Below are 288,358 nucleotides of genomic sequence, written 5' to 3'. Positions count from 1 at the left end.
GCAGGCCTCCTATATTTCCCTTCAAAACACAGAGCAGGCCTCCCATGGATATCAACTGAATAAGAATTCTTGATGGAGCTGTATAGATGAATTGTTCTGGCCCTCATGGAGACTTATCATTAATTATAAAAGTTCAGCCGATAGCTCAGGCTTGTTTCTAACTAACTCTTATAACTTAAATTAACCCATTTCTATTACTTTACTTCCTGTCCTGAAACTAGCTCTGTGTAGACTAGGCTGGCTTCGAACTCACAGAGATCCATCTGCCTGCCTCTGCCTCCTGAGTGCTGGGACTAAAAGTGTGCACCACCAACGCCTGGCATGGACATTCAGCTTTTTATTAAACCAACCTTCATAGAGCACAAAAAGATTATTCCACAGCAGACCTGTGGTTGTTTGTTGCTGTAACTATTACAACACAGTTTTTATTTTGGTCTCCAAACAACTACCACCACCAGCAGCAGCAGCAGCAGCAGTACATGAGAACCTATATAAGTCTTAGCCTCTGCCCCATCCCCCCAGACTTTCTGAAAACCTGTTCAGCAAAGTCAGCCAATCATTTTAAGTGCATCTCCATGTAATTGTGATGCATGCTCAAGATTGGAAGGAAAGATTATCCCAGAGAAGGGTTACTGCTTGGCGCTGAAGTATGCTGACTTAGTTATCAGGGATGTGAACTTTGAACCTCAGAAAAGTATAATGATGATAACCATTATATTTGAGAGGGGTTGATTTATTTGTCTGTCTGTTTTCTGGAGTATGGCAATCAACTTCTACATTTAAAATAAAAGAATGCAAATAGATATACAAAACAACAACAAAAAACAAAACAAAACAAAACAAAAACCTCTCTCCTTTGTCTTACATCTCAAAGACAACCAGGTTTGTTTGGAGCCTGTCCTGGCACTCATTCTGTAGATCAGGCTAGCCTGGAACTCACAGAGATCCACCTGCCTCTGCCTCCCGAGTGCTGGGACTAAAGGCGAGTGTTACCAATGCTCTGCTCGACAACCAGTTTTTTCATTCATCCTTCCAGGGTTATTTTGTAAGTCATTCGTTTATTATTAATTAGTTAATTAAGTGTGTGTGTATGTATGTGTGTGTGCATGCAGGTATAAGCATGTATGCTAGTGGAGGTTAGCAGACAACTTGCAGGACAGTTTTTTCCTTCTACCATGTGGGTCCTGGGGATTGAACTTGGGCTGTTAGGTTTGGCAGCAAGTGCTTTTACCTGCTGAACCATCTTGCTAGCCTCCAGAGTTATTTTATGCATCTAGCAGCAAATACATGTACTCTTATTACAGTTTAGGCTATTCCCTTTTCAAATGTAGCCACCCTTAATTAGATCGAAATACATATGGCTGCCATATTTAGTTTTGTGGTCTTTTTGCGTTTAGGAGTATGCTTTCAAGAAACTTCTTAGATTTTTGTTTTTAGATTTAAGCTCTTTCATTAAACAAATATTAATACTGTGTGTTATGCATTTTAGTTAAGGTTCAAATTTCATCGAATAATCAAATACATAGGACTGTCATCACCAGGCATTATAGCCCCTATATTAGCAAGCTCAGACTTCCAGAGATATCACACTTCTTACACATAGAACTGGTTTAGTTTTCAAACTAAGATTTGAACCATGTGGTAGTAATTCGATAATGGTGAGATTTACCCTAAATTATGGTTTAGCCACTTGCTTCCAGCCTTCCACAAAGAGTCATATTGAAACTCTTGTTGGAGTTTGCTTGGTCTTTCCTGAATCTGGCAGAGTGCCAACTCAGTTTTCACTAAAAACATAGCCTCATGGTTTCCTTCTTTCCTGTGTTAGCAACATTAGCATTCTGACACTCAGTCTCTGCAAGCAATTATCTTGTTTCTCCAAGTCTCCCTTTAACGTCCTTTAAAGGCGCTGAAGCATTTTAAACGGCCCTTTAGTCTGAGGCAAAAATTTCCCCAGCTATCTCAAAATATAAACCAAGTTATTCCAAGGGACTTATCTTTTTAAAGTAAACCCACAGAAGTGGCTCTAGTTCCCCTAACTTAGAAAGAGCTCAAGGTCCATGGTATTCTGCTTTTTGGAAACAAAAACAAAAACAAAAAAACTCTTAGATGGCTAGTTTTAGTTTCCTATATTTTTGTGGTATATGTTTTTTTCTTCTAGACTTCAAAATAACTAATCCTAATGCTCACCTGTCAGTTCATTTCCTGCCTGTATCTTGAGGTTTCCCAATGTGATTAAAACTCCTCTTATCACTTAATGAAAGCTAGCTCCCTTTTGCATGTGAACATATTTTACTTTAGAGTGTCATAACCCCTCTGTGAAGAAAACATGACTACTATTATTTCTAGGGCTAGGGAGTCCCATCATTCTGAATTGTTTGTTCGTTTTTTGAGACAGGGTTTCTCTGTGTAACAGCCCTAGCTGTCCCAGAACTAGCTCTGTAGACTAGGCTGGCCTCGAACTCACAGAGATCTGACTGTTTCTGCCTCTCAAGTGCAGGGATCAAAGGCATGCATCACCACTGCTCAGTCCATCTTTTTGAATTCTAACAAGCTGATCTACATAGCCTGTGCTCTCTTTTGTCTCCTCACACTGTCTTCATATGTATATGATTTATGACAATTTTCTCTTTTAGTTCGTGTTCTTTTTGTTATGGAAAAATATCTGACTTGAAGCAACTGTAGGGGTGGGGTGGGGGAGGCACAGAGGTAGAAACACTATTTCTTGCTCTAGGTGGAGCAGGGAACAGACAGATGAATGCTGGTGCTCAGCTCTGCCTTTTCCTTATATTTATGGTTGTGAGCCTAGCCTTTAACGGCTGAGCTATCCCTTCAGTCTATGAACCATCTTTTTTGATTTTCCTTTATAATTCAGACTCTAGCACATGGAATGGGTATCACTTACTCTCCCTATGGGTCTTCCTTCCTCACTTGAACTTCTCTGGAAATACCTGCAGAGGCACAGCCAAGAGTGTGTCTCCTAGGTGATTTTAAATTCTGTCAATAAACAATGGAGATTAACCATCACCTTCCTTCCTTCCTCCTCCCTCCCTCCCTTCCATCTTTCTTCCTTCCTTCTTTCATTCCAGTGCTTGGAATCAAAACCTGGGCTTCTTATGCATTAGGCAAGGACTCTACCACAGATCTATATACCTCCACCCCACAACCCAGTTTCTTTAAAGGCAGACAGTTTATCTCAGTGCTGTTGTGTCTTAAGCATGGCTTAAATATTAATTGTATGATCTGTAAAATGAAAGAATTATAATATATTAAGATAAAATGGATATTAGATCATTCAATGCATATCTGCTTTTCTAAAAAAGATTTGAAGTTTGGGTAATCTCGTTATCATAGGTACTATCTTATTAATATTTTATTAACATGAGATACAATCATTCTAGTATTAAGTAAATACTAAGTATGCAATATTAAATAAATAAATACAATATCCTGGAATGCGATATTTAAACTTTAAAGATGAACAACGTGACAATTAAAAAAAAAAATGGAGCATGAATCTTAAAAGAAACACCATGAAGTATCAGACAGGTAGGAACTGTTTCAGGCTATCCAGATTTCAGTCACTGGGGGACTGCACAAATGAATGGATTTCACTCCCTCCAGTTGGTGCTACTTCTACTAAAGGAGCTGAAAAGCTTGAGCAGATCAGCCCACATCACATGTTAACTCAATCTGCAGTGACATGCAACCTGATGTTAGCTGTGCAAATATTAGGGCTATCAGCAAAACAGAGAAAGGCATTGCCCTCAAAGAGCTGTCCATAAGTAACAGAGAGCAGAGTTGTGTAATTAACAGGCAGTAAGCAGACATTCTATAAACCACCTATTCTCTTGGTTAGTCCAATAGAAAAATCCAAAAAACATATGCAAATTGTTATTGCAGTCTTCTAGAAAATACCCTCAGATAATCTGTTCTGATTATGCCACAGAAGATCTTTCACATGTGTCCCCCGAATTTTACATTTCAGAATTCCTCTTGGCAGCTATTTATTGTTAACTGCTTTTTTCTCAATGTTCTGACTGACTCCAGGTCTCAGAGCTCTTAGCTCTTTTACCTCTTACTTCCTTTTTCTGGCTTTTACCTAATTTTATTTGCTTTTAAATTCTTCAGGTTGATTTTTCTATCTGGTTTTGTTTTGTTTTTGTAACGAGCTCCCTCCACCTCCATCCCACTCACAGCTATAAACTTCACTCTTAGAACTGCTTTTATTATATACTTTATGGGAGTAGAGGAATCTAGGAATCCTATTTTATTTGATTCTAGAAGTGTGTGTATGTGTGTGTGTCTGAGAGAGACAGACAGACAGACAGACAGACAGACAGAGACAGAAACACAAGGAGAGAGACAGAGAGAAAGGAACTACTTTGCCAAGTGTATTAGTAGAAGAGATGTGTGGGCATAACCCAAACCAAGTAGAGTCCTGGTTAGTAAACCATTCCCTATGCTCGCTTACATCACTCCCATATAACAGCAGACTTCAAGCCCAAACTAGTCAGAACAGTCAAAGAAAGTCACTACACAGAGATAGAGGTGCCCATGAAGATGATGAGAAGCTTGTACACAGACATTTACCGGATGCTGCAGGCTCAAGATGACTTTTGCTATGACTACTTGACCTTTAGAGTTTCTCCCAAGACACCTGCTGCTCTTCTGGTGGTTTTCCCTTTTAGCATCATGGCACCTCTCTCTTGCAGTTGTCAGTGTTCTTTCTAGTTCTATACTTTTTGGAGTTTAACCCTAATTGTTGTGGGGATGTTCTTTTCTTGTCAGGTGTGCTTGGAGAACTAACTGAGTGGATGTCTATGCTTTCAGAGATTTTCTGCTACACTCTCATTGATAAGGTTTTCTCTGTCTTTAGGCTATACTTTTGCTCCTGTATCTACAGTTACTTAAAGTTTTAGTATTCTAATGGTGTTCCACAGATCTTGGATGTTCTATTTACAATCTTTTTTCTTTTTCTTTAATTTAAATTTTTTTTTACTCATTTTTTTAACAAAAAATTTCAGAGCCCTGAAATAAAATGTCTCAAACTTGCCTGATGATGAGGAAGCTTTGGGTCCCACCCTACCTTCTAATTTTTTTAAATTTAATTTATTATTTTACATGTCGATCCCACTTCCCTCTCCCTCCCTCCTTCCCTTTCTCCCTCCTTCTCTCCCTCCCTGCCTCCCTTTTACCCTCTCTGCCCTCTCACATGCACCCTAACCACCCTCCCCTCCCATCCCCCTACCCCTATTCCATATGTAGGGCGATGCCATCCAGTTGGGGTCATGTAGATCTGACAGGCCATTTGAAGTAGGGACCAGGGCTTCTCTTCTGTCTCTAGGTTAAGGCAGTTATCCCTCCATGGGGGATGTGTTCACAAGGTCCTTTTGTGCACCAGGGATACATCCTGGCTTCACTGTTTGAGGTCCCTTAGACTGCTCAGTCCTTCTGGCTGAGACCCATATCCAGGGGGGCCTGAGTCAGTCTCATGCTGGCTTCCCGCTATCAGTCTGGTGGCCCGTTAGCTCCTCCTTGTTCAGGTCAGCTGTCTCTATGTGTTTCTGCCTCCTGGTCCTACCCTCTCTATCTGCATCTGGGTTCTAGTTTGACTCAGTGTTTATGTATGGGTGTTTGCTCCTGTTTACAACAGGTATTGGATGAGGGCTCCATGGATAATTTAGTTGTTGATCTCACTATCTGGGAAGGGCATTTATGGTAGCCTTTCCATGGATGCTCAAATTGTTAGTTGGCAGCAGTCTTGTAGTTCTCTAGACCTTTCTTTGGGTTCAATTTTCTCTTCAAACCAATATTGGCTCCCTCTTTTATGTTCTCTCTCTCTCTCTCTCTCTCTCTCTCTCTCTCTCTCTCTCTCTCTCTCCTGTCTTCTATTCCTAACCAGACTCAATCTTCTTAGTGGCACGTGTTTTCCTCTCCTCCCCCTCATTTTCTCCTACTTCTCTCTCCATTCACTGTCCCCCTACTTCCCCTGTGCTAGTCATTGGCTAGAGCCATTGCCTAGAGCCTACACTACTATGGTGGACTTCTCGGAGCAAATCTGAACACAAGGAGACCTGCCTATCCACATGGGACCACCCGTAATTCCCACCTGCTTGGCCTCTGACCCCCACCTCCAGTCCTCTGCTGGAGTCCCAGGCCCCTCCCAGAGGCCCACCTATCTCTGCGGGACCACTCTGAGTTTCTGCAGGCATCTTCTACCGGATCCTCACCCCTGACCCCATCCCGGGTCCCTGTCTGCGGCGAGACCTCCTATAAAGCTTGGACCACCCAGAGCTACAGATATTGAATCTCTGACCCACATAAGCTCACGGGGGAAGTACCAAAGAGAGAGGGGGAGACCCCACCAACCCCTACTGGAAGAAGCTATGGGAAGACGGCAATACAAGAAAACACCTAACAACAGAAAGACAAGCATGACACCACCAGAATCTAGGAAATCTACCCCAAGTAGAATGGAACACAACAACAAAGCAGAGGAAGCAGAAGGGAACGACTTAAAAATTACCATCATAAAAATGATAGAGGCCCTCAAAGAAGATGTGAGAAAATCCCTTAAAGAAATGGAGGAAAAAACAATCAAAAAAAATGGAAGAAATGAACAAATTCCTTAAGGAAAATACAGAAAGCCAAGAAAAAACAATTAAGCAGGTGAAGGAAATGGTTCAAGACTTGAAAACTGAAATAGAGAAAATAAAGGCAACACAATGGAAGGAATGCTGGAAATAGAAAAACTGGGCAAAAAATTGGGAACTACAGACGCAAGCATAACCAAGAGAATTCAAGAGATAGAAGAGAGAATCTCAGGCACAGAAGATAAACTAGAAGAAATAGATTCATCGACCAAAGAAAATCATAAATCCAACAAATCCTTAACACAAAACATCCAGGAAACGTGGGACACCATGAAAAGGCCAAACCTAAGAATAATAGTCATAGAGGAAGGTGAGGAAGTCCAGCTCAAAGGTGCCGAAAACATATTCAACAAAATCATCGAGGAAAACTTTCCCAATCTGAAGAAGGACATGCCCATGAAAGTACAAGAAGCATACCGAACCCCAAATAGGCTGGACCAAAGAAAAAGACCCCTTGACATATAATAATCAAAACACCTAGCATACAGAATAAAGAAAGAATATCAAGAGCAGCGAAGGAAAAAGGACAGGTAACATAAAGGCAGACCTATCAAAATTACACCTGACTTCTCCATGGAAACCCTCAAGGCCAGAAGGTCCTGGATAAATGTTCTACAAGTATTAAGAGAACACGGATGATAGCCTAGGCTACTATACCCAGCAAAACTCTCAATCACTATAGATGGAGAAAACAAGATATTTAATGACAAAACCAGATTTTCCCAATACGTATCTACAAATCCAGCCCTACAGAAAGTATTGGAAGGAAAACTCCAACCCAAGGAAGGTAATTACGCCCAAAAAAATGTAGGCAACAGATAATCTAACTACAGCAGAAACCAAGGGTAAAGCAGAACTAATATATTCACAATCCTACTGCCAACAACAAACCTAAATCAAACAAGCATCAACAATCAATGGTCCTTACTCTCCCTCAACGTTAATGGTCTTAACTCATCTATAAAAAGACATAGGCTAACAGAATGGATACGAAGACAGAATCCATCCTTCTGCTGCATATAAGAAACACATCTAAGCTTCAAAGATAGACATTACCTCAGGGTAAAGGGTTGGGAAAAGATTTTCCAATCAAATGGAACCAAGAAGCAAGCAGGCGTGGGTATCCTAATATCTAACAAGTTAGACTTCAAACCAAAATTAATCAAAAGAGATGAAGACGGTCATTTCGTATTCATCGCAGGAGAAATCCATCAACACAAAGTCTCAGTTCTGAACATCTATGCCCCTAATACAAAGGCGCCCACATTCGTAAAAGAAACGCTACTAAAACTCAAAGCTCATACAATCTTTTTCTTATCAACTATCTAAATATGGTTATTCATCAACCTTGTCTCCAAGCCCTACCCTGCTATTCATTTGTTTTGCTTAATCTAATCTATTATTGGGACTTCTAATTGACTTTTTTATTTGACTCACATATGTTTTCATTTCCAAGATTCCTGTTTGATAGCATTTCAGACTATTTGTTCACTATTTCATATCCTACACTGTATTGGTGTCCTTATTCGTTCAGATGTTTATTTGTATTCTCTTCAAATTCATTAATCATTTTAATTCTTATTTTATCCTATGTGTACAGGTGTCTTGCCTGCATATATGTCTGTGCACCACACATATTCCTGGTGCCTACAGAGACCAGAAGATGGTGTCAGAGTGTTTCCAGTTTCCCAGAACTGGAGTTACAGAGGGTTCTGAGCAGCCACGAGGGTGCTGAGAATCAAACTCGGGTCCTTCCAAAGACCAGCAAGTGCTCTTAACCACTGAGCCATCTCTCTATCTCTTCCCTGATCACTTAAGTGATCTATTCTAATGTTTTTGTGTTTTACTAGGAAGTTATGGACTTTTGGAAGTTTCATAGTCACCTTGGTTTTTTTCTATATTTCTTGTATTTATGGGTTAAGATTTGCACATCTGGTGAGCTGGGTCTCTCTTTTACTTTCACATGAAGGTCATCTTAAGAAACAATGCACTGATAGGGTTATAGATAGTCCTACTCACAGAGAAGAAAGCAAATGAAGTGGCAACAATGAATTACTGTTTAGAGAGGGGAAAATAAATGAAGAAACAATAACTAAACTACCAATGACAATGGAAAAGAAATGGGCAAAAATAATGCAGATTAACAAAACTATGAATATCATTAAAAATATGATTAGTGAACATAAAATAATAAAAAGGAGGCCTAAGAAGGGAAAAAGCAAATGTTTGAAATGAAAGAAATGAACAAAAAAAGAGAGAGATGAAATAAAAGAGTGTGAAAGGAGAAGAGAGGTAACATTTTAATTAAAGAATAAAAGTAATTTATAAAAGTATATAGGACAAATGTGAGTAAAGAAATCCTCTTAGTGGCTCTATTTAACTGGTAAAACTTCTTACCCTGTTGTTTGGTACTAGATTTTGCCAAGTGTGTTGGGGAAGGAGTGGGTCAAAGGGGAAACCTGCTGCAATTTCTCCCTTACCTCCCAGCAAACAGGTTGGTGCTGTAAGTTGGCTGAGTCTTGCCAGTGTTCTGCCAGGTGGGTTAAGGGTATATTGCTTTATTGAAGCCAGAAACTCTCTACACTCTCTCTGGAATGGTCTGGGTGATACGTGGGCCTGGTGGGTGCCCATGCACTTCAGAAGTCCTCTTTCTTTGGGCCTGGAAGGTTTGATGAAATTTGCAGCCACCATAAGGTCCAATGCGTTTTGGCTGTAAGCAGACTGGGATAAAAAGACAAAAGGGGCCCTGGTAATCAGAACCCATGATGTGACAAATAGCCTCACCAGAGAGTGAATCAGAGAGAGCAGGGAAGCAAACAGATCACCGGATCCTGTATTTTAGGATAGGAGTCATGGTACATGAGCAATCCACAGGCTCTCAGACATCACTCCTCCCTAACCCACTTACAATTGGTCTCCCTCCTCACCAGAGATGATAACAAGGCCACTACCACCATACCCTTCTTGCTTATGCTCCTCCTTCTTTAATCACTCAGTGAGTTTGTGATAGATTCCCTCTCTCTCTCTAGGACTTTGCTGTGGCTGTCTCCTCCCCCCACTGAAATCATTAGAGCAGGATGTCCTTAGGGACTCTGAATTGTGACCCTTTAATACAGTTCTTCATGTTGTGGTGATCCCCAACAATAAAATTATTTTCATCATTGCTTCACAACTGTAATTTTGCTACTGTGATGAATCATAATGTAGATTTCTATGTTTTGTAAAGGTCCTAGGCAACCTCTGTGAAAGGGTTGTTGGACCCTCGAGGGGGTTGAGACCTACAGGTTGAGAACAGTTGTCTTAGTTGATTAAGGTCCTGTCAAGTTGATAAGATTACTAATTTCCATTTCTGTTTTGGTTTGTTTGTTTTTCTCCTGTTTTTTCTTTGTTTTTGAGACAGGGTCTCACTATCTAGCCCTGGCTGGGCTGGAACTCACTTAGACTCTCCTATCTTTGCCTCCTGCATGTGGAATGCACCACATTCCCCGCTAATTTCTGCTTCTCACCACACTGGCTCAGACTTTTGTACCCTGTAGTAAGTAAATACCCAAGGGAACAATTTACAAAGAAGACAGGTTTATTTTAACTCACAGGTTTGGAGGTCTCCATCCATGTTCTCACATACCTTGTTCTGAGCCTGTGAGGCAAGGGGTCATGGTGAGGAGTGTGTCCAGCAAAGCTGCTCGCCTCATGGCAAATGAGACAGGGAGCAAGGTGTGGAGGAAGGGTCCCAGAGTGAACCGTAGGCATGAAGGAGGACTCACCAGGAATGTACTTCCTCCAACTATGCCTGCCTCTGGAAGTTTCCAACACATTTTATTAATGCTATCAGGTTGTGAATCAGTGATGGGTTACCTCATAGTTGAAGCCTGAGCTCTCCCAAGCTACCCGTTCTCAATAGCTCATTACATCAAGGCCAAGCCTTGCACATAAGCCTTTTAGAGAACATTCCATAATCAAACCTCAACATCTGCAAATAGGACTCCATGCCTTCTTTCTTCTGAGTACATACATTCCTTAGACTCATTTCTTGTCTTTATACTCCACTTCAGACTCCCAACAGCACAGAAGCTGTAGGTGACTGCATCCATTTGTCTTGGTGCCAGACCTTTTTCTGTGTAACACTGCAGGTCTCTTAACTGGGCTGGCTCCTTTTTATTCCTTAGTAGCTGGGTTTTATTCTAAGTTCATCTATTGAAATTACCACATGGATTTTGTCTTTGCTCTCTCCATATTGTAAATCATGGGAACTGATTTTCAGTCTAGCACACTTGCATTCTTATGTGAAATCCTATTTACCAAGGCGAACTTTAATGTGTTGCTAAGTTTGATGAATATTGATGCTCAGAAAACAATACTTAAAATATCCAAAGTGTGACAGCTTTTTTTCCTCTTTATTTGTATTTCTTATTTAGGTTTGCTGAGTTTCTCAGATATGGATATTCATGTTTTGGAGAAACTTTGGTGATTGTTTTTCTAAAAAAGTTTCTATTTCTACCCTTCTCAGACTCTAAGAATACCTATATATCTGATTCTGTTCCAAAGGTCCTTGAAGCTTTACTCTTTCCATTTTACTGTCTTCTGTTCTCTTCAGATTGGGTTTCTGTTTATCTTTCCTCACATCCACTGACTTTCTCAGGCTGTTCCTCCTCCCCTATTAAAACCTCTTAAAAACTTTAATTTCTTGTAATTTTGTATTCCACGTTTGCATTTGGTTTTTTTCTTTCTGTATTCATAATATCATCATTTTAATTCTTAAATATGTTTATAGAACATCTGCTTTCAGATATGTTTCTTTTAGTTCCAACATCTGGCACTTATTTAGGCCAGTTTCCAATAAGGGAATTGCCTTGGCTCTGGGTCTAGGGATGTGCAGCCTCTTTGTCTGAATACATTGGAATTCCAGATTGCATACCTCACATCTGATGATGTGCTATAAAGACTTCTGACTACTCCATATTTCTCTGCCTAGTTTTTGTCCTACTAGACAGCCTGGCTTCATTCAAACTATAAACTGTCTACCCATTGTCTGAAATTTCTATTCAGTATTTTTTCCAGCCTTCTAGTTGGGCTCCCTGGAGACCCGCCCACACCCCCCTTCACACGGGGGTAGGGTGGGGGAGAGGGACAGAGGTCTGTGGAAATGAGTAGCATTTACACACACACACAGGTCTCAAGGCTCCTGTGTTATGGCTATCTGTTTCCTGGAATTTCTCCCCACTAAATCCAGCCATTTTAGCAATCTAAAACTGCATTTTCTACTCCAATTAGGACTACAATTTCCTGCCAGAGTTGGAGTTCCTTGTCCCTCAGGGCTGGGCAGTCTACTCAGTTGAGAAACCATGCATAGGTTCTTCTTTCAAGTGTTGACTCCCTTCCAGTTCCTGCCTGCTTTTGGTCATTCTCCAGTGCCCTCAAATAGACACTGTTTGTATTCTTTTCATAGTGAACAGTTGTTTTCCACAGGGGCTTTAATCTAATATTTACTACCCTGCACTATCATCAAAAGCGAAACTCCAGGTGATCACACTCTGACGTCCTCTGTCTATTGAGTGCAATTGATAAAGCACTGGAAATATGGTTAGTTTCATTGGTGAATGGCAATCTAGTTTTCTAATTGATGGCTTTTATTTGAACAGAGAGGGGGCTTGTCTACAACCTTGAGTAACTAAACAGAAGTAATTTGAAGTACTGTGACATTCTTTTTGTTCATTTGTTTTGAGACAGGGTTTCTTTGTGTGGTCCTGCCTGTCCTAGGGTTTGCTATGTAGACCAGGCTGGCCTCAAACTCACAGAAATATGCTACCTCCTGAGTGCTGGGATTCAAGGCAAGGGCCATATGCCTGGTTTGACTGTAACATTCTTGAGTGATTAACCAGGAGAATGTTCATCAAGGACAATGTTCTTCATTCAAATAGTTTGTTGAAGCTCTTAAAGGAAATGTAGCAACCTAGGAAAATGAGGGTTGTTTTAAAGTTAAGTGGTATTTCAGATTACAACCTCAGCAAGAAAATGCATATGGTATCTAAACAACATAGGAAACAATAAAGTAGAAGTGTGTGAGTGTGTGTACAGGTTTTGTTATATAGCCTAGGCTGGTCTCTAGTTCACAATCCTCCTGCCTTAGCCTCCTGGATGATGGAGTTACAGTTTGTATGACATTATACCCAGGAAGAAAATACGAAATTTAAACAATTACTATTTCTTAGCACTTTTAGGGCAGAAATTGCATTTTATACTTTACATATTGGATTTCTTAGAGTATCATCACATGTGAAGAAGCATGTAGGGAGAGATAAGATTAGCTTAGTAAATAACTTATTGGTTATAGTAAATAAATACATATCACACATTACAGTACATTTTCCAGAACAATAATTGGTCCCTCTTGGATATTCACCCCATCAAATATATAACTAATGTGCCTGAAATTTCAGGGTACAATGTTCTATTTAAATATGCTTATTGAAAGGTAAGATATATCAGATGCATGCACCAGATGACTTGCTCTCAAGGGCTGGAGATGGTTCAGCAAGAGTATTTATTGTTCTTTAAGAGTATCTGGGTTTGATTCCCATCACCCACGTGGGAGCTCACAACCGTTTGTAATTCCAGTGCCTGAGTACCCAATGCTCTCTCCTGGCCTCCAAGAGCATACATGTAGTGCACAGAAATGGTTGATGGAAAAAATACTCATGTTCATAAAATTAAAAAGCAAGCAAGCAAACAAACAAACAAAAACATGCATCCAGGCCTTGGTGGTGCACACCTTTAATCCCAGCACACAGGAGGCAGAGGCAGCCTGGTCTACAGAGCTAGTTCCAGGACAGACTCCAAAGCAATACAGAGAAACCTGTCTCAAAACAAAACAAACAAAAAGACAAAAGAGAAAGGCAAAAAAGAGAATTTTTGTTTGTTTGTTTTTAAAACTTAGCCAAATCTGTGATAATTTTCCTGAGGTAATGCTGAGGTTCCCTGGAGAGTCTGTTTAAGGGTTTAAAACACCTTGTTAATAAATATTGTCAAAGAGGTTTATTATTAAATAAAATGATCCAGTTCTTTTCCCCATCATAGGATGACAGTCCTTGACACCTTTGACTTCAGGCTACTCTAATGGCACCACTCATTAGCTGAATTATAGACCTTCCTTTAAATGCAATTAAAATCATGTCTGCTAAAAGCACACAAGCTTTCCTTGTTTTAATATTCTTCTAAATAAATGTGGTACAATTGTGAACACATGTTACCTGAAGCCTTTGTCGATGATGATAGCATGGAGCAGGTTAAAAAAATATCCAATCTATGTTCTAGTATCCTATGACAGAAACAAAAAGGAAGGAATGAACTTGCTAGTCATGCAGTAAATGTGCATTATTGAAAGCACACTTTAAAAGCTTCTTCCAAGGACAGCCCAGGAATCAATACAAAACAGTAAAGTGGCTGCTTTGTCTGCCTTCCAAACAGCACTGTAGACAATAAATATTTAATGGCGGACACACCAGTATGCTGAATGTGAGGAATAATGGCCTGCAGAGGAGCTGGGTGGATTCGGTTACATCGGAGGATCAAGTGAATTACAATTAGTCTAATGATGAAAGCTTTTAAGTCTTTGTTTCAAGGCTGCTGTCCTGGGCTTGTCATAAGTCCCATGTGCATGGCCCACAGGACTGTCACGTATGCACACATCACATACTCATTGTCACACTGGGTCCGTGAGCCCAAGGTTGGATTTAACTGGATTTCCCCCTGCCTTGTCATTTTTATTTGAACATAGAAGGCATGCTGGTAGTCCTTGGGGTTTTTATGTGGTTTCTTAATCATTGAGTTTTTGGAATGGGAGCTAAGAAACAATCAGGTCAGGCATCAACAAAGCAGCCTGACCAGCCAGACTAACTTGGAACAGGTGACCTGAAGAATGTTTGGAGTTACTCTAACTAGAAAAATATTCTCTTTTACCATAAATGGATTAGTCAGTCATTTTTCTGAAAAGAAATGGCTTCTCTTTCTATCCCTTGAGAATGTTTTCCCCTAACAGCCCCTAACAAACAAGAAACCAAAGCAGCAACAATAACTAACAAAACAATTATTTATTTCTTTTACTGGGGGCAGGTACGAAAACCAGGTGTGTGGAGATCAGGGGACAACTTTGTGGATTGGTTCTTGCCTTCTGAGAACTGACTTCAGGTTGTCAGGTTTGGCAGCAAGCACCTTTATTGCCTGAGCCATCTCACAGGCCCAAGTGTGCTAACCTTTTTAGGAAAGGGAACAACTTGGTTTGTCTTAGTATTGTTGAGGCCCATTGTGTATGCATTTGTGTGTGTGTGTGTGTGTGTGTGTGCATGATGCATGTGTGCATCTGTGTAGCTTGAAATGTGGCTACGAAAGGCTGTCTTTTAAATCTAGATTATGCTTACAGTCTCCTAATTTGTTTTCTTTTTTTCGTGTGTGTGTGTGTGTGTGTGTGTGTGTGTGTGTGCACGCATGCGTACACATGCTAGTGTGATTGCTTGTGCATGTACACACAGAAGCCAGAGATTGATGTGGAAATATCTTTCTCTATTACACTCTACCTTATTGTTTTTTGAACAGGATCTCTCACAAACTGACTGGAGCTCACTGTTTGGCTGGGCTGGCTAGCCAACTAGTTTCAGGAATCTGACTCCATTCCTCAGTGCCAGGATTATAGGTAGGCCTGCACCCCATGCTTAGGTTTTACTTTGACAATAGAAATCCTAACTCACCCAGCCTCCTAAAGGCTCTCTCTTTCTCTCCCCCTCCCTTCCTCCCTCCCTCTCCTTCCTTTCTTTCTTTCTCTTTTTGGTTTTTCAAAACAGGGTCCCATCCCAGTACTAACCCAGCATTGGTGGCACATACAGAGTTAGTTCCAGGAAAGCCTTCAAAGCATTACTGAGAAACCCTGCTCAAAAAACAAAACAAAACAAACAAACAAACAGGGTCTTTCTGTGTAGTCTTGGCTGTCCTAGAATACTCTCAGTAGAGTGGGCAGGCCTTAATTTCAAAGATCTGCCTGCCTCTGCCTCCCTACTGCTGTGATTAAAGGCATGTGCCACTGCCCGAATAATTTTTTTTTTTTTTGAGACTGGAATTAATTTTGTAGACAAGGCTGGCCTTGAACTCTTGAAGATCCGTATGCCTCTGCCAACCAAGTACTCCTATTAAAGGTGTATGCCACAACACCCAGCTTCTTTTTCTTATAAAAATAAGTCTTCCTCATCTTTTTCCTTTCAACATTTGTTTGAGATTTATTCAGTTCTTGTGTGTATGGGTGTTTTGTTTGTGTGTATGTCTATATATCACATGTGCATGGTACCTAGGGAAGTAAGAAGAGGGCATCAGATCCCTTGTGACTGGAGTTACAGATAGTTGTGAGCTGCAATATGGATGCTGTGAATTGAACATAGGGCCTCTGGAAAAGAAACCTCCAAAAGTACATTTCTATTGTTAATGTAAAGTGAATTCTTTTCTCTCCAAAACTTGTCAAGATTGGGTTTTACAACACTTGTTATTTTTTTCCATATCACATACCTGCATAGGAGGCTTCACATAGGTGAATTTACCTATGTTCTAATTTTCAATAAAACTCTGACCAATGATTTAGTCTTGTCTTTAAACCTTTGTGTATTCATCAGATAGAAAGTGGCTACTGCTCAAACAGCTGTTTACTTCCTTGTGTGCTTGGGAGAACTTGGTTATCAGGTTATGCCTGTAATAAATCTAGTCTATACCTGAGACTTTCCTTTATAATTTCTCATTTAACATACTGCTGTGTGGTAATTAAAATGTGAATACATTTAATTACTCTCTTGCATTTACTAGAAGCCTCCATCTCCTTTAGTGATTAGACGTATATGTTCCCTCCACATTTTAGTTTTGACCACAGCTGGAATTCATTACACTGTTTGATCACTTACATTTATGTCTCTAAATTAATGTTTTCTGGCTTACTAGCCAAGTTTTTGGCACATAATCTAAGGTGCCATCTCTTGCCCTGTGTTTTTTTTTCTTTGTTGTAGTTAGGTTCAAACTATGACAAACTAATACTATATGATGCTCATCTTTGTTGCAATATGTTTATGTTTGTGAATATTCTAAACCCATATTCATTGCCCAGGAAAATGCATCTATTTACTTCCCATTTCACTTCTCACAAGAATTATTGTTAATAAAGGAAATTTCTTCACAGTCATGCAGTGGGGACAGTGTCAGACAACTCGGCCAACATGCAAACATTGTACAGTGTGCTTGTACATTGTCATAGATTTTACATGCCTTGTACCTTACATGCAGGTGGGTTTTTTGTTTTGTTTTGTTTTGTAATCATAGACTGTATTTGTTGTAATTTAAAAAGTGACGCAAGAGGGAAAGATGCCTTGTAACAGAGCTCATGTGGAGGTGTTTGTTTTTCTCTTTTTAAATTAGGGGAAAGGGAATGGTGTTCAGCCAAGGTTTGGTATCACTGCCTTTGTTGGCATGATAACCATTATAACTGGAAAATGTAAGCAAGGAACTTCTGATTCCATAGTACTTGTTAAAATACTATTTACTGTTGTCTAACCAGTAACTTCTCAGTTACTGTGTCTGCTTTGATATTACCATCTTTATCATTAAGGGGTAAACCCTTACTCAGTCCCCTGCTTTAGCAGCCATGACAGGCTACAGAAAAGACATGTAGGCCTCTGACTCAGCATATGACACAAAGAAACTCCAGATCCCCTAGCCTCCTAGATACTTGGTTCCTGGGAACTGTTTAGCCACAAAAGAAACTCCAAGTGAGACATAAAAAACAAACAAATAAAAAATCCAAAAACAAAACAAAACAAAACAACCTCCCCTGTAGTCTTCAGGATACAATTCTGAAAATTATTGGTACCTATGAACAACAAGCCACCTGCAAGTAACAAGACAAAGCCATAGAAACCACAGAATATTCCCTCTCAGCATTGACCAATGAAAATAATTGACACACAGGTATTTCATGCCAAAATATGACTTTGAGAAATTCCCCTGATTGTTCCCCCACATGTCAACCAATCAGAAACCAACCCTTACCTACTGATGTAATCCTATGATTTTTGTCTTTAAAAACCTGACAGTAGACAGGGTACTCTCTTCCTCTGGGGGCTGCTACATCAGCCAGCTAGACAAGGTCCCTGTCGTGGTTGGATGAACAATAAACCTTATTCATTTGCATCAGTGGTTCTGTCTCTCCCTGGTGGTCTCTGGGGATCTTCATGACTTGGGCACAACAATACATTCCTTCTACCTGTAATAAATGTATTATTATATGACTTTATTTTTGACCTATGTCTTCCCTGTTCTTAAGTGATTTTTACAAGATTATTTTAAAGGTCCTACAGACAGCAGTTAAAAAAAAAAAAAAAACACCTCCCTGTTTTCTTTGTGCTGAGGTAGCTAGCTCTACCCTGTTGCACTTTAACAGACGTGTGCTTTCACAGAGAACAAATTCCAAGGCAAATAAGCACAGATCTTAAGAAAATATCAGTTTGAATTCTAATCAAGAAGCTTAAGTAATTTTTGTGTCTTCTAAATTTTCATCCACAGAAAAATGTTTTATAATAAAGACCATTAAGAAAGAAATGGAAATTGGGGCAGTGGTGGCCCATACCTTTAACCCCCAGCACTGGAGAGGCAGAGGCAGGCAGATCTCTGTGAGTTTGAGGCCAGCCTGGTCTACAGTGCTAGTTCTAGGACTTATAGCCCCCGAAGCCATAAGGAAACACAAACAAAACAAAAACAAAGCACACACACACACATACACACACACACACACACACACACACACACACACACACACGAAGAAAAAAACCAAGAAAGAAAGAAAAAAGAAAGAAAGAAATGGAATTGTTTCTTGCTACCAGGAGGCAGCTGGTGAGATATAAGAAAATGTGAGATCCACCTATTTGACTATTTGAAAATATTACTATTTTGTATTTTGGCTAACTTACAGTATACATACTACACAAAGCCTCAGTGATACAAACAGCTTTTACAAATGAATATTTATTTATTTATTTATTTTACAAATTAGGATGTATAAGTGGAGGGATTTCCCCCCCCCCCCCCGAGAGTTTCTCTGTGGCTTTGAAAGCTGTCCTGGAACTAGATCTTGTAGACTGGGCTGGCCTCGAACTCACAGAGATCTGCCTGTCTCTGCCTCCTGATTGCTGGGACTAAAGGTGTGCAGCATCACCACACGGCTAGTGGAGGGATTTTGTTTGCTAATTTTAAACAGGACATTAGCTGGAGGTCTGAAGGGAGACAGGCTGGAAGCTTTAATGGACTTCAAGGGTTGTTTCGGATAAATGTGAATCTTTCTATAGACCAATGAGAATGAAAAAGTAAATCAGTAATTCAAAACCTGAGATAATGCACAAACAATACAAAAACGAATAGTAATAGTACCTATATTTCACCCTTATGATAATCCTCTGAGAGCTAAAGAATTTTATAAAAGAGAAATTAGGACCAGAGCTTAGAAAAAAAAAAAAAAACACAGTTGACACACATCTGCATGAAAAAATAAATTTTATATTTCCATTGTTGGTCTTTAGGAATGATAATGATATTTTTTTTCTATTTGATTCTCCTGTTTAAGATTTGTGGGTAATTGGGTTGTAAATGAGTAGGTATTAGTCATAATTTTGTAGGTATTTAAAAAGCTATCACAAGTATATTTTTCCAAAAGAGATAAATCTTTGTCAGTGCTCAGTTTCTGCATTGGATTAACAACCAGCCTTCTCAATGTTTTAGATTCTCAAAACCATGATTGACTTACTCTCTGCTAACTCATTTGGCACTTACAAAGTAGGTTCACTGCATTTAAATTTAGGCAAACATAGTCTGTATTTATGCACACAGAAAATAATGATGATGTTTCCATGGTTTGAATGACAATTGTCCCAACAGGCTCATATGTTTGAATGCTTGATCTCTAGGGTGTGGAATTGCTTGAGAAGGGTTAGGAGGCATGTGGCCTTGCTGGAGAAGGTGTGTCACTGTGGGTAGGTTTTGAGATTTCAGAGCCCAAACTAGGCCCAATCTAGTTCTCTCTGCCTCCAACCTGGGATTAGATTTAAACTCTCAGCTACTGCTCCAGTGCCATATCCGTCTGTCTGCTGCCACATTCCCCACCATGACAATAATCACCTACCCTCTTTAACTGTAAGTGAGCCCCCAATTAAATGCATGGTGTTTTGACATGGCAATAGAACAGTAAACTAAGACAGAAGTTTTCAATGGCTCTCTGTTCTGAATTGCCTGCCCCATGTTCGGGTGTAAAGGAATCCTAGGTAACAGCATGAGTGGTAATTGCTGCTCATTGCTGTTTCTGGTTCTTCTTATATGATTTGCTAAGATATAGACCACTTAGGTTCACCTGACTGAATGCCACTTGTATAGAGAGAGGGTTTCATAGTCAATAATGTGATTAACAACCATGAATCCTTATGGGTCAGCATTGTACATAGTTTCATCCTGCATTCAGTTGGCCACAGAGAAGAAAGTTGAACCCACTGTGCTTCATGATTGCTTAATACTATTTTCAGATGATCACTGATGTAACAATAGGGACTAGGACAGTGGGTCTCAACCTGTAGGTCAAGATTCCTCTTGTGTGTGTTTTGGGGGGTTCTAATGATGCTTTCATAGGGGGCACCTAAGACCATTGGAAGACAGAGTTACTTACAATTCATAACAGTAGCAAAATTACAGTTATGAAGTAGCAATGAAAATATTATTATGGTTGGAGGTCACCACAACATGAGGAACTGTATTAAAGGGTCTCAGTATTAGGAAAGTTGAAAATCATTGGCCTAGGGATTTGGGGGCAAGTGAAAGGTGACCCTAAGCTGTCTAAGAACTTACATTTGGTGGAGGGCACAAGGGGAGACGTTTACATGTTGAGGGAGCTCAACAAGTTTAGGGGAATGGGACTAATCTTAAAGGTATGAGACTTCAACAGCATAGATTTTCTATTAGTATTTGCCATAAAGCAGACAATACTGGGAAACTGAGAATAAAGCCTCTTTTTAAAGGCAACACTGCACCTGAGTGTTGGGAAGCCTGAACAAGCTCTAGTGTGACACAGTTATGACTCATTGTCAAGAGTGGATTTTACAGAGCAGGGCTTTCTTAATCATGCCATTTCAGGCCCACAAAGTAAACATCTTCAATGAGTTTGCGTAACAAACGGGTAGAGCTGTTTTTCTTAATTTCTTCCTAATATGATGAGGACCACAACAGAATTATGGCACAACTTATTTGTGTGAACTAAAATAATTTTGGCATCATGTTGGAGGAACATTTCCTTCTGCAGGGTCTATAAATGGCAACCATTGGTTGCAGGAGAGGAAAGAGAATCAGAAACTTTAGGTCTCAGAAAGTTTGGACAAAAAGAAACATATTCCTTCAGTGTTGCTGTGGCAAAACCTTTCCCTTGAGATGTTTCATTTACAAACTGGCAGGCTTTTGCAAGAGAAGCTTGACTGATAGGCACCGTTCGAGAATATGCAGGAAGGAGTCCAGCTGAATTTCTAAGTGCAGTAGGAAAAGGTCAGCAGAAACCCACGGATTGTTAATCAGGACACTGCACAGTTTTCATGCTCTCATTTTCTTGCTATGTAACATTTGCTATAACTGGTCAGTTTACATATCAGACCATCTAGCTTACCATCTTGAGACACAGGAATTAGACATTTGTAAGGTACATTTTCTTTAGGTCACCGACACTATCACAAAATCCAAACATACTTGGACTCTTTTTTTTTTTTTCCTAATCAGTTACTACAACTGCTAACATGTCTTCAGTCACAATGAAATGGCTGTCTGGCAAGTTTGTGGAATGTTGTAGAAAGCCACTGTTTACTTCCAAGGCAAGAGACTGGTGATGATGTCATAATTCTACTATGAGCATGTCAGAACTGAAGTATACTCGAAGGAGGTGCTGTCCCTAGTCATGCCTATTTATAGCCAACCTCTGGACATCTAATGCTGCTCTAAGGCTGGGATGAAATTAGCTTGGCTCCTAACTGGGAAACTATCATTGTCCATGTGTGCATGTCCTGGGGATTGAACTCAGGACCTAGGGCCTCATACTTGCTAGGTAAATGTTCTACCATTGAGTCACAATATAATTGTCTTTTTCTCCCTGGCCATCCTTCATTCAGTAATCTTTATCTGAAAAAAGAAAGAGTCTTGCTTTTTGTTTTTCTTGAGCTTCAGCACTGGACAGTTTTTCTTCCTTTAAATAACACCTTTTGAAAATGGCAATTATGAACTGGTTGGGACACTTGGATATCTTAACCTGTTGCTCTACGTTCTGTTGGCTGCTTTATGACAAAAATGTGTATCTTTAAGAATGTACTCTCTGCCTTTTAGAGTTGTTCAAATCACTACTCAATGAAAAGGCATCATGAAAGTTGAAGAAAGTAACAGAAAAAAAAAAAAAAAAAAAGGAGCTGAATTGGAACACAAGGGATCTCTCACTATTCAAATCAACTGCTGGAGTTCCTCCCTTGAGAATTAGCCTGGGCTCTTTCCCCTTTCTTACTTAATGTGACCATGGGAAAACTGGCTCAAGCTTTAATCTGGAAGATGTCAATGCTAGTAAAAGGAATTTACAGTCCACCATTTTCAACCCTCTCACAGCACCTTTGCTAGGCTTCAAGTGTGGAAGTCTTTACATATAAAAACACTATAGAAGAAGCAAGGTTAAAAGTAACAATTGTTCCTTCTCATTCTTTTTTGGGGTGGGGCCAGGTTTCTAGACACAGTTTCTTTGTGTAACCCTGGCCATTCTGGAACTCTCTCTGTAGACAAGGCTGGCCTCAAACTTAGAGACCCTTCTGCCTCTGACTCGTGAGTGCTGGGATTGAAAGAGTGCACTACCACCACTCAACTCTTTTTCATGTTTTCATGGGATTGGTTTAATGGCTATATCATAATTTTTAACTAATGAACGTTTATTCATGAGTTCTTCATTAATTTGCATGTTGCTTTTCAATCTGTTATTACTAGATACAGGGCTGAAATAGACAAGGTTTTATTCACATGCAATTTGTCGGGTGTAATATAAGATAAGCTCTCATATGTGGAATTGTAATAAAAAGAAATATGTGCATCTGTAATTCTGTTAGTATTTTGAATTGCCCTCTATTAAGATCACTGTAAGTTACATTCACATCTTAATTGTGACTATTTTCACATACACCAACACTATCAAATGTTCTAAGCTTTGATTGTTTGCCAAACAAACAGAGATTCTTTTTTTTTTTTTTAAATATAATCTTTAACTTTCACTTTTCCTCCCAGAGGAAACAACGTCCAAACTTTTCTTCAGAACATAGGACCACAAAGTTATGTTGTGTTGTTATTTGGTCCTTACTATCATTCCCAGAGTCTGTACAGGTCAGCATTAGAGGTCAGAGGTCAGGAACACCGCTATGTGCCCAGGACCAAGAGGAACAGAAAAGCCAATAGGCCTTATTTCATGACTACTTGGCTGTCAGTGATGATGTCCCTAGATCACTTCTGCTTTTACATGGATGCAATTAGAAGTTAAGTTTCTGATTTCCACACCCACAGAAGTATCTCCAATTATTTCGGTGTTTTGTTGTTTTATTTTTCTCAATTTATCTTATAGAAATAAAAAGTAAAAGTGGCTCTCTATTTATAGATAGAACTAAATCACACAATAGAATGGAGTTGGGTGTGGGAGTGTGTGGGGGTGTGTGGAGCACGTTGGGCCAAATCATCTGGGTCACATGTGTATTATAAAGGTTTAAATGATATGTTTAACACAAGGAGTAGTCTCCTTGGGGAGCAGGCATATTGCTAATTAGCATAATTATCTTATGACTTGTCAGAAAAGCATCCATGACCTTTTGGTTTTGTTTTGTTTTGTCATGTGCCTTTTGCATAAGGAAGAATTATCCAATGGTTTTTAACATTAGTCACATGATTTTCCTGTCAGATGGAGATCATGTTACAGCAGGGATTTCAAAGATAAGGAACAGGCATTATCTACTGGAATATGAAAGGGGGGAAAATTGGGAATTGGGCCTGCCTTGCCCTTCTTCACAGTGTGACCGTGTGCAAGTCACTTGGCTTTTCTGACTTCACTATTCTCACTTGAATAATAGAGACAATAATCTAACCTATTTACACCAGGCTCTACTTGCGAGCAAAGAATGGATCTTTGCACACGTGAAAACACTTAAAGCTATAAACAGCGATGTTGATGTAACTGTTCATCCAGTATTCAGCATTCACAGTACAGGCAACTTTTGAAATGCTTCTAAACCTCCCCATTCCACTCCTGCCCACCGGCCTGCCTGCCCGCCGCATGGCTTCAGCAATCCCATGCCACATAGTTTTATATATGCCTACTGGCATGCATATATTAAAATTAGAGCTCTGATTGTCTGACAGTTAATGGTTCAGGAATGTTTTTGTCTCTCATAGGCACACTCTCAATCTTCAGGAAAAGCCTGTATTAAAATATGCTCAGTTGAGGTTGAAAGTTCCTTAGTTCGTCCAAGAACAAGGACTTTGTCTTTAAAGTGGTCGGATCTAGCTTCTCGGAGTTCCTCTACCTTACCACCCTTTATCTGAACATCTAACAGCTGGAGTGCTCGTTTCTTTAATTTTTAATAGGTGCTCGCTAATAGTCTGCTCGCAAGTCTGAAGACAATATGGAGCTCAGGTGGAACTCCCTGAGAGCAATCAGTGCTGGTTCTTTACAAGCCCCTGCGCTGATAATTCTGCATTTTCCCCACCTTCCAACCCCCAAAAAGTCTGTTGTTCAAGAGAAAGCAAAAGGACAGGGAACGCAGGCTGCGAGGAGACCTAGGAGGAGCGGATCCTCTCTCGCTGACTAGCCTGTCCTGTCCTGGGTCCCCAAAGCTGGGCACCGCTTAGCTTGGCTCGCCCTCGGGGACCTGAGTGGTCTGGAAACTCGCGGTGCAGTCAGGTGCGCAGTCAGCAGCCACCCGCATCGCGACGCACGTGGCAACAGGTGCAGCGCGGTTCAGGACCTACGCCCGGGGCTTCCGGCAAGTAGACGTTTAACCTGGAAGCCAGACCTAGAGGGCGATGGTAGTGGAGTTCGGTGAGAGTTCGTGCCCCGGCACTTCTCACAGGTTAGTATTTTGGGGCGCCGCCCTCTGAGCCCCCACCTGGCCTTTGTCTGGGCTCCAGAAGCCGCCGCTGGCGAGGGGCGAGGCTCCCCAGCTCAGGACTCTCCGCCTTCGCTCCTCCCCCTGGTGACCCAGGGCGGGGAGGCTGGGGCTCCCGGGCTCCGGGTTCCCGGTTCCCGCCTGGCCGCCCTCGCCACCGGGGTGCGGGTGCGGATCGGGGTCGAGCTGCGAGCCCCAGGTGTATACGCCTCCCAGGCTGGGCCCGCCCAGGGTCGGGAGGGAGCCCAGCCCCAAGCGGTGGCTCCCGGGAAGGCTCAGGGCTGGCTCCCAGGCTCTGCGGGCAAGTGCGGAGTGGATCACATTCCTCCCGTCCCGGGGCCGCGGTGGGGACTTCGGGAGAACGCGGAGCTCTGACGTGGCGACTGCAACTCAACTCACGGTGACCAGAGTGGATTTGGGGGGGGGGGGAGGGAGAGTGGGCGGGTGTGTTAGGGGTTTCAAAGTTGGAGGAATGAGTGGGGAGGCTGGGCTCACGTGGGGCTCGTGCAGCTCCTGCAGGATAGAGGGTTGCTGTTGCTGTCACCTTGAAAGCGACCGAGGCGGTGGGTTTACAGGAGATCCGGCGAACTGTCAAGTTTGCATCCTCCGCCAAAAGCCGCCCACCAAGCGCCAGACTCCGACTTAGGGCCTGGCAGCCTCGGGCTTCCGGCTGGGCAATTTGCCGGGACCCATTCCCAGCTTAAGCAGTCAGGGCAGAAAATATGGGAGAAAGGGAATTGCTGCAGTTCCCCAGGTCCTTATGCGGGGTTATTCCCTGCAGCCCGCTGATATTGACAAGCTTTATGGAAAAACGCTCGTTTTCGATCACCTTTGACTACTCAATAGTGGACTTAGCTAGAATTACGTGAAGTCTTTGCCCTCCTCTAGGGCCATTTGTTCACTTTTGACTTGTAATAGTGACGAATTTAAATTTTTAAAAAACTCAGCTTGCATAGTGCTACCCATTCTTGTAAAATGCTATTTTTAAATTGTTAGTGTTCTAGGAAAGGAAATCCAGTGTATTTTGTTTGTCTAAAACCAGAGTCTTAGGCAAAACAGGAGGAAAGAGAGCTTTCATGTTTTGCCAGGTGATTGGAGTTCAATCATGGTATCAAATCACAGCGCTGTGGGGGTGGTGGTGGGAGTGGATTCCGGGGATCAGGAGACAACTTGGAGGAAGGAGAGCCAAAAAAAGGGGTCGTGCTCCCCTGAACCTATGACCTCCATAAGGAATGTTTTACAAAAAGGTTATCAATAAATAATTCATTATCTCCCGTTTTCTCCAGCAGTTCCTTCAGGGCAGTCCATATTCTGTTGTGCAGGTGTGCTTAAACTCATGGTTTACAGGTTCATTTCTCAAGAACTCCTTTCCATACGAAAAGTTATGTGAGCAAAATAAAACAAGTCCCTATTCCTACCCTGTTTTTTTTTTTAAAGGTATGGAAGTTTAATTTAAAAATGTGAGTTGTGTGGTGTTGACTTTTCCCAACCTGTGTCCCACCCATGTGCGCCTGAGCCAAGAGTTAATATGCTAAACACCTGGATTATTACCGATGCCTGCGCCCACTCTCACGTGTTCCATTAGATTTATTGGGGTGGGGGAATAGTGTTTGGAGTAGGTCTACGTCTTCTGAGTAACTGAGTAACACTTAGGAATTGAAGGCCTTTTTTTTTTTTTTTTTTTTTTTTTTTTTTTTTTGGTAGGATTGTGACGTTCTGAACAAATATTGAGTAGAATTTTTGGCACGGTGGTCTGACTTCAAAAGGAATGAATGGTTGATGTGTACAATTTGGTATATGCAGGAAAGAGTCAATCCTACCATGTATTTTTTTCCTTTGTAAAATATTATGAAAAGTCCTCCATTGCATTGAGCCTTTAACATTTTAGTTTGTTACAGTATACTCTAGATGTATCAATTTACTTTTCTTATAAGCTGAACTTTTCATTCCCAGTTACTGTTATTAGATACGCTACTGCAACATTTATCTCTTTTTAAAACATTGGATTGGAATTATGTCTCTTTAGGATAATGTCCTTGGAAATCACAGTTAGTAATTCAAAGTTGTTTTTTTTTTTTTCCCCCCCTTATGTTTGGTTTCCAAAACTATTTAGGCAAACTAAGCTGACCAGCCCTGAGCTCTTGTGTTACATTTTAACCCAGGTAATTATCCTTAAAAGGAAGTATTGTTGTCAGCTTTATAGGTGAATAGTGCTATATCAGTATTTAACTTTCCATTCTGTGATTGCAAATGTTATCAAGCACCTCGCCCATGTTCCCAGTTTCCTTTAGACAGGGTTTCTCTGTGTATTGCTCTGGCTGTCTTAGAAGTCGTCCCATAGACTAGGCAGGCCTTGAACTCAGAAGTCTGCTTGTCTCTGCCTCCCGAATGTTGGGATTAAAGGTGCGTGCCACTATGCCTGGCTAGTTTATTTCTTTTTAATTCAGTGTAGCATCAGATTTTCTTCTTGGGATATTAGTGTTTTTCTACTCATAAAAGCCTCTTTCAGGTTGTTGGCATAGGTAGATATTTTCCTCAATTTGTGTTTGCCCTATAAACACATTCATGGTTTTGACTTAGAAAAGTATACTTCAGTGTTGTCAAACATGTTGGTTTTCTCAAAATGGAATGTTAGTAGTTCCGAGTCATTGTTTATGAGCCACATATGGCTGTTAGTTCTTCTGGAGTTTTAGTTAAATTCTTTTTACATCTATCACTACAACTTCTGTGTTCTGGAGTAGGTGCTGGTTTTTTTTTTTTTTTTTTTTTTTTTTTTTTTTGTTAATGAGAAATTGTCAAGTGTGGTGAATGTCCTTAGGGCATTCTTGGCTGGAGAAATGGCACAGTTTACTTCAGGAGGACCTGGGTTTAGTTTCCAACACTCACATCAGCCTGTAATTCCAACTCCAGGGAACTAGTTTTTTTTTTTTTTGTTTGTTTGGTTTTTTTTTGTTATGTTTTTGTTTTTGGAGGTAGGGTTTCTCTGGGTAGCCTTGGATGTCCTGGAATTAGATCTGCAGACCAAACTGGCCTCAAACTCTGAGATCTGCCTGCCTCTGCCTCCCAAATACTGGGATTAAAGGTGTGGGCCACCACCACCTGGCCTGAAACTAGCTTTCTTTTGGGGCCCTTTTTAAGCACCTGCACTCAACCAGAGCAGAACATTTAGAGAAAGTCTACATTAATCTTGGGTGAGAATTTTCCTGTTTTTGTTTTTTTGAGGGAGGGGGAACCTGAGGACTCTTAAACCATAGATCATCCACTTAATCTCTAAGGCTTTTTTTCCCTCCTAGAAACTCTGCAATTACCCTAAAACTTGAGTTGAACACATACATATAATGAAACTCTTAGAATGTGTCTGTAAACTTGATGTGTCTTGCCTTGCCCCACCCTAATACTAAAGAATGTGAAAAAGACAACTAAATTTAGGTATTTTGTACTGGTGGTTGCACAGGCCTTTAATCCCAGCAATTCAGGCTGAGTTTGAGGCCAGCCCAGTCTACAGGACAGCCAGAACTGCACAAAGAAACCCTGTCTCAAAAAACCAATCAATAAACAAACCAACCTCTATCTGATGTTTCCACCTATGTATTTTGTCAGTGATAACAATCAATGTAGATCTATGCTTCCCTAGTATTTTGGAACAAACCATTTAACTTGTTGGCTATCTTATCAGTATGGCTATATAGTCTGTGAGCATTTGAATTCATTGATGGCATTGTAATGTGTTCTGTGTTATCAACAGAGCCAACAAGTCAATATTTAGTGATGCCTTTGCAGAAACTTGTTAGCTTGCATTAAACATTTTTGGATTTGTTTTATGTATGTGAACATTTTAGTCTGAATATATAAATGTGCTTTACAAGCATGTCTGATGCCCACAGAAATCAGAAGAGGGTGTCAAATCCCCCGGAGTTGGAGTTATAGATGGTTGTGAGCCAGCATGTGGGTATTGGGAACTGAGCTAAGGCCCTTGGCAAGAACAGCCAGTGCTCTTAAACATTCGAGTTCTCTCTCTAGCCCCTTAGCTGGCATTTTTATGGTATCCAAAGAGGTGCAATTATGATAGCAAGGAACCGGAATGATCCAACATCAAGTCTTTGTAATAGCATTAGACTTGGAAAGAGACAGCATCCCCATCATTATCCCAAAGCTACATGGCATTGGATCATGTGTGTTTGGTTAGATCTTGACTAGAGCCAGGTCTGATGATGTATGTCTGTAAATGTAGCACTGGGAAGGTAGATGCAGTAAGACTGGAGTTGTTCAAGATCAGTGTTGGCTACAAGTAAGAAAGCATGGTCAGTTTGGGTTACATGAGTCTCTCTCTAAATTGTCAAAGTCTACAGAATTCTACAAATTTCACATGTGATGTGATGGATCATTCACATGCACTATTCAGAGAACATATCTTTAAGGATATCTATGTAGCAGCTCAGATTTTATGATGACCAGGAAATTTTTATTCTTCTGATTTGGTTGTTCAAGTGAATTTATTATTGCAGTTGAAATTATGCACTTACTAAAAAACAATGTGCTATGCTTTCAAAACAAAATCCAAGAAAAATTTAAATTCTTGGGATTGAAAGTCTTTGAGATTTGTGGCTCTGGGGATGATGAAGTCTATGTCTCTAATAGTCCATTTGCAGGTTTTTTAAAATAAGATTTTAGTTTTATATGAATTGCTGATACAAGTGTTTTCTTGATGTTCAAATCTATAGTTTACAACTTTCTTAAATTAATTTCCTACACTATTAATAGATTAAACTATTTATTTTAAGGGGACAAAAGGCCTTCTTCTAAAGGTTGAGCTAGCTCTGCAATAGAAGCCTGATTGTACTTGCAGATCTTTAAAGATCTCTTTGTAAGGAGCAAGTGTATAACCAGCCCCTTTCTTTCCTACTGTCCTTAGGCTCTGGGGATTAGCCACCAAGCTGAGTGTAAGAACTGCTGTTCATGGTTTATGTTTGGGCATCCAGAGATGCCTCAAGTAGGAGATGGCACTCAACTGACAGGAAGGGAGGGAAGAAGGGAAGGAGGGAGGGAGGAAGGGAGGGAGCAACCAAGCACACTAGTGACTGAAGACCTGTGGTCCTCCTCTGAAGGAAAAAGGCTACTTGTAATGACTCAGCTAGCCTGAAGTCTTTGACAAGCATGTAGACTTTGTTTGCAGTCTCCATCCTTTGCTTAGGATGGTTCAGTATCATCAGGATTGAGTGTGACTGTTTCTTCTTTGAAATGTTTATTCTAACCCAAAGTTCATAAAAGATTTTTTTTTGTTTGTTTGTTTTTGAGACAGGGTTTCTCTGTGGCTTTGGAGGTTGGCCTGGAACTAGTTCTTGTAGACCAGGCTGATCTCGAATTCAGAGATCTGCCTGCCTCTGCCTCCTGAGTGCTGGGATTAAAGGAGTGTGCCACCACTGCCTGGCAAGATTGTCTTGTCTTGTTTTTCTAGACATGGTTTCTCTGTGGCTTTGGAGGCTTTTCTGGAACTAGCTCATGTAGACTGGGCTGGACTCGAACTCACAGATACCCACCTGCCTCTGCTTCCCGAGTACTGGAATTAAAGGCATGTGCCACCCAGCTAAAAGATTGTCTTGATGGCAGTTACAGTTTTTGAAATGACTTCAGGGTTACTTGACAGCAAGTTGCCACCTTTTCTTGTGGGCAGTACTTCCATGATGACACAAAGTATGACTTTCACTTGTTCACTTGTCCCAAGATAAAGAATGTGTAATTTGGGATGACATATTTGGGGTTTGGTCTTTACCTTGTGGAAAATACAGTAAAATTCTATTTTCCTATACAATGAGCTAATTTGCTGTAGATTGAGTCTAGAGGCTCCAGGCTCTGAAAGTATAAGCATTCACACAAATCTTTAATACAACAAACTTTTTGTTTATTAAGGCCAGTCAGTTTTCCTTGGATTACATTGTAAACTCCGTATTGAAGAACAGTAAAAATGTATTTACTTATGTCTTGCCAGCAGGCCCATATCTAATTAAGTATGCTAATATACATGTGTTAGTTACACAAATAAGCTACATAAGAGATGAGGTGTGTACTTTCTCTTATTCTTAAGAATCGATTTTGTTTTGAGGTTGTGAAACTAAATACAATCTTAAAAGTCATTTTAAGTTTCTCTTAAGACACCATTGCTTTCTTTTTGTGTAGACTTTGTTTAAAAACTAAACAGTGAAAGAATGAAATCGCAACCCCTATTTCTCAGACCAATTGGAAAGGAGGAAAGAGCTTGCAAGGAAATCTCTTCACGATAGGGCAGTGTGTGGAGAAATTTCTGAGTTATTGTTGGGAGAGTGGTAGCTGAGGCACAGGGCCTGGAGTTACAGATAGCTGTGAGACACCATGTAGGTTCTGGGTATCAAACCCTGGTATTCCAGAAGAACAGCCAGTCCTCTTAGCCCAGAGCCATCTCTCCAGACCCTGGTAAATTTTGGGGGGTTGACTGTTAATGATTAATGATATTAAGTTGAAACTGTGTGTCTATTTAAAATATAACTCACTTAGCTAGCTAGGCTTGTGGGAAAAAAAAATAGCCAGGATAGACCTATGCAATCTAAGATATGCCATTCAAACATAGACCTGCCCCATTTCCCACCTCTGTCAAGCTTGTTGAATTGTATTTACCAGAATACTAGCTAAATAACCTTGTACTATAAAAAGTCTTAGCTTTTATTATATAGTAGACTTCCTCCTATATTGATATCGTGCATTCTTAGGCATGTTAAATAGTTGAAAATTTGTTTGCCTACCACTACTAACTTAATCCTATAGGTTTGGCTTGAGTGAGGATTGCAGAAGATCCAACTTCCTTTTGAGTAACAAGGATTGGAGAAATGAAAGAAGAAGAAGAATAAGAAAAAAAAAAGGTTTAGGAAGGGCTGAGTCACCCAAGATCTCTTTCTTGACTATGAAAAATGCACTATTTTTTTTATTATTAGATGCTCAGCTTAGACTCTACACATAGAACCAAGCCCTTTACACATGTGGCTACAATTATGTTTCCATGCTATAATCTAGATTTTTTTTTTTTTTTAAGGGCATTTGCCTGGCATTGGTGCTGCATGCCTTTAATCCCAGAGCTCAGGAGGCAGAGGCAGAGGCTGGAAGTTCAAGGTCAGCCTGGTCTACAGAGCTAGTTACAGGACAGGCTCCCCCCCCACCCCCCAAAAAAATAAAAAGTATGAACAACAACAACAAAAGGCATGAACATAATCCCTGTTGCTAGAATTTTGTATTTAGTTCTGATTGGTTTTCAAGCCCTATTTGTAACTCTCCCTGTGCTCAGAATGCTTAAGGAAGGTAGAGGGGTAGAGAATTGGAAGGGTTGAGGGTGTTAGCATTTATGTTACAAGAAATATTCTCATGAATGTTAACACAAAATTTATTACAGTCTCCACTATGTTGAAAACCATGCCTGATGTCTTGACCAAGTTTTGCTAAGAAACTTGGTATCTGAAGAATCCTCACTGGGCTTGGTCATCTGGTTTATTCAGGAGCCTGAAACAAGAGGCTTGTAAATTGAATTCCAGATTGTGCCAGTGAGCAAGCCCCTGCCTTGAAATAAAAAGTAAAGTGAGAGCTGGGGTTATGGCTCAGTGGTAGACTATGTTGCCCAGTAAGCCTGCCCAGTAAGCCTGCGATCGATCATGGGTTCAATTCCAGGAACCCGATGAGTGCAAATAGTTCTTTATTCCTTTTCTTTGTGTTTCGAGACAGAGTATCACTGTGTCACCTTGACTGGCCTGGAACTTGCAAGGGTAGTCCAAGTTCGCCCTTGAACTAACAGAGAACCTCCTGATTCTGCTTCTCCAGTGCTGGGATAAAAGCCATGTGCCACCACCACCTGTGGTACAAATAGTTCTTTAAAAAATCTTTTTGTATTTGTACAATTTTTCCTCATCAGACATCGACTGTGCACTTGTGGGCCCCTTATTCTCTGAGTACCATTTTACATTACATTTGTGTTTCGACTAGAGACTTGACCCTTTATGGTGCTGGGTGAATTTGTACTGTGTTACTAGTAAGGCCTGGAATAAAAAGTTTTCCAGATGGCATGGGAATTTGAGGGTGCTCTTCCCAGTTACAGATGCTGGAATCACCCTTAAGTCAGAGGTTTATGTCCCTGGTGTTTTTTTTTTTTTTTTTTTTTTCCCACTTTCTTCATTTGATTCTCTTGCCTTCGCCCCTTGTTCAGTGTTACTCAGCAGGTGAAGAATGAAGGCAATTTGGCCTGCCTTGGGTTCTGGAAAAGGCTGCATTAGGAGCCAAGTATTAGAGAGCAGCAAGGCACAGAGAGACTCATAGTCTAAGTTCCTACTTAGTTATGAGGAGCCACTTGGGGCATCTGGCACACCCCGTGCAAATACTTTTGCAGAGTTAATTCCACCTGTGCTAATTTATTATCGTCTCCATTTCTCTTGAATAGAGGTTTGGGCTGTTTTTCTCTCTAGTCAGAACTTAGAGGAATCCAGATGACTTTGCAGTCTGAGAATGCTCTCTTTCATATTTCATTTCATGGGATTTGTATTGAGTAGTTTTCATTTCTGTGAAACGTTCTGCTGCTTTTTTAGGGTCTCTGGTTATTGAACTTGATTTACTACTTTGAAGTAAGTAGTATTGAATTATTTGTTTCATGTTTAAGAAATATTTATGTTGCTTTTTTGATGTTGCCTTTGGAAGGTCATAATGTAACTGCGGAGTAGGTTTACTTTTTTTTTTTTTTTTTTTTTTTTTTTTTAGATTTGTTTGTTATGTATATAGTGCTGTCTGCCTGTATGCTTGCAGGCCAGAATAGGGCACTAGATCTCATGATACATGGTTGTGTACTACCAAGGGGTTGCTGAGAATTGAACTCAGGACCTCTGAAAGTGCAGCCAGTGTTCTTAACCTCTGAGCCATCTCTTTAGTGTCCCATTCCCATCCTATCCCCCTCTGGTTTACTAAGTTTTGAAATCCAGTCAAGGGAAAGGGAATAGAGGCAGGGGAAAAAGTCTTACATTTAGTTCTAGAAAAATATTAAACTATTTTATAACAAAGGAATACTTTTTTTTTTGCCAAAAAGTGTGTCTCTGTGTACCTATGGCTGACCTGGAACTCACTCTCTATACTAAGCTGGCCTTGAACTTGGAGATCTGCATGTCTCTGGCCTCCGAAGTACTGGGATTAAAGGTGTGTGCCACCACACCCTGGTTAACATTGTAGATTTATAACTTGAGGGAAAATTCTTTTCTTCTTATCCTTTGTTTTTTTCCGTTAGGGTCTTGGGTAGTCAGGGCTCACCTCAGGGTCACCATGACCTTGATCTTGTGCCTTATCTTTCTACCTGCTGGGTTTGCACATGTATGCCACCCCTTCCAGGTCACCACAAATCTCTGTATCTTGGATAGGCTTGAAGAGCAAGGCTTCTTAGCCACCATTCGGTAGTATTAACTTTTCTTCTTTCTGTTTTTTAAGAATTAGGACTATTAGAACAAGTAATTTCAGCAGTTAGCTAGTTTTTGTCACCTTGACATCAGTGATGAGACCTTGGAGAAACATATTTTGTTATAGAGTTGGTAAAAATGTTACAGGAACCAGAACACTTGAATATACATTGACTGGTTGGACAATGCCAGGCTCATGGTGTCTATCATCTGTGTTAGTGGTATGGTTTTAGGAAGGTACCTCCTTCCTCTTGCCCCCTGGTTGTTGGTCAGTACCTGAGGGATGGTATGAGTCTCCTGGGGTTATGTCACCACCATGCAGAGTAGTCAGAGGATAATAGGGGCTAGTAAACCTACCTTTGTCTGTCTTCATTCTCTCCTGATTCATACGTGATAATTTCCCTGACTCAGCTCTGGTGACAGTATTGCCTGGATTTGCTTATGCTTTTGTGGGAATTAAACTCCATGCACAAGAGCCTAATACCTTTATCTCTTTCTTGAAAATAATTGGTTCACACAGGGATTTTTAACCTTATTTACTCTTGGACTCCAGGTTTATAATCTCCTGATTTTCTTTTGATTGTTCAACTTGGTGAACTCCTCCTGGTGTTTTCTAATGTTTGAGCTGAATCTTTCAGATCAAAGCTGATATTTCCTTCTTTCATGCAGTCTGTAAACTATGTTGCTGATTTGCTACCAGCACATTCTGAAATCTCTCAGAACTGAGTCATCACTTTGAACTCATGTGAGTTGACTTTGAAGTGCTGAAGACCCATCCTATCATCTTGTTTTTTAACCTTTAACTTAGTTCAAAATACCCATGCTAAAGGGCAAATGCTACTGTTTAGGTACACACACACCATCTTGTGTCCAAAGCACATTAAAACTGTTTCCATTTCTGGCAGTTGCAGATCAAACAATGTATTGCATTTTACCAAAAATTTCCCCTGCTGCTCAGGAGGTGCAAAGGTAGAAGGATCTGTATTCAAGGAAAAAAATAAAAATAAAAAAAAACCCAAGTAACTACAACAGATTCTTCTTCCTCCTTCCTTCTCCTTTCCCATCTCCTCCAAAGCTTGAGTAGGACTTTGCTATGTAGACTAAGTATTGCGGTAAATAAGGATCAGGATAAACAAATAGGCCGAATAGATGTTTATTCAGGGAGAAATAACTTACAACCTAGACAGATGAACACCAGGAAATTCAACCCGATCCTCTCCTGTCCGAGTCAGGCCAGAAAGAGAGCACCTTCCTGGCCCCCTCCGACCTCCTTCCTCAGGTCACCTCCGCCCATCGCTCCACCCCCCAATGGGCGTGGTCAGTGCTACAGAAGGACTACCTCACTACAAATATAGGATAGATGATAGAATAGTTTCCTTTAATCTTGCTAAATGTTAATGGACTAAATATTGTTAACTGTGATTCTTATTTGTGTGAGCAGGTGGTGGGCAAAAAAACCCTACACCTTACAACTAAGGGTAGCCTGTGGGAGTCATGAGCCTTCTGTCTCAGCCTCTTGTATGCTGAGTGATATATTCCACTTCTGAAAGACTTTGTAGTTTTCAGTTTGCTTTTTCAAAAATATGTAATACAATATCTTTTGGGGCTAGAGAGTTGATGGCTCAGCAATTAAGAACACTGGCTGCTCTTCCAAAGGACCCAGGTTCAATTCCCAGCACCTACATGGTAGCTCACAACTGTAGGTAACTAGAGTTCTACCCTCACTCTGACATACATGTGGGCAAAACATCAATGCATATAAAGAAAATAAACACAAACACAATACATACATTTATGTGCATATATATTATATTTTATGTTATGTTTGTTGAGACAGGGTTTCTATGTGTAGCCCTGCTGTCCTGGCATTCTCTCTGTAGACCAGGCTGGCCTTGAACTCGGAGATCCACTTGTTTCTGCTTCCTGAGTGCTACAACTAAAGGCGTGTGCCACCACCACCCTGGCAAGAATGATGATTTGAGTTACTTCATTGTCCCAATTTTGCAGAATAGTACTCCAGCATAGGTATTCTTTCCAAGACTATTTTTTCTTTGAAATTATAGAATCCTTGTATTTTTGAGTTGTGCTGAGATAGATAATGAATGGGACATAGAGGTAATGCCAGGTAAAAATTTAACTAGGAGGAGAGGCCAGGTGCCAGCTGGAACTGGAAGAGGCTAATGTCCCATAAGCACCTGGGACATCTGATTTAGGTCATGTCTTAAGGCAGTAAAGATGACAAGGCTTTTTTCTCAAGCACCTGCTAAGAAATGTACTGTTGTTAGGACTTTCAAAGAAGGCCCCTTTGAGTGGCTCTAACTTGCTTGCACTGTGAGTTAGATGTGTGCCTACCCTTTATGACCCATGGAAAATCTGACAGGTCATCATTTTCAAGAAAAGGGCAGGAAGTTGATGTTTAATAAAGGTTGGGAGGGATAAGGTGAGGTGCCAGTTTGCGTAACTACCCACATATAATGACATTTTCCAGTTGGCCTTGGCGTGATTTAGATGGGAAATTATTTCCTTCTAACCAAGTGGAGTTTGCAAAGCTGTGACAACTCCCCAAAGCTGAGTGAAAAGCTGCCTGAGGTCATTTAACACTTTCTGGAAGAGATTTTCGTTTAGTCTTAAGTCCAACTCACCTTCCTCACTTCATTGACCTCAAGCAGACTGTTTACCTTTTTAGGTATTTCTTTAATGAGCTGGATATAAGTGACACAAAGCAATAGTTTTTACAGGAGTCATTTCCCTAGCCAGACTATGCAGCCTTTGGCCACACTTGATAAGCAGCACTGGGTGCAAACAGGTTGGTTTTAATTATTTACTTTTGTAAGTACAGTCTAGTCTGTATTGGCTCAATACTGTCTTGGAAATTGGATCTGTTTTGACTCCTGCAGGTGTTTTCTGATTTTCATTTTAAAAGGCCTGTTTTGATGAAATTGTGAAGGTTTATAATATGATACGATAGGGCAAAGAGTAAGACCTCAAATTTGTGTTGCTGTTTACCAGGTAATTTAGGGCAGTGGTTCTCCACCTCCTTAATGCTGCCTCATGTTGTGCTGACCCCTAACCATACAACTTATTTTGTTACTTCTAAATTGTAATTTTGCTGCTGTGATGAATCATTATGTAAATATTTGAAATGATGGATCAGATATGCAACCCTGAAGGGGCCTTGACCCACAGGTTGGGAATCACTGATTTGGATGTTTTATATTTACAGTTGCTCAATAGATTGTTGCAGAATGCTGACTTAGATTCTCAGAAACCTGTTGGCTGTGGATTCTGATTTGCATTGTTTAGGCTCTGGCTACAAGGGGGTAAAGAGGTTGGGGGGAGGGGGTCAAGGTGGAAATAACTGAGCTGGAGCAACAAGACTTCGAAATAAAGAACAGTGGTAGTTCAAGTGGGTCGGAAGGATTAAGTTAGAAAGTGGATTACAATAATGAGAACCAAGGAGGGGGGAGGGGAAGAAACACAAATCTGTTGGTTTCAGCACGACGTAGTAGGTATGTTCCAGAAATACACTGCTGCTTATTGGATGAATGATCTTTTGGGGGGGGAATCAACATAAAATTAAGTGCCCTGCCAATAGGTATGGTGGTGCACACTTGTAATCCCATCACTCAAAAGGCTGAGACAGAAGAATCCGAGGTTAAATTTTAGATCCAGGCTGAGATACATGGTAAGACCCTAATTTCTCCAAAATGCTTTTTAGAAGTACCATGAAGTTTAAGTTCGTAGTTATCAACTTTGTTAAATATATACTGTGTAACCAACACAGAATGAGGAATTTAATGCCATGAGGATTTAAAATGCCTCCCTTACTCTAGAAAGTATTGTTGACCAGATAGTCAAGTTATTGGGCTTTGGTCATCAGTAATGTGAGGCCAATAATTAAGTTTGTCATACAAGGTTGTTAAAATAACTGCAGGTAGCCATTTGCCATAAAGTTTCCAAGAACTTCATTTAGCTTTAGAACATTGCTATGAGCTGGATTGATTCTGTTTTGTCACATTTTATAAGAGAAAAAAAATGAGGCTAAGATAATTTTGGCTTCCTAGAATGATGCAGTTTTGAAGTCAGTTTGGTAGCCCCATGAGTAACAGCTGCCCGCCATGTCCCGTGGCTTTGGGGTCTGTGGCCATGTACATAGACTTAATCAGATGTTAGTGGAAAGAGATGGTGTAGTGGTGAAATGCCTATAGTCCCAGCTACTCAGCAAGACTCCTTTAAAAAGTTCTGCATGTTTGAACTGGATTTGCTGCCTATTAACTCTGTATGTCTGGTTAAACACTTCTTAAAAGGGGAGGAGAGATGAGGAAGGTGACTGTCATGTGATTTGTTTTCTAAGGGACCATTGGTGTGAGGATGCTTTGTGGCTGGAGGAGTTATGTGGGGTATCATCCCTGTCTGGAAGAGGTCTGCTGATCCCCCATCCCTGCTCCACATACTGCTGCCTACAGGTGGATGAGTGGATTGGCAGTGTGTCACAGGGAGTCCTGCCTATCAGGCCCCTGGTGTGCTGAACCATGCATTTTCCCAACTCTTCCTCAAGCGATTCTGACACTCAAAAACATATTAGAGACATATGTCCTGATATAAAACAGTGCCTTTGAAGTGGGTGACTTCCTAAGGAATCCCCAAATTGGTGTTGCTGAGTTCTGGGTCTGCATGGAATTAATGTTGCAGGTGCCTCCTAAATTCCAGTGTTCACCGGTTGCCATTAAGCTTTGTTACCTGGCCTCTAGAGCTCCCAGTTTGTGACAGTGCTCACATGTTTGGCTCTTTCATCTCTTGCCATTCTAGCAACTACAGAATCAGACTGAACACACATAATGATTCTCCTAGAATTTTTTTCTATAACACAACTTGGTCATGAATATCCAGTTTGTCCCTCTTGTAGAGAACACATACTTCAACCACATGGACCCCTCTCTATGTACACCTCTCTTTGCACACCCTTCCAATAGCCCCTCCTCTCTGCATGGATGCCACCCCTTCCATGGACAGCCCCCTCTACACACTCCTCTCTCTGCACAGTTCTCTTTACTGTGTGCTGATGAGTGAGGTGTTTGTGGTGGTGCCCTCTAAGGGTCCATTGGCCTTTGCCCACGTCTTCCTCTGTGTGTCTCTATAGAGGGTGAGAGATTGCCCCCAATACCCCTCTGCTACCTTCTTACTTTAGCTGAGAGGTTCCAGATGCAGATCTGTGAGCCAAGGGTGTTTGGTAGCAAAGTTTACCAGGATGGCTGACTTGGATTTACAATGTGCTATGGTTTTCCTAAGTCAATGTTTATAGAACCCAAACTTAAAGGAATGCTTTTTATCTGTAGTTGTGTACTCCATTTTGTGCCAAGATGTCCTTTATAATGTGGTAGTGGTTGACTTTGGCCTGGCATGCCCTTGATGGTGGTTTACAAGCTGGTGTTCCTATGCTGCCTCGATAGAGTCCAGCAGAGAACATTTCATGATTGCATGAGATGAGAGAGGCTGGGAGGACTCACTGTGCTTCCTCATCCTCTGTGAGCCACCCTGACCACCTCCCCACAAGTGGAGCTTGAAGCTCCTCCCTCCCAGACACCCTGGTCTCTGGTCACATCCACTCTTTCATGTTTGTTTGTTTGTTTTGTTTTTCTCCTTTCTCCACTATGTCCCCAGTTGTGGCCAAACAGCTGGCACATAGATAATTAAGAAATGTTTGTTGACTGAACAAAAACTACTGTATAGAAAGGCTTGCTCCTCTGTTACCCGGATGAGGAAGCTGGCAGAATTGCTATGTAAAGGAACTGCCTAAGTCCAGAAACCTTTTAGCTTCTCCCAGACTGTTCAGAGTGGTATAGTGCAGCTTCCTAGTGGAAGGGAGCTTTTTTAGTGTGACACAGTGACATAAGCTTGATTTCTCTCTTGGAATTCCCTTACAGTAAGAACAGTTCTGGGGAAATTACTGACTAGGTTTGGATTTTGACTATTAAGAAAAAGTAACTAACGTATTTACATAATGGTGGTGAATGAAGCCGGGTGTATTGTGGCATACATGTAATCCCAGCACTTAGGAGGCTAGGGCAGGATAATCACACATCAAGATCCAGACCAGTCTGGGCTGCATATCACAAGCAAACAGAAGTGAAGCAGGATGTTACTATTAACAAATTCACAAGGCTCTCCAGGCCAGCTCACCTCTGACAGCTAATAGAAAATTAGTACCCCCAAAGGAGAAATATGTTACTTTACTTCTGATGTAAAGTCTTTATATAGGATCAGTCATTTAGAGAAACACATGTGTGGATTATTTATTAAAAGGGGAGGGGCAAACCAGGTGGTGGTGGGTTTTTAAATCCAGCACCCAGGAGGCAGTGGCGAGGAAAATCTCTGAGTTCAAGACCAGCCTGGTCTACATAGTGAGTTCCAGGGCAGCTAGGTCTACACAGTGAAACCCTATCTTGAGAAACCTAAACACTGGGGGAAGGGGGTTTAGAATTCTACATAGCAAGTGAGTCAGTGTGTGTGTACCTCATCTCTCCCCTGTTCTTAACTGAGAATCCTTACTGCCTGCCTATATCTGTCTTTGAATTCTGAGCTGACTTCTCGTGTTCCCAGGTCCCACAAATGTGTAAGATTCATGGTGAAGTGACCCTGGCTTTGGTTTCAGAACCTGTTGGCCATGACTGAGATTACCTGTCAGCATTCTGTTGAGTTGTTTCTGTTGCAAAACTAATTGTGAGTTCTATATTTTGATTGACTTCCATTGATCAAGTGACATTAAAGGCTGTCACTTACCTAGGAGCTAAACTCTAGGGCCATTTTCATGGAGCTGAAGGCTTTGAGTTAAAGCCTTAGACATGTGTATCAAGCCCACAAAATCCATTCTGAGAATTTCCAAATTTCATAAGCTCCACAGCGTACATGTTAAAAAACACTTTTGCTTCATAAACTATTACATCATCTGTTCCTCCATGTCTTCTGAAGGCCAAATTCTAAGATAACAGCAGTTCCCTCTTCCTACTCTCATTTCAGAGATGCAAAAAGTAGCCATTATTGAGGCAGTGAGAAGGGAGGGAACTTGGCTGGGCATTTTCCTTCCTGAGGCCCACAATTCCTTTGTTCTCCTAGAATCCTCCCTAGAATCCTCCCAGATTTAGCAGTCTGTATAAGACCCCAGTGCAGGAGGGGGATGGAGCACACCTGGTGACAGAGGTGTGCTGACTCAGTGCCAGACTCCAGAAGCAAATGCTAGCTCACAGGGCCAGCAATGGCTCCAAGAACAAACTGCTACTGTGGACTTGGGGGTTTGGGGATTCGGAAATGTTACCACAGTTCCTTATAACACCCAGATGAGGAACAAAGTGACAATCTTTTACATATCAAACTGTTCTGGAGGAAAGACACAAGGTGAAATATACCCTTTTCATATATTTGAATCTATTGCCTGAGAAATTTTACTTAAGCTATTTAGTTCCTGGGGCTGGAGAGATGGCTCAGCAATTAGAGGACTTAGTGCCCTTGTAGAGGACTGTTTGATTCCCAGCACCCACACAGAGGTTCACAATTGTGTGTAACTCCAGTCCATGGGATCCAATGCCTCCTTCTATCTCTTAAGGCCACCAGATACACACATGGTGCATAGACACACACACACACACACACACACACACACACACGCACGCACGCACGCACGCAAAGCACCCATACATATAAAAAGTGAAAAAAAAGTGAAAGATAGTTTAGTTCTAGTTACAGGGTAATGGGTTGCTTATTTGCATATTTGATTTTGGTTTTGCTTTGGGGGTGATGGAGTCCTCGTCAGCCTGGAATTCAATTGTGCTTCAGCTTCTCATGCTCTGGGAGTTGCGAGTGTGCATTGCCTTGCCTGATCTGAGTCTGCTCTTACCCTTATTCTAGCAGTGAGATGGAAAAGCCAGCTCCGTGTTCATCTCATCATGGCAGTTAGAGCATCGGGATTAGTTTTCTAGAAGGCCTTTTCTAATTCCCAATGATAATGTGTGGTTTTAATTAGTGCAGTGGTAGGATGACTTGCCACATCATCTTGGTGTGCTCTGTGCTCTTTTTTTTTTTTTTTTAAAGACTGTTCTTTGAACTTTTCCAATATTCCTTTCCATGACTGTTCCACAAGTCTGAACCCTCAGCCCTTAACATCGTCAGTAATAGACATGACATTCAACAACAGGATGGCATCAATGAGTTCTAAATTTTTTTGGCATGTAGGGAAGAAATCTCTATCCAAGGGTAATGACTCTTTAAGCTTCGATTTGAGGAGATTCTGGGCACTGTTTGCACATCTGAAATGGATGCCCATTCTCAGTTCTCTATGGCTGAGGGCAGAGGGAGGTCAGATATGGCTGTTGTCCATTTGAACTGGCTGTCCTCAGAGTGCTCTCCTTTGGAGCCTTGGAGCCTCTAGCAGATTCTTGTGTTGGCTGGGTGTTCTCAAGGGTTTCTCTCTGTAAACTCCTCTCAATTATCTAAGGGCAGCTCAGGAATCAGAGGAGCCACTGGCCTAAAAATAACCTCTGCTTACAGCTAGGATTTAACTGGCACAGATCCACTGGCTGCCACAGAGCAGTCACTCTGGGAAGAAGCAAGCATAGACAGGTGTGCCAGGGAGGAGCCTCAGTGTTCCCTTCCTGGTTCATGAAGGGAGAGGTGAAAGTTTTAATGGTCAACTTTGAAAAGAATTTAGGAATAATGAATATGTAGGTAATTTTGTGTAGCTTATATTGGGATGTATTTCTAGATGGTTCTAATTTGCAAGAAGATCTTTTGTTATTTCAAGTTAATCCCAGGGTTAAGTCTGAGGAGTTGAAACAGTGACTGGTCTTGTTTCTTCTACTGCCTGGGAATACAGAGTGAAGCATTGTTTGAGCCTTGCAGACAATGGGATGTTTAGACAAAGATCTGCCCGTGCATTTGAGATGGAACTTTCTGAGGAGATGATTGGATATTCTTTCTCAGAAGTCTTTGGATGCTGTGTTGTACAAGATTTCTTTGAAGTCAGATGGGTTTCAAGACAAATTAAGTGGGGCTTTAATGGCCACACGATCTCACAGCTGTCGGGGTAATGAAGTCTGACTAGGTAAGAGAAGGGACAGTATTTAGGACTGGGTAGTGGTTGGAGGATTCTGCCATGGCACCGGAGTCAGGCTCACTGTTAAGCGTGGGCAGAGCAGTCTCATTTGGGGACCCGGGAGTTTCCTTGCCTTTGGAGGTATTTCTTGTCACCTGTAGTTAAAGGGTTAATTATTATTTGTGTTGGTCAGCATTTCATCTCTACAAGGACAAGCTTCAGGCAGTGACCCCTTATTTTGAGCATACCCTTATTTGGGGTACATAATGGGTTGTGGCAGTAGCACATGTCAAGAGCAAATAGAGCACACACCAGGAAATACAGCAGATAGAATTGAGATGGGATCTTGTAATCCCTTTAGGGCCATGTCCCAAAAACCTAATGCCCTCCCCCTAGGTCCCAACTCCTGAAGGCCCACAGCATGTCCCCAGTAGTGTTGTTTCCAGGATGGGGACTAAGCCTTTAATACATGGGCTGGGGGTGGGGGGTTCTCACCCAAATCATGTTGTTTTAAATCATCTGGTCTCTTTATGGGGAGTTTGATGGGAGGCCATGAGTAAGCTTGTAGTGTAATCAAAAGGATTGCATGAGTGGTGAAGTGGAGGGCATTTTGTGTGGAGGCAAGGGGATAATGGCTTGATACTTAGTCTAGGAGAGAGAGAGAGAGAGAGAGAGAGAGAGAGAGAGAGAGAGAGAGAGAGAGAGAGAGAGAGAGAATGATGCTCTGGGCCAAAGGTTATCAATGAAGGCAAGAAACAGTTACCGTTTGAGCACATATTTAAAAAAAATATTTGGGGGGGATGTATTTTGGTTTTGGGGAAAAGGAAAAGAGGTTTAAATCTTTAAGAAAGATTTAAGAAAGATTTAATACTGCCACCTATGTCTTTGGCCCTACCTACCTGGATCACTTGATCTACTTTGGAGCACCTAAGAAAGATGCAAGTTGGCTTAGGTCCAGTAGCCCAGAGGCTTCATTTAGACTTGAAGTTTGAGATGCCTGTTAAAATGCAAACTGAGGTATTAAATCACAGTATTGAAGTCAGAAGTTCTAGGAGAGGGTAAAGGCTCCATATATGTGGGAGTCCTTACCAAACCAAGTGTATTTAAAGTATTTAAAAGAAAACTGTGACAATGCTGGGTGGGGAGAAGGGCGACGAAGGGATGAGGCCTGCCATATTGCCAACACCTGATGGCTGGTGCTAGAAGAATGTCAGGCATTTATTTGCCAAAGACCAATGTCTGTATTTTGGAGAGAAACAATAGGAAATCTGAAGCCAGGTGAAAAAGAAGCCTTGAGCTTGGCTCCCATAGTGTAAAGGGTTTGCTTAGCCAGCTGGGGCTAACCTTTGGAGGGTGTCTGGGCATATGTTTCTTTAGAACCTTGGAAAAGCATGGAAAAGAGATCAAGGCCATTTCAGCCAAAGTAAGAAGTACAATAAATCTTTGAAAAACAGCAGAACATGACATTTAGTTATTATGTTTAGGCAATCTAATTTTAGGCAAATGAATGTATTTGGTTATTATTATTATTTTTTTTTTTTAATACTAGCAGTGGGTGCAGGAATGGCAATGGCAACTTGTTTGGAACCTAAGAGCCAACACTTATTTGCATTTCCTGGGTACTATGTAGCATGGTTATAAGGATCTTCATCCACAAGGATTCTTCTTGAGAAGGCCTCGTGATGTTGGGAATGGCTATTCTTGGTTTGTCAACTTGACTATATCTGGAAGTAACTAAAACCCAAGCAGCTTTCAGGCTTAGGTAAAAGCCCAGTGCAAGGGAATCTCCTAAGAATTTACAAGGATGACCCCAGCTCAGACTCCTAGCAGTAGAGGATAAGAAGCCTGAACTGGCCATCTCCTGGGATTGAATTGGTGCCTAGCCCAATTGTCATCAGAGAGGCTACATCTAGCAACTGATGGAGGATGCAAAGACCTACAGCCAAACACTAGGCAGAGTTTGGGGAATCCTTCAGAAAGAGGGGGAAAGCAAGGATTGCAGGAGCCAGAGAGGTCGACACTACAAGAAAACTCACAGAATCTGGGCTCACAGAGACTGAACCGACAACCAGAGAACCTGCATGGAACTGACCTGGGCACTCTGCATATGTGTCACAGCTGTGTGTAGCTTGATCCTCTTGTGGGACTCCTAACAGTGGGACGGGCTGTCTCTGACTCTTAAGGCATTTGGGACCCTACCCCTTTTACTGTGTCACTTTGCCCAGCCTTAATACATGCAGAGGTGCTTCATCTTACTGCAACTTAATATGCAATGTTTTGTTGATACTCAGGGGAGGCCTGCCCTTTCCTAAACAGAAATGGAGGAGTAGATTGGGGGGGTAGGAACAGAGGGGGTTGGGGGAGGAGGGACTGGGAGAAGAGTAGAGACTGGGAGAAGAGGGGGAACCTTGACTGTGATGTTAAATAATAAATAAATAAATATATTAAGCAAAACAAACCAAACAGCAGGGCATGTCTATGAGATTTTTTAGTTAATCAGATCATTTGAGGTATGAAGATCCACCTTTAACCCATATCTCTTAAGGTGGGAAGACACACCTTCGATCTAGGCCCCACCTATATAAAGAACAGGGAAGAAAGGTTTTTGTTCTTTGTTTGCCCTTACAATCTCCACAGCTATAAGAGCCTACTTTATTTTGGGATTTCAGCATTTACTGAAGTCCAGCTGAGACATCCAGTCTTGTAGACTGAACAGCTACTGGGTTCTTGGACTTTCCATCCAGAGATAGTTGGATCGTAAATTGTAAGGTACTCTAATCTATGTGGTTATATTCATGTGTGTTTGTGTGTGTGTGCATTCTAGTTTTCTACAGAACCTTGGCTAATATACCTCATTCTAGAATATCAAATATAGCTTCACATGAATATTGTGTAGGTAGTGACTGTTGACACACGAATGCGTTTGGAGACCTTGATGTCTTTTCCAAAGGTCTGAGCTAATGTGTGGTTTGCTGAGTAGCTTTCCCAGTCCCTCACTTCCATGGTGTTATCGTGCGATGCTTTCCTGTTACACCAGAACTTACGCAGCTGTGCTTGCTTTTGTTCATCTTTTTTTACTAATTTCTGATGGAATGTTTGCCAAAAGATTGGTGCTTAATATATCATGAAGTATTAGAAAAATAATGTCTTAGAGATACCCAAGAGGTACCTTGGCTTTAGTGTCTAAGCTCAGTGCTGTCTTTAGGTCTCCTTTATTAATACATAATTGACATGTAGCAAGTTTATCCCCTTTTGGCATATATATAGTACTCCCTGGGACTTAATACCTTGACTTGCCTTTCTTTCTCCCTCTCCTCTTCCTTTGTTCTTACCTTTCAACATTGTTTTTCTGTTGTTCCGGATTTCCTCAAACAGATCATCCTACCTCAGCCTTCAGTATTGGAGTTCTAGGTCTCTACCACCATGCCTAAAAAGTTCACTAATATTGATGTGTATATACTAATTTTGGTATGTATATATGTATAGTTTATTATTGCAAAGGTATTTCCATCATACTAGAAAGTTTCCTTGTGCTTCCTCATTCAGCTGTAGCTCATTTCCAAACAAACCTTTTAGTTCTACTTTTCCATAGTTTATAAATGCAATCATATAGCATATAGCCTTTTGTATATAGTATCTTTCATATAGCATGTATTTGAGATATTCGTATATCAAGGCAGAGTCTCTTTTGGGGGGAGGGTGTTTCAAGACAGGGTTTCTCTGTACTCCTGGATGTCTGGGAACTCACTCCATAGATCAGAACTCAAGAGACCCACCTGTCTCTGCCTCTCAAGTGCTAGGATTAAAAGTGAACACCCTCCCTGTGTTTTCTTATTGAGTGGCATTTTATTACATGGATGTGCCTTAGCTTAAATAATCACTCACCAGTGATGGGTATTTGGGCCATTTCTCCTCCCCTCTCTTGCATATTGGTTTTCTCATTCTAGTTTTTAGCTCACAATACATGAGAAATCAAAGCATCAGTAGCCTGCTGCTTTCATCCCCATCTGCATCTTTCATTTCCCATGTACTGTGCCTGTAAGTGTATTTTACATGACAATAATTGTAGGGCACAGATTTTTTTTTGGTTGTCTTATGAACTGCATAGTTATTAAATGCATTTCATTCAGTTTCTATCTTTTAAGTTTACAACTTCTTACCATTTAAATACTTCCTAAACATCCACAATTGTCCAATGAATGTTTCAAGTCATCTTTTTAATGTTTTTTCTTATGATAAATTCTTTTTTTTTTTTTTTTTTTTTTTTTTTCATTTGGTTTTTTGAGACAGGGTTTCTCTAACTTTGGAGCCTGTCCTGGAACTCATTCTGTAGACCAGGCTGGCCTCAAACTCACAGAGACCGGCCTGCCTCTGCTTCCCTAGTGCTAGGATTAAAGGAGTGCACCACCAATGCCTGGCCCTTATGATGAATTCTTAAGTTTGCTTAAGACTTAAGTTATAGAGAAAATGGTTCAAGTGACTGGTCCAAACTGGTTGGGTGTCACCTGGGTGTGTATTGTTTCTTAGAGCTCCATGTCCACAAGCCAGCCAGGAGCCAAGTCAGTTATGCAGTCAACCATTTGTTGTTTTGCATTTTGCATTTCTCGGAGCTTTGGTCCCATTCTTATCTTGCATTTTCTGCTTCTGGGTACATGAAGAAAGGAATATGTGCCCAGGGCATAGAACTTACATGTTCTTTAGCTCTTGGACACACTGTGCCTGGCCAGCTGTTTCTAATCCAAATGCTATGGAGAGAAAAATCTGATTTGAGGTGCTATTTCCAGAAGGGCAAATTTACTAGTCTGTAGCTAACTGAACCCACACTACAGAATTTTTCACAAAAATAAAACTATTTTCTTGCTTTCCAGAATGGTGATTACATTTTGGCTTCTGTCTAGAGGTTTCTATTGCTGTGAAGAGACACCATAACCATGGCAACTCTTATAAAGGAAAACATTTAATTTGGTAGCTTATAGTTATCATCATGGTGAGACATCAGCATGCAGGTATTGGAGAAGGAGCCGAGAGCTTTACATTTTGATATGCAAGCAATAGGAAGTAGTCTGTTTCACTGGCATGGCTTGAGCATATGTGAGACCTCAAAGCCCACTTTCACAGTGACACTTTCTCCAATAAGACCACACCTACTTCAAAAAAGCCACACACACCTAATAGTGCCACACATTTTGGGGTGCATTTTCTTTCAAATAGCCACAATTTCATATTTAGTTATTGTTTTGAGAAAGGATATCCCTATGTTGCCCCCTTTAACTTCTGGGCTCAGGCAAACTCTCCTCTCTTAGTGTGCTGGTTAGCTTTTTGTCAGCTTGACACAACATTGGTCTTCTGAGAAGGAGGAGCCTGAGTTGAGAAAATGCCATCAAATTGACCTGTTGGCAAGCTTGTAGGGGTATCTTCTTGACTAATGTTAGTTGTGGAAAGGCCTGATAGTTGTACTGCCCTTGAGCAGGTGGTCCTGAGCTGTACAAGAGTGTAGCTGAGCATGCCATGGAGAGCAAGCCAGGAAGCAGCATCCATCCCTCGAGGTCTCTGCTTCAGATCTGGCATAGAGCTTCCTGCTCAAGTTTCTGCCCTGGCTTCCCTCAACATGGACTATGAACAGGAAGTGTAAGCCAAATAACCCTTTCCTCTCCAGCTTGCTCTCAGTCATGGTGTTTACCACAGCAGTAGAGAGCAAACTTGAACACCAAACCTCTAGAGTCAATGGACTTCTGGCAGCTTGTGACCTTGCTCAGTTACGTTTAAGTTTAAAAGGGGATTCATGTCTATTTATTTGTGTCAGATACTTGTCTGTCATTCTGAATTTTTCTCTATTCCCTGTGATGTCTAATGAATAGGAAGGAAGCCTTACTTTATTTATAGTCTTGTTTATTGAAAACTTGTGGAAGAGTCATTTCAGGACTTTTCTGAATGCAAGCATGCTCATAAGACAAGCCCTACATTCAAAACCATACACTGTAACACAGTTTAATGAACTGTGGAGAAGAATCCTTAGGTTAAGTGGGCTGTGAATGGGAATGTTCCACTAGGGGAGCTGTGACATCTTTTGTCTAGAAACAGTCAGCACAGCAGGAGATTCAGCCTCTTAGTTTTATCCTAAAATCCCAGACCTAGAGCCCCTTCCTAAATTGTGTGAGTCAATATAGTGTGTTTCTTGTCACCTTGATCTCTCAAGTCCTGCCTGGAGTCACCCCTGTGTCGAAGGCTGTAACTACACCTGTGGCCCAGCCCCTTCCCCTCCTACACATTTGCTCAAGATCTCTTTATCTCATGTCTGGATATTGCCTTGTAGCTGTATCTAAAACAACAAACTCCTCACGCCTCCCCAAAGAAAACCTTTGCTCTGGTCATCATGGTAATTTTACTCTTTCCACAATCATTTATTTTGTGACTCAAAATAGATGTGATATATACAAACATGAAATAATTGACTATAAACATTGAAGTTTTGTCACATGGCTAAGTCTAGGAAATATTATGCTAATCAATAGAGTTGGTTGATAGAGTGAGGATTTCAGTAAAGGTCTTAGCCAGGTGTGGTAGCCCTGCCTTTAATCCCAGCACGTGGAGGCCAAGGCAGTGAACCTCTGAGTTCAAGGTCTACATAGTTTCAGGACAACCAAGACTACACAGAGAAATCCTGTCTCAAAACAAAACAAAAGAAAATGAACAAACAAACAAACAAAGAACAAAGGTCTTTTTTTTTTCTTTTAAATGGGATGCAAACACTATACCTCTTATACCAAACTAAGTCATGGATATAAACCTACATATAGCTCTGCCATTCAAATCCTGAAACAGAAAGATATAAAAAGAACAAGTTAAAAAAAAAGAAACAAACAAACAAACAAACAAAAAAACAGGTCTTAAGATTGGAAATTTTAGTGAATTTAAGGATTCTTATTTTTTTCATTTTTTACAAATGCATCCTTTCTATGTGACTGAGCCCAGAAATGCTCCTAGATGCAAGTGATGTATTTGTTCATTGTGAGTCATTATGGTGAGTACACAAGAGGGTTCAATGTTTGTGTGAGGTGTTCATGAGGCAGCCCAGAGTTTTGGAGCAGAGGGCCAAGTATTGGGTCATCTATTCTGTATCTGGGAAAAGATGAGGTCTGAAGCATATGGATGGCTCTTGTGATCTGTGGTATTGCCTCTTGGGAAAAGTTATGGGAAGCAAGGTGTGGTGGTGCACGCTTGCAATCCCAGCACTTTGGAGGCCCATGCTAGCCTGGGCTATGTAGAAAAGTTTTTTGTTTTTTTTTTTTTTTTTGTTTAAGTAACTTTTTAAAGTTTATTTGTATTTTATGTATGAGTGCTTTGCATGTATGTCTGCAGGCCAGAATAGGGCATCAGATCCCATTATAGATGGCTGTGAGACACCATGTGGTTACTGGGAACTCAGCACTTTTGGGAGAGCAGCCAGTGCTCTTAACCTCTGAACCATCTCTCCATCCCCTCAAGGCAGTCTCTTAACCATGTTCCCTTGTAAAGTTTTAAAATGTGTACATAATAGAGCACTGAATATACATTACGACTCCAAAAAGGAGGAGTAGAGGTATAGTGAAGATAGACTGTACTAAAATAAAGCCCCAAGCCCAGCCAGCCAAACATCAGATCCTAATATAACTTCATCTGGTAGCTGAGTCACTTAGGTGGCTCCCTAACTCTAGCTTTACCGCCTGCCACAAACATCTTTCTTTCTGGATGGCTTTTGACTCCTTATATGCAGCTCTCCTGGAACAATGTCTCACAGCTCCGATATCTCCAACATCTTGGAGTCTCCTGAGGCTTCACTATTATATCTTCACACAACGGCCTTTCATGGCTTCCTGGTCTCTCAGAGCCTTCTTTCACAGACTTCAGCCCTGTCACATGTTGCCTGGTCTTAGCAGCTCTGTGAATCCCATGGAGGAAGAACCCATGACCCCTTCGCTCTCCCGTCTCTCGTCTCTAAAGCTAGTACCACATGGAGTGCACTGCCTTCTTGGACTATATTAGCAGAAAAACATCTTAGAATTTTCTATACAAATTGGAAGTTTAGGAGGATGGGGCCTTGCTGTCCCCTGCACCCCCCAACACTCTTCCCAGGATTCCTGGGCAGAGTGCATTCCTGAGTCTCTTTAACAGTTAAAGAATCTACCCAGGTGGTGGCAGCACATGTCTTTAATCCCAGCACTGGGAAGGCAGAGACAGGAAGATCTCTGTGAGTTTAGGCCAGCCTGATCTACAGAGCTAGTTCCAGGACAGGCTTTAAAGCTACAGAGAAATCCTGTCTTGTAAAAACCAGGAAAAAAAAAATTAAAGCCTCTTTTCCAGCATATGTTTTAGGGCAATATTAAGTTTCCTATTGCCCTCTTCTCCAAACTGCATATTTTCTATTTTTTCCTTTTTTATTAAAGTGTGTACAGACAGAAGGATTATTCCACAGGTGTGCTTTAGAGTAATGAAGAGTAATCATGCGACAGACTCAATAATTTGCTGTCTGGAAATTCCTGCACCAAAGAAATTAGTCCATTATGTGTTGGTCTCAGGAAGGCTCTTACAACAGGATAGTAGACATTAAAATTCTTGGCCAATATCACAGGAATGGCCTCTACCCCCTTACCTGCTTCACACCTTTGTGTCCATGTCTCCCCTGTGGATATGCTAGCTGCTCATACAGGACTGGAGCAGCCACATGTCACAGCTGGTTGTCATTAACTGGAGTGGTTGAATTCAAAATTCATGAGAAGCCTGTTAGGTTTTCATGATACATTCGAGTAAGGAGTAATTTACCTTTGTGTAGGAAAATGGTATAGAAACAGTAAGGCTCTTAGACTGCTTCAGATAACCCCAGTGCATCCTCAAAGTATTCTGAAGGACAGCGTGGCCAGCGTTTCCCTGAGCCCCAAACTGGCCTTTGTGATGGGAGGATTATAAAAATGATTTCAAAGCTTCAGGGTTGAGGTGTTGCTCAGTGCTTAGAGCGCTTGCCTAGCACTTGTACAAAGCTTAGACTCCATCCCAGGTGTACACTTCATGGTTCTGATTCACAAACTCTTCCTACATTTAATCCCCCACACCACCACCACCCTGTATTCCTACTGGCAGTTCAGGAATCGGGAAAGACAAGTAGTTGTTTAGCCTAATTGAACTTACTAGTAATCTTTGTGGAAGGGAGGGAAGGGCTTGCTCTCTCCCTGTCTTCTTGGCTCTTGCATGAACCGAGGAAACTCAAGGATAATTTTGTTTCTGGCAGATAGTTTTTCTCAGAAATCTACCTTTGTGGGGGTCTAACCTCCTGATTCTCTAACATAGATAAGTCAGACTTGTTACCTAATCTCAAATTGGTTCTGTGCCAGTGGTTTCTCAAGGGTGCCTTGTGTCCATTTTTTGTTTGTCTCTGATTTGTGTTCGTTGGTGTTTCTTTGAGATGAGTCTCAGGTGGCTGTGTGAAGTCAGAAACTGGAAGAACGACTCTTGCTATTCATGGATCAAGGTCTGAAATGTCTTTATCCTTGAGTGATAATGTGCTATAAAAGATGTTAGATACATGGTGTCTTGTAATCTGGCCTAGCTTTTCTTTGCAGAAAAATTTATACTGTTTTGTGACCCAGAAGAGTACTGAGTGTACTGGTTTCTTATCTTAATTGGCATCAAGGATTGTAGCCAACTTCTTTGCTATGACATCAATACGGAAGAGGTAGCTTCTACTGGGGAGCAAGAGTAGTAATTTCTGTTTCAGAAGACACAGTGTAACAGTCATAATTATGAGTGCCTTTATTTAAATGTCCTGTGGTATAATCACCGTGGCTATTCCAAACAATAGGGATTCAAGTTTGGATTTACAAAGTGTCTTCTTAGTTAAGGTCACTACTGATGAAATATCATGACCAAAGCAACCTGGGGAGGAGAGGGTTTATTTGGCTCACACTTCCATATCACTGTTCACTGTAGGAAGTCAGGACAGGAACTCAAACCTGGGCAAGAGCCTGGACTCAGGAACTCTTATGCAGAGAGGCCTTGAAGGGGTGTTGCTTACTGTAGAACCTAGAACCACCCTCCCAGGGATGGCACCACCCACAACGGGCTGGGCCTTCTCCCATTAATCACAAATTAGGAAAGTGTGTCATGGGGTTGCTTGCAGTCTAATCTTATGGAGCGATTGTCTCAATTCCTTCATTTCAGATGACTGACTTTAGCATGTGTCAAATTCACATAAAAACTAGCTGGCAAACAAAGGCTGTATTTACAAGTCTGTAGCTTCAAGCCACAGATTACTTACTGTAAATATTAATGGGGAACAGCTTTAAATTAAGGCTTTGTTGTACCCCCCTTTTTTGAGATGAAATTTTAATTTGTAACTCAGACAGGCTTTGAACTCATGACCCCTCCTGCCCCAGTCTCCTGAATGCTTGGGTTATAAGTAAGTATGCATCAACGTGTCTGCCTGTTTGCAAAAATTATTTTGCTTTGCGTCCTTGCCTCTAGCATCTAGCTTTCCTCTTAATGTGTATGGTATTCTTCATGCAGTATTAATGTATAGACTCATGGCATTTCAACTAATGTAGTTATAAATACCTATAGCTAAAGAAGATAAGAATTAGTTTTGTTTTTTTGGGTCTTTTTTTTTTTTTTTTTTTAATGTACCATGGACTTTTATTTTTCATACCTTAAAGAACAAGGAGGCAGGGAGCAGGCAAGAGATTCTAGTCCTGATTTTACTTCGGATAATTGCAAAGCCTTGAAAGGCTTAGGGGTTGACAGCATTGACATTGCCTTTAAAGCAAGCTTGGACAGTTGTATGCTGCAGAGACAAACAATGGATGCAGGTCTGTTTTCTCACTGCAGAATGAGTTGATTGGATTAAATGAACTCACACTACAGCTCAGGAAGATGACTCCACACTAAGTCAGCCTCCTTCTGTGAGTGGCCCTGCTAGTGAGGAGACTATTTTCTTTCAGGAAACAGTCCTCTGCTGTAGTGTCTGTTTTTGTGTACACTGCCTCCCTGCAAAACTCCTTGGCATGCAATTTAGGGGTCTGAGTCACATAATCTGTGTTGCTGGAATTTGGAAGACTCTTCTTTCTTGGCTGTTATTTTTCTATTTTGTAAAATAACATCTTTCACTGTGCTAAGGGTTCATGTTGCAGAGAAAGAGCAGGTATGTTGGCATGTGATTCTGAACCCATGCTTTCCAGATCTTTCAACTTCAGTTTCTGTGACAGACATGTTGAAGAAATACAATCTACACAGTGCGTTTTATTTTGTTTTTACATGAATCTCTCCTTAGTAAGTCAGGATTTAAATTTTCAAAGAAAATAAATAAATGTATATAAAACAAACGCAATGTGGGAGAACTCTCCTTAGTTGTGGGGGTTGCTTATTACTACTGGGATGCCGTGGTGGTCTTTGAATAGCTGTGGTCTACAGTAAGCATTTATCGTATGCACTGAAGTTTGCGGTTCTTGTGGTCTGGTTGTGTAGTTTCAGCCTTGCTATAGATACGAAAAAGGCTGTTTAAGGTGCAGTCAGAAAGTTACACTTTTTTTTTTTTAAACTAATAATGTGTAAGACATCTCATGCTTAATTTTATAGCTGCTGACTTGACATTCTGAAGAAAATAACTGAATATAGTTTATTTTGGGCATTTAAACTGAAGGAAAAAGACATTAGAATTGATACTGAATTAAGTGATACTGAAAGCTTTGCAGTTTAAACTTTGCTTCCCTCCCTTTACCTTTTGTTTGAAGCATTTATTATGTTGCATTACCTCTGCTTCAGGACAAATTATAGAATATAGGAAAATGTCAGGATGATGATGATGATGATTATTATTATTATTATTATATTAATTTTGATGCTGGGTCTCCCTCTGTAGCTCAGGCTAACCTAGAACTCACTATAGAGCCCTGGATGGTCTTGAACCCATGAGAAACCTCCTGCTTTGGACTTCCAAGGGCTGGAATTACAAGTGTAAGCCATTGAGCCTGCATTAGAGATTACTACGAACAATATAATATCTACTTGTTGGGAAGGATAGTTATCTGATGAGGTCTTATGACAATTCATTCTTTCAGTCCTGTTCCTCTGCAACCTTGAATATTACAGGTTCCTTTAAAGAGTGTATAGCATCCTGAAGTATAGTTACTGTAAAGTTGAGACAAGTAAAGCCCCCAGGAATGTGGCTTGAAGAGTGAGTGTAGGGCCCCCACATCCTGTTTGGAGGTTTCGGGAAGTTGTTGAGCAGGAAAAATTTGGACTGAAAGTACATTTAGAAAGAAGCTTCAGGTATGAGGGTCGTTGAGCTCCAGTGGGCCAGCTAACTGGCTGTGTAGTGACTTGCATACTCCCAGCAGGCTTTTGCTAGTTTTTCCCTCAGTGGTGACATCCTTAGCATAATCATCCAGGGCTCCAGGCTTCCTAGCGCCACACTCCGCATGGCTTTGTACTGTTTTGAGACTGAGTTTCCCAATGTAGTCCTGCCTGTCCTAGAACTCTTAGAGCAGGCATAGATCCACCTGCCTCTACCTGCAGAGTGATGGGATTAAAGGTGTGTCACAGATTGTATACCATGTATTATGATTTTGAACAGAAGAAATCGGTTTCTAGTACCAACGTTCATTCAGTTTTACCATAAGTGCCAGGCCTTGTGTCTTCAGAGGTAGAGACGGAGGGATCACAAGTTCAAGGCTTGCCTGAACTACAAAATAAGTTCAAGACCCATTTGGAAACTAAGTGAGACCTTATTTATTTAGAGATAAGTAAATATTAAAGTAAGATTAAAATATTACTGATAGTGCCTTCCTGACAGGATTTGGGTGGAAGCTTCTATCTCCAGTACCTAAAACAAACAACTAAACAAAAAAAGCTACCCTCCACCCCCACCAGAAGAAACCCCTTCATAGAAGAGGTTTAAACAGTGCCTGAGTTACTTTTCTTTAGTACGGAGTGTTGTTCTCCTGGGGGGGGCGGGGGTTCACCAGCTCTGTTTGTGCGGGGCTCACTGTAAGTCCCCTTTCAGAGCAGATGAACAGGACCTGTTTCTCAGGTTGTTATAAAGTTTAAATTAATGAAATTCAGGACCTTAAAGATATTATGTGTATCTTTAATAACATACCATGTGTATATATATTTGTGTGTGTGTGTGTGTGTGTCCATGTCCATTTATTTGAGATAGGGCCTCTCTATGTAGCCCTGGTTGTCCTGGAACTCACTATGTAGACCAGGCTGGGGTCCAACTCGGAGATCTGCCTGTCTCTGCAGTAAAATTTAATCCTCAGCACTTAGGATTAAAAACATGTTCTACCATTCCTGGCATTAAATGTATCTTAAGTACAAACCTCATTATGTAGTTTTTGAGAGTGGGGGGATGGGTATATTTTTGTTAAGGTAGTTTTAATTTTTTTCTTCCTTTTTTACCGTGATGATAAATTGAGTTTCCTTGACATTCTTTGTTATATTTTCCACTTAAGAATTCTAAAATTTGTGTTTCTTCATTTATTCCTCTCTCATACAATACATCCTGACCATCATTTCCCCTCCCTCCACTTTTAAAAATGCATAATTTTGACCAGAAGCTTGCCTGGTACATGGGTTACTAACAGGCAGCCCATTTATTTATTTGTATATTCATTTATTTACTTTCAAGAAAAGGTTTCTCTGTGTATTCCTGACTGTCCTGGATCTCTGTAGACCAGTTTGAGTTCAGACGTGGAGATCTGCCGGCCTCTGCTTCCTGACTGCTGGGATTAAGGTGTGTGCCATCATGACTGGCGACTGTTTTTAAAAAGAAGCATATTATTTTCCTTTGGATGCTTAAATGGTATTGGTCTCTGTGTTTTAATACGAAATTCATTTTAACCCAGATCTTTCTGGCATTCTTCAAGCTTCATGTGAAATGGGTTATTACCCTCTCAGCCCTATTGTTACAGTCAGTGTCTAAACCTAAACTTGTATATTAGTTTTATACTAAAGTTTGAAATCATTTCTGTACCAATGCAGAATACAAAGGATTATTTATGCAGTTTTCCCATACTATCTTCTCTGGCTTCCTTCTTTAAATACTAATATAAGTTAAGTAATCCTTTATAATAATGTTTAATTAAACAGACATTTACTGGGCATTTGTTGTGTGCCATGTTCTCTCCTGTTGGGTGCAGATTACACAGTGGTCAGTCTTGTGAGCATGTCAGAGGTTTTCTCTGCATTCCCTTTCCAACACTGTCAAACTCAGCTCTGCTCTGACAGTGTCCTGCTTGATGCTTGTCTCCAGTAGAACATGGGCTACACCTCAGCCAAGCTGAGTGTCAGCATCTGTCTTCTCAGTTCTGGCAGACTTGGGAGCATATAAATAGAATCCAAACTCTGAGCTGCCCCCATGGCTACCCCCCTTTTCCTGCCCCTGCTTCATGAAGAGTCTTTCTCTAGACATTCCAGTCTTCCCTGCACTTTGGATCCTATCCACCTGCACTGCCTGGCTCTCCATTGGACAAAGTCCTCTATATTTTCCTCTGACTTTGTCAGATCAGCATCCCCTCATGTGATCTGTTCATTTACTGCTGTGGCATGTGGATTTTTTTTCCTCCAAAACAACTTAGCTAACTGTTTAATATATTATATGACATACAAATAATAATAATAATAGTATGCATCATTTATTGTCAATCTAGTGTTAACCTCTCTGGAGCCTAATCATGAGCAGTACAGGGCAGATATCAAATGTGTGCTTTAAGTAGTTTTTCAAATTGTATTGATTATGATGCAATAGTACTTACGTTATCTCTTTACGTTTTTGACTGAATATAGATTTTATTCTAAGATCCAAAAGCAAAACCACCATTAATTACCTTAAGAAATAGACTGAAGAAGAATCCAGGTTTCCAAAATGGTGTCACAAGCTGGAGATGCAGTGTGCAAATTTGAACCTGTCAGACACCAACCTTAAGATCTGAATACAAGGGCTTGCATTACTAGTGAAGAGCAGTGCTCTCGGGTGTGTAGAGCCCTGGGCCTGAGGCAACACCAAGAGATGGCTGTTGGTTCCTCAGTTTTTATTTTCTCCTCCTGTGTGTTTATATAGAATTTCCTGCTAGGTGTAGTAGTTAGCCGTTATTGCTACTTTCCCCAGTTTACCTTCTCAGCAAGTATAGCCACTGCTGTTAGGATTAGGGGCCAGCAGCAGTTTTCATGCCCACTGCCACCCAGCCCCATAAGACATGGATAGTGCTACTTTGGGCCACGGATCCAAGGTTATGCACGATGGCTAACTGGGTCACCTGTGCAAATCTAAGCAGCCCAGAGTAACCTGCACACGTTTATTTCTTTATGACAGTTTGTATCTTTCACTAGCTACTTGGCAGTTTACTGTATTTGAATCTAAATGGAATTTACATATAAGGTTCAATAATGTGTTTTATGACTCTGGACAGGGAGTGTCTAGACAGACGTAAGAACTGTCTGGAACATAATACATTCTTTGGAGTGGGCAGAGGTTTGCTTTATTGTGGACCAAAAAAGCATTAATGTGTTGGATTGGTGTTAAAATTCCATAGATCATTTTTGAGTTCTTTTCTAACCAACCCTGAGAGTCAGTGGCTTTGAAATATTGAGCTATGTGTCAATCAGCTATTGCTTTTTAAAATTCATTTCTAGTTCAGTAGTAAAGTGCCTGCCAAGCATGCATAAATCCTGGGTTTTGCTTTCTTGGAGTTCACATACACACACCCACACATACATCCATCCACATAACCCTTAAAAAATAAAAAAATTAAAAAAAATAGGAGTGTCATGTGGTAAGATCATTCTAAACAGAAAAAATAGAAGTGAATAAAGATTTGGTATCATTGTTAAACATAGAGTTCTTTTTTACTAAGTACAGAATTTAGAAAGATGAGCTTGGTTGTCCATTTGTCTATTAGGATTGCATCCCAAGACTAACTGAAGGCTGCAAGTGGTCCTAGCTGTGTAGATGTTTACTTCCTATACATACAAACTTAAAAAGGCTACCTTATTTGGGTAGGTGTGGTAAGAGCTCAACAGTCAGAATAGAACAGTTATAACTGTGGTTAAAGTCACCTAACACTTATGAATTATGCATTTCTGGGATTTTCCATGTTGGCTTTCTTGATCAAGGGTGACCACTAGTAATTGAAGCCATGTAAGTGAAACCACAGATAAGACAAAAAAGGACCACTTTGTCTTTAAGAGATTTCTGTACAAGAAGAGCTTTGAAGTTACTTTCTGTCCTTTCTCTGCTTCCTATTGTGTTTTCACAATAGGATGTATTTATTTCTATCTGTGAACACCACTGTTCACAGGTAGAAATCATTAATTCATCATTAATTCATTGTGTTTTAATTTCTCTTTAAGACTGTCTCAGTCTTAAAGTCTAACCCTGTACCAAGCTTTCTCAAATGTAGTCGGACTTTCCTTTGTGAGACCTCCAGTTCCCCATTAATGACATGGAGACTTAATTATGAAAGCGCTGCCTTATCTTTGGCTTTTCCCCAACTAGCTCTTAGAACTTAAATTAACCTGTCTCTATTAATCTACATTCTGCCAAGTGGCTCAGTTTCCTCTGCTCTGTACCATATGTCTGACTTCTTCAGAGGCCCCATGGCAAAATCCAAACACCTACATTTCTCCTCATCATCCCCCCCCCCCGAAATCCTGTCTATTCTCTCCTGCCTAGCTCAATAGCTAGCTCTCTTTATTAAACCAATTGGAAGGTGCCTTATGCAGAGACTGATACCATCTTTTCAGTGTACACAGATATCCCTCAACACTGGCCTAGATCTGGAAATGCTTCTGCCTCAGCTTCCCTAGTGCTAGGTTATAGGTGGGATGGGTGTTTGCCCATGCACATATGAGTGGAGGTCAGAAGTTGGTCTTGGATGTCTTCTTCAATCACTTCTCCATCACTTTTGTGTTGAGACAGGATCTGTCACTGAACCTGGCACTCACTGTTTCCAGCTAGATTGGCTGGCCAGGAGTAAGCACTTTACCTGGCAACATTTCAGTGATAGATACCCCACTGTTTGCTTTAATCTGCTGATGCTAAATTAGAGGGCCAGGTGTGCAGGTGTGTAGTAAAGCTGATTCTTTCTTCCATAGCTGTTTGATTGTTTAATCTGTTCTCTCTCTCTCTCTCTCTCTGTAACATCTATCCTTGAATCCCCCAGTGCTGGGATTAAAGTCATGTGCCACCACTGCCCAGCCTGTTTGCTTTTTCTTAAGATGAATACCTGCTCTGACCTGTTTACATATCCTGCAGAAATAATCTCATATTCTTCAAAGGCTGTATGTGATTTCTATTCAGTTTTCCAATTCATCACAACTTTCCATATACCCTTTTCCCTGGAGGCCTCCCTGCTGGACTTCCCTAACTTCTTGTTGCCTGTGGGCTACAGTGTGGCTTGGTAGTGGCTTAGGCATTTCTTTGGGCTCATTGTATTTGAGGGCCCTTTGAACTTGATCACCTCATTTTGGCCAATTGAGTCTCTTCCATTTCTCAGTTTTCTGAGACAATAAGGAAAGGGGTATGTGGCATTGATTTGTCTAAAAATCTTCATTTACACCAACCACATCTTTTTCTCTAATCTATCTAATCTAGCATCCGTCATTTATAATTTTGAGATAGGTCTTGTTGTTCAGACTAACCTTGAACTTTTGGGCTCAAGTGATGCCTCACTCTCCCCCATAGCTGGAACAACAGGGACTGACCATTTTTCCTGACGGTGCTCACAGGTGGCCTGACCATGCTGGCTTCTGAATTATGCTTTCTGTCTTGGAGAATTGTCTTTTGACGATACTTGATCCTGTGTCTTTTGTTGTTTTTGTAATTTATTTAACTCAGCAGTTAAAAAAAAGAAAAAAAAAATGAGCATGAAATGGTACTTAGTTTGGCCCACTCCAGCCTGGCCAGATCTGGAAAATTATTATTTAACACTCTATGTGGACTTTCCTTCCTTGTGCAATCTCCCTTCCTCCCTTCCTGAAACAGGTTGTCACTATTTAGCTCTGGCTAGCCTCACATTTGCTATGTAGCAAGCTGTCCCCTACTTCACGGCAATCCACTTGCTTCAGCCTGGAGTACTGGGATTATAGGTGTGGATTACCACTTCTAGCAAGAGCATCTGAACTTGAAGAATTCTTGGTAAATTATGAAGAGTTTCACAGAGAGTACTGGAATAGCTTTCTGAGTCACATCATCCTGGCTGTTACTGTACAGTTCTGTTTTTCCATTTTAAAGCATCGTGATGACAGGTCTTTGAGTCTTCCAGGTGATATTAAGACCTCATGATTTAGATCAGAAATAAGCTGGGACAGAATCTTTTCCTAAAGTAAATGGAATGGGGGTGAGTTTACGTCTACACTCAGGTTTCTTTTAAGCAAGCAAGGAAGGGAGGCATGAGTAACAGATTAGTACTTGATGTAGCTGGTGTAAGATTGTGAGTTGTGGGATATGGTGAGAGTTGGGGCACCATGAAGAGATGTAATGGAAGGTTGGGGCTTGTATGTGGCCATTGAGATGGATGGGACAGGAGCCATTTTTTTTTCAGTGGGTCAAGGTCAGACTCCTTTGCTACTGGGTGTTCTCATACATGGTTCTTTACAATAATAAGTTATATTCTTATCCTTAATATTGCATAGATATTGAGAGTTTGCTTTCAGTTTTATGGTCTTCAGCAGCTGGGCCAAACTTGGAACAGGTCAACACAACTTCAGTAAACAGGCTGTCAGTTCTTAGGCTTAAAACGATTCTACAGTCTCATTCATTAAGAGTTTAATTTTGGTTCTGAAATATATATTTTATGTATGATTTCCATAATTGGTGGCAGGCTTTATACAGTTGGAAATGTAGTGCAATTTCTGCTCTACAGATGTTCTGAAAGGATATGTAATGGAGGTAAATATTACTTATAAGAGAACTGAGTCCACGCTGAAGAGCACCTTGATAGTAACCTTTCTGAAATAGTCAAGAAATAGAGGCGAAACCAAAAGAAATCTGCATTTTGATGGTTGTGAAGTGTAGCTGGTGGCTGGTGCTGCTGCAGGAGCCATTAGGCTAGTTCAGGTTAGGCAAACTGTACTTGTGGTTTCCACATGCCAGCTCTTTTGTTTTAGTGAAGACACCCATGCTTATTTGCTTGAATATTATCTTATTGTACAAGAGGAGAGTTGAGAAAATACATTCCAGATTATATGTTTCATAAGACCTGAAAATACTCATCATTTGTCTTTATAAAATGTGTTTGCCAAACTGAACTAGGTTAAAACAAACCTGGGGACGGTTTAATAACAGAAAAGGAACAGGGAGGTTGTTAGTTTGTAGGGACTCATTGTGATAGGCTGCTGCTGTCTGCTTGAGACTATTTTTTCTTCAAGATGTAAAATCATAGAATTTTTTTTGTTTTGGTTTCTTTTGTGTGTTTGTTTTTGTTTTGTTTTGTTTTGTTTTTTAAAGACCATGTTTCTCTGCATAGTGGTCCTGGAGCTAGCTCTGTAGTCCAGGCTGGCCTCAAACTCACAGAGATCCATCAGTCTCTGTCTCCCCAGTGCTGAGATTAAAGGCATGTGCCAACACCACCTGGCTAGGAAATTTATTTATTTATTTATTTATTGGTAGTCTACTGTAGAATTTGACTGAATCTCCGGACATCATCTGTATTCCTGGATAGAGAAGACAGACTATCTACCTCCAAGGAATTATTGATAATATGGGTTTTTGTTTCTATTAGGCAAGTGTAAATTCATGAACTCTTCATTTAGGAAAAAAAATGGCAGAGTTAACTACTTCTACATCCAAAGCAATAGTATTATCTGATAATGAATCCATACCAGTAAAATAACATCAACACACACACACATACACACACACACACACACACACACACACAAACACACACACACACCAACTTAAAGTTAGTCATTTTCAAATATAGTATTATTTGGTTGCTCACTTGCAGAGTGATATTGATAATTTATAATTATCTGGGCGTCTTCCATCTGTGGTCTTAACATGTTGATACTTGAAGGCCTTATTTTGCTCATCTGTGCCAAGCCATGTAGGGAGAAGGAATGTGAAGGATTGTGAGTTTCATGGTGCAAGCCTAGAGGGGTGGTGTATGTAATGTCCACTAAGTTCTTGTCTGGAATGCATTTGCCACAAGTAATGTAGGAAAATAAGGAAGAGGAAATGGGCCAAGTAGCTAGCCAGCCAGTTCTATTAGTCATAAAAACCACTTTGTTTTTGAGTGACAAGCAGGAGCCCGCCCTCCTCTTCCCATCTGGTTTTTCTTTTTCTTCTCTGGAAGCTCTGAATCACTGAATGGCATTGGCTGAAAGTCTTATCATTTTAAGCAGAGAGTGTCACCAAGACAGATATTGGTATGTGTCTTAATTTTGTATGGTGCAGTGTACTGAAGAATGACAAGGGGATGTCTTCCCCCACTGACTTAGTTCTTTGGACAACTGTTTCCAATTTGCCCGCTAACCTGGGTAAAGTAAGATTGTTCCTCCTGACTTGGCTGAGACTGCCTGGTGCTCTATGACCCATGCCATGGCCCACGTCATACATACCTAGGCCACTGCTTTACCAGTGAGTAACACTTTGTGGAGTTGAACTACTGCTGTGACTTGTACGATCTTCACAAGCTTCTAAGGAGACTGGTTCTTGTGGTTTATAAGCTTTAGCTTCTAACTGTATTCATATTTATATATTAAAAGAGGGCCACTCATACCTAACTAGGCATAAAATTAAGTTGTGCATGCTATAAAATAATGAAGCTGGCCTTTGAACTTATGGAAACACATTTTATTTCATAATTAGCACATGTTGAATTAAATTTTGATGGTAGGACTAGACTTGGTGGGAAACGGGTAGAGAAAGCATGGACTAACAAGAGGCCTCCCCTGGGCTTGAGTTCAGTTGTAAATACAGCACACATAACCAAGTGTGTCTAACATGAGAGATGCTCATGTTAGACTAGCAGCCAACTAGCAGCATTAGCATGCAGGGTATTTCTTAGAGGTCATCTCAGCGAATTTATAAGATTAACGAGTTTGAGTTAGAGCTCTAAAATTCCTTCCAGGATTAAGAATGTCAGTAGTCATTAATTAAATTATATGAGGATAGCTTAAATTTTGGGGGCATTTTTACTCTCAAGAAATAATGTCATTTTTATTTTTGGAGCACAAATAATGATTTTAAAAAAGTTATAATGTATGTATGCATGCATGGTCCTGTGTGTGAGTGTAGGCACACCTGTGCCACAATGTGCATGTTGGACATGAGGACAAACTTGGGTGTTCTTGTTTCCTGCTTTGAGATGTTTTCCAAGGTGTATACTAGGGCAGCTAGCCTAGGAGCATGCAGGGGTTTTTTCCAGCTTTACCTCCACTGTGGTTTAGAAGGACTGGGATTATAGACATGTGGTACTGTGTCCGGTTTTACTTACATAGGTTCCGAAGAGTTGAACTTGTGTTCACACTTGAGTGGCAAGCGCTTGACCCACTGAGCTGAGTTACTCCGCCTAAGTAACCATTTTAAAGATGAGGTTTAGAATATAATTATTACTGTTTTCCAGTTCTTGGTTGTTTTGCTGCTGTTGCTAAGACAAGATCACAGTGTGTAGTTCAGGCTGGCCTTGAAAGCATAGTGACCCTGCCTCATGCCTTTCTGAGCATCTGTCTTTACAGATGTGCATTCTGCTGGCCTGATTCGCAACTCTTGACCTTCTAAGTCTTGAGAGTGTACATTTTGATTATTCAAGATGAACTACCTATTGTATTCCCTAGTGGGGAATTTGCTCTGTCTTCTCGTTCTGATCAGAGAAGAACCCTCTCCTGAGACCTCTTTGAAAAAGGGACCTTGATCATTGTGCTTCATTCTGCTAGAAAGTGCTCCTAAAGAACTTGAAGTTCTGAGGGTGAGAATAGTTTGTCCCAAGGTTTTGACTTTTTTGTTGTTGTTTTTTCCTTTGTGTTTTAACTCTCTGCTTTGTTTTGACTTTAAAAAAAATGTTTTCAAGATAGTAACTTTGAAGTTTCTTTAAAAATTAAGTCAAAATTATATTGTAACTGTAGGACTCTGAAGACATTGCTTTATTGAGTCAGGTAAGATGAAGTCATAGAATATGTGGCTAGTGCATAGTGGGTGACATTTAGGTAGAATTCTTACAAGCAGGGGAGGAATGAAATTAGCTCTGATATAATGAGCATGCATGCATACATGTGTGTTTTGAGGCCAGAGAATAGCCTTGGGTGTTTTCCTCTGGCACTTTTATCTTTTGGGGGGGTGGGGGGTGGGGGACAGTGGTTAACTGCAAACAAGCTAGGGTTCTTGCTGGCCTGGAGCTCTGTAGCAAGCAGGCTTTTTTTTTTTTTTTTTTAAATCATGAACAGAGACTTATTCATTATGAAAGCTTGGGGTTAGGTTTGTTTATAACTAGCTCAACTTAAATTAACCCATTTCTATTCATATACGTGCTGTCATGTGACTTTTACCTATCCTCCTGCTTGCCTGCTTCCTCTGTGTCTGGCTAGCAACTAAGTACAACTTTCATTTTCCCTGAGACCTCTCTGTCACCAGAAGTTCCACCCAATCTCTTCCTGCCTAGCTATTGGCCATTTAGCTTTTTAATAAACCAGTCACAGTGACACATCTTCACACAGTGTGAAGGAATATTCCTTCCATTATGCTAACCAGTGGAGACAGTTAGCAACAGAGATTCCTGTCTTCATCTACTTTCTCAGAGTCACCCCTACCTAACCCTTGCTTTTTAATGGCCTGTAGGAATTGAACTCAGGTCTCTGTGCTTAACAATGCAAATGCTTTATGGACTGAGTTGTCTTCTGCTTTTGACAACTGGCTGAGAGATGGCTACTCTTTTCCTGTCTAAGGCTTTTTTTATCTTCACAGTAATGGTATTTCACAGGCATTTTATTGTGTCCTATAGTGAATAGAATAGTAGGAGATGGTTTTAAACAAAATGCATAAGTCAGATCATATTCCTGTTTACACATGTTAATATATGTATTATAAAGAATACTGACAACACACATACGTACACTCAATCCCTAAAAGTTGAGAAACCATGTCAAGTCTTAAATTGTAGCCTTGTTCTTTTAGTTATTAATACTTTTGTTTCCAGAAAATGTTTCCAGAGACGTGCCATTTTAGAAGAGAAACAAACAAACTGATCCAGGTGGTGGTGGCAGAACATACTTTTACTCCTAGCACTCAGGAGGCAGAGGCAGGCAGATGTCTGTGAGTTTGAGGTCAGCATTGTCTACATAGGGAGTTATCAGGAGAGCCAGGAGCCTGTGTTGAAAAACTAAACCAAACCAAAACAACAAACATGACAACAGTTTAAATGATAAAATGTGACACTATGAGACTGGTGTTATAATAAATTCTCCAATTACAAAATAACTAAATTTTGCTTTTTGAATAACTTGGATATATCTTTTAAAATACTTTTATGTACTTTGGAAAAGACTAGGTAATAAAATTCTATGAATTGAATTTAATGACCTGGTTTATGTGGGCCCATACTTTCTATAGTCGTGCTAATAGGGCTTACATTTCTTCTCTCTTTCTTATTTCCTTTTTTCTTAGACAGGGTTTCTTTGTAGCTTTGGAGCCTGTCCTGGAACTGACTCTTGAACTAGGCTGGCCTCTAACTCAGAGATCTGCCTGCCTCTGCCTTCTGAGTGTTGGTACTAAAGATGTGTGCCACCACCGTCCCGCTAAGGCTTACATTTATTACTGATTCTTTCTCTCCATCCCACCATCATTTTCAACCCCTGCCCAGACAAGCATCTTTTTCTTTTCAAGTTAGCATATAAAATAATGGGTCTTATTTTGGTATTTTCATATATCTGTATCATATTTTGTTTTGCCCCCTGTGTTACCCACCCTCATCCCCTTCTTCATTTCCTCCAGCTGCCTGCTGGAGTGCCATGCTTTCCCTGCTGTGATGAATTCTCCCTCTGGAACCTAAGCCACACTAAACTTTTCTTCCCTTAAGTTGTTTTTGGTCATGGTGTCTTATCATAGCAACAGAAAATAACTGAAATGACCCTTTATACCTTTTTCTTTTCTTTTTTTTTCTTTTCTTTTCTTTTTTTTTTTTATGATCACTACCTTTTAAGAATCAGGAGGGGGGTGGCGGGGAGAGACGGACGGGCACTGGAAAGATGGCCTAGTGGTTAAAAGCATTGGCTGCTCTTCCAGAGAACCTGAGTTCAATTACCAGCAACCACATGGTGGCTCCATAATGAGATCTGGTGCCCTCTTCTGGCCTGCAGACATACATGCAGGTAGAACACTGTATAGATTTAAAAAAAAAAAAAAAAAAAAACACAAAACAACAAAAACAGAAGCAGAAAGGTATATCACTTGGTGCTTCTGAAAATGAACAGACATTCATGATTTAAACATTTATCTTGGATGTATTTTATATCAGGTACCAGGGTAAAATCTGTGGGGTTAGCAAGATGACTCACTGTCATGCCAGATGAGTTGAGTTTGAAACCTGGGAACCAGATAGTGGAGGGAGAGGAGCGACTATCAAATGTTATCCTCTGACCTCCTTTGGGATGTCATGGCACACACTCCCACATACTTACACAGTAAGTTAATGTAATAAAATGCTAATTTGTGCTCCATAAAAAGTTTGAAGATCCCAGACAATAATTTTTGTTTTTAGTGATTACTTTTAATAGTCTGGTGAGAAAGACTTGACTAATTTACACTAAATATATAAATCCTGTAGCTCTCATTGTAGGATTTGAAGCCTCTGAGTTGGTGAGTATAGGGTATGCGTGTCTCTATGTGTACACACATATGTGTGCACAGGCTGTTGGGAGACACTCCATCCGGCCTTTGCATCAGTAGACACTGATTTCAGGTTGCATGATCAGGAACACACAAAACTGTTAGTGAAAATACTGGAGCCTCCTGGTGCTTCATGCTTCCGATTCTGATTTTTACTCGGTCACTGGGCTTTGCATATGACATAGTAAAATTACAAAGTGGGAAGATAAGATCTGCTCTTCATTCAGAATTTTAAATGTCACATATTTGGTGTCATCATCCCCACCAGATATTTTACACAGAACACAGCACAATGACATGTGAATAGCACTATGAAATGTGACACTGAACAATTAATGGGGGAATCTCCGATGAAATGAATCTTATAAATGACTTGTAGTTCCACCTTGAAGATCTGGACCTTTCTCAAACACAATTAAAATTTTATTAGACTTTTATTCAAATATATTTGAATAAAATACCTGCTGGGTGGTAGTGGCATGCACCTTTAATCCCAGAATCCAGGAGGCAGAGGCAGGCAGATCTCTGAGTTCCAGGCCAGCCAGAAGCTACACAAAGATACCCTGTTTCAAAAAACAAAACTCACCATGGCATATGTGTGTGGAGAATGTGTGTACACTTCTGCACCATGGCATGTGGGTGGAGATCTGAGGATAGCTTTGTGGAGTCAGTTCTCTCTGGGTTCCAAGGATTGAGCTCCAGTCACACAGCCAACACCTTTATTCTTGGCCATCTCTGAAGCCCAGATTTTCAATCTTTCTGGACATTTTAAGTTTATTCATGAGTGTGAAACTATGAGCAAAATGAATTTAGGACATTTTATTGTTGTATCCTGCCCCTGCCCCCAACATCATTGCAGTTAGGTGTCCTCTTTGTCCTTTACTACACAAATCACTAATGTACTTTGCGTTTCTATAGTTTTGCCTGTTTAGGACATTTTTGACATTTTATATTAACTAGTATCTTACTAGGTAGTCTTTTGAATGAGTTATTTATCTTAGTGTAATATTTTCCTATTGCTCCAATATTGTATCTAATCTAACTTTCTACATTCTTTTTGTGCTCAAGAACTATTCTGATGTATAAATGTGCAAGTATTTTTTTTTCAATCTGTTTACCAGTTGGTGGACATGGGTTCCCTCCCACCCTTAGTCTTCAGCTGTTGTAGATGATGTTTTAGTAAAGACCACATGCATTTGTTTACTGTGTCCTGGGTGTGGGGTAGGTTGGGGCAAGGCTTTGAGCAGTGGGTGGGGCTTCAGGCATCTCTTCTGGGAAGCATAGCAGCAGTTGTGGTGGATAAGTTCCCCCCCCATTATGCTATCATTTAACCTTTTTCACTCCCTTAAAGACCTTGTCTCCAAACTCAGGCTCCAATATAGTTGAACATTAAGGGACAGGATTGGCTTCAATGTATCAGCTAATTTGGAAGTGTTACACAGTTCAGCATACAGTGATTTTGTTCTCACACAGGCTACTTCAACTCTTGAACTCCACCACCCACATGCCCCAGAAAGCCACATGGTTAAGACAGGAGTGAAACAGAAAAGAGAAATGCAAATTCCTGGAGACTCTTTCCACTCTTTGTAGGGTCTGGACGGCCTCTCTGGTAATCACTGTGCTTAACGCAGAATAGGGGTCCTTCTGATGATGGAAGGGGACACTCATGAATTATGCTGGGAAGTAGACATAACCCGGAACTGCTGAGGGAAATTAGGATGCTGAGGGAAATTAGGATGCTGAGGGAAATTAGGATGAATGGTTTCACAGTTGACCAGCAAGAAGGAAAGATTGTCACAGACCTAGTTCCTTCCCTCTGGAGAGTTTTTGGGAGCCAGGAAGACAGATGTCATCTGTGACATTAGTCACAGGCCTTTTCTGTGTTTTTCCATATCATCATGCCCCAGGCCTTGACACACACAAAGGTATCTTTGAAAAAAGATGGTAGGCTAGCCAATGATGGTGTGAATTCCCGCATACACAGTTATGGGTTGTTGGTGTGAAAACAGTGGTCTAAATTAAGGATGACCTGTAAATTTTTCTAACATTTATTTGAGTTAAATGTTTTATTTCTTCCAGGGAACGACAAATCATTTTAACTTCAATGCATCCAAGACTGTCATCCTAGAACTGGGCTGGGAAGTGATAAGGAGCAAGCTAGATCATTTATTCATTTACTCTCAGATTTAAAAGGATTTGAAGAGAATATAAAATGGCAGAAGTTTAAAGTTAGCATTCAGGATGAATGATGATAACTCAGATAAGAAAGGAGATAAATTGCATCATATGTTTACCAGTGATAAAAACGGGAATACAGCTGAATACACAAAATCACCATCTACTCAGTGCCCTTCAACGAATCACGGGGTTTGGAATGCTGCTGACCCAGATGACATGGTGGTGGACTCTGTAATGGATCCTGCTGTGGACAGCAATGGAAGCATTTCTTTAAGCCATCAGCATGTTGAGCCTTCAAGTGATTTTATTGATAAGTCTGGGTTTGCAGTGCATAGTGATCCCACCCACCAGTCTTCTGCCCTCAGTACAACGAAGCCCCCAAACCTGCACAGCAACTTGGATTCCCTAGGGGCACTCCAGGATGAGAGATTTGAGCCCTCTCCTTCCTGTGTGTGCAAGTCTGATGGTGATTTTGACTTTGCAGACTCCCCTGCAGCTTTGGAGCTAAAACAGACATTGGACACAAAAGTGGACTCAATTAACTATACCTTTATAGCACATCATTCTATTGACCAGGGTCAGCCTTTACATAATCCTGGAGGTCTGCAGCCAATGAGTGTGAGAGGTGGAAGTACATTGTCCTGCTCCACGTGGACATCATCCCATTCCTCTAAGATACATGTGAGAGGAATTCATTATAATAGAGAGAGCATTGAAAACCTTGAAGCCCCACCCTCGGAAGTTCTGAACACAACCTACACAGTATGTTCTGATGTGCCGATGCAAACCGATAGTGTAGATGTTAGAATTCAGTGTCAGTATTCAGGAAATGTCACCAAAGAGTACACAGATGGGACTGAGCAAGGACTCATTGGAGAGAAAGAGATACAAGCTGTGACACCAGTTTCTGGTGGCATGGAGGTTCCCAATGGGTCTGTATTACAGGAGTTCTATTGTGTAGCTGAAGATGTACAAAACAGTGAGACACATTCACACGGCTCATATGGTCAACAGGAAATGGGCCAAAATCTAAGAGAAACACTGTCCAACTGTCGTGTTGATGATGAATGCCCTTTACTGGTGCCAGCTTTTGATAAAAGTAAAACCAGAGTCCTGGATTCTGAGTGTAAAGTCACTATGACTGAAGACCCACACATTGCTTTTCATGACCATGACTCAGAAATCCAAAATAGTACTGGAGAGCCGACCCTAAGAGGTGTCCCAGGGCAGAGGTTTTCGTTGTGTGAAATGGCTTGGGATGGAAATGGTAGAGCTGTTAGCACAAATAATACAGCTTGCACATCATCATCAACACCAGTTCAGGAAACCCCCAATATAACCCTTACACTTTCACCTGTTGAAGATACAGAGATGTGCAATCATGTAGAGAATGGTCCAAGAGCAGCTAAAAATGAACCAGACTTGAAAGATAAGCCAGTGAATATGTCAAAGCCTAATCTGGGAAAATTAGCTACCAAAACTTATACCACCACAGGCACTAAAGTTAGGAAGACAGAAATCATAAGTTATCCAAGACCAAACTTCAAGAACATTAAAGCCAAAGTTATATCTAGATCAGTGTTGCAACCCAAAGACCCTTCTTCCCTAAGAAAGGACACACCCAAAACTCAGATTGCCGGAGTCTCCTCAGCCCAACCAGTGCCTTCTAAGCAGTTGACAGTTGTGAACAAAACAGCAAGATCTGACTTTAATGCAGACAAAAAAGCAGAACTCCTAATTAAGAAGACAGACAAGCAACAGTTTAATAAACTCATTACCAGCCAGGCTGTGCATGTTACAACTCATTCTAAAAACGCTTCACTCAGGGTTCCAAGAACAACATCTGCCACGAAATCAAATCGGGAGGATGTTGACAAGACAGGTTCTTCTCATGCATCGGGTGAAACTGGGTCTGTAGCTGCCTTTTTCCAGAAGATCAAAGGTATCCTCCCAGTTAAAATGAGAAGTTCAGAGTGTTTGGAAGTACCATATGCTTCCCACATCGATCAGATTAGCCCTGAAAAGGGTGAGAAGGAGAGCGGGGCTGCAGTGGTAAATCAAGAGCTGGGAAAGCCTGACGTGAACGAGATTTTTGAATGCAAGTCCCTGTTTGCGGTAAGTGAAAACTGCTGTCTGCTTCTAGGAATGGGGAAGAAAGCTGCTGTATTAGCAACTTGTTACCTATTAGTTGCTAATAATATCACTGAACTTGGCTCATCATTTGTATTCAGAGTACTCTTTATCTTGTTAGCCAGTATGGAGTGTTGGTGATTCAAAATACAATGGACTTCACATAGTGAAAAACTTAGTAGTTTCTTGAACATGGGTGTAACTTTTTGATAGTGTTTTAAAAGATCAAGTTGATGTTTTTCATACATTTTGGATATTTGAAGTGAAATAGCTGACATCAGGTTACATTTTATTTTTCTTAAACAACAACAAAAGAAAACAAAACAAAACATAAATGGGTTAGAAGCATGCAAACCACAGTTCAGAAATGGCTAGGGGGTGCTGGTAAACATCTCAACATACACATCACCCCTGGTATCTTGTAGGAGAAAGTAGCCCTGGAGGCAGAGCCTATTCTCCTAGATTTGTGAGTCTACTTCTACCAGCTGTGTGACTCAGGTCCCGTAGCTTTGCCACAGCCAGAAGGGAAAGGATTGGGGTATTGGGTGTGTAAGGTCACCTGCAGGCCATTTATTTGTTTTGGTTTCTAGTGCATGAAAGAAACAAATCCATACGTAATAAATAAAGCAGTATGTCTTCAATAGCACCTGCCAAATCCTGAAGGGGACCAGATAGTTACTTAGAAAATCAAAGCGTTATGTACAGTTCAAAGCTTATTTTTCTTTAAACATGTACATGTTTTTTGACAAAAGTATGATCAAACTCCTTTTCAAAACATTTGCCAGGCTGCTGTTGTGTATGTGACCCTAGCTCTATTTTTGGCAGTGGAGACTTAGGTGTATTTTCAGCCCCACACAGACTGCCCTTGAAATGCTTGTCCTCTGGACGGGGAACAGATCTGCATGCAAAGGAGGAAGATAGACATCTTTGGGGACTCTTGTGTAGGAGGAATGAGACACAGCACGGTTAAGTACATGAGCTTGGTTTGTTTCAGATTACTTATCAGGTAATGCAGGAAATGTCTAGATGACAAACACTGTAGATACTCTTAACCTGGGTCAGTTTACAGATGTTTGGCTTCGTCAGTAACTCTCTTGGTAAGGATGGAATGCCACAGATTTCTAAACAAATGGGCTACTATATTGTTTTAGGACACAGATTGTTCAAGTTTTTTTTCTGCCTAATTAAAAATCTCTGATCACTTAGAACTGAAATATAGCAAATAAAATTACAATAAACTCCCAGTTATAATCAATAGTCTTAGGTGGTTGTTTATAAATATTCACAGAACCAAGATATTTTTTCCTTCACTTGTAGAAAGTTTGGTTACCAACATGTAGCCAGCATGGCTTTGAATTCAGCACACCATAGCTCAGCCTTGTCATGAATTTGAGGTCCTCTTGCTTAGCAGCCTTAACACTAAGATTAGTTGTTGACCAGCATGACTAACTTTATGAGAGATGTTTACTGACGTGTGGATCCCCAGGCCCAGAAAAAACTAGCATAAAGTTTGTTGAACTTTATGGTCTTGAATGTAAACTGCTGTGTAGTTCTAAAACTGGAGAGTTTGGGTTTTCTTTCCTTATCTTTCCAATCTGGTATCTGCAGGCCCATCATGTGGTATCGAGGTGAGGCCATCGGGTGAGATGAATGCCAGCGGCTTGCCCTTTAGCAATGTTGCAGTGAGGCCTTAGCGTTAGAATTAGCTATGAAGTGCTTTTGTAAGGCTGTAAGAATGGTCCCACAGTCTCATCACTGGGACTTTTACCTGCCTGCTAGAATAAAGAACTATGCTTCTGTGACCGTCTCGCATACAGTAGTGTGTCCTAGTTTGTCTAATTCAACTCTCACACATTTTAGCCTTAGGAAAGGAGGTATGAAGAGGCCAGATGGACCATGATAGCCACAGGCTGGGGCTTATTGTAGAATGCTAAACAAGTGAACTCACATGCATTTTTTGTTGTTGTTAATCAATCAATTCAGTACCCAAGGGCTGTGTCTGCCATAGAAGGATAGTAATTAGTATTATCATCTTTTTTTCTTTTTCTTCTTCTTCTTCTTTTTTTTTGTAGTAAAATCACTTTATTTAAGGCTGCCTACCACCTTATGGTGGTTTGTTGATCTAGGTTCACCTGAAACTTTGGAAAAGGATTTTTTTTTGTTGTTGTTGTTGTTTTATTTTGCTTTTTTGTTTTTTGGGAAGTGATTTGATTTAGACTGCTATAGAGGGTTAAAAGTAGTTCCCATTGTAGAGGTTATGTGTTCAAGGTAGCATGTTAAAGGGAGCTGTTACATAAAGGAAAGATGGACTCGGGTGCCTTTCTTATAGCCTGTCATTTAATTGTCCCAGTATATTCAGGGCTTACATCCACTGTTCTTTTCAGCAGGTTAGCTGTTATCTGTGGTTATGCTTCAGAGGGTTTGTATCAAACTCACAAAGCTGCAAAGGAAACAGATGTTCAAACTCAGGTCCCTTGTGTCTCAGGAACTTCAAAAATTATCAGAATGTGGGATGTGAAGGTAAAATAATGATTTGTGGAAGGTTCACTCTCCAATGTCAATGTGACCTGCAGCAGCTGTCTTGGGGCACTAGCTGTTAGGTTAGTATCAATTTCACCTAGTGTGTGGATCCAACAGCCATTGGTGTAGGACTTTACATCTATCTATTTGAAACAATCATCTGTTTAAACAAAGAAGGGCCATGGTAAGGAATATGCAAGCCTGAGCTTAAGAGCATGAAATTTACATAATTTTAAATTTGTGGCTTCATCATTCACCACAAAGTGGCTTCCCTATGAGGCTCAGTTTTTCTCTATGTAATGTGTAAAGGGAGAAGGAAATTGTAGTTTATAGTGTTAGAATTTGTGCCTTGTGGTGATACATTGTTTGATCTAATAAAGCTGCTGGAGATCAGTTTGCAAAGCCAGCCACACTAGTTATAGAAAATAGACAGTGGTGGCACACACCTTTAATCCCAGGACTCAGGAGACAGGCAAATGGATCTCCCTGAGTTCAAGGACATCCTGAACTACACAAGAGTAAAGAGTAACAGAGCTCATGCCTTTGATTTTTAGCACCAGAGAGGTACCTGGAGACAGGAGTGATATGGCTAGGTGGAGAAAGGAATAAAAGGAGGAGAAAGGAATTCAGAGCCTTTTTGCCTCTGAGGATTTGTGGACTTTGAAGTAAGACTTAGGCTCCCATTTCCTTACCTGTACAGTGGAAATATTTGTTGGTTCCTTATTGTGCATGCCACATAGAATAGCACTTGTTAGGGTATAGATGCAGGCAGCTTTGGTCCAAATGTTTTACTTAGTCCAATGGGATGGTCAGAAAATAAGCCGCCGCCAGGGCATACATACTGAGTTATGAGTATAACTCCTGTTACAGGAGATGAAAATAGTGGCAATTAGAAAGATTATCGAGGGAAACTTCTGATGAAAATGCTATAACTTATAGGGCATGCATTCTGGGCAGAGAAAACACCAAGTATAAAGGCGAAAGATCGTAGGAAGATATTCTAGTGAAAGGGATGGTCAGGAAGAGGTTGTGATGGAAATAGGGAATGAATGAGAGGAAGATCATGACAAGGCTGCCACATCCTAAAGGGTTTGATGTGACTTTAAAAGAGTTACATTAGAGAAAGGTTTTTGTGTTGGCAGAATATTTGAAGATGTCTTGCAGTGGTGCTTTGGTTTAACTGAGGGCTGGATGACCAATAGTTAGGCAGGAAGTATAGGTGGGGCTTCCAGGAAAAGAAAGAAAGGGTAGAAAGAATCTAGGTACAGAGAAGAACCAAGAGACACAGAGAGACACAGAGGTTCAAGATACAAGAGAGGTAATGTCATGTGATAGAATGTAGATTAATATAAATGGGTTAATTTAAGTTATAAGAACTAAGCTATAGGCTGAGATTTCATAATTAGTAATAAGTCTCTGTGTGATTATTGGGGAGCTGACTAGCAGGACAGACAGGAAAAGACTTACATTTTTGTAGAAGCAGCAGAGGCTGGTGAGACCAGACGGATCCTGAAGACTTGATTTATTTCAGTAATCCTTTTGAGAAATGAGTCTGGCTTTTATAGGAAGGCAGGTAGAAAAGTAGGTTTAGGAGGTAAGAAAGGAAGCAAAGACACATGGCTTTCATTGTTTAAGATGGGCACCTGGGTATGTTAATAAGAGATGGGGTACAAATTGTGAGATAGATAGGTAAAGCACATGGAAGTGTTCTGTTATTCCTTAGAATGGGATATGTCTTACTTAGGGTTTCCCTTGCTGTGAAGAGACACCATGACCATGACAACTCTTATAAAGGAAAACATTTAATTGGGGTGGCTTACAGTCCAGAGGTTTAGTCCATTGTCATCATGGCAGGAACCGTGGTTGTGTGCAGGAATATATGGTGCTAGAGAAGGAGCTGAGAGTCTTGCATCCTGATCCACAGACAACAGGAAGTGAACTGAACCCAGCATAGGTTGAACAGAAGAGACCTCAAAGCCGGCCCCACAGATACACACTTCCTCCAGCAAGACCATACCTAATTTAAACAAGGCTACTCCTTATGAGCTTATGGGGGCCAATTACATTCAAACTACCACAGAGTATGACTGATAAATCTTACTGGGTTATTAAACAGATTTAAAATAGTTAATATGTGTTTAGAATTTAGAATGGAAAACCACCATAGAACTATCTGTACTTCAACTGGAGTTACATCTGAAGGAGTGTAAGTCACCCTTACCACAGAGATACCCAAACATCTATGTTTACTGCTTCGTTATTCACAGTAGCCGGGTATGGAACAAGCCTAGATGCCCATCAGCAGATGAGTGGTTCATATACACAATAAAACTTGAGTCATCTATAAAAATTAATGCAATTGTCTTTTATTACAGACTAGGTAGAACTAGAGATCATCATGTTAAGTCAGACTGAGAAACACATACTTTGTTTCATACACATAATTCATCTGTCTTTTATAGTATATATGCATGTGTACATGTAGATACATGTGTGCAAGTGCATACCTTGAAAATAGAGGGACTCTGAAAATAGTGGACTAAAAGAAAATGGAAAATTGGGGACTAAAAGGTGACAGATCACAAATCATATTTTGTCTTGTGTGCCAGTTTAAATATGTGTGTGTGTGTGTGTGTGTGTGTGTGTGTGTACACACCTACACACACACACATCCATGTGATGTGAAAGTAGAAGGCAAAATTTTGAGGAGGAAAAGGCAGGGGAGATGGATAAGGAGTAGTGAGGGTTAAATATAAATAAAATATAACTGCATATGTGCAAAACTGCCATATTTTTGTATGACATAAAACTCAACATTTTGTAAGCTAGCTAAAAATTAAAAAAAAAATAGAATGATATTTTGCATAGTTAGGGCTCTGTTAGAGAGTGCCAACAATAATAGGATCATTGTTCTTGTTGAGTAGAAAGATCTCAGTGAGGAGGCCCAGACAGAAATTAAATATGGGGGCAACTGAAGGGGAAAGTGTTGGCTTGGGAGTGTGGATTTTGAGTGCATCAGTCACAGGTGGAACAGCAGAAAAACTCTGCAAGGTGAGTTCATGGTGAGGGAAGAGAACGAGACCAACCTGAAGCCCCAGTGAGGACTAGCCTTGAAAGGTGCCAAAGGATAGGACCCAGAGAAAGAATAACCAGACAGCTAAGGGGAACTAGCTAAGGGCCTACTATCCACAGAGTATTGCCGAAGTCAACTTGGGCACTGGAAATCAATTCCACTAATGTGTCTGAAGATAGATCAGGACAAATTGAAGTCAGTCTTAATTGTTCATAGTAAGAATGGTATTTAAACACAGTCATGGAGACAGAAGATTTCTCTCACAGGGATGACACCACAGGGATGGTGTGGTGAAATCATGGTGAGACTAGAATCTTCACTGTTTTTTTCATAGGGTTCTGCACCCAAAACTGCCACCACCACCTCAGGAAGGAACATTTCCAAGCCGGACACCTGCAGCCTGAGAAAATCACCAGGTCTGAAAGCCAAAGTGGGACCTGCTGTTTCCTGCCTGAGAAGGAAGAATGACAGTAGAACCCTGGGCTCTGACAGAGCCATATCGCCTCAGAGGATCAGGCGTTTGTCCAGTTCTGGTAAGAATAAAGTAACTCAACTATACTCTTTTATGAAGCACTCTATGGATGATTTGCATGTAAAATTGGGCTTGTCAGAAAGCAGAAAGTCTATCTGGTTTTTAGAACAAATGCATGATATCACTAAAGCAGCTAGCTTTTTTTTTTTTTTTTTTTTTTTTTTTTGTCCATCAGCCTGCTCAGGAAAGACAGGAAGTCCTTGGAGACAATGCAGCCCTTACTTTTGACCAATGAAAAGCTTCTTTGGGGAGTGGCTGGCATGCATAAACTTCCAGGCTACATAAAAGTGAGCATGTATGTAACTGTGCAGTAGGCTAGCTGTTGCAAACATTGTGATGATCTTGGTTGTCAGTCTGACACACCTGGGAAGAAGGAACCTCAATTAAGGAATTGCTTTCATCAGATTGGCTTGAGGGCATGTCTATAGTGCATTTTCTTGATGGCTAACTGATGTAGGAGGAACTATTACACTGTGGGCATACTGAGGCAGGCAGGCCTGGGATACAGAAGAAAGGTACCCGAGTGTGAAACCTGGGAGCAATTCCAGAAAGCAGCATTCCTCCATGGCTCTGGGTCAGTTCCTGATGTGACCTCCCTCAATTACAGACTGTGACCTGGAAGTTTAAGACTCTGTCTTAGAAGAAATTGGGAGGGGGCATGTAAGATGACTCAGGGTGCTGACTTCCAAGCCTGATGTCCCAACTTGATCTGAGGATTCCACAGAGTAGAGAGAAACCAACTCCCATAAGCTGTCCTCTCACCTTTGGGCATTCACTCAAGCATGCATGTTCTCTTTCTCACACACATTCAATGAATAAATGTAATAAACGGCTAAGTGCTTAACATGCTGGAACATTTTTTTGAAGGTTCATAATAAACCCCCATCACATATGACGAGATTTTTTTTTTTTTTTTTTTTTTTTTTTACCCCTTTGAATTTTACTGAAAGATGATACAGGGATAGGAGAGCAGCAGCTAAAAAGTGAAACTTTTTTAATGTGAACTTCAATTTACCTTGGCTTGGCTTTTAGAAGTTCAAGTTCTAGTTGGATTAGGCTGAAATTTGATAGTACCAAGAGTGGCCTTACTGAATTTGGCAGATGTACAGATTGCTTTGTGTTGGGAGCTGGGACAGCAAGTGAAAAATTCATCCCTTTCTGAGACTAAGATGAACAGCCTGCTTAGTCACCCAGTGGGCTGAGAGAATTCCGTGGGGTTACACCCCTTATTTATGCAGGTACAGCCTTGAGCAAATTAAAGGCATGTCAGGTGGATCCCTCATTAAAAAAAAAAAAAAAATACTACCATTGAATGTTAAGGAAAAAAAATGTGCCTCTAAAGTGATGTGTCCCCACATGTGAGAATGCTTTATAGAATCTATAAAACCCGCTGGGTCCTGGACAACCTCTTTGCTGCGCGGCAACTTAGCATTTTTACAATGGACTTGCCTGTTCCATCTCATATCTGCTGGCGTGAGATGCCAGCTATGCTTGAACACGTGCTGTTTAGAATCTTGGTTAATGTCAAGGTCATGAGTATGGAGGAGCAGACCCCAGATGATGGGGGAGAAGAGGGATTTGCCTCTTGCTTTCATTTCCAGGAGGAACTGAATGAACAGAGAAATGTGTCCCCGTTGAGTGTTCATCATTTGGGAGGGAAGTAGAAGAGAAGCTAAAATGTGTGGGGGAGCAGTGGTCCTTGTCTTCCATATTGTCACCATTGGGAGTCAACCGAGTTCTGGTCCTTGTTGCTGCTGCCTGGTGGGGCTCTTGGTCTTTGCCAGTTGCTGGCAAGCTCCCTTCCTGCTTCGACATTTGGAGCACCTGGTACCTGTTGCCATATGGAGCTCTGGTCACTGGTACCCTGGCCTGTAGTTAGGGCCCTGTGTTCTGTCTTCCCGTCTTCCCTCTGGCACCACTGAGCTGCCAAGCCTGCCTGGCAAGCATTTCCCTCTCTTGGCCTGGGCACTTGTCAAGTGCAAGCGTTTCAGAATCTTAGACTCCAACAGCTTTTGCAGTCTTGTTTTTCTAGGGTTGATATGGAACTCTCCTAGTTTTCTGAGAAATGGCTGCTACTGGCGTGATTATGGGAGTGATGTCATACTTGCATACTTACGCACACATGCCTTTGAGAAGTCAGGTCCCCACCGGGATCTGTTTAAACAGGTGGAATTCTTTATGGAGCTGATCAGTCCTTTTGAAAGTTCCTTTACCATGTGTTATGTATATTGTGTCTTAAGAGAAATGTAGACATGTTAGTCTAAAGATTCATTTATTTTTATTTTATGTGGGTGCTGGGAATTAAACCTAGGTGAGCTTGGTTAGAGTTAAAAACAAACCCTAAATTATAGATAATATATTAACATTAATATTAATAATATTAATATATATGCTTTATTAGTGATATTAATAATTTACTATATTTTTTTTCTGGAACTTTGCTGTGTACCTCAGGCTATCCCTGAACTTACAGCAATTCCCCTCCCCTCTTCACTGAGTACTTAGGGTACGGGCATGTGCCACCATGCCCAGTTACTTGGCAATTTTCTATATATAGGGGTATAAGAAAGTAGAATGTAACTATTTTGTTTTATTTTTGTGTGGTTAGAAGACTTCTATGAACTGAATGCTGCATCGCCCTAAGTTGAAATGTGGAAGCCCTAACTCTGGAGCTGGGGCCTGTGAGGAATCACACAATCAAGAGAAGCCATAAAGATGAGACCCTAGTCTAAACCGATTTGGAGGAAGAAATACTGGAGGTGTAGCTCAGCCCTATGAGGCCCCAAAGAAAGGGACCATCTTGAATCCAGGAAGAGACTCTTACTAGGAGCAATTTAGCCAAGACCTTGGTCTTGGGGGCACCTCAGCCACTAAAAGTAAGACAAAATAAATTCCTGTTGCTTGGGTCAGGCAGTTTGAGGCGCTTTTTCTGGTTAGCTGAGGGAAGACAGAAGACTTAACTCGGTTGTACAGGATGCTGTTTAAAAAATTAGTGACTAGGACTGGTTTGGAGAGTCACCATAAATTGAGAGGTGTTTGTTGTGGAGAGTAGGAAATGTAATACGGCTGAATTCAAGTTAGAACTGAGACTCCAGGAGCAAGAACAGTGAGCCTTTACATCACTGAGAGTCTTTGCCCTTTGCTGTACAATGAAGTGTTTGTGTATTCCCACACTGAAACCAAATGGATGCCACTGTCATCTCCCACACTTGGGGATGGGAAGGTAAGTGGCAGCGGTCTGCCAGCTAGCATGGGGTTTCCAATGACTCCTTTCAGAAAACTAAGCAGAAAGTCAGACCCAGAGTCAGAATAGCATTTTAAAAAGAGCTTCAGACTGAGTATGAGAAAGAACACAGTTAAACCATTGGGGTGCTTTCGTTTCACTTGCCAAATGTGGAAACTTACATATGATGCCAGAGTATAAAACAATATGAGTCAAACCCAAGCACTTTCCCTTCTTCCTAGTGTGGCTTTTGTTATTGATGGCGGTTCTAGAATTGAACCCAACACGCCCACCGCCGGGCCTTGAGCATGCTAGGCAAGTGCTCCACAACTGGACCAGATCCCCAGTTCTGTTTTGCTTTCTCTTGTTAATGAACTCAATTAAGTATGATTAGATAATGATGGAAATTTTCGCAACAAGTTTTATAACGCTGATAACCAGCTCACTCAATGAAATGCATGCCAATCTCTAGGCCTCTAACTTCCATCATTTCACGTCTGAGTTTACTTAACCCTTACAATGATTTCCCAGCTTGTAAACTAGGAAGCTGACACTGCTAAGCTAAATGACATACTGAGGTTTGCAACTGGGAAGGGCAGAGTGGGTCTCAAACCAGGCATTGCCACCCTCATCCCCAAGTTCAAGGACTTAACCTGACATTGTCACTCTAAGGAAGCACATCTTTAATCCCAGCATTTGGGAGGCAGAGGCAGGCAGATCTCTGAGTTCGAGAGGCCAGCCTGGTGTACAGAGCAAGTTCCAGGATAGGCTCCAAAGCTACGCCGAGAAAGAATCCCTGTCTCAAAAAACAACAAACAAAAATTAAATAAGTAAATAAGTAATAGGAAGCTCCATTGGACCCTCAGTTTTGAACAAGTTAAAAATTGTTTGTTCCCAGCTCAATGGTTTAGAGACTGCTTCCTTTTTAGACCTGGGTTTGCTGTGGTCTTCTCAGCTTTCTGCAAAGTGCATTCCTTTACAAGGTCATTGAAAACTGATGGCCAGAGGGGGAGGTGTCAGCCAGGAAGCTGGCTGTGCAGTGCTTAGTTCTGACTTCTACAGAGATTCATGCACCAGTCCATTTAGTAGGACTGATTTGGGCTACTGAGGCCAAGCTTCTCTGGGTAGTATAAATTGTCCCCTCCGAGTCCAGCCTGAAGCAGGATGGGACACTCTCTGACCCTCACCTTTATCTGAGCAGGGAAAGCCTGGTCTACCCTCCTGCCTCAACCAAAAGCCACTCAAAGGGCTGTCAAGGGGTAAGCGAGACATGCAAGAGACAGAGAAATAGCATTTGGGGTGAGTAAAACCCTCATTTTTATTTGGCTTACTTGGGTTAGTGCATCCCTTTTGAGATGGCAGTACATCCAGAACTTGTCATGACTTGCCTGTTGTGGATTTTTCTCCTTTCTCATTCATTTGGACAACTTACTGGTTTATATAAACAGTTTTTTCATTTACTCAGCGTTTAAAATCTTTAAAAATTTTATAGTATTTTCTGAGTTTGAGAGAGGCAGTAAAAGTAGAAAATTTCTCACGTTCAGTAGTTATAAAAAACTAGAAATTATCACTGCTAACAGTCTTATTATATATTTGTAAGTAACTATATCACACATGCGTGTGTCCAGGACTGGGGAGTATTATGATGTAGTAGGCACTATGCTAAGCTTTCTGGTGTGTTTGCTCACAACTCATGAGGGGTAGACATAGTGATTTTCCCCCCTAGTCTCTAAATGAGCATCTGAGGGTTTGCAAACTCAAGTAACTACCAAAATTACACAGCTGATAATGAACAGAGATTGGGAATTGGCTTCTAATGAGCCTGGAAGCTGTCTTTGGTGTGGTTTTGATGCTGGGCTTGTCCCTAGGACCTCAGGTGTGCTAATCGAATGACTTTCCTAATGAGCCACACCCCAGGCTCCATTCCTTTGTGGATTTTCAGTATAAGTACTAGATGTTCAACAGCTTCCCTGGTGGACATAGGAAGGCTCCATATATTTCTGGAAAGCTGTAGAAGGATGGACTATCCTCCAATTCTTGGTTTATAACTGTAGTCTGTTTTAAGTGTTCCCAGGCCTGTGACTAAGGAAGTTATTTTTGTTTAATCCACATTCTAAAACAGCCGATGCTTTGTGAAAGGGCTCACAGAGTCAGGTATTGACAGCGCCACCAACACCACGCTTCTGTGCAATTTAAGTCATCGTGAGAACCTTGTTTTGTGGATGTTCTTCTTGTTGCTCTGTCAAATTACCCCCCTGGAACTGTTTGTGTTGTGACTCACCTATGCTGCTGTGGCTTCATAATGTCAGCTTACCCTTGAATCTAAGCAAGCAGTGACAGCTACACACACCAAGGATAGTTTCCTATACTCTACAAAGAGAGCATTACTGTGACTAAATCCTGAAGTCACATTTCACAGTATATAAGCATAAAAAGGAGCTGAAAACCCTGTGTTCTGGATGGCGATTGAGTTGACAGGTAGTTGCAGGGTGACTGGTTATATGGCATAACCCAAACTTGGAGAAAGGTGGGTTGAAGATCGTGATTTTTAGCAGCTCAATAAGGGAAGCAATGGGTTCTAGTGCCATGTGTTGTCCTACTAATAAAAAATGGTAAATAGCAGCACTTCTACAAACAACAAATGTGAGAGTCAGTCAATGGGTTGCACCCTTAATTGGATTAAATAAAGGCCAGTCTTAATTGACAATGGTGTTTTGTAATGTTTAAGACTCCCCAGTAGGGTAGATGTAGTGACTTTCTTGTGATGATTCCAGCCATTGGTAGGTGGAGGCAGGCAGATTGCCCTAAGTTTGAGCTATGTAGACCCTGTCTCAAAAAGCAAGCATACCAAGCAAACAAAACCTAGAACTGAAAAGGATGGAAAACTAGGCAGAGGATAATCTAAAGGAGTGGACATGGTCAGGATAGAGAGCCTAGAAAGCAGAGGAAGGTGGATGCTCAGTGGAGACACACTGGGACCAGATCTGTAATAAAGAACATAGGGGCAGCTTTCCAGCAAAGCCAACCGTTTTAACTTGATTTCCCTAAAGCTTGGAATTTTTATCAGTTGATTTAGGTAGATTCTCCCCCCCCTTAGTAGGTTATTTAAAAGTGGGTGACATTTTAACTGAAAAGTCAGGAGGGGAAAAAAAGAAACCACCTTTTGTCTTACTACCACCAACAGATACCCTCTGGTGTCAGAATATATAGCTAGTATTCCTGTACACATTACAGGGCCAATATAGAAATCCCATTCTGAATGATCAGCACTCAAAATTAGTTGATGACACTTTGTTTGCAAGGTACATGAAATAAATGCCTACTGTTTAAGGTTTCTTAATGCTTTTTATGTATTTGAGTACTATATCTGCATGTACCCCTGCATGCCACTAGAGGGCACTGGATCCCATTTATAGATGGTTGTGAGCCACCTTGTGTTTGCTGGGAATTGAACTCAGGACCTCTGAAAGAGCAGCCAGTGTTCTTGATTGCAGAGCCATCTCTCCAGCCCATTGTTTAAGATTTTTTTTAGTTTTGTTAGTAACACGGTTTTCAATGACTATATTTTCTGCATGTGCTTTTGGTCTGTTTGTAGTATGGTACTATAACAGAATACCATTGGATGTATAATTTGCAGACAATAGAAATTAATTTGGCATGCAGTCTAAAGGATGGGAAGTGCTAGTATCATCCCATGCATACAGAGCAAGGGAGTATGAGAGAATAAATATACAAAAGGGGATTGGATTCACCTGTATAACAAACCCATACTCCTAGTAATCAAGTACTTGGCAAAACAGTCCAGAACTGTCTCATTTCCTTAAGATGCCCTTCCACTCAACACTGCTGCCCTGGTGATTGAGTTTTCAACACATGTGTTTAAGTCATAACGACTGTGTTTATTTCTTTAGGGTGTTTATGATCATTTAGGGAGGTTCCCAGATTCCCCACCACCACCATGTTTTAAATGACCCTACACAGAACTTTGCACAGGCATACTAGTCAGATATTTCTGGATACATTCCTCTAGGTGGACTCAGAGGGTGTGAACGTTTTTAATGCTTTGGGTACATTTTATTGAGTTGTCATTCAGACACACCATGCAAGTCTATGCACCATCTCTGATGACAAGAGAATGCTTCCCAAAGCTCTTGCCAGCATTTTATTGTTCCTGAAACTGTTTCCTGAGATTCATGTTTAGGAAGGTGCAAAGCGGTATTTTAATGGGTCTGTAACTTGGTACTCAAATATTTTTATTGAATGCATGTAGATTCATTTATCGTGTGTTGGAGAATGGCAGTGAATATAAGATCAAAACAGGCTCTGTCATGTCGTGCAAAATGGGTGGTATATGAATAAAGAATGTAGTGTGTTTGGTACTGACAATCTAAGAAGCTAGGAAAACTTCTAAGGTATGTGCACATTTGTGTATGTGTGTGCATGCCGTGTGAGTGAATGACATTTTGGTGTAGTAGGCAGGGGGCTGTGGGTTAAGGGCTGAAAGAGCCGGACATCTGAATAGCAGATGAAAACTGGGAGAAAAAGCAGGAAGCACTTGAGAACTGAGTGCTAGGAAGTGAGGGCACAAGTAGGAACAAAGAAAGCGAGAAGGTTGAGGAATGCAGAGCCGAGTTATGTGTAGTTGTAAAAATACATAATAAAGATTTTGGCTTTGAGCCTTAGCGACTGAACCCCATATAGTTCCACTGTGCTGAGAATAGACTGAAAGCAAGTGACCTAGGAACTGGGGAGTAGGTGGTATTGCTGTAATTGCAGCAGATGCTCCTTACTTAGGACCAGGATTGTGGCAGGTTCTGGACATGTCCTGATACGTGGATATTTAGAAAGAGAGCTGATGGGGTTGAATGAGGGATGAGGACCAGGTAGGTAGCTACTTTCAGCTGAGGCAGAAGGGATGAGGATAGAGTGGAGATACTAAGTTGAGGGGAACAGATATAAAACAGGTAGGAGTAGCAACTCTAAATGTGTAGTCTAAAAAAGACTTGGGTTTAGGGATATAAATTTGGGATTCAGAAACGTGTAGATAGCATGTGAAGGCACCAAATTAGATGAGGATATCAAGACACAAAGTGTGGAACGAGACTAGGTCAAACACCTGTCTGGTCCTTTTAAGGTGAAAAGGGTAGAGGAGAGAGAGGAAGTCATGAAGAGGATTAAGAAGGGACAGTTAGCCATGGAGGAATGAAGTCGGTCAAGACTGGCAACAGAAGAATCAGTTACCCACATCAAACACTAATGACAAGATGGGTAAGAGCAGTTTGAAGCAGGTAACGATTGGCTAAAAACACAGGGCTGTGCATCTATTTGACAGGAAGCTTGGGTGAAGGTCATTTCCAGGTTTGGTGATTTTTGCTTTCCTGTCCTTCCGTTAGTGACAAAAATCAGTTAAACATGGTCGCCAAAAGTTCCACATACCAGAGACTCTTGCTACTGTTCCCAGAGGCTGGAAGAAGCCTAGGGCAGTGTTCCAGGGTTAGTGGCGTTTCTTCGCTCTCATGCCTGCCTGTGTTTATAAGGGAGGAAGCATATTTCTTGACTGCACTCTTCTCAGATCTCTTTGGCCCCAACCAGAGATGATGATCACTCCTTGTATCCCAAGAGGTCAGGAAAGCAAGTATTCAGCTTTAAATTTTTTTCTTTGTCGAAGCACCAGGGATAGGTAGAGAGTAAAAATGACAGTTGGGGAGTCAGCGAAGGTGTTAGCGACGGGGCCCAATCTTTAAGTGCTGTATTGACATTGCTTGCCAATTAGAGCTTTTGCTTATTTGTGAGTTGCAGCAAGTGATTTGGTGCTGCCATTTGCCCCATTGCTACTACATGATTGTAAACTTTATGCATAGGTTTTTTTTTTGTTTGTTTGCTTTTTGTTTTTTGTTTTTTTTTTTTTTTGTATGTTGCTTTGCTTTTATTTCAGGTTGAATATATATATATATACATATATATATGTATATATATATATATGGCTAACCCCTAAAAGCTTATATCAGTCAAAAAAGCCATAATTATTTTACAAAGAAAATATTCAAAGATATAATATCTAAATATCTACAAAATTAAAGGGAAGAGAAAGAAAGCCTCAGACAGAATACCTGTTTAGGTAATGTTTGGATTTCGTACATTTAGAAATTTTTTACAAAATACAACAAAAAAACTAATGTGTGCCATGCATAATGCATGCTATCATAATGTCACCACTAGGAATCGTAAATTAAAGGGCTGTCTGGACTATATCATGAGTTACAATTTAGGCTGAGATGCACAACAAACCCTTTCTTCAGAAGATTAATAAAGAGATGGCTCAGTGGATAAGAGGACTGGTTGCTCCTGGGGAGTCTGGGGAGGACCCAGGCTCAGTTCCCAGTACCCATGATGCTCACAACATTCTGTAACTCCAGTTCCAGGGGATGCATAGTGATTTTTAAAAGTGTGTTTTTTTTCTACCAAAAAAAGTTTTATTTTTTTAATTTTCCTCTTTCTTTGTAGTTTTCCTATTTCTGTATATGAGAACTTCACTTTAAACATGAAAATGACTATGACATATTTTCAGTTATTTTTATAGTTTCATTTAAAATATTTTGCTTTTTTATACAATGTCTGTTAGTGATCAGAGCATGGAGCTAGTAATTGTATGGCACTCTTTGCTAGCTACAGTTATAAGTCCCTTCCTCCCTTCTCCCTTCCCCCTCTTTCTCCCTTCCCCTCTCCTCTGTCCTCCCCCCACCCCACCCCCCTTTGAGACAGGGTTTTCCTGTGTATATATAGCCCTGGCTGTCCTGGAAATTGGCGCTGCAGACCAGGCTGGCAGCGAAGACAGATCTGCCTTCCTCTGCCTCCCCAGTGCTGGGATTAAGGTTTCCAGTCACCACTGCTTGACTGTAATCACCCTTTACAGGGAGGAAGCCCAGAGAGGCTAAGCATCCTGCCCCCCTGCTGGTGTCACCTTGAGACTGAATCTTTTTACCACAAGTCATAGCACTGCTCAATTTCTAATATATAAAATAACTCGATACAAACAAGTATTTTTTGGATAGAAAGTTCCTCCCTCATCCTATCCTGAATTTCTTCTGAGTTTTGTGTACAAGTTTACTAATCTTTCTATACAGCTGTGTCAGTTAAACCAAAAGCTTTGTTTCTAACCTTTAAGAATCATAGTTGAAATGCTTTATATAGATAGAATTTGCCACTTTCACCATTGTTACTGTGCAGATTTCTGTCACATTAAGTACATTCATATTGTTGTAGAGCCATTATTCCCATTTCTCAAACATCTAGCTGCCCTAATTAAAAATTTAAACCTTAATTCCCGAGTCACCTTTTCTCCCAGTCCTTGGCAATCATTCTGATTCTTTCTGTCCCTATGAATTTGCATGCTCTGTTGAAGCTCATAGAAGACAAATCATGCAATAATTTTCCTTTGTCATTGACTTAATATGACTTTGTATCTTGTTTTTAATTTAATCTGTGTTGTGTCAGTGTCAACACTTTCTAAGGTGGAATAATAATTTCTCATATCTCTGTCTACACACAAAGTGTCTATGGCCACTTGGGTGGCTTCCACATTTAGTTAGGTTACTGTGACTATTGCTGCTAACATGGGGTTTACATCTATTAAACTCCCTTCTATCACCTCCTCTGGTTTACATCTAGACATGGGGTTGCTGGATGATACGGTAAATACATTTAATTTTTTGAGGCACTTACATTCTGTTTTGCACAGTGGCTACACTAGTTTGCATTCACAATGGCAATGCTCAAGTTTGTAATAAATAACTCTGCCAGAGTTTGCCTATTTTACACTGGCCTTCTCAGTGGGTGTGCCAAGGTTTCTCATTGTTTGGATTTGTAGTTCCCCAGTGGCAAGGGATGTTGATGAGCAGCTTTCCTCTTGACAGGTTCCTGTTGATCATTTGTATATCTTCTTTGGAGAAATCTCTGCTTAAATCCTTTACCCACTTTCAAGTTTAATTGCTTTGTAGTTGAGCTGTGGCCTTTTCATTATTTTTCTTCTAGAACTTTTAAGCTATTTGGATTTTAATTGTTAAAAAGTCTTAACATGCCATGCAAGCTGGACACACATTCACATTCATATCTATCTTTTAATGAATTTTCCAGGAGGGACAGGGTATAAATGTATATTTGTCCATGTGTGTAACTTTTTTGTTGCTAAAAGACCATTTAAAAATTTCCTTACATACACATAGTCTGTTGTTTAGTATATATTTTATAAGCAGCCTGTTGGTTTTATTTTGCAGAATATTTACTAATTACAGTACTACCCAGTGAAGCTAATTTATTAGATGTACCTTATTAGTGAAAGCATTTGGCCTAATTGCAAGTGAATATGCAGCCACTGTTTTGAGAATATGTAATTTACTTCTACTATAACTTATTTATTGTTGCTTTGGGTTTTACTTTAATTTTCTAATTCCTAGTTACTGTAGATAATTACTACCAAGGTCTTTTATGTACTTATGTGTAAAGAGCTGAAATTATAACCATAGCTATAAAGAGGTTATCTTTTGTGTTTTAACCCTGAATTAATTTAGCACTTTATCTTCCTGAGTGTCCCTGCTGATTGCCTGCCTTATTTTAATGTTTATTTGTTACCAAGTGACCACAGTCACTGCTTCCTGCTCTAGTGAAAATTCCCATTCCTTTTGCTCTGGCTGGTGTGCCAGCCTCCTTATTTGTGCCCCATCTTTCTACTCTTCACTTTGGAAAGCTCTGCCCACCCCTCATGTGAGCAAATTCTGATTCAAATGCTGAACCTTCCAAACTTCTTTCCCGATCTTCCACTGTATTCACTACCAAAATTCAGGGTTAAAGTCCCTATCTGGTGTGTACTGCCTTTCTCCCAATTGTAAAACACCTGCCTCTCCAACCTCACTGAATGTGTGTGTGTGTGTGTGTGTGTGTGTGTGTGTGTGTGAGAGAGAGAGAGAGAGAGAGAGAGAGAGAGAGACTGACTGACTGAATCTCATCTACAAAAGTCATATATTTTTTTATTAAATAGGAGCTGAGACTTATGCTTTTCAGTGCTGAAGTCTGTCAATGATGTGTTAAATCTGTTTGCTCCTGACTGGTTTCTAGTTCAGATATAAGAAATTACCTTGACTGGTCGATGTTTTAGCTCTGGAAACTGCTATCATTCCTTTAAAGGTGTTTCTCTTGCAGTGTGGACTTGCCTACCTTTCCCAGGCTGGTCCTTAGAATAGGCTAAATCAGTGCTGGAAGACTGGCAATGCCCTCACGAAGGCCTTAGGGCTTTGTCTTGCAGAATAAAATATTTAAGAGAAGTAGCAAGACAAAGGAGGACCATTGAGGAGTTCATTCTTTGGCTTTCATTTCCTGCCCCAGGAAGCATATCCATTATGAAATCATGAATTTTCCAGTAGTAAAGTGTCTGTCTTCATAATAACCATATAAAAGCTACGAATGAAGGCATTGACTTCATTTCTTCCTTTAGAGAAACAAAAAGGATTGACAACTGGCTACTGTTTGCAAATGAACTGGAGTAAAATAGTAGTTACTGGAATCTACCTTGTCCATCCAGTTTATCCTTTTCTTGGTTTCCGGATCTATTTTGTATTGGGTGTCATATGTTTGAATGTGGTCCCGTTGGCTTGAGTGTTTATTTTTATTTGTGCTCATCATCCAAAGAAAATGCATACAAATAAGCATTTAAACAGTAATCATTGATGGAGGGAAATTTTCTTACACTTGGCTTTCCCTTTCCCAATGTGCTCTGTCTTGCTATGCCCTGTGATAGTCCCAGAATAGTACAGTCTATTTGTCTACAACTGCTTAAACTTTATATATGTGATTTTTTTCTTTGTTCACATTCCTGAACTAGAAGAATTAATATTGTGGAAATGGCTAGATTAAAAAAAATGAATCTACATAGGTTAATCATAGGTTAATAATTAAACAGTCCCAATTCATTAGGAACTAAAAAAAGACCACAAATAGCCAAAGCAATCCAAAAGAGTAAGGAACATGGCTGGAGGTATCACAATTTCCAACCGTAAATTATACTATAGATAGTGACAGAAGACAGCCTGGCATAAAAACATAAACTTGGACCAATGGAATAGAATGAGGAAGAATCTGTACATAAAAGGATGGAACCTAATTGACAAAAAAGACAAAAAACCATGTAGTGGAAAAATAGTGCAGACAGACCTGGATGTCTACCTACAAAAGAATGAAATTAGATTCCTATCTTTCAGTCTGTACTCAAAAGTAGATCAAAGATCTTAATGTAAAGCCCAAAGCTGTAAGAGAGAACCAGTAAATATTCCTGAGGACAAAGGCTAGGCAACACGTTTCTGAACAGAACACAGTGACACGGGAACTAGCCGCAAGTATCTGTAAGTGGGATGTCTTGAAACTAAAGGTTTATGTGCAGAAAAAGAAGCCACAATCTGGACAAATAGCTCCCAAAATGGGAGAACATCTTTGCCAGCTATGCTGTTGACAGGAAGCTTATACCCCAAACAAACTGCAAGAATTAGAAACCAAGGAAATAAAATGGTCACTCGATAAAATGATCTAGTGGAATGGACAAGTCTTAATAGAAGACATGCATAAGACTGATAACTATTAAGTGTTAATATCCCTATTCATCAGAGAAATGTAAATTAAAACTACTGTAAGCTGCAGCCTTACCCCAGTCAGAATGGCTGTCATCAAGAAATCTGACAAGTGTTGGGGTGGGGATGTGGGGAGAGGGGGGCCCTTACTCATTTCTGGTGGGAATGCCAATCAATACACTTCTCTGGAAATCAGTTTGGAAGTTACTAAAAGTAAGAGTAGAACTGCCCTATGACCCAGCTATCCCATGTTTGGGAATATACTTGAAGTCTATTCCTGTCACAGAGATTCTTGATGTCCATGTTTTATTGCTGCTCTATTTGTGGCAGCAAGGAAAATGAACCAACTCTCTATGTCTATCAACAGATAGAAGGATAATGAAAATGTGGTATGTATACAAAATAGAGTATTATTTAGCTGTAAAGAAAAGTGAAATCGGCCGGGTGCACACCTTTAGTCCCAGCACTCGGGAGGCAGAGGCAGGCAGATCTCTCTGAGTTAGAGGACAGCCTGGTCTACAGAGCTAGTTCCAGGACAGGCTCCAAAGCAATACAGAGAAACCCTGTCTTGAAAAACAAAACAAAAACAAAAATAAAAACAAAAAGTGAAATCATAAAAATTCCAGGAAAATGGGTGGAGTTGCAAAATATATTGAAGTCACCCAAATTCAAACAGAAAAGAATCACACATTCTCCCTCATATGCAGATCCTAATCTGGAGTGTATGTATGTATGTTTACATGTATATATGTAAGTAGCTCAACTATGTATACACTGACATTTAGAAAGGAGGCCAAGAGCGTCCTATTAGGTGATGGGGAAGAATACAGCACAGGCAAAAGGAGTCATTAGAGAATGTAAAGCTACTTTTTGCAGAATCATATTGTTTTTCTTTTTTTCATGTCTATAAAAATGAAAATGATAGTCAAAATCTTAAGCCCTGATTGGAGCTCCATTGCTACAGAATGACTGTTCTGATGTTGGAATTCGGGGACTGGGCAAGTGTGTGTTTGAGGGGTTAGCTCAAACCAGCTGCATGCCAATTTTGTGAGTTAATTAGAACAAAGTGATAGTGATCAAAATTGTGAAAAAAATGGCACTTTGGCAATGCATCTCCCATTTTACTTGGTGTCACCAAGTGCCTTTCTGTTGTACTCATGGGGTACATGCTCGTTTACATGACATTTACTTCTATGACCACCTTAGATTCCCCTTAGCACCAAGTGAAAATGCTAGGCATGTTGGCAAAGCAATACCTGTTCGGCACTCGCTGTCTCTGTGTGGGCTCGCTCTTCTCATAGCCCAGGCTCAGCTTTGAACTTGTCCTCCTCTGACACTGTTCGTTTTTTCTTTTGTCATTTGACTGGAATCTCTGGTATGGTGGAAGGTTGATGATTGAGCATCAGATGCACCACCTGTGATCCGCTTTCTCACATATGTCAGTCAGAGGAATGATGGTTGGGCATCAAACTCTTCATTGGTCAGATACGTGGCCCAAGCAAACTGTTCTCCATGCTTTTATAAAGTAACAACATAACAATAATACGCTATCAGGATTAGTCCCAGTATTTGTGTGATTTTGGGTGACTGGAGAGATAGTAGAAGTATTTGCCATGCAATCATGAGAACCTATGTTTAATACCTAGTATCTTCATAAAGAAGCCAGGTTGGGGAAGGAAGACAGGCAATAGCCCAGCAGCTTAGCCTAACTGACAAATTCCAGGTCAATGAGAAACCCTGTCTCAAAAATCATGGTGAACAGCCCTGAGGAATGACATCCACAGTTGACCTCTCTCTAGCTTCCATGTGCATCCATACTTGTGCACACATACTTCCTGCTCATATGTGCACCACGTGAGCATACACATACTTGAAAGCCAGGTGTAGAGGCACATGTCTGTAGTCCAGGTACTCTGGATACTGAGGCAGGAGGATTACCTGAGCCCAGGAAGCTGGGCAACATAGCAAGACTCTTTCAAAGTTAAGTTTTTGGTGAAGGGATAGGACTGGATGGACTTATCAAGGGTTCCCTTAGAACCTTCCTGAAGAAAGTGCTTAAGGAAGGTCGGGGGACGGTGATGAGAATGGGTGAGTGTGCTTCTGGGCAGGCTGTGGATTAGATTGAGAATGGTGTAAACCTGAGGCAAGCTAGGAAAGGTCTGTGAACCTGTGATGCTGTCAGAGGCAGTACTGGAAAGATACTTGTATATTCAGAGCTTGCTAGGCCATGACTGACTACGCTGTGGCCTAACATATTTGATCTGTTTGCCTCACCCTGGGCATTGTTTCTGGAGATGTCTCTGTGGGGATGTTTTTTGCTGACAGGGCAGCAATTTGTTTAAATTTATATTCTAAAGATCTACTTTTCCATTCCTCTAAAGGCAAGTAGAAACTATTGGCATAAAAAATAAAAAGCTGAATGGGTGTTTATTTAAATGTGTAACATGTGCTGTAACTGTTAGTAAAGAGTTGTATTTAATTCGTAGACTTAAGAGTCAAAATGCTTTGTAAAAATGATGACTTGGTATCTCCGTGTAGATAGTGAGAGACATTCACTCCTGACATGGAAAGAAAATTGATTCAGCAAACATCTGTGGCAGCTCACTCTCTGGTCCTTGTAAACTTCAAGAGAGAGGTTGGATTAGGAAGGCTGCTGTTCTCAGAACTTTAAAGACTAGTGTTGAATATGCTCACGAAGCAAATATGAGGCATGAGCTTAATTGACAACAGCTAGGGCTGGCAGGGGACACTTGTGGAGAAGCCATGGTTCTCAACAATGCAGCTCAGACTTAGGGAAATTTTGAAGGTACTGGGCGTTGGACCCAGGGCCTGACACACACCAGGCAAGTGCTCTGCTGATGAGGCAAGCCAGGGAACACAACATTCTGGCATCACCACCTTCTATGCCATTGATAAATTATGACACTATTATTTTCTTTAAAGGGCTTTCCAACCCTTGATGCTCTATAGGTCTGTGATGCTATCAGCATGGAGAGACTTAGTGCCAGCACATAGGGAGAAGAAAACATGACTCCAGTGTTTTGAAGATCGTATAATGAAAGGGAAATGAAGAGAAAATTAGTATAAACAAATCAGAGAATGTCCAAGTTGAAAGACAGTAAGGAATCCAGTGTAAGTGGGGTTGGGATTCGGGAGGGGTGGGGCAGAGTGTGAGAATTTCAGGTTCCTTCTCATGTAAGTCCTTGAGTAAAGTACATAAAATAGGCCTGCAGAGAGAGAGAGAGAGAGAGAGAGAGAGAGAGAGAGAGAGAGATTGAAGAGTTATGACCAAAGAGTAGAGTTTGGGAAATGAACATTTAGGTGGTGTGACATCTTATAGTTTTTCTAAGTCATCAGAGGATAAGAAGCATACACACACACACACACACACACACACACACACACACACACACACACACACACACACACACGGGTCCCTGGAAGCCTTTTTCCAGCAACACTTCTCACATTAAGTTTGTCAAATAAACTGTAAAGATGAAAAAATTAGTAAGCACAGCACCACCTGCTGTTCAGCTCTTAGCATTTCTTCAACTGCATTTTTGTTTGTTTTGAGTGCTTTTAAATTTTTAATTCTGTTTTTAATATACCTACTTCGTGTGTGCATGGAGCAATTTGCTTGTTTTAATGTTAAAATGGCCAGTATTATGTCAATTTAGTTCTGCTTTGACCACAATTTTACCAAAAGTCTCCTTCCTGAATGATTCTTCTGCCTTCTTCACTTGAGAGATGTGTGAGTTAATTACTTCCAGTTATAAGCTTCCAGCCACATTTCTCATAGCCTAATTGGTTTATCTTTTGCTCATGAAGTGTGTATGAAGCTCTTATCTCTCATCTGAAGCACCCTGCCTGGCTTGAAAGCCTTACAACCTTCTTGGGTGAATTTGCCCAGAACCACTTCCTATACCCAAAGCATGCTCGATGTTCAGGAAGCATCTGGTCTGTAGCCAGCACCCACAACAATGATATGAGCACCCACAGACATTATTGTAAGTCAGACTAATGTCACACTTTGTGTGGAGATTCTGCACATTGTTGTAACTGCTCTGGAAGCTGGCAGGAATACAAGTTCTTAGGAACAGATTTCTTTGGGTGAATGAACCTGAAATGGTTATGTGTTTGCATCTTGAAGTATGTTAATCTGAATTGATGGGATTGTGTGGGGCTATTTGGCGGGTTGGGGGGAGGTGAGGAGGGGGAGTGGGGAGAAGGGAAGGGAAGTAGCTGGGGCTCTAAGTGGTCCAATTGGAAAGCAGAAATCCACCACCGCAGTTTTGTTCGGTTTTTGAAAGACTGTCTTGTAAAAGTGCTTTGTAATTTCTCTGTCTCTCCTCTCTCTCTTCTTTCTTTAGATGCTAGTTGCCAGTGAGGTATAGATTATTTATCTTTAAGCTTAATCATACTGTGGAAGTTTCTGTAAATTCTGTTTTCAGCATGTCAAGTGGGCAAACAAGCTAAGCCCCTGCTCTCTCCCTCTCCCCCTCCCTCTTTTATTCAAATGAAGTATTCAGAACAGTGCTTTTTGTTTTTTTTTCCTTGTGCTTTTTTTCTCTTTTCTCCTTAAATTTCCTCACAAAAGAATTCATGAAGTAGTTAAGAAACTTTGGAGGATCTGCTGTGCCCAGGCGTCTCAGTAGGTACAGGGAGGGGGTGCAGGGTACAGAGCGATGTCATTATTAACAAGATGCAGATGAGAAAGGTACAGACGGCATGTTTGTGAGGAGGAGCTGGAAATGTGAGTGTTTTGCTTGAATGACAAATCCATGCCTCGTGTGTGTGTGTGTGTGTGTGTGTGTGTGTGTGTGTGTGTGTGTGTAAATGGGGCCAAAGCCGTTGAACCCTTTGGGTGCCAAACAGCATCACAGGGCTACTGTGGTCTTTTAGGGGACATAATTTAGGCTCAGAGATTGTTTTACAGGTCCAAAGTCACACAGCAAATAAGTGACAGAATGGTTTATGAACACTAGGCATTGAGTTAGTAACAAAGGACACATTTCAAACAGGTCACTTAATGCAGCAGCTGGTCTCATGGGCATGTAAAGGGCTGCATAGCGGCAGCTGACAAGTACTAGAATGTATTACTTAAACAGAGTTTAAGTTATCTGCCTATTGTTTGAAACTTAAAGTGGTGGAGGAAACCCCAGAGGGTTTGCATGTAACACATAATTCTCTGTGAATGTGAAAAGATGACTCACATATATATGTATTATTCTACAGTAGTCTCCCATCCAGACTTTGTCCTACAGTGGAAGTTTAAAAATAAAATAAAATAAATTATCTACCCTGCCAGAATCACCAAGACGCCCTAAAAGCCCCGTGGTATTATTTGTGGCACTGGGAGCCTTCCGTAATATCATACCCAGCATTTTTTATTGAACAGCCATGTTTATTTGGCCACTGGCCATCCAGGAGTAGCACATCTGACCTTCCCAAGGAGGTTGTGAAATGCTTTTGTCCTTCCTTTTTGTCCTTTAACAAAAGCGTTTCCCGTGCACCCACAGAGCCTGTCTAGTGGCCATGTGTCCCTCTCACAGATTTAAGCATTCACATCAGTGAGTCTCTTTCTTAGTCTGATTTGCTAGCCGGGTTTAATCTGTTCAGTGTAGTGCCTGGCAGCTACAGTTCTCCCCCTCCCCATCCTAATTCACTGAGAGCAAGCATGAGGGATGTGAGCGTGAACATGGCTGCAGCTTCCCCTGCCTGAGCTTGCTTCGATCCTTTTAAATGACTATACCAGGAGGATTTCGCAGTTGTACAGAAACTGATATTTCTTCACAGATCTTTATCAATTCTACACTCACACCCCCGGCTGGCTCAGAAAGGCACTATGATGCTACCTTATTGGCACTGCTGGTCGTGGGATCCTACAGCCTTTGTATAATTCCTTTGTTAGCCACGCTTACTAGGAAAAGAAGTAGGTCGACAGTTTCTCGTTTGATTCTTTGCTTTGTAAGCATGCTTAAATTCTTATTAAATAAATTGATTTAGGACCTCTTGGTTGTTAGCTTTGTTACTTGTGATTTCTGTTGATTGTGGGGTTTCTTGGTTGTATTTATGCATATTTAAGATGGGAAATGATCTGTTGGGAACTAGTTTTATTGTGTGTTTTCTGTGTGTTTGGGAATTTAAATTATAATTCAGCTTATCAATGTTCTGGTATGATTTTTATCCTATTACCAAAGATTACTTGATTGTGTATGTGACTGGCAGTTGTGTAAATATTTTTTTAAAAAAATTACTTTCTTAGAATTTAGGTGAAAGCATCAGATATCTTCAATTTCAGTTAATATGATTCACAAAGTATTAAATGTGTATGTGCTTTAAGAAAAAAAGCTACCTTAAAATATGAAAATCATTTTGAGCCAAAATTATCTTGCTGCTGGTATAGGGGGTTTCGTTAGGAAAGAAATTAATCTTTTGCTGGAGATCATGACTCTGGACAGCTTCAACATTGGAGTCTTTTAAAGGATGGTGCCTGCTTTCTTTAGTGGCATCAGTTAAGAATTTCACAGATAACCAACCACAGTGCTATTGGGAAGGTGGCATCTGGTCCTTAGTACTTGAGGTCCTCAGAAACAATGTTACCAAGTTATAAGTGGATTGAACAAAGATGTATAAAGCAATTTTTTGTATCTGTGAGTTTAGCAGGTTTGTTTGTTTTTTTTTCTCTAATGCATGCATAGGAAAAAAATTAAAGCAAAAAAAAAATAACCCCCTTTTAGATATTAGCATAAAGATTGAATGGTAGTTTTCTATACCAAATGTGACAGATCATTGTGCAATATGAAAGCAGGTCTTGAGAAAGTAGTTTTGCCACATTAGCAGGACTATGATGGCTAGAGATTTCCTTCCTCTTTCCCTTTGGCCACAAAGCATATTTATTTTTAAGAGACAGATGGTATGGGGCAATGGCAGAGAGGCAAACTAAAGCTATTTGTGCACCTTCAGCAATAGATCAGAAAGACTAAGTAAAGAAATGGGTCATCCTCTCTTCTACTTTGATGGCAGCCTGGCTAACAGGAAGTGACTATAGGAACAGGCACTCACCTGGGACTTGTTCTAGTTTCTATTAACTCTTGGTGAGTTGTACAATCATCTCTTAGCATCAGTTGTTGAATCTGATGAATGGGAAGGAAGAACTGGACCAACATCAGCATCCTTCCAGGAGCATGCCTCTGATTCGTTTTCTTCATTCACCGCAGTATGATAATGCCTCATCATTTGCAAGGAATGCACGTTGATTTGCCCAACTGACCCAAGTGGGCAGAAGGATGAATCTTCTGATCCTCAGTATTGTTTTTCTTGTGGCAAGAATGGTTAGTGAGTACGTCCTTATTTGTCAACACCAGAAAGCTGATAAGAACCTATAGTGTCAATCCAGATTCAGAGGAAAAGGCTGGTGTTTGACTAGTGATGTCTGGAAGAATGGAAAGGGGGTAGGCAGTGTGTGGTGCTGACTCCAGGTCACAAGACACATTGGTATGCACATGAGGCAATATGCGGATGATTACTAATCTTTGTTGTTTTTTAGTATCTTTCGATGATGTTTATGAGAAATTCTTGTAATTACAAAGTTGAATGATTTTTGCTTTTGAACTTTGGAAATTTAGACTTGAATGATTTGATTTTAAATCAAGGCAGGCAGACAATCTGGCACAGTGGAGAGCGTTAAGCCGATTCACAAAGAATTCCAGAAATGAGCAGAGTGTTGATACGTGTAGTTCAATAAAACAAAAACTCATTTCAACTTAGACACCAGAATGTAGTAAGAAATGCTAGTTTGCAAGTCAACACTGGGACCAACAAGAAGCACTTTGCTAGCAGGAAAATTGCTGCTTCTGAAACTGTTACTGCATTCTCTTTTATTTCTGTCTTCTCCATTTCTTAGTCCACTTGCAACATATCCTGTTATTAACTGAACTGAATTCTTCAACTGAATTTTTCAACATTGGAATAAGTGACTGCTTTGCTGCTGAGAGGAAAAAAGTTGCTTTAAGACAAGCAAGTCTGAAATCCATTTGTTATAACAAAAGGGGCTTCTTGGATGGGATTCGAGTAGGTTAAGCACCTACTGAAATCCAATGCCCATTTGTCATGAAATGTTAGTGCTGTCACACCACTGTGTGTCCTTTAAAATGTGATGTACACCACCTTGTCCATTAGCATCCTGCTAAGTTTGGAAAGTCCCACTGTATAGGTTCTGGGCAAGGTGAGAATTGGAAAGCAGGACAGAAACTAGGCAAAAGCTTGCCAGCAGGAGGGTGCATTTGTCCCGATCTAATATTAGGGATGCTATCTGGGCAGAAGGTGAGCTAGCAGATGGCTTGGTACAGATACTGTGTGAGGACTAGGAGAGCATCTGATGTGTGTGAACATTATTGTTGGTGGGGGTCATTTAGCCTAATGAGAAAATTAACTGTTGACTTCACATTATTTGTTTGTGAATCACCCTTTGCTAGATAGAGAGTATGAAGAAAGGGGTCAAAGTCAGTAATTCAATCCTGTTCCACAGAGCGTACACTAAAATTGAAATGATGCAGAGATAGTAATATGGCTCCCACACTAGGCTGATGCTCATTCATGTGGAGCATTGTATACTGGGGGAAAATTATGTATTGAATGGTGGAATAAAACTGTATGCCAAGAATTATGTGTTGACAATTTCTTAGGGGAAAAAAAGTTCAGGACTGTAAGCAGAGGAGGAGAGATTTTGTGTTTTCATGTAGATGATTGTTTTTCCTCCTCACTTTGAGGCTGGACACCTTTGTAACAGGGTGGATGCTGGCAGCTTGACTTCTCACTGCAGAACTGCAGATTCTTTGAAAACCTTGGAAGCCACTGAGGATTTTGTATGCTATTGATCTTCTTAAACTTCATTAACACCAGCCACTTATAGTCTATGTTGTCTTTACAGAGAGGGATGCTTTCTTGTGTATGCATGGGATATGGTTTTGTTACATGCATGGGAAGCCATGTATCTTCTACCTTTTGTGTGAGATAAAAGCCAAGCTGGAAATAAGCATAAACTTGGGGGCTATGCAAGGAAACAAAATGTAGGCTTTTGCATTTATTTTGCGTAATTTAGGCCAGATACTACCTCTGCTTTCTTGACACACAGTAATTATTGTTGTATGTAGTCTCTCTGAAATAAATATGGGGGATTTGTTTTTATGTGTTAAATAGATGTGATTTTTCTGTTTTGTTATAGCTGGTAATGCTGCTGTCATCAAGTATGAAGAGAAAGCTCCCAAACAAACCTTCCAGAATGGGTCAGGAGCCTTATATCTGAAGCCTTTGGTCCCCAGAGCTCACGCACACTTGCTCAAAACTCCTCAGAAAGGTATTGTCTTCATAGTGATGAAAAGGAAACTAAAGAATTTAAAATTCTGTGGCTTTTAGGAAGTCAAATTTTGACAAGTAGGTTTATGGTACATGTAACAATTACTTCTATGTTTAAAAACCCATTGAGTAAGAAAATTTTAACAATGAGATGCTCTTGTTCCAAGAGTCTGTAAATTCTATAGATAAAGTGCAATAATAAAAATCAGTAGGTAGGAGCTAGAGAGATGTCTGTGGTTAAAAGCACTGACTGGTCTTGCAGAGAGAGGACCCAAGTTCAATTCCCAGCACCCATGTAGTGGCTAACAGCCATATATATCTCCAGTTCCAGGGGATCTGATGCTGTGCTCACTCTAGATCCCAGGCTGCACAGGCACTACACATACATGCACACAGACCCACATGCAGGTGAAACACCCATCACATAAAATAAGAAATAAAGCAAATCCCAGAAATCACCAGGTAGAACGGAGATGTCTGAGGAAGCTAGCAAATAATACTAGCATCCAGTTATTCTAGGATGAGCCCTAGATGAAATGGGAGATGGAGGAGCAAGGAGCATGGGCTATTTCCTATCTGATCCTATGGTTCATGTCTGTTACCTTCTTCTCTTGTTCAAAGGGAAGCTCTTTGTATCTGATCTTCTGTGTTACTCACTTTGAAATTGCTGTGGCTACTAAGAGAGCATGAGACTGGAGAGATGGCTCAGACACTGCTTTTCCAGAGGTCCTGAATTCAGTTCCCAGAAACCACATAGTGGCTCACAACCATCTGTAATGAGATCTGATGCACTCTTCTGGTCTGCAGGCAGACATGCAGAGAGAATACTGTATACATAATAAATAAATCTTTAAAGAGAGAGAGAGAGAGTGCGCGCGTATGCAGTGTGTGATATCTGTGTATACCTAACCTACAGTATTTCCATGTAGCCTTGTCACAGCTGAGAGCTTGACAAAGCTCTGCTCATAGGTCTTTGAAAGCTTGTTTATCTGGAAGAATAGGGGAGGCCCATATTTATGTCAGAAAATTGCAAAAGCAGTCAGCAGCCACTGAGGCATCCCCTCCCAGTATTCTCTCTGCATATGTGTGTGTGTGTGTGTATGTAGATATATATATATATATATATATATATATATATATATATATATATATATGGTTAATTTTCAAACAAATACAAATGTGCTTTTATTTCAGGACAGTGAGCACAGTGGTTTCATCTTTGTATGTATGCAGTTGTGTACATATGCTAGCTTACATGTAGCAATGCTCTTTTCTTTCTACTGGGTTGAAGGGGGAAAAGACCAAAAATAAGGGATTGGAGGAGTCCTGATTAGGGGGAGTCCTATTTAGAGGTGTGTTATTCATTGTGCCATCAGAATCTTATTTGTCTTCTATACAGCTCTGAGGCATCAGATGGTCCCTTGCTAGGATGGCATTAATATTGGAAACTGTGGTTTCTGAAGCCCTATACTACCTCCCAACAGTAACTAAAAGTAAACCCTGTGATGGAGCTTTGACCCTGAGGTGACTTTCAGAGGACAATTAGAGACCCCACTGATAACTGTAAAACAGGGCAAGCTGATTTTCTAAAGGGCCAGCCCTTGAGTCTGCAAGTGTCTCACTGAGGCTTGATTTGAGAGAAGGGAGTCAGTACTTTCCATTTATGATGGCCACATACTCTCAAGAGATTATCCTCTCTTTAAAATTCCACAGATGGACTGTGGCAGTTCTAACCACCTACGGATGGCTATTCACTGTTTGATGGCAAATACAGGCACTGCAAGCATCTACCTGTTTGGTTCTTGGCTGAGTTTCTATTGCCTCAGTCCAGAGAAAAAGTTCCAGTGTATTTCTTCCTCACAGCTGCTGAATAGAAGGCAGCCCCTTGGGGAGGCACAAACCAGCAGCCCTCTTGTATAAAATGTCACCTGTTTCCTATGTGCAGTAGAATAGGGAAAGTGTGAGTTCAATATTGCTAAATGAGTGTCTCTTGGTCATCATGTGTGTAGCTCAGAGGTGCAGTGTTCTCCTAATCTGTGGGGCCCAGGATTCAGATACTAGAATAAATAATAAATGAATTGCTCTTATTAACAAATTAGATATTTACAATATTGTCTATATTTGAAAAAAAGTATGCTTGATAAAGCTGTTTGCATCTTGGGATTTTCTCAGTGGTTAGCTCAAACCTGAAATTTAAAGGTTAATGGAGGGCTTTTGAAAAAAAGAAAACCACTGTGATTTACAAAATGGCTTAAGTTGTGTATAGTATTTTTCTAATAAAACACATGTTTTATCTTTCGCATTCTAGGTCCTTCAAGAAAGAGTCTATTTACAGCTTTTAATTCAGGCAAGTGACTACTTTAAGCATGAGTAGATTAAAAAAAATACTTTGAAAGGGAATGATCAAACATATTAGAATTTGTTTATAGTGACTTTACTGGTAGGCTTTTAAGTCAAAATTCAGGCTTTAAGGTTTAAGTAAATAACTGCATATGACATGGCATTTGGGAAGCATGACTGAGTTTCTAATGGAAGAGGACCTTTCATTATATAGATAAATTTACCTTAAAATGATTTTCCAAATAATGGTTCATGTAAAATAAAAAAGTGACACTTCTCCAAATCTATTTTAAATTGCATCATCTTTAATTATAGAACTGTCTTAAGATGCCATTTTAAAACCCCTTGTATTAGGTCGGCAGCTCTGTGTTTATGGTGCCCCACCCCCGCTCAGGTCCCCTTGGTTGGGCATACATCTCTAAGACAGTCTGTAACTTAAAACACATATTTAACTACATTGAGAGTCTCCTACTCCCTTTTGAGGAGCCACAGATTTTATGAGATGTGTTCTTTGGAATTTGTGTGTATGGCATGCAGGACTGACTGCAGTCAGCTGTGCAGTGCCTACGTGCTCTTGTTTTATATTACAGCAGTAGTGCAGTCGTGTGGATTCAAAGCCCACTGCACGTCAGAACAGAAAGCCGGGAAAAAGAAGGGCTACACTGCAGTTGCTGTCCAGGTTCTCATAGTGTCTGCACAGGATGCAATGGGAACCAGTTGTAAGCATGGTTAGTTACTTTCACAACTGGAGGCTGACATGAAATTTGCTTGAGTCTCAACGAGGAAATGTTGCTGTGTGTGGCTTTTGAAGTAAAAATACTTATAAATGTTGAAGTCCCATTTTGTCACATACCGCATAGCGGTCAGTTTTAATGAGTCACCTGGTGTAAGTGCAATAACAATTAACCTCTTAGATGTTTGAGTTGGTTCGATATATCAATTCATGTTTCCATTATATCTTATAGTCATGTCTGTGATGTTTCTTGTGGCAGGTTTTTTAAAATGGCATTAATAAACTAAAGCACCTGCATATTATAGTCACTTGGACCATTGTTATTGTCAATGAGCTCCACACTAGCTTCTGGTATGATCCGAGATGGAACAGTGCTGACCATACACTAGTCAACCTCAAGTTTTACTTAATTTTTTAAGTTTATTTTTCAATTTTAAATTTCATGTATTTATTTTATTTGAATTTGTAAAGATTTTTCTTTATGTGTGTTTTGCCTGGAGTAAGCCAGTGCACCACAGGCATGCAGTGAGTGTCCTGGGAGACCAGGAGAAGGTATCGGATCCCCAGAACTGGAGTGACAAACAGTTGAGAGCCGCCATGCAGATTCTGGGAGCTGAACCCAGGTCCTTTGAAAGAGTAGGGTGCTCTAAACCTATGAGCCATCTCTCTAGCCCCTCTTTAATTTGAGGGGGGCGGGGGAGGAAATAGTTGTGATGTTCTACCATTATTTCAGTTTTACAGTTAGAGAAATTCTGTTACCTTAGACAGGAAAGGACAGAAGAAAAGACTTTGTCAGGCTCGGGCATTGGTGAAAATCTTGGTTCTCCATTTGCTATTCGTGGTCCGACTTTGGCTACTTCCTCAGTCCCTCCAGAGCTGGCAGCATGGGAATGTTTAGCAGATAAATCCTAGTATGGGAATTATTTTGATCATGTAGAATATTTTTATCCCAGGCTCTTAACTGGTAACTGGTAACTAATCCTGCTGCCCGGGCTGATAAGTTGGACAGTTCTCATTGTTGCTACAGTTTCAGTGGCTTTATTTTAGAGGTGACCCCCTGCCGCCCCCCACTCCATTGTTGAGTTCCATGAACTTCTCAAAGCAATTGAGAAAACCTATCCAATGCCATGAACCACCTCCCTGGGTTATAGCTGTTGTGATTTTATTTAAAGCTTATGATGCTGTGAGATTCTAGGCAACAATGGCTCTAAATAAAACATGCTTGCTGTTTATGAGGAAGATGGTACACACCACAGCATGCTATTATTACTTGCTTTCGACACTCATGGGAGCTGTTTGGGATACCATAGGCATCCAAGTTGGGTTTATCCTGTTTTCTGTTTTGTGCACCATCCCTGTCAGGTGCCATGATGTCTGTCTTGGAAGTAGAAATGCCTGCTCCTTCTGCTCCATTTCATAAATATAGCCCATGGCTTTCTGCCTCTCCTTCCTCCAGTGTCAGGAGGTGGCCAAGGGCAGTAGACCTGCTCTGGGGTGGCAATACAATGCTGCCACTCTGTGCACCTGCCATCTTTTCTTATTGCATGTTCATGATCTCAGCTCTGCCCTTGTGCCGGAAGGGCAGACACCATTTATATACATGAAAAATTTGTGCTCCGTTAGGAAGAATGGGTCATTTAGTGAATCGCACTGTAACAATGGCTACCTTTTTGACCTTAGCTAGATCTCTTCACACTGGGCACATGAATGTACTCCAGACAGAAGGGTTTTATGTGTACAAAAGAATAAAAGCACCATAAACAAACACCTGAATAGAGAAGGCCTTTCCTGGAACATGGGTGTAATAATAGAGATTAATAATTATGACAGCCATATGATTTGAGCTTTGGTTTGTTTAATAGATAATGTAACCACACTTGTTCTTCACAGTCCCTGTGGAAAAAGTCAGTGTGCAAAATTTGTGGGGAGCCAAATGAGACCCCCCAAATAACTAGACACAATCTTGTGGGGAGAAACAAAGCTGGAAACAAAAGTCTTGCTTTCAAGTCTATCAGTTTATAATTTAAATGACATGGGGCTGGCACAAAGGTGGGTACCAATGCAATGGAACAACCCAGAAATAAGCCCAGAGGCATACATACGGTCCATTGAGCATTGACAAAACTGCCAAAAATACCCAGTTAGAAGAACTATAGTTTGAGGAGAGCTAAATTGAGAAGTGAAATTGAACTTCACCTCACCTCATATGCAGAAAACAATCCAAATGACATAAAATAAGACCGAAAATTGAAAAACTCTTAGAAGGAAATGAAAGGTCAAGGCTTTCATGGCTCTGTGATTGATCACAGCCTCCTGGTTTGATACCAGAAGCACGAGACAGGGGAGACTATATAGAGTGCGATCTTCTGCAGAGCGAGGGAGACAGCCAGAAGCACGACAAGTGGCCTTCAGGAGGCCATATATCCACCAAGGGCTGATCTACCAAAGTGAAATCAGGATATGGAAGAGATTTGAGCTCCCACGTTCTTTGCAGCATTATCCCCAATAACTGGATATAAGAATAGGTTAAATGTCTGTGAGATACAGAAGATGTGGTATGTCCATACAGTACTATACAAAGGAAATGGTGCCAAGGAGATGGCTCAGTGAGTAAAAGTACTTCTGTGAAAGCATAAGGACATGTAGTGTGAGCATCCATAATCTGAGCACTCTTATGGGGAGATAGGAAGTGGGAGATAAAGGATTCTCTGCAAACTCTGGCCCAGCTAGCTTGACATACAAGGAAGAAAAGAAGGGAAGGGGAGGGAAGGGAAGGACAGAACAGATGAACAGACAGACAGATGGACAGACGGATAGATGATCAATCTAGAACAGTTGATGACAAAGCCTGATGCCTGGAGGTTGTCCTCTGCCCTCCCCATGCACTCTGTGGCATGTGTGTCACTCACAAGCAGACAATGCACAGGAGAGAGGGGTAATGATGCTAACTGACTTTGTTTACATTTGGTATCTAAAATAGTCAGAATAGTCCCAGAAGGTGCAATGGTTTCTGGGCACTAGCAGATGCTTGCCAAGAGATGAGAAGTTGTTCTAGTTTGTTATTAAAGATGAAGATGCTACAACACTGTTACAACATAACACAGGCTTAAAATTTGAGGGCAGATTTTGTTCTTGCTACAACAGCAGAAGATGAATACAAACAACTAGACAGGGAAAAAAATGTGTGGCTAGAAAACACAGAAAAGAAATGTTAACTGACTTAGAACTTTGCCCTCTCTTCTTTGACCTGTGTTTTGTTTTTCTCTTGTCCTTCATGCAAGTACCTGGTGGAAGGCAAATAAAGAACAGGAGCATACCAGAGCTTATCATGAGAGTGTTAGTTTAGGAGCCATTGCATAGAGCACAGCCTTTTGGCATATATGATCAGAATGAGCCTAGGAAGAGATAGTGTTGTTTATTGCTTTTCAGAATTCTTTAAAAGAGAGGGAAATGGAGGCCAGGGAGATGGCTCTGCAAATAAGAGACTGGCTATTCAAAAAACAACCTCCCCCCCAACAAGAAACCCAAAACCCCACCACCAACAACAAAAGCCAACTGAAGTTTAATCCTTATGATTTGTTCCATGTTAAACACCAAACTTTGCTTCGCTTGTTTTCCTGACAACTTTGCCAAGCTTTTTTCTGACCCTTTTCAGACTACAAAGTAACACCCAACAACTTTTCTCTTTGCACTCATGCTGGATGGCCACCAGGGGGCAGGTGAAGTTTGGGAAAGAATTGAAATTGAGCAGTTTGAGACTTGGTGTATTAGCAAGCTTGGACTTTGTGCAGGCATTTGGCTTGGGCTTTTCTTCCATTGACATTATTTCTATTATTTCAGGTTATTGATGGTTACTGAGAGTTACTGTGCGGGGTGGGGGAATAGTTTAATGATAGTTCATGCAGTTAAGTATTTTTTTTCTCATTTTAAATTTATTTTGTGTATAGATGTTGCACATGTATGTGTGTCTGTGCACTACATGCATGCATGGGGCCTGAAAAAGGGCAGAGAGGTCCTTGGATCCCTTGGGAACTGGAGTTACAAACATTTGTGAGCTGTCGTGTGGGTGCTGGGAACTAAACATGGGTCCTTTGGAGGAGCAGCCATTTCTGTAGCTCCTTAATATAAAATGTTTAATGTATATGACTAATTGGTGAGTGCATTGCTTATGTCTTCCTTTGGGTAGGACAATTTAGAGTTTATTGTTAACTACCCCCCACCAAAAAAAAACCCAAACCCACCTAAAACAAAAACAAACACAGCCTTGACTGTATGGATGATATTGTATCTATTTGTAATAACAATATTCTTTATTATTCTGTTTATAATTTTGATGATCACTGATATCTTGGGTTGTCATTTTAACATACTTTCATGTTTTTGACAGTACAATGATAGCATTTTTTATTTTTAATTCTCAGAATTTGGGGAAAGGGTTTAGACTTATTAAAATTAATAACCTGTGATATAACATAGGCAAATGGTATCTAAAAGTTCTGGTTTTAAATCCTTGGTGATTGGTGTTTCTGTTGCCATGGATGAGGTTCGTTTAGGAGATCCATTGGCTGTGGGTATGTTCATTCATCCCCACAGAGACCCTCTGTGGGTTACTTTTTTTGTTGACATCCTCTGACCTGGTTGGGTATGAGGTGCCAGTGAGGAGGATGAGAGTTTGCTTTTTGTCGGTTTTAACATTTAACCAGTTGTTAAATTTTTAATTGTTTAAATTGTCTTTATCTTCTGGGTTTTTTGTTTTGTTTTGTTTTGTTTTGTTTTGTTTTTTAAATCTTCCTCTTAGAAACAGACCTGGTACAGAAATCACACTAACCTTTCGGTTTTAGTGAGGTCCTTAATGTGTGAGAGCTGGAGTTTTGACAACCTGTCACTAGCATCATAAAATGGGTTGGTTTTTGAAAGATTGGAAGTAGTTGTTGCCTGGAGGTTTTGGTTGTTTGCTTGCTCTTAAACCAAGCAATCAGGTTTGCATATAATGTTATAGGTAAAATACCAGGGGAATACTCAGAGGTAATAGTGTGAAGCTGTGCCATTAAGAAAATTAAATCCGTTCACAGATTGCTTTAATGAAATCTTAAGTTTTGACTAGCTAATAAGCAGACTTTAGACATATGAGGCAGTTAATTTCCCTTCACCCTGTTCCAAGAGTGACTGGATCTGCGACATCATTGGCTGTTACATAAAGCTCCTGAGACCACCCACTTTCTCCTCCCCTTTCCCATCCCTGATGGGAACCACAACAACCCAAGGCATGTACAGTGTGATGTAACTCAGGCTGCTTGCTTCCGGACCTGCTCCTTGCAGCCCTTGCTCAGACGAAAGGGCATTGTTTTTAGCTACATCTGGGAGTGCAAACGGAAGCCTGGAGCCCTGGGATAGCTAGCTCTGGCTTTCTTTTTCCTTTGAGTGGCCTGACCTTAGCTATGTAGGGCTTGTTTTTCTCTGGCTGTATCTCTTGGCCTGGAAGAGTACTGAGTTGGAAAGAGACAGCATGTGATGGTCTCTGGAAGCTGCTTCCCCTGAGAAGGCCTCTCACTTGCTCTGAAGACATGTTGTTGTCTCCCAAATTCTCCTTATCCACCATCCACGTCCGTTTAACTGCCAAAGGACTGCTTCGAAACCTTCGGCTTCCTTCGGGGCTCAGGAAAAGCACTGTCATTTTCCACACAGGTTGGTCATGTACAGATCTCTGCTCAGTGGCTGCTTAGGGGAGGGATGTACTGATCAACTCACAAATGCTTCTCAGATTTCTATGGAGACAGATAATTGGGAAAGAAAGCTCTCATTAATGAGAGGCTTAACAAACAATAAGCAGTTTTCTCTTATGTTGAGTGGGAGGGTGCTTTTGTTATTTGGAGGCAGCTGTAGGCTTGTCTGTGTTTATGGATGCAGGATGGTTGCCTTGGAACTTTCTGGTGCTTTTCTCTGCCACCGAATCTGTAAATATCAACACCTGTTAATTCACATGTGTCTTCAAATGATTTTTGGAAATAGGATATGTGAAAACTAAGGTGATTTGTCTCTGCACTGAGAAAGGAGATGGTTTCTATGATTTTATCTTGTAGTTTCTCACTGATATAGATGATCTCAGTATATGAAAAGATATCCACATCCAACACTCTTAAAAACATCCTGATGCCTGGGGTGTGGGAGTGGGGCAGTAAATGAACCACAACTTTAGTTTTCCAGTCTTCCCAGTAAAAACAATTGTGAACATAGAATATTGCCCCTGATGTTTGTGTTTGCAGCTGCTTTTCATTTTTTTCTGTGCCCAAGATGGAGTGCATCCCTTCGGGCATATATAAGCCTGTCTGCTTGTGTTCAGACTGCATTGCCTGGTGGTGCTGCTGCTCACTTTGCTAACGCTTTGTCACGGCGGTAAATTAAGCTCATCTCATTCTGTAATGGCCCAAGTGTCCTTAGAGAAGGTTGGGGCTGCTGTGTGTCAGCTTTAACAGGCTTGCTTCATGGGCATGTGGATGCATGATTCCTCCCTCCCCCTACCCCGTGTGTGTGTGTGTGTGTGTGTGTGTGTGTGTGTGTGTGTGTGTGTATCTCTTGTTTTTCAGTTGGCTTGTTGCTGTCCCTGGTGATTTTTTTTTTCCTTCTGCTGACAGCTCTTCATTTTCCCAGAGGCATTTGCCTTCTCTGTGGGATAATTCTAACAACACCCCCCCCCCCCCAGCATCTCTTCCTTGTTTTGTAGCTCCCCTTGGCCTGGCATTTGAATTGGCTGGCCTTTCCTTCCAGGTCTTGTGGCTGAAGGTAAATAAATGAAGGAAGATGGAGCCAACTGTGGCTCCTGTATCATCAGCCCAAATGCCACTGTGATTCTTTCATCCATAAAACTGAAGAGATTGGGGGGGGGGGTGGAGCACTGTGCCTGCTGAGTCCTTGGCTTTGATTGTCTGCACCCCCAAAATAAAAGACAAATGTATAAAAAAAGTGAAAAATACAAGGGCCCTTTACTGTTATCATTGTTAATTTTTATACCATATATTTTCATTCTATTTTGTCCTCTCCCCCAGCTCTTCCCAGTCCCTCCCCTCCACTACCTACTCAAGCAAGCAGAACTTTGTTAACATTTTCTATGGTTTCAAATAGCCTCAAGTAATTTTAACATTTTTTAAAGTAATGTAGGCCCCCTCCCCCGCCACCACTCTAAGTTAAAAGGACAGCCAGGGAGGTGGTGACATTATGTTAATGCATTATACATGGGTACACATGTATGAAATTCTCAATGAATAAATTTTTATAATTAAATAAAAAAGGTCTTTAGGGTGCCGTAGCATCCTAATGTGACTCTTTCTAACACTAACTTCTTACCCGTTGCCCACAGCACTCACTGCCAAGGTTTCTTGGTTATTTTTCCTATAGCCATTTAACCAGACACAAATGTATAGAAGTCTTTCATAGCCTCATTTGTTATGCAGAATTGGAAGCATGGCCTATGCTTTATTGCTGGCCTTTTTGTAAGGTTAATTAATATGAGTTTCATGTTTCTCTACTTCATTCTTTGATGTGTGGGGGTGGTGTTGGGGACAGGACTGGGTCTTGCACATACTTAGCTGCCACTCTGCTACTGAACTCCACACCCAGCCTTTATTTCACTCTCTTTAATAGTTGTGAAACAGTCCCATTGCTCGAGTGAACAATGTTTCATTCATTCTGCTAGCTGAGTCTTAGGTTTGTTTGTAGTGTTTTTGTGAAGCAGGTAGCTTGAGCAAGGGATGCAAGGCCTTAGTGACCAGAGTTTAGTCAATAGTGGTGTTTTAGTCATACCTTATTTTCTGAATTTATACAAGTAATTTAAAATTCATTTGCTGAACTTCATAATGTTTAAACCTAGAATGCATGCATCAGTGAACAAATTGACCTTATTTTACACCAGTAAGTCTGAGGCCCAGAGACACATGTCAGCACTGACTTGTTTATCTGCTTAGTGAAGGGAATAACATTGGTTGCATTAGTGATGGGGCTACTGGCTTGGATTCCAAGAGTATTGGGGTAAGATGGCGTTGGCTCTACTAGGAACTAAGTATATGATTACTTTTGCTTCATATGGCTACAAACTATGGTAGCCACATGTTCTGCTTTCCAAGGTCCCTGGGCCTCAAATGAACTTCCTAGCTTAGGGCTTTTAAACTCTGAATGTAGTACTACACTTACTTGGAATTTAATCTTAGTTAACTACCTCCCAAATCCAATTCATCCTCTTGGCTTATTTCTCTTTATGACATCATGTTTCTTATCTGGCCATCAAGCTTGAGTCATATTATTATTATTCATCCCCAGTTATCCACAACAATTGGTTATAAAAACTTCAGACCCACCCTTGGAGTTGATGCTTGTTTTCCCTTTGGTCACCCTCCTCCAGGAATTCAGCATAAAGCTTGTTCTTTTAGGGGGTGGGGGATTGGGGATTGAACCATGGACTATGTGCATTCCATGCCATTGTTTCACCATTGAACTACATTTCTAGCCATGCTCTTATTAACTGGCAGTAACCAAATACTGACGGTGTCCTGTCTATGCAGCTAACCCCCCCCCCCATAGAGCTTTTTGGAGGGCTTCATATTTGCTCCATGCCACCAACTTTGTCTGAATCTAACCTGCTTCTCCCATTGCAAGATTAATTAGTCAAGTCACATATGAGTATCTGTTGGGCATGTGCCATAAGCCAGGCACCAGGCTTGGTGCTGAGAAAATAACCAGGACTAGGTCCCACAGTCCTTTGCCTTCTTCCTTAAACCCATAATCAGGAGACAGGTAATCATGTAAGGTGTGGCCCGGGCCCTCAGGTGGTTCTTGTTACCTTTATCCAGGTGTCCCAGAAGGTGTGCCTTTGAAATCAGCTTCTCAGGATAAGTGGGGCTAGCTGAGAAATAAATGAAGTGTATTTGAGACACAGAAAAGTAATGTTGAAGGCCTAGAGAGATGAGGAAGCAGGTGGCTCCTCCGAAGAAAGAAAAGGACCTGTAATATTTGAGCAAACAGTGTGGTGAGAGAGAGGCGGGGAACCAGACCCTGGCCAAAGCCTGGAAGAAGTTCACAGAGCACTGAGGGAAATTATTATTGAAAATGTATGTCACTGAATTAGGGATGTATTTTTTTTTTCCTGTAAATAAGAACTGGAAGAGAAAGCCACTCTGGTAGGGATCTTGTATGACACGGGAAGACAAGGACGAAGACTCTGCATTAGGGAGGTACCCTGAAAGTCTGGAATGACCTCACCAATAGTCCCAAGTTTCTGTCAAGAGTATTTCTTGACAAAGTATTAAGCTAAGTGCATTTTGGGTTTTTAATCACAATATACTGATCCTAATTTTATGATGTCTCAGTATAAGGGGAATGCATTTCTGTGTAAATATCCCTTGCCTCTCAGTTCAGTTTCTTTCCGAGCTGGAAATAAATCCATATTAATTATTAAGGATTGTATCACTTGATCCTCAAATACTTAATGTCCTCTTTGATGCAAGGGAAGGCAGTTAATTACACTAAGAATTTTGAATTATTTTTCTCTGGGCTGATGAACTGAAAAGTGATTGTTGTAGGGTATCCTTTCTTTGATCTGTTCTTGGTGCCCTATCTGGGGTGAATAGATGCTGTTCATGTGTCCTCAGGAATAATACCATATGGCATGTAGGCAGGTCAGAGTTTGATCCCAGTGTTGGAACAGCAGTGGGAAGGGGGTAGCTAGCACTGGAGTATTGAGGAAGAACTAAGCAGGATTGGCACAAAGTATTTACTTACTTGAGGCAGTACTAAAGAGAACAAGTGACTGCACAGCATGTGAATAAAATCTATTGAGTTCTAGTGAAATTCTTCAAGCTATGTTCTTGTATTCAGAATTGCCCCAGGCATGAAAACCAGACAGTCGAGGAAGTGACACACTTCCCCCTGAGGTGGAGCCCTGCTGTTCGTGGTTCTGCAGTCAGGACTGGGGTGTCTACTGTTCTTAGGTCCTTTCTTACTGTTCCCTTCCTCAGGCAGCAAGCGAAGGAAATGGGGAAGGAAGTGGTGGCAGATTCCGGGTGTCCCAATCTCTTGGGCAAGTCCTCTGTCACCTGGCTACTCTACCTGAAAGAGAGACTGAGAAACTGTTTGACTTCCCTAGTTTTTGAAGCATAGGTGCGTTTGTCCCCCAAAGACAGAGCAGTTACTTCTCAGAGGCTCTCACTGGTCACTTATGAATGAAGGGAAGAATGGTACTGAACAAATGGAATCTATAACAGGCCTTGCTGCGTTTTTGTTTTTGTTTTTTTCTTTTTACTCTAAAATAATACAACTTGGTTTTGATGTTAAAATTATTTGTAATATGTGTAATTTGGTGTTAAGTATTTGCTTTCCTGTTACTTTAATAAAACTGACCAAAACCAACCTCTGGAAGAAATGATTTGTTACAAGTTATAATCCACCACCAAGGAAAGCCATGGTGGGTACCTGGAGGCAAGAACTGAGGCCAAGACCATGGATCACTGCTTGCTTGCTTTCCCTGTCTTGCTTATCCACCTTTCTTATACAACCAGGCCATATGGCCAAATGGTGTAGCTGCTGACAGTGGACTGGGCCCCTTGCACCAATTAGCAATTAATAAAATACCCCACAGATAGGCCCCTAGGCTGATCTGATGGAGAGAATTCCACACTTAAGGGTTCTTTTTCTCAAGTCACTAGTTTATGTCAAGTTGACAAAAACTTGCTTCAACTTTCAAGCTATTTTATTATTGGACAAAGTCTGAATGTTTGGCTGTAGTTACTTGAAATACTTCAATATTTCTATTTTAAAATAATGATTGAGGAAGGTGTTCAGATGTGTCATTTATACCCTTAATATTTTATTAATGGGATGTTTATGGTTGTTATTCATATACTATTAAAATAAAATTGTGTTTTCCTCAAACACCAAAATAATAGGTATCAATGAAGTCTTCATGGGTAGTTTCCAAATACACATACATACATACATACATGCATATTTACATGCAAAAAAGAGACTTGGTTATTAGTACATAAGAGGTCAGACTGAAGGATAAGCAAACAGTGACGCATCTCTATCATACTTTACCATACTAATGTCTATCTGTATATTCTTTTTACTCTCTTGAACCCATCTTGGTGACTTCACTGGCCTCTGAGCACATGCATGCTTACTTACCAAGAATATAGAGAATGATTATTAAAATAACATGTATTGTGGTTGGGTTGTGATACATGCCTTTAATCCTTGCACCTAGAGGACGAAGCAGGCAGGAAGTTCAAGGCCAGCTTGGTCTGCAAAGCAAGGTTCAGGGCAGACAGAGCTACATATAATGTGAGCGGATGAAACACCCCAGTAATATGAACCGTGACTTTTTGGCTTAGCTTTAAATGATATTTTAGAGCTAATTTACTAGTAGTGTGTACAGAGCTAAGCATGGTGGCTTCCATCTGTAGTCTTAGCACTTGGGAGATATAGGTAATGTTGGGAGATAAAGGTCAGCTTGTACTACAGCAAGACCCTATCCCCTCTCGCAAAGCACATTACTGTGGTCTAAGATAAAAAGACAGCAGTTGGAGTACACTCCCCTTAGCTGCACTTTTGATTGTCTTGGGAGTCCTTTTATCTGTGATTGTGTATCTCTGAGGAAAATGAATACCAAGAAATCTTTGAGGGGCTGTATTAGTTACTTCTTTCTTGCTTTTATAAATACCATAACCAAGGCAACTTGAAGGGTTTCATTGGAGTTAAGGCTAATGAGGATTGGCAACTATGATAACAGAGTAAAGACATAGTATCAGGTGCCTGGCTGAAGGGAAGGCTAAGAGTTCACATCTTGTTCCACAAGTGGGATGCAGAGAGAACTAACTGGAGGTCTTTTGATACTTCAAGACCAGACCTAAGGATACACCTCTGTCAAGGCCATATCTCCTAATTCTCACCAAACAGCCACCAATGGAGACCAAGTATTCAAAAGTCGAGACTTAAAGTTGAATATGTCATTCAAACTGTCATGGGACTGAGAGATTTGCCCTTTTCCCTGTGATTTCTAACATGGTTTTAGGTTCCTCCTACTCTGGGAGTTATTTTGAGAATGAGGTTCTCTTATTATTTGTTTTATATAGGTACTCCTAATGTTGAAAAGTTCTTACTGGCTATTTGTAATTTTTTTTTTTAGTTTCATTTACAAGAGAGAACCTATCATGCTTAATCATAGTAATGAGATTGCTAAATTTTGTTTTTCATTTTTTTAACAATGTTGGTACATTTCAGAAACCCTGCTACTTCTCGGTGTGTTAGATCAACAAGTATCTATACTCTACTGTTGTGTTTCACAATCATGACATGATCTGAGCAATGGAGGTACCATCTGTGGCTACACAGTGCCCACCCACAGGATATGGCTTTAGTGGCGTATCAGTAACATCATCTGAATGGACTTAGTTCAGTGTGTGGAAATCAGAGGACACAGTATTTATAAGTTGTAAATCTTATACTCTGGAGGAGCAACTCCAAGAAGGCATTGCTTGTTTGGGAGGTCATTTCCTAGTGTTGACAAGACATTGTTCCAGGGTGCTGCATTCTTATGTTTAATTAGAAAGGACATGTTGATGAATGTTGTCACTGGTAAAATTAAAAAGACATATCTTGGCATAAGCAGGCTTTTTGTTACTGTGTGGTTCTTTTTGTTTTTGTTTTGCTTTTTTTTTTTTTTTTTTTTTTTTTTTTTTTTTAGGTCTCTAGTACGATTGGCAAATCAAGAAGATAAAGACAAAAACAAACAAAAAGCCCATTAAAAAAAATTACAGTTAAAATGGAGATGTAAGCAGAGTGTGGTGGCACATGGTTTAATCCCAGCACTAGGGAGGCTGAGACAAGACAGGCTTGTGTGAGTTCAAGGCCAGCTTGGTCTAGATAACAAGCTCCATGATAGTTAGGGCTATGTAGAGAGACACTGTCTAAATAAATAAATAAAGAATACCTCACTTGGTTGCATGTTAGCCTAGCATGCATGAAGCGTTGGGTTCAATCCCAACTATATAAACCATGCATGGTATCACATGACTGTCATCCTAGCATTCTGGAAGTGGAAGCAGGAGGATTACAAATTCAAGGTCATCTTTGAATATGAAGAGCTCTATGCTTATGCTAATGTTTTCTGACATAATTAATAATTTAAGAATCTTTGATAAGGTTGTACAGATTATCACCACTGTTAAACTAACAGAATGTGGGTATATAGTCCCATGTGTTTGGGGCAGTCTTCTAGGCAAACTTTAGGCTTGATTGCACTTTGAGAAAATTACATGGCAGGTGATTAATCTGAGGGGGGGGTAAGTTTAGAATGGGTTATTTTTGGAGACTCGGGAGCAGAGGGCGAGAGAAGGTTCTAACACATTCCTCACAAGCCACCCCACACTCCTCCTCTCCTCCTGCCCTTGCCCTCATTCTGCATGTCAGTCTGATAGCTCCCAGCTGGAAGCCTGGGCTTCACAGATATCCCTTGCCTTGCCTCTCTCTCTTCACTCAGTCCCTGGGCCTCCCTCCTGGCCTCTCTGCCTCTGGTTTCACCCCTTTACATCTTCCTTCCCTTCAGAGAAACTTTGTTTGTCACAATTGTTTTCTACGCCGTGCGTATATGCTCTTGCTCCCGTTTCTTCTCAGTGGCTTCATTTTACTTTGAGATCGATTGCGTTGAGATGCACAGGCTTTGGGGGCTTGGAGTGTCTGCCCTTATGTGTGTTTTCTGGCTTTGTCTTCAGTTCCTGGCTACCTCATGAGCACATTTGGTCATGACTCTGCCCCTGCACCCAGGTCATTCTCTGCACCCCCACCCCACTATGTATAACTGATTATCATATCATATATCATACCAAACACTCCCAGACTGGTGACATACTTCAGTCTGACGTGCAAGTTTCTTAAAAAAAAAAAAAAAAAAAAAACGGCCAGGACCAGTTTGTTAGGATGCATTCCATAGACAAGTACAGAATGAGAAGTATCCATTTAGGTGACCGTGGTGTATCTGGATGCTCATTTATATTAGAAAGCATATTTTCATGGTTTCTCATTACAAACACCATCATTTCCTGGAGTGTTGCATGACAAAAACTCCATCATCAAATGCCAAGGAGACACCAACAAGTACATGGCATTCCTGTTGGAATTTTCAGATGCGGGATTGAGAAGAGTTGCAGAAATCTGGGAATTAGTTGTTTGGCTGTCTAGCCTGGTGGAGGTTCAGGTTATCTTCCTGTATCCCAGAGCAATGCTATCGTTTCCTCTGAGATGATCCCTGCTGAGCCCCCAATGGCCTCCTTCCCCACCCCTCAAACCTCTTATGGTAGATTATAAAGACTAGTAGTGAGTAGGCCAACATGTATAGAAAAATAGATTCATGCATAGGTAGTTTGTCTTTCTGCTTCATGGAACTCAGGACACTTTCTTACTAGTCTTTTCTCTGAGATTTTAATAACTTGGGAATCAAGCAGGCTCTGGAAATGGATGGCTTTTTAAACCAAAAGGTGGGTTTTCTCTGAGCTTGTTCTGTCTGTGTCATGGTTAGGCTTTAAGTTGTTCTTGAGCCTCTCTCTCTAAAGATGTTTAGTAATCAGATGGGCATCCGTCTAATGGAACAACTTACTTTTCTGTAAGATGATAAAATTAACCCTTTGGAGTAGTTATTTAGCTGGTTTTCAAAGTGAGCAGATTTTTTTCCCCTAGAGACTTACTATGTATACAGTGTTCTGCATTTATGCCTGCAGGCCAGAAGAGGATGCCAGATCTCATTACATATGGTTGTGAGCCAGCATGTGGTTGCTGGGAATTGAACTCAGGACCTCCGAAAGAACAGCCAGGGCTCTCGGCCACTGAGCCATCTCTACAGCTCCAAGCTGATTTTTAAAAATTCTTTTTCTATTTTTTCTTTTTATTGACGGTATATCCTGACTAGAGCCCTCTTCAACCTCATACTCCTTCCCATTTCTCCCCATCATCTTTCCCCTTTGGATCCACTCCATGTCATCTCATTAAAAAAGAACGGGCTTCTAAGAGATAACAAACATGACAAAATAAAATATAAGATGAAGCAAAAGCAAAAACATACCTAAGTTGGACACAGCAACCCAACAGGAGGAAAAGAGTCCTAAGAGTCAGAGACCCATTCATTCTCAAGGTCAGGAGTCCCATAAAAATACTAAGCCAATAGTGATAACAGACACTCAGGACCTGGTACAGACTCAGCAGGCCCTGTGCTGCTGCTTCAGTCACTGTGAGCTCATGGGCACCTTGCTTAGTTGGTTCAGGTGGCCTTGTTCTCCTGGTGTCTTCCATCCCCTCTGGCTCTTAAAATCTTTCTGCCTCCTCTTCCTCAGGGAGTCCCTTGAGCTCTGAGGGGGAGGGATTTGATAGAGTCTTTCTTTCTGTATAATGTCTGGCTGTGAGCTCTGCATCTGCTACCAAAGAAACCCCTCTGATGATGACTAGGTAAAACGGTGTCTATTGATCTATGAGTATAAATAGTGCAGTACTCTTTTCTTTTCTTTCAGACAGGGTTTCTCTGTAGCTTTGGAGCCTGTCCTGGAACTCATTCTATAGACCAGGCTGGCCTCGAACTCACCTGCCTCTGCCTCCCAAGTGCTGGGGTTAAAGGTGTGTACCACCACTGCCTGGCAGTAGTCATTTTCTTGGTACTTTTTTTTTTTTTTTTTAAACCCAGGCATGTTTGGTTTTACCCTAGGTCTCTGGGCTGTCTAGGTTCTGGTTCTCGATTACCCACTCTCCCAGAGTGGTCCTTAAGTCAAATCAGATATTTGTTGGCTACTCCCAAAGGTTCTGTGCCACCATTGTCCTAATGTATTTTGCAGGCAGAACAGATGGACTTTTCTCTTTCAGTAGCCTGCAAAGTACCTTCCCACGTCAGAGAAAGTAGGATATGGGGATGAAGGGTCCAGGTAGGCACCAGCTTTACTTTTCCATGTTCAATTGTTGTATGGTGTTGTCCTTGGCAATGGGGCCCCACTGTTGATTTTCAGAGAGCAGCCATTTGTTGGTAGCAATAGCCTGTGTTGTTTGGGAATTCCTATGGGACCTCTCTGGCCAATGACTCAATTGAATGCAACCCAGTCTCACCATTGGCAGCCTTTGGGTATATGCCTGAGAGTAGTGTAGCTGTATTTTGAGGTAGATCAATTTCCATCTTTCTGAAAAACAGCCATGCTGCTTTCCAAAGTGGCTGTACAAGTTTACAGCTCCATCAACCAAGGAGGAATGTTTCTCTTGCTCCATATCCTCACTAGCATGAGCTGTCACTTGTGTTTTTAACTTCAATCATTCTGACAGGAACAGAATCTCAAAGTACATTTGATTTGCATTTCCCTCATGGCGAAGGATCTCCTTTAATTGTTTTATTGGTATAGCTAAGACTTGAAGTAACATATTTAATAGTGAATATTCTTGTTCCTGATTTTTGTAGAATTGTGAGCAGATCTTTTTGATTAAAACTTTGGGAGGCCTGCAAGATGGCTCATCAAGTAAAGGTCCCTGCCAGGACCCTCACTTTGTACAGGTGTGTGTACACATGTGTTTTCCCATACATACTGAATCCATTATAATATGGATCAGAAGTGGCACTGATACTACTCTGTTGATAATATTAGGGCTTCAGGTTAAACTGATTCATTGAAACCAGATCATGTTCTATTAATAGATACATAGATACAATAAGCAAAATAGTTTATCTCTTTAAAATACAGCCACATTATTAAAACAGTAACATCCTCATCCTGGTAAACATGTAATGGCAGGGAAAGATAGACGGCCACCCTTTGCTTTATATTGTGCTGAGTTTATCATATTATGATAATTTCATGTAAACCATAAGTCCCACAGGGATCAGGGGAAGCCCTTGACTTTTCATATGATGAAGCAATCCGTTTATATGAGCTCTGGGCTTTGAGCATCACTGGAGATTTTTCATCCTCTCCGATCCTCAGTCAAACCAGGAATGGGGACAGGGAAGGACGTGTGAACTGGGTCATTGGCTGCCATGTAGGATTGTTGTCCTAAGGGAGTATAGTATGTGGAACAAAGATTGAGGTCACGGTGTGCTTATCCAGCCCCTGGTATAGGGCACCCTGCACAGTGCAGGGTGTGTACTTAGACAGATAATGCCAATGTGTCATTTCCTCCTTGATTGTCAATTTTGTTCAATTCTTAACAAACCCTAAGTTTGAATTCTGGTCTACACTGCTTTTAGGAAAGGTTCTGAGTAGACTGTATTTTCCTTCCTCTTAAGTGCTGAGTAAGGACCTAAGTGCTCACAACTTATTTTAACCTTTTTTGAAAATACTTTTATTTCTTAATTTTATATTAAAATTTGTGTAGATAATAGTTACCCTGTCACTTTAAACTCTAAAAATAGGGCCTCGGGAGATGGTGCTGTGGGTGAGAGTGTTCCTGGGCAAGTATGAGGATTGCATTTGAACCCTCAGGAATCAGATAAGAAGCTGGCATGGCTATAACCCAGCATCAGTGAGGCAGTAGGGAAAGGCAAATTCTAAGAGCTCGATGGCCAGCCAGCCTAGCTGAGCCAGCACACACCAGGTTGAGTGAGAGATACTGTCTCAAGGAAATAAAGTGAAGAGCGATTGAGAATGAGATATATCTGATGTCCCGCTCTGGCCTCTGTTAGTATGTACATGGGTATACAAACCCCACCTCTCAAACTCAGTCATTATAATCTGACAGTTTTGTCTGGGAAGTTTACTGCATGTGTCATGTTCCTATGTATTTAACAAATTACTATCCAATCTAAATTCCAGGGTGGGTGGGGATAACTGAGACTGTATTGGTGGCCTGAGTTCTCAATGAATCTATCCCAGAGAGGCTGTTTATACCTGAGAAGCCCTTTCACCTATACTAGCCTTCCCTTCCCTATTAGAAGAGGTACCAGAGCTGGGTGGTGGTGGGGCATACCTCTAATCCCAGCACTTGGGAAGGAGAGGTAGGTGGATTTCTGTGAGTTGCAGACCAGCTTGGTCTACAAAGCTACACAAAGAAATTCCCCACCCCCCGGGAAAAAAAGGTATCAGAAAGATCAAAAAATGAGGGGGGAGTAGCTTGCATGGCACCTGCCCATAGTCTCATCTCTGGCGGCCATGGTAGAGACCCACTTGAGCCCACGAATTTATTTGAAGCTAGACCCGGCTACAGAGATTGAGGCTCAGAGCGGAGAATAGAGGACACACACCCTGAACAGTAAAACCTGCCATTGTTCTTGGCTAGTATATGGCAAATTCAATTTCTTAGAATATTGTACCAGCTAATTTTATGTCAACTTGACAGGTTAGAGTCATCTGAGAGAAGAGAGTCTCTGTTGAAAAAAATGTCTCCAGAAGACTTGGCTGTAGGGCATTTTCTTAATTGATGATCTATCAGGGAGGGCCCAGCCAATTGTAGGTGCTTGCATCCCTGGGGTGGTGGTCCTGAGTTGTATAAGAAAGCAACCAGAGCAAACCATGAGGAGTAAGCCAGTAAGCAGCACTGCCCCATGGCCTCCAGATTCCTGCCCTGACCCAGTAATGGACATGAAAGTATCAGTGAAAGGAACTGTTTCCTCTCCAAGTTGCTTGGATCATGGTGTTTCATCCCAAAGATGGTAACTGTAAAAGACAAATGTTGAGAAATAGATAATACAGAAAATGTTGATAAGCTATTAAATGTTTGGATTTTGGTCATGAATATAGTATGTGATTCATAACTTATTTTTCTGTACTGTTTTATTATGGCAATATCAATCTGGATATTGTCTTCATCTAGGAAAGTGGCAATTAGTGATAAGCAACTTAGAAACTAAAACCAGTAAAGAATGTGGTTATATTTCCCATCTCTAGGTACTATTAAGATACAGTAGGGATTTTAGAATTGAGGGTTATCAAATTTTAGGAATTGTTTTACCATGTAAAAGCAACCACATGAAATGAGGACACTTTTATCTTATTGATACTTAAATATTATTTTGAGTGTAACTTGATATCTAAATACTATTCTGAGTGTAACCAAGAACCATTGGCTCTTGGAACACAATCCAGATATTTCCTTAATTTCTTTCTTCCCAGCACTCCTGGAGGATAGTTTGTAACTCCCTGAAAAATGAGAGGAAAAACCTGCTGCTAAATATGTTCTGTCAAATTTGTTTGTCACCCCAGAAGAGGGATGGCACCATAGGGACTGCTTGTCACAATAATGCAACATTTATTTTACTCTTTTTAGTTTCACATGCCTTTTTTCATTTTTGGATTTGTTTTGATTGCTGGGACTGTTTATTTCCAGATACTAAACAGTATTGTTTCCTGTTTTATCCAAAGCAACTTTATGTTAGGAATGCTTCCAAGCCTAAAAAAGATTTTCACTTACAACAAGTATTTCCCAGAGCCCAGCATGGGATGAGAACAGTCTTGAAGTAGTGTTTTAGATGAATCTGGACCAGTAGGATGTGCTTGAGATATTTTTTTTCTTCACCCACCGTTACTACTTGGGGAACATTAAATTTGCACTTACTATAAAATGAAGCTGTGTATTCAGGCATACAATGCCCTATACAGTGACCTCAGAGGAGCGTGATCTTCAGTGCATGTGCTAGTTTATTAGCATAGTGACAGGTCTGCAGTGTAGACTACAGCAGTGACCAGACAGTCAACCAGAAAGCAATAGCTGAGGTCTTTGTGGCAAGGGCACAGGAGGCCTGGCAACAGGAAAGTGGAAGGGGGCTTTTGGAAAATAGGAGGATCAACAAGAAAACTGAAGAAAGTTTTAAAAATTAAAAGGAATCATCTGTGAAAATGCTATAATGAAACCTATTACTTTGCATGCAACGAAAAAGAAACAGATTTACTCATTCATTTGGAGATAGTGTCTCGCTGTGTATCTCCAGGTGGCCTAGAACACCTGTATAGGTCAGGTTGCCCTGGGGAACTCACAGAGAGCCACCTGACTCTGCATCCCAAGTGCTGGGATTAAAGGTGTGCACCGCCACGCTCAGTCTAACAAGTTTTTAAAAAGGAAACTGTAAGAGGAAAGAAAAGTATTTCAAGTATAATACGTTGATTTTTTCCCCCCTTTGGTGCTTATCATATCTTGATTTGAAACATACTGCTGTCTAATTTTAGTATTTGCTGCTTCTCTGAAATGCAAAACCAGTTGAATACTGTGATTTAGTGGTGCCTACTGTAAAATTGTCTTGGACTTTGTTTCACCTGTATCATGAATCCTTTACCACTCTTATTTTTTCAGTCTCCCTATATCACTTACTGAATTACTCTGATACCAGATTCTCTCTCTTGCTAGCTCTCTCCTCTCTCTCTGTCTATCTCACACACCCCATAGGTGCATAGTTTCCAATAAAATACTAGCAAACTGAATTCAATATCACATCAAAAAGATCATTCACCCTGATCTAGTTGATTTCACTCTAGTATAACTGGAAAATGAAAGAACTATGATGCTAAGTTGGAGAGGTGGCTCAGCCGGTAAAGATTCTCGCTGTGCCAGCCTGTTTGCCTGAGTTTGATCCTGGCACCCACAGTAAGAGAGAATCATCTCTGGGAAGTTGTCCTCTGACTGCCACAGGAGCATAGTGGTGTTCAAGTGCCTGCAGTTCACATGTACATGGCCTTGCAAACACACACAATAGTGGTGTATTAAAAATCAAAACCATTAATCATTGTTTTGCCCCCAATTTCTTTCTGTTTGCTAAATTCGTATGCGTAATCTCCAGTTCCATATGAGTACTCAGTCAGAATTAAAACAACTGGCTATGCTTATCAGTTCCAACCACCTGGTCCCGGGTGGTTTCCAGTCTGCTTCCGTGTGTACTCGCCAGTGTGAGCATGGTTCTGATGCCTTCACGTGGCCTAGTTAGCTCTTGCTGACCCCAGGGGCTGTGATTATAAAAATTTAACATCCAGCATCTTTGTGCTTTCATTTCCTCCTCTTGCAGTTGAAAAAGGCCGGCAGAAGAGTCCCAGAAGCCTGTGCATCCAGACCCAGACAGCTCCAGATGTGCTCTCCTCTGAAAGAGCACTTGAGTTGGCTCAATACAAGACAAAATGTGAAAGCCAAAGTGGATTCATCCTGCACCTCAAGCAGCTTCTTTCCTGTGGCAATACCAAGTTTGAAGCATTAACAGTCGTGATCCAGCACCTCCTGTCCGAGGTAAGGATATAAACCCTCTTGAGTGGGGAAGGAAGAGGCCTGTGTGTGTGTGTGTGTGTGTGTGTGTGTGTGTGTGTGTGTGTGTGTTTGTGTGTTTGTGTGTTTGTGCATGCAAGTAGAGACTAGAGAGTGACCTCATTTATTCCCCAGGAGTCATCTACTTTGAGACAGGCTTTCTTATTGGGGTGAAACTCGACAAGTTGGCCTTGTTAGCTAGCAAGTAGGCCTAGAGATCTGCTTGTCTCCATGTCCCCCACCACTCCAGCACTTGAAACAAAGCCTGGGTTTTCATTGTTGTTGTGTATTTCTAGACAGGGTTTCTCTTTGTAACCCTGGCTGCCCCAGAACTCACTTAAACTCACAGAGATCTACCTGCCTTTGCCTTGAGTGCTGGGATTAAAGGTAGGTGACACCACCACCCACCATGCCTGACGTTTTAAAAATGAGAGTCCTAGAGATTAAATTCAAGGCTTTATGCTTATCAGGCCAGTGTTTTACTGCTGAGCTATCTCCAGAATATAAGCTGTACTTTTATCACTCACTTCATACTTGTATCAGTCTTTAGATTTGGGGATTACAATAATGTTCTCTTATATCCCTTCCCTCTTTCCCTTCCTCCTTTTGTCTTTGTGTATGGTATATGGGTTCATAATGGGTGCAGGCACCACACCCATGCATGCAAAAGCAAGAGTGGTCTGGCCCTCTGTTGCTCTCCACCTTATTGGAGGGTTCAGCCAGGCTGGCAGGCTAGTGAACTCCCAGGATCCATCTGTTCTGTCTCCCAAATGCTGAAGTTACAGGCACACACTACCATGCCTGGAGTTTTACATGGGTATTGAGGATTTGAACTCCGGATCCCCTTGCTTTTTTACAGCAAGCACTCCTAACCACTGAGAAATCTCCTGAGCCTGCAAATATTTTCTTAGCACTTCTTCCTTTTTTTCCCCTTCCAGAGTCTCTTCTTTGGAAACAGTAGTGGAAAGATAATTGCCAGCAGTACTTTTTCCCATTTAGTTAGTGCTTTGGAAAATGAGGTTGCCCTTCCTCCCAGGGTCATCCTGTGTAGACTTGTAGGATCACTGGGTTCTGTTAGCACTTCTATGTTTCCGTCCTTGTCTCTGCAGTCTGTCCCAAGCACTGCTAGCTAACCCTGCTCCTCTGCAGAGCACCCCATCCATCCCTGATGGCTTTCCACTGCCCGCAGATGATATGATGTGGTAGCCTGAACTCTCAGAAGAGAATTGACCACTGTGAGCCCAGCAATAGGTGTGAACTACACGTAATATTTAAAGACTTAGAATGACAAAGAGCATGGGAATATGTTAGGCATTTTGTATTGATTACATTGAAATGGGGATTGTATATGTTTGAGCTGAGTTTTAAAAAACTGCTAAAATTTTAGAAAAGTATGCCTGCTAGGAAATTATACAGTTATGCGTATTTGTTAGGAATGGTTTTGCTGCTGTATTACCTTGGACTATAGAAATTCATAATTTGACACTGTTGCCCTTTTTTGTGTAACCCTCCTGCCCAGCTGCTCAGCTGGGTATTAGGGAGATGAAGGAAAATCAAGATGGGGTTAATATTTGTTAATAATACCTGACACTTAGTAAGTACTTAAATGTCTCACCTAAACAATAATGAATGGGAATTTACAAATAAAGAAAACCAAAGCATGGTTTGGTGACTCTAGACAGCCGGCAGCGTTGATCCCGACTGCTGCTTTCCTCTGACTCCTGCATGTTCAGGCCTTCCTAAGTGAGCAAGCGTCACTGCACCATGACCTGTACCCAGTGTACACACACTGATTGTACAGTGAAAGTCAAGTGCTAATTGAGGAAAGAAGGCAGCTTTGACTGCTTCTCTGTGGGCAAAGGTCCAGAACTGTATTTGAAGGAAGTGGGAATCTGCTATTCAGCTGTCTTCATCTCTCTAACAGGCTCTTGTGGCCGGAGCATCGTAGGGAATATGCAAGTGTGATGTTGACAAGAGACTTTTTGGCCCAGCTGAACTTGGTCTCTAAACACAAGCCATGCAGCTCATCAGTTGTTCATTGAGGACAGAGTAGATGGAGCCACAGATTAAAATGGCCTTGGGTGCTGCCTATTGAATGGTGCTTTGTTAATCCACAACATGAAAAGCTCTTAATGAGTTTTAAGGACTTTACTTTTTTAAGTTCTTGTACCTGTTCATGATTACTTAGCCCTGCTGCAGGTTCCACCTCCTAATAGCTTATTCAGCTCTGGGCTCATTTCTGGAATAGCCCATTGGTGAAGTTCAAATCCTCATGATCCTGTAGTCTCTTATTTAACAGCACCAGCATGGTGGAGTGCTCAAGCCTTCGCTGCTTGTTGATGTAGGGGGGTACTTCTATCTTGAACCACAGTAGAATGCTGTGTAACAGTGGTGTCTGCTGAATCAAGTTCAGGTACCCCCTCCCGGGTCCTCTAGCTCTACCTTCTTCTACCCACCCTCTGAACTCCAGGAACTTACACCTTTTGTTTGTTGGTTTGTTTTTCTATGTGATAGATCCTCACTCTGCTTGCTTCTGCTGTTTGTGTATATTTTTTAATGTGTTTGATACATCTGTATATCACTTAGTAGCAGTGCCCACAGTAGCCAGAAGAGGGCGTCAGATTCCCTAGAAACTGGATTTACAGACAGTTGTAAGCTGCTCTGAGGCTGCTAGGAATTGAGCCTGGGTCCCCTGGAAGAGCAGCCAGTGCCCCTAACCACTGAGTCATTTCTCCAGCCCTTGTTTTTTGCTTTTATTAGATAGAGGTTCATTGACAGCAGGGTCTCCTCTAGTTCTTTCTGGTAAAACCACCCCAGGAATTGTAGGAGACAGAGCATACCTGAGTGGACAAAGGTAAGGGAGAGGATAGGACCCCAGATGCACACAAAATCCCCATGTAAATATTCTTCACTCCTTCTTTGTTTTATAATCAATCAGTGAATGTTCCCTGGTTGCCTAATGTGTAGGAGACACTGTTAAGAAACAGCTGAAAGGGAAGTTAAGCAATTAAAATTCCCTTAACCCTTTATTTTTTTGTATCCATTATTGAAACATTTGGAGACTGTTAACCAGCACAGAGTCTTCATTAAAGGGTCTCTGGGCAAATTTCTTGGTAAGATAAAACAAGACCAGATAACCAAATAGGTTTTTTGCACGTTAGAAGCTAACCTAGGCTAGCACCTTTAAAAAAATAAAAATAAATAAAAAATAAAAGGAGATAGGTTTTAAAATTAAGCTAGCAGACTACTATGAGTCTCAGAGTTAAAGAAAGGAAAAAGAAAATGTTCATGGTGATAGAAGCACTGTGGGGATGGCATGGAGGAAATCAGACATAGCCACGTCCAAACTATCTGATGCAGCTCTTTCCTGTAAAATTTCCTGTGTTGAGGACAATAGCCAGCAGAGTTCAGACACTCCACACTAGTGGACGCCAGCCAGCCACTAAGTGCTTGCATCCCAGCAACCCTAATTAAATTATGGAGAATCCCATTTTTTTTTCCATAGAGAATTTTATATATTTAATGCATGAGTATGAACGCATCTTTGGATTCCCACCTTGCTCCCCAGTCTCATTGTGTATTGGGGGAGGGGTCTGCACATTATAGTCTAAAGATAATCAAATAAATCTTTTCTCTGGACTATAAATGGTTGATCATCGGTGACAGAGACACTAACCTAAGCAGCTGAAGAAAAAAAAAAGATCTGTCTGTAACTGGCAGAATGTATTTTATCATCTGGGAGTAAATAATAAGTACATTTAAAGGGCAAGCAACCCAGAGAATTGTACAGAAAGTAACAGTATGTTTGTTACAGTATGAATTATATGGTGTGCATTTTGAGCTGATCATATTTAACACCTAGGTTTTCCATGGTCCTGTGCTGTTTCCCCTCAGATGATGTCATCTGATTTGATTGATGATCAAAGAATTGGTCCTGGATATTTGCCCCCTAAGTTCTAAGCTCTTTGAAAGCAATAGCTAGCTATGTCTTAATTTTCTTACATATTATTATGGTGTATGATAAGAAATGTACTTAGTTGATAACTGAGTAATAACTCATAATTCAGAAAGATAAATGTCTCTTCTGGGCATTTGGTGGGGGGGAGGAGATGGTGCTTCTGACATCTAGCAGTCCCAAAACATGTATGAGTCAGGTTAAGAAAGCCAGACATCCAAAGAGGGGTAGCATTTAGAAGGTTGTAGAGGAATAGCTTTTGACTTCTATAGATGAGCTTGGGACAGTGGACAGGAGCTAGGCAATTCCAGTCCATGGGAACACACACACACACTTGTGGTGTTTATAATACACTCAACAGGAGGCTCCTTGGAGGAAGGGAGTTTAGATGCATAAAGAATATGGGATAATAGCCCTCAAGGGGTAAAGAAATCCCTTCCATGGTTCAGTACTAGGCTCTAATGAACCAGGACTAGAGCAGAGGTGACAGGAAAAGCAAAGTCCAGAGGGTTAGAAAGAAACCCATTGTGTAGGAAGAGTGGACTGATTGTCTCCCTCTGCTTCTCCTCCGCCCCACCCTCCACCTCTAGCCATTGAGGCAGAGTGACAAATGACTTTGATGTCCTCTTGCTGTTTAGAACTGGCAGAGGTCTGAGGATGGTGTATGGACAGTGGAGTTAGGAGAGATGTCCACACACGTAGTGAAATCCATTAATAAGGTAACCACCCTCATATGTTTGTGGAAGTGTGCAGGACTTTGCTAAAGTTCTCTGAAGATAAGCATCTATAGCATTAGATTTGAGCTCTTCCTTTAAGTTTTCATGTACTTGAGAGAAGAGAAAATTTTCTTGCCTTTCACCCACTTCTGTTTGCAACTTGGCTGCTGTGGGAATGGGGACTTTTGAGCAAGCTCACAATTTCACAGTTACTGTGCATGTCTAATAGCAATGTCCTCTGCTTTTCTTTGACTCTGGTGACTGAACCTACCATTTATCCAAAAGTGTGTGAATAAAATTAAGGCTTGACTTGGAAATACTAGAGAAGTCAGGGTGTGATGGCACATTCCTCTAATCCCAGAACTGGGTAGGCTTGAGCAGGGGAAAGCAAGTATGAAGCCTATAATAAGGGGAGAAAAGAGAAGAACATCGTATTTGTGGGTTATCCTGTTTTCCTCAAACTTACATTTTTGCTGAAATTTTGTTTGGTCATATAAGCACAACTTAAACTGTTAAAAACTTTTATGATTCCATCAAGCATTAATGCATGAATGTGCTGGTGGAAAAAAATATTGTAGTAATTGTTACCCATCCATATGTAAAGATACCGAGGGACTTGTACAGTAAAAGTGATCAAATATGTGCAATCTCCAACTCCCAGGGTCAGCACTTCCTGTATCTAAAACATCAATGGACAGTACTCTATTATAATGTCATCTAAAATTCTAAATCACAATAGGGCCCTCTGATTGCCCTTTCACCTAGTTCGTCGTGCCTTTAGTATATGGGTTTTGAAGAACAGGTTTCCCTTTTCTATTAGTAAGTGTGATAATCTAATGACCTCAATTAGAGAGGGGAGTAAAAAGGCTCAGGCATCTAAAAATAACTCCATTACCCTTGCAGAGAGGGTCCCGATTCTGTTTCCTCCGCCCCAGCTGATATTAAGTAAGTGGCAATCGATCAGGATAATGTCTGGCTCTCATTTCTCATAAATGAAGGGCTGTGGCTTTAAGTAATCGCGGGCTGCCTGTGCCAGAGGCAGGAGCTGCAGTATCAGCTTCTGTGGAGAGAGGAGAGTCTTGAGGCTGTAACCTGCAGGACACGCTGGGAAGGCCACCAGGGCCAATGGCGCTCCTCCGGGTTGAGCTTTGAATGTGGGCAGACCCGACCGGTGGGAGGCGGGGCCACCTGTGCACTTCTCGGACAGTGCAAGGGGCGGGGGAGTTGGAGAATCGAAGCTGGAAAATGGGCTGCCCCAGCAGCAAAATGTGCCTCTCTCCTCCATGTGCAGCAACAAGGGTAATTAGTATTTGTTTACAGGGCTTTTCTGGAAGGGTGTCAGGGACTAATGCGGACAGACCCTGTCTGGAACCAGGGGGAAGAGCTTAGCCTTAAAAGCAACTCTGGCCCATAGAGGCCAGTCTCATGATCTGCATTACTGTGGTCCCCAATGCGGGAGCCCCACATCTGAGGTGATCCTAAGAAGGGCATTTTTTTTCAGAGAGAGCTCGGAAATCCCCTGACTTCTAAGTTCCACCCTGGTTCCAGGGAATCTATATCTTGAACTGTCTCTAATGATAGTGTTTGTTTGAATACGTGTGGATGTGTGATTGCTACAGACCTGCAGGTAACTCGAAAATCATTCTTTTATCGAAAGATTGATTGATGTTTGCCTTTTCTCTTAAAAACACTGAAAGAGCTTCCTGTTTGCCTTCACTTCTGTCAAATCTGTTTAGAACTGTAGTTGCTCCATGATGTAGTAATCCTTTGAAACTGGTTTGTAGCTGGGTAAAATCAATTTAATTTCATCTTTAAGAGATTAAATTTGGTTTGTTCCAGAACAGAACTTTTTCCCCCTTGTTTAGAGTATAGGATTGGCCTTGTAACAAAACTTTTTTATTTGCGGGTATGGGACAAAGTCCATATAAGTGCCTATGTTTAGAACATTAAATATTTATCTTAAACTGATTGGGCCCTTATTGCCCTTGGAGGGGAAGAATGCATTACGTCTTAAGTACAGTACGCATTAGCTGAAAGGGTCTATGAATCTGCAGTGAGCACTGGGCACAAAGCAAAGATTTCTAAATGAGCCATTCAGTCCCCAAAGGGAAGTTTCCCCAGGACCTGGGAAAATAATAGTTTTTCGAATTTCCTTTGGGGCAAAGGGACATCTGTGTTTTGCTTTGTTTTTAATGACACAAGCTATTAGCTTTAAGTGATTCGTATCTTGGCTTCTGGATTCTGGGTCTGGTCTTCCTTGCAATGACAAATGTGTGCCTTACTGAAAAGAGTAACTTGATGTGTGTTTTCCCGCAGCGGGAGGAAGCATTGAAGCAACACAAAACCCTCTCTCAAGAACTTGTCAACCTCCGGGGAGAGCTAGGTAAGAGTTTATTTTCCTCCCTTGGTAAAGTTTACTGCAATTGACAAATTGCTGTTCCCTCCTGCTCTGTAGCCAGAATTACACGCTGGCGGCTGTTATTTCTCCCTCTTGTATCTGTGCAAACACTTACTATCAACATTGCTTTTGAATCTTGGCAGTGTGACCCCAAGTTCACAGAATTCCTGGCACTGGTGTCTGAGTAAGCTAACTGAGGCTTCTGATGACCAAAGCGGGTTTCATACCAAGTAGACAGGGGCAGAATGATGTTCTGTGATTGTGTGGATTCCTGCTGAATAATTACATCATGTCATTTTTATTTTTCTGAACCACTTTTTATATTAAAGAGTGTTGAACAGAAAGGATGGTGTGTGTGTGTGTGTGTCTGTGTGTACAAATTAAAAGGATGCTGCTTGTTAGGGCCACCCATCAGAACAAGGATACTCTATGCCCCTCAAGTGGTCAGGATGAGCTGTGGTGGGGGTTATTTACCAACTCCAGGAACAGTGTGATGTGCCTAAAACACTCAATAGTAAGTCCTATTGTTTGCTGTTGGAGTTCTTGTCTCTTCTGGAGATCCTAAGATTTGAAGGACAAAGATAATATTGTTGCCCTTTCTACCTCAGCTACAGTGCTCTGTGAGAGGTCCGCCCCAACTCCTGATCTGTGGGGGATCCCTCAGCCTAGGAATTGGCTTCATGATATAGCTTCAACTAGATCTGGAAATGTTTAGCCAAAGGGCACTTGCCTGGTCCTCAGCTTTGCTTGCTGATGGGCTGTTGAGGAGAGTAAGCACAACATAAGTTCTTCAAAGGGAGCAGCTGGGGCTAAAGCAAATTTTGTTCATTCAATTCTCAAAGAATCCTGTTTTTCTTGGGGAACCAGATCATAGTTTAATCACTGCCAATCTGATTTGTTGGACTGGAATATCTGTCAACAACTATACTGGTCCAACCATGGTAAAGGTCAAGGGCCAGTGCATGTAGGGTCAAGAGTATGCTCTTCCCTATTCTTTATACCTCCCAGTGGGAGCTGAGGTCAATTCCTACATAGCTTGAGATTCACAACCATAGGTAAGCCATCAGGTATAGAAGGGAAGTCCCCTTGTGGAAAAGCAATGTTAAGACACATGAAAGCACAGAAGTTGGGTATGGGAGAGCTCTTGTGAACCAGAACAGACACCACAGCATGGGCTGCCCTCATCTCAGACACTGTGAAGGCCTCCCACAGTCTAATTTTATCTGGCTGTCTCCATTTTGGTTACTCAATGGCCAGCTCAATTTGTTTTTCTGTGCCTTAAGCACTGTAATAGATACAGAGTCAGGAGATGAGAAAAGAGGGCCTCTCGTGAGTTTGCAGAGTTCATCAGAACACCGTGGAGGTAGAGATGAGCCCACTTCATTCAGGTTTCTGTTGTCCAAGAAAAGTCAGGACAGGACAGACGGGGACATTGAGCTCGCGTTGCCTCTGCTTTGAAAGGTGAAGTGCTTTTCACAATTGAGCAATGTAAACTGGAGCCCGGGTCTGTAGTACTTCAGTCATCACAGAGCCTGTCAGGAAACAGCCCTCCTTTGTCCTCTCACCTCGCTGTCTGAGATAATGAGAATGAGGCCTGGTGTGTCTTTCCTGCCACTGTCAGAGTGTCAGGGTGTTATGGGTGGCCTGTCCATACTGTTTTGTCACTCTAGGCTTGACTTGGGGAAATTGTCATTTCTGGTATCTACTGAATCAGATGGACTTGTCAAGGTCCAGCACTTGCTGAAGGACCAGCAGAAGGCATTTGGGAAAAGGTTTGGTCTGGCCAGCGACTAGGAGAGTTCTTTTATACAAGTGCAATAAAGCTGGCTAGAAAGAAAGTTCTTGAAGCCTTTAGCTAGATTTGTATAGTGGACCAGAATGGAAAAGATAAAGTTTACACATCAAAGCTCAAACCTCAGTTTTCAAATTTGAAGCAGTAAAAAGCTTAACACAAGGACCATGGTGTCACGGCATCCATATTTGAATCCTTAAGTTGGGGACTGGGTGGCCCCAGGGCTTGTAAGGTAACATCTCTCCTTTCCCGGTCTTGTTCTCTCTAAAGTGACAGTATACACGTGTGTGCCCCAAGGATGTTGAAGAGGCTCACATGAGGTAAAATATTGTAAAGTATCCATGTGTGGTATTAACTACTGTTAACCATACCTACTGGGAAGTCTGCAGCTTTCTGTTTATGTCATGGTGTGTGCCTGTAATCCCAATACTCAGGAGGCCAAGACAAAAGAGGATCACTTCAGGTCCTGGGCCAGCATAGTGAGTGGCAGGCCAGCCTGAGCTACATAGTGAGACTATGGTGGGTGGGTGTGCACACATACTCTCACATACATGCACACTCACTTGTGTCACACCTGTGTAGTAGAAATACTATTAGAAATCCCCCGGACAGGTCCATCACACTCAAATGCTAAGTGAGACCCGACCAGTTAGTTGCTGCTATATTGGTGTTTAATGTTGGGTTAGTGGTGTAGGTTTTCATTCATACACTCTCAGTGAGGAGTAACTTAACATTTTTGAGTACATAGAATTCCCACTTTAGTGATTTGAAGTCTGTGTATTTTGCTGGATTGGTGTGGAGTTTGAATGGAGTAGGAAAATACATGGAGTGGTGGCCTGCTACCTGACACTCTTTAGGCAACTTAAGAAAGAGTAACTGTCTTCCAACTTACTTCCACCAAGAATTATGGAGGGAGAAAGACAATTCATAAACCCCAGAATGCTGCAATTCTATAGCCTATGCTTTTGCCCTTGAGAATCTAGTGGTTTCCTTCACCTCCACCATCTACTGACTCTGGATGCCTTCTCATATAGTGCCCCAATAGCCCCTTCCTAAGCTAACCCTTCTCACCTGACAGGCAAGCAGCATGTTTGTTTGTTTTTTGATTTTTCCTATCTGACCCACATCCCTTCATGGAAAATCTATTTGTTTGGGCAAATTTCAAGAGATCTACCCAGAATAGAACCATGACTCTCACATACCTTGCACAGATGTATTTACCATATCTTGTGTTCTTATCTTCAGACACTATGGTCCTTAGTGGAGGAGAGTCTTTCCTTCTTCTTTAAAAAAAAAAAAAAAAAAGTAGAAATCATCATGATCTCTCCATTTACATAGCTTAGTGCTAGTTAATTGGCATCTGAGAGTTTATAATTTAAAGACCAGTGCATGAACAAGAAATATCCTATATTCCTACTATCCTGGCATGATTTTTGTGTAGCCTCTTGGCTTTGTTTATAGAACATATGTAACTTTGTACCACCATTATTTCAGTAAAGTGTATTTTATACACAGAAAATTCCATTGTTCCAACACACTTTGTAAACTAGGCTGGCTTTGAACTCGGTCTTTGTGTCTCTGTCTGTCCCATTGTTCCCCCTACCCCTTTCAATTACATTTCTTTGTGTGTGTATCCACATGGGCGTACACATGTGTTGAGGTCAGAGGACAGCTTGCAGGATTGCAGGATTGGGTTTTCCCCTTTCACACTGTTGATTTCCATCAGTGGAGCTCTGGTTCTTAGGTTTGGTGGCCAGCCTGATCCCCTGAGATATCTAGCCAGTCCATCAGTTTTAACAGACACTCATGTAATCAACACATGCATCGAAAATTTCTGTAATGCCAGAAGACTCCTTAAGGCTGGACTCCCTTAGAAGCAAATACTGATCTGCTTTTTATGACCGGGTATCAGTTTGTCTCGTCTAGAATTTCATGTCAATGAAAGTGTAGTACCCTCATTCAAGTCTGGCTTCTTTGACAGAGGACCATGCTTCTGAGGTGTTTCCCCATGTCTTTGGATTCTTTTAACAAGCCCAGAGCTTTCTCACGTCACACTCAGTAGCCTCCACTGAAGAAGTTAGTAATGACAATGGATCATCTATAGCAGTGGTTCTCAACCTGTGGGTCGCAACCCCTTTGGGGGTCGAATGACACTTTCACAGGGGTCACATTTCAGATATTTACATTCTATTTATAACAGTAGAAAATTACAGTTATGAAATAGTAACCAAAGTAATTTTTATGATTGGGGGGGGTCACCACAACACGAGGATCTGTCTGTATTAAAGGGTCTTAGCATTAGGAAGGTTGAGAACCACTGATCCTGTAGAGTGGTATAGCACTAAGTCCATAAATGGTTGTCCATTTTTATGCTGTCCTTTCTGAGCTGTGGGTGTGTGTCTCTAGGCATGCCAGCCCAGTGAGATGACACTTTCTCCTGGATGGCCCCTTGCTTCCTGAGCCCTCTGCATGTCATCTTACTCAAACCTATATGTATCCCCCAGTGTGGCAGGAGGCATCAGTTGAGTCACTTGGTACCCAGGATAGTCACTGACTCACACTCCTTATATTTCAGCACTCTCTATTATCTACACACACAACAAACTTTCTCAGACCTGTCCTTCTTCAGCATTCCTGAAGCCATATTGCCATAGCTACCCAACAGGTGGTTCATCTTGCCATCCTGCCACATGTCCCTTTTTCCATGGGCTCCAAAGATTGCCCTGGTAAACCTGGCATTTTAGCACCCACTGCCTTTTCTGCTTTGTTTTTGATTTGTTTATTTAGAGCCTGACTTTTTGTCTAGGTGCTCATTCCCCTTATTCACCTGGTTTCCTGCAGGGCTCAGGTGGAATCTAATTCATGTATCTGTCTTCCTCTTCTGCTTTCTGCTGAATGGAGTGCTTTCTTCTCTTTGTGCTACCCATCCATTCTTGTCTCTGAGGCGCTTCATTTACTCGTATTTTAAAGACCCATTTACAATATCTTGTCTTCAGTTTAATTTCCCCCAAATCTTTCAAACAAGTTAATTTTACTTTTTCTACCCTTCTGGTTACTTGATACACATTAAGACTTTGTGTTTAGCTATTGGTTTCTGTGCCTGTTTTCCTCCACCTAGAACTAAGAGGTCTTTAAAGGCAAAGTCGCTGTCTCCTTCAGGTGTGTAGGCCTGGGGCACACTGATGGATAGACTGCATGGATTTTGCAACCTAAGATGGTGACAGGGAAAGTGGACTTCTCCATGCAGTGTGCAAATGTTTGAGGGGTTCTAAACACAAACATTTCCACTGAGCTGCTTTAAAAAATATTTCTGCCTTTCTGAATGCATGATAATAATTGGGATGTATAACTCTGATGGAAGTGCTATGTCTCACCCTGGTAGCGGTTCACTAGATAATACTGAATGTCAGTCTCTGCAGTATTTACTGTTGCATTTCACGGTCAATATCTAAAGCAAACTTTTGCCTCTGAGAAAGTCATTCTGATTATTTCTGGATTTGTGTTGAATAAAAAGTGATATATAGAGGCCTTACACCATAATCTTTGAGGTTCTCATTGTCCTCAAAATTACATTTTTTTCTTCTAAGTAAGGAGGAGTAGTTATTTGCTTGTTGTGCTCAGGGCATTGCACATGCTAGAGAAATCCTTTACTGAGCCACACTCCTAGCTCCAAGTAAGGTATATATATTTTCATTTAGCTGTGAAAAGTTGGGGCTAACTCCCATATCTTTTTATTAATCAGCCACAATTATTTGTATTTTATGAACCAAATGAGATTTTAACCCTTAATGCACCAAACATTGCTAGAATCCCAGGATAAGTATGTAAAAATCCTCAGTACTTCCCCTTCTTCTGTAAAAATTAAGACAGGTTCTGGGTTCTAATCATCCCTAAAGAAGCAATATTTAGCCCTAAGTAATTTGTGTCCTATAAAAGAAATCAAAGCTCAAAAGTTACTTTGCTCTCCCACTACTAAGCAGCTCCAAAGCCAGAACATTTGGGCAACAACCCAAAGTGTCCAAGCTACCACATTTCTGTTAGTCCTGATACAAAGTGTTTCCTGTGACTAAAACACTGGAAAATCATTTGAAACCAATACCAGCAAACATCGACAACTAGTGACTTTTGTGGGCTCCTTTTCCAATCAAAGGTGTAAGAAGGAGTAACTCTTGCTAAATTAGAATATCTTCATATCCACTTAAAAAGAGTAAGTTGTCAAAAGCAGACTATAACATGTCTGATGAACACTCACCCAGTGAAGCCACAGACTGCCTAACACCTTTCTGCTTTGTGTAACAAGGCTGGTTGTCTACAGTGACTTAGACACTACAGCTGATTAAAAGAGGCATTTTTTTTTTAAAGTAAAGTGCAATAAAATAGCATAAGGACACTCCTAGAGTTGTTTGTTTTTGTTTTTGTTTTTGTTTTTAATCTTGACAAAGTGTTGATGGGAGGAGTTCATAGCTACCCCAGGCTTGGGCCATTCTCTTATTATCTTTATGTATCCTAAATTTGTACATGCCTTTGTCTATTGGTATGTGAAAGTCCATGCTCTTTTACCTACAGACGTGCAAACTACTGCCAACAGTATTTTGACAGGAGGCGTCTTGCCCTGTTTTTTTTCCTAACTTTAAAATCTCAGATTTTCCTAACTCGGGGTCACTTGTCTAGAACATTGGATCATAAATGACACTGTGAGATGAAACAGATTTCCATGTTCTCACACCCACCAGCTCTGACTCATTTAGTTTGGGATGGAGTCCAAGAATCTACACTTTTAATATCATCCAGGTGATTCTGACACCGGAGCATCTGGGACTGCATCCTGACACCACACTGTCTAGAATGTTGCTTTTATGTGAAAAGGTACATAAAAACTAAGCAAGCTTACTAATATTAAATACTGCCAAGAGTCTTTATTCTATTCCTATATGTTGAAAGTTTATGCATGCCTGAGGACTTATGCCAGTGCCTTTTGATTCTTCTGCCCTAAAAATGAATGATCTGGAAGGAGGCAAGATGGACACGTTAGTGACTGGCTGGGAGTGACTGCGTTATTTTGATTGAAATGTGGTTCTTGACACTCAGATTTCTATTCCTCAGACTGTGTCTTAGAACACATTGTCACTTCCTCTGCCATGCTTTTGTCTCTGTTCCCCTTTCATTCCTTGATCTTTATTTATTTTATGTGTGTGTGGGGAGTGTGTGTGCTGTTGTTGGCTAGCGCGTGAGGTGAAAACAGCCCCAAAAAAAGCCTTCAGATCTGCCCACTGGCTAGGAGAACCTGGCAGTGGAGGCCCAGGTGGGCACCTCTGTCAGAAGGCAGTGGATAGGCTGACAGGGCCAGATTACCAACAACCTGCCAGGACTTTGTCATAACTAATCAGCATAGGAAGGAGAGGCAGGGTGTGTTGTTCTTCATCGTGGCTTCCAAGGAGAACTGAACTATAGCAATCCTTGGTGTCTGTACTAACTTTTGCCTTTGAAATCTCCAACTGGGAGGTAGGTGACAAGTTAGATCCAGTTTGGGGTTCTGTGTTTGGGACACAGGAGGTTGAGGGGCTCAATTCAGCTCTGCCCACCCCCATTCAGTTCCATTTGGTAAAATGAGCCTTACAGTGGGTGATAGCTACTCAACAGCTCAGAGCCCTGTATGAAAATATGAGCTTGAGAGCCTTTTTGCAAGGCCTGAAGTAAGTAAAGGTCAATATCTATTATTTATTGGGGGGGGGGGAGTAGATTCATGGTGTGGACAGTTTGTTGTTGTGTTTTTAAGTGATTCTTTGTAGATTTCACATGTATCCTGATCCCACTCATCTCCCATCATCTCCCAGTCCCCTCATGTCCACCATCTGTCCATGAAACCAACCCCGCAAAACAAAACAAAATTTAAAAGAAAAACTAAAAACAAAACAAAGCAAACAAAAGGAGAAGAATCATCTTGATGTGGAAGCTTTAGTGTAACCCTGGTGAGACACATTTTTCCCTTCAGTCTACATATCTATACTTGCAAGCATTCATTACCATGAGTCACATCGGTCCAGTTTGAGGCTTCTGCTATGCTATCAATAATGGGCTCTCATTGGGACTCCTGTTGTCCTGTATCTTGGAGACTCTGAAGTTTGGATCTGTAGGTTCGTCCCCTTCACATGCTCCAGCAGGCGATAGATGAGGTGGATGTTGGGGCGGGCCAACTCATAGCCCAGGTTCTGGGCCTGGGTGCTAGCTAGCTGGGTTGGTCAGGCTACCAGGTTTCCATCAGCATCACTACCTGGGCAAGCTCTCCAGCACTGCCTCAGCTAGGTCTCCTAGTGCAGCCTGCAGTGAGGAGCTGGGCCAGTTCACTCGAACTCACCCATCAGGGCCAGATCTTCTGTTTGGCCAGGCAAGGTGCAGGGCCCCTCTCCTGATTGCTGTAGGCAGCATGGAGAAGCAGGGTTAACTCACCTGCTCTGTAATCCTAGGGCCAGCTCACCTGCATCCCAGCCTGCAGGGACAGCTGTACTGTTCTGTCCAGACTGGGTCCAGGATCCACTCTCCTGTGTGCTGCAGCCTGTGATGGACAAGGCCAGTCTGCTCTGGTGACCCCAGCACCAGCTCTCTTGCCTGCTGCAGGTAGCAAGGGACGAGGAGGGAAAGGTGTCTTTCCCTCACCCATCCACAGTATGGCAAAGGGTCCTGGGGTGGGGTGCTCTCCCACCCTCAGGGCTAGCTCACCTGCACCCTGTCCAACAGGGTCAGCTCTGCTGGGCTGACCAGGTGAGGTGAGGTGCCGGACCTGCTCTCTTACTCCAAAGATCTGGAGCCAGCTCTCCCAAGCACCACAGACAGTGAGGAGAGAGAGAGAGAGAGAGAGAGAGAGGGGGGGGGGAGAGAGGGAGAGGGAGAGAGAGAGAGAGAGAGAGAGAGAGAGAAAGAGAGAGAGAGAGAGTGTGTGTGTGTGTGTGTGTGCGCGTGTGCGCGCGCGCGCGCGTGGTCTTCTCTCCCTTGTGCAGATAGTTTCATTATGACTTGTGTGAACAATTTTGAAATTTAGAGGATACCCTTGTCTGTCATGAGCCCCCCAGGTTACTTAGCTCTGTGAAAGTTACTTTTGGAGAAACAAAATGTGAAGGTCTTAATGGTGGGTGATCACCCCCCCCACACACACACACACAACCCTAGCACCCTTCATGCACTCAGGGCCCACTGCCCTGTCCTTAGACTTGCTATACAATGTATAATGACTTCACACTTGGCCCTTATCCTTAAACTTTTTTTTTTTTTCCTCCACTTTGTGAATCAGGACACCAAGATCTGGGTCCCACCTTTCCTGGTTAGTTTTTTCAGGGACACCTTTGCTTTTAAAACAGATTAAGCCCCCATTAGCCCAGAAGTGTGTCATGAAGGGACTTCATAAAATAGTATTATTATATAGTAATCTTGGGGGCAGGTTCAGTCTGTGGTTCTGGACACGGGGTACAGGAGAATGACAAAGTTATCAGTTGTGTTCTGAAGAAAGGCATAAAAGAACCAGAACTCCCAGCAGGTGGCTGGGTCCCAGGTGGCCAGGGATCCACCAAGAGGAGGACCCAAAGTAGGCAAGGCAAGTTAGACACAAGCCCTCCCATTTCTCTCCAGAATGACGCAGAAGAGAACCCCAAAGCATCTTGGGAAAGCAAGTCACACAATTGGAGGGGGGGGTCCTCCCATTTTCCTATTTGTCCCTTTCTGTCACTATCTCTTACATGGTACAAACTCTGCCTCACTTTCCATGTGAACTGCACCTCCCACACTTTCCCTTGCCCTTCTTTATTGGAATTTGGGTCTGTTTATAGAAAAAACACACATCTCCTGAAAGTAAGGGAGGTTTGTAGTCTAGAAGATAAAGAATGATAGAAGCAGGTTGATTGGAGGAGGAGACCCTGCTATGTATGTGGGCATACTTATTCTTTTACTGTTTTGTTTTCTGACACAGGATTTCTCTGTATAACAGCCCTGGCCACCATGGATCTGTAGACTAGGCTGGCCTGGAACTCACAGAGATCCTCCTTCCTCTGTCTCCTGAGTGCTGGGATTAAATGCTTGTGCCACCACTGCCCAGCTACCTATTTGTCATTTTTAAATCCTAGACAAATCATGCTTTTTTTTAAGTGTATGTACTTGTGTGTGTGTGTGTGTGTGTGTGTGTGTGTGTGTGTGTGTGTACATAGTGTATGGGGAGAGTAGGTGCTAAAGATCAAACTCAATTAACTGTTATATTCTGTTTTGAACTTCAAGCATGTCTCCAAGGAATGTACAATTAGTTTTGAGTCCTCTGATAATAACAACAGTAACATATAACACACATTTAAATGATTGAGCCCAGGGCCAGTTACTTATTACATATTACACTTAATTCCATAGGGAAAGTATCCCTGTTGTCTCCATTTTAGAGGTGAGGAAATGTGAGCAACCATTGAAAATCACACGGTAGACAACTGGAGTGCCAAGATTGGAACCAGTTCTCTGGTTTTATTCTGTGAAGGTGCTTGTATTCTCAAGCACTGAAAATATTGCTAGTTGCCTCCAATGAAACATTATTACTCATATACTAAAGAGAAGGCAGCTCTGTTTGGTTTCCAAGAATACTGACATTTTTCAGGCCATGGCTGGGTAATGTTTTCTTCCATAACAACATTCATCAGTCAGCAAAGGGAAATCTGTCTCTACGAGATGGAAATACTCAGTTCAACTGCCCCCCCCCAACCCCGTTACAAAAATCCCTGGGGACTAATTAAGTATGGTCACTTCCTCTCTACTAGGGGTAACTGCCAAAGGGCCTGAGATTAGTATTGATTCTATTTTCCCAAGGTCAGACTTGACCATACAGTGGTGCCTTCTCTAGATGCCATCCAAATGATTGTTACTTCTTGTGCAGCTACTTTGCCTTGCTCAAATAGCTGTGATTTAGACAGGCAGGGCAGGGCAGGGTCAGGCAGGGCTCCCCCATTCCCCTGCTTTGCCCCTGGCCCAGTAGGCTCAGGGCTTGTGTATCTCTGATAAAAGTGTCAACTTCTATCTTTTACATGGATTTAGACTTTAGAGATAATTTTGGAAATGGGTCTTTGCCTTTCTTTTTTTGAGTCTAAAAGTTTTTTGTGATGCTAAGGATTGAATCCAGGCAATTGTGCATGCTACAAACATTCTTTACCATTAAGCTGTATCTGTAGCCCATGGTTTTTCGGGGAGAGGCTCTTGTGTAGCCCAGACTGGCTTTGAACACTTCATTTAGCCCAGTCCGGTCTTGAACTCCCTATCCTCCTACCACAGCTTCCTGAATGATAGGACATCATGTGTGCCCCACACACACACACACACACACACACACACACACACACACCTTTGTGACAGTTCTCACTTCATAGCTCTGGCTGTTCTGAAACCCACTATATAGACAATGCTGTCCTCTAATTCAAATAGATCCACCTGCCTCTGACTCCCAAATGCCAGGAATGAAAGGCATGCACCACTATGCCCTGTTCTAGCTAAATGTCTTAAGTTAGATTGCTGGGGCTAGCTTTTAAAGCTCATAAGCAATATACTTTCAAGTGTACATCAAGAATCTATTCTATATGTGCTTGATGTACAAGCTTTGAAAACTACTAATGGAATGGAATGTTTGAAAACAAGGACATAAGTGGTAGATTTTTTCTAAGCAGAAAGTAATGTCTCCTCACCCCTTTAATCCCAGCACTCCAGAGGCAGGGGCAGCAGATCTCTGTGAGTTCAAGGAGAGCCAGAGCTCCATGACAAAGTGAGACCATGTCTGGGAACTGGCAGTTTAGGGAAATTTCACTAGCCTCTGCCTCCCAAGTGCAGGTAACTTATTCTTAATCCTGGATGGCCTTCTGCTATTGTTTGGCTTTGTTAGCTGTCAGATAAACTGAAAGTAGTGGACTTCCAGCAAAGAAGCAAGAAGAAAGACTGAGGATGGTCAGCAGCCAGCACTGGTGGCCCTGTGACTCCTCCATGCTTTGAGAAACCAGGGAGAGCATCCATAGCCTAAAATTGTGGGGTGAAGTCCTTATTCCCCTACTATGCACCTATAGTATGCCCCAGCAGACGACAAGGAGCCCTCTGAAAGCCCCTAGTGCAGTGTTTATGCGTGCATCCTTCTAAAAAAGAATTCAGGAGTCTCTCCACAAAGTAACCATTCCCGTAGGAGCCCAGGCCTTGGATCTGAACTAAAGCCATTGGCGTGAGGGTGGAGTGTAGCCCCAGCTGTTGTGCACAGCACTGTAAACAGCAGAAGATTCCTGCACAGCTGCAGGCTGATGTCACCTCCTGGGGCCAGGCCTGCCCTGCTCTGCCCTGCCCTTTGGTTGTTGGAAGTAACAGTAGTAAGCGGTCTGCTCCTCCATCTGCTCTTTCTCTTTCCGGTTCTCCCCTCCAATCTGTTCCCTCTTCACTGAGCTCGCAGTAGCCAGCAAAGCTGCACACTGTTTAGGCTACTGGTTTTTGTGTGTTTAAACAGAGTAAGCAGACCTATCCAGTGGCTAATGGGAGAGGATTTCTGTATATCCTAGTTGATTTTAAACACCAGCATACTGTGATTATATATTTAAGCTGACAGTAGTCTGATTATAAGCAGATGTGTGAAACTCTGACAGGTGTAGTGTATAAAAGCCCTGTGTACCCACAGTAGACATAAATGATGGGGTTCACTGAGATAATCGTGTACTGTGTGTGCATGCCTAGACACCCATGTACCCAGACACCAGTGTGCCCAGATGCTTGGGTCTGGTGTGAGTGTTTGGATGAGCCTACTCATGTTTGCTTGCTTGTTATTGCTGATGTATGACATTGTAAAAACAGGATTTCCCTCACTAAGAAGCTAGCTCTTCATCAACTGGCTACTTTTATAGACTTTTTCCCATAAAAAGTTCTAATTTGAGGCACACAATCAACCTCCTGAGAAGGTTTCCATTGTTCTCATTTTTACATGTTAGAAAGTCAGCTAATGTTAATGTTTACTCGTCAGAGTAATATTGGACATCTTGAATCTTTCTTGATAAATGCTGTAAGTGTGAAAAGGTTATTTTTAGCAATTGAGAAAGCCATTCATTATCATTTATTAAATCATTCCCTGTGACAGCCCCTTTAGTCTGGCTTTCATCCATCTGCTATTTTGGCTGTTCCCTCCAACACTTGTACTTTGTGGACTGGTTTGATTGCGATTTTTGTCTGTCTGGTTTTGTTTTGTGATAGTCTTGTTTTGTAGCCCAGGCAGGCCTCAAACACAAAGATCCTCCTGCTTCGGCCTCCTGGGTGCATGCAGCACACACCACCACACTTGGCTCCTGTGTGTGGTGTGTGTGTGTTTTAGTTCCCAAGGCACAGTGTGTACTATTTTATATATCATGTGGAGTAAAGTTTTCAGTCTAAATAGTAGAATTGCTTTTGTTTGTTGGTTGGTTTTGTTTTCAAGACAGGGTTTCTCTGTGTAGTTTTGTAGATCAGGCTGGCCTGGAACTCAGATCTGCCTGCTTTTGCCTTTCATAGTAGAATTAATGTATTTGTAAGTGACTCTACTTAAAAACCCACTGCACAAATCAAAATCATAATGTATCACCTCATATTAATGTGTCACCTCACATGCCCACACACATTAAAATGGATATTCTATATATTTTCCTTAAAATTGAAAAAAGAGAGATTACTATAATTGCATCATTTTCCCCTTTCCTCCTACATTATTTTTTTTAAAATATGTTTTGGTGAGGATGTGGAGACATGGAATCTTGTTCATTATTACATTTGGTCATATAAAACAGCAGTTCTTCATCCACACAAGACACAAGAAAATTCAAGCAGGAACCCAACCAGCTGTTGGTGTGCCAGTGTTCATAGCAGCATTGTTCAGTGTGCTCAGATGCTGGAAACAACTTAGGTGCCATTAGTAGGTCAGTGTGTGGTGTGTATACACACACTGGAGTCTTAGTCAACCTTAAAGGGAAGGCAGTCCTCGCACAAGCTTGCGGACCATCACGCTAAGTGCAATAAGCCTGGTAAGAAGACAGGCATTGTATGGTAGAAGGGGGCTTACCGAGGTGGGAGAGAATGGTAGCAGCAATCAAAATGCATAACATGTGTGAAATTACAGAGAGAAAAGATTTATCTTGGTTCACAGTTTTGGAAGTCTCAGTCCAGGATCTACTGACCCCATTCCTTTATGCCATCGAGGCAGGGAGAACACACAGCTGAGGAAACTGCCTTATGACTGGGAAATTAAAGCGAGGAAGGGACAGCATCCTGATGTCCCTTGCAAAAGTGTGCCCCAGTGACCTATGGTCCACCACCCTCCAGTGGTGCTATGGGCCTCTAGCACATGGCTTTTGATGGACATTGAGTGAAATGGTGTTGTGTTTATGTGTAAATGTTGTGAGTTTCAGACACTGAGCATGTTTAGAGGTTCTTCTCTTTCATGTCCTTTATAGTTGCTGCTTCAAGCACCTGTGAGAAGCTAGAAAAGGCTAGGAATGACTTACAAACAGCATATGAAGGATTCGTCCAGAAACTAAACCAGCAACACCAGACGGACCGGACAGAACTGGAGAACCAGCTAAAGGAATTCTACACAGTGGAGTATGAGAAGCTTCGGGACATCTACAGCGAGGAGGCAGAAAAGTATAAAACTCAACTGCAAGAGCAGGTAGGTGGCTCACTGGGCTGCTCAGGCATGGCTGTTGTTGAGTCCTAGATGTGCTGTCTGCATTTTCAATGAGTTATCCCTTGCCTTTTAATTTAATTGGGGAAAGAAACCTTTAGGGGTGTGTTTATGATGAAACAATGTTGAGTTAAAGCCAGGGGGAAGTAGCTGGGCACAGCGGGGTACCTCCCTATCAGAACACCAAAGCAGAAGGATCAAGGCCTGCCTTAGCTGCTGAGAAAATTGAAAGTTCAACATGGCTCAAATTAAAAACTGAAAATAGGGCCAAATACAGCCTCAGTGAGTTCCTGGATTCAAAAAAAAAAAAAAAAAAAAAAAAAAAAACAACAACAAAAACGTCTATAATCCTAATCCTACCAGTTTACCAGCTAGGTACTTGGAGAGGTTGAGGCAACTTAATAAGACTGTCTCAAACATTAAAATGGAGGGCCAGAGCTCAGAGATGCAGCAAGAGCTTGCAAAGTGTATCCAAGGCTCTGTTCAATCCCTAGTAGGAAAAAAAGACGGAATAGAAATAACCTCAAAATTAATCTCCCTTGGAAGCATCCTGGTATTCGGATACTAAACCACTGGTTTGTACATTTTTTAAAATGCCTTTTTAATAACCCATTTCCCCATTAGTATCATAAACTTTGAATTTCTGTTTCCTATTTGATTTTTTATTATTTACCTATGTGCATAGTTCCTACTATATCCCAGGCATGTGCTAGGCAGGGGCTGAGAGTAGAGTGGTCAGTGTGACAGGTTTGAGGCTGAGGTGAGCCTGTGAAGTACAGCTCCACTCCTTGTGATGAACTCAGCCATTACCACCAGTGAACCCTGCAGAGCTTGGACCATCTCTCTTCCTGGGGAGGATGCAGTGGAGCTGTGGGAGGAGCAAGTAGCCATTAGCTACAAAAGTGTAAGCACATGAATTAAATCCCTAGTGTATGCTTCTTGATCATCTTAGCACTTCTGCTCTTGTTGGTAAATTACTGTATGTTTGTTCCTTACAGTTTGACAACTTAAATGCTGCCCATGAAACCACCAAGCTGGAAATCGAAGCTAGCCACTCAGAGAAAGTAGAATTGCTGAAGAAAACCTACGAAACCTCCCTTTCAGGCAAGGATGCTTTTTGCCACTTCAGTAGAGATGTAATGGAAATACATCATATTTACTAAAACGGAAATGATTCATAACTCTGCCTTGTACAGAACACCCCATGGCATGGCATTGCTTGGCGGGCCTCTTGGTTTTTTGTGCATTGTTTGTTGCTAATGGGTGCCCTTTTCCCTTAAGGATGCAAATAATGGTTAGTTATACAGGCCAGGCCTTTAGGAAACAGGATGAACTTCTAAAGGCCTTTTTGGTGCCAGTGTTTGGTGTCAGTAGTTGTTGCTTCCTTAGGTCCCATGAAAGTCAAAGAGTCAGATTCTAGCATAGTGCTGAAAAGAATCAATGCTCTTGCACAGCCTGGCTGTGGTACAGTATGGGTGGCATTTGATGGACAAGGACAAGATATACTGTTTAGTATTACCATGGTTGAAGTTTGAAGTCAAAAGGAAGGAATGAGAGGCTTTTTTTTTTTTTTTTTTTTTTTTTTTTTTAAGGGACAAAGTTGGCTGTACCATGGAATGTCCACCATGAACCAGCTGCAACTCACAGAGTGGTGTATAGTTGAACTGGCCGTGTGACTTTGAGGGAGGGACTGTCTCATAAGAAATTGAGCTGTGTGTAATCAGATGGTGGTAAACAAATGGCTGATTTACATGCACATTTAGTAAACACTGTCTTTTCCTGCTAGGAATGAACTTAATTTTAGATTTCTGTTTTCTTATGGAAGAGCAAATCAAAGGGAAGACAAGGGTCCTCAGACCAGAAATCAAAACCCTATCATTCTGAGGTCCTCTGATAGGCATCAGAGCTTCTGGGCTTTGAACCAGAAATCTCTGCCTTGCCTATAGTAAAGCTGTTTTGAGAAAACATTGCTTAGTTTATATAATTGAATCTTAATGAATTGAAAGGAACATAGTTTGTACTTCATCAGCTTCCACATCTGGACTCATCAGGTTGTGGTGTCGTGATCTCATAGGGTGTTATAGCCTTTAAAAAAAAAAAAAACAAAGCAGATTAACAAAGCTCCTTCTTTCCAGAAATCAAGAAAAGCCATGAAATGGAAAAGAAGTCACTTGAGAATCTACTCAATGAGAAGCAGGAATCACTAGAGGTGAGTTCCTCCCTCCTGGTGCCGTCAGATGGTGTGGACTATGCCTCTTGGTACCTTTGATCCTGCCCTGGTATCTGATGCTCCACGTGTTACTGTTTGTATCTTAGAAACAAATTAATGATCTGAAGAGTGAAAACGATGCTTTAAATGAAAAGCTGAAATCAGAGGAACAAAAGCGAATATCAAGAGAGAAGGCAAATTCGGTAAGTTGTGTATTCCTGTTGCTACTGGATTTTCTTCTGGTCAGTTGCCATTCGATTCAATTACTACTTTAGCAGTTAGAGACATAATTGGGGCTTTAGAATATTCTTTGTACTTCATACAATTTTGTTCATTGATTTTTTTTTTTTTTACACTCCTTTGAATAAGACAAAGATTCAAACCCAAAGGTCTGAACAACTACCAGTGGGAAAAATAGCAAAATCCAAACCTAGAAATTCTTCGTATATTAAAACAAAACAAAACAAAACAAAAAACCCTAGACTTCAGTATCCTAGCATATTCATGACATTGTGTGTTAGTCATTGGTATCTAATTCCAGAATGTTTTTATTTCCCTGAGAGAGACCTGAACCCATCAAGTCACTCTCCATTCCCCAGACGACTCCTGCCCTGAGTAAACTACTACTCGGTTCTCCATTTCCACAGACTTGGATGTTCTGAGCATTCTAAAGAGTCATGTGATACATAGCCTTCCCTGGTTATCAGTTCATCCTGAGACAGCATATGGCTGCACATCGTTTCTTTTTATGGATGGGGAACATACATGCATACATGTAGGCAAGCACATAAAGTAGTTTTTAGAAGATGACAAGAGATTATACTGTTTTCCTCAAATGAATATGAGATTTATCTAAGGTCCCACACTGTACTATTGAAAAGGACCACGTAGTGTTTTATTTTTGAAGAACCTGGACTTGAAGATGCATGTGTGGTCCCTGATTTGATCCTTCTGGGTCTGGGACCCCTCCCAGACTTTACAAAGCAGCAGGTCATTTGACCCATAGATGTATTTCCTCCTCTTGTGAAGTAGAGAATGTGAGGGGTAGGGTAAAGCAGAAGCAAGTCCTCAATTCTCCCCTAAGATTCCTCCAGAATGGAGGAACCAATGGAGGAACCAACCAATGCCTGTTGGTTTTAATTATCTCGACCCTGAGTCCTGTCTGAAAAACTGAATCACATCTGGCCAATAGATCAGCTATATCTGATGTGTATCAAATTGTCAGATGCTCAGTTGAATTTCCATTAGTGGGGTGTGGGGGTGCCCCACCGTGCTGGTACCACAAGTTTCCATTTGTGGTATCTTCTATGGTCATTTTGTGGCTGCCCTAGAGTTGTGACCAAGCCAACATAACCACAAGGAAAACCCAGGGGCTCAGGACATTATCATTGTATGGTATTTTCCAGAGGCTTGCATATGGTACTGTCTTTGCCTATATTTCTCCTCAGAGACTGACTTTGCTTATAGAAAACTGCTGTTGCCTTTTCTGCCTCTAGATCCCAGTTTAGCTGTTTAGCTCTCCAGAGCTGTTTTTATGGTGTAAGCAATGGTTTTCTTATGTCTAATAAGAGATTTGCTGAACATAGTAGCTATCACTATTAAATGACTAAGGAAAAAGTGTTTGTTGTCAATATTATGACCAAAGTCTTTCAGGTCTAAATGATCTTAACTTTTCTTTTATTTCTTTGAAACTTGTCTAAGAAGTGAAGCCAGGCATGGTGATGGCTCCCTGTAATTCTGCTACTGGGGAGGCTAAGACAAGAGGAAGGTTGAAAGTTATAGGTGAGACTGGGCTACAGAATGAGACCTTGTCTCAAAAAAACAAAGAAAAGAAACATACATGTAACTGATGTAACTGGCCATGGTGGTGTATGTTTGTAATCCCAGCAATGGGAATCAGAGGCAGGAGGATTACTGTAAATAATCAGTCAGTCTAGGTTTCATAGCATAACCCTGCCTGTGTCAAAAGGAAGTCAGTCACTTATTACTCTGCTTAAGTCTAAGCAGATTCAGTACATCAAGAGGTCAGACTGTGTAATATGAGAAATAAGTCAGAGAAATTATCTTTGTGGTTTTTTTTTTTTTTTTTTTTTTCTTCCCAGAAAAACCCTCAGGTCATGTATCTGGAGCAAGAGCTAGAAAGCCTGAAAGCTGTGTTAGAGATCAAGAATGAGAAGCTCCACCAGCAGGACATGAAGCTGATGAAGATGGAGAGGCTGGTATGTCTCCTCCTCAATGGTGGATTAAGCATTTCCCCAGTGGTGTGGGGGTGTGGCAGGGTGGTGCCTGGGAGCTAGGGACTCAGAACTCATGGCTTTAGAGCTATGCAGCCAATCTAACCTGTACTTAATGATGTGTGGAAATCACACAAAGGGTCCAAGTTGCATCTTTTTCAGATCTATTATAAGCTGCCTTCTAGATTTACTTTACTAGTTTGGGAAAAAGCTATCACAAACGAATCAGGCTCACATTCCAATAGTCTGTGAATCTTCACTGGGGTAATGGAAAATTTTAGTTACTCTAAAGCCATCTGGTCAGGAGGGATGGGTGGATATGTTGGTACAATATAATCTTGTAGAACTCCTTTATCTTTTTAAGAATGAGAATATGATTTAAAAAATTGTGTGGTGATAGGATTAGCCCAATTAGAAAACAGTAAGCATTGTTGAAAACCGTGATCAGAATTTGAACCTTCTCAACTGTGTTTGAGGGGAGTGCCCTATGTGTACTGCCAGCCCTGAAACACAGGTGTGCTATCAGTCAGGACACAAGCCAAGCTGGCAGGGGTTTTCAGAACAGCTTAAGTGACCCTGTATGTTGTTGTCTTTTGCTCCCAACTGCCTACCAATCAGCCAGCCAGTGCTTCCTCTCTCCTTCTCCTCTTCCTCCCAGTTGTGGGTAACTCATTACTTCATGAAGAAATGTCTCCTTCAAATCTAGACCAGCCTGGACAATGGGGAGCCTAGAGGTCGAGCTTATCTGTTTGGCTTTTGTTTGTTTGGAGTTTGGGGATTTGGCTTAGTTTTGATGTTTTGTTTCCTAGAGATAATTAATGGCTTCTTCAAGGAAGGCAATGCTTAAGTGAGCTTTTGGGCACTACCTCACCTTGTCAGGAAATGTGATAGCAGTGTCAGGGGAGGCTTTTTTTTTTTTTTTTTTTTTTAAATCCACAGTGGCATTTTTATTGGCCAAAATGAAGAATGAAATTATGTCATTTGCAGAAATAATTGATGGAATTGGAGATGATCACATTGAGTGAAATAAGCCAGGCCCCGAAAGACAAACACTATATTCTCTCGTGTGGAGCCTAGACGATGAGCATGTGTAAATATGTCATGAGACTAGGGGACCATATTGGAAGAGAGTGAGGATGAGGATGAGCAAGGGGAGAAAGGAATGAGTAACGGAGAGTAAATATTACATGAGTCACTTGAACAAAAATGCCATTATGAAGCTCATCACTGTTCAGTGAATATGTGCTAATAATTTCTAAGGGAAATACATCTGTGGTAGCCAAAAGACGAGGGGCAGAACTAGTCATTTTTAGCAGTCGGACATGAGCAGTTCTTAGATTCCTTGCAATCACTGTGCAGAAGACACCTAAAGCCTAGTGTCATAATCAGGTTGGCCATTGCTGTTTGGGACTGCTTGGCCCATTCCTGTGGTCAGCTTGTGGCTGGGCCGGGACTGAAGGGTCACAAGGGGCTCACTCCCATGCTGATGCCTGGCAGGCCAGTGGGTGCCGAGGCCCCTAGTATTAGGTGGCTTCACAGGGATGATTGGGGTGTTTCTCTTTGTGGGCATTCACCCCCATGGAGGCATTTGTGGCAGCACGGGGAGCAAATCTGATACTAAAGTAGTGTGGACGGCCTTCCTGTCAGTAATGTCCTGTCTCAGTAAAGTCCTGAGCAAAGGTACATAGGTGACAGACAGCCACTAAAGAGTTTTCCGAATTGACATTTTAAGTCCAGCCCAGTTCTGGTTTGAGAGCACACAGCCCATCTATCATGTAGGGGTCAGAATGGGTAGCAGATAACGTATAGCCAGAACTCTTCACTTCTACCTATTTTGGAGGCACCAGAAATACAAGAAATGGCTTTTTTCTTTCCTCCTCTTCAGGGAATGCAGGAAACTCCTAGTCATTAATAGACCCAACCCAGTACATGTCCTGGCAAAGGTCACCCTGTGGCACTTGCTCAGCAGGCAGGCAGTGATGACTCAGGAGACCCTGTTAATAAGTTGTTGCTCCATCTTCCATTCATGCTTCTGAACTTATCAGATCTCAGGTGGTAAAAGCCTCTGCTGTAAACATACACCCATTTTAATTTCTATTGGGCCATGATATTTCTGTTTTATGCCCCGACACAGAGGCAGCATAAGTCAGCAGCACACTGTTGTTTATATAGGAGGATAGATTGCTATGACAATGGATGCACTCAGTGTGGCTGCCTTGTCCACATCGAGTACTTAGGAGTTCTTGGCCTTCAACGAAATTGGAACACTTAGTATCTTAGGGTCCTCCAAAGGAACAGAGTTGAGGTGATATCCATTAGAGGAGGATTTGCTAGGTTGGCTTATATGATCAGCTCAGAGTAGCCTGAAAATGGCTGCTGGGGAACCTGAGATCCTGGTAGTTGTTCAATCCACAAGGTCAGGCGCCTCTGCAGTTGCAACCTGGTGCCAAAGGCCGACAGGGATTCCTGGAGAGCCTTTCTTCCACACTGGAAGCCTGAAGAAGTTGATAAATCAGCAGCAACAGCAGTGTGGGCAGCAGGGTAGATAAACTCCCAGTGAGAATGAGGGCCAAGCAAATGAAAAGCTGCTTCCCCAATGTCCGTGTGCTGCCCACATTAGGCAATCCATCAAGAAGTCAATCTCCCATCCTGATGTACACTGTCCTTCCTCAGGGCTTTCTTCCCAGATATTTCTAGTTGGTGTCAAGTTAGTGTGAGGACAGACAACAGACATTGCTCGAGAAAGAAAGCCTTGCTTTGAGAGCTAGCTCTGCCAGTAGTTATCTCTGTGACATCAAAGGTCAAGTTTTTTACCTGTATGAAACAAAAGCATTGGTAGAATAATACTATTTGGCCAACGGCCACTGTTTTTAATTCCAAGTCATTCCAATTTGTGGTTTTATCTTGAATGCTTTATTCTAAGCATTTCAAGGTGTTTCTCTCCCCCTCCTCCCTCTTTTTTAAAAAAAAAATTCAGTAGATATTTTTCTAGGAAGTTATTTCACTAGACTGGCTTGTTGTGAACATTTTTCTGGACATGAGAATGTCTTAAAACCAAGACCTCCACCTAGAAACTGCAACCCAAGCAGGAGAGCCGCTGTAGGCAGAGACCTGCCAAGTTAATTTGGAGCTTGTGACGTTGCCTCCTAAACAAGTAGTAAACATACCTAAGGACAATGAGTTGGGATGGAATTAGCTTGCCACCATGTTCAGTGATTAAAGGCCTTTGTGGGTCTTATGCTTACATCTCTCACCTAGTGGATTTGTGAGAGTGATGGCTGTGGAGACCAGAAGGACAAAGGTGCCCCTTGTTCTGTGCTGGGAGGTTATCGGTCATCACTTCCCAGCTCTACAGAGCCTCGCTGCATTGCATCTTCACAGTCTGTTAGCCTGTACAGTTCCCCTCACTCCATCTTGTGACAGTGTCCTCTATCAGGGATATGCCTTAAGTGACAGAATTTATGTATTCATTCGTTTATGACTACAAACCTTGTTTACACCAAGGTGGACAACAACACGGTGTTGGTTGACAAACTGAAGCGATTCCAGCAGGAAAACGAGGAATTAAAAGCTCGAATGGACAAACACATGGCGATTTCGAGGTAATAGTACCAGGGTCTGTTTTTCCTTCTCACATCCTTGAACATCTGCTGTTCCCATCTAGGTATGCTCCAAGGGCTGCCTTCTAGGCACTGAGTAAAGCAGATGGAGAGGCATGGATTTCCTTTGGAAAGTAAACGTTCATGCTTCTACCAATGTGACCTAGACTTTCTCCCCAACCTGGAGCTCACTAACTGTAATGATGAATTCAGAGAAGATGTGATCACAGATGTGAACAGGAGCCAAAGCCTTGTGCAACTGCCCTACTGCCTATTGGGAAACTGTTCAAAAAGCTAGGACTGTCCATTGTTGCTAATAGGATTATTTATTTGGGTCAAGCTTTACGCTTTTGGTATTTGGGAGTTTTGTTTTCCTTTTTGTAGTGCACAGACCTGAGCCAAGGGCCCCACACATGTTAGGCTGGCCCTCTACCACCCAGCTATTTGGGTCTCTTAGATTTTTTTTTTTTTTTTTTAAGGTATGACCCCAGGCAAGATCCTGTTTATTTTGTCAGAGTTACATTTCTTGCATCGCCATATTTAAACAGGAAGAGTAAGTTTTTGACTTGGATTCCACATGGTCTTTGGGTTTTCTTTTCAAGGCAACTTTCCACAGAGCAGGCAGCATTGCAGGAGTCCTTGGAGAAGGAATCAAAGGTCAACAAGAGACTGTCCATGGAGAACGAGGAGCTGCTCTGGAAGCTGCACAACGGGGACCTATGCAGCCCCAAGAGATCTCCTACATCCTCAGCAATCCCTTTCCAGTCTCCCAGGAATTCCGGTTCCTTCTCCAGCCCCAGCATCTCACCCAGATGACACTTTCAGAACGGGGGAGAGTCTCTGAAGGCACTGAGGTGTGCTTCTGCAGGACTGACCCTCTCGTGGGAACAAGAGCTGAATTAGCTTTCTGGAATTTCCACAGGATAACTGGAAAGCAGCCACCACCTTATCGGCTACTTTCGAGTCAGGCGCTCCGGGGGAAGGCTGTAGACTTGATCCAGAAGCCTCCTCCAAAGTTAGATTTTGGAATTGATGTGGACATAGTTGCACAGAGCACTTAAGGAACGAGGGAACCTTGTTCTTTTGCCTTCCTTCACCTAAGCATAAGGGGAAACTCTCAGGGCCCTATTAAGATAAAGATTTATATCCTTTATAATATTCTTCACCAGAGACACCTTCTTGTGATTTTTCTTTTTTATTTCAGTCTGACTGTGGGCAGGGGTGTGTGTGTGAATGAAATGGGTGTACTGGTATGTCATGTGACTGTCACAGCCCTCTCTGCTGTGTATTAAAAAGTCAACAGCCGAATATAGCTGGTTCTGTATTAGTTGAGTTATAATCAGTGTACACGAGTCAACAAAAACCATAGAAGAGAAAGCAGTAATAGTGGCTTGAATTACTACCGACTCCTCGCAGCACTGTGTGACACAGCAGGGATAGGATGTGACAGGAAAAACCCGTTGATTTGTTGATGTCTGTACATTTCTGTTAGCTTTTCAGGGTTCAGTTTTGTCAGTTGATACCAAGTTTGACTTTTTTCCTTTCCTTTCCTGTAGATTTTTATGAACCTAATTGCTACACTCTGATCCATTTTACTCAGGCTACACGAGCTAATTTTTCCAAACACAAATCTGTATAAAGACTAACAAGAGAGAAGCAACCATTGGTACTTCTCTCTTTTTACCTTGAATCAAAGCAGTCTTCAGAGGTCAACCTTCATCTTCTCTCCCCATTATCTCCTTCTGCCTCTCCCCACCTCCATATATAGAACCACGGAAGCAAACCTTCTACCTCTTTCCTCATTACAAAGTGCTGTTCTGGAGCCAGCTTGTCTTGGAGGTGCTGGACTAATAAGCTAACATCTGGATCTGGGGGTCGGGGAGTAGAGGTTTTGGCAACCCAAAGGGAAATCAGTAAAGATGGCCTTCAGCATGTACTAATGGCCAGCAGCACCTTGTTAACCAACAGTTGGTGTCCAATAGGACAAGAGTCTGGGCAGTGATGCTGATTTAGGGCCCTTTGAGCATCCTTCCTGTCATTGACATGTAACAAAGGTCAGCCAAAGAGTGAGAAATGTAGTTTATGCAACTCCATCTCCCCAAGGCTTTGTAAAAGGTAGGAGGATAACTGTGGCTTCCATTCATCCCCATTCCACCCCCACTTCCCCATACCTGTCAACATTGTGATGTCAGTCAGTATTTACTAATCCATGTTCAATGGCTGGTCTAATAACCCCCTATAGTTAGGAGATTCAGGATACTAGATGTGGATATTTGAGTCATCATGGGCCTGCACACTGCGTAGCTAATTGATATTCATGACGCATGCTTTTAATTAGTGGTTATGTTGGGTGAAGTCTAATCGCCAATAGTTTATGATATATGTAGCTTTCCATGTTTGCTTCTGATAAATAGAATGTAGCTTCACTGCCACCTCCCGGAATATCTCTGCTCCCAAGCCGTTTCCAATGACATTAGTTAGCCAAAGTTGGGGTTGTCGCTTTTGTTCTAGTTATGGTAAAAATTCATTTGATTCCCTGCCACCATCCATACCATTTCGGTGACTGGGAAGTCAATCTTACAGCAATTAAAATGCCTTTAGGGACTAGAAGACGAGAGAAGAAACAAAATAGAGAGCTTTTAAAGGGTTTTTTTTTTTTTTTTAAACCAAACGTTTTGTGTACAAAACTGTTGACACATCTTTAAAAAAAAAATGTGGGTGTGTGAACAACTGTAGTTTATAGTGATGGAAGGTGTATTTTACTTTGATCAAATAAATAATGATGAAATGTTCAATAGAATGGCAACCTCTGACATACTTTACTCTTCAAAGCACTGGGTTGTGTTATATACACCCTTCTCACCCTTCTCCACACTCATTAATGAAGACAGGGTCCTATGCTATTGGACTGGACTCCCAACCCAAACCACATTTTCATTGTGGGATGAAATTGGCTCACACAGCTTGAGTTTAAGGTTAAGCTTTTCAAAATTCAGACACTGAATTTTGGCTAGTTTAAACAATTTCTACTGTATGGCTTAAGAAAACTGGAACATCTGTGATTGTGTAAGTACTTTTGAAGACAGGTCTAGCCAAAGTTGAATTTTCCTTAATGTGTTCATCTATGTTATGTTAAAGGTTAAATTTAAAGGTTACATTGTTTGAGAAATTTAAAATTAGTACCTTCAGTGTGGCAATGTAATAAAAATGTGATTTTTGATACCTTTATAAATTAACACACATTGAAATCTTGAGTTGTTGCTTGTGAGTAAGCAGTTGAACACGAGGGAGTAATATAAAGATCGTTGTCACATCCTTCTGGGTGCACAAACTAAATGAGACAACAAATGGCTCTTTTTTATTTTATAAAATCTTGCTTATTTAATAGAAATGATTATACAAAGTTGTTGACATGTTTTCTAGGTATAAAAATTAGAAACATGGCTTAGCCAGGCATTGGTGGTGCACACCTTTAATCCCAGCACTTGGGAGGCAGGCAGATCTCTGTGAGTTCGAGAGCAAGTGTCAGGACAACCTCCAAAGCTACAAAGAAACCCTGTCTTGAAAAACCAAAAGAAAAAGAGACATAACTCTAAGTAATTAAAATATACTTTCTGTTAGAAAAGGCAACACTTCCTTTTCATTTGGATGTCTGTCTGACCTACAGGTACTTAAAAAAAAAAAAGTGGGGGGGGGGGGAAAGCACCTTGATGTTGTGTATACAGATGGCTGCCCATCAGTTCACTGTACTTCATTTTCCAAGTCAGGAAAACTCAACAGTGGTGGCCACTGTAGTCTGTCCTTGGAGATTCTGGGCCGTGCATATATAATATCCTGCATCAATGGTCTCAAAGTCTTCGATGGTAATGACACTCTGGGAGATTCTTGTGGTGTGCCCCAGGCCTCTGTTGATCAGTCTCCAGGTGTCTTGAATGGTCACAGGCCTTTCGTCCTATTTAAAGATGGCACACAGACTGAAGCCAGAGTGACAAGCTACAAACCCAGCCCATTCTTGAATACAAAGCTCATGCTCACTGAAGACTAGTTTGTATGGTGAGCTTATAGGCTGCATTTTTTTTTCCAAGTGGGGTGTCTTGAATTTCAGGATGCCATTTTGTGATTTCTTTCTGCTCTTTATAGATGTGAAATGGATTATCTTGGATCTCTAAGGGAAGCTTGTCTTAAGCATAAATACATAGGCGGAATTTTTTCCATTGTATCATCCTCATGTTGCCAACTTTCACTGCCAAGTGGTTCTTGTTCATGGAATTAAGGTCCAATGCTCAGAACACTGGCTGTGTGAGTGAAGTAGAGCTTCCTGTGGCTCTGATTTGGGAGAGGCAGGGATGTAATTAGGCTAATGTTCCTTGAGAATACTAAGGGAGGCAAACTGTACCAAGGAAGGGTAAGATAATCCTGTACACAGTGTGAGCACTTATTCTAGAAGAGAGTCACCTTTAAGGTCTGTTTCAGGCAATTATGGTGAGCAGACCAGTGTTCTCTAAAATCACTCAGTAAAGGTAATTATAATATTGTTAACTGAATATGTTTTCCCCTAATAAAATGACAGCAATGTAAAAGGTCATTCTACTGAAAAGCAAGAATGCTAAGTCTGAAAATGTATTTAAAAGACAACAAACAGCATCAGGATGCTGGGAAGTAATGCTCTTTGGGGGGGGTCATAATTTTTCATCCAACACCAGCTTAGCCCTGAGCTCTGGCTATCCAGTATAGCTTGGGATATGCCCTCTCTGGGGCATATTTCGGTGATCAGAGCATGCACAAAGGCCAAAGACACCATACTTTCTTTTATAGAACTTATTTCTAATGATGTGGGCCTCACCACACCTTGTGAACAGGGTCTGTGCTTATGTGCCTACTGGGAGAATGTCCTCTCAAAGCTTTTCCTAGGCCTTGTATGAGGACACATGTCGCCTCCCTTTCTCCCACCCATGACTTGGAAGCACTGTGCATCATGAAGGATTCCTGGAGGAGGTAAGAGATTAGCCTGTGACAGACCTGGAAGTTGAGAGTGAAGACTGAAGTTCAGAAGTAAGTACTCTGCCCCTTTCATCACTATCTCTAAGGAGTGGTGGAAAATCACACATATAAAGGCATCTTGAGTGAATTACCTCATAGAGCCATCTACTTTGGTTTTCTTTTTCTGGAAGACAGTATATTTTGAAGTAGACTGAAACACCTTAGACAAACATTCGCTGACTCCCACCCAGTCCTAACCCTTGCATTTGAAAGTCTGGTGTCTCTAAGTGGTGAAAAGTAATGGTAATGGCTATGGCTAGATGTGGCACTCACCTTCTGTCCAGGGAAGATCCACCTGAATTCTACCTCCACATCAGGCTCCCCTAGGACAGTACAGAGCACACTGATGTCATCCCCGCCATTCACTTTGTTAGAGGAGGCCAAGATGGTGGTTGACGGAGGGCCGCTGGGAACTGGGGGCAAGTGGGAAGAATAATGAGATCCATAGTTCTGATGTTAAAGACATACATATGTTCTCTTTGGGGAGAGGAAACCTGCCTTTTCTATGGCTTCATGAGGCTAACACTAGCATACACCCCTTTGATTGCTTCAGAAGCTGCCTCTAGGCCTCTCTATGTTGGTAGTCCAGAAGGGGTAGCCATCCAGAATCCAAGCTCCCCACCTTCATATTTGGTGGCTGGAGAAAGAGTTAACAAGTTGACCAGGTGTGTGGGGGGTGGTAAGGGGTGGAGAGATGGCTCAGAGGTTAAGACACTGACTGTTCCTCCAAAGGTACTGAGTTCAATTCTCAGCAACCACACAGTGGCTCACAGCCATCTGTAATGAGAACTAGTTCCCTCTTCTGGCGTGTAGGCAGAACACTGCATATACATAACACTTGTTTTTTATAGATGTGGTGAGATGGAAACTATCTAGGGAAAGAATAAGTGAAGGCAGCCGGGCTGGGGAGAGATGAACAAATATGTGCCGCCCATCCTCAGAAGAAGTCCAAATATCCCAAATGAGAAAAATGTTTGCAGGACCCTTAGGTCGTGACATCTTCAAAACTTTTCCTTTGTGGCTAGGCCACTCAATGGTTAATTCTGATGGTAGCCTTGAGCAAGAAGATGTGCTAGGAGCTAGAACTACAGGATCAAGCCAGGCAGATAGTGGACAGAGCTGTTAGCAAGTGGACTATTGTAATGGCTTCATTTGACGGAGAATCCCAGAGTAAACTGCAAGCTAGCATGGACTGAGGATCAGGCACAGTTGAAGTCTCAGCACTGAGCTTAAAAGACATAAGAAGGATTCCTGAGCAGGTGATGAGGTGGGCCAGAGCTGTGAAGCCAGCCATGTGTTGATTGAAACTGCAGTCAGCAACCCTGCAAAAAATGGACTGGAAAATAAGGTAGGCATATGAGAGGAGACTACCGTTATTAGTAGCCCAGAGGTGGTGATAGTGTGAGTCATTGGATCAGGGATAAAAACAGTAAGATCTGAAAATGATGTAATAAAGTCTAAAGGGACTTCTGTTGTGGCCATTTACACTAGGTGAATGAGCGGCTTTCCCTGAGGTGGAAGACAGGTGAACTACACCTGTAGGGGGTGTGGGCATAGACTGGGTGTTCAGGGTCCTCTGGACAATGCTTGGACACATGATCTTTATTCAACATTTAATCCCAGCACTCAGGAGGCAGAGGCAGGCAGGTCTCAGAGTGTGGGGCCAATATGGTCTACAAAGTGAGTTCCAGGACAGCTACAGCTATACAGAAAAAACCTGTTTTGAAAAAAAGCACTGGCTACTTTTCTGGAGAATGCCAGCTTCGATTCCCACCACCCATGTGGTCTTATAACTCCAGTCCCAAGGGAATCTAGTGCCACCTGGTGGCCTCTTTGGGAACTGCACACACTGGCATACATGCAGGCAAAACATCCATACATAAAAAAGTTGCATGCCAGTGAAAGTTATCAAAATTTGAAAAGTGGGGCCACAGTCCAAAGGCTTTCATGGAAGAGAGTAGAGTCTAGTAGGATGATAGGCATTATCTGTTTGGTGTGATGACATGGGAGCCTGGAATAGTTTGTTTTTTATAATGTACAGAGGGATCAGCTAATGAAACTGGCATTGAGGGGAGGTAATAATGAGTCTGGAAAAAGATAGCCTCAGTGCAGGGTTGGGGGTGTCAAAGCAGGGTGATTATTTCTTTAGAAACAGAATATTAGAAACCCTGACCTACTGCATAGGTCCCTCAGTAGAGAATGGAAGGAATTTGCCAACCTTAATTCCAATTTCTGAAAGCAGCTAACTTTGAGATAGAGCTTTAGTACTGGGCACCCCAACCTTCATCAGTGTACACATTCTCAGGAGACATAAAACTTATACTGAACAGTGCAAGAAAATCGCTTTCCTTGATTTCAGGGACAGAGTGAAGCACTCCCCGGGAAGTCATGGAAGGACAGTGTTATATGGTTGTGTAGAAAAATCTGCTCATTAGCCTCTCCCTGTGCTACCAGAAAAGCCTTGGAACAGATGTGAGTGGTGGGCTGTGTTGGGAACTGGGGGAGCTAGGGATGGGACCTTATAATCCCTATATCCAACCAGTTGTGGTTGTCTACATGTTCAAGTTCTGACTGATATGAGGGTGAAATGGAGGTGTCTAGGGAACAGGCCAATGGCTTCAGGTAGACACTAAAGTCACCCTGAAAATGACAACTGTTAATGGCAGAGTGTGACCGGAAAGGAAATGAGGAAGATAATGAAACCAGAGCCAGCACAAACAAAACAGCAGAGGTCTCTAGCAGAGGGAGACAAAACAAAGGGCGGGAGTGAGATTGGGCACGACCAGGGTGCCATCCTCAAGGTGGGAAGTGGATGATGATGATAGGAGATATTTGGTTAAGGCAGAAACTCTAAGTCCTAAGGGAGACTGGGGACACAAGACTTGCTGATCAGACACAGAGGTAGAATGAGGGAAGGGTTTGGGGTGGGGGGATAAAGGGGATGCTATAGAAATACTATAGAGAAACCTGTAGAATACCATTCCATGTGTTTATATTTCCCTTGCAACCTGCAGGCAGTCCCGATCACGGTTGAGGGAAGCAGGCACACTGACTTACCTTCTACATAGAGCAGCTGATACTTGACGGAGATCTGAGACGTGTCCCCAGCTTCAGCTTTGCAGTACACGACACCCTGGTGATCAGCATGAGGCTGAAGGTATACGAAGCCTCTCTTCATGTCATAAATTATGTCTGTTCCATTGACAGGGATTTCTTTGGCAGGAAACTCTCTGTGGAGGGTGACTTTGGCTGACAGCACTGTTACTCTACAAGGAACCACAGCCTGTCTGTCTGGGTTCAGGTAGACAACATCAAAGTAACTGGGAGAAGGTACAAACAGCTCTCCTTTCTCTGCAGAGAGACACAGGCTTAATGACTCAAAAGCAATGAGTGAGGTTGCCTCAAAGATTCTTAAAACCAGCACAAAAATGAAACATTTGGGCTCTGGTAATTTAGAAGTTTTGTTGATAAGGAATTCTGTTTGAAGGGGCACATGCATGCCCGTGCCCCCAACAAACTTTCATTGAACTGGAAGCTAAGAATGACTGCTTACACAGGTACTTCCTGCCGGCAATCCAGTTGTGGGTTCCCCGTATTAAGGTGATTGATTGATCAGAAGAAATTGATTAATCACTTAACTCATTTCTCAATTATGTAACCAGTCATTAAGTGTCACAGGTTTTGGGGACTCTCTAATCCGTCAGGATCTCATCTGACTTGATGTCCTATTTCCCTTTGTGCTGATTTGAATGGGATGTCTCCCACAAGTCTCAGGTGTTTGAATTCTTAGTTCACAGTTGGTTGCTGTTTAGGGAGGATTGGGACATGTGGCCTTATTGGAGGAAATAAGTCACAGGGTGCAGGCTTTGAGGTTTCAAAAGACTTAAGCCATTTCAAATTAGCTCTCTCTGCTCCCTGTTTTGAGTCTGAGAAGTAAACCTTCAGATCTCAGCTTCTAGCTCTCTCTAGTCATCATGTCAGTAGCCTGCCATGATGGTGATGGACTCTTGTTTCTCTGGAACCATGAGTCCCAACCAAATAAACCCTTCCTTCACTAAGTGGGAAAAAAATGGGGTAAGGATCTCAACAGAATTCTCCAGAAGAATCTCAAATGAGCAAAAAGAATTGTTCACCATCCTTCGTCATCAGGGAAATACAAATCAAAACAACTCTAAGATACCATCTTAGACCTGTCAGAATGACTAAGATCAAAAACACTGACCGCTTATGTTGAAAAGGATGTAGAGTAAGAGAAACACTTCTCCAGGCTGGTGGGAGTGCAAACTTGTACTGTCACTTTGGAAATCAGTATGGAGGCTTCTCAGAAAATAGAGATATTAGTCTACCTCAAGACCCAGCTATACCAATCTTGGGCATATACCCAAAGGATGCTCAATCATACCACAAGGACACTTGCTCAACTATGTTCATAGTAGCATTATTTGTAATAACCAGAACCTGGAAACAACCTAAATGTCCCTCAACTGAAACATGGATAAAGAAAATGGTACATTTACACATTCGAGTATTACTCAGTGGTTGAAAAAAACCATGAAATTTGCAGACAAATAGTTGTAACTAGAAAAAAAAAAAATCCTGAGTAAGGTAACCCAAACCTAGAAATACAAACATGGTATATACTCACTCATAAATGGATATTGAGAGTAAAGTATATGATAACCAACCTACAATTCACAACCTTAGAGGCTAAATAACAAGAAGGACTCAAGGGGGATGCATGGATTTCCTTGGGAAGGGGAAATAGAAGAGATATCCAGATAAACTAGAGGTGGGGGAGGTGGGTTGGGGGCGGGACAGAGCAGGAAAGTAAGAAAAGAGACACCTTGATAAGGGGACCTTTTCAGGACTAGGTAGAAACCTGGTGCCAGGAAACAGGGAATCTTTCAGGGATCCACAAAGATGACCCCAGACTAGCAATAGTAGATTGGGTGCCTGAACTGGCCATCTACTGCAATCAGATTGGTGATTATCCTTTATCTAGTAACTGATGAAAGCAGATGCAAAAATCTACAGCCAAGCTCCTGGAGTCCAATCAGAGAGGGAGGAGGGAATTATATGAGCAAGGGGTGGGGGTCAAAGTCATGGTGGAGAACCCACAGAAACAGCTGACCTGAGTTCATGGACTCTGCATAGGACCAACCTAGGCATGTGTGTGACAGTTGTGAAACTTGGGTTTGTTGTAAGGCCCCTCCCTAGCAGTGAGATTAAGACCTGTCCCTGGAGCTTAGCTGGCTTTTGAAAACCTGTTCCTCATGCTGGAGTACTTCACCCAGCCTTGATACAGGGGGAAGAGCATGGTCCTTTCTCAATTTGATGTACCATGCTTTGTACAAGCCCTTGGGAGTCCTGCCCTTTTCTGAATGGAGATGGTGGAGTGAATGGGGAGAGGGAGAAATGTGGTTGGTAAATTGAAAAAAAAAAGTTAAATAAAGTTATTTATGTTCTCAAAGGACACACAAATGTTTTTGCTTTTTGTTTTTTGTTTTTTTTTGTTTTTTTTTTTTCCAGCTCAAATCAAAATCATGGCTCACATTGAAGCAAGGAAGGAGACTGATAAGTTAAAAATAAAAACTATCATTTCTGTAGGTGCATGTGGGTATTACATATGAGTGTCTGTGGAGCCAGTAGGGAATGTTGGGTGCCCTGGAGCTGTAGTTAGCAGTTGTGAGGCCTCTCGTATGGATGCTTGGCTCGACACTCAGACCCTGTGAAAGAACACCCAGTTTCTCATAGCCAAACGCTTCTGTTGAGTGGAGGTCCTCAGAAAGGCACACAACCATGTTACTGTGCCTCTTGGGTCCTCACACCCAACACAGAAGACAGAATGTATGCCAAGGCTAAAGGAGGGGGCTGGGAATGGGACAGAGGGAAACTGTTGGTCTCAGGGATGGCTTCTACTTGGCTACTATGCAGCTGGGGACTTTCACCCAATACTACACATTCAACACGCCCTCTGCAATGCACCCTGTCAGATTCTTTAAACCCTAGATGACTTCCACCTTATAGGAAGCAAACAGGTGAGAAGTGCCTCACTCACAATGTCCCTAGGACAGTAAAGGATTTGGGTGGGGCTTTGTGGGCACATGTGTATGCTGTTCGTTTGATTTGGCTTGACACATTCAATCCTTTGTTTTCTGGATTGTTTTGTAAAGGGATATTATAGTAATTACTGAGAGAACTCTCTGGGATTAATCACATAACACTTGAATTGTTTCCTGTATTTCCCTTGCAACATTCTAAAGCAAGCAATTACTCTTGGCTTTCTCTATGTATGATAATTTTAGATTGGGTGTAGGATGCTTGGAAGCACCAAGGGTCTTCAGGGGCAGGAGTTCTTTGGTTCCAAAGACTAGGTTCAAGAACATGGAGGTGGCTCTGTGGGAAAGTCTGTGTCATTACTAGGCTCTTTATTAACCAGACTGGGCAATTTTGTTACTTTGTAAATTGACCTGTTTAGACATAGAAAATCTGCATAGCCTTGAGTGTGTTAATTTGTAAAAAGAGTAGATAATATTAAAGGTACCTTTTGCGTGACTGAGGTTGTGCTTTATCGGTAGGGCACTTGTCTACATTCAGTCTCTACCTACTACAAAAAAATATTTTTTTTAAGTTAACAGTTAGAATGTTATAATTTTAAGATTTTGCTGAGTCAGTGATCTACCCCACTTAGCAAAGCTAGTAGAATCAGCAAAAACTTGGAACTTCAGAATGCAAAAACAATCGTATGTGCTTTGGAATAGGTAAATCCATTAATTGCTTTAAAAGTATTTGCAAAGTAGGGTGGCTCAATGGTAGAGAACTTGCCTAACATGTGAAAAGCTCTAGCTTCAATACACAATATTATATGTAAACATGCACACAATGTATGAGGGTGTGAGTATGCATATGCATGCATACACACACATACACATCAGTAGCTTCCATCTATAAGAAGAAATGTGTTGAGGTTCCTTTTAAAAATTATAGGTTACATTCCCCTACAAATATGCTTGTATCTACTCATGTAACATATTGCTTTAAAAAACTAAACACATGGGGTTTTATATTTTTAAAAGTCAAAGCTAATAGCCTATAAATTAAAATGCAAATTATGGCACACTCAGTATCTAGTAAAATACTTACTAATGTGGTCTCCACACACATGAAAATCATTGCCTGACTATTTCCCATTGGGAAAGCCCTCCCACTTAGCCCTCCCAGTGGTAGAGTGTTCCCCTTGATCTGCCTGGGTGGCAATTACACATGTCTGCTCCTTTGAGGTCAGTTTATTGAGCTATCTACTTAGGTTCTGAATTCTTTTCTTTATGTATGTTATACTTCAGTGTTGAGGAGAGACAGAACTCCAGACCTGCCTCCTGGATAAAAGGAAATAAACATGGCAGTTACTCAAATTTTATACAGATTAACTACAGGCAGCCCCCCAAAAGAAATTTCAGTGTTTGCCATCAAACTCTAGGATACATACAAACATAATGAATGGCAGATGCTTCTCCATGTGGGTAGCTGAGAAGCATATGTTCCGAAGGAGTTCTGTGCCAGCAGCATGAACTTCAGCTTCTGTGGCAACCCATATTGGTTTTCCAAAGCCACCCACACTTCAAAAGACAAAATGCCAAACTCTGTACTGAAAATCTACCTGGATTTTGCAGGTGTTGAGTGAAAACAACAAAATGGTACCGTTTCCCTCCCCTTCATTACCTTCTCTTTTCCTCCCCTCAACACCCCCGCCCCCAATTTTTGACAGGTTCTTGTGTAAGCCCAGGCTGGTCCTTGAACTCACTATGTAGCTAAGGATGATACTGAACTTCTGATCCTCCCACATTTTCCTTTTGAGGGTTAGAATAAAAGGCATGTACCACCATACCTAGTCAGTCATATACTATGCTGGGCTAAAACCCAGGCCTATGTGCATTCTAGGCAAACACTCTATCCACTGAACTATAATCCCCCAGTCCTGACTTAAGTTTGCTCAAAGTTGATGCTGACATGTTTTAGCTTTCTTTTGGTTTCACAAGAGTACTTTAGGAACTAAAGAGGCTCCACCTACAAAACTCAAAAGTGCACTTTAAGCCCTATCAACCCATATAGAATGGCCAACTATTATCCATCTTACTTGTTTGCTTTTTTTACACTTTTCCACATGGCATAACACATAGACCACACAGGTATGAAAATTTTACAGGACTTCCCATGAACACCCATTCGAGATTCTCTGACAGTCTTAACCCTGCTACTATTTTGTCCTAGGAAGGGCTCAAGGCATGGTAACAGTGGATTGTGGGTTGGAAAAAAATAGTTTGACTCCTTAATATGCTACCACAAGTCCCAGAACTCTAGAAGAATCATCTTGCCCATTTAAATCTTGACATCCATATTTTTTCTAAAACAAACATAATAAAACAGCTTCAGTTCCTTTCCTTGGGTAAAATATATGAGAATTTGCTAATGCATTGATTAATGGTCAGGATGTAAGATCACTGGGTCATAGGCATTACTTCAGTACAGACCTGCAAGGCAGACTGACTTGGGACTTAGACAAATCTCATGAGAGCCTCTACCCAGATACTTAAAAAGGGCTCTGTCTCTCTTGAGATGCATTGTATAATAATAACATCAGTAAACAGAGTTTGCAAGCTTTCTAAAATTGCCCCTGACCTTTAAACCTTGCTGAAGAACCTCATCCCCAATGTTGAAGCTCCCTGAGGTCTGTGCACAACAAAGTCACAGATTTTCCTTGGCAGTGCATTCCTGGCATCATATGGAAGGAAGGGTTCTCCAGTGAGGCCCACAGAATCAGATGAGACAGAAACTACAGGATTAGACCCTTCAGGAACCCTGCTCTGAAGTCTCAGCTCCCGGAATGCACCAGAACAACGATGAGTGGGCATTTAGCAACACTACCTTGTTGCTATGGAGATTCCAGAAGGAGCTGATCACAGGTCTCAGTACAGTGATGAGCAGCCAACAGTGGCACCATGCAATGGGACTCCATGCCCATGTAAACAACCCTTCTTATGCAGCCCACTGTAAGAACATTTCAGTTACACATGTCACAACTGAGGCAAGTGTGACTGAACACACGAGTTTCCAATTTATTTTAATGCACAGTTATATTTAAGCTGCTGCATGTGTCAAGTGGCTGCTGTTCTGGGCAGTGTAGGCATAGACCCTGAATCAGACCGTTCGGTGTCCAACTCCTTGTGCCACTACCTGCAATGGGACTTTAAGGAGTTGCATCCCTCTAAAACCCGTTTCTCTGGAAATGATACATGTATTTGCCTTGTGCCTGAACAATGAAGTTTGGAGGCAACATGCAGGTCAAGAAGTTCTGTCATGTATCAAAACTTGTACCTGTGAAGAAGATATAGGTAGACCCTGCTCTGGACTCGTCTCGTCTGCAGATGTAGCCACTGCACAGCTGTCCCCAGCAGCTGAATTCTCCTGTGTCAGCGGGCGTGGAGTTGACCAGCGTCAGTTGCCCATAGCGTTCACTCTGCTTCACACTGTAATTTCAAGAGAGGTGGGGGTGTCAGGGTAGGTCCAGAGCCCGGCCTAGGGCCTTCCAGGTATGGGTTTCTGCTTTGTTGCTTCCAGATGTAAAATACCCCAGTAACCTGATGTGGCCTTTCAGATGGCAAAAATAATCAGAATGGGTTTGGTGGGTGGAGGGTATAGAGTGTGTGTGGGGGCTGGGGAGGGAGGCAGAAAGAAAAGCTTTATCCTAAAAGGAAATAATAAATGCTAATTGAGTTTTCAAAAATTAAAATGATTTCTTTTTCATTAGGGGAAATTCTCTTTGGCCTCAGAGCTGGGGTTTCCAGAAATAAGATCATTGGGTGGGGGGGGGGGGGGTTCTTAGCAATTCATCCGAAAAAGCCTGGGACTGGTGCTTGCTTTTAAAAAAAGAAGTGGGCTAAAAATAAAACAACGTGGATGAGAGCACATAGCATTAGCCAATACCCCAAATCTCTTCTAGCAATAACTTCCAAGTATAAGGTTAGACTCTTCGGGCTATCGTGCACTTGTATGAAAAATAAACCCTGTTTTCTCTGCTATGATATGACTCCAGGTGAGGGACATACACCTATGAAGAAGTGTTCAGGGCCCTTGCGCTTTCTAGCTTTTACTTTGGCCTTACCCTACTATTTCTGTTTTTATTTTTCTCTTGTGCTTTTCTGTGTTTATTTTTTTCTCTGATGCTTTTATCTAGTTGACTGATAAGAAGTTCTGAAAAGCCCCCAATTTCTTCCTAAAATAGAGACATTATTGATATCTAAGCAGTGACATCAGCTAATTGTCCTAATAGCTTTATTTTGATAAAAGCTCAGACCCATCAGTCTTTATAACGGATATTCTCCTGTGATGCCAAAATACATGGTTTTAATCCAAGCACTCAGCTCAGATATCCAAATGCTTCACTCCTCTGGGATCCACATAGCTTTCTGATGCAGTGGACAGCCTCCTGTTTTATCTCACCACAGCATCAGCATTAGCACAACTTTAAATTTAGCACATACAAAACATCTAGGTGTCAGGTCCCGAGCACAGCCCTGCTCTAGCCACCTTACTGGTGGCTTATTGCTTCCACCATGCCAGGCCAGAGGGGGTTGTACACTCCCACTCCATCACCTCTCTCTCCTTTAAACTGGACGGAAATCTCTCCTCCCTCGGGAAGCTTCTAATTACAACAGCCTCTCAGGAATCTCCCCCACTTTCTCCTCGTGAAGTAGTTGGCCCCCTTGTTTTTCTGTGCCTCTGATACTCCTAGCTTCCTGTTATTATACTGGCTGCTGGAAAGGAAAGGGAGAATGACATATTTGTTTCATATTCTCTCAGGGGAAAAAAATCTCTGCACAGTACACAGTGTGGATTTCCAAAATATAAGTGAATCGAAACTGAATACACACAACATTGGCAAGAGAAGGAGATGAAAAGTCAGGCACCTGGCTCCCTACTTCTTAGACAGTTTAGATACAGAGTGTCCACAGAGACCCATGTATTATAGGCTTAGCTCCCAGCTCATGAGATTTACAGGGAATAACGGAATCCCTGAGCATCAAGGTCTACTGGAGCTCTCCTTTCTGGTCATTGGTAGTGCCTGAGGAGAGTGAAACTTCTGCCCTTTTCTTCTGCCATTCTGATGGCTTCCTAGACATGGGGAAAATGGCTTTGCCCCATTGTGTACTGCTACCACGATGCATCACTAGACATGCTGTGATGTGCCACGGACCAAAGGGATGGAACCAAACAGTGATGAGCTCAAAGTTAAAAAACTGTGAGCCAAAGTAATCATCCTTGCTTTTTAGTACTGTCAGAGTAACAAGCTCTATATTCTAATCTGCTATTGAGACTCAGAAAAGTGGCATCCCTGAGACACATAGCTGGGGACCAGCTAAACAAGTCACTGTAAGTTACTTGTGTACTTAGCATGTAGTAATTAGATAATAAACTGTGAATAAAGCATTTCATGCAATGTGCCCTGCTCATGTGTCATTCCAATTATTTCTAATTACACATAATTGTAGGTTCAGACTAGCTATTGTGAATACTGCTACAGCAACAATGAACAATACACACCCAGCATTGGAGAGTGTTAGCACAGCAAATAAAAACTAGTGGGCTTTGGGAGGTTGCATTAAGATTCAAGAGTTAGAGCTGCTTAACAACTATGAAAAGATTCAGGAATGACTATCCAGGTTCCCTCAATAAAAATGACATTCTCAGAAGGTAGGTTGAAGAGGTTGAAGGCAACTTTGAAAAGGGGGTGAAATAAGCTGGGCTTGTATAGGTGCATGAGGAGGGACAGTAGGGTCCTGAGGGACAGCAGGCAAAATGTGCTTGCTTGGGGAACAGCAAACCACACTGGGATTGCTGAGGACTTACTCTGCCACATTCATGGCCATGACCCTCATGTGAAGTAGGTGGAGAGAATGCAACAATTTCTTGGAGATTCCATCCATTGTTTGCAGAGTGGGACAGAAGTGGGGAGTGGGAAATCACAGATGCATGTGAGAGCGGCGACATGGTCCATGGTCATTTAGTAAACCAGTGGGAACCGACCTCTGTGGAATGGAAAGTGATAGGGCCAGCATCATTACACATGAGCAGACAGGACCCAGAATGGGAAGAGTAGAAAGAAAAGAGAATCTGAGCCATTGCAGCTCTTACTACAATGAAGAGTTGTCTAGGCATGGGCACAGGAGCTTATGGAAATCCGTGAGAGAAGCAGGGATTTCAACTGACTGATAAGAGTAGCAGAATGAGATGATAAGGAATAGCCTCCAACCTGAATCTCTGTTAGAAAGGATTGAGGGAGACAGACACCCTGTGGTTATCTCTGACCTTCCATACACATACCACCTAGATGCACAAACAGGCGCGCACATGCACGCACGCGCGTGTGCGCGCACACACACACACCCATACACGATAAAAACATCATGAAGGTGGGGCAGATGTCTTTAAGGGAGACTGAAGCATAAACATACAACTTCAGTTGGCAGTCTGGAAGTCTTGGGTGACCATCAAATGCCCTCTTCTGACCTCTTCAGGCACCAGATACACATACATACATACATAATACAGGCAAAGCACTTGTACACATAAACAAAAACGAATTAATTTCAGAAGACTAAAACAAAAATGGCAAAGGGAAAAGGAACTGGAAGTCTCCTCAGGAGACCTGGACCCATGACATTTGAATATGTGAGTTGTGCAGAGCTCAGAATCAGCAAGCATCTTCTGTGCACCCAGCCCCCTTTGCACAATAGTGGCAGGAAGGGAGCTAAGCAGGTACAGAAAAAAGAACAGAAAAGCTAACACTGAAAGGTAACTGGGCCGCCACCATAATCAGCATGCTGTATCTTTAGCAGACTGGGGGCGGAAGGAAGGAAATGCCCTGGGAAACATTTCTGAATATTTCCACCCCCTCTTCTATGCAAACCTCATAAAACAGGAAACAAATTATTTCAAAGGATTACAGTTCAATTGCCTGGATCTAAAATGTCCAGTTCTACTATGAGTCTTACATGGTCCAAACATCAGGCTGCCCAGAGAGTTAGGATATGGCCAAATCTGCTGGATGCTGAGCATGTGTCATAAGATGGGGAAAAGCACAGCTGACCCTTATAGAACATTGAGTGGAGATGCTTCATCCAAAGGTCCTTCTTTCTTGTAACCATTCAACAACTCTGGTGGTGTGGGAAGAAGTGAGGGGAGGGAGGTAGGAGTTAAAAACAGTTGTCACAGCGAAAGTACCATTAAATGCTGGAACGAGTATCCCAGTGAACTCAGCTGGGGCAGCTCTGAGCATCCTAACACATCAGCCTATTTCAGGTCCTTTTCTTCCACACTGACACTTCTGACCTAAAGAGAATTAAAGAGAATGCAAAAGGCCAGGATTCAAGAGTACTAGTTCAATGTTTAAAACTTTCATTCTGTGTGTGTGTGTGTGTGTGTGTGTGTGTGTGTGTGGTTGTGAGTGTGTGCGTGTGTGTGTTTCTGTTCCTCCTAGTGGAGGTCTGAAGCGTCCTGAGTTTGGTTGAGCTTACTCTCTTTTAGAGTGCTTCAAATCACTGATATGAGCACAAAGAAAGGAGATGGCACCTTCCAAAGATAGGGACTGTGGTGCCACACATGTGAGGCAGTGACTAGGTAACAATGGCAAGTCCTTTCCCCCAGATTCTACAAGTCACGGACAGGGAATAAGCTGTGGTTTATAAGATAGTTATTTAGTGGTTCCTAAGTACCGAGGGCTATAAACTAGAGGACAAATGAAGGACACTAGAGATTCTGGAGAATGCCTCCACTCCATTTCTGTACACTGAGTACCAAGGGAGTTTACAGGAGGGTAGCCAGAAAAACCCTGAAGACTTGAGGGTCTTAGGAGCAGACAAGGATGCTAACCAGTCTAAGCAGGGACCAGGAGCCAGGCCTTCACAGGAAGGTGATGTCCTGAGAGGAAAAAGGGAAGATGAGCGCCCAGCAGAGACATGCATGAGTGGGACTCTGGGGGCAGCTTTGTGAAAGAGACCATGTCCTGAGAAACCATGAGCTGTGGAACCACACAGATCAGATTCAGATTCTGGCCCTATTGTGACCTTAGGACTTCCGAGCTAGATTTCCCCTTCCATGTGCTACCTACACCCACCCCTGCAGGTCTGTAGTGAGAGCAGTTATTAATAGCTAACCCATATGGCACCCTGAACATTGCCCTGTGCTTTTCACATAAGTCGAAGACAGCGCAGGTTCAGTGCAGAGGACAACCCTGAACATTTCAGTCTGAACCATCACAAGGCTCCAGGCACATTTTAATCCCCACAACCACATTAGTATGAAGGTGCTAATATTTCCTTTTACTCATGAGAACCCTGAAAGTTGGGAACTAGCCTCCCTCCCTAGTGTCACACAGGTCTGTCTGGTCATGAATACTGATAAGTGAAAACCTTATTTTATCCTACCAAAACAAATCAAACTGTGAAACCTGCTAAATGTGGCCACCCTACTCCACAAACCCATACACCCATACATGGCAGCAAAAACTGGCAAGATCTAATGAAATCAACTTACTAGTAGAAATTAAGAGAAACAAGCCTGATGGGGGACATCATTCTGTGTATGTTTCTCTTTTGGTTAATGAGTAACACTGTCGGCCAATGAGGCAGGAAGATAAGGTGAGTCTAGGAGACAAGGAGAATTCTGGGAAGTGTAGGAAGAAGGGAGTCATCATGTAAAGCCAGGGAAGAGAGGATGCATGAGGCATTCTCCAGTAAGCCAAGACCATGTGGAAATACATAGATTAGTAGTTATGGGTTAATAGTTAAGACAGAGCTAGCCAATAAGAAGCCCAAGCCACCAGCCAACAGTTTCATAATTAATGTAGCGTCTGTGTGTTTATTTGGGGCTGAGGAGGGCAGTAGAACCTCCTGGGCCAGAAACATTCATGCTTATGCAAGCCCCCTCCCCCCATTCTACTGAAATCCACATTAACCCATCTAGTAACTAATGGAAGGCAACTAACTATAGGAAAGCTATCAGTTGTTAAGTATCTACTACATAAATGAGAGTGCCTAAGGGACATGTTACCATTTCTCTAACCCATGAGATGGTGATGATTAAACCAACAAGAATAAAACTTTGGTGTTTGGGCACTCTGGTGGGTCCTCTACCTACTCTGCCTTGGTTTTGATGAAGCCCTACCTATGAGGCAGACACTATCATTACCCTGTGTTGTAGATGAACTGCCCAAGGCCAGAGAAGTGAGGATACTACCTGCAGGTTATTCAGAAAGAGCTGGAACCTCAGCATATTATGAAGCGCTATTTAAATCACTTCCCAGGGCCACTCGGTTATCCAAACTCAGACTTTCAGCCTCCGACACTATTTTTAAGATGGCATAAAATCAAACTCAAAAGGTGCAGTTAAACACTGGCAGTCGACATTCACATCAAGGATTAATTGTTTGCTTTCTACTACATGCAAGGAACTGGGCCAAGTATCAGTGCAGATAAAGACTCATGTGTGCTTGCTAGTTTGCATTTCAAGCATTTGCAGAGGGCCTGTGTTTACTCTAAGTCTCAATTTAAGAATGTGTCAGAAAAGAATTGCTTTGTGATATGCTGGGAATGGTGTCATATGAACAGACCTCAAATTCTTGGAAACAGACAGCTGGGGAGAATATGTTGAAGCTGTCTGCCAGAATTACTTTTTTTTTTTTTTTTTTTTTTTTTTTTAAGGAAGAAAGAAGTTGTGGTTATGACAACTCAACAGAGAACCAAATATGCAAAGTAAGGGACTTCAAAGTAAATACAGTTTTAACATCAGAAAATGGTTGGAAGAGGGCTGGTAAAGTGCTTGGCTTGCAACCTCAAGGATCCATGTTCACCCCCCAGAACCTGTGTTTACAAAACAAACAACAAAACCAAGCTGGCAGAAGGTGTTTATAATCCCAGCAGTAGGAAGGCAGGACAGATTGATCCTGGAGGGATGGGGAAGGGGGGGAAGGAGCTGACTGGTGAGGTCCAAGCCAGTAAAAGATTATTGCTCCCTCCCAAACAAAGATGAAGGATCACACCTGAAACCCACCACCTGAGGTAGCCCTCTTGCTTACATACATACATACTCCCACTCTCACACACACATAACACACACACACTCACACACACTCATACATTTACACTCTCACACTCATGTTCTCTCATACATGAAATCAGGTTGAAATATTTCAAACTGATTTATCATCTGTTCATCTTTAACTTTTAATCCATATCTATAGCTACCTATTGTGTATCTGTCAATTATATCTATCCATCCATGTGTCATCTATCTCCATGTCTGGAACAAGTCCAGACTCCTGCTGTGTAACTACAGTATTTCTGTTCCAGCAATGGGCTATGGTAATGTGTGTGAAATGTGACACTGGACTTTCTGTTAAGTAACTTATGCCTGAGTCTGTTACTCAGAAGTGTCAATAGAGGACAATGCATAGGATATCTCCCCAGGTCTGTGGCCTCTGTCTCTCACTGTCTGTCTCTGTCCTGTTCCCAAGTCCTCTCTATGGCATCCTAGGATAATGCCTTAAGAATGCATTGTAGCTCACACTGGGAAGAGGACATCATCAAAGATGAGGACATCAACACTGCCTCCATAGGAACAGGTCGTTACTACCTTACAACTACAATAGTTTAAAAAAAAATTAAGTTAGCTAAACCTTCTGAGATATTACCCTTTAACACAGGTGTGTGAACACTTACATACATGTGGAAGGAAACCTGTAGAATTCTATACTACAGAGTATTTGGACTTTTGGCTGCCCTTCAATCTCCATAGCTTTAAGTTGTTTATGTGTTTGAAATTGTGTCCCAGGCTGTGCCCCCCACCTCAGATAAGGCTGAGAGTGACTTTGAATTTCAGATCCTCTTGCCTCTACCTCTACAGCATGGGCCACAATGCTTAGTTTTATGCAGTGCTAGGGATGGGACCCTGGGCTTTGTGTACATCAGGCAGACACTGTCTCCGCAGAGTGACAGGGTCTAAGTTCATAAACCAAATGAGCATGCGCTGATGTGTAATAAAAGCAGGATGAGTTTAAACCTTACGAAACCTCTGGGCAGATGCTTTATAAACACTCAACCTCGTGTACTTTTAATATCTGGAGGTGACCTCCTGTCACCTTTTCCAGCAGGCAGGGCCAACAGAGATTCTTCAGAGGCATATAAAAGCCCAGGATACCATTTATGCTGTTCACAAAAATAATACCCGTTGGTGTGCCAAAAGTGACTAGTCCATACTTGAGTTGTTGTCACACTGCTCCAGGCTTCTGTGGACCTCAGGCTGCCTGTACTTCCCTGCAGCTTAACCCCAACCACCCTGGCTTCTTAGCATCATACCCTTCTAGTCTCACCATGTAGAATAAGCTCATCTGCATTTATATAAACAAGGAAAAGCTCTACTCATTATTCTGAGGACAGTTCTGGGAGCGGAGCAAGACAGAAGACAAAGGAGCAAGCCTCCACCACCCACATTAGGAAAACAAGCCCAGGATTTCTAGTGCGCAAGGCTACAGCCACAGTGAGTGTATTATGGCCAAGCTTGAATAGGGAATGCAGAAGCCAAGTGGCCTGGGCCCATTTGCATAGCACAACATGGAGAGTTCACCTTGGAGCAGCCTCCCCAGTCTCTTAGAAACATTTCAGGTACACACTCACATGAATGCCACTTTGCTGGTGAATCTCCTGAACTAACAGGAATGTGAAAATGAGAGAGGCTATAGGACTATGAAAACTTGGGCTTAAAACTAGTGCATTTGCAGCAATTGCTTTAGTAAGTATACACAATAATAGGCTTCATGAACTTTGACCACATCATCCCATACTATTCTTTCTTGATCCTCCTCCTCTCAAATGTATCTTCTACTTTCAAGCCTTTTATAAAAATTAGATTTCACATATGAGAGGAAATGGGAATCAGGCTTTCTTTCTGAGTCTGGCTTTCTTAACATGATTCTCTCCCATTCCATCTATTTTTCTACAAATTACAACATAACATTCTGTTTTATAGCTGAATAACATATCATAGCTTGCAAAATAAACTGTTTACCAGAACAGAATTACCATATGGTTCTGCTATTCCTTTTCTGGGAGTCAAGGTCGGCACACAGTAGAGCGCTGCATACTCATACCCATTGTGCCACTACTCAGCATAGGCAAGTTGTAGAAACAGGCAAGCGTATTCATCAATAGATGGGTAAAATCCAGTTTACCAACAGCTGTAAACTTGAGGCAGCCTCTTAACTCCCTATGGATCGAACCTACTTATCTGTAAAATGTCGAGCCCAGGCCAGATGTAAGTCTCCAGACTTTGTATTGCAATTTTGTCTTCTCTTTTTCTCTGTCTTAGTTTCAAGACCTCACCCTCTTACAGTGCAGGAATCCTTCCTTCACTCACCGAATCTTTCTTTATCTATTATACACTCATATTGCTGATTTGAAATTCTATGTCTGGTATGTGTTATATGTCATTTAGTTTATAAGCTGTTTCTGGTTAGAGACAGTTCTGGTTTTTTTCTCATTTTTTTTTTCTTTTTTAACTTAGTCTTCTAATACATAAGTTCATCTCCTGCTGTGACACACATGTGATTAACCCTTGTAGTTCTCATATCAATGATTCCTACACCCTGCTTCTTTCCCCAAATGCCTATCAGCCAGCTGTGCTGTGTTATACTATTTGATGAGTCACCTATTTTATACCATTCCACAAGTCATCTTGGTAGATAAATACAAGGGAGTACATTCTTTCATGTCAGGTTTGGTCAGCAACATAGGGTTCCATGCCTTGGGTTACCTAGCCTTGTCTCAGCTACCCAGCTACGGAGCTGGCAATGACATTGACCTTTTTTCCAAGGCAAATGAGACGCCAGGATTACCATATGTTCAAAGAGAAGGGGAGAGGATGAGGTAAGACCTTTGGCAGCATGACTGACTCCCAGGGAAGTTGGGATGAAGTCTAAAGTGCAATCAAATAAAGGGTTGAAGAAGTAAGAACCAAACAAACTCAGGTGGAAGGGTGTTGAGGCCTCATGACAGAGCAGACAAGTTAGGAATACAGGTGAAGTAGAGGACCCTGAGCAGACAAGGCATCAAAAATCTACAGGCAGTGTGGTATGGGTGAATGAAACTATCAGAGAGGCTGAGTCCAGACAACAAAGGCAAAGCTCTGACATCTTGGTTTGTTCCTTTTTTCTTTTTTTGTTTTTTTGAGACAGGGTTTCTCTGTGTAGCTTGGTAGACCAGGCTGGCCTTGAACTCAAAGATCCACCTGCCTGTGCCTCCCAAGTGCTGGGATTAAAGGCCTGAACCACCAATGCCCAGCTCTTGGTTTGTTCCTTTTCATGGCATACTGTTTTGAATAGTTATTTACCATGGGATATAAAATTCTCCACTTTAAAACTTATCCTTTATTCACATTTTCTTGCCTTCTTCCTCACAAACCCTTTAATTGGTTTTACTTAGACTTTATACATTGAAATACTTGGCAAAATGTTCATACTACAATGACACCAATTTTCACTTTTTTTTGCAAATAAAACCCCAGACCTCAAATGTGTTAGAGCAGGATTCCCTTTAGGAAACTATGTACAGTCGCTCAGTGACACCCTATACCATTTTTCATTAACAATGGTCTCTGAGATTGTCATCTACAAGAGTTTTGTGGTATTCCTAGCCTGTCTTGCCTTGGCACATGGACACGACTTAAAATTACTACATGGAATCTAGGAAGGAGAGACAGAGAGACAGAGACTAAGTGCATGTGCGTGTGCACGCACAAAGATAGAGAAAGGTAGATAGGCTGGTAGATAAGGGGGGAGAAAGGGGGAGAGAAGGGGGAGGCAGGCTGGGGAGAAGGGAAAGGTATAGAGTCTCAATGGCCCCTTCAAGAATGCAACTGTAATGACCTAATATTTTTTCACCAGACCCCCCCCCCCCAAAGGTCCAGCTTTTGGGCGATACTCTAGAACCCAGTCTACACCATGAGGACCCAGTCTGTAGGAGGTGGGGAGAGGAGACTGAAATCTTTTTCTGCAAACAAAATTCTTGACAGTCTGACAGACAGGCAGTTTTCCTATGATTTACCTCATAGGGATACAATAAAACGAATAAAAATAGCTCAGCTTCACTGAGAGGCTTGCTGTGTATGCCAAGGGCTTTCCACACGCATGACCTCATTCTACACTGATAACGGGACGAGTCTGGGCTATTATTACCCTACCCTCCCCATACCCCAAATGGAACATAGCTGGTTTCTTGTCTGCACCATGAACACCGTCAGAACATTCAGTACGCCCAAAGATGTGTCCCTCTCTAGGGACACGTAGGGGCCTGTCCTGGTGCCATAGAATGTTCTACTTCAGGGTGGGGCAAGTTCTTCATTTTTAATTTCCAGAGTGGAAATTCACTTGATAGCTGTTGGAGGCTGGCTACAGCATATGCTTTTGTTGTCGTGCCACGCAGAGGACTTAATCCAGCACCTTGCATGTACTAGACAAGCACCCTACTGCTGAGCTCCACACCCAGCCCTCGGGAACACTTTCTGCTTGTTATCGTTCTAATTTTCTTTCGGTTCCAGTGATAAGACACTCTTCTCTGATCCAAGCAACTTTACGAGGGAAAGGCTGGATTTATTTCGGCTTACAGACGACTGTCTCTGGTGGAGAGAAGCCAGGGCAGGAACCTAGGGAGAAACCATGGAGGCACTCTGCTTGCTGGGTCTCTCTTGTGCGTAGATGCTTTCCTGGACAGCCTTTGGCCATCATTATCGTCCTAAGGATGGTACCACTGACAGAGGGGCCTCTACATCGATTAAAAGTGAAGACAACCTCCCTCAGAAATGCCCTAGTCTGGCCCTGGCAATTCCTCAATGGGGGCTTTCCTCTCAGGGGACTTTAGGCTGTGTCACATTGCTAACTAGGACAGCCACTGGACATGAACCCAACCTGCAGGTCCACTAAGGAGAGAGAGAACTGGAACCCACACCCTTTTTGTTTGCTCTGCCAAGAAAACCCAACTTTGAAGAAAAGTGAGTTTGAAGTTAAAATAAATCCACCTAATAATGTGAATTTACTTAAGTGTACCAAAACACAACTAAAGCTGTGTTATATACATTTTACCAAAATAAGATAGCCAGGGGAGGAAGATGCATCCCTCTCCACACAGGGGTTCATATTATGCAGTGTTAGCTCTTTCAACAGTGGTCATAAATGTGACCTTGCATTCCCTTCTGTTAAAATGCTCTTCTGATGGATTCCTTTCCCTGTGCAAGCAGGAGAGACTGGCCTTCAGCCCACTGTCTGCTTCCCTGGCCGGCCCACCCTCCTTTGTGTAGTCTGTGGGTGGGGTGAGCTGCTGCAAAGTGCAGCCAAGTGGAAATACAGATGCCTTCTCTTCTCCTAGAAGCTATTTATTGTTCTCAGAGGAACCAGCCTTCAAAGAGCACTGGGCCCCACCCACTCCGCCCAGCTTCCAGTTCTTGACTGAAAAATGTTAACATCCCACCAGACACCACAGACACATCCTGAAAGATAATGCTTGGACTTTTACCTCCACCCCCTGCAATGCCGCTTCTCCCCCCACCCCCACCTTTGGAGCAGGCCTAGGGTACACTACCCAGCCAACCAGTTTAAAAACCACCTTCTCCCCCTCCAGCAGTGATTTATTTATCCCTTTAGCTGGCCCATGATTTTCAAATTTCTTCACTCTGGCACTCAGCATTGTGCCAAGAACTCCCCACCCAAAGTGTGAGATGGCAGAATGGAAGCAAGGACATGACTTCAAAACAGATGGAACCCAACCTGGTTGATGGAGTTCATCAGATGTTCTGGAACATTCTTAATATCATAATGTTTCATGGTGTCAGCAAAATGAAAACTAAATCGTCTTCCTTCCTGTCTTATGAAGGAACACTAGGTCCAAGAACGCCTCCAGTCAGTTTGCGTGCGTGGAGATACCTGACCTGACCTGGGAAAGAGACGTGGTGGCTTATATATTTTGCATTTAGCATTTCTCCCTCCCCCAACCCCCCCATGCCCTTTTGTGTTTTCCTGAGACCAGGTTTCTCTGTATATCCATGACTGTCCTTGAACTCTCTGTAGATCAGCTAGTTTCTTCCCGAGTGCTAAGATTAAAGGTGTGCACCACTACTGCATAGCTGTTTTTGTTTTTGAGACAAGATTTCACTATGCCCAGAATTTGCAATGCAATAGAAACCAGGCTGGCCTTGAACTCACAGAGCTCCACTTGCCTTTGCCTCCAAGTGCTAGCACTAAAGTTATGTCCATGCGGGCGTGCGTGCGGGCGTGCGTGCGTGCGTGCCGTGTGTGTGTGTGTGTGTGTGTGTGTGTGTGTGTGTGTGTTCGTGCAAATAGTAAATTCATAATCACCTTAGATGTTGCTCTAAATTGCCCCAAATGGCTGAGAAAGGCTGCCATGGTATGCTTCCTTTCCTGCTGATCTCCCAGCATAGCTTTATCCTTCTGGGTAAATTCCTCTATTACCTCTGGTTACCTCATGTTCCACACACTCCCTCACAGTTACAGGTACTCTTTCTCCCTTCTAGGTGGCTGTTGCAGGCTGCAGGCTGGCTCCTCTTTCCTGAACTTTCTTACCTTCTTCTCCACCCTGATTAACTCAACTGTCAGATATTGGTTTGCGTTTTCACCTCCTGATTTCCGTTAGCATTGTACACACCAACTGTATTAACTGCTTAGTTAATAGTCTGTCTTCATGTAAGATGATACCTTCCATGGCCACAGACTCCACAGGACATTTCACATCAGTACAGGCTTTTAAAAAGTGTTAGAAGAAGGGGAGGGTGTAGAGAGCAGGAAATGGCTCCTGCAGCAAATGGTAATAAACACTGGCCGTTTCTCAGGTATCCCCTCTTTCTGATCTCTAAGAGATGGAATATTTAGGCAACTGGGAACAATCCAGTATGCAAGTGACACCCCAGTCCTCCTTAGCACCTGAAAATATAGATCCTGCAACATGTTGCTGCAGCCTCCGGGAACCTTGTCCATTCTTTTCTTCCTTTCTTCCTCCTTTCTTCCTCCTTTCTTCCTCCTTTCTTCCTCCTTTCTTCCTCCTTTCTTCCTCCTTTCTTCCTCCTTTCTTCCTCCTTTCTTCCTCCTTTCTTCCTCCTTTCTTCCTTTCTCTTTCTTTCTTTCCGTATCAATCCCAGTTTCCTCTCCTTCCCTCCCTTTTTCCCTCTCATCCTCCCATACCCCCTGAACATCCCACACCCCCACTCCACATGGAGGGTGGTGCCTTCCAGGAGGGGTCACCTAAATCTGTCAAGTCATTTGAAGTAGGGACTAGAACTTCTCTCCTGCCTCTAGGCTAAGGAAATATCCCTCCAATGGGAATGTGCTCCCAAAGTCCTTTCGTGAACCAGGGATACATCCTGGTTCCACTGTCAGAGGTCCTTTAGACTGCCCAGGCCTTCTAACTGAGACCCATGCCATTCAGTCCTCTTTTTACAGAAGACAATAGAAACACCGATAAAGCTTGCCATCTAGTGGAAATTCTGATGATAGCATCTTTTGGAAATGATTTGCTTTTGATCTTACTTGAAACTGGATGTATTTAATATAGTCTATCCTAGGATGTAGCAAGTATATATCTCCTGGAGCTGTCTTCCTCGAGCTGAGAGTGACTTGCATCTAAGTTTATTTTGATGGACGTATCACAGATGGGAGGAAGTGGCAGCTCAAGGCCCTAGCCCAGGAGAAGAACAGCCCAAATTCAGGACTTATCCTGTCACTCAGCAGCACTGGTCAGCTCTGTGAGTTATTTTCCTTATTGCAGTAAAATGGCTAGATACTGGAAGGGTTGGGAGAGAGGGGATGAGTGGTCAGCAGGTACAACATTCCAGTTACGCATGGGATTTGGTTCTCTTGTGTACTGCTCCATAAGAAGACTATGGCTAAGGATACTGCATTGGATATTTCAAAATAGAAGAAATAGTTTTGAATGTCCTCACCACAAAGAAATGAAACATATGAGGTGATAAATATGCTAACTATTCCAATTTGATTAATGCACATTGTGTACATACATAAATCATACCTCCACTAACATGCAGAAATCACTATGTGTGAAAGGAAACAATAAGGCTTAGTTGCTAACAGCACTGGGTGTATTTCAGAGGACCCAGGTTCAATTCCCAGTACCCACATGGTAATTCACTTCAGTTCCAAGGAATCTGCCACCCTTTTCTGACCTCTGCATGCAGTAAGCAGGTACATGATACACATAAAGGCAAAACACTCGTACATATAGTTAGTTTTTAAATGAGTAAGGTCTAGTCTCAACTTTATCCCCAAAAAGAACAAGCCGAGAAACACCAACAAAGAGACCTCCATCTTTGGTTATAGAATCCAGGACCACCAACCCAGGGATAGCACCACCCACAGTGGGCTGGGCCACCCCCCATCAGTGGATAATTAAGAATATATCCTACAGGGTTTCCTACAACCTGATCCTATGGAGGTATTCTCTTAATTGAGAGTTCTTCCTCTTAGATGATGTTAGCTTGTATCAAGTTCTCATAAAATAACCAACACAGTGGCATTTCAGAGGATGGGGGTTGTGGGTCCATTTTCTGCTGAGAGTGGAGAGACTACTTCCTCAGGTAAGATAAACACTTGAGAATCTGAGGGTCACAATTATCATCTCAATGTGGACTTCGTATTCATCTCTACCCCAAGTTACAATTCCATTCTATATCAATTAATGACCTTATTTGAATTGCTGACACCCTCTCTCCAAGGTTGTAACTTGAATTTTTGCTGTAATTAAGCCAGTCTTATCGGCTTTGGTTTGACTTTCCTTGAGCTCTGTGGCTGCTGGAGTGAAGATTATCTCCCAGGGCTCACTTGGAACTGTTAGACTTTGTATGCACATCTGGAAATGGTCAGTTTTAATCCTCAACATTCCTGCACACTACACTATAGCTGGTACTCAGTGCTCTTCTTGGTACCATCTGAAGTAGATTCTCCTGTCTTGCTTCCACATTCCCCTCCCCCGCGTGCGTGTGCTCTGGACCCAGAACCTTGCACATACTAGACAATGTTTCTATCATTGAGCTTTTCGTCTTCTATCATCTTAATCACTACTCCTGAAGAAGTCCTGTTCCCTGAAGATAGTCACTCAGACATAACAAATCTCTGGTCTTTGTACCAATAATATATTCACAAAAGTAAAACTAATCACAAACAGGTGAAAAGTTCCAAAGTAATTAAGATTGGTCCTAAGGCAGTTTGCTCATAGAAACCAAATAGGCCATTTTGGTTTTCCTTATGATGTTTAAAAGACCATAAAATACTGAATACATTATTTTTTATTTTTTCACTAAATGAATCACATTATGTTTTCCTACAAAAGTTCAGTTTCCTATTTATTTTTGACACATGGTTTTTTATAAAGTTGTGGGGTGAGTAGCAATTTTTTTTTTTTACCGTGTGAAGACTTTCACTACTTTCTGCCATAATCATAAAGCAATAAATTTTCTCCATCCATTCTTTACTATTTCAGCTTCAAAGATCTTATTCAAAATAAGCAAAATATGAACTAAAATTTGCCCTTGTAAAACCAGAACATAGAGATAGACTTGCACACACTCAGCCCTAAATGGGATATCTCTATCAAATTCCTCCCCTCAAAGTTTAGGGGAGCAAGAGGAGTTGGAAAGAGTGTAAGATCCAGAGGGGATGGAGCACAGCAGGAGAACAAGGCACTCTAAATGAACATGAGGAAAGCTCGTAAGAACTCACAGAAACCGAATCAGCATGCACAGGCCCTGCACAGGTCTACACCAGGTCCTCTGCATATATAGCATGACTTCTAGTTTAGTGTTTTTATAGGACTCCTGAGTCTGCAAACGAGTGGGTCTCCGAGTCTCATGCCTTCTCTTGGGCTCTTTTCCTTCAGTTGATTTGTCATGTCCAACTCTGAAGTGACAGTTTTTGGTTTATCTTTGCTATATTTTATTATTACCTCTTAGAAGCCGGTTACTTTTATAAATGAGAGAAGAGAATGGATTCAGGCACATGGGGGGGGTGGGGGGGTGGGAGAGGAGCTGGGAATAGCAGAGGGAGGAGAAACTGTAATCTGGTTATGTTATGTGAGAAAAGGCTATTTTCATAAAAAGAGAAAAGTGTACTTCCTTTAAAAACTAAAAGAAGAACATTATTCTATTGTTTATACTCCATCTCACAATAGTGGGCACCTGGAAGGGTGACAATGAAGACATCTACTTTGTAGTCATGTGGAGTGTGATGGTGATGTCAGAAGTAATAGGGTAGCTAATGGTGGCAGAAAACTCAAACCCCCACCCATCACAGTGAAAAGGAAGCCAGTGATGCTCACCTGAGGCGGGAGTCCTTGAAGGTATCCAGGTAGGTGGGATAACTCCACTCCACTTTGCTTCCTTTACATCGGAGCTCTACAGTTTGCCCTGCCATCAGACTCATCGTGGCAGCAGGCTTCTGGAAGCGACCGTTGTCCATTGCTTGCATCATGATGGACTGGCTTTTTGGTGCTGCATCAGCTGAGTCCCTGTCCTTTATTTTTGGGATCTTGGGTTTTGCCTTTTTGTTGGTAGGTTTGATTCTGTTGTCTCCTTGTTCCTTTGGACGCTTGTTCTTAGGAGGCTGTTGACCAGCAACTGCAAAGGCATGAGAGGCAGGCAATGAACGACATCCTCAGAGCTTAGGAAACCCACAGCCAATGGCTTCAACGCTTGCCCCTGCTTTATGTGTAAATCCTTTTCAGCCATAATTATAAGCCACGAAGCAATCATTTTTTTCTTTACACATTCTTTAGTTTTAAGACAATAATTTAAAAGAACTGTATTGCAGTTTCAACGCTACTATTTAAAATCAGCAACATATAAACTAAACATTGCCCTTACAAAAACCAAAGCATTTTCCTTTTGTTCATATTCCATCTCACAATGGTGGTCACCTAGAAGGCCCACACTGAAGACACTCACAATCTGTTTTAGGTTTCAACAATCATTTTGCCTCAGGTGATTCTTTAAATCCAAGGATATGTAATCAATGTCTAAGGACAAGGGACACGAGTAGCATTTAGGTAACTTGAAACATCTTTCAAAATGTGGGCTCTACGTTTGTTGGGGATGTGGAAGACAATGCTGATAGGGCTAGGGATATGCTGGTACATTGGTACAGTGCTTGTCAGGTATGAAGCAGAGACTTGGGTTGCATTCCTACCACTGTGAAAGACAAGGCATTATGGTACATGTCTTTATCTTTAGGATGAAGATGCAGGAGAATCAGAAATTCAAAGTTCTCAGCTGTACAGCTTAAAAAAGGCATATGGAACATGAGCCAGCTTAAAGATGTATGTGTGAGTTACTGAAACTCAACTGAAGAACTGGGAAGATAGCTCAGTTGGTAGAATGCGTGCAAGGACACCATGAGGACATGAGTTCAATCCCTAGCAACCATGTAAAAGCGTTGTGTGATCCTAGTGCTGAGGTTGAAAAAGGGAATAGGGAGGGGCATGGGGACAGATGGATTCCTAGAGCTCACTGGCTATCCAGTCTAGTCACTAGGTTCAATGGAGTTTCTGTGAGAGATGGTCTTAAAAATTAAAGAGGAAGGTAATAGGGAAAGAAACACAGCATTGACCTCTGGTTCCTACACATATACACACCACCAGCAGCAACATAACAACAAAAATCAACAAAAACTCTCAACTATAGCAATAGTTTAGAGTTTAGCTAGTTGAAATATTTTTGGAGATGCATTTCCTCAAATGTTGTTGAGGGTTGCCAGCAAACAATGATAACACAAAGCTGCCCTGCTTTAGGCTGGCATATTGTCTTCTCTACAAGGCATCCATTATTGCCTTCACTCAGGGAAAGTTGTTCCCACTCTCTAGACCTTCTGGAGGCAGCTTGGCTCCAGAAAGCTCAACTAAGTCCTTTTCAACTGTGCTATTGTGTCCACCCTGAAAAGCTGAAAAGGTGGATATACATACAGCCAACACTTGGACAAACTATCTATATGCATACCAGCAAGGGGAATCATTCTTTGTCACCCTAGAATTACAAAAGTGCCTATGCTTAGAGAGTCCTTAGATGCCCTTTGGGAAATGTTCTCATGCTGTAGATGAAAATTATAAAAGATGCTCTGAAATGTTTTGAATATATTACACTAAATCACTCAAATGATCATTAGCAAAATACGAAACTAGAACTCAGGTCCCCCTACCCCATTCCACCATGTTAATTTCATTGCAAGAAGACTGACATGTTGTATACATTTTAAAATAAGTGATTACCAACCCTGGTCAGTAGAGGGACCTGCAAGACATTTGTATCAAATTTGGGAAATGGGATGTCAGGAGAAAACCATTGTCAAAGTTCTTCCCAGTATGTTTCCCTATATGTTGCTCCTTGAGTTTTGTGACCAGAGCTATTTAGCCTCCACTCTAAGCTCAGCCTTGCCCAGACCCTGAAACCTAATTGCACTTCCAGCTCTCAGCTCAGAGCTCACACCCAGTCCTGTCAAATTCCTTTCTATCTGTATGCCTTTGCTCCCTATGCTTAGCATTCCATTCTATGGTCTCAGAACCAATCATGGTTAGATTCCTAGACCTGAGTCACCCTGAGTCTTGTCTTTTCTTCTTTCTTCTACTCAATTCCACCAGGCACATGTTCTGCAGACCTTACTTTTCCCAAGTGGTAGAGTTGTGTCCTGGAGCACTATGCTCCAAGGCAGAGTCCCTAATACCTGCTGTTTGCACAGCCCTGCCAACTCTGCACATTTGCTCTATACATTCCTGCTTCTAATGATGGGCTAGACACAGTGGCTCCCATGTGCAGGCTCCTTTTCAAGGTTTGTCTGGATTGTCTGTTCAGCTTGATGTCAGTAGGGTTTAGAGTCAGCTAGGAGACACATCTTTTGGTGTGTCTGTGAGAGTGTTTCCAGAAAGGTTTAACTGAAGATGAAGGTCCTTCCCATTGGGCTCAAGTTCCAGACTGGATAAAAAAAGAAAGACTGGGTGGAGCATAGCATCCATCTCCCCCTGCTTGACTACAGGCTGAATGCCCAACTGCTTCCTGTTCCTACCACCATGCCTTCCTGCCATGATGAACTGAATCACTTTAAACCATGACCCAAAACAAACCTTTCTCTCCTTAAGTTTCTTTTTTACTTTGGAACTTTGGTTCTATGTCATAGAAGTGAGAAGCATTGAGTAACACATTCCCTAGCCTCCTATAAGGAGAAGTCATTGGTACCATATTAGATGGGCAGAAATCCATTAGTTCAACACCATCATGTAAGGGACAAGCTTCAGCTTTGCCTTATGTCAGAAGTCATATTCCCCTCCTCAAAAGATAGAAAATAAAAAGCCTACTATGCTGATGTCTAAGTATTGTATACCCTCAAAACATTTTAATTACGCTATGCTTATGAGAATGGCTGACCTTTTCACTGACATTACTTTTTAATTATAAAAATCTCCTTAAATGGGGGCTAGAGAGATGGCTCAGAGGTTAAGAGTACTAGCTGCTTTTCCAGAGGTCCCAACTTCAATTCCCAGAAACCATATGGTAGTTCAAAACAATATGTAATGAGATATGGTGCCCTTTTGTGGCATGCAGGCAGAACATTGTATACATAATAAAGAAAATCTTTAAAAATTTTTTCCTTTAAACAAGCTTTGTACAATGAAAGAGACTTGTCAAATAAAATGGAAAGTTTCCAATACATTGAAATGTAAATCCACACATTACCATAAACACAATACCCAATAGTAAAAACCACAACAGTAAATTCACACCATCCCTGTGACAGCCATGATCTGATTTTCACATGCTTCCAAGTAGTCACAAATATGGCCTTCTGGATACAGAGCACAGTAGGGCTCTGGGCTCACACTCATCTGACAGGGCTATGGCATTGTTGCCTCAGTCCAAGAAGGAAAGCAGATATCAGCACATTGACACAGTGTTAGCAAACAAATACCCTTTAGATATCAAAACAGGAAGTAAGAAAGCAATAGAAGTGTGCTATGGGGAAGCAGGTGGGAAGGAAGGACAACTGTGTAAAGCTTGGGGCTGGGATGCAGTTCACCAGCTGCATTTCTTTGGCTTCTTCAGTAATGGCCACTGGAACAGTAAGGAATGAGGTTCTGTTCATAGACTGTAAGATGGAGCCATCCCTGACTCTGCTGAAGGCCAAGATTTCTCCATTCACATTCAGATTTCAGATGGGTTTCAGGGATCAGCTTGACTATATGTCCTTGGGCAACATGACATACCAATACTTGACCTCCTTGCTTGTGTGACATGACTGCTCAGTCCTGCACCACTGGCCTCCAAACAACTCCCAGCACCTTGACTGATGGTCTTAATTCAGTGTTTCTACTTTAAGTCATATCACTACATAATCATCTATATATTCCATGGAATTCACACAGCCAGTGCAATCTATTTGATTTCTATGCTATTAGGTCCTACATGGCTACACTGCTTGGAAGTAACAATTTACTCTGGCTATTACCCATTCAAATACTTGCTTCTCTACATGGAAAATAATTCCATCTTTTTGACCAGATAAACCTCAGTTTCACTCAGTGTGTTATTGGGCTAGCTGCCTGACTATGAAAATGACCCATAGTTTAATGGTACAAAGTCAAAGAAAATCAAGGGGCTGCAGGTGTAGCTCAGGTTAGAGCATATGCTTAGTGTGAATGAGGCTCTCATTTCAATCCCCAGCAACTTCTTTATAAAAAAGCCACTTTAGTAGCTTCATGGGTACCCAGAATTCTGGGATTGAATGACACCTAAGTCCCATGTCTGACATACTAAAGGGACATCCACCTGCCCTGTGGTCAATCTCTAGGCTTCCGACAGAATCCACCCTACTGGGAACCCACAGATCCCTTCTGAGCTGCCTCCAACCATCCCATTCAATACTCAGACTTCCTAGGTCCTCTTCCATGGTCTAACCCAGTGAGTCTCCCATGCTTTTTTCCTGAAACCCATCAGTTCTGCAACCAATGTACCAGCCCAGTGTTGCCTCCCCTACCTGCACTGAAAAGAAACTCTTAAGCTTTGGCCAAGATCATCCACCCCCATCCCTCAACCTCCAAGACCCTCCCATGCCATAGCCAACCTTTCCATCCTGCTAGATTTACCCCCATACTCCAGACTCAGAACAGGAAGCATACCCTTGTCCCCTCTGTCCACTTGACATCATTGCATCCAAGCCATTTTCAATTTTTAGGCCCAACCCACTCACACAGCCAAACTGCTGTCTGTAACAGACTAAGAAGAAAAAAAGTTCACATTCCCCTACATCTTACTGAAAAAAATACCTGCATCTTCTCTTCCAAAGGTACCAATGCTATATAAATATTTGCCTATGCCAGATGAAATCCAGGACCCAGAAGTTAAAAGAGTAACCATACACTTAAAAAGAAGACATCAAGAAACAGCTTAAGGAAATGGAGGAGAAAGTACTTCAGTAGAATAAATGTCTCCCTGATGCCCAAGAAAATTCAAGCATAATGTTGATGGAAATCACAGACAATCCAGGACTTGAAAACAGAATTTAATAAGGGGATAGAAACATTGAAAGGAATCAAGCTGAAATGAAGATAGGATTGCAAACCCCAATAACTTAACTGTAAGCCCACAGGCAAGCCTTACAAGTGGAATGAATCAAGAAGAAGTTAGAATACCCAGTTTTGAAGATAGAGAATCCAGACTAAATAAGCAAGGAATATGAAAAAAAAATTTTAACCCACAGGGAAAGGAACACACAGAAAATGTGAGACACCATGAAAAAAAAAAAAGGGTCAAATTATAGGTATAGATGAGGGTAAAGAATCCCAAGTCAATGGCAAAGAACAGATCAACAAGATGACAGAAAACTTCCCCAAACTTAGGAAAGACACACCCATCCAAGGAAGCACACAGAGTGTGAAATTGACAAGGCTAGAAAAGAAAGTCCCTATGTCCTATCATAGTTAAAACACTAAGTATAGCCTGGCGGTGATGACGTATGTCTTTAAGCCTTTAGTCCCAGCACTCAAGAGGCAGAGACAGGCAGATCTCTGAGTTTGAGGCCAGCCTGGTCTATAGAGTGAGTTCCAGGTAAGCTAGAGTTATACAGGGAAAATCTGTCTTGGGAGCAACAAAACAAAACCCCCAAACAATCAATCAAATAAACCTACCAAATATACATAACAAAGAAAGTATATTGAAAGCTACCAGAGCAAAAATAGAAGTGATATTTAAAGAACAATTCATCAGAAGTACAGCCGTTTTCTCAATGGAAACTTTCAGAGCCAGAAGAGACTTTAACACTGCATTCTACCTCTTAAAAAGTTATGACTACCAACCTAGACTAATATACTCAGCAATACCTTTTGCCATATTCAAAGGGAAAGGAAAACATTGCATAGCATAAAAGACCTGAAACAGTGGTCCCCAACAAGCCAAACCTAAATACAAGAAGTATTATTTCTGGTTGAAGAGAGGAATGAACATGGCAGAGGGTCTCTGGAAAGAAATACAGACACAATTATGAAAACACAAAATACCACTGAGGACATACACAACACTATCCAGATTGCATGACATGATGGCAATTAACACAAACATTTCAATATTATCTTTAAATATTACCCACTTAAAAGGCACTGGTTTACTGAATGGATCAAGAAACAGAATCCATTTATCTGTTGTGTCCAAGAAAAGCATCTTGTTTTTAAAGATAGGCGCCACTTTAGAGTAAAAGGCTAGGCAAAAGCACTCCAATCAAATGGGATCAGGAACAAAGCAGGGGTTAATATCCTACTATCTGATGAAATAGGCTTCAAACAGAAACTACTCAGAAGAGACAATGGAGAACATTTTATTCTTTCTAATCAAGGAAACAGTTAACAAAAAAGACATTACTATTTGAAAAACTCCTGAACCAAATTCAGGAGTTCCAATTTCAAAACATCAACTACCAGATTTAAAGACATAGGTTAATACCAATCCATTAACAATTGTTGATTTCAATACCCCACCTTCCCAAATAGACAGGTCATTTGGACAAATGAATAAATAAATAAATAATGAGAAACATCAGACTTCATTGACACCATACAACAAATGGACTTAACAGGTGGCTACAGGATAACCCACCCTAACACCAAAGAATACATATTCTACTTAGCAGCACAGGGAAGCTTTTCTAAAATAAACCTGATCCTGGAATGCAAAACAAATCCTTACAAACTCAAAAATATTGAAATCATGCTTTGTATCCTATCTGATCACAATACAATAAAACTTAAAATTGACAGTATACAAACCTTTAATAAATACACATGCTTATGGAGATTTTGATGGGAGATGTCATTCTGTAAATATGTTTCTCATACTCGTTAATGAATAAAGCACTGTTGGCCAATAGGAAAGCTAGATAGGTGGGACTAGGAGACGAGGAGGAAAGAGGAAGGAGTAAGGAGGAGTCAAGATGGAAGACAGAGAGCAAAAGACCGGCGACCTCTCTCTCTGGCCTCTCTCTCCGGTAAGATAAGACCACATGGAGATTAATAGAAATGGGTTAATAATTAAGACAGAGCTAGCTGATAAGAAACAAGTAACTGGCCAATAGCATTATATCAAATACAGAGTCTCAGTGTATTATTTGGGACTGGCGTGGCAGCAGGACCAGACCAGCAGCAGGAGGAAAAATCTTACTCCTTACAAGATTAGACAACTCATTACTGAATGATGAATGAGGAAAAAAAAAAAAAAAAAAAACAGAAAAAAAATTTTAAAAAATTCCCAGAACTAAATGAAAATGATAACTCAATGCAATAAAACCTCTGGAGTACATTGAAAGCAGTCTTATGAGGGAAATTTATAGCTCTAAGTGCCTACATTAAAAAAAAATCAGAAAGAGCAAAACAAACAGCTTAATGATGCAACTCAAAACGCTGGAAAAACCAAGAACAAACAACATCCAAGCCCAACTGATGGCAAGAAATAAAATTCAGAGCATAAATCAATACAATAAAAACAAAGAAAACAGAGACAATGAATCAACAAATTTAGGAGCTAGTTTTTTGAGACAATAAACCAAATTGACAGATCCTTGGCCCAACTAACCAAAAGAAAGGGAGGACCTACATTAACAAAATCAGAAATGAACAGGGAAATATTTCAAGACATGAAAGAAATTCTGAATATTATGTGGGAATATTTTAAAAACCTATTACTCCATTAAGCCAAAAAACCTAAGACAAATGGATGTCTTCCTAGATTCAGCCAAACCACCAAAGCTGAACTGAGAAGAAGTCTAAAAAAATGGTAATGAAAAGCCCACCAGATAAAAAGTCTAGGGTCGCATGTGTCCACAGCAGAAATCTACCAGACATTAAAAGAAGGTAAGTAGCCAATCCTCCTTTATTAAATGAAAAATGAAACAAAATGAGCACTCTCAAACTCCTATGAAGCTAGCATCACTTTAATGTTCAAACCAGGTAACTACAACAAGAAAACCACAGGCTGACATCTCTGATAAACATAGACTCAAAAATATTCAACAGGCTGGGTGGTGGTGGTGCACACCTTTGATTGGGAGGCAGAGCCAGGTGGATCTCTGTGAGTTTGAGACTAGTCTGGTCTACAAGAGCTAGTTCCAGGAAAGGCTCCACAAAGCTACACGGAGAAACCCTGCCTCAAAAAGCAATAAATAATAAATAAATAAAATAATAAAAAATAAAATTCAACAAAATAGTTGCAAATGGAATATAGATATCCATCAAAAATGATATCCACCTTGCCCAAGTTGGCTTTGTTCCTGAAATTCAGGGATGGCTCAACACACACAAGTACACAAGTCAATTAAATGTAGCAAGCCACATAAATGGACCTAAAAAAAAACAAAAACAAAAAAAAAATCACATGATTGTGACAATAGATGCAAGAAAAAGCTTTTCACAAAAGCTAATATGGCTTCACGATAAATCCTAGAATGTAGAGTGAGAGGGAACATATCTCACTCAACACAATAAAATCGACATACGAGAACCCCACAGCCAACATAATCCTAAATGGAGAGAAGGTTGAGACAACCCCACTGAAATCAGAACAAGACTGTGCTACCTTTTTAGTATTATACTATAAATAATAGTGTAACTGGAACAATAAGGCAATAGGAAAGGAAGTAAAATTATTCCCATTTGCAGATGACATGATACTACACATCTGAGATGACAAAAATTCTACCAGAAACTCCTATAAATAATAAACAAATTCAGAAACAATGGCAGGATACAGAATTGATTTAAATCAGTAGCTTTTCTACACACCACCAACAAACCTAAGAGATCTTAGAAACACTCTATTCATAGTAGCCTCAAAGAAAATAAAACATCTAGGAGTAAAGCTAACAGGGAGTGAAGGGCTTCTACAATGAAAACTTTAAACCTCTGAACAAAGAGATACAGAAAGATGCTAGAAAATAAAAACAGATCCCATGCTCATGATTAGTAGAATTAGCATTGTGAAAAAGGACCATTTTACCAAAATCTATTTACAGATTGTACTGGCTGGTTTTGTGTGTCAACTTGATGCAGACTAGAGTCATCAGAGAGGAAGGAAACTCGGTTCAGGAAATGACTCCAGGAGAACCATCTATAAAGAATTTTCTTATCTAGCCATCAATGAGGAGGTTTAAGCACATGGTGGGTGGTGTCATCCCTGGGCTGCTGGTCCTGGGTTCTATAAGACTGGAGAGGTGGCTCAGTGGTTAAGAGCACTGGCTCTGAGGATCTGAGATCAATTCCCAGCACCCTCATGGCAGCTCAAAACTCTCTGTAACTTAAGTTCCAGGGGATTAACATCCTCACACAGACATGTGTGCAGGCAAAACACCAATACACATAAAAATAAATTATTTAAAAAAATAATTTAAGAAAGCAGGCTGAGAAAGCCATGAGAAGCAAGCAGGAAAACAGGCTTGCTCCATGGCCTCTGCATGAGCTCCTGCCTCCAGGATCCTGCCCTGTTTAAATTCCTGTCCTGACTTCCTTCAACAATAAACAGTAATATGGAAGTGTAATCAAATAAACCCTTTCCTCCCCAACTTGATTTTTGGTCATGGTGTTTGTCCACAGCAATGGAAACCCTAAGACACAGATTCAATGCAATCTCAAACAAAATTCCCACCTTTCATAGAAAGAGAAAAAGAACAATGCTGGAGGGATTACAATTCCAAACCTTAAGACATATCACAGAGTCAGAATAATAAAAGCAATATGATAAAGGCACAAAAACAGACATATAAACAGTGGGACAAAATGAAATACCCAGACATGGATACAAAAAAATATATGCTGGAAAAAAACAAAGCATCTTCTTTGACAAATGGTATTGGGAAAATTGGATGTTCACATTGAACACATATCACCTTACACAAAAATTAACTCCAAATTGATCTAACACCTGTATGTGGAACCTGAAACACTGAGCCTACTCGAAGAAAACATGGGTAATCTACATGATATTGGTGTAGGAAAGGACTTTCTGGGGGGACAAAAAGAGGCCATGAATTTGAAAGAAAGCAAGAAGAGATATATGTAAATAAAAAAGTGGAATTCATTACCATTATATTTGTGAATAGATTGTATAGAGAAATAGGTGGTAAAATTTTCAGACCTTGAATTATTGTTGACTTCTGATTCCTGTTTGGCATTTATTAGTTGACCAGCCCTGGGAAGTCATTCACCTGTGTCTTAGCTTCCTTATGAGTAGTTTGAGGATAATGGTACCAACAATTCAAGAACTTAAAGTACTTGTTTTTATTCTATGTGCCCAAGTGATTTGCTTGCATGTATGTAAGTACATTGCAACCAAGCCTGGTGCCTGTGGAGGCTAGGAGAGGGGACTGTAGCCCCTGAACTTGAAGGTATAGAAAGGGTTAGTCACCATGTAGATGCTGTGAAATGAACCTAGGTAGGTCCTCTGCAAGAGCAGCAAATTCTCTTAACTGCTGAGCCCATCTTTCCAGCCCCCATCTCATAGATATTGGTGGTAACTGGGTTCATCTTTTCAGTGCTTCAGTGTCTGAATCCCCTAAGACACTGAATGTCCATTAAGTGCTTCTCATTATGTGACTGTTGTGTGTACTCTATATGAACCGGTGGTAGAGGCTAAGCAGTCTATTTATTCTTCTGTCATGCAATACATCCCTACTGCAGTTTCCCTTCTCTCCACTGCTCCCAGTCTCACCCCTCAACCTCCTTTCTCTCCCAGATCAACTCCTCCTCCATTTCCCTTCAGAAAAGAGCAGGCCTGCCCTTGCCTTACAATTCCTTCTCTGAATATTCTGTTTACTGCTCATCCCCATCACTTGAAGACTAGCAGGCATCTCAAATTTAATCATTCCAAACTGAACTCTGGATGCCACTCAGATCTGTTTCTTCTCCAGGGTCCCCTTTATCCACAGGCGGGGACTTCCTCCTCTTGGTTGCTCAAGGCAAATAACTCAATCTCACTTCATCCCTCTTATCTTCACCGAGGTCACATTTAGTCCAGCAAATCCTTTTAGTTTTATTTTCCCATTAGACACTGAAGACCCCGTCTTTCCCTCCATCTACTGCCACCACTCCTGACCAAACTGCTTTCTCCTATCCATGTCTCCCTGGTGCTTGGCTTCCACTCTGGTCTCTTTAACTTCTCTACTCAGAACCACTCTAATTTGAAAGCAAGCATTGTCCTCCCACGCTCTACAAGGGGCAGCCTTCACCTGTATCACATTTTAGGGTGCTTCAGCCACCCTAAGTACTAGAAAAAGATCTTGGGTGGCCTTAGCTCTTGTTTGTGACACCTGTAGGTCTTGCCGCTTTATTTCAGGCAGGCTTTTAGCTCTTTATCCAACACACACCTTCAATCCCCTCTCATGTTCCACCCTGGATACTTGTAGAATTGTGTCCCTCAAGGAGATACATTGAAGTCCTAGCCTAGGTACCTGTGAATAACTGTCTTTACAGATACAAACCTGTTGAGATTAGGACAGATGTCTTCAGAAGAGCCCCATGGAGAGAGGAAAATGCCACATGTGGAGAGACACACAGAAGGCAGGCATGTGACAGCAAAAGCAGAGATTGGAGTCATGCCACTTTAACCCAAGGGTCTTCCTTAGGGTTTTTATTGCTACGATGAAACACCATGATTCAGAGCAACTTGGGGAGGAAGGGTCTTTTAGAAGCATTTTCTCAATTGAGATTTTCTCCTCTTAGATGACACTAACTTGTGTCAAGTTGACATAAAAACTAGCCAGGACAATTGACCCCCTTGTCAAGTTGACAAACCAATGCAACACTATTTAACAATAAATGACCATTCCACTTTTGTTCATCCTCAAGATCTCATATTAATTAACAAATATCATGATATAAAATATAGTATACATTTAAAGGTCCCACAGCCTTTACAAATTCAAACACTTTAAAATTCAGTCTCTGTCCTACAGCCAGGATTTCTGAATCTTCTTTGAATCCCCCATGACAGTGCCCCTTACCAGCAGGAAGTAGTTTGGAAAGAACAAGGCCCAAATTCCCAAATATTGTCTATAAATGTTTGTTTTCATTTAAATGGACTTTGTTATATAAAATAAATTTAAAAAATACTAAAAAAAAAATTCAGTCTCTGTCTCTTGCTACCTCTCCCTATTTAAATACAAATCTCTCTAAAACTCCAAAATATCTTTAAAAGTTCCAAGTCTCTCAACGGAAGGTTCCTATAAAATCAATGATAAATGATTTCTTGCTTCAAGAGGGAACAGCCAGGGCAGAGTAACAATCTGAACAAAGCCAAACGAAACCCTAACAGTATAAATAAATCAGTATTAGATGTCTGGGACTCACTCCCTACCTCCTAAGCTCCTTCAAAGGGCTTTCCATGGCACACAGACTGATGGGCTCAGGCCCACATTCTATGGTGGTCCTCCCATGATACTGGTGTCTCCAAAATCTTGGGGTCTCCTGCTGCATCTGGGTTGCCCTTTGACCAGTATCCTCTCCTGAGTGCTCTTTCATGGACTCTGGCTCTGCCCCACAGTGCCAAGCCTCAGCTGCTTTCCATGACTCCTTTGTGCCATCAAAATTGGTACCACCTGTAGTGTACCTGTAGTGAACATGTGACTCCTACACTAACAAGTTCAGCAACCAGTGTGACGTACAACCTTGGCAGCACCTGGAACACAGTGATGGATACCAATGATGTCGGTATCTTTTTAATCATCACTAATTTCTCAGTTCCAGCTGACCAGCATCCATTGTGCAACTAAAGTATTGGTTTTACTTCAGAGATGCTGGTCTTTTATAAAGCACAGCTGATTCTTCAGCCCCAGCTGACCAGAACCACAGGCTCCTGTCTTTAAACTTCCCTTTGAACTTTGTAAGCTAGGCCACTGGTCATCTGCACTGCTCCCAGCGTTATCATCCAAGATCTAATGGAACAGCCCACTGAGCTCTTTGAATGGCTTCTCTAGCCCAACTCCAAAGTTCTTCCACTCCCTACCCCAAACCCAAACACAGCATGGCCATTTCTGTCTCAGCAACGCCCTAAAATCTTGACACCAATTTCAGTCTTGGTTAGTGTTTTTATTGCTGCGATGAAACACCATGACCAAAAGCACTTTGGGGAGGAAGGGTTTACTTCACTTACACTTTCAAGTAACAGTCCATCACTGAGGGAGGGCAGGGCAGGGCAGGACTCAAGCATGGCAGGAACCCGTAGACAAAAGCTGATGGAAAGGTTATGGAGGAGTGCTGCCTAATGGCTTGTTCGACTTACAGAATCCAGGACCAATAGGGCCAGGAGTGGCCACACCCACAATGAGCTAAGCCCTCCCACATCAATCAGTAATTCAGAAAATACCCTCAACTGGATCTTATAGAGGCATTTTCTTAATTGAGTTTCCCTCCTCTTAGATGACTCTAGCTTGTGTCAAGTTGACATAAAAAACTAGACAGGACAGCAAGGAATGCCAAGGATTGTGGGACACTTCCAAAAGCTAGCAAGTGGCTGTTGGGTTCTTCCCAGAGTCTCAGAGGCAGGAAGACCCTAATAACATCTTGATTTTAGATTTGTGACCTCTAGAACTGTAAGAGACTAGATATCCATTGCTTTAAGCCATTTTATTCCTAGTGTAGGTCGAGTATCCCTAATCTGGAAAAAAAAAAAAAAAAAAAAAAAAAAAAAAGTTTCAAACCCACAAGTGGGAAATGCCACACCTGGACTCATGTGACATTTTTCAGTCAGAATGTGGATGAACAAAAACACTGTCTAAAAATCACCTTCAGATTATCTATATATAGGAGATACACAAAACATAATTGAGCTTCATTCTTGGACCCCAGACCCACATCCAAGAAATTTGATTATGCTTATGCACAGTCCAAGAATCTGAATAAAAAGAAATCCTGGCCTGACATACTTCTGTTTCCAAGAATTTTTGAGACTGTTAGCTTGTCCTTTGTCATAGCAGCTCTAGGAAGCCAACATGTTTTAGTTAATAAAATCCGTGACGTTTATCAGTTCCCAAAATTATGCCTTCACCTGTCATTTGTTGCCTGTTTACTCCCTTTGATCATGAAGTCCTTCTGGACTTTGCTCACTCCTCTGATAGCCAGCCCCCCCCCCCCACCTCTCACACTCTTAAATTCGGAAGACACTTTTACCTATCCAACACATAGATGAAGATCCTAAATATCTGAAACATCTGTTAATTGCATTTGTAATCAACAGTGTGTTTTATGATTCCTTCTTTCTATGCAGGTTTCTGACATACCTGTCTTTTTCCAAGGAGAAAACTGACACAGAAAGTGATACATGGTCCTTGCTGGAGGGCCATGGTCACTGTATAATTCTCCTTATCTTCTTGGAGACCTTGCTTTTCCCTCTCATAGCTTGATGAATCTTTTTAGTGTTCTCAGAAAATTCTTTTTATAAGATGAAGAATAAACATGTGTTGAACTGAAGACTGTATTGGATAAAGGGGCTTGTGTAGGTAAATAAAACCGCAGCAAAGAATCAATATGCATACCTCAACACTAGCTCCAGATATTAAATATACATTTGTAGATGGTAAGGGGTCAGCAGATGACTGCAAATATATATATATATATATATATATATATATATATATATATATATAAATTTGAAGTGCGGACATTGCAGTGCAATGTTAAACAGAAATGCTGGAGAGCAGTTACTATGAATAGTGGGTCACTGACTGGAGCCTTCGGTCTCTTTATTCACTGTTTTTAAGCCTTCATTTTATGAAATGGGTAGACTATGTAGTTTTCTGACTCCTCGGGAAGAGAAATAACATTATTTCTCACAATGTGATCACTTTAGAATTGGGCAAGGTGAATGTCACTAGTTAGGACAGATGTCCACCTTTTCTGAGGCTCTCTCTCAAATGTGATCACAAACTGACAGACTCAGGGACAATCAGAGTCATCCCCTGTGCCTGTAGTTGGTGCTGGGGGATGGTACAGGGGTAACATATCCTGCCCTGTCAATCAGAGAAAAAACACTGGAAAAACTTATGTATAGTCATTGTCATAGGTTGTTTCTGCTCCTTCCCCTGTCACCACCCTGGGATTCAAAATAAACAAAAATTCTTGATAGGGTCAGGAAAACAGTTAAATAACTTTTAAATTCAGTTTTCAATAGGTGAGTTCAATTTTGTATATGACTTATATACATCATATAATCTACATATGTATACATGTGTCATATATATTATAAATGTATCTATCATGCATTTGTATCTAAGTTTAGAGGCAAAACTCACAGTTCACTCATTCTTAAATACTGAGTACTTGACCTGTATTCCCCTTTCTCTGGCTGTCTCATAAATGTTTATTGTTCGTATGAATTGTAGTTTACTTAAACGGATGCTATCTAATTCATTTAGACAGATGTTTGTTGTCCTTCGAATACTCTGATCCCTGTCATCTTTTGAGCGTCTCCAACTGCCTCCATGGGACTCACAAAGTGAATGGTCTATTTGAAGTTATTTTGTCTGGCCTTCCTCTGCCGTATTCAAAAATCACACCAAATACTGTGTTTCCACCATTTCAGCAGTCAGACACAAGGATCTGCCAGGAACGTTTTAATGCTGCATTGTGCAAACTGGGCTCATGCCAGCCTGTCTGTGGGCAAAGAGAGACTGCTGCCAATCCTCTTCTCCCCCCCCCCCATGCTTTACTAAGTAAGGCTTTGCCCTTATCGAGCCTCAGGCACAGCGTCATGGGCTACTATCACCTTGAACTTCTGCAAACTTGATTCTGGTATTTTTTGGAAGGTGACTGAAGTCTCAGAGGATGGAAAGGGATGGGTCAGGATTGAAGAGTAGATGCAAGCCAGGTTGAACTTGCTCCAGCGTGAGATTGCATAACAGCAAAGGCTGCTTTTCAACCAATTATAAACAAATTCGTGGCAGTAGCTGAAGAGTTTCAAGAAAGTGTTGAGGTTAGCACATTGGTCCTCAACCCTTTCACAAGTCACCTAACAACTGTCAGAAATAGCAGGCATTTGCATTACGATTCATAGCAGTGGCACAATTACAGTTATGAAGTAGAAACGAAAATTTTATGGTTGGAGTCACCACAATGTGAGGAACTGTATTAAAGGAAGGTAGCATCAGGAAGGTTGAAAACCACTGGGTTAGCAAGATGTCACCTGATAAAAGGTGTACTGTGCAAAGAGCAACAATTAAGTAAACACCTGAGCAAATAAAATAATTAGCACTTACATGCCTAGGTGTCATCTTTATATAAAAACAATTCACAGATACATATGCACATATATGTAACAAAGCCTGACCCTGTGGTCAGACATCACACAACGGGGAGGAACCCAGGGCAGGTACCTACTCAAAAACGTTTTAAAATGTGATGCGATGGTTGGTGAGACAGCTGATGGAGTAAAATTACATGCATCTAAGTCTGACAACTCAAGTTCAATCCCTGCAATTCATGCCGTGCAAAGAGGGAACCCACTCCTGAAGGCTGTGTATAGGTTACCACACATCGGCTGTAGCATGCGGATACGGATACGCAAACACACACACACACACACACACACACACACACACACACACACAATGCGATTTAAAGAATTAAGTGATGCAAGGCCCTCTTATGTGGTACAAAAATGTAGTCTTTTTTTTTTCCCCCCACCCATCCCATCCTCCTACTTATACGGGAAATACAATTGCGGTGTAGCTTTGTGTGTGTGTGTGTGTGTGTGTGTGTGTGTGTGTGTGTGTGTGTGTTGCTGTTTAGTGCAGAATTTTGTTGTTTAAAGACCTTGCAGGACTTTCGCTCAGGTTGGTGTACAAAAACAAAAACAAACAAAACAGGACTGCAAAGGGGAAGGAGTACACGGAATCGCTTTGCTTAGGTGGCAAGGGCTCTCAGTAGCAGAAGTCGGGGCGGTGACTCGCAGCGCGGAATGAAGGATCCATCGCCATCAGACTGACACGTTGACACAGGGGGATGGACCAGCCGCTGGCTGGGGAATGGTGGGTTTGATCTATGGTCCCGATGAACTCCTATGGGTCAAAGTAACCACTACCTTCCCAGAGGGCTCTCCAGGGAGCTGGGAGTTGGAAGGAAATGGACCAGGGGGACCAGGAGGGACCAGGTGCACCGGATAGTGACTACGCCAGAGCCCATCCCTCAGGCCAAAGTTAGAGGATTTGCTAGGGGAATTTTGGGGACTATGGGTCCTGGGCGAAGGCGGGCAGAGGCCAGATATCCCCCGGCCCAGTCACTCACCATCTTCCAGCGCTTCGTGTACCAACAGAAGTCCCAGGAGCAGCCAAACCTTCATCTTCAGGGCTGGTGACCTGCAGAATAGTTGGGAACTGTGCGCAGCGTGGCCGGCTGCTCAGGGCAGGGCAAGGCAGGTCAGGAGAGTCGAGAGAGGCGGTGCCTGGGACACCACAGCTGGAGGATTCGGTTTCATCAGGAGGAACACACAGTTTGGGAGAAAAGTAGGAGATTTAAAAAAAATAAAAATAAAAAGGAAAAAAATAAAAGTTCCGTGTAATATGATCTCTTCTGCCCCCTGGCGGAGTAGTGAAGGATAGACTTTTCCAACCACCAGGAACACTAAATGGAATTCTTGCCTTGATTTTCTCCAGTTTCGGTGTTTTGACTCTGTTAACCCTGTTCAGGAAGGCCTAAGCATAACCGGCTTATAGAACACACATACTCCTCTCAACAAAGAGAGTGCTGTAAGTTTCTCTTGGTCCCTAGGGGTTCTCTCACCTGCACTTAAAGGAAAAAAACAAAACAAAAAAACCATTGTTGCACTTCAAAACATGAGTCATTGTGGTTGATTCTTTAGGTCTGGTCAGAGATGAGATAAGCAGCTAGGCCTGGACCTGATGAACCTGCCCATCTCGCTGCAGGGGAACCAGCAAAATGGTCGAAGGGAAGAGCTGTCTGTCTGCCATCAAAAGGGCTCACAGAAGACCAGCTCTGGTCCCTGTGTGCTTGCTTACCTTCTAAGCAGAAGCCTTGTTGCTGTGCACAAGACTATTGTGTAGGTGTGTAACCGAGACTGTCCTAAACGGCCATCATTGTCATCGTGAGGTAAAACAACAAAAAACTAAACACCAGGATAGATGCATTATTCTAGGGGCAGGAGGGAGGGCCTACTCCAAATGACTACAGACTTTGTTGATCCCTCCTGGAAGGCATCACCCTCCCTGTGGAGTGGGGATGGGATGGGAGGGGGGCAGGGAGGGAGGGAGACAGAACTGGGATCTATATGTAAAATAAGAAAAAAAAGTTATTTTCTAACTGTAAAACAAATAAAGATGAATCACTGCCTGTCCACTTGCAGCCTTACAAGGCAAGGGGAAGCAAAAATGGAGAGCAGGAACTTCCGATCTAGGATTGCCTGCCCCACCTACCTTTACTGGCAATATCATTGATTTACTTTCTCCTGCTTATTAGAAGAGCTCCTCTTACCAATCATTTATATCCTGGTGTCAATTTAAGCCAATAGTTTTGCTTCAGAAACATTTCTGGTTCAAGCCTGATTTCTTGGGCAGTGAAACCCTTGGTCCTTATGTGTGAGGAGGTCAGAGACAATTCCGGCATCTTGGAGAATCAACAATTAGGGAATTATAGAATCCTGAACTGTTGTGGAATATTATTTTAACTAGGCAAAGCTGTGTTACTTTTGTTTATGCTGCAGAATATTATTCTAACTGGGTAAAGGTGTGTAATTTTTGTTTTGTTGCATTTGTTTAATGATGTAAGTATGTGTGTTTAATTATGTAAAGATGGGTTGCATTTGTTTCACCTTACTTGTCCTGGCTTAGACTGTCACTGACTGGCTAGGCAGAGAAAGGATAGGTGGGGCTGGCAGGCAGAGAGAATAAACAGGAGGAAAAATCAAGGCTCAAGAGAGGAAGGAGAGAAAAGAGGAGACAAGAGGGATGCCCAGGGCCAGAAGCCAGGTGGCAAGTAAGATAGGAAGAAAGAAAGAAAGAAAGAAAGAAAGAAAGAAAGGGAAGGATGAAGGGAAGGAGGGAGGGAAGGAGGAAGGGGAGAGAGAGAGGTAAACAGCTCTAAGGCAAAAGGTAGATAGAGAACAGGTATTTAAGTTAAAAGAGCTAGTTAGAAATAGCCTAAGCTAAGGCTGAGCATTCAAAACTAGTAAGTCTCCATGCCGTGATTTGGGAGCTGGCTGGTGGCTTAAAAGAAAAAGCCTGGTACACTGAACCATGCTAATTTCTTCTCAGTTTGGACCATGAGGTATCCCTGGGTATGCCTGGATGGTGGCCCATCTTGTCTTTGTCTTCCAGCTAACTGCTTCTGTATTTAATACAGCAAAAATTGTAGGTATTTAAAAGTATCAACATGGTGTCTGAAATGTATTACTAGAAACCTTCACACAGCAAGCCCGTGCTTCTGAATACTTCTCTTTGACCTACATTAAAAGACAAATTGGGGTGATGTGCAGGTGGGGACAATTTTTAAGTGTTTTTGAAAAATCTTTGAAATGCATCCACTCAAATGGAAATGCAGCAAGATCCCTTGGCAATGCAGACTTGCAGGCCTTAGACACAGAGACACTAGATCACTCTGAGGAGCTGGCATTGTGGCACACACATGCAGACCCAACTACTTAGGAGGCATGAAATAATAGGGTCTTATGAGCCCAAGTTCAAGGCAACCTTGGGCAACATAGTGAGACCTCCATTACAAACAAAACAAAGCCTCACTTTGGAAAGACTTCATGCCTATCCAATAATTGCTGTTATATACAAGTGTGCCAAGTCTGTATAATATCACTTGTATATTTCCAGGGAAATTTGATAACCAGTTGGTATACTCTTCCCAGGGGGAGACCCAAGAGAGCCCTTTTGCTTTCACAGAACTATTCATACCCACCCCTGCCCCCAGCTATCTCTACATCCTCTTATTAAGCATTTTGCTAGTGATGGGGTGGACTCTGAAGAGCTTTCTGAAGATCAGTGTCAAAATGACAGGTCCATGGAATAGCAGTTGAAATGGTAATCTCAGACATGGGATCTTGGGGTGGCATGCTTCAAAAACAACTGGTTATTTTCATTGTGTATCATGAAGACCAAAGTTCTGTGGATGTTTCTCTTTTGTCTCCTAAGACCTGGTAATCACAGTGATGGCTGTCTGAGTATAGTAAAATAACAATCAAGTAGATAGTATTGTATTGTATTGTGTTTCTGAGCTTTAAAGGCCCTTAAGTTCAGAAAACAAAGACCGACATAAGCTTCCAAAATTTAAGTGAGTCTGAAATGTGTGCTGTTTTTTTTTGTGTGTGATACACATACATACGAAATTATTATATGTCATATTAAGGTTTATTTAAAAACACATGGTTACATTATAAAGCATAACATAACAGTCAAAGCAGCAGTAGTTTTTATTACAAAGTCTAAAAAAAAAGAGTCCAACTTTATATGTAAAAAGGAACACCCATTATCATTAAAAACATCAAAATTATCTACTGAACAAAATGTCTTTACATTTACACAAGTACTTACAACAGGGTACTTGTCCGGTTTTATAGACATAGAAGTTCTGGATTGTTATTTAAGCCTCCATGCACAACTGCTATTAAATATGATTACAGAATAAAGCAATAAACAATTTGGCATTGCTAGTGGACATGAAAAATGAGGGTCTCATCAATGAGGTCTGGGTACAGAAGGCCACCCTGCTGGCAGTACAAGACTTTTTACCAACAGGGTCTGGGCCATGCTATTTCTCATCTTGAGGATGTGTACCTGCAGGAAATACAGTAGGGTCAGGCTTTACCATGCCAGTTCCAAGACATGTTCCAACACACAGCCAGCCCCTCCAGCAGTCACAGGTATTCCTTGGTCCTTATTCACCTTAACATACTGATGAGCTATTTGGAACTGAAGTTAAAGGTTCCAGATGAGCTTCTATTCATTAGACGTTCTCACTATACTTCACTGTACTAAACAGTGCCAGAGAGTAAGAACAGACACCACATACAGCAGGGTGCCCAGATGTGGCATCACACTAGGGTCCTAGCTGGAATCTCTAGGGCTTTCCATGGTCAGAAAGGCTGCTTAGAGTCCAGAGATTGCAGCAGTGGCTTCGACTGTGGGTAAGAACAGGCAAGTACAGAACTCCTGGCCAAGTAATGTTAAAATCAAGTTATGCCGTAACAGAATACATTTGAAACCGATAAGACCAAAACTGTGTAAATACAAACAGTCATGAATACTACAGAAGCTAACGCCTAGATCAACAATACAACAGTAGTTTCGACCTCTCAAAATGCAGAAAGCTATTTTAAATTCTTTAAATGTAAGTATATGAGGAAAAAAAAAAAACTTCAGCTAAGCAATAGGTCTAGAAATCTTGTCTTCACATCTAGAGCTAAGATGACCTTTGCTGGCATTATTTACTACATAAATTTCAGTATTTTTCCTTGACATATAAAAATAGAAAATGTACAGAGAAGGCACTTACTTTTTTGGCACTAGCAAAAAGAACAGTTATTGTCACTCATGTCATCAACCCCTATACATGTGAATCATCCATGAATAACACTCTAAACCCAATCTTTTAAAGTGCTGTTGAAATTGTAGTTTGGGGATTATTACTTGAAATGTACCTGGAGAAATCCCTAGCTGTGTTACAAAGAAGCAAGAGCTGGGATTTTAGTGCAACTTCCTCATCTGGGTGGCAAATTTGGGATACACTCCAATTTTTTATTTTACACAGCCACCACACGAGCGCATGCACGTGCCCGTGCATGTGCGCACGTGCGCGCACACACCCCCCCACACACACACCACTCCTGATATATATGAAGGGAGAAGATAAGGTGCAATTCCTTCTGAATCCTTAGCCCTGTAGGGCAATTATTTTCCTTCACCTTTCACCTGTACTAAATGTTCAGACAAACTTAGAAAAGTATTCAGTAACAATTCTGAAGCACAGTGTTTTACTAGAAAATATTTTAAGTAATTACCTGCAAACTTTCAGGGCTTGGAAAAAATTGGCAAAAATAAAAACTTCATAAAAATAAAATTATCTTATCTTTTATTCTTTAGGAAGACAATTCAGAAGCTGGTCTTTTTGAATCAGTTACTGTTAGTACTACTAAATACTAAAGTTAACACACAGTAGTCTCAATGTTGACATTACATATTAATGTATAGATAATATTTTGCTTAGTTTTCTTGTCATTCTTGTTGTCAAGGAAAAGAGATTAAGATGTTTTAGTATGTCTCAAAGTTTCTAGATAAGTTTTTCTCAGGAGTTTTTAACTTGAGCTTTCATAACCACCCTTTTAAATATGTGGTTGGTGTGATCTTTATGTTATGTTAATTCCCAGATCATTCTTCTTTGTTAAGAGTATGAAGTTAAGGTGCTGTGATGAGACAATCTCACTGAAAATAGCAACAACACAGTTCTTAAAGAAAAAATAAAGCACTACAAACTACTTATGCTTGCCATGATAAATAAAAGGTGTCCACATTTGATATTCTGGATCATTTGCTCACTAGTCAAATTTGTATAAAATATTTTGGTGTTCCTACAAAACAAAATAGGACGTTTTTTCAAGGTGTTATGAACTCAAAGTTCCAGAGGACAGAGGTTGGCAAAGATCTAGTGGTACTGGCGCTGGCTGGCAGGCACACACAGGGACAGGTATGTTAGAAATAGTGCTACAGAGACAAATAAACAAGAACATCCCAAGGTCCCGAACCCTACTCCATTCAGATTCCAAAGCACCTGTCATAATATACTACAGTTTAGTGATTTCATATTAGAAACATGATAAATATGTCTTAAAGAATCTGTCTATAGAAAACATACATATAAAATTGTATCTTTAAAATAGCTTAAACTCTAAAATATCTATCAATATAAAACATTAATCTCTCTCCACATCAATTGTGTTTTTATCTATGTAACAATATCACATCCAAAACTCATCATAAACCCAACTTAACTTATGCACGGCTAACTGACTGCCCCCCCCCAAATATACATTACACACACACACACACACACACACACACACACACACACACACACGCACGCCAATGTGTTTATACACATATGACATGCTTGTCCATTTGGGTCTTGACAGAAAAAATAGCATGGTCTCTGACAAAACATGTCCACAGACATCGGGTTTCCATATGTTTTGATGTGACATTCTGCTCCTAACTGAACACAGTGGCCATAATACTTCTATAGTTGCCTATCTTGGTTCAAGCAAATCTGATTTTGTTACAGTAAGAAATTCTTACTCTTTTCCCCTTTCCTATCAAATCCATGACCTCTTCTTTATTATTTTTACATGCATACATGTACGTATGTGTGTGTGTGTGTGTGTGTGTGTGTGTGTGTGTACATAACCTGCCGAGTCATTTAGTATTGCTTGTATATACAAGTGTTTATTTAATGCTGAACACTTGGGATTACATAACCGATCAAGGGGCTCAACCCTGATTCTCCCTCTCTGGGCAACCATTAATGATAGCAAGATTCCTGATCATGCTTAGTCCTTCCCAAACTATTTTAGCGTTTGCTTCTCCAACTTTTCTCCTGTAGTAAAGCAAGCAGTTGGAAAGAGTGTCTGGGCTGCAGATTTTATTGGGTGCACCCTAGAAGCTTCCGAATGACAGCACTAAATCAGGGAGGCATCACTAACAGCTGGGGAACCCAGAACCTTTGTCTGCTCATCTGATAGTTAATTACAGTAAATGCTGCTTCCCCACAAAGGGTTGCAACTTGCTTTTAAACAGCATCAGTAAAATAAATGATCTCTTGAAAGAATTATGAGAAAGTAGCTGTTTTGCTTGTCTTTAAATTATGCAGAGTTCCTGGTTACAAATGGTCTTCTGGGAGTGCCATGTCTGTGTTAAGTGTCTAGCCTCTAGATGTATTTAATAAACCATTTAAGTACTTTTTACAAAATTAACTCATGAGGAATAAGAACGATTGGAAATTTATAATCTATTCTCATAGAATCCTATAAAGTAAAATGCAGCAATCAGAGAATCTTACATATAAAAATGTATTTAATCACATACAAAGATCACTGTGTTTTTAATTCAATTTGGTTATTTAACTCAATGTTTTAAATATTGTGTTCTGGAAGTAGTCGATGAGTTATTGTATAATATCAACGTTTGTGTTAATAGGTTTAATGTGGTCATTTAAAGGCAAATGAAATAAAAAGTGATAAATGATGGGATAGAGAGGGGGCAGGAATCTCTAAACATTTCTATAAGAAACATCAGAGGTATAGTAAGTCTAAAGTCTGTAATTTGGGCTCAAATGCCCTGTGCGACTGGATCAGTGATATTTTCCTATACCTCTTCATCTTTTCTTTTTTTGCACATTGTAAAGATGGAATTTGTTATCATGTCCATTTCTATCTAGATCAGAGAAAATATCAGAAGTAAAAGATCAAGTTATGTGATTGATGATGTGACAGACACTGAGCTATGATTAGGTATTAAATAATATAAAACAATCTGAGCCATTTTACCAAATGTGTGACATGGGGGCTTATAATGTCTTCACTCACTTTTAAAAACAGAAAGCCTGTCTGAACCTCTGTCTATGTAGCTCTGGCCCTCGAGCTGTGGGAGGGGACCATATTCATTCTTTGGCTGAAAGGGTCGTCCCAAGTAGGTCCTAATGCTCCTCCTGAGTCCTTGATGGGGTTGAGGTTGGGAAAGCATATCACTTACAGCAGGTGGAAGTGTTATATTTAAAGAACAAGGCTCTTAAAAACAGGAGTGGCCACCTGGTGTCACATACTCTTTCTCCATCCTGTCATACAGAAGAAACAAACACTCCCCCCCTGGCTAAAGTTTCAGTAAACTGTTTTAGCAAGTAGGAGAAGAAAATGTGTGATAACTCTACCAGGGCATTGTAATGTACAGCAAAGGCTCATTCCTTATTTCCTGTCAACCCTGACCACTGTTAAACATCATGACAGGTGGCTGCATTTTCAGAAAGTCCAAATTGACAGCCATAGACCTAATAAGGAGAAAATCATCACTATTTCCTTAACCACCTAGGCATATACAGAATACTCTATACTAATTAGTATGTGCAGTATATGCCACCCATTACAATGCTGGAATAATGTCACATAGTAATAAAAACCAACAACATGTAACACTCACATTCCCACACATACATGTATACACACAGGCACATTACTTTGGGGATCCTCGGTGCTGAGGAGTGCGCTCAGGCAGTTTTCCCAAACACATAATTCACCATCAGAAGAGAAGTTATATGGAGGAGGAATTGTAAGTTAGGTGAACCATGTGTGCAGCAAACCCATGACATTCCAGCATGATGGTGACATCCTGCCACAGTTGACACCTTGTAAGCCATGTGCGGTAAGACCGCTGGCTGGCATCAGCATTCACTTGTCTTTTCATGGAATATGAAAGGTAAACTGAGGCTTCTTTGGTGATGGTCATTTGCTTGCATGGCAGATTTCTCTTCTGTTGCAGAATTGATGTTGTCTGCATAGACATCTTCATCATCATCTTCATCCCTGGGGTTGCCCTCCAAACTGTGTCTAATGCCATAAGCGAAGTAGATCAGAAAGCCTTTGGGGAGAGAATGCATATTGGTGTTTTAGGAAATGTTTTAATGTGGACAACTCAATATAGTAAGTCTCCCCCTCTCTGTACAACCTTGCAAAAAGAGAATGTGTGCATATATTATATATAAATAAATGTGCTTTTGCTATCCATGTGGATATGGCTTCAGGGCAGACCACTCTGCATTGGGCAACCAAAAAGGGTGCTCATCCCTGGGAGATGCTAACTCTCCTTCCGTTGCAGTTGTTAGCTGTTGCCTGTGATTCTAGAGGCTATCAACTTAAGAGTATGTGTGTGTGTGAGGGGTGAATGGGAGGGGTAAAAGGGAGGTACCTGGGTGGAAGGGAGGAAGGAAAGTAATATAATTATATTTCAATTTAAAAAATAGTTAAAGGAGGCTGGAGAGAAGGCTCAGAGGTTAAGAGCATTCATTGGCTACTTTTCCAGAGGTCCTGAGTTGAATTCCCAGCAACCACATGGTAGCTCACAACCATCTGTAATGAGATCTGGTGCCCTCTTGTGGCCTGCAGAGATACATGCAGACAGAACACTGTATACACAATAAATAAATAAATAAAATCTAAAATATAGCTAAATAAAAAACAAATAAAAATATGCTTAAATAAAAACGTAAATCTTCAACATGAAATCAAATGTGAAAATCAGATGTTGCATAGATCCCCTATCTAGATAGAAAACACCTCTTCTTTGCAATACACCAATCTTATAGAACATATTTTTCTCTCAACGAGTATTTTCAGACAGCAGCTATGTGGAAATTTCCTATTTATGTTCTCAAAACTCAACATAATAACTTTAAGCAGAATGATGGGCGAGGCTCACGTGACATATGTAGCCCTAGCAGTGGTTATGGTTATCAGAGTCATGGTCGTGTAGTCTGGAAAGCGAGCCCTGTGTTCACAATGGACATGGATGCCCTTCTACCTGTTACTATCAAATGGGAGGCTTAAGCCCTGAGCACAAAATGACTGTCAATGACTGTCAATAGCCACAATAGACTGTGGGGAGAAGGAGGCAATGTTTTTTAAGAGTCCTTAGAATACATTTACCTATAAATGCTTTGTCCTAGTTTAGAAAGCTGGGTAAGGGTTTGGCATTGTTATGACAACTATTTGAGGGGCTACACTTTTCTCATTCATAATCTAGAGAAGACAGAATCATCTGTGTGAACTCCAAGGTTACTTGGAGATTTGAATGAAAAATGGCATCTGAAGGGCTGGAGATGTGGCTCAGTGACAGAGGCCTGTGATAGCATGTCTGAGTCCTCGGTTGTGTCCTCAGCACAAAAGAAAAGAAAACAAAAGGAAAGAAAAACCAAAGGAAAGGCATTAGGAAATACTGGGAAAATAAACATGGAGATGAAGTTGGAATGGGAAGAAATGAACAGAGCCTTCAGTTTTAGGAAGGGAGACAGCCCGTTCTTGTAACCACTGCCCACAGAGCAAAGTGACTCAAGCTCCAGGTGTGAAAGGCATCACAAGACCTACCAAGCACCATCCAGATGCTGAATCTGACCCAAGTGTCCGCACTTAACTGGACCATCAAGTAAATGTTGACCAGGATGCTGAAGGCTGGCAGGAAGGGTAAGAATGGGACCTATGGGGAAAAAACATCCTTTGATAATAGTGTTACTGTAAAAACATATTTTCCAAGTAAGTTCAAGGGAGGTCGATACCTGACATGTAATCATATCACTGAGCTTATAGTCTCAAAAAGGGGGTGGGGTGGGGAAGGCCCCGAACAAATGCTATCCCCATAGAAACTAGTGAAAAGAAAATCTTTCTCATTACTTGCTGAAGCTGAAACACAGCCACACCTGCAGATTATCATCAAGATACCACAGGGTTTAGATTAGGCATCAGTGTAGCTTAGAGGTTACTGGTCTCATTTCTGGAACTCTGGATACATGTAGCATCCTGGGGGGGCCTTTCCAGGAAGCTCTGTCCACATCCAGGCCTACTGCTAGTTCCAGTGGGGGCAGGATAATTTAACTTGCAGATGAAGGCAGCTGGTGGGAATACATCCTCAAAAGAGGGCTTCAAATTTCTGAAAATAAAACCCTCAAATTATCTTCTTTCCTCCATCCTTTTCATCTTCATTTAACTTTTAATTTTTAGTGCTGGGGACTAAACCCAGAATCTCATGAATTATTTTTCTGATATTATAGACTGTTAAGCACAAAATTTGTTCACTATACACATGTATACTCAAATTTCTGAGAAGGGGAGTGAGACAACTCACGTACTGTGACTAAAAGGAATTCCGCAGGGAATTTTGACAGGCTTGTTGTTCATTGCTCGCTTTTGTTTAGAAAAATTAAACAAACAGACAACATACAGAGGGAGTATATATATATAACAATTAGGATTTCTAATTATTATTTCACATACCATGAAGGCTACTTTTTGCTGATTCTGTGGCTGTCTCCAAATGGTCAGAATGACCGCAGTGCAGAGGACAAAAAACAGGGCGAGAAGAGCCAGGCTCCAGGCTTCCAGTCTGGCAATGGCCTGGACTCCATACGTGGTTAGGATGCTCATGCCCAAGATGAGAAAGGCTGTGGTGGTCAGTACACAAGGAAGAGTCAACACACATCCTGCCCTCAAGTTTCTCAATTCTAGTGGCCTATCATGGCACAGTATCAAGTTCTTTACCATCTGCTTTGTCACACAGAACCCTCACTTCTTTTTCTGTTGTGAAAAAAACTGTCCATGACACCCATCTAAGAATCATGTGCATGTTCTCATTTCTGTCTTTTCAGAGGCCAACCTCCCCATGTGTCACTAACATCATGCATTGTCCCTCATGTGACCAGGGCTCCTCCTTTCCTAGTCTCAGTCTGTATGGATAGGATGTTTCTGATGGTGTGTGGCTTCCATTTTTTTGTCAAATGAAATGTGGCAGCTTTGCTTATTTTAAGCAAAGACTATTTGTTAAAGCAAACAAACAATATCACATGATCTGAATCTCTCTTCCACATTCCAGGAAATGATGTCAGGCTTCTTCTGATCATCAAGTATGCAATGAAAGCCCTTATCGCTCTCAGGGAAACCTGTTCTTCCCTTGTTTGTCATGATCTTCCTATACAATCCTCAAGAGCAAGGACAGTCTGTGTCACTACCCCAAGTGCCCAGGCCAGTGCCTGGCACACAGATAATGCCCAGTAGATATCACCAAACATATAGAAGATCAGGTAGCCAGATGCACAAACAAATCTTCCCTATATTGCTGCCCAATACCATTGGGTTCCAGTTCTGCTACATGACTTGATTCTTTAACACAGGGAGCGCCTTCTGCTAATGGACTGTGTCAGTTTATAATTCTGCCACTCTTACAGTAGGAATTCCTTGCTGTTGTGTGCATGTATGCAACTGTGGGAGCATGTGTGTCATAGCACACATGAGGAGGACAAAAGATGGCCTTGGATGTTGGTTGCCACTTGCCACCTTGTTTGAGGTATGGTCTGTTATTTGTCTCTGTGAACAGGAAGCTACTGGGGAATTCTCTTTCTAACTCCCACGTTGCCATTTCACACTGGTACTACAGGCATGTGTACTCTGCTTCACAGGGGTTTTGGAAATCTTAACTCAGAGACTCAGATTTATGCAGCATGTTCTTTACCCATAGAGCCATTTCTCCAGCTCATAAATCTTCCTACACAATATAACACAACCTCAACTACCAGTACCTCTCTAGGTCAAACTTCATGTCTCAAACTGGCTGCTAACACATCCTGGGCAATGTAAGGCCTTGTCCTTTGCTTTCCACATACACTGGTTTCACACACCCATACTTGTTGGACTTTTCAACATTGGCAGTGAAGACTTACCCAGGAATCCCACCAGAAAGCTCACGAGGGAAGCTGACTGTCGTGTGGGCAGAGCAGAGGGGTTGAAGAGGGTCTGGAGGTTGAAGCCCTGTCCTTGTAGCATGGTGACCTGGGACTCACTTTTCGAAGTCGCACTGGGACATGATTCCAGAATTTCCTTCTCAGGGGTATATTTGGGCTGCTCATAACACAAGCCAGGTTGGTACCTATCCCCAAATAAATACCAGTGTCTTTACTCTCATAGGCCCGAATGAAATTGTCACCATAAACTCCTAGGTGAGATGCTTTACAAAGTCATGGTGGTGTGTGCAGTCAGGTGACACATCTCATGTCTGCAACTCAGAGTGTGCTCAGCCAGGCTACAAACCTCTTCCATCAAGTCTGAATAGCAACTCTGAATTCCCTCTCATTGCTCTTTAGTCAGGAAGTTGTACAGTAGATGCCAAAAAGTTAGAATTAAGGTGACACAATGTTGGCAGCAGGGTAGTTTCTGAAGCCTCCAGTGCCCAATGGAATCATGATTAACGGATACAGAAACAGCCACCAGCTATGGAGGACAGGGTCTCTGGCTTGGGATGACTCAAAGGCCACCACCAGAGCCTGTTCCTCTGCTCATGTGTTCTGATTCATCTAGCTCCACGCAGAGATGCTCATGTAGCTACTTGGCCACCTAACTACTCCACAGACATCATTTTTCCTCTTTTATTTGCCCTGTTCCTGCAGTGCTCATCAGCATAGCCTGCTTCACCTCCTAGTATCTGCAGCCCTTGTTTATTTCAGAACCGCCCTCCCATGTAAAGAAATGTATTCACTAAGGAAAATGCTCTAAGGAAGTAACAATGACTGATAGCAACATTAAGTTAATCATCATTAGCATTTTGGTCTAAGTTCATCCTGTCATGTATGCATACATAAGCATTTATTATTTCTTGATGTAAATTTATAATGTGATTTAAACAAATTCAAATGCTATGGCTTTGTCTCTTCAAAATGGGAAGTTATCTATATACCAAAATATCAGTTATTACTATAGAAGCCACTGAATACATGTGCCTTCATGTATGTCACTATTCTCCTGCTGTTATTCATATTCATGTTTTCTTCATACTTGTCAATCTACCTTTTCTGGGACTATGATTTACATCCATTTGTTGGTGTCTCTTTGATAAAAGGTCTTTAGGAAAAAACCTTAGCATTGAATTATTAATGCTAAAAGTACTAATAAGTACATACATATTTGGGAGATATACATTTATTGACTTGAAAAAAATATTCAGGCTATGTTGCTAATATAACGAAGGCAGTATCGTGTAGTAGTCAAGAATAGGGCTCTATTTGTCAGTCTGCTAGTATTTATAACTTCCAAAATACAACATGTTTATGTACCTCCACACATTTAAATAAACTGCCTTGGAGACTAGGACAAACTATCAGTAAGGGTCAAACTCTACTTGATTTTTTTTTTTTTTTTTTTTTTTTTTTTTTTTTTGCTAAAAGCCATGTCTGCTTCCTATACTCCATCTTACTTAATGGCCATGGCCTCCCATTTTGTCAAAACTGCTGGCTCTTTGCAGTCCTACTGTCTCTACTCCCTATATCCCACCTGGAACATGCCCTTCAGAACCAACAGACACTCACCTGAGGATGAGCACACAGGCTGCGACCAGAGAGTAGGCCATAAGAGTGCCGATGGACATCATGTCCACAAGAGCCTTCAGGTCAAAAAGGAAAGCCATGACAGCTGTTGGGAAACAGATAAGAAAGGTCAATCAAAGGCCTCTGAGGACATTTCTTGTAGCTGTTCACTCAGTCAGGAACAACTGACTGATGGTTTTCTGTTTTGGTACCAATGATAGATCAATATCACAACATCATAAGATGGTCTCTGGGCCATATAAACTGCTAACACTAAGACTTCAAAGTACCCAGCTCTTTAGGAGGTGCTAAATGCATCTGGTATGATTATTTAAAACAAACTTGGCTTGACCAAGTGTAAAAATATATGGCAGAATACTGTCTTCTGAGGTGTTGGAAGGTAAACAAACATTTGCTAGGAAATGCCAGTTTTCTCATTACAAGTTACATAATCACTTACAGTTCCATCTGCATCATGTCATGTGCAACTCAAAACATTTTAAGTTGTCTTCACAAAAATAATACTTATTTTTCAATGAAATGACATTTTGCATGTAAACACTAATCAAACTAAAGTCACATGCTCTGGAAGACAGATTAGATGTGAAAAATCAACTTATGATCCTGTACACAAGATCTGAACGATGTTAAAAAGTAAAAATGCCTTATATTAGCTGAACTTACTACATATACTCCCTATCTCAGTAAATAGATAACACCGCGTTCAATTTATATGGTGTCCTAGACCTCTTTGCACAGTTTATAATCTATGAACTCACTTTATCTTCAGACAATGATCCTAGGAGGCAGAGGAAATTACTTTCGTTTTAGTTACATAAAATGACATTATTTCACTATGTATTTATTTACCAAATCCAGCAACTTCCCAAGGCCTTCCTTGATAGGATTCTTCCTTTTTATAGACAGGTTGACATAAGGTTACAATGGGTAGATTCAGACAGAGCTTTTCCTGTCCTTACAACCTCTCAGTATTTCATCTGCTCTCTGAATATGCACCACATGCCTCACTCTGCAAACACTTTATTACTAGTATAACTATATAATGGATTACTGAGCTTTTAGCATGCTTTTAATGACCACAGATAGCCAAATGCTGATTATTCATATACACTCTCTAATCTAAATTTTAGAAGATGCAAATTTGGGTGTGAGAATGTAAAATATATGATATTTTAGAAAGCATTCCACCATTAACTGTCCTATTATACTGTTAAATTCCATTCTCCCTAAATGAAGGAAAAGCTAAATTATCTTTAAAACTCTACATTCCAAGTATAATTATTAACAGGAATGATTTTTACTTTGTGGAGACGTTTTTATGACATGGTTCATCTTTAACATTACAATGAACATTGGTTCTCTATCTGCCTAATGCTTGATCCTTAGTACAGTTTCTCATGTTATGGTGAGCCTTCAACCATAAAATTGTTTCGTTGCTCCTTCATAATTGTAATTTTACTACTGTGATATGCAGGATATCTGATATGTGACCCCAAAGGGGTTGCAACCCACAGGTTGATAACCACTGACCTGAAAGAATCTTCATTTTATTGGGGCAGAAATTTAAGCCTGAGGAAGATAAGTGATTCGACCTTCTCACATATGTCTCAAGTGTCATATTTAGAAGATCTGCTAGATGAAAACTACTTAGACAATGCTTCCTGATCTGAAATAAAAACTGGCTGGGTATGTAATAATACATTCTTTGTTTTGTTTTGTTTTGCTTTTTGAGATAGGGTTTCTCTGTATTATTTTGGAGCCTGCCCTGGAACTTGCTCTGTAGACCAGGCTGGCCTCGAACTCACAGAGATCCACCTGCCTCTGCCTCCCGAGTGCTGGGACTTAAGGTGTGTGCCACCACTGCCCGGCATAATAACACATTCTTGATCCCAACTTCCTAGTGCATTAGAGTCTCAACAAAGTCAGAGATTTTATTTGAACATCAGTTCCTGAGACAGTTCAGTTCACTTAGCTATAAAGTTCACTACAGTCTTTTTTCTTCTTTCTGTGTCAAGCCCTTAAGACCATTTTCTCTGTCCATACCATCCCTGGAAATTTCCACAGGCTCTAAGAATCTGGTCAGAGGAAGTTAGCATGGACATCATAGTATATCAAAATGTAGGCAATCTGGATTCTAGGAGCAAAGCCTACATGTCCAAACTATTGAAGGACAACTAGGTTCCTACGGGGTGGGGGTGGGGGGCTGGGCAGGTGCAAGTCTAACCCTGCTGGGCAATGCTCTCCATCCTGGGCAGTGATGACAGTAACCAACTTCAGATTATCCTTGGCATTTTTCTTATATTATCCTAGGAATTGGTGGAGTTTAACTTTTCAAAAGTCCTACAATCATTTAAAAATTAGTACTCCCAATATTAAGCCATGATTCAATTTAAAAATTTTTCTGTGACAGAATTATAACTTTATGTGCTTATTCATCAGTTAGAAGAGTGATACCTAATACAGAGTGGAGAGTCATTCACAACTCTTTGCACATTGGTTAGATGCCTGAATGGTTAAAGTAGTAAAAACAGAGTCCGCGGTGATTAGCTATGAATGGATTTCAGGGATTCACCATCACCATAATTGTCAGATGTTAATCCCAATACGCACACATTAATTTACCCAGGAATTTTCTCTTAACTTACATGCACAGCATGCAGACCCTTTTTAAGTCCATGCATCCGCACAGCACGTTTTAGTCCAGTGACGGAGAAACCTATGTTTGTAAGGCTTACCAGAAATGACCCCCGCGGTCAACGTGGCAGCAATGGGTGACTGCCTCTTACTCACTCGCGCAAGAAATCTAAACAGTAAGCCATCCCGGGCCATGGCAAACAGAATGCGGGGTAAGGGGAACATAGAACCCAGAAGACTAGAACAGAAAAATTCATAATCCAACGTGAGTTGAGTATTATTCTGCAAGGGTACATATAGGTACACAAAGAAATCAAAATAGGAAAGTCACACAGTTATCGAACTTTTTGTTAATCAAAACTGAAAACCACCTAACGATCCACATCCTCCAGAGTTCTTGATGAAAACGATCCCCCTTGTCTTAGTAAAAGTCAACGCTCTCACCTGCCACAGCACCCGATGACAAAGTAGCAATTATTGGTGTCTTCGTTTTGGAATTGATTTGAGCTAGACATTTGAAAAGCAACCCATCCTCCGCCATAGCATAGATTACACGAGGCATTGGGAAAATGGATCCAAGAAGACTGAGTAAAAAGCAAAGACATGCAGTATGGCAAACATAGTCATGCATGATCACACCCAGAATAAAAACACATGATTGTATAACACTCAGCATGGCAGCTGGGATCAAGGACTCACATAGTTTTACATAGTGCATTATGATTGGGCATTTATTTAAACACACCAGCCAATAATGGCCATGGTGTTACTCATTACTCTTGCAAATATTTGCCCAACCAAATTGTAACACTAAAAATAATATTGCAAGTTCATTTGTTTATATCCATGATTGTTATGGAATTAAAACTGAATTAGGCATTGCAAAATAAAATTAAATATAAAACACTAGGATGTTTTAGTGTTAATAATTCAGAAAACAAAATTCCCAAATTAATGGGTAATTAAAAAGATTAATTTATGTCACAGTACATCACCCATTTATACAGATTATGTATTTTCATATTACCATGATTTTACATGCTATAGCTTGATCTTTGATACAAGTAATAGTTCCAAGCATCAAAATTATAAAGGTAAAGAATGGCTTAAAATAATACTATAGATTTAGTATACAGAAGGAGCTACAATTAAATGTTAGTAACAGTGAGGTTTACTATACAATTATTGCTTAACATATATTGAATTATTTATGTTTATTGCTCTTGTCGTTCCATATATGATTCAGTTGTGAAAATACTTAAGAAAAAGAGGTAAAATATTTGATTTTAAAAGTCTATTTTTTTTTTTTGGAAAGGCTGAGCATGGTGGCTCATGCCTAAAACTCTATCAGTTGAGAGGTTGAGGCAGAAGACTGCTGAAGGTTTGAGGGTAGCTTGAACTTCCCTTTGAGGGTAGCTTTATAGCAAGACCTTGTCTCCAACAACATCTATTATTTTATCTTTTCCCCCATTATTTACAGAATACTTTATTAGTTTCTGTCACCAAACCCACATAGATAAAACCATACCTATTTAATGCAGTGTGTTATCCTTACACAAATGGAAAAAAAGTAAGTTTAACATTTCTAAACCAATACGGCTGTTGGCTTCTGTACAATGCCAACTCAACACAGTAAAATAAGAAACCCTTTGTTTTTTCAAAGTTGACAGCATAGCTAAAGTTTCCAAAAATTCACTGTGTGTGTGTGTGTGTGTGTGTGTGTGTGTGTGTGTGTGTGTGTATAAGGACCAACCATAATAGTGAGATGTGTATCAACAGTTGATGTAGCTACAGGGAATCTTTTCACCCCTTTGAAGATCATGGTGACACCGTATACTCAAAGTTTGGACTTTAAACTATTCAAAATTCTTCCTAGTGAACCCCATCAACAGCAGATGACTAAGAATTCCTAAACTCACTTAGTATGTTGGGAATAGAAACTAAAAACATATTTGAAAGAAAAAAAATGAAAAGTCATGTTGATAAATTATATTAAGAAAATTTCTAGTTTTAGAATTGTGTAAAGTGTTTTCAATTTAAAAAAAGGAATTCTCAAGCAAAAGGTTTTTCCCAGTGTGGCATGAAGTGTGACATGAACTAGAATGAGATGTTTTGTTTCGGATCATATGAGAGGCTCTGGAAACCTGAGGCATGAGCTGTAACATATTAAATAAGTAGCTAATGAAAATCTGAAAGTTTGACAGTCAAATTCCATTTTCATATAAATAAAGAATTCCCACTGGTAATTTCAGTCCCTTGAGTAAATACATTCTGATAAGAGCTAAAGGGAAAAAAATTACATTTAAAAAATGATACAGCATGTGGCTTCTATTCCCAGACATACTACTGTTTCATAGACAATTGTCCCAAGTGTGAAGTCTGTGTATAATCTCCGACTGAAATAATTCAAGCAATACTGATGCCAGTAGCATGAACACCCCAAAGGTGTCTAACATAATATGTGGTTATGTGTGACACAGATATATGTGTGTCCCAGTGCAATGGAAATTAATTACTATTGGAGGAACTCTTAGACCACCATTATCCTGAAAAAAAAAAAAAAAGAAAAAAAGAAAAAAAAACTGACTCAGCTGATGATGGTCACTGAAGATTTTTGTAACTACTCAAGATTTCTAGACAGTGGTTCTGTGCAAATTATTCATTGAGTGCATAGTTGTATAATGCATTCCTCATGTTAGGATATTTTTAGACTATAAGAAATCAATCTTGTGGTAGCAGCGGCTACAGTGCTGACCCAGGGCCTCCAGAATGCAAGTCAAGCATTCTACTACAGAGCTATCCTTAAAACCCACAAAAGCAAATCTGAAGACATTCTGTAAGATACCTAAGAGCCCCAGTCCCAAGAACAGTACAATGTACCTTGTTGACAAGGCGCACAGGGATCCTGCAGCAACAACATATTTGGCAGGACCCCATCCGACGTATTCAAATGCTACAGGAAGTGGGCTTTTCTCATCCAGAAGGTAATAAGGCATCATAAGCGTTAAAGCTGCAGAAACCCCAAAATAGGCCATAAAGCAAACCAGTAGGGAAGTCACTATTCCAATGGGGATAGCTTTTTGGGGGTTCCGGACCTCTTCACCTAAGGAAACACAAACAGAAAGGTGTGCATGGTTAGTAAACAGCTAAACAGCTTAGGAACGTCCTGTCGATCAAATTCCCCTCGTTGGTGGTCATTTACCTTCTGCATTCTTAGTGGTTTCTATCTATTTCCCATAAAATTTCCCTTCTCTCCTTCAAGATACTTTGTGAGTAATAAAAAAATGATCCAACTATCAGAGGGAGAAGAGAAGAATGGAATACGCAAGTCAATTTCAAACCTTCAAAAAGGTGTGGTGGGGAGATCCATGAGCACTCTTAAGAGTTTAGATCTAGAAAGGCAGTGATGCCATTTGGAAAACAACTGCACTGGTATTCCATAAGCTTTTGAACAGAAGGCTTCAAACAAACTTATTTTGTCTATTTATATGAAACTTTAGTTTCTATAGAAAAATCAAAATATTCTTCTCCCAAGATTAACATTTGAAGCTCCCCAGACACAGTAAGTTAAAGGCTGTTCAACGGGGAACCCTGAAAGATACTGGGGTGAGTGTTTTGTCACTTGGCATAAAGAGAAAAGATTTGGTATAGTATTTTGCCTGGTGAATGAAAAGACAATTTGAGACAATGACCATCTGCAGCGGACAGAACTTTTAGTTAAAAGCCCAAGTCAGAGAATAAGACAATTTAAAACAGTAATCATCTGGAGGGGCAGAACTTTTCGTTAAAAGGTTAAGAATAGAATTGTGAGCATCATTTAAGATTCCTCATCTGATCAGCCAGAAGTGTGGTCTTAGGTTGTCGTCATAACATCTTCAGGGCAGATGCTGCTCTTGACAGGACCACTGCTCTGAGAGTTTCGCCAAGTGGCTTTCCTATCAGATGCAGTGTGGGCTGCAAGTGGATCTGGAGTTTGTACCCTTCCCACCCCACCCTACATCTCACCCCCTCTCCTGGACCCTCTGCTGTACCCATGGCTGCCCCTGTGGTACCCTTGCACTGCCCTTACCAGTTGTTGCAATGCAGTCAAAGCCCACAAAGGCATAAAAGCAAGTTGCAGCACCAGCCAAAGTTCCTGTGAATCCATAGGGCATAAAGCCACCAGCCCCATAGATGCTTGTTCCGTTTTCAGAAGGCGGTTCTCTGAGGAAAAGAAAAGACCAGTCAGCTGCTTCATGGAAACTATACCTTCTGGAGATTTCTCTCAAACCACATCCCTGGAAGACTGTTGTTGCTCACTGGCTCTTTGGAGCTAATGTATATAAACCCGCAACTTTATTCTGTCAACTTGTACTGGAGAACATGGTTAACTCCCTCACAATGCTCCTCTATATCACTGATATCCAACTTAGGCTATTCAATAGCAAACACAGAAGGCCAGACCAAATTTCGAAGTGTGTGTGTGTGTGTTGTGTGTGTGTGTGTGTGTGAGGGAGAGAGAGAGAGAGAGAGAGAGAGAGAGAGAGAGAGAGAGAGAGAGAGAGAGAGAGAGAGAGAGACAGAGAGTCCACATTAGCCTGGAACCTGCAATGTAGCCCAGGCTAGACTTAAACTTGTGTCAGTCCTCTTGCCTCAGCCTCCTGAGACGTGTGCTAGATGAGCATACAGGCAAGCAGATTTCGACATCTGAGATCCTGCATGTGAGCGATGCTCTACAATAAAGGCAAGAAACTTTCTCTTTATCCCCTTCCCTCCAAGAATCAATTCTCAGCTCATGAGAAAAAAGAAAGGCAGACTGTACATCTTTAAAATTCATTTAGTGGATGGTGAGCTGACTCAGTAATGTAGATTGGTAACAATATAAAAGCACTTGTCTACAAGCCTGGCAACCAGTTTGATTCCCAGAACCAGAACAATATCTTGGAAGAAGGCAATCAACTCTTGCAAAGTATCTTCCAACATCTATGCATTTATCTCAGTCACACACACACACACACACACACACATACACACACACACACACACACACATACACACATGCACGCACGCACGTACGCATGCATGAACATGCGCAGAGACAGACACACATACACACTGAACAAATAAAATAAAAAATAGAAAAAAGTCCATAAAATTTACTTAGGATATAGTTGAAAAGGGAGAACAGAAGAATCCCATAGGCTTGATTAATCATAATGAACATGTAATGTTTTAGTATATATCAAAAACTTTAAGATTAGAACACACTGTCTTTCCCTTATCACGATGATTGTAAATGACATATATAAATAAAAAACACCTTACAACATGTAATAGATACTTCTGTAAACTTTTTTCCACTTATGAAACTAATAATACTAAGTATAAAAACAGCCCCCAAATGAGTAGCATTAATGAGAAGTGTGGCCTTGTTAGAGTGGGTTTAGCCTTGTTGGAGAAAGTGTGTCACTGTGGGGGTGAGCCTTGAGGTTTCATATATGCTCAAGCCACTCCCATTTTCTCAGACCACTTCCTGTTGCCTTTGGGGCTAAGATATAGCTCCTTCCCCAGCATGATGGCCACCTGCATGCCACCATATCTCACCATAATAATAATAATGGGCTAAACTAAACCTCTTCATCTGGAAGCCACTTCATTAATGTTTCACTTTATAAGAGGTGCTGTGTTCATGGTGTCTCCTTGCAGTAGTAGAAACCCAAACTAGGACAGGCTCCAATGTTTTTTTCCCCCAAGTGTTTCTCAGTGTAGCTCTAGCTTCTCTGAGACATACTCTATACCCCAGGATGGTCTCCAACTCAGAGATCCACCTGCCTCTAGCTCCCAAATACTGGGATTAAAGGCATAAGCCACCGTACCCATCTTTCAAAATTCTTAAAAGCCTGAAGGCATGCAATGAAACTGATGGCCCCCAAAGGAGAAACCACAGGGTGCATGAATCAAAACTATTCCTAGTTCTTTAGAGGTTGTGACGTGTTGGGGAGTAGAGGGTGAGCTCTAGTAGGGGTTAGACATTGCCCTAGAGGATTCATTGGGAGCAAGAAGCTGCAGAATGCAGTGCCTCAGTGGGTTGCACACCCCTCCCTTGGTATGGGGAACCTAGGAAGAGAAGCCACATCCTAGAGCCATCCTCCAGAAAGGTCTCAGCAGCAACAAGACAGAACTGTTGCTCTACAGAGAACTTGCAAGTAATGTTCTCTTAAAATGTAACACAGAGAGAGCGGAGGAAAGAGGAGCGAAAGGGAAGGAGGCGGGAGTGGGAGAGGGACTAAATAGTTTACCTGGCATCTGCTGATATATTTTTGAGAAACTCTTCACTGATCTTCCAATTAGCCACATTTCCTTTCACAAAGCCGGCCACCATTACAAAGAGGAGGACCAGGATATTAATAGCTGTGAAGAATTTATTCACCCAAGCAGACTCTTTCACTCCAAAAGATAACAGACCTATGGAAAAAGAGAAGGCATTAATGTGGGCACTTCAACCATAGGAAAGGCAATGCTATCCTGATGCCAACAGATGCATTGGAGATTATTGTACTGGTATTCATACCTCTAACTTCTGTTTCTTCAATTCTATGGCTGGTTCCCTTAATTACTTTGGGGTGAGACAATGACTTTGGAGACACCACTGATTTTGCTTTCTGAAAGCAGGCTATGCTCACACTCAAGAGTTCCACACTGTGCAAGTATAGTAACTCTGGTTATTACTACCATGGTAGGCACAGGCACAACACCTCATTTGAAAGGCTGTCCTTAAAAGATATTCCAGGGATAATGTACAAGTCTGTCATGCACCTTCTGATTGTATCAGCAAAAAATAATTCTCCTAAGGGCCATGCCAAAAAAGTTCTCTGTTAAATCTGTTCTCACCTGATAGATTTACTTTATATTAGGAATGTAAATACCCTATTCAGGTAGTTTGAAAAAACAGAACAGTATAAAGAATAAAGGTAAACTATGGTGCCCCCACAAAATTCTACACATGCACACACATATATTCCTGCACCAACAAATTTATCATTAGTTTTAGCAGCTGCGTAATATACTATGCAGAGATACTTTAATCCCTTATTTATAGACAATTAGGTCATTCTTGGTTTTATTTTATAAACAGCACTGACATCACTGTCATCTTATAAATACCCCTCTGCATTTTCTAATATTTTTCTTATAATAGTCTACAAACTAAGAGTGCATGGGAGGGCAGGCATTGTGTGTGTGTGTGTGTGTGTGTGTGTGTGTGTGTGTGTGTTATGTACATGTGTTTGTGTGAGTGTATGCATGTGTGCATGAGAATACATATGGAGATCAGAGGTTGCTGTGGATGTAGTCCTTGATTACATGTTCATTTTTGAGATAGTCTGTCTCCCACTGTATCCATGCTCCTTGGCAGACTAGGCTAGTTGTCCAATAGGCTCTGGGGATTCAGGGACTCACCTGCCTTAGTTGCTCCCATTCCCAGTGCTGGGGTTACAGATGCATAGTGCCATTCCCAGCTTCTAGACGAGTTCTGGACATCCAGACTCACATTTTCATGCTTGTATGGCAGCAACTTTACCCACTAAGTCATCTTCCCAACCCCAGGGCATGCATTTTTATACAAAACAAGATTTGGCCCCATTTGCAATACAGACGTTTTAAGTCAGAGTATTTTATTTATGCTGATTTATAAGAGGTATTTATATATTAATGTTATTAGCTTTTTGCCAGTCATTTATGGTACATCTTCATCATTTTAAAAATTACTTCATTTGGTTCATTTTAGTGGTAAATTTAGAGCCCATGACCTTGTGTGTATTAGGCAGATGCTCACAATGAACTTCACTCCCAGCCCAATATCTTACTTTTAACCTTAACACATTGCTTATAAATGTAATTAATTTGTTAGAATAACCCACAGGTACCTATTTTAGTATCTACTGTTAATAAAATTTTCCCCAAAACTTCAACCCTCAAATATTCACGTGTTCCCTTTCAGTTTTTTAAAATTTATTTTATAAGCATTAATTGTGCCTGTCTGTCTGTGTGAGGGTGTCAGGTGCCCTGGAGCAGGAGTTACAGACAGCAATGAGCTGCCGTGAGGGTGCTGGGAATTGAGCCCAGGTCCTCCAGAAGAGCGGCAAGTGCTCTTAACCACTGAGCCATCTCTCCAGCCCCATCCTTTCAGTTTTTAAATGCTTATTATGCTTATCCTATCTGCATCTCTAACCCACCTGACATATTATGTGAAGTATGGATCTTAGTTCAACTTTTACTGCTGGGGCAATGGTTGCTATGAAAACACGGTGCCACAGATCTGCTAGCCACTGCCCTGTATCCACAGCACCTGCTATCACAGAAGCAGAACTGTGCAAGCATAGATGAGAATGGTTGCATTGCATTCTCCTGCATGCAGTTTCCACTCTGACATAACCACAGTTACATTAATGGCATAAAGGAATTTTGTGGGGTTGGCACAACTATGAACTCTGCAATTGGCTATTGGGATAGATGCCTCTGTTGTACACATCAAGAAGAACAAAGCCACAGCCACATTTTATATTGGGTTCCAAACATGCCAATACATGTTCTGCTTTAGTTTTTAAACCTGCCACCAATAGATTAGATACCAATAAATACCTCATCTGAACACTACACATGCCTCCCTGGTAGCTTTACTAAAACAAGTTCCAGCAGACGTATGGCATATACAATTGGAGCAAATACTTATAATGGGAGATTTTAATTTTTAATCAGTCTAGGAACTAAGTTCAAGTGTAAGTTTAAACTACATTTAAAGAGAAGACTGAAGGTCAATGAACATGAAAAATACTCAGGCTAAAGCCAAAGTCTCATTGTTATAGAAGTTAACAGTTCTGAGTATGTGTCATAGCTATAGGCTTCTCATCATTAAAAGACTAAAGCTGAGTGTTTATTGAAGCCATTTCTAAATAAAACATGATAATATTAACTAGGCTGTTTGAGACTAAACTGAATCAATGCAGTTCATTCAACGTCCTTTAATGAAAAATAATGTGTGCATTTCTTTTGTCAAAGCTTGTGAAATTAAACTTATTTGTATGGGTGGGGGAGAGGTGGAGTAAGCTCAAGTGTAGAAGTAAAATGACAACCTTTGGGAGTTGGTTTTCTCCTTCCACTGTGGATCTAGGGACTGAACCTGGATCTTCAGGCTTAACAGAAGAAACCGTTACCCACTTATCCATGTTACTGACCCTTAACCCATGTCACATGCCTCTCAACCCTTGAAGCAAGGTACACAATATTTTGGACCTATGGAATTTGTTCATGCCTGTGCCTCTTTTTTCTTTCTTTCTTTCTTTTTCTTTCTTTCTTTCTTTTTTTTTTTTTTTTTTACAATTTTCTTAATTAATGACAGATTTTTTTTTAAAATGTAAAGCTGTTTTTTGAACCATGCACTTGTCCTAATAGACAAATTATTTCTGTCACATTCATCAAGCCTAAGGAGAAAATAGAGATAAGGCTGGACAGGAAAGCAAGGAGCCAATTATTCAGGGTAAATCAAGGAAGAAGCTGAAACAAATAGGTTGGCTTAAGAGGATCTGTAGATAAGAAGGGCAGTCATAATAGAAAATGTCCAAATAGTCAATGTAAGGGTCAGTGGGGATTAACTATGCTTACAAAATAAGACTGGCTGCCATCTGGGTGCATACTGCACTCTAAGCAAGGAACCAGGTAAGGCAGTCTGTGGTACTCAACATTTCATGCATGAACATACTGAAGAAGGAAAAGATGAAGACGACTTTCAAATTCTGCATGTAGTGAGTAGCAGAGGAAGATGGAAAGCCTAGATGCCCCTACTGTCGTTCTTGAGTCTGTTTAAGACTCTATTGTACCACACTGGTAAAAGGTGGAAAGTACTATAGCCAAGTATGTCTCTCTATAGGATAACTGCAGTAAAAGAATGCCCAGTGAGCAGATTGCTTCCTTTTCAAACACGTGTCTGCAGTAGATACATGACCGAAAACACTACTATTTTTTTTCTAGAAATGGTATGTTTACTAACGGCCTTGGTTGCATTTAACATGATGAACCAGTACCATGAATTCTACATGTTTTTCTTGTAGAAATGCCCTTTCCATTCTTGAACATCTCTTATTAGTACTAAAAAGTGATGCTCTCCAAACAAAAACTTACATCTCCATCCTATGACTTACTGTACCCCAGGTGCCTTCTCTTCCAAAGCCAGGGTTCTTGCTTTCATTCACATTTAATCCTATTGTGAAACAGGGAGATGAAGCCCACAGTGACCCCCCCCCCCCGACCCTATGGGCCTTGATATGATATGCTGACCTCATTCAGAGAACACTGGCTTCAAATCAGTGTAACCTACTTTTCTGGGGCCCATTGGGAAAAACATATGATTGGTTTTCTTACCTGCCAGAAGTAATATAAGGCACACGGCAAAAAAGTCTGGGTACTCCGCCAGGCCAGTGTAATTCATTTTGAAATATGTCTTGAAAAACTGACCAATCTGTTTGTTAAGAAGTTCATCGAAGGTCCCACTCCATGCTCTTGCGACACTGGATGTACCTTACCAAAGCAGAATGTTCAGAGAATAAACGGTTACTGGTAGAAAATTAACAGAACTCATTTGCCTAGTTGATTCCTGGATAAACCCAGCTTAGTTCACTCTGACTGAGAATTTTAACCACATTAGAAAGCCAAATGTGCATGTAATGTATATATGTATGTGTATGTACATATATAAAACTATATATACAAATTACTATGTATATAGTAGTGTATGTATGCATGATAAGAACATTTTTTTTTGAGGCAGGGTCTTGCTATGCAGCCTGGGTACACCTAATACAGGTGTGTAAATGCTCTTACCAGGCAACTTTATTTGCAAGAAAAAACTAGAGGCTAGGGAGATAGCCAAGCAGTTAAAACACTTGCTGCACAAGCAAGATATCAATTCAGATCCTTTAGGAACTACCACTCTGGAGCACAGCCTGTAAGTCTAGTCTCAGAAGGCAGGCAGTGCCCCAGGACAAGCCGGGCAAGGCTAGCTGGAATGTAACCATTGGTCTCAACAGAGAGCTCCTGCCCCTGCAAACAAAGCAAAAAGAGCAACTGAGGAAGATTCCTGACATGTTCTCTGCTCTCCCCTTGCACTGGAAGACAGAAGCATGTGCACCAGCATACATTTGAACACACATACACACACACTCGTGAAAAGGAAAAAAAAAAAGTATTTTGAAAACTTCAAACTACTTTCTAACTCATTAAGTATCATGAATTCAAAGGGGAGGCAAAATCAGTCTTCAGCCATGAGGGCGTATTTTAGAGGTGACAAAAACAAGACAGGGAACAAGTGATTATTTCAGAAGCACCCACAGCTGAGAAGCAGGTTTAACCCTAGTGCCCAAGCTCTCTGGAGAGCTATTTTTACCCTGTGTGCCCTGGTATTTGTTTTTGAAATATACCTATGACATATGACAGGATGAGATTCCAGCCAGTGATGAAGGCCCACAGTTCTCCAACTGTTACGTAAGTGTACAGATAAGCAGATCCAGTCTTGGGAACTCGGGCCCCAAATTCAGCATAGCAAAGGCCTGCCATCACCGAGGCCAGGGCGGCGATGAGGAAGGACACCACGATACTGGGGCCAGAATCTGCTTTGGCGACTTCCCCAGCCAAGACATAAACCCCAGCGCCAAGAGTGCTTCCAACCCCCAGGGCGATGAGGTCCATGGTGGTTAAGCAGCGGCAGAGTTTGGAATCTTCTAGACTGTCCAGTGTGACGATTTTTCTCCGGATCAAACATCTTGCAAAAGTCAGCACCGCTCTGCAGGGAATCATGGTGAAGAGAGCAACCTAGGAGAGAAAAGAGAAGAGGGGTTACAAGAAGGGGTCTGTAGCCATCTCCCCTCTCTAGTTCTCTGAACGAAGTACCTGCTAGGTAAAGGGGGGTGGGAGGGTTCAGAGCAATCAGGAGGGTTGGAGATGAGAAAGCTGCACATTTCTGGGGTTCACTCACACATACCAAATTAAAGGGACTCCATCAAGTGGCTTGGGGGATGAGTGGGAGAAAAAGGTGACATAAAAGATTCTCTATTTGGCCCAATTGTAATTTTGTAGATACACTGAAAGGAATCCATTATTTCTTAGATGGCCAATTTACCCTTCACTAGAAGGCAAGATTTAGATTCTTCCCTTAAAACCATTTTCTTCTTGAATCCTTCATCCAATTGAAGGTCTCTGAGTCTTCCCAAATGCCAGGATTGCACTAGGAATATATGCGGAACGGTTACACATGTGTGGACTCTCAATTAAAGACCTACAGTCTAGCTATGCCTAACAGTAGGTAAAGGATAGTGGTTATACACTCTCAAGCGTTACTGAATGTGTCAGAGCCACCCCACTTTCCTCTTATGCAGGGAACAAGGAGCAGATGTAAACTCACTAGAAGAAAAATCTGCTCCCCACAGTTCTTTTGTAAGAATAGATTGTTCTTAGGAAAACTGCTGTCCAGCCATGCTTCAAGTATGGGTTGGTTCAAAACTATATATATATATGTGTTTGTTGACACACACACACACACACACACACACACACACACATACACAGAGAGAGAGAGAGAGAGAGAGAGAGAGAGAGAGAGAGAGAAAGGTCTGAACCAAAATATTAACCAAATTATATTTTGATGATGAGTTAATTTTTTACTTCTTTGTATTTCATACAATACATATTATTATTCTCTACCTCTAGGTTAATTCCAAGGAATATGTATAACCTATGTGCAAAAGAAATTTTACAATTTTAAAAGTCTATCTGGCTTTGTCTACAGGAACATGGAATTCAGCAGACTGAAGGTAACTGAGGAAGAAAGGTAGAGTATGCTGTGTGTCTTCAATGCAACTGTAGACATTAAGTCATGTCTGATTGTACTTCATGCACTGAACACAGGCACAATGATCCGCTGCTGTAGGGTGCTGGTCCCTTCAACCTCGTCATAGTAACCATCAATAACATAAACTTTTGAGGCATCTGCATGGGGTACTTGCCCTATGCCCTTGGCCTTAGGATATATGGGTTCTAATATCCCGTGGAATCAGGGATTCTGATGATAGCAGAAATAGGTATGTATCTTTTTTGAACAAATGATTGATTATTTCGTTAATTGCTAAAGCAGTAGCTTTGTTTGAAGAAGAAAAATGCACATGAGCTGAGATTGAAGAAAATTAGACAAAGGGGGCCTGGAGGGATTAGCACTATGTGCATGTCTATATGATTTTATTGAGGCTAATGATACATACAGATCTTCCCCAGCCCATCCCAACCTGAAGAATGACAGTTTCTAAGTATCAATACTTCTTGAGCAACCTAGAGATGTAACTTCTAAAACTTCTTCAATCCAAGTCATCAGTTTGACAGCAGGGAATTCTGGGTCTAGTAAATCATCATCCCTGATGATTTAACACCAGGGATTAGATATCCCCTCTGGGCCCTCATATGGATTATTTGAGATCTGCTAGTTACAGAAAAATGTGCATCCTGGACTGTGGCTTTATTTCCATATTTGATGCAAAAGTCACAGAAAAGATACTTCCACTCCTGCTCCGTGTCAAGGCTGATGTGTCCAAATTAGTCTCTGCATCATGATCATGTGACCTCATAAAAATACCACAGGGGGAATGAAGGAGGCGCGCCAGTGGGGCAGTGGTCCCAAGGGCCTGCAACCAATTAGCTTGTCCCAGTTAGAACCCAGGTTTTCCTCCTTTCTCATGCCTCTGCCCGTTCTGTAGTGAGGCACATGCACTGTGCATTTCTGGACTGGTGGAGAGAAATGTGGCTACAATGTATAATACAGGCATGGTGCCTACCCCTCCTTTTGCCTTCAGATTAGATAGTCTGATGTTGTAATCTCCAAATCAACATCAACTGTGTTCCTACAGTTTTAAAATCCCAATAAAAAATTTTAAATTATATTATAGGTCAAATAAGTCATCAAAAGGGGAAAATGATATGACATGGATTGCTGATGGTAATTCTTTTTACTTATCTTTGAGAGATAAATTTCTCAAAGCCAAGTATTATTTGGTCAGAAATGGCAACTGTGGCACCTGGGCTAGCCAACAACAAAAACAAGCTTTTGCACTGAAACCGAACACCATTGTCTTTCTGAAAACCACTTTTCTGCAAATATTTCCTCTAACAGCTTACCCTACCTTTTCTCCATAGCGAATTTTTGGAACAATTTCTTCCTCTAAGGTATTCCCCAGATAGGCGAATGGCAAAGTTGGGATAAGTAAAAATAAAAGGCACTAAAGAGGTCATTACAAATGTACAAGAACAGTAGTAATTCCTTTTAAAAGTTGCTTCTTCCTTTTTAAAGTATTGAATCAATGTGGCAGACATGTACTATTTCAAAACTTCCCATGGGCAAGCATTTCTCCTAAGGTTATACAACAAGTAAACAGCTGGTGCAGGGTTTTGGAACGTTTCTACAGACAACGGGTGGTTTGGAACACGTGGGTACACTCACCTCAGGGACAGTGAAAACACAGCGGAGCATTTCATAGGAATAGATGGAACATGATTTACTTATTTTTTCTGAAGTGTGTAACTTTGTTCCCAGGGGAAGAGTAGAGAGAATGAAGCAAAAAGAGACAAGAGACGTAATGGAAGCAAAGCTTTGGTTGGGCTCTGAGGTAACCAGAGTAGCTACCCAGTCAGCACTCTGCGCTGGCTTGGTAGCAGTATGAGCACCAAGCAGGCGCCTGTTCTCTTCAGCGATGGCTGGCCAATAAATCACCCTGAATGCCACAGGGCACCACCTGTTTCCTTTCCCTGCTGGTGCCAGTCACTCTGTTCACCACTGCAAACATCAGGAGATGCTCTTCCCCAAATTAGTTCATACCCACCACTAATTCGCAAGTGCTACTGTCAAAATGCCAATGATCTCCGGGGTTTTCATGTTCCCGGTATGCCCTGACAGCTTTTATTTTATTGTCCCATCCCATAACTTTTTCAGTGTTTCTCTAAGACCAACCTATTTCATTGTTGAGATGAACAAACTAAGGTATTGTATAGTCCGCCAACATCACGGTCCATCTAGGACGGAAATAAGGTGAAACCCATTGCATGGGCCTGCCAAGCAATGGCTCTCCCTTAGGGAGTCAAATGACCCTTTCATGGGGGTCACATGTCATATCTGCATCTCAGATACTTACAATATAATTCATAGCAGTAACAAAATTACAGTTATGAAGTAGCAACACGAGGAATAATATCAAAGGAAGTACTAGGAAAGATTGAGAACCACTGCTCTGGAACCACTCGCCAAACACAAACTGTTAACGGGTGGGTGTAAAGGGTAGGCCTAATGGGGGTTAAACTTTCTGGATACCTTAGTGGGGGAAAAATACTGCAACTGGAAGCCTGAGGTTGGAAGGAAAAGGAATTAGCAGGAAGGGAAGCATAGTATTGCAAAAGGTGAACAAAAAATTTAGATGTGAATGAAAGCCGAGCAGGGGCTGGCCGGCACTGCCAGACCATCATTGATAGCTTCTGGTTTTAATGACCAGGCATAGCTCAGCACAGCTTACATGCGCAGGGAGTTAACTGAAACAAAGCAGATGAAACCCAGTCTAATGCTGCAAGTTCAGCAGGGGTGGAGGGAATAGAGAAGCTGTCTGCTCCCCCCACCACCCCAGCCATGTCTCCCTGGTGGGAGAGCACATTCAGTCACTGCTACCCTGTGGGAATGCAACCTAAATACTATTGGTTATGAGTGCTGCAGCCACTGTGTTCTGTAGAGTTTGGGGGACATAGGAGTATGCCCTGCCTACCTATCTGTCTCTGGCCCAGCTACCTGTGGCTTAGGGGAGGGTGACAATGCCCTAGTGATGAAGGAGCAAGTGAAGTGGCAAGCAAATGATGACGGCTTCAGCAAAGTCGTCATGCTGCACAAACTAAACAAAGCCAATGCAAATCAAAATAGCAAAATAAAGCAAAACAAAGGGGGGGGTACATTTAGTCTTGCTTCTTAGAGAAACTTTAAAAAATGAATGTGACTGTTAAAAAACAATTCATATTCTCTTAATTTTGCCTTTAATGCCCTGTCAATTCCAGGATGCCATGAAACTCCAGATGATCTGAAAGAACCTGTGGACTCAACACCTATTGAAGCAGCCAGTGCATGGGAAACAAAACTTCTTTGCTTATTTCTGGGTTAGTCACCAACTTTTAAATTCCAGATGCTATAAGAAGTATGAGCCTGGACTAGGATGGGGGTTTGTTGTATGAAGGCTGAGAACTGATAAATGTTGTAGGCCACTCTGATCTCTACTCACTCTCTTTCCAGAGACAAAACACTCCCTTTTCAATCCACCATCCTGAGTTGCCCCAAAGTTACTTAATTTAGCGGGCTGTTCAGATTCAACCACTTTTGTTTTGGTGCTAGGCAAAAATTCCTTCCATCAATCTGTGGTGGGAAAGGAATTTTACAAGAATTCACACCCATTTTTTAGCTCAAAAAAAAAAAAATGTAGCTGGATATCTAGTTTCGTGGTTTTGCTATAAAGTTGTTTCTTGGGGTGGGTAGGTTACTCTTGACACTACATTTTCAATTTTGAACAGAATGCTCTGATTTGGCACTTCTTAAATGCTGGGAACAATGTATGAGCAGAGACTGCTATTGCTGGCATCTTGGGAAGATTCTTGAAACACTGCTATTGATTAAGGGGACTTTGTAAGTTCACTTGGCTTTGGTTAATTCAGAATAAAACACTCCTATTGTATGATCAGAGGAAGCAAGGAAAGCCATGCCAACTCATCCCCATGGTGCAGTTATATTTAGAATATGCAAACGAAGGATAATGCTAAAAAAACGAGCCCAGCTTGAAACAATGAAATTCTTAAAATGCAATCCTGGCAGTCTTGACACATTTTTAATATACCATAACTGTCAAGAATTTCTCATCCAAGTTTGTAGCAAAATCTGTCTTTATTTTCATATTTCTGTAAAGACTGAATTCAGCCGAGCAACTGCTCAACCAAATGTCAAGGTCTCTAAAACATCAAGCCTTAGACATTTCAAAAATTGAAACTTTTTTAACCTAAGTGGAATTCCTTTAAAACCATTCTAGGGAGCACAGAGACAGGAGGGGTAGATGGGGGGGGGACAGAGAGAGAAAGAGAGAGAGACAGACAGACAGAGAGAGAGAGAGAGAGAGAGAGAGCTAGGAGAGGGAGACAGGAGAGAGAGACAGGCAGACTGGCCATCACCATGGCACAGGTTAAAGGAAGTCCAGCACTTCCAGAATGCACAGCAGGGGGCACACTGTGTGGATTCAGCAGGAACTGGAAGTAGTGAGGTTTTCAATAGGGAAAAAAGGCTAAGTGTGGCAATGTATTTCTACAGTCCCAGCACTCTGAATGAAAGCTGACATAAGATCAAGAGTTCGTGGTCAGCCCTAGATCATATAGGCAGACTGTCTCAAAAGCTAAGTAAAAAGTAAATAAAGCAAGGCTGCCTACAGCATAGATAGTACCTAAAACAAAAACAAAACAACAACAACAACAACAACAACAAAATAGAAACAGGAAAACTCATTTAGCATTCTTCTAACAATGAAGCAATATCCACAATCTTCAAAATTCATTTTGAAATCTTGATGAAGTCATAACCTCTGCTACTTCTGAAAGATAGCTGGAAGTTCAAATAGTCTCTTATCTACTGCAACAATTCCTTTCTTGGAAAAAGAATCCAAATAAATAATAAAAAAAAAATCCTTAAAATAAGTACCAAGATTTCCTCCAGCCATCTATTTTGATTTAATTTTAAACAGCAGCAGCTTACATTACTATGTGATTTAAATTTTAAATTATCTCAATAATTCATCAATAAAAGTATTGATGGATTTAAGGTATTTAAGATACTTAAATACCATGGCAAGACTGGGTTTTATAAAATTGACTCGCAAAAACAAAGTAAGGGCTAGGGATATGGCTTGGTGAGTAAGCACGCTCATTCTGCAAGTTTAGGAACCTGAGTTTGAACTTCTGGCAACCACATAAACAGCTGGGTATGCTGTATAGGACTCTAGCCTTACACTAGAGAGGGAGGAGACTGTGGATGGCAGAGCTTGCTGGCTCTCTAGCATAGCCTAAACAAAGAGCTTCCAATTTACTGAAAAAGCCACTCTGTGGCCATAAGACAGACTGATAGAGGTGGACACCTGCTACCCAGCTATGTGTACACAAGTGCACAACACACACACACACACACACACACACACACACAACAAGATCACATACACTCATACCATACACCCAGACAAATGTACAAAAAGTATTCAATACCCAACATAAAGTGTTTTAAAGCCAGCAATTTACATTATAAACTCACATTTATCATTAAGAAGAGCGTAAGAAGGATAAACAGTCTCTTCTACTCCGAATTCCCACTGCTGCTTTACAGAACACCTCTCAGATTTGACCTGTACAATCTTTAGCACTAATGTGCTCAGAGTGAGAGCGTTAGCTCGGGCTCTTAGTCCTAGCTCCATCCAGGAGCCAACAAGGCTGTTTCCCAGCTCTCATTATAAATGATGCTTGGGAGAAGCAGCAAACACTTGAGGTTATGTTGTATAAAGGTTTGTAAATTAATTACTTTAAGAAAGCAGAATTTAAGTATGCTTGGAAATATATCACATATATTTCCATATATGTATATGTGTATATATATGTATATATATCATGTACATCAGAACACAGATAAAGAATTATGATATACCACTAATCGCATTTTAACTTGAATACTTTGAATCTTATTCACATTGGACTCTCATCTGCCTTCAGCCTGGGTTTCCCTCCATGCTCCTTCTCCAGCTTACCCTTCCAGCCTCGAATTCTGCAGCTCTCCACGTGAGTGCTGTGTTCTGACCTGCTTGCCAACTATACTTGGAACATTTGCTTTCTCGCCCACACACGTGAAAAGAGACATTGACCTGTGTGTTCCTGGCTGCTCTTGGCTTGTCCCCTGGTCCTCTGCTTCTGTCCTCACCCTAGGGCTCCGGAGCCACAAAAGTCAGCAAGACATTTCTCTGCCTTTTTTCTACCACCACCTGGCTGTTCCTGTTCAATAGTCAAAAAAAAAAAAAAAAAAAAAAAAAAGAGTTGTCTTTAGATTATCTACCTGTTCCAAGAGAAGTGGGAGGAAGGGAGATTTTGAGGACTGGAGTCTGATTCAAGAGACTGAAATCTCTCTCAAATGTATCTTGTTAAATGTGCTGTTGTATTTACTATGCACCCTCTGGCTCCCTCCTCCTCAAAGAAGGCAACATTGCTTGTTTGGTGTGAAACAGAATATATTCATATGTCATCTTTTCCAAGGAATGAATAGACAGGGAAAAGCAGAGAGTTTGTACCAAAGGCATGACCATAAAGACTCATCGGGACAATCAGACTGTGTAAGTAAAGACAAATGGGATGCGGCACAGCACACCACAGCACAGGAGTTATCTAAATAATGCTGCCAAGATTTTAGGTGAATTCAGGTATTTGATCATTCTCCAGTAACAGTAACATTTTTAATTTTATTTTTTTATTTTAAAGGGTGCATGCCACCTTTAAAATCTCATGGGTGCTTCATGTAGAGGACATCTAAGGAAGTGGCTGCCTTCTCCCCTCTCCTCACTTCATTTATCCCCATGTTGCCTTCTTCACTTTTGCCCTCAGGCCGAGGCTGGGTACGAAAGCACAAGGCACAATGCTCTCTCCATATGCAGCATTCACTGCTAAAATACCTTTCATCTTTTGGATGTGTTTCCTCATTCAAATAAATCCAAATGGCCACTGCCCAAAGACATCCTCATGTATACATCCATTTAAGTCCAACAACACAGAGAATCTGAGTTAAGGCGTGACATACCCCACAAGGCAGAGAGTTCCAGATGCGGCCGAGCACATATGAAGTCTTTACTTACAGTCCTCTTCTACCCATTTGCCTGCCACTTCCATCCTACACACGTCTATTTGCTGATTTTAATACCCACTCCTGATCTGACAAACATGGCATGGGCATGCTCCCCGCTATCTCTTTAGCCCATCTTTTGCTCCCTCCTCTCTGCCTTGAGCAACAATGGGTTTCCTTTTAAAGTCCTAGGAACACAGAGTCTAAGGGTTTCTGCTTGGTGATTCTTCTTGGAAAATGACTCTGTTTGTTTTGTTTTGTTTTATTTCCTTTTTTACCTGATAGCTCCCTTTGCATTAAATTAGGCCACTCTTGTTTTCCCAGCACTGTTTTTTCTTTTTCTTCTTCTTGGTGCTAGATTGAACCTACAACCCCACACACTGTAAGAAAGCATGCTTGCTACACCCCTAGCTTACCCTGTATTTTTATGTCACTCTGTCTTTATAATAATTACAGGCAACCACTTGGGTGAACACATTTTAGTCTTTATTACAGGCTGAGATGGGTTTCTTAAAGAGCTGTGAAGTGCTTAACCCAAGTACCCTGCTTGGTGACATTAAATGGACATAGAGTCTTTGTAGGCATTAAGATCATTAGATCAAGCCCCTAGCAGAATGACTCCTGCTCACATATGAAGACAAACTGCCATGCGATACACAGGGAAATGCCTTGTGGTAACAGAGGCATAAATCAGTGATACATATAATATCCAACAAACACCAAAAGTTGAGGGCCACCTACTCTAAGGTAAGGAATGAAAGAGGGGGCGTTCCTTTGTGTTCCCCGTGGAACTGTGCCCTAGCTGTCATTCTGATTTTTGAACTTGTAACTTCAGAATTGTGACATGGCTCATTTTTGTTAGACTGCTTTTGTACAGCAAGCTCTAGAAATCAACATACTCCTTTAGGCTGTTAGTTTTCTATGAAGCAACAGCCTATATTTTATTTATTTGCTGCATCCTTGTTCCCTCACAGATGTTGAAATACAGACAGGTATCTATGACTGATTCATACCTGGTTTGTAGTTGACTCAAACACACATGTCTGTTTTTATCAATGATACCGATACAAGAAGATGCCTTAATTCTAGGGTTTTAACTTAACCACTTCAAAACTGAAAGCTGGCATTTTTAGTGTCATATTTAAGACTTGTAATACAGGCCCATCAATCAGTTCATTAGGTATCCTACCTAATTTTGTGTCACTGCAATTTTGATAGGTCTGTTTTCCAACTTTAAGTAAGTTATATTTTAAATGTTAAGCCTGACAGAGGCAAGATCATGATATCATATCACCAAGAATGTCCCTGCAACATGAAGCTGGCCTGCTGACAGAACTCTGGGCACACCATACAGCTACCAACTTACCTATCTCTCTCTAGTCTATTGCTTGGCCTGTCTAGCCAAGGTTTTCATGATAAATGGAGTTAAATGCTTTGCAAAATCCTGATGTATTATTTTGTCTCCCTCCCATGCTTTTTAATTGAGATAGGCTCTCACTCTGTATCCATATCTCAGGCTACCGTAGAATCTATGATCCTCTAACTGCAACCCTGGAATGGTGGAATTATATGTACTCATCACCATACACAGCACACATTATGTCTAAACTTTCCAAATCCACTGGCCTAATAACAACATAAAAAAGAAGTTGTGGAGTTTGATGCATGACTTGTTCATAGTGAGCTCATGATGCCTTCTGGGGATCTGGTGCTTCCTTCCCTAGCACATGCTAGAATGTAGTAGTGTGTAGTTACCTGGCTTGTGGTTCCCAGGGATATCCAGTCTGAATGTAAGGGCAACTGCTTCTTCCCTTCTTCAGTCCCTTCTATTTCAGGGTGCTGAGTTTGTGTACAGAGGGCCACCCAGTGTACGTTTCTCAAGTGTAGTTCACCTGGACATGAAATCATGAACCAGGTTAAATGTCTAGGCCCTTCCTCCCTCTCCCCTCAGGGTTCAGGTTCCCTCAGGGATGTGTATTTTATTCCAGTCATATTGCACTCTTGCACAGATCCCCCTAAAAAGAGATTTCATTGCTTGTCTCCTTTTGGTTACCTACTGTTCCCATTCCAGGTCATTCCCCTTTGGCCACATACACGGTGAACTATTTCATAAAACTTCAATTCTGATATTTTTCGTTGCTCTTTTTCACAAATTCACGCTACTTACTTTATTCTTGCATATTTTAAATTTAAATCCCTCAAACAAATTCTCAAGGCACCCACAGTTATTCCTTCTGGCATCTACCTACTTTCCTTGTTCCCGCTTAGCGTGAGTAGTCACTATCTGACATGATTCTCATGATATTTGATTTTTTCTTTTCTCAAATAGCACTGTCATTTAGGACTGTAGTCTTTGGAGTAATAGCCATATTTTCTCTGAGTACTTAAAACCCTGCTCTAAAAGGACTTGGGAGGTATAGACTGAATCATTACTAAATGTTCTCTGGAGCAAGCAAATTATTTCCCTGTCACCAAGAGACATTTTTAAGAACATCACAGAAAAGAGTATTTACTGAGAACTGTAGTCCCAACTCCCACTAATTAACACCATTTTTTAAAATCTTGTGTCAACAAAGGGCACATCTGTTTAAGAAACTTTCATAGGAGGCTTTACAAAAAAGTACTGCTCCAAGAAATGCCCTTGCCAGCAAGTAGCAAAACAGTATTTCAACAGCTACAGCTTCCAGAACCTTCCAGTTCTTTCATGGCCCAGGTAGGAATCCATCTATAGCTCTTCCCTAATGAGACAAGCAGGGCTCTACCTTGATCATTCCAAAGTCAAAAGCTGATTGTCAAATTCAGATCTGAGCAAACAAATCCTTCTGGATTATCACCTATGTCTCCCTCCTTCAGTTCACATGTCCCACATTGCTGTCTTCATAGTGTCCCTTCGTCAGGACACTATGTGAATGCACATACAATTCAAGAAGAGACAAAAAGCAAACACAACAAACACTAATAATTACAACTAAGACTCTGGATACCTTTTTGTGTTATATTCTGGGGCTTGACTACTTTTGCTCATTTTTATTGTATATATTGAAGGTGGACAACATGGTGTTTCAGTGTTCTTCATACTGAAATGGTTACTTTTGGTTACAATCAGATTAATAGACCCACCAAAAGAGAAGTCCTTCCCAATTTGTTTTTCTTCAAATAAAAAGTATCCACAGTGAATCCATGCCCCACTCCCTAGTGATGTGGACAGATATCCCAGCACACGGAGGACATGGACAGAGGGACACCACTCACCTTACAAAGTCACGACAAACCTGATGGGCCGAAAAGATATTTTTAAAAGCACAAATAGGAAGGAAAACACAGGGGACAATATTCCACATACATCCTTATTTACATGCAGGGATAGTGCTGAGCACTGTGTCACCCTCGACTGTTATCCCAATCAATACTTTTTGGTAATTTATTCACTTCTGAATGGTGAAAGGGGAGGGGGGAAAGACTGTTTTGTTTTTATTTTGTGTTGACCCTTTATAGAGGTAACAGTAACAAAAGTCTTACCCAGAGAGCACTTGTGGGAAACTAAATATTTTAAAAGCTAAGGATAATTGGGTGGCATTGATTGCCATCTGTGCTCATTGAGTCTAACAAGACCTAAAAGCAGCTCCCTGTGAGGAAAAGCATGGAACTGTGGACGAGAGGGATCTCTGACTGGCCAAATGAAGATGATAGTGTTCTTATCAGGCTGCCCACGACACACCAAGCGCTCCATGGATGGCAGTGTGGTGTGGCCGGGGACTATTATTAACTAATTTATTATAAATTTATTTCCATAACAAACAAAAGAGATATTTGTCATTTTAATCTTGGAAGACAGAAATTACTCCATTTATATAAGCTGCCAACTTTTATTTAGAAGAGTGTATGTTTGTGGAAATTAGGATCTCCTTAAGGGAGAAATTAAGGCCCAAGGATTCCCCACCAAATCCCCACTTCCATTCCTCTCCGCCCCAGACAGCTGGTGGGACAGTATAGGAGCTACTCTTTCCGGTCCATCTCTATCTGGGTCATTCTGAGAGGAATTGAAGTGACAGCAAAGGAACACAGTGTGGTCCCTCTAGCTCACCTTTTCATCCCTGAAATTCCTTTAATCAAACTGACGTGCATTAGAGTCTTCTGTGGGCAAGGTAACTTAGTACCAGCCGAATCATGTATCTGACTTGCTCCATGCACAAAGTGTCTCAGATTTGAGAGATTTGGAGACTTTGGAATATTTACTGCCTTTCACACCTCTAGTGTGAATATAAAAATCTGAAACATTTTGAGCTCAATACATTTTGGATTGAGAGGATTTGGGATTTCAGAGTTCAAGATTAAGGATGCTCCACCTATGTTTAAATGTCAAGAGACTCGAGAGCACAGAAGCCGAATCTTACAAACATTTGTCACTGTTAGATGTCCTAGGTGTAAAACCACTTTTCCCATATCACGAGTACATCTATAAAACGTATACAGACTTCCAGTGCTCTACTACACAGGCAATCCTGTCTCCAGAGATACCATGGGCTGGCTTCCCAGGAGGCACCTACAGACCACACCTGAGTAAATGAAAGGCAGTTTAGTAGCAAAAGGCAATGGGAGGTCCACAAAGAAGGGAGGAAAAGAGTCATGGAAAGAGGAGGGGGGATCTGGCAGGCAGGGAGGGAGGCGGCAGAGGGAGAGACAGAGGGAGACAGAATGACTATGAATGAGGTGGAGGCAGGCCAGCGGGTGTAACAAGAGGTCTGATGTGTATGAAAGTGCAAGACAAGAGGGCGGGCGAGAACTGGAGTGTTGTCCCCGGCATGAAATCAGGACCCAAGTGGCCAAGGTCAGTAGCAGCACATTTGTGTACCTAATAAGACAGACTCTTAGCATGTATACTGCTCGAATGCAAATCCTCTTGGGAGGAAAGCCTACCCAATTTAGGACTTCAGCATTCCAACTGATTCAATTGAGCAAATTATGGGCTTACAACCAAAATTTTCTGAACACAAACCAAACCAAACCCGGAAACTATAAAAGTGACTACTATGTACAGAAGTAACTGTGCAGCCCTCCTAAAAGTTCAGATAATAGAAATTTCAGATGAGCAAAAAATGTAAAACATCCAAGTGTTGTTTAAAAATATGAATCAAAACAGAAAACCAATCAAGCAGATTAAACAAAAAGGAACCAAACCGGGCCTCTTGGAAAATATACTCAAGAGAAATTAAATGCTCTACGGGTGGGTTAAAGAGCATAGTAGGTCTAAAGACAGACCCTCTGAACAAAGCCGGAAGATTTGCACATGTGAGCCCAGGTGGCCCGTGTTTTTTACTACCAGGGCACTGTGCACGGTGACTCTCAGATCTCAGCACCAAAAGAGAAGGACACAGTGCAAGTAACTCACACAGGTTGAGGAGAGAAATGGAATGACAAGTAAACTCCCAATAATGCAAGGACCAAAAAGATGCTGGAGACATAACATAAAAATTAATTAATTTCCAAAGAATCAATAAAAATGTTAAATAAAAAACCTTAAAAAACAAAACAACGACAACAACAAACTCGCTGGCTAAATGCAGGTGTCCAAAAAGTACCAAAAATCATACTAAACATGGCGGAAAAAAATTTCCCATTGATATCAGAGAGTGTCCTCTGGATTTTTAATTTCTCAGTTATATGTGTCATTACTGATGCATCAGATCAAAAGGACATGGAAAATTTACAGATGGATAGAAAAAGATCAGTCAATGTTACAACCATAACAAATAAAGGCAAAGCAACCAGGCACATGCCAATAATACAGAGAAAGACAAAACATGATGAAAACCATGGTAGCTTGTGAGATGCAGTAAACTGCAAGCCTAAAAGTCTAACTAGACTCTTTAAATAGAATACATTCAAATTATTATGGAGAAATTATCCTTAAAAGTATATAGGTATGTCCATTTTGTGACTATAACAAAAGGTACTTGAAGGTAGATACTTTTCACAAGAAAGGATTTACTTAATCCAGGAGCATCATTTTAGCTTTCTCGTGGATGGCATCATGCAAGGAACATGAACAGAGGGGAGGAGAGACCGCATGGCAAAATAAGCTATGATGAAGGAAGAGGCCACATTCACATTTTAACCAGAAACCCACTGTGAGGACTCATTTAGGATGGACAAGGACCAAGGATTGCCTTAATCCCTTCCCAGGGTCATGACTCTATCGGCATAACCAACTCCAGCCTTGTAACATCTCTTACATGTCCTATAACCCTCAGCTTTGCCACAGTGAGGAACAAGCTTCTAACACATAACCTCACGTTGAGGAGTCACATCTAACAAGAAGTACTAGCAATAGAACTTCAACACACATGCGATGAAAACAAAGAACAATAGACAAGCAGACAAATGCGTTGGCATAATGGAAGGCTTCAACTTACTTTCTTCAGTGACGGGTGTAAAAATGAAAAAAATGAAAAAATTCTGAACACATATATACCAGCCAGTTCTACAAATGATGAGGATAGCTTGTTTCAATCAACTTCTAAGTTATATCTCTGTACCTGCCACTGTCCTCGGCACTGGGGAAAGAAGGGTGAACAAAGCCAAGTTGTGGAAAGGAAATGCAAGCATGGACACAAACAATAAACAAACGAACAAAACAGCATGTTGCTCTGACACACATCTGGAACTAAAGAATCCACATACATCTCAAACCCAGGATAAGCATGTAAAAACTTAATACAGTTTTTTTTTTTTTTTAAAGCTGGAAAAGCAATTTCCAAGGAAATTATTAATCAGGCAAATTGAAAACATTTGGAAGTTTACACATATACTCAAGAAATTCAGAATACAGTTCACAGATTTCATAGACTTTCAGGCCTCCAAAATAAATAAATAAATAAATTAAATTAAATAAATAAATCCTCCAACCTTTCAAATGTTCTTTTTGGGTTAGGGTTAGGGCTAGGGCTAGGGCTAGGGGAAGGGCTAAGGATAGGGCTAGGGTTAGAGCTAGGGCTAGGACTAGGCTAGTTAGAACTCAATACAAAGTCCTAGAAACACTGTTCTGAGTGTTTTAATAATTTTATCCTAGAGCTTGCCAATGCATTTTGGTCTTTATGCCATTCACTATTTAAACATTCTTCTATGCTGAAAACTTAACCCTCTTCTGTCTGTCTTCATTTTTACTATAAAGTCCTGGTGTTAGGATGATGTTCCAGTACCAGAGACAGAAAACCCCAGAAAGCTTTGGTCTGAACCAGGGGCTTACTTCCCTGTCATGCATTCCAGAAGCCACCTGCCTGAGGTCTACAGCACAGAGACATGAGCCCCTTACAGCTTGTCCCTTGTCAATTCACTGCACAGCCTTAAATTAACCTCAGAATCTGTAGAGCTCGTCAAACTCCAGCTCTTGTATCTGTATTCCCATCACTTAGACATGGAAAGGGGTGAAAAGAAGGGTCCTTCCTAGAGGTCACAAGGGCTACTGTACCTTAATGATATTAGCTAGAGTTAGCCCAGAGACCACAGCATCCTCAGAGGGCAGTGAGACTCTGCTCTTTACTTCTGGCGTTCATGTAGATTCCTGAGTTTAAACTGGGAAGTAGACATCATACCGGGACAAACAAAACTCTCCTACAGCACACCAGGTAACATGATACGATGTAACAAACATTCTTCAGAGGCTTAAAGCTTTTAAACTTTAAGGCCCTGGGTATAGCCCAGATAATTACCTTGTCTATCAAAAGTTGAGTTTCTGCAGTCACTATAGTCTAAATGAGGCATACTGGTTTGTAAGTTTTTGTAATCTCGATTTAAATATGATTGATTGATTGATTGATTGATTGATTGATTGATTGACTGATTGTATTTGCACATGCCACAGAACATGTGTGGAGGCCTTGGCTCTCTCCTTGCATCAAGTGGATTGAACTCAGGTGGTGAGACTGTGGCAAGTGCCTTTATCTGCTGGGCTGTTTCACTGGCCTCTGTAGTCTCCATCTAAAAACCATTGCAAACACAGTTCCTTAAGCCTGGCCTTATGAGAGGTGCTAGCAGAATACTTCAACAGGGACACGAAAGCAGCCTGCCTCCACATTTGGGTTTGATTTCCTCCTTGTAGGAAGGAAGCTATGTGCCAGTAACACATCATTCTGGGCATGGATACAAGAGCTGGGTTTTCTTCAAGGCTTCTCTCGAGTTTTCTTCCTGAGCCAAGTGTATCCCAGCACCCCATGCTAATGCCAGAAAGTTGAAAGGAGCTCTGAGCCATGTCTCCTTCCCCTAGCAGAACCCCTCTCTGGGGCTACTGGCTCACTGGGAGCCAAGTCCTAGTATGGCTGTCTTCCCTGAGTGCTCTGATTTAGGAAGAGGTTCTGAGGCACTGAATGGTGGTAGGCAGAGACAAATGGGGGTGGAGAACAGAGGCCACCAATGCAATCTTTCCTTAGGATCTTTCCTTCAATCAAACTTCCAACAGAGGAACTAAAGGAGCTATCAACACCCTGTCAAACTAACCTGATGAAAATTCCTGTAGCCACACACTGTCCCTTACCACTAATCACAAAGAACAAATGAAGGTCATTTACAAGATCTTTTTTTTTTTTTTTTCTTATATGGGAAAAACACAAAGCACACTAAAGATTGCCTACCTAACCCCTATACCTATTTCCCTCTATTTTCTTCTGAAATATAAATACTTCTTTGTCCTATCAAAATATACAATTTCATAATTGAGGTGCATTTCTTGCTAAAAGGCAAGCATCCTAAAAGGGCTCAAGGAAGAACAGAATAGACTTAGTAAAGGAATTGTAGTTGCTTTGCATATGTTAGCCCAATCAATACTAGCAAATATCATTACAGCACTATGTGTTTTCTTTCAAAACCAACGCCCCCCCCCAAAAAATGCTCAGTCCAGGACAGGTTTACAAAAGGTCATTTCAACCTCAAATATTTCAGTTCTGCAGCAACATGTTAAATGACATTAGGGCACAGAACAGAAAGGACAGCTTTTTCAGATACTATAAGAATTTTATACAGTAGTTCTGTGTTCACAGATAAACAATAGCACAGCAAACCAGCTATTCCTTTAAAAAAAATAAGTATTCTCTTTCTTAAAGATTTACTCATAGGAAAATACCACTACTGCTGCTCACGGGTGGCTCTGGCGATGCCGTCCTTCAATCTAGAGTTCACCCCTTGACCCTCAGCTCCCAGAACCCTCAGTTGTTCTCTGATATGATTCAAACACCTCCGTGATCATCTACACATAAACTTGTTCCAGAATTCAGTCTCAGTTCTATTCTGAATGTCAGAGCTTAATCTCTTTTACAGTCAACCCTCATCTCTACTTATATCTACCCGCTTTATTCCTTCCCTTATATTTTTCAAATCCTAATTTCTCCATGAGGCTTTATTGGTGCTCTGAAGAGCAAGTCAACAGTACCAAAATAACGTGAGATTAAATATATTATAGCTTTAGTGTATGTTGATGTTGTGATGATCCCAGATTATTTAAAAAACAAAACAAAACTATATTGTCCCCAAATTCATTGTTGGGGGAGAGACATCTCAATTCATCACATGTCCTTCTGGCAGGAAATGAACCAAGATTTACAGAAGAACCAGAGACTCTTGTCAGTCATCCCAGAAGGCTTTATGGGGAAGATATAGTAGAGAATAAGCGACCTGAGCCTTCTGGGTAAGATAAGTGTTTAGTATGAGAAACCACCTGTCCTGGTTCAGAAGACCTGAAGAAATTCTTTTCTTCCCCACTTTAAAAAACACACATCAAAGCCAGGTGTTGGTGGTGCATGCCTTTAATCCCAGCACTCCGGAAGCAGAGGTAGGCAGATCTCTGTGAGTTTGAGGCCAGCCTGGTCTACAGAGCTAGTTTCAGGACAGGCTCCAAAGTGATACAGAGAAACCCTGTCTTGAAAAACCAAAAGAAACAAACAAAACACACACACACACACACACACACACACAATCATGAAGGGAATGAGTGATACAAGACAGAGAAGATAAAACAAAAAAAAGAAATAGTTTGAAGGATGTGAGACAAAGATCATGGCAGGGATGGTATCAGCAAGCACACACGCTGGGTGAAGGCTGACCTAGATGGACAAAACTTGGGGAGGGGCAGGAACAGAGAAGACTTTGATAAGGCTACAAAGAATTTAACCATCACTTTAACACTTAAAAGAGTTCTGATAAATTCACTGAATAAGACAGGTTTATAAATAGATACTAATATACTAGCGTGGCTATGCAAACAACCTTCATCAAGAAGCACTGAACTTGGTGACCCTAAGGGCAATAAGACAACTGCTCTACACACTGTAGTTGCTCTTATGATCACCTTTATAGGTGACAATATCAAATCCCAGAGAGACTATAAGTTCCAGATAAGTGTTACGGACAGACTGCATCTCCCCAAAACTCCCTGGAATTTTATAACTTAGTATGACTGTGTTCGGAGGCAGACACTTTGGGGGTTAATGAGGGTTAGATGATATCATGTGAATGAACTGCTCCCATCTCCATGATGCAAGTGGGTCTTTAATAAGCCCAGGAGCTGATGCTCTCACTCCACCCTCCACAGTGTAAACACAGCTGCAAGCCAAGGGCCCCCACCAGAGCCCCAGCATGCTGGCTCCCGGAATTATACAAAATCAATGTCCGTGGTTTGATCCCCCGATCTATGGTCATTTGTTATGGCACCTTGAGCAGACAAAGACACCAGGACATACCAAGTTAGGACAGAGTCAACTCTGCCCACAGTAGGCTATAATGTGCATTAGCATTTTAGAAATAATGCAGGAAGTCATCAGTGCCTACAACCTCTCCCCTTTCCCCTTCCTTTTTGCAATCCTTGCTGCAGTGGGTGAAGTTTTGGGGTGCCCTGCACCATCTCAAGAGGCAAGCTTGAAGTCTGTGTTTCTATCAGAGCTCCATGCCCCATAATGGACCCCAACTTGAGGAAACAGAGTGCTCAGGATGACACAAGTGTTAATTACCACAGCCCAGGAAGCAAAGCACAGGCAGTTCTCTGCAAAGAAATAGTCCTGCTGTGAAGCACACCTTCTAAACTGAGATGAAATACTACCCAGAGCATGCCCTCAGCAAAGAAGCTTGTCGCCAAAGCTTGGTGGGAGGCCAGTGTTAGCTAAAGGTTACATCATCTAGCTCAGTATAGCAACAGCAGAGAAACTCCAAGTGCATGGTGGCAGCCGATAGACACAGTGTTTTGTTTAGCTCTAATACTTGGGGATGAGGCAGGTGAAAGAACGAAAAAATAAATAACTAAAAGGAACAAATATCTGAGACTCTCATACTGGGGAGAAAAAAGTAATTCAAAGAGGATTCCACTTTTATATTTTTGGTTGTGAGCCCAGCTTTTAACAGCTGAGCCATCTCTCCAGCCCAGGATTCCACTTTTAAGCAAGGCTGTCCTGAGCTAGACTTTGGGATAGAAGACTAGAAATATTAGAGGCTCTTCATTATCCATTAAGGCTCCTGACTTGTTTGTATCACTGAGTTCTCAGCACCTTGGCCTGTCTTCAGATGACGAAACTTAAGTTCAGCCTCATTAAACAACATGTTCAAAACCACAGACATTTGGACTTGAGGTCTATATGGCTGGTAAGCCTCTGATGTTTGCTCTGCTCCAAATAACCTAGATGAAACAAGAAAATGCAGAATTCTTCCTGGTCCCAGACTCTTGGCAGCTCACCTAACTCTCAGCTGATAAAAGGACTTTTGAAGGGCATCAAGATGTTACTGAAAATATATCTGAAAAGTTTTGGAATTTTAAAACTTCATCTGCACAAGATTTTAACCTTTCAATATCAAAATAATCAAAGCCCCTACTGGCCAAAGAAGGGGAATGCAGGGCTGGAAAGATGGCTTAGGGGTTAAGAGCAGGGACTGCGCTTCCAGAGGTTCCGAGTTCAATTCCCAGCAACCACATGGTGGCTCATAACCATCTGCAATGGTGCCCTCTTCTGGTGCCCTCTTCTGGCCTGAAGGTATCTGTATACATAATAAATAAATAAATAAATAAATAAATCTTTAAAATAAAATACAAATAATTTATATATTTTAAAAATACTTTGACTCCAAAATTTAAGTCTAACGGGAAAAGGATTTCTAATTTTGTTTCCACAGAAAATAAAAAGCTATGGATTCCTTCCAGACAAATGTGGTTTGATCAAGCCAGACCCCCTGAAACAGCGTCCCAGGTGATCCAACACTCAGAATAGTTGGGACAAGGCAGCCTTGCAGACCTCTACAGCCAGGATTTCTGCATCTCCTTCGGGTCCCCCATGACAGCACCTACCAGCAGGAAGTAGTTTGGAGAGCGACACCCAAATTCCCAAATATTGTGTATAAATGTTTTGTTTTTATTTAAATGGGGTGGTTATAAATGGATAATGACAACAACCAATCTTTTTAAAGGTAAAAAGGGAATTATGGTATAGATATGAATACTTTGTTCTGGAATGGGTTTTCATTTATTGATACAAATTTAAGGTCAATTTTGTGATATGTATATTTCTCTTCTTGTTTAGGTATTGTGTTTATAAAGCTCATTTAGAAATGTAATATATAAATTAGTACAGATTATAGATAGTTACCTATGATAGTCAAAACTTAGAGTTAAGTTACTTAGGTTTTCAAGATACACAGAGATGTATTTGAGATGGATAGGCATTCTTCAAACTTTTCAACGGCCTACATAATATGGCATTTAAAATGGTTTAGGGTTTTTTCTTGACAGTGAGACATAACTGCTTTTGTGTCAGAAAGGAAGATGGGACATTGAAGAAACTCATTATGGAGTTTACTTCCAATATGGCAAGACTTGCCATTTGGGCAAGATACTACTCTTGTCTGGACTGTTTGACTTTATGCTATATAAACTAGACATGCAGGACCCACAGGAAAGTGACTGCTGATACAAGATAGACATTGCTACAGGATTCATGCTTCATGGAAGAGTCTGCCAGACAGTCTACAGGACATAGAGAAAAATGACTAGCAAACTGCCAATAAAGTGGACAGTTTAAAGTTTCCTGCTTTGCTGAGGAGTCTGCCAGACACACTATGGCTTATGGGCTGAAGATGGAACATTACAGAAGAACTTTGGGTGACTGACCAGGCGAGTTGTCTCTGTCATTTCTAGAGTTTATATATTATCCTTCTGTGGTCTTTCATGGAGTTGAAGACAGATAGTTATGGTTATAGTTTTCCTTAGTTAGGATCAAAGATAAGTTACATGTAAGACTTTAGACTCACAAAGATAGGATAGATGATAGAGTATTTTCTTTAAATCTTACTAAATGTTAATGGACTAAATATTGTTAACTGTGATTCTTATTTGATAACTGTTGGGTGATATACTTTGCTATACTAAGGTTAAAACCCTTCATTTTACTTTAGACAGAAAGGAGGAGATGATGGGAGATGTCATTCTGTAAATATGTTTCTCTTATTGGTTAATGAATAAAGCACTGTTGGCAAATAGGAAAGCAAGATAGGTGGGACTAGGAGACGAGGAGGAGAGAGGAAGTGGCAGGGAGGAGATCCAAGATGGAAGATGGAGAGAACAGAACTCCAGCCCCTCTCTCCGGTATGATAAGACCACATGGAAGTACTTAGATTGATAGAAATGGGTTAATAATTAAGGCAGAGCTAACTAATAAGAAATGCTAGTAACAGGCCAACAGAATTATATCAAAAAAGAGAATGGTAGCCAAGCAAGCTGGTAAACAGCATTCCTTCATTGGATTCCACTTCAAGTTCCTTACATTCTTGCCTTGGCTTCCCTCAGTGATAGACTGTAACCTGTAAATAAAATATACCATTTCCTTGCAAAAAAGGGGGGGATGCAATAATTATTAGGCAAGCAATATAGAAAATCAATCTTTAAAGATAAAGAAAAATGCCCAGATAAGCATCATGTCAAGAATGCTACCATATATTAAAATCCTATCCTATTTCTTCTGGCTGTAAAGTCCTTCCATGATTTAATATAAAGCTATTTGTAGTAAAAAGCAGCCATTTTTGTGCAACCATATTGTACTTCCTAAAACACTGTTCGTAGTTCACAGTGTACCTACCACATTCCTAATCTAACTTTTGGCTTCACAAATATCTAATATTCTCAAGTCTTCAAATCTTTCCAAATTCAAAATTGTTTCAGGGCAATAATCTTGGCTTTCCTAATCACATCATTAATATTTCACTTTGTTAAGATTTCATTTCAATTGACCACTGGTAATATCAGAGACTGTCCCTTCCTATTGTCAAAAGGTGTTCTGGAGCTTTATTTCATGCCTGGAAGTAAATCAGTGTAATTCAGTTGGAGTTAACATTATTTTCCTACCTAACCCACAAAAAGAAATGTGCTTGAAGTGATGAAAATGGGGAAATGACTAGTCATATCTGGTATGTTTCCAGCATTATTTGAAGTTTTCACATAGGATTGTCACCTCGACTTCTTAACAGTTGCTGTGGGGTGTGGAGAGTGAAAGAAACAGTCCTGAGTGAATGTATGCTGTTGATATGGCCACAACGATGTTAAGAATTCCATTAGCCTCAGGCTCAAAGGTTGGCAAAGCCTTTGGAGACAAAGTGAGAGCATTGGTAGTGTATGTAGATGTCCATCAAAGCTTTCTTTCTAGGGATGTTTACCACCTGAAGACTACCTCACTATAGAGACCACTCCTACAGAGATGAGCTAAACCAGCAGCCCCCCAGGTCTAGCTATATCACAAACCCTGTTTCTTTGTTTACCTGTATGTAATATCTCCCCCTCCAACCCAGCCTCTCTGTTCAACTCTACCTAATAAACACACTGGGCTTCCAGAGTTCTGGGGTTTCTCCAGCAGAGGGCCCAGTCCACTCGGCTGCAGTTAATTATGTCAGTCCCTGTATGTGCCTATCTTTTCTTCATTCCTTTGCTGCCTCAGTCCTGCCATCTCTGGAGGGCAAAGCAGTGTGGCAAAGTCTAAGAGGCACAGTACAGACACCCTTAGAACAAAAGCTACATGAAGGTAGGGACTTTGGGTATTGACATGTGGCAGGGACTCAAAACATTCCTGAATGGACCTTCTAGTCCCATCGCCTTAGGTCCTTTGAAGTGATACAGACAGGCCAGGTGTCGGTCTGGAGATCACTTCTTTACTTCCAGGTCAATGAAAGCACACAGGAGTTAGTTAACAACAGTCAGGGATGGACTGTGATCACAGGACCCATGATTCTTGAGGGTGTCAGCTATGGCAGTTGCTGGAATCTAAGGACAGTTTTGTGGCTGAATAAAACAATGCTCAGCCCTGGTTCTCTGCTTACATTAAAACCCAAATGGACAGTCAGGTGGCAAAGGCAAGTATTCTACTCTAAAGTATGTACTGCACCAGACCTCACACCCATTCATCACCGCCACTCTTTCATCCAGGAAGACCACAGGGACTAGAGAACTAAAAACAAAAACAAAAACAAAACCAACAGCCATGTCCTCATTACTGATGACTCTGGAAAAGGCCAAGGGTTATCACACCACATCGTAACACTTAGATCAAGTAAATATTGATTTGGCAAACCTTTCTTAAGTTTAAAGGTTCAACTGATGCAACAACCTAGGACAACTGTTTACCTGTAATTTCCCTTCCACTCCCCTTTGCCCTCTATCCCAGTGGCATTTTTAATTCAAAAGAGAGGCGTTGCACTTACTCATGGTTCTGCCAGTGTACTCCCCCAGGATCGGAAACCATTTCTCCAAAGACTAGAAGAAAAAGCTCTATCATTTACTCACTTGTTTCAGTCCATGTAGCATCTGGCACTCGGATACCATCTGAATAAATTCTTAGTTTTTCACTTGGTGTTTGTTTTCTTTCAAGACAGTCTTGCTAGGTATCCCAGCCTGGTTTGGAAGTGTAACCCTCCTACTTGAGTCTTTTACCCAGTTTATGAAGCGCTGGGGTCAGACCCAGGTCTTAGTGCGTGCCAGGCAAGCACTTTCTTCACTGAGTTAAGTCCGGGCTCACACCTTTTATCTTGAGACAGCATTTTACTAAGTTTCTCAGGCTGATCTTGAACTCGTAATCCTGCCCCAACCTTTCCATTTGCTAAGCTTGCAGGCCTGTATCATCAGGCTTAGTGGCACTGAGTCCTTTACAGCTGTTTACCAGTCACTGCTCCCAGTGTGCCAAATATATTTAGGGACACAGAGTATTGTCTAAGTTGACTGATCTCTGTTTCACCTTAGTGCTGCAGATTCTTTACTCTATTGCATATGGATTTCATTCAGAAAGGAACCAAATAATTGGGGCCAAATTAGTAATAGGCTCTGGGATAAAGGAAGACTCCATCACATATGTGTGTAGGGTGTTTTAGCAGCCTAGCAATCCTACAAGAAATGAACACATGCCCATGTAGAGAGAAACCAACACTACTGTGAATGTTTAATACTTAAATACAATTTATATGAAGTAATCACAGGAATTCTCCCACCCAATGGTGTTGATTATTACACAGACAAGACATCCTGAGATATCCATCAAACCTTTTAAATCTTGAAAAAAGTAATAGCCAGCAAGATTTTAAATTGTATATGAATAAAAGTGAAAGGCTTGCTTTGTCTTTGAAATATTAGAGCAAATTTTAACTACAAAATGCCTTCCAAAGACTAAGGTGAGAACCAAGAGCCAATTAGATGGCTTGCTGTTGGTGGCAGTGTGAAATGGTGCTACCTCTCCTGAAAACTAAAAAAAAAAAAAAAATTATTTGAAAAGCAGAATTAGCACATGATGTAGCAGTTTTGTTTCTAGGTATACAGCTAAAAGACAGCAGGGTCTCCAGGAAACAGTTTCATGTCTGTGCTTACAGAAGCAGTATTCACAGTAGGCAAGGAGTGGAAGAACCTCTGAAGTTAATGGGTGCAGTGTATAAAAGGATAAATAAAATGTGGATATTAATACCATGAAATATTAGCACTTAGTTATAAAAAGGAAGCAATTTTGGGAAGCTCAGCTGGTATCTTGTTGCCTTGAAATCTGAAGGGTTTTATCCCAAGACCCATGTAAAAAAGTGGAATGGTAGCACACACATGTAATCATGGCACTGGGCGGCAGACATAGGTGGACTCCCGGGCTTCCTGGCCTCACCCGCATTGTTAGCTTCAGGCCAGTCAGAGACTCTCAAACACAAAGTGGACAGCCTAAGGGATGACAGGTGGCTCCCACACACCTGCAAGCACACACACACAAGCATCCCCACACGGAAAGGAAACAAATTCTGACACCCAGTAAAACATGAACGAACTTTTAGGATACTCTGCTAAATAAAACAAGCCAGTCACAAAAGGGCAAGTAGATTTCTCCTTCCATACTCAGACAGACAGAAAACAGGATGGTGGCTGCCAGCACACCCCAGGGGTAGAGTTTCTTCTTCTTTTATTTGAAAGCACTGGAAAACTATACAGCATCAATGAGAATGTACTAAATAAGCTTCAGATAAGAGATTTCATATTATTTGAATAAAATTATAGTATCACAAAATCAAAAGTCAACACACACACACACTTTTTAAAAACCTTTAAAATTTTACTTTGAAGCCAACAAGCCAAAGGTTCTTAAATGAGGTCATTTGCTCTAAGGACAACAGATTCTATTGTGAAAGTTAATAGGTACACATGTAACAACTTGGCATGGGGCGCCTTTAAGAAAGAACAGTCTTCAGTGACCAGTATGAGTTCTCACTCTAACTTTGAGCTTTCAAAAGTCTAAGCTGGTATGAGATTCCCCACCCCCACTGCAGCAAGGTCTGATGTTTAGAAACTAGTAGGCCTAAGTGACTGCTGCCCTTGAAATATATGACGGCAACATAACCTTCCAATAGATGCAAGAGTTATAAAACTGTTCACTAGACCAACATGAATAACACTTCAGAGACAGAGTACATAAAACACAAGGATAAGCCAGTGATTACTTTCTAGTCTGTAAAGAACTGCAACAATATCAAATACGGTAACAGGAGAAAAGAGTTACAGATGGTAACTGTTACTCGAAGTAAACCCTTTTTTCTTTTTTTAAAGATTTACTTACTTATTATGTAGATAGTGTTCTGCTGGCATGTATGCATGCAGGCCAGAAGAGGGTACAAGATCTCATTACAGATGGTTGTGAGCCACCATGTGGTTGCTAGGAACTGAACTCAGGACCTCTGGAAGAGCAGCTAGTGCTCTTAAGCTCTAAGCTGTCTCTCCAGCTTCTTTACTCACAGAAGCAACCACCCAAACTGATAACCAAGAGAGAGTTGGGGAAAACCCCTTTCTGAATAACTAGATCTGCCTCACAAAGTTAACACTATGGCATAAACTGATGGAGACAACAACTTTCTAAAGGATTAAATTTACCCTCCTCCTGTGTGTGTTCAGTTTCATTAAAAAGGCTGTCTGACTCCAGAGTTAGCACTTACAGTCAGGACTGAGGGAAAGCAGTAGAGAGAAAACAAGGAGGAAGACTAAGCAGATGATGAGCATAGGATCCTTACACACCAGCTGGTTCCCTGGAGCCGGTGCTACCTTCAGGGTCATAGAAAACGAAATCTTCAAGCCAAGGATAATAGAGTATTATTTAGGAGGACACCCAGAGAGGGTTCACACTGGATCCAGCATTGACAGTTCAGGCACTGATGAGCACTGGGCTTGCAGTTAGCTAAGCTACTCATTTAATTTTGAAGGAGGAGGAAGAGGAAGAAGGGAACCACATGGGGCCTACTGTCAGCATTCCACAGTTCATAAACCGCCAGGAACGTTCCAGCTATACACCAGGACTTCTAATGTAGGAGTGCCATAAGCAAAAGGTGTTCAGAAGGATCACAGCAAAGAAGGAAAGCCCTAAGGAATGATGAACATGGAGGGACAGGCCACTCTCTCCTTCAGAGTAAGGACTTAAGCACTCTTCTGAAGTTCTAACTTCTCCCCCCTCCCCTGGCCTGGAGTAAAGAGCTGGAAAAATCAACACTACGGTGGTGGACATTAACATTAAGGAGAAAATATTGACTGTTCCCTGCAGACAAATCTCTTCAACCATTCATTATCTTTAAATATGAACATATTGACATTTACAGCAGCAGTTTAGAAATGTGATTGTTTTTAGATACATCTGCACAGGTATCCCATAGCCAGACCACATTTACATAGTATGTTCACGTATGGAGAATGCCAGGCATGACTTTGCTTGAGAAGAAATGTGGTAGGTACATTTCAGAGCCAGCCATTTTGTAATTCATCAATGCTAGCAAAGCAATCTTGAATATTTCATCTTTAAAGATGTGCAAATCTAGCAGGGCAGTGGTGGCACACACTTTTAATCCCAGCACTTGGGAAGCAGAGGCAGGCAGATCTCTGTGAGTTCAAGTCCATTCTGTCCTACAGAGTGAGTTCCAGGATTGATAGGAGATGTCATTTAATAAATATGTTTCTCTTATTGGTTAATGAATAAAGCACTATTGGCCAATAGGAAAGCAAGATAGGTGGGACTAGGAGACAAGGAGGAAAGAGGAAGTGGTAGGGAGGAGATCCAAGATGGTGGACTGAGAGAGCAGAATGCTGGACCCTCTCTCCGGTAAGATGAGACCATGTGGAAATACTTAGATTAATAGAAATGGGTTACTATTTAAGACAGAGCTAGCCAACAGGAAACTAGTACTGGCCATCATCATATCAAATACAGAGTCTGTGTGTGTTAATTGGAGCTGGTATGGCAGTGGGACCAGACCAGTGGGGAAAACCTTACTCATAACACAGGATAGCCAGGGCTACATAGAAAGATCTTGTCTCAACAACAAAAACAAAAACAAAAAATAAAAGATGTGCAAATCTCAGTCCAACAAGTAATTATTATAGATGAAACTTCTTAAAGCATTAGCCTACACACATCATTTTATTGAACACACAAAAAAACAAATACGATTTTTAAATTTTTGCATTCTTCTTTCCTCCTTTACTTTATACTCAATTCACTGAAATGACTGTCCATCAACTTTTGAAAAGAATCTAAATCAAATGAGAAATGAAAGGAAATATCCAGCTAGTGTCAACCTTTGGCCTTCACATGCACAAACACATTCTCTCTCTCTCTCTCTCTCTCTCTCTCTCTCTCTCTCTCTCTCTCTCCCTCCCTCCCTCCCTCCCTCTCCCTCCCCATTTCCCTCTCTCTCTCATAACTCTTAGAGTGAAAAGAATCTTTTTAGAGATGTACAATTATGGGACAGTATCACTTTCCTCCAAGTTTCTTTTAATGTAACATTAAATTGTGTACCAAAGATAGTCAAAGGGCTTGGGGAAAGTAAAACATTTCCACTCAGCAGTTATGTCTGCAGTTCAGAATCATAACCTTCAGACGTCTTATTTTAATCAAGGTGCTTGAGAAAGATCTTAAAAGATGAATTTATTTTTTACCTGTTTAAATGTTTTGCCTCCATGTACTTAAGTACAACACATGTACTTAAGAGGGCATCAGATCCTCTGGAACTGGAGTTACAGCTGGCATGTGGGTGTTGGGAACTGAACCCAGGTTTTCTGCAAGACCAGCAAGTGCTCTTAACCGATGAACTTCCTCTCCAGCCCCTCAAGTGGTCATCTTTGCTGTTTGCTCACTTTCCACAATTAAAAGTATCAAGTAGGACTGAGAATATAGTTCAGTTGCTAGAGAACTTGCCCAGCATGCATGAAGCTTGATCCTCAGCATGGCATAAAAGTAGTACAGTGTATGGTGGTACATGTCTACAATCTTAGAACTTGGGAGGTAAAGAGACAGGAGAATCAGGGGTTCAAGATCATCCTGGGATACATACTGAGTTAGTCTGAAGTATACAAGAGTCTATCTTTACAACACAAAAACAAACAAAAAGAAACAAGCCACCAAGTTAAGTTTAAAACTTGGGCCATTTTTCACACCAACTAATGAAAAGAATAACACTAAGTAGCAGTAACAATGTGTATAGTAAGCATTTTCTAGTAAGAATCAATTTAAAACTTTCTCCTGGTAGATACTTACTGATAACTAATTTTATCATTCCTAATTTGGGGTCTCAATTACATAGAATGTTTTCTTTTTCTTTCCAGACAAAGTATCACTACCTAGATCAGGTTGACCTTGAACTCACAGACATCTACCTGCCTCTGCCTCCTGAGTACTGAGATTAAAGGTGTGTGCCATCACAGCCAGTTTTATAGAATTGTTTATTAAGGAAACTGTTAAGTTATATCTTTAAGGTTCTTTGAGTGAATATTTATAATATGTGTGACTTGATATGAAACATTACACACACAAACACACATACACACTCATCCCCTGCCACACAAATTTCCCTCACAAGCTCATCTTGCTTTGAATGTCTTTTGAAAATTAATAAAATACATCATTAATTAGTTTCAAAAAAAAAAAAAAAGAAATCATAGTTCATTCAACACTGTTTGATCCCTGAACCTAATATATAATGCATTAAGATTCTAAGTTATGATACATAGGCTTGTTCTTAAAAAAGAAAATTCAAAAATGTTACTACTCTTACTACTACTCCAAAGATGACAGCTGGTGCTCACAGTCCCTTCTAGGAGAGCTACTCCACTTCCGAAACATGGTTTTGATTTGGGGGAGACAGAGGCTTGCTACGTAGCCTAGGCTGGCTTTGGGTTCAAAATCCTGCTTCAGCCTCTTCAATGCTGGTATTACAGGACCATGCCACCATAACATGCACTTTGGGAATATTTCTCATGCCACCCTCGTATACCTCCAACCTCTGTGCCTTTTGCCACTGTACCATGAAAACTAAATACTGTGAAACACAGACAGCAAAAAAAAAAAAAAAAAAAAAAATAGGTTAACTAACTCCCCTAAGTAAGAGAGGAATTGAGACAGGATCTCCTGCAGCGGGAGCTGGTCTAGAACTCCTAACTTTCCTGTCACCACTTCCCAAACAGTGAGATTTCCACAGGCACACACCATCACATCCAGCCCTTCAAGGTTTTAAAACCTCTGCAAAAAGCAATCTGGTACAACTTCTGGTAGTTGAGTGAGATACTTGATCACATTTAGTGGTAAAGGTGGCATGGAAAACTATCTAGAGGCAGAAAAATAGAAGGGTATTCTAGATAATTTACAAGGCTAACTTTTAAGGTGACAGTACTGGGCTGTTTGCTTTTCATATCTCTCTTGTAATCTGTATCAGGAAAAAGAAAAGGTTCAAACAATGTAAATATGCTATTCATTATGCAGAAAGTTCATGTGATCCATTCAGTGAGGCCAACATGCACTATCAACAGAAATTTTTTATGCAAACTCTGCTCTTTTTTGGTTTGGGTCACTGAACTAAGTGCAAACCAGCTGTTACCTAGGATAATCCGAAAAGGCAAAAATCCACACAGCTTTCTTCTTTTCTTTTGAGCTAACACAAAAGCCCACTCAAATGGCACTTGTTCAAAAGTGCCATTTGAGTGTGGGAGGGTTAACTCTTACTGACTTTAACAGTTTGAAAACCATACTTAAAATGTCCTTTTCTTTTTCAGATTAAGCCTATATTTTTCATTTCCTTGTAAAGTATGCCATTTATTTAAAACTGTTCACAGCCTCAAAATGCCACTCTACTAAAATATGCCAACATGTTAGGTCCTAAAAGAATTTAAATCTAAAAACTTTTAAGTGGGTATTGGAATTTGATCCCACTTGCAAAATTCCACATGAAGTGTGCATTTTAGCAATTTATAGTTTTCTTTCATGAGTGCAAACACACATATACACAAAAAAATTGGTACTTTTTTCACACCTAAATTCTTAGGTTCTGCTCTGGATCCACTGTCTCAAATTTTGAAATTCTATCTCCCAAGACCTTGATCTCTGAGCTTTCTAAGTTGTCATTCTCAGATGCTCCCTCCCTTTCCACATTTGTCTAGTGCTGTGTTTGGGGATGAAGAAAGTGCCAGGAACTCAGTAACCGTCCACGGAGAGGGACGCAAGAAATGAACACTGGGAAGCTTCAGACATTTCTCACAAGACAATTTTAAAGGTACTGGAGAGTTTGGGATGCAAAACCAACCACCACATTCATGTCTCAGCATAATTATTTGATAAAACTAACCACATATCTGGGCAGATAAGCCTTACTTATGCATGCCTCTTCTGGGAATAGGACTGTTTTGGAGGTGAAATGTTCAGTTAGCATGGCACCAGCATAGGATGTGTTTACACAGCTAGTACTACAAATTGTATCAACACCCACTACTGTTCCTCAACGGCATGCAAATGTACTCTCTGCTCTTTTCTTGAACAATAGCACACATACAAGACTTGTTCCCCCTACGTGAACATGGTCACAAATGCAGTTCATCAGTGGGTCTTTTCTTTCTCTCCTCCACCCCCCTAGCCAAATATTACAAATCACAACCACACAAACTGCAAAAGACGGACTTCAGCAGAGAAATTGACTGTAAATATCCCCCCTCTGGGCTCCTGCCATTGGTTCAGCAAAGGTAACCAGTAACTGCCCCACAAACCTGCCATTTGCCCCATTGACTCCCTGCTCTAGCATTTAGTTAGGCTTTGAGTCAACATGTTTACAAAATTCCAGAGATTTCCACAATTTCTATACTAGAAACCATGAAGATGGATCTCACTGTCATTTTAAAGATGTTCCAAGGTTACATTTCATTGTTATCCATTCTTGTTGAACCTGTTTATGGGTGTAATCACAAATATTCAAACAAGACATTTTTTTGCTAAAACAGAGTCACATTCATCCTTTGTCTGTAGGCATGCTAAAATCCATGAATCTGAGAATTTGGAGAAAAGACTATGATGCTGGAGGTTCAAGGGCCCTATACCACTTTCACCGTGGCACAAGAGAGGCCAGTCATCCTTACTTTATTATGAAAATTCTCCCTGACAGCTTGTATCAAGTTGGACAAGGAAAAGCCTGTTCCCAGACCCCAGGCTGCTCTGTATAGTCCAGTCTGCTTTAATGATCACACCAATTACAGGGGATGGAAAAACCTTATCTTCCTACCAGTTGATCTCACAGTGAGTCCCCAAATGCTATGCCTACCTTTCCAATCTGTAGGCCATCTTAAAGCAGCAAGGAGTCAGACAAATGACCAAAGCTGCCCCAGGCAGACTCAACAGAACCTCTCCAGGTACCTCCCCAAGGCATCTAGAGTGGCTTCTGCATTGTGGGATTCTTATCCCAGTTCATAGACACGTTAGCCATCTACAGGTTGGAACTAGGGGCACTGAATGTCTAGAAATCTCACACAAGAAGGTCATAGAGGGGGGTGTTCTTTTCTAAGGAGACAGGAACTGGGTGGCACAGGTGGAGAAAAACTTATCACCGAATATCTGTGAGTCCCATCGGACATGACACAGCCACTGTTGTGGCCACATGTTCTTCTTTCTCCCACAGAATAAATGTTCCCTGTGTGAAAAGTAGGCTCACAAAGCAGGCAACAATGATGCACAGAACCACCTGAAGTTTCAGAAACAGGCTCTTCCCAGGGGAATTCCAAGTTGACACTAACTGTCAGGATGACCTTTTCCACTTGATTTGCCTGTTTCTGCCTTCCCAGTGCTGGGCTGGAAACTGAAGGTGCTGTACCATGCACTAACTTAGCCAAACTTAAATATGCAGGCACACACACAACACACACACACACACGCAAACATGCATACAACAGCTATTGATGTGCAACTGATAAATAATCTCTATAGAAAACTCCACCCAGAATGTCTCATAGGATAGTCTTGGGATCGAAGATGCAAAGCTTTATTCTGAGGGAATCCTGACTTAGGATATTGCACTCAGCTGTCTGGTTTAATATATCATTATTAAATAGCACATGTTTTACATAGTAGTAGAGCTAAATCTGGCATGTTGTTTCCACCCAACGCAGACCTTCTTCTATAATCTTGACAGTGGGAATCGAGGGCAGGGGAAATAACTCAAAGGACCCATGTGCTCTGGTAAAGCACACCTTGTGGGTGACACCTAGATACCACTGCTCAAGTATCCTAAGTTTGTTTCTTGGTTTTATTTGGGGTTTTTTGTTTTTGTTTGTTTGTTGAGATATGGGTTCTCTGTGTAGCTTTGTAGACCAGGCTGGTCTTGAACTCACAGAGATCTGCCTTCCTCTGCCTGCCAAGTGCTAGGATTAAAACCACCACCTGGTTTTGTTTGTTTTTTAAGGAAATTGTATGCATTTAAAAAATCTGCCCCAAATTCATATTAAATAAATGTTGCTGAAATTGGAAAGAGACTCTAATTTTTCCATTTGGTTCAATATGAAATAGCCATTAATTCCACCAGTGACTAGTGCCATTGTCACTGTTTGCCAGGGTGACAACAACACTAGCAGGTATCACAGCCAAAGCAAGAAATCTTCACAAGCAATTATCTCCCAATTATGTTTGAGGTATCAGCTCAAGCATCATTTCTCTCCCCACAAAAAGCCAAAAGTGAGTTTTAAGGTTTATTACCTGACATTATGAAAGAAAACATCTGATTTTAAGTACAACAGACCCAATTATCTTAAATATGAACACCCTTCCATCCAGCAAAGTACTAGGAGAAAGTGAGCATCTTGACTGTGGTATTATTCCTCATCCCTGGGCGACATGACAGTGAGGTCTATATGCTGTGTCCACCAGGCAGACACAGGCAGACACTCTATGGCCCCAGAAGTGCCATATTAAACACAGTGGGATGACAACTGGAGTCTCAAAGCCAGTATGAGTTCAGGAAAGAAGGGTATTTTCCCCACAACAGTGAGAACAGCCAGCAAAAACCAACAAGGGCCATACACATTTCATGTTTAACAAGTATTTTTCAAATGAGATTAATTCCTGGAAGAAAGGCTACGGATGTTCTTTCCTTCTCTATGTTGCAAATTCTCTGATCAGGGTCAATTCTGAAGGGAGTTAGCACAGTCGGTGTTATTTTATTCCCCTAGCATGGGCAGTTATGCCTTTCATTTTAAAGCTCATTGTAGAGATCCAACTTTTATCTTTATCCTTTACAGGCAGATAAGCATAAAGTATAAAAGAGAATACACCGCAGCTTCTAGCTTGATGAGCCAGCCTCAGATGAACAAAGCCCTTCATTGAGAAAACCCAAGGTTCCCAACAATATATCATATCCCCCTTCCACCTGGTACAACGAAGAACCACAGCTCTCTGCAAGGACAGAGATCCCAACCGAAAGGTGCAACAAGAACATTGAAGACACATGACACACACATTCAAAGCCAGTCTTTTAAGCAAAAGCCACATCAACACAGATAGTTTTTAAAGTTGACACTAACCATACTTACCAAAGCCAGAACTTTGCCACAGGGCAAGGGAAATCTTCAGAAAGGGTTTTTTTGTTTGTTTGTTTGTTTTTTGAGACAGAGTTTCTCTGTAGCTTCCCAAAGTCCTGGAACTCATTCTGTAGACCAGGCTGGCCTCAAACACACAGAGATCCGCCTGTCTCTGTCTCCTGAGTCCTGGGATTAAAGGCGTGTGCCACCAATGCCGGCCAGAAAGTGACACTTATTGTCTAAAAGTGTCTGTAAGCATGTGAAGAGCAGTAGTATTCTGTCTGCCCCCACAGATTAGCACAGAACAGTCATGATTACTGAATTAGACAAGTAAAATGAATAGAAGAAGCTGGGATTATTTTGACTAGCTGTTCTCTGCCGGAGATGAATTCTCATTGGAATTCTTTCAAAGTAGCACTCACACTTCCACAGGGACAGCTACCACTTCCAAGAAAAGAGCCAGAAAAGGAAGTAAAAGGATGTATGAGCAGGTTAACATAAATCTGTTGCTATATATGAAAAAAAAAATACCCAGCATATATGTTTTTGGTAACAAAATAGCGGTACCATCCTCAAATGGACACAAATCAGCCATCACTTTGTACATATAGCACTCAAGTCAATGTGCTGAGATTTGTTACTTTTATACAGCTAACAACAATAAACTATTCTTAAAATCCATCATGGAAGAGTTTCCCAAATGCAAAAATGATTATAGACTTGCTCTACGATGGCAATAATTAGTTTTGGGTCGGCCAATACCCGATGTACTGTAGGGACCAAACACACTTTCAGTGAAGGCATGAAAGCATTAGAAGACAGACAAAAATATGTTTTCTCAAGTCTTTGGAGTCATTGCCATTTATTTTTACAATAACACTGAACATGTGTTATATCACACTAGGTGAAACAGAAAACCACATGAGTTTTTACTTTTGTTCAAGGCTGTATAGATATAGTTTTGGATATTTTTTATAAAGGTTCAGAAGTTAAACATTTAAATTTGCTCAGTTGTTTTAGACAGGCATAAAGGGAGTGAGGCTGTAGAGCTCCCCTAGCTTTTCAGTAGTATGGGGCAAAGCATTCCTTTGGCACAAGGTAGCAAACATGAATGCTTAGAAACACATTCAACTGAAAAATGTCCTTTTGTTCTAAATATCTGGCATCCAAGTAGTCATCTAAGAAGAAAGCAGACTTCAAGATCATGTTCATACAATGTCTAGGGAAGATGAAGCAAATAGCAGCATGAAGATGTTTTGAGAATTCCGTTCTGAGCACTCTCTAAAAGTTGCCAAGATAAAACCAGGAGATGGCTCTGGACACCCCTCCCCCCCCCACACACACACACAACAGGATCAAACAAATGTAGCAAAAGAGAACAATATGAACTCATTAACTAGGTTAGATAGTTACTCAAGAAAACCTTTAGGGAAGAATAATTGGGGAAGGGACTGGCCACCTACAAGGAGGGTCTCTGGCTAAGAGTCAAAAGAAATAACACTGACTTGAACTAGTGGTAGGAGAAGAACACAAAAGGCTGGCACTGAGCCACCTAGAAGGGAGAGGAGGCCAATGGCTCTGCAAAGGTGAGTAGCTTGCAGCGAAGAAACACTAGCTTTGAAGCTCTCCAGACACATGTGTTCACCAGGTCCAGGGATATGGAAATACAGGACAAAAAAAAAAAAAAAAAGAAAGAAAGAAAAAAAAAAAAAGAAAAGAAAGAAAGAGAAAAAGAAAAACTCAACAAATTCTCAGACTTTTAAAATGCCCACAGCTACCATATTGCCCTCCTAGCTGGCCATTCCTCCTTTCTGGCTATTAACTGGAGACTAGAATCAAAAGGGCTTTGCTGACTAAGCGAAGGTCAGGATTCTGCAAACTGAATCTCTGCAGATACCATGGAGTTCTGGTAAGACTGGTCTTCAAGGTCGTGATATATTCCAAAAGATTCAATGTCTTAAGGGAAACGACACTCACTAACCAAGAGACAGAGGGAAAGAGTGAGAGCAAAGGAGAAAGCTTGAAAAATGCCAGCTCATGCAATGGCAATGTTGCCTCCAAGATTCACTCCTGGACGGTTGCCAACTAGCAACGTTTTAGCATAAGGAAAGGGAGGGGGGATCTTCTGAGCGGATGTATCATTTCTTCATGCTACTTTGGTGTAATTAGAAGGAAAACAAACAAACACCAAGATCCAATAGCACAAAAAGCACATATAAAAATAGGATATTCTCCACCTGTACAAACCCCTAGCCACAGTCAACAAAATGTTTCGCTTTACTACAGAGATAAATATTAATGGGGAGGTAGAAAAGAAAGACAAGTTTAAAAAAAAAAATAATGAAGTTTTAGACCAGATACACTTAGCTACATGGCTCAAGCACTAGATTTTGATAGCTCCATTCTAGCAAAGAATTGGTCCACATGGATCTAATTCTTGAGTCCCAAAGGAGTCATGACCTACAGATCTTTGAAGACAGTTTTACAGAGCTTAAAGTTTGAAACGGATTAACTCCTTTACTTCTGGCTCGTATGCAGTTTCCACTTTGACAGCACCGTTCGATTTCTGTTGAGCATACTTCTTCGAAATAACGGCAAGATTCCCTTACTCCGCACACTGCATATACCCGCCAACAGAAGGTGGAATAGACTAGTGGAACCCATCGCCTGAAGAGGTGGTCTTAATTTAATCAAGGCTGAAAGCTTCGGGAAATGGGATTAAGAGGCACAGAACTCAATCGCTTATGCTGCACCCATTTAATTTAAAACATCAATACAGAACCCCACCACCACCACCACACACACACACACACAAAAGTGAGATATTTTACCTATCACACCAGGTCCAGAGCAGGATGGGAAAAGACTTCTAGAGATCCAAGCTAAGTTCCAAATTTAAATCAAGAATCCCAAGAGAGAGAAAGGCGACTTTGAGGAACCATTTCGTGTGCAGGGCGTGGAGGCAGGCTGCCTTCCCGGAGAGAGATACTGATACTCCCCTAAAACTAAAGTGACTGTGGACACTAGCAGAGTCCCAATGTTAGGCCCTTTCCCAAGTTCCACGACCGGTGTGGCCAGAGTCAGCCAGCAGCCCCGAGGACCAACTAGAGAGGGAGGGTGGCAGCTCAGGGTGCAGCCCAGAGGACGAGGGTCCGAGGCTGCAGCCCCTGCCCGCAGCACCAGGGCGTTCAGCTCACTCGTAGCTGGAGCACGGCCTCCAGCTGTGCACAGCTGGACGCGGCCTGGACGCCCGTGCCCCACCGCTTCCCCTCTGGCCCCCGAAGACTCTCTGCAACTTACTGGGGCAGCGTCCGGGCCTCGCGACAGGGACGGGGACGGGGACGAGGAACGGCGAGCGAGAGGCTGCAGCGCGTTGGGGATCCCAAGGTGCAGAATACTAGAGGAGCGGTCGCCACCTTCCAGGTCCGCGCAGATAGAAGCTCCCGCCTCTAAGCTGCAGAAGGCGGGCACGGCACGTGGGCGCCCCTCTGAGTAGGGGCGGAGGGGCGGGGCCGGGGCGGGGCCGGGGCGGGGCTGTCCCGCCCCTCCCTCGTGCTCGCGACCCCCGCCGGGAGCGCTTGTCGGGGCCGCGCGCCAAAGCTCTAGGAAGGCTATGTTCTGCTCCACGCCTCTGGATTGACTGGGGCAGGGCGCGCGCACACGTGGTTCTGCCACTGCTGGCTGTCTGGGTGGGCGTGGGTCTGAAAGGCAGGGCTTGGCAGGGGCAAATATTCCCCTTTTCCTTTGCAGAACCCAATCTCAGGGGCATTTCTGAAGTTCTTTCTAAGCAGGATTTTGTTTCTTTTTATTGAGAATTGGGAAGATAAAAGTAATAGTATATGATGATAAATAATAGAACAAAAGTGTTTGTCAAATAGCACCACTTCCTCCAAGGAAATCAAAACTTGAGGACTCCAGACTTGTGACCGGCAGTCATGTCTATTTAGAGGTGGGTTTTAAGAAAATGATACTTGGTATTTCGTAGCCAGTAAAAGCAGAAGTTACACAATGAAGGTTTGTCATTCCGTGCTATTTTGTTTACTTTAGGAATCTCTGATAAGATTAAAGTTACAATGTGAAACTTTTGAATTTAACACAAAATGAAGCAGAACACTGGCCCAGAATTGACTATTATTGCATATTTTTATGTTTTGGTGGGAAGGGCTACCCTTTTCAGCTTTATATTGTGGTGAAAAGGGCTCTTTTTTCAAGTCCTACTGATAAAGTTAGTCGCATGCCCCTTCATGTTATTATTCTTTAAAGCCTACCTCTCTTGGAAATGTTGTGAATAATGCAGGTTTGCTCCAGAAATGATACATGCACACAACTTCTGTTATCATCTTCAGAAGTAATGTATCCAATGAAGTTAAGCATGGCTCCCAGTGAGGAATTCCAAGACAATAGAGCATAGCTACTATGAGGGAACTGAGTAAATGTGCTAAGCAATAAAAGCAACCAGCATAGACTTACTACATTTTATCACAGATGCTCTTTGCAAAACCTTTGATGACATCTAGTGAACTGATACACGTGGACACTCAGTCTCATACTTCTCAAGCCTCAAGATGCCTCATTGGTTGTATAAGGATAAGGAATCTGTTATTTTAAAAAAAATCACTTAGATTTTTTTTTTTAATAGAGGGTTTTGTGACTGTAGTTCTGCAATGGATACGCATGCTGAGTTGTTCTGATCTCAGAACAAGGTTGACTTTTGACTCAGGGTGGGTTGGGATCAGAGCAAGGCCATTTCTGGCTTCAAGCAGAACTGAAGGATTGGCCCTAACAAGCCAATCTTAGGGTCACACGCCATTACAATAGAAAACTCCACTCTTTAATTCGAAGACTCAGACCTTCAGAAGTTGACCCTCAGTAACCTGTGCTTTTTCACATATAGTCCCAGGGAAAAGAACCAACGACTTGCACTGAAGAACTTATTTCTCAGTAAAATAATGTCTTTGCACAGCCATCCAGGAGTATCTCATCAGATAAAACTCAAACAACCAAGGTGATAAAACATTGAAATGTTATCGTATTGCCTGAAGAAACCCTCCTCCCATGAATACAGCCCCTTAGAGTGACTCTGAGCAGATGCTTTCTTTTTCATGTTTTGTTTTGTTTTTTTGAGACTGGTTTTCTCTGTATTGCTTTGGAGGTTGTCCCAGAACTCGCTCTGTAGACCAGGCTGACCTCAAACTCACAGAGATCTGCCTTCCTCTGCCTGCCAAGTGCTGGGATTAAAAGTGTGTGCCACCAATGCCTGGATAAACAGACACTTTCTATTGCCTTGCCTTCTGCACTGTTTTTAATTTTGAAGCTGGGTCTGGAGTAATCCAGACTTGCCTGGAACTCATTATGCAGCTAAAGATGATCTTGTACCCATCCCAAGTGTCAGGATAATAAACTATGTTACCACAAATCCTTTATACTGTCTTTGAATCACTGGCCTGTCACCTCCATTTCCAACTATGGAAGTATCTATTTTAACATTTAAGACATCATTCATCTGTATTATTTTTATTTGAGTTAATTATGACATGTATACTTAACCAGTTGTTGCAGTATGGTGAGTTGAAACAAAGTGATCTATCTATTATCTAGAAACTGACAGTTCTGTCAGAATACCAGTGATTGAGTCAATGTGATTTTTGGCATTTCCTGAAGCTTGAATATACCATGTCTACATGGTATTGATCAGAGCTATTTCTCTGTGAAACAAAAAATAAACAAGTCACTTACAACAAATTTCTAGCACAATCGATAGGAAGTTTGACACACTAATTTTTAATGATATATATAAACTGACACCATATTTTCTGTGTGAAACCCCAAATCTTGCATTATAATCTTGGGTTACTTCTCAGCTTGTAAAACATGTGTAGATGTAGAAAGAATGGGGTTCACAGAACTAGTATCTAATACAGACTATGACAGATACAAGAAAACACAACAGGAGTTTTTGAAAACAAGTTAAATCTTACATCTGTAAGCCTCCCCCCTTTAGGAATGAAAAAGTCCAATATTTCAATTTTGAGAACAACACAGGCTGTCGTCACAAACATTTGTGCACATCTGAGCTCCTAAGGGTTGATGAAATTACAGGGAATTTCAGGGACTTTCATCAATGAATAAAACCCATGCCCTGTCCTACTATTCTTGTCAAATACAGCCCAAAGGCATTCTCATGCCCACCAATGAGGGTTTAGTTTAAGATCAAAATGATCTGATTCTTACAAGTTCAAGTTTGTGGCTTTATTATCTTCAAGCTGCTTCAGTGAACACAAACTTAAAACATTTGGCATTTTGTACACTGACTCAATGTTGAATAAGGATGCTTGGGTCATAACAAAATAAGACTTGAATGATACTAGACTAGAGGTCTATCCAGTAAAAATTAGAGGGCTCTCAGGCCACTGCTGCTCTTCACCATCCTTTAAAAAATATAAAAATTTAAAATCAACTTTCCATTGGATCCGGTTCACTTTTACCATCACTGAAGATAAGGTGTGAAATACTGTGTACGGAGAATGGTGACATGGTTGAAAAAAAATTCAAGAAGTCTTTATGGTGACAAGAAGTTATCTTTAAGATTAATCTTTTCCTGCTTTTTTTTTTTTTTGACTGAGACCAAGTTATGGTTTTGAAATAGTTTTGAGTCCCAACAGCACTTTCCCTACGAATTTCCCTTGTTCTGTCACTTGCTTTCTTGCTGAGTTTTCTTTACATTGGCCATTAATCAAGAATTGCCTAGAGCTCCACCCAACCTTGTGCTGGTTTCTGTTTCCTTGTGCCAGGATTCATGCTGGGTCTGTATCTGCTAGAAAAAGTCAGTTTCCTCAATCCAAATATCTTTAGTTACTGTGGAGCATTAAGAACCCAGAGCTAAGTTTTAGAAAAGACCTTAACTGAGACAAGTCCTCTTTTTTCCCTCAGCAATGGTCAAGGTCCTCAGTGTTCCTGAAGTCTCCTGGAACCATGTCTAATAGATCTTCTTCAGCTCTCACTCACATTGAATCTCCTGTTTCCATTCTGCTGCTTCTTGAAATACCTCCAGGCTCTCCTTGGTTTCTGTGATCTCTTAGTATTTCTTCTTAAACCTGATCACTTTTTGTTCTGCACGCTAACCGTGTTTTTTAAAATATTAAGGCCGGATTTCTCTGTATTGTTTTGGAGCCTGTCCTGGATCTAGCTCTGTAGAGATCTGCCTGCCTTTGCCTCCTGAGTGCTGGGATTAAAGGCGTGAGCCACCAATTCCTGATCCAGGCTTAGCCATTTTGGTGGTATTAATCCCAAAAGCCTCAGTTCTTATCTTTGCTACAAGTCGTGTTACTTTGATAGAAAAAATAAACTTGTAAAAATATTAGGTTGCTTAAAAACACAAACTCACATTCTGGGCATTGGTGGTGGTACACACCTTTAATCCTATCACTTGCTATGCAGAATTCCTGGTTCATGGTCATCCTGGTCTATATAATGAATTCTAGGACATCCAGGGTACAGAGACTTTAAACTGTCCACCTATATTGGCATTTGACAGTCACTTTTGTCTGTGTCCTATAGACAGTCTAGCAGACTCTTCCATGAAGCAGGAACCCTGTATCAATGTCCATCTTGTATCAGCAGTCACTTTTCTGTGTGTTCTGCATGTCTAGTTTATACCCCACAAAGTCAAATAGTCCAGACAAGAGCAGTATCCTAAGAAGACATAGTGGTGTGTAAGGCTGCCTTGTCCCAGGGACAATGCATAAGGGGGGTCTTGCTTGATCAAACCATGTTAGTCTGGAAGGGATCAACAGGTTTTCTTTTTCCGTGGAAACAAAAATAGAAATCCTTTCCCCCAGTAACTTGTCCTTAGGCTTAAATTTTGAGGTCAAAGCATTTTTAAAATATATAAATTGAATTAATTCAGCAGCATTTCTTTTAACAGTTATTTCCTCAGTAGTCAAACAATTTAAAGATAACAGAACAGCAGATAGTATCCAAAGTTCCTCTGTGCTTTCCATCTTTACCTGGCTTTTTTATTACTCTATTTCTTCTACTTCTATTTTTTTATTTTTTGAGACAGACTTTCTCTGTGTAACTTTTATCTGTCCTGGGATTAACTCTGTAAACCTGGTGGTTTACTTTGAAATCACAGAGATCTGTTTACCTCTGTCTCCTGAGTGCTGGAATTAAAGGTGTGTGCCACCATACCCAGCTGTTCTCTGTCTTTTTGTTATTTTTTAAACCATTTTATCTTTTTATTTTTCTCTCCTAAGCCTACATATATTTTAGAACACACTGTAAACCTTTAGTGGTTTTTCGTAATGTGAATCTGTGTTTACTGTAAATCTTTATCTTTGTCTGGCCATGAGTCTTTTATCTGGTAAACAGCATTGCTAAAATGAGAGCCACAGCTGCATTAGCTACAGTCTATCAAAAATGGCAGCGGGTACTTTTACCACCAGAACTGAGAGCTGTGGTCACTGCCTTGGTCTACACTGCCATCCAGCATCATGTTGCCAACATGGAGATGTGGTCACTGTCATTGCCACCTCTCCTACAATTTGTTAGCAGAGCTCTTAAAAAGTCTTGTGGTTTTTTTGCCTCTTATGCTGAGTCAGGAAATCTCCCTTAAAGGAGCAGCTCATGTCTCTGCTTGTCTCTCACAAAACAGAGTACAAGTAAAAAAAAAAAAAAAAAAAAAAAAAAAAAATGCTGCTACCAAGAAGCAAGAAGCCTTGCTTGTCTCTGTTCTTTTGTTTCTGAAATCCTTTCTTAAGCTTTTGTTCAGTTTTAAGTGGAAGTTCTTCAGTCCACGTTGGATGCCATTATGTTATGAGTAGGTTTTTCCCTGCCAGCCTGGGCCCACATCTGCACCAGCCCCAAATAACACACACATGGACACTGTATTAGATATAAAGCTGGTGGCCTGTTTCTAATGTTTCTTATTGGCTGGGTCTGTCTTAATGATTAGTCCATTTCTATTAATCTAAGTACTTCCACGTGGTGTTCTCTCTCTGTCAGTCCACCATCTTGGATCACCTCCCTCCTACTTCCTCTCTCTTCCTTGTCTCCTAGTCCTGCCTATCTTGCTTTCCTATGGGCCAACAGTGCTTTATTCATTAACCAACAGGAGAAACATATTTACAGAATACATCTCCCATCAGATATCTTTAATAGTCTGGCTGTGGCTCACAGGATCTGTGCTTCAAAATACCCTGAGAGTGGGTAATGTGTCCCAAGTGTCTCTGGGTGGTAAATGCATCACTGTATCTTTTCAAATTTCTACCTGTGTTTCTTTTGTATTTATGTTGGCAGGAGCTGATACTCCTCAGCACATTAAGCAGTCTCCCTTGAAATTTTGTATCCCAAATAAAAGGGCAGAGTCTATTTTAATAATGAGGCTGGTCCACTCACTGCTTTGCTCTGTAACAAGTCTGAGCTAGCTGACTTAGTTGGGAAGCAGGCTGGGTATCTTTCTCAGCTACTCATTAGTGTTGGAGATACTGGCTCTGAGGCAGTTTATCCCTAGTCTCAATGATCAAATCAAACTGTGCTGTGTGTGATTACTGTTTTTTTTTTTTTTTTTCTTCTCCAGAAACTTTTAGGGGGAAGGTGCTATTGTGTGACTTTTCCTGAAGAGAAGTTTTAAACAAATGTCTGTTCACCCCAGAGAAGTTTCTGAAAACAAACCAAAGAAATAATTCCCACCCTTGATGAAACAATGAGTCTATTGGGCTCCCTCCCCCAGTGGGATGGGTGAGGTGTTGGTCACAGGACCATGGCTAATTCCAGGACAGCTACATCACATTAAAGTTCCACTCAAGCATGAAGGATGACTTCCAGTAATGTATATAGATGGAGTCTCCACTCCATTAACCTTTCACCTCCCAGGTCCATCTCCTAGGCATCCTAGCACGCCCCCCCAACCCCGGCTCATCCACCAGCCCCCACTTCCCCTCATACCCCCCACCCGACCCAAGACCATGTACCACTGGGTAGGATTACATGCACCCAGAGGATCAGGGGGCATATGAGGGAAGGACTAGGAAGTTGCTGTGATCACAGATAAGGGGCTGTCAACCATCCAGAGACTCCTTCCTGAAGAAATACTAACAGGCCTCATCTTGTGAGGATGGCGTGAATGATCACAGCTGCTCTAACTTAGAAAAGATAACGGCCAAGCCAGGGGTCAGAAGACCGAGTTCCATAACATGTATATTCTTGTGTTTTATCTGAATTGGAGGGGACAGAGAGAGAGAGACAGAGACAGAGACACAGAGACAGAGACAAACACAAACACATGGAGAGAGAAACAGACACACACACACACACACACACAGAGAGAGAGAGAGAGAGAGAGAGAGAGAGAGAGAGAGAGAAAACCTGGAAGGCAGAGGTTTTCTCTCTGATATTTTAATAAATCAAATTCTGGAAAAGGGAGCATGAAATAAAGATACCGTTGCCTATCAAAAATCATGCTAATCTAATGTGCTGGTAGCTTAACTAAACACATGCTTTTTGAGCATAAATCTTTTCAAGTATATTATATATAGTTTATTATTCCAGTGACAGAGGGATAATGGTATTTAATATTTCCTAACGATTAAGACATACTATGAACAAATTAAACTGCAAAGGGCTTCTCTTCCATCAGCTTGGATCACCATTGGTCTAAAATTTAGTGCAATTTAAGGTCTAAAAATCTCTTAATTTTGAACAACCACATGATCTCATTCACATAGTGAATACGAAAAAAAAAAAAAAATGACAGAGAAGTTGAGAATAGAATCACAGGTACCCAAGGTGTCAGAGAGTAGAGATGGAGAGAGGTGGAGAACAGAGACTGAGAGAGTAAATTGGCAGGGAGAGCTTGGAAAAGTCAATCACTGTGTTCTAAGTCAAACTGGACAGGAAGAAGAAGCTCCAATGTGAGTTGCAGTAGGGCAACTAGCCATAACAGTAATGTATGGAGCATTTAAAGCACTAAAAGGAGTCTGAAGGTTCTCATCTCAAGTAAATGATAAATATTTGAGAAGATAAATATGATTAACATGATTTAAGCAATATTCAATATATACATCCATTAAAACATTATATACAACCCCTTAGTATAATAATAACAACAATAATAATAGATGTGTATGGATATTTTGTATGCATGTATGTCTTTATATTATGTGCATGCCTGAAGGTGCTGGTAACTGGACTGGGGTCCTCTGGAAGAACACCTAGCACTCTTTACCACTGAGACACCTGTCCAGCACTAATACTATTTCTTTAATCTTTCAATTAAATGATTAAAAGAATCAAATAAATTCAGGGGCAGGGAGATGTCTCAGTCAGCAAAGTGCTTGCTGCATGAACATGAGGACCTGAATTCAATACCCAGTACCCTGCAAAGCAGCCAAGCATTCTAACACATACCTGTAACCCTGGCACTGGGGAGGCAGAGGAAAGAGGATTCCACCCATGGAGTTTGCTGGCTAGCCCACCAGTATAGACAAATCAGGAAGCATCAGGCTAGTGACAGACAATGTTTCCAAAAGGAAAGTGGAGTGTGATTGTGTTAGACTCTCTCTTCCATATGCACATGCATGAACCTGTACACATGTGTGCACACATGCAACTTAATAATAATAATAATAGTAATGATGATGATAATGATAATAAATTCTAGCCAGGTATGGTCATACACACCTGCAATTTCAGCACTGGGGAAGCAGCAGCAGGGGGATCAGGAGTTCAGGCCATCATTGACAATGTAGGAAGTCTAAGGTCAGCCTGGGTTGCATGAGACCCTGTTTCAAAATAACCCGCCCCAAAAATAACAAATAAAAGTGTGTAATTCTCAGGTGTGATGGAGATGTCATTCTGTAAATATGTTTATCATACTGGTTAATGAATAAAGCACTGTTGGCCAATAGGAAAGCAAGACAGGCGGGACTAGGAGACAAGGAGGAAAGCAGAAGTAGTAAGGAGGAGTCAACATGGAGAGATTGGGGAGACCAGATGCCGGCCCCACTCCCCGATAAGATAAGACCATGTGGAAATACTTAAATGAATAGAAATGGGTTAATACTTAAGACAGAGCTAGCCAATAAGAAACAAGTAACTGGCCAACAGAATTATATCTAATACAGGGTCTCTGTGTGTTATTTGGGGCTGGTGCCGCGATGGGACCATGCGGCAATGAAAAACCTTACCCTTACTTATGGCACCCAACGTGGCTAATAAGAACTTCCACTTAAAATTTAACAAAAGCTTAAAAAAGGGTTTTACAAACAAAAGAACAAAAACAAGCAAGGTTTCTTGGTAGCAGCATCTTTCTCGGTTAGACTCTGCTTTGCGAGAGACAAGCAGATATTTGCGCCGCTCCTTTAAGGGAAATTTCCTGACTTAGCATAAGTGGCAAAAAACCGCATGGCTTTTAAGAAACACTGCTAACAATTTATTGGTGTGTATGAGAGCTGGCAATGGCAGTGACCACATCTCCAAGCCGGCAGCATGCTGTTGGGTGCAGCATAGACCAAGGCGGTGAGCATAGCTCTCACTGCTGGCGGTAAAAGTAGCTGCTGCCATCTTTGATAAACCGTGGCAGAAACAAGTATGACTTTCACTTTAGCAAAGTTGTTGTTTACCAGATAAAGACTCGTGGCCAGAAAAAGATAAAGATTTACAGTAAACACAGATTCACATTAAGAAAAAGCACTAAAGGATTACAGTGTGTTTTAAAATATATGTAGGCTTGGGAGAGAAAAAGAAATAAAATGGTTTTAAAGACAGAGGCTAGCTGGGTGTGGTGGCACACACCTTTAAGCACTTGAGAGAAAGAGGTAAGGAGATCTCTGTGATTGCAAAGTAAACTGGGTATGTAGAGGGAATTCCAGGACAGATAAAAATTACACAAAAATTACTCAAAAAAAAAACCCCAAAAAACAAAAACAAACAAACAAACAAAAAACCAGAGTAATAAAAAAGCCAGGTAAAGATGGAAAGCACAGAAAAACTGTGGATACTATACGCTATTCTGTTGTCTTTAAATTGTTTGACTGCTGAGGAAATAACAACTGATAAAAGAAATGCTGCTGGATTAATTCAAATTGTATATTTTAAAAATGCTTTGACTTCAAAATTTATGTCTAAGGACAAGTTACTGGGGAAAAGGATTTCTATTTTTGTTTCTACAGAAAATGAAAAGCTGTGGATTCCTTCCAGACTAATGTGGTTTGATCAAGCCAGACCCTCTGAAACAGAGTTCCTGGTGATCCAACATTCAAAACAGCTTAAACAAGTTAGCCTTGCAAACTACAGCCAGGATAGCTGAGTCTTCTTAGGATCCCCCATGACAGCGCCCCCTATCAGCAGGAAGTAGTTTGGAAAGAACGACACCCAAATTCCCAAATATTGTTTATAAATGTTTGTTTTCATTTAAATGGGGTTGGTTATAAATGGTTAATGACCACAACCAATCTTTTTAAAGGTAAAAAGGGGATTATGGTATAGATATGATTACTTTGTTTTGGAATGGATTTTCACTTATTGATTACTTTGTTTTGGAATGGATTTTCATTTATCGATACAAATTTAAGGTCAATTTTGTGATATGTATATTTTTCTTTTTGTTTAGGTATTGTGTTTATATAGTTCATTTAGAAATGTAATGTATAATTCAATACAGATTATAGATAGTACCTATGATAGTCAGATCTTATAGTTAAGTTAGTTAAGATTTCTAGATATACAGACATGTATTTGGGATAAATAGGCATTCTTCAAACCTTTCACAGACTTACAGAATATGACATTTAAAATGGTTTAGGTTTTTTTCTTGACAGTGAGACATAAATGCTCCTGGAAACAACACCTGTGTCAGAAAGGAAGATGGACATCAAAGAAACATGTATAGAGTTTGCTTCCAATATGGCAAGACTACACATTTGGACAATGTGTTTGATTTTATGCTGTATAAACTGGGCATGCAGGACCCACAGAAAAGTGACTGCTGATTCAAAATGGACATTGCTATAGAGTTCCTGCTTCATGAAAGAGTCTGCCAGATAGTCTACAGGACACAGAGAAAAGTGACTGACAAACTGCCAATACAAGAAGACAGTTTAAAGTTTCCTACTTTGCTGAAGAGTCTGCCAAACCCACTATGGCCTATGGGCTGAAAATTGAACATTACAGAAGAACTTCGGGTGACTGACCAGGCAGTGAGTTGTCTCTGTCATTTCTAGAGTTTATATACTATCTTCTGTGGTCTTTGAAGGAGTTGAAGACAGATAGTTATGGTTATAGTTTTCCTTAGTTAGGCTTAAAGATAAGTTACATATAGGACTTTAGACTCACAAAGATAGAAGATGGAATATTTTCTTAAATCTAGCTAAATGTTAATGGACTAAATATTGTCAACTGTGATTCTTACTTGATAACTGTTGTGTTATATATTTTGCTATGTTAAGGTTAAAACCCTTCTTTTTATTTAGACAGAAAGGAGGAAATGATGGGAGATGTTATTCTGTAAATATATTTCTCATACTGGTTAATGAATAAAGCACTGTTGGACAATAGGAAGCAAGACAGGCAGGACTAGGAGACAAGGAGGAAAGCAGAAGTAGTAAGGAGGAGTCAACATGGAGAGATTGGGGAGACCAGACACTGGCCCGTACTCCCCGGTAAGATAAGACTATGTGGAAATTCTTAAATGAATAGAAATGGGTTAATACTTAAGACAGAGCTAGCCAATAAGAAACAAGTAACTGGCCAACAGAATTATATCTAATACAGGGTCTCTGTGTGTTATTTGGGGCTGGCGCCGCGATGGGACCAGGCAGCAATGAAAAACCTTATTCTTACACAGGTGATACATGTAAATAATATAATATCATCTTCCAGTTCCTTATGGTCTCAAGTGAAGACTTTGTTCTTTGTTGTCCCTTCAAGATCAGTTTGCTTAAAGTGTATTGGGTGGGGAAGCCATTAAGACAGTGAAGTGCTTTCTCTTGGGAATGAGCTGTCTCTGTTGGAACAGGATTGGTTGTGCTGAGTGAGAGAGCATCATAGTGAAGTCAGTTTGGCTTCCTGGGCCTGCTCTTTTGCCTCCTTTCCTACTCTGTGACCACTGTCACATGTATGTGCATCAGATGACATCATCACCCTGTAATAACTCAACCAAAAATTCCCAGCTAGGGGCTGAAAGAATGGAGCCACTATTGAATTATGATTTTCCAAAACTGTTAGCTAAATAAATCTCTTTTCTCTATATCTTATAAAGCCTCAGATATTTTGATAATAGTGAGGCTTGATGTACTAAGATACTAGGGTTTTAGAGAACTGGCCTTTTAAAACCACATTGCTCTTTCCAAAAATTCCTTAAATAATAGTTCTATCTGTGGGGTCACCTTTGTGTGTCGGCAGCAGTGATGGTCAGAGTGTGACCTGTGACAATTAACTGACCAAAGGGAATTCAGAGTCATGCTCATAGCATGAGTGTCTTACATTTTCTCAGCATGACTACCATTTAAGGAACCTTGATACAAAAAACAACACACAAGAAAAACAAGACAGGAGGAAAATTCTTGAAATCATATTTTAATTTTAAATGTTTAACCATGCTGTGTTAGTTAGGTATCTGTTGCTGTGATAAAATACCATGACCAAAGCAACTTGGGGAGGAAAGGGTTTATTTTCTAGTTTATAGTCCATCTTCAAGGGAAACCAGGGCAGGAACTTGGAGGCAGGAACTGAAGCAGAGACCATAGAATGACTTTGATTATTGGCTTGTTTCCCATTGCTTGCTCAACCTGCATTCTTATACAACTGATACAGCCTTTCCCAGAGCTGGCAGCACCCACAGGGAGCTGGGTATTCCCACCAATCATTAATCAAGAAAGTGCTCCTACACACTTGCCTATAAGCCAATGTGATCAGGCATTTTCTCGACGAGGTTCCCTCCTTCCAGTTGATCCTAGCTTGCATCAAGTCAGCAAAAAGGTTAATCAGCACACATGCCATGATATCTGTAGGCTTGTGATCATTGTCAAGAATATATAAAAACTTATTCAGTTCTTTAAATTAAATATGTTGAATTACAAAGCTCAGGAAATCTTGTAGACCTCATGCTGGGGTTGCAGCCTCAATAACCCCATTATCCACATAGTCTACATCAAGATGTTCATCTAGTCAGATATTTCATAATAGAGAGTTGGTAGGAGGTAAGAGGTAAGTCATGGAACTGAAAAAGCATTACACACACACAGAGAGACAGACACACACACACACACACACACACACACACACAGAGAGAGAGAGAGACAGAGACAGAGACAGAGACAGAGAGAGAGAGAGAGAGAGAGACTCAGCTAGCCAGCCAGCCACATCAGTGCCTGCTGAATTGTTCTGGGGAATCTTACTATCAGTTATTGACTTTACTCATGCAACCATGCAGCCAATGGAAATAATTCAGAATTAATATTAAGCCCCAAAAGGTATTCATTCACTGTAAGATTTCATTTTAAAGACACTACTTTATTGTTCATTTTTAAGCAGATGTAAACCTAAAAATTACATAGGCATCTTTCCCAAGAGAATCCCTAGTTGTCTGTGTGGGAAATGATACAAAGGGGTTTATTGACAACAGGATTGTGCATGCTCATCAGAAAGTTGATCTTTTTAACTGAGTGCATATTCTAATCCTCCAGTATGAATTATGTGAGTAAAATCTTTGAAGTATTGTTAGAGAGGCAATCTTGACTAAATTGAACCTGACAGTGCCTTTTTATCCAGATCCGATGTGCTTAGACTGGGAGGCACATATAGAACCATCAAGAATCCTGCTTTAAAATATGACTCAATGTGTGCATTCAGGGTTAGATAAAGCCACTCAGGGCAGCAAAAAGTGCATAAGGAAAAGTTCCTTAAATAGCCACACTCTAACATTTCTTTTGGTGTGTGTGTGTGTGTGTGTGTGTGTGTGCGCGCACTTGGGGTGTGCTTCAGTTTCACAGGCTGTTTCTTATCTCTTTTTATTTAAGAAAGCTTGACAGAACTATCTTGTGTTTGTATCTTATATACATATGTACATTTTCTTGTGAATGTGTATGTGTCAGTGTGTAGATGTGTAGAAGCCTTCAGTAACCAGTGGGTGTCTTCCCCCAGTCACATTCCACCATATATATGTATATATATGTATATATGTATATATGTATATATATATATATATATATATATATATATATATATTTGAGAGAAGGTCTCTCACTGAATCTGGATATAGTTGTCTCTATGATACCTTACTCCCAGCACTGGGGCTACAGAATGTACTACCATGCCCAGCTTTTTATATGGGTGTTGGAGATCTGAACTCAGGTCCCTGTGCTTGCATGGCAAACACCTTGCCAACTGAGCCATCTTCTAGCCTGTTACACATATAACCTAAGGTTCACAGTAATATGTAAGGAAGTAGACAGTGATTTTGCAAATCCATGTTGTAACTCTATAAAGCTAGGCTGCTTGTACCTTGTGTAACCCCAGTATGTCTTATAACTGTGGGCTACATATTGAGAAGTAATTCTTTGGGACCACAGTCTATAACATTATCATACCAAAAAAAAAATGTTATTGGGGTTTCCATGGTTAAAAAGATTGTCTGCAAACAAGAGTCTCAAATAAATTAATTTGTTCATTTCCATATTCAAATAGATGTCTTTGTGTCTCTAGGTTACTGAGGTTTGAAGTGGTCCTCACCACAATGGCGCTAAGATGGAGTAGAGAGAGCTATTAAAATGTGGGCCTAGTGGAAAAGATGTGGTTATAGGAGCTACACTCTCAGATGGGATTAATGCAGTCTTAAAGGAATCCCAGCTCTCCTTACTAGACAAGTATAGGTTGTTATAAGTGAATTTGACATTTTCAACCCATTCTCTTTTATTTTTCTTGCTTCTCTTTTTTGGTTCTTCCTTGCCCTTCCACATAGGCACTAAGTCACTCCATCCTACATGGCTACATGACGTCATTTGATCTTTCTAGCCACTACAGCCACGAGGCATAAAACCCTCCTCTCCTTGTAATAGCAAGAACCTGAAAGCAACCTAGATGCCCCTCGCCTGAAGAATGGATAAAGAAGATGGGAGATCAGTATCCCTTCTTCCAAGGCTCAGGGAACTTTGCAGAAGAGAAATCAGAAAGAAAATAAGAATCAACTGATGGGTAAATATTGTCTTATTGCCATGGCAAGATCATGTCATTCATAAACTTACAGCAGCTACAGATGCTTGTGAAGTATCTGCCCAAGAATGAGACTGTAAACATTGAGTCATAGATGTGGGACTGGATTATGGGGCCCAGCCCCACCTATTAGAGCTACTAATCGTCAAGGACATCTAGGTAGAGAGGAAGTCACTGTCTTCAGTAATGTACCCACTGGGGACTTACTCTTAGCCTGACACTCATGCCCATGTAGGTGGTCCTCTTTAAACCCAGACTGTCACAATACTGGATTGGGGGGAGATGAAAAGAAAATGTAACAAGGAAATACAATCACCAAAGACAACTCAAACTGAAGTAAAATTGGAAATGAAAAATTTAGGATGTCAAACAAAAACACTAGAGATAAGACTTATCCATGGATTATAAGACATGGGAGATAGGATCTCAGGTGTTGAAGATAAGGTCAGTCAAAGAAAATGTTAAATCAAAACAACAACAAAAAATAGCAAATCCAGGCACAAACTTCTAAGAAATCCATGCCACTATGAAAAGGACAAAATTGTAAATAAAATATGTAGAGAGGAAAAACAAAAATGGGTCAAAGGTACAGAAATTATTATTTTTTAATTTATTTTCTTATTTTACATATTGATCCCTGTTCCTTTTCCCTCCCTCCCTAACTCTCTCCCACCCTCCAATGCCCCCCGACCACACTCCCATCCCATCCCCCCTCCTCCACATATAGGGTGATGCCTTCCAGGAGGAGTCATCTAAATCTGTCAAGTCATTTGGAATAGGGACTAGGCTTTCCCTCTTCCCTCTAGGTTAAGGGGGTATCTCTCCATGGGGAAGGTGCTCCCAAAGTCCTTTTGTGCACCAGGGATACATCCTGGTTCTGCTATCAGAGGCCCTTTAGACTGCTCAGTCCTTCTAACTGAGACCCATGTTCAGGGGGTCTGAGTCAGTCCAATGCTGGTTTCCCAGCTATAAGTCTGGGGTCCCATTAGCTCCTCCTTGTTCAGGTCAGCTGTCTCTGTGTGTTTCTGTAGCCTGGTCTTGTCCTCCCTCTCTACATCTGGATTCCAGTTCAGCTCAGTGTTTAGCTGTGGGTGTCTGCTTCTGTTTCCATCAGCTATTTAGATGAGGGCTCTATGATGCTGGATAAGTTAGTCATCAATCTCATTATCAGGGAAGGGCCTTTCCACTGTTGCTCATATGGTTAGTTGGGGTCAGTCTTGTAGGTCTCTGGGCATTTCTCTAGAGTCAGTTTTCTCTTCAAACCTATAATGGTTCCCTCTTTTATGCATTCTCTCTCTCCCTCTCTTTCTCTCCCTCTCTCTCCCTCTCTTTCTCTCCCTCTCTCTCTCTCTCATCTATTTTTAAAGAAATCATAGAGGAAATTTCCCCATATAAAGAAAGTGATGCCTATCAAGGTATAAGAATCATACAGAGTACACATCCTGTTCCTCTTTTTGTGACTGGGTTACCTCATTCAGGATGGTTTATTCAAGTGCCATCCACTTGCCTGCGAATTTCAATTTTTTTTTCTGCAGAGCAGTAGTCCATTGTGTAGATATGCCACATTTTCTTTATCCATTCTTCAGTTGAAGGGCATCTAGGTTGCTTCCAGGTTCTTGCTATTATAAATAATGCTGCTATGAACATAGTTGAGCAGATGTCTTTGTTGCATGGATGTGGATCATTTGGGTATATGCCTAAGAGGGGGATTGCCAGGTCCTGTGGTAAACTAATTCCCATTCTCCTGAGGAACTGTCATACTGATTTCCAAAATGGCTGTACAAGTTTGCACTCCCACCAGCAGTGGAGGAGTGTTCCCCTTTCTCCACATACTCTCCAGCATGAGTTGTCATTGGTATTTCTAATTTTAGCCATTCTGGCAGGGGTAAGATGGTATCTCAAAGTTGTTTTGATTTGCATTTCCCTGATAGTTAAGGATGTGGAGCACTTTCTTAAGTGTCTTTCAGCCTTTTGGATTTTAGACCTAGAACAAAGGATCACCAGCTTATAATTCACACCACCAGAAGAACTAGGATACAAGGTGTGTTCTAAGAGGTTCATATAAAGTCCCTCACCGAAGGTGGAAGTGACAAGTCCCCCAGAGCACATGGGAAGTGGGGGAGCAGTGAATGGAGAGAGAAGTAGGAGAAAGAGAAGGGGATGAGAGGAAAGCACATGCAACTAGGAAGATTGAGTCAGGGTAGGAATAGAAGACAGGAGAGGGAGAGAGACAGAGAGAAAGAGACAGAGAGAGAGTGAATGAGAGAGAGAGAGAGATGACATAAAAGAGGGAGCCATTATTGGTTTGAAGAGAAAACTGAACCTATAGAAAGGTCTAGAGAACTACAAGACTGCTCCCAATTAACAATTTGAGCATCCGTGGAAAGGCTACCATAAATGCCTTTCCTGGACAGTGAGATCAACAACTAACTTATCCATGGAGCCCTCATCTAATACCTGTTGGAAACAGAAGCAAACACCCATACATAAACACTGAGTTGAACTAGAACCCAGATGCACATGGAGAGGACAAGACCAGGTTGCAGAAACACATAGAGACAGCTGACCTGAACAAGGAGAAGCTAATGGCCCCAGACTGGTAACTGGGAATCCAGCATGGGACTGACTCCAGCCACCCTGAATATGGGTCTCAGCCAGAAGGACTGAGCAGTCTAAAGGAC

At 41.2% G+C, this 288,358-nt stretch overlaps 3 protein-coding genes across 4 annotated transcripts; 1 reads left to right on the top strand and 2 right to left on the bottom strand.

Annotated features, from left to right (window-relative positions):
• The first annotated feature begins 70,328 nt into the window (after positions 1-70,328).
• Mtus1 (microtubule associated scaffold protein 1) lies at positions 70,329-158,558 on the top strand. Its single transcript, XM_051182315.1, has 13 exons — positions 70,329-72,539; positions 78,482-78,680; positions 101,742-101,873; positions 104,181-104,219; positions 125,938-126,152; positions 133,155-133,221; positions 147,487-147,701; positions 148,715-148,820; positions 149,852-149,925; positions 150,033-150,128; positions 152,028-152,144; positions 155,664-155,761; positions 156,361-158,558. Exons 1-13 carry the CDS (start codon positions 70,488-70,490, stop codon positions 156,572-156,574), a joined length of 3,624 nt encoding a protein of 1,207 aa, XP_051038272.1. The 5' UTR covers positions 70,329-70,487; the 3' UTR covers positions 156,575-158,558.
• Positions 158,559-159,438: 880 nt separating this feature from the next.
• Positions 159,439-204,852, bottom strand: Pdgfrl (platelet derived growth factor receptor like). The gene is made up of 6 exons (XM_051182312.1): positions 204,709-204,852; positions 187,237-187,534; positions 170,171-170,322; positions 163,856-164,149; positions 161,072-161,211; positions 159,439-159,710 (listed from the first exon to the last, which is right to left on the bottom strand). The coding sequence occupies exons 1-6, from the start codon at positions 204,761-204,763 to the stop codon at positions 159,522-159,524; spliced, it is 1,128 nt and encodes a 375-aa protein (XP_051038269.1). The 5' UTR covers positions 204,764-204,852; the 3' UTR covers positions 159,439-159,521.
• A 7,497-nt stretch (positions 204,853-212,349) lies between these two features.
• Positions 212,350-233,033, bottom strand: Slc7a2 (solute carrier family 7 member 2). 2 transcript variants are annotated; one of them, XM_051182309.1, is made up of 11 exons: positions 232,647-233,033; positions 231,592-231,747; positions 227,475-227,640; positions 225,266-225,399; positions 224,077-224,299; positions 221,298-221,434; positions 218,545-218,647; positions 216,907-217,112; positions 215,468-215,634; positions 214,565-214,673; positions 212,350-213,062 (listed from the first exon to the last, which is right to left on the bottom strand). In XM_051182309.1, exons 1-11 carry the CDS (start codon positions 233,020-233,022, stop codon positions 212,866-212,868), a joined length of 1,974 nt encoding a protein of 657 aa, XP_051038266.1. In that variant the 5' UTR covers positions 233,023-233,033; the 3' UTR covers positions 212,350-212,865. The 2 variants fall into 2 exon arrangements, with proteins under 2 accessions (XP_051038266.1, XP_051038265.1); XM_051182308.1 differs by lacking the exon at positions 221,298-221,434 and adding an exon at positions 221,641-221,780 and having other exon boundaries at positions 212,353-213,062.
• Positions 233,034-288,358: the final 55,325 nt, after the last annotated feature.

Source organism: Phodopus roborovskii, unplaced genomic scaffold (assembly GCF_943737965.1).
Source record: "Phodopus roborovskii unplaced genomic scaffold, PHOROB, whole genome shotgun sequence".
NCBI lineage: Eukaryota > Metazoa > Chordata > Mammalia > Rodentia > Cricetidae > Phodopus > Phodopus roborovskii.
Note: the sequence above shows the minus strand (reverse complement) of the source record. Positions and strands in the feature narration are given on the sequence as shown.

What these genes read in the sequence shown, in the direction of transcription:
- Pdgfrl (XM_051182312.1), bottom strand. Translation starts at nt 204,763, where the DNA reads ATGAAGGTTTGGCTGCTCCTGGGACTTCTGTTGGTACACGAAGCGCTG. An exon ending in ACACGAAGCGCTGGAAGATG is followed by an intron (nt 187,535 to 204,708) that starts GTGAGTGACTGG and finishes ATGCCTTTGCAG; the next exon opens with TTGCTGGTCAACAGCCTCCT. An exon ending in TACCTATATCTTCTTCACAG is followed by an intron (nt 164,150 to 170,170) that starts GTACAAGTTTTG and finishes GTCTCTCTGCAG; the next exon opens with AGAAAGGAGAGCTGTTTGTA.
- Slc7a2 (XM_051182308.1), bottom strand. Translation starts at nt 233,022, where the DNA reads ATGATTCCCTGCAGAGCGGTGCTGACTTTTGCAAGATGTTTGATCCGG. An exon ending in AATATATCAGCAGATGCCAG is followed by an intron (nt 225,400 to 227,474) that starts GTAAACTATTTA and finishes TCTTTTCCTCAG; the next exon opens with AGAACCGCCTTCTGAAAACG. An exon ending in CAGCATCTGGATGGTGCTTG is followed by an intron (nt 213,063 to 214,564) that starts GTAGGTCTTGTG and finishes CTCTCCCCAAAG; the next exon opens with GCTTTCTGATCTACTTCGCT.
- Mtus1 (XM_051182315.1), top strand. Translation starts at nt 70,488, where the DNA reads ATGAATGATGATAACTCAGATAAGAAAGGAGATAAATTGCATCATATG. An exon ending in GCTCAAAACTCCTCAGAAAG is followed by an intron (nt 101,874 to 104,180) that starts GTATTGTCTTCA and finishes TTCGCATTCTAG; the next exon opens with GTCCTTCAAGAAAGAGTCTA. An exon ending in CAACCTCCGGGGAGAGCTAG is followed by an intron (nt 133,222 to 147,486) that starts GTAAGAGTTTAT and finishes TGTCCTTTATAG; the next exon opens with TTGCTGCTTCAAGCACCTGT.